At 37.5% G+C, this 288,358-nt stretch overlaps 1 protein-coding gene across 4 annotated transcripts; it reads left to right on the forward strand.

The window, feature by feature from the left end:
- Positions 1-10,521: 10,521 nt before the first annotated feature.
- TBL1XR1 (TBL1X/Y related 1) lies at positions 10,522-158,278 on the forward strand. Of its 4 annotated transcripts, XM_081029017.1 has the most exons (18): positions 30,413-30,430; positions 30,760-30,849; positions 31,973-32,050; positions 87,839-87,913; positions 118,549-118,651; positions 128,927-129,072; positions 131,108-131,330; positions 132,055-132,187; positions 132,804-132,945; positions 133,967-134,030; positions 134,122-134,219; positions 135,483-135,543; positions 144,606-144,727; positions 144,869-144,943; positions 148,353-148,480; positions 149,094-149,259; positions 152,288-152,389; positions 153,250-158,278. In XM_081029017.1, the coding sequence occupies exons 5-18, from the start codon at positions 118,594-118,596 to the stop codon at positions 153,274-153,276; spliced, it is 1,545 nt and encodes a 514-aa protein (XP_080885143.1). In that variant the 5' UTR covers positions 30,413-30,430; positions 30,760-30,849; positions 31,973-32,050; positions 87,839-87,913; positions 118,549-118,593; the 3' UTR covers positions 153,277-158,278. The 4 variants fall into 4 exon arrangements, with proteins under 4 accessions (XP_080885142.1, XP_080885145.1, XP_080885144.1 ...); XM_081029016.1 differs by lacking the exons at positions 30,413-30,430; positions 30,760-30,849; positions 31,973-32,050 and adding an exon at positions 10,522-10,964; XM_081029019.1 differs by lacking the exons at positions 30,413-30,430; positions 30,760-30,849; positions 31,973-32,050; positions 118,549-118,651 and adding an exon at positions 10,534-10,964.
- The last annotated feature ends 130,080 nt before the right edge of the window (positions 158,279-288,358 follow it).

Genomic DNA, 288,358 nt, shown 5'->3' on the forward strand with positions numbered 1-288,358 from the left:
AGCGCTCACATCTCCCTTTCTCTGACTTCACTCCTCAAATTCTTCTTTGACTCTTTTGCAGAAAGAAGACCCCACCTAGACCTCAGCGCCAGGTTTATTTACTCAATAATTAGAGCTAATCCTCCTGCCCAAAGGTAAACCCCTTGAACTAGCCTCCTTTTCCCAGCTGGAGAAAGGGCTGCTGATCTGCTTCTTGCTCTCTTTTCCCCCATTCCCTTTCCCCTGTCTTCCACTCTGTGCTATGGAACGGAACTACCCCTCCTCAGACTGTGGGTACACCAGTTCTCAATGCCTGGGGGCAAGGTTTTCTACAGCCAGGAGATTCTGGAAACCCAGGGTTTTGTGTATCCTCTGCAAGAGCAGTGGAAGAGATTTGTTCCTTGGGATTCCCTGGGTTACGACACCTGTGGTCCTAAGAGAAAGAGAGAGTCTTTCCAGATCTTTGGGCTCAGCTGGTGACTCATACTCTCTAGCTGCCAGCCCTTCAGCAGCCTGTTCCCCAACCCTCCTTCCTGCGCGCGCGCACACACACACACACACACACACACACACACACACACACACACGGCAGGCTTGGATCTGTTTGCTCTATGGAGTTGTGGTTAAGGGCATAAATTCATTCACCTAGATGAAAACTCAGTTCTGACATTTGCAAGCTAGGGAACCTCAGGCAAATCACTTAATCAGCCTGTGATTCGGTTTCCTCATCTGTGGACAGGGGATAATAATAGTTCCTCCCTCATTCCGGCTGTGGAGAGGATTAAATGAGTTAATCTGAGCTAAATTGTTTTGAACGAGGCCTAACACATGGTTAGTACTCAATAAAGTGCTAGCTTTTACTACTATTTGATGTTCTGAGGTTAAGCTGTGTATGTGAAGGGCTGGTTTTGGTCCCAGTCTCTGCATCCTCAGGCTATTGCTCAAGGTGATGTCTGCTTTTAGGCCACGCCACTCCAGAGGACAGGCAAGACGGTGAAACAGGTGAAATGTGTTTAAGAGACTTTATTAAGAGACTTCCTACCTCCTTTATTCTCTATGCCTCTTACCATACAAAATAATAATGACTCAAAATAACTTGTTTTTATATGCAAGTAGTAATCTGCTTTCAGAAACATTAATTTGCTGCATACAGCAGCCCTGTGAAATAGCTGGCACAGGGTAGGCACCCAGAAATGTGGAGTGAGTGAGGGAGGTGAGCTGTGAGGCTGCCAGTAGGCAGAATGTTCTGTCATGGCTGTCATGGCTGATCAGATCATTCAGTGGCCGTGCAGAAGCGGTTGATAAACATTTTGAATATACACGTTGAAACAGTTCGTTAATGCGATCCCTATTTAACCAGTGAGGAAGCTGAGTTTCTGAGATGGTTGATACCTTGTCTAAGATCATACAGCAACAAAGGTAGAGCTGCATCTAGAACCCAGACCGTCTGGCCTCTAAATTAGCCCTGTGGCTAATATACCTATCACTAAGTTTGCATAAAATCCAGTTGGTTTTATTTGATTCTGAAAATACCTGGGTAGTGACATGCACAGCTGTCCTTGCTTTTTGCTTAAGGAGAGCACAGTATAAGAAGGCTGATAAGAGGAGGGAGCTCCCTTGCCCTGGGAGGAGTCCCTTTCAGTCTCCGTGGGAGTCCCTTTGCCCCAAAGGACAAGTGACTTACAGGGCTGTGGGAAGGAAGTGAGCGAGCACACAGTGCTGAGTGACTTCCCCTCCCTTTCTGGAGGAGACTTGCCTCAGTACACAATCACCCTTTGCCCCTGGGTGAGCAGCTTTCCCTGTGGAGAAGAGCTACGACTGGTCTGTTCTAACTGTGGCTGGGTGAGATTAGGGGAAGGAGAATTTTAGAAAGCCCAGTGGGCGTATATCTAACCTTTTTCATCTCTAAAAAATAAAAGATAGAGAAATAAATACATTTCACCAAAACCAAACACAATTTACCAAACTTGTTCCACAGAATACTATCTACAAAATTTTGAAAGGTAGGTCTTTAAAAAAACGGTTCAGTGGGTTTCTAAGACTTTCATACTACAAAGTTTCTCAGTCTTTAACCTGCTACTAAACATTGCAAATGTCTAGAAAGTGGCTTTAATATGTGAGATTTCCCAAAGTCTTTAATGTTGGAACCTTTTAATCCCAGAAGCACAAGCTATGTGCCCATAACAAGTGGAATACAGTTTGAGAAATCTTGATGTAAGAACATGATAGCAGTTGTAAAAAAAAAAAAAGGAAAGAAAGAAGAGAAAAAGTGTTACCTACCAAAGACATTTGGGGTCTTCTTCTCATAAAGTTGACTCACTTTCTAGTGGCTATACGGTCATGCACCCCATAAGGATCCCCGTCAACCAGGGACCACATATAAGATGGTAGATGGTAGTCTCCTAAGATGATAGCGGAAGATGATAGTGGAGCTGGAAAATCCCTGTTGCCTAGTGACATCATAGCCGTCGTAAAAGTTGCAGAGCAACTCATTACTCATGAGATTGTGGTAAAGCCGGTGTGAACAAATCCATTGCACTGCTAGTCGTGTAACAGGATAGCACATAGGATTATGCATCTATAATACCTGATAACGGTCACAAGTGACTATGTTACTACTTTGTGTATTTACCATACTATCATTTTTATCGTTATTTAGAGTGTAGTCTTTGTACTTGTTGAAAAACAAAGTTTGCCATTAAACAGGATGCCATGTTACGCTGGCATCAGCTTCATACATCTCGTGTTTACTGTGTCTCTTGGTTGCATTATTTTTTTCTGTGCTTCATTTAATCTCGTGTTTTATAAATTTAATATAGCCTGACAGTGTTTATAAAGTCACAGGAGTGCACAGTCGTGTCCTGGGCCTTCCCATTCACTCCCCACTCACTCACTGATTCACCCAGAGCAGCTTCCAGTCCACCTCCATTCATGGTAAGTGCCCTATCAAGTTGTTCCATTTTTTAAATCTTTGATACCATATTTTTACTGTACCTTTTCTGTTTAGATATGTTTAGATACATAAATACCATTGTGTTACAACTGCCTGCAGCATGCTATACAGGCTTATAGCCTAGTAGCACCAGGCTATACTATATAGCCCAGGTGTGTAATAGGCAATACCATCTAGGTTTGTGTAAGAGCACTCTATGATGTTTGCACAATGACAAAATTGCCTAATGACGGACGCATTTCTCAACGTATCCCATCATTAAGAGATGCTTGACTGTAATAAAGCTGTGTGAGGGCATGTGTATGGTCAAACTGCAGAGCCAGCCACAGGCACAAGAGCACACACAGTTAATTTCTATAAAAATTATAGCCCTATCAAATAAAAAAAAAAGAGAACAATTCATAGTAAAATGAAGTAGAAAATAAATTGGTTAAATCCAGCTATGTGTGTCAGCAATAAAGCAGTAGGGATGCAAATTCAAATCATTTGGAAGAATCAGGTGCAGCAAGAACCTGTGGACACAAAGTGTGGCAAGACCATCCATTTGAAGGCGAGAACTTGGCATTCCCATTTGCTGGCTTTAAGGATGGTTCAGCATCTCATCAGCTGTGAGAAATACTACCCTGATCTCTGCATCTCTAGCCCAAATCTCTCAGGACAATACGCCACTCAACCCACTGGAAGGCTTCCCAACTCACCTGGGGCAGCAGAATTGATTATTTAAAGCATACGTTTCTTTTAGCCTCAAGAAAGCATAAAGCAAAGAAATAAATTTATAATACTATTATTTTAATTTTACCTTTAGCCATAATTCGTGCATATTTGTATTTGGTATTTTAAACATTTGTAAAGTTTACTTTAGTTTCCTCAAGATAGTTTGACATTTTAGAATGTCTAACAGGTTATCGTTATGGTGCCAATTTAAAATATCTACACAAGAGCCATAATTGATTCAAATTTGTGATTTCATTTAAAAAATATGAGAATTTTATTAGATCCATAAACACTTTTGTAATGTTCAAGAGAACTTAAGATTCATTATAGTTTATAGTTTATCATATTTATGAACATTATTTAACTACTTGTGATTCTTCTGAGCAACTGAAGCAACTGAAGCATTCAGTTGAGCAACTGAAGCATTTTTTTAAAAGATTGAATACATAACATGTATAAATGCAGTTTAACAATTCAAGGGAATTTAATTAACCAAATTGTAAACATCACCTTAAAAGGGAGAGTTAGATTTAGAACTTATAATTCAAAGCTTAATAAAATTAGGGCTTCAAATTTGTAGTAAGTGAAACTAAATTACTGTATATTGTCTTCTTTGCCCATAAAGCCTGTCTTCAGGAACACTCCATACCCAAATTGTCCTGTGATGGCAGGGGAGGTGGTGGTGAGAGAGAGGGAGTGGGACAAAAGTCTTTCTTGTTAATCAGTAGATACACTAATTAGGTTGGGGCAAAAGTAATTGCAGTTTAAAGGGTTAAAAACAATTGCAAAACCCACAATTATTTTGCCTCCACCTAAGAGTATCAAAGAGTAAGCAGTGAATCCAATTGATTGCTTATAACCACTACTGCATTCAATAAATTTTTTTTTGAGATTCTGATCTAGGAAATGTGGGTCTTGTAAATGCAATTAAGATGTGTTTCCTCCCCTCAAGCAGTTTCTCCTATTTTCTACTTTGCATTTTTCTGTTCTCCCCATTCAGGGAGGGACTTTTCAGCAAACACTTGCACTTTCTTGCCTTGACCTGCTTTGTTTCACTTAGTGGAAAAGCCGACACCATTCAGACAGCCTTGAGTTCAAATCCTCGTTTTGCCATTTGCACGATTTTAGACAGCGATTTGGTCTCATTAGTTTTCTCACGTAACAAACTGAGGTAACAAAATTATTTACCTCTTCAGATTGTTGAAAAAAATTAGAGACAACAAACATAAAAGTGCTTGGCAACATGCTGAATAAATGGTAGCAATTAATCTGGTTTCCACCAATGTCCTTACACAAAGAGCATGTCACCTTATGTTCACCTATAATAAAGTATGTTTTAGGCTTCTGACTACATCAAGAGCAGAAGAGCATTGGTAATAAAAGAAAATATTTGAGGTAGGAGATAACTGTAGGTAATAGAGAACTTTTCTTTACCCATACCCACTCTCTAGTCAATTATACCTAGGCCTATGATTTCAAATTTCATTTCTGACGAGACCCTAAATTCTCCAGCTCCAATACTTCCTCTGAACACCAGACTATATATCTAGCTGCCCATTCAATATCTTCATGAGATGTCTAATAGGCACATCAAATTCTAAAACTCTTGATTTTTCCCTCATAAAAATCATTTCTCATCTCCACAAATGGCAACTCCATTCTTCTACTTGTTTGGTATAAAATCTTGCAATCATTGTTTAAAATGTAGACAGAGCTTAGCTCCTTCTAGCCAGCTCCTGCCACCATCACCATGGTACTATCTTTTCCTTGGGATTTCTTCACTGTCCCCTGACCAGTCATTCTCCTTGTACTGCTGCACTGTTGCACTTGGTCTTCTGCACAGCAGAGTAGTCCTTAAAACAGAAGTCAGAACATGTCACTTCTCTGCTTTCAAAATCTTCTAGTGACTTTCCATCTCACAAGAAGAAAAAGGCCCTTCACATTTGGTCCCTGGCTCCCTCTCCTGACTCTCCTTTGTTTACTTCATGCCAATCAACTGGCATCATCTTTATTCCTAGAATACAGCACACTTGCTTTTACCTTTGTTCCTTTGTGCTTGACATTCCGTACGCCTGGAATGCTCCTTCCTCTGATAATTGCACACTCACCCATTCACTTCACTTAGTTTTCTGCTCACACGTTACCTAAACTGAGCAGCCTTCTCTAAACACCCTATCTAAAATAACATACATCTTCAATCCCCTCTCCAGCTTATTTTATGTCATATTGTTTACCTGACTTGTTAGCAGTTAGGTATGGTCATCTGCCCAACTTCTGGCCAATGGGGTATGACTGGGAGTGATGAGTGCAAATGCCAGGACAAGTCCTGAATAGCAGGTATAAGCCCTCAATTTCTCCTCCTTTTTAGCCCAGTGGCTGTAATCTGGATGTCATGGCAAGAGCCTAGAAAAGCCATCGTAGACCACCAGATGGAAGATGGGTGTTGAGACACTAGAGAAATCTGAGTTCTTGATACCTTATCAGCTCTAGAGTGCTTACATTTGAATGGCCACATAAGAGAGTAAATTTTTTATCTTGTTTAAGCCATTTTCATATATTTTCTAAGTCTTTTGTTTAAGCCTTTTCTATAGAAGTGAAACTGTATTCTAATACAGACATGTATTTTTTGAAAGTCTGACTGCCCTCCCAACCCCCACCTGAAATGGCACTGGAATGTAAATTCCATGATAGTGGAAACTCTGTTTGGTTCACTGTAAATAGCTTCTTGAACAGTGCCTGGCACACTAAGCATTCAGTAAATGTTTGTTGAATGAACGAATGCAAAACCATCAACATAATGCAAGGCCTTGAGTGCTGCCCTGAGGAAGCACATGGCTGGTCAGTATAAGTCAGTACAGCAATATGCTCTGTGTGTGGCTGCTTTTCTGTTCTGACTGAATCACAAAGGCAGGATAGAACCTGCTATTTCCATTATCTGAGAGGCATAAATACTTGTAAAATGGTTGTGTGTTTCTTTTGTAATTTAAATGAAGACTCCCAAGTAAAGTTCATGGTTCTAATGAAATCAGGTCACAGAGTCATGGAAAACTGTGACAAGGTTCACACTGATGAGGGAAGGTCACAAGTAGCATGCTAAGCACAGATGGAGAAAAGGAGCTTGTGTGCTGAGATCCTGAGATGTGTGGCCAAGATGTGCATCAGTCTGGATGGCAAAAGCTGATAGCTGAAAGAACCACAGACAAAAAATTGCACAAGCTGAGTCAAAATGAAACAGAGACATATCACAGGGTATCAGCAAGATGCTTGGGGGTAAATGCTACAGACATAAAGCCACTGAGTTTCTGGGTAAGAACATAAAAGGTTATAGTGCCAGGATAATATTTTTGTTATCAAAAATCTTTTTCATGCTATGAAGATCATTTTGAACACCTTAAAAACATAGATCTGTTAATGCAAACAACTTAAAACATAATGGTGGCTTTAAAAATATATATAGGAATGACATCCTGTGGGCCCAGGACTAAGCCACCTTAACTTTGAAATGTTCTATTTCCTGGGTGATGAAAGTTGCAAAGGTGTAGGCTATCTTGCCATACCACACCCCTGGGTGTAATATTATTGAAATAAAACAAGTCAAGATTTGTTTAGTTATTTTACAATATATATGTAACTTCTGGTAACAGTTACTGGTATGAGGTTTTTCTTTGTTGACTTAATTAGCTAGAAAGTTCAAGAGAGCTTTCTTAATAATGTTCCTCTTTGCTCAAGAATTTCTTAGTAACAGTAATTTCTCCTTTTTAGAAACATATTACCACTTATATTCAAAGTAGAAGGGCAGCTTTTAGATTAGGACAAAGCACTGAAAATTAGTACAATAGTTACTTCTTTGTCCTCACCTCACTCTTGTGCTTAATTACTGCTTGAATTTTGGGGAGGCCTTTCATTTTGTACACTGGATATATTAGGATGACTGAAGGGTGAGGTAACAATCCATGCCACCTTTATATGGTGGCTCACTTATCTGAGGATTTCATGTTGTAGCCACACTGTCATTTCAGATAGGTTCCAGAATATTGAAAATGAAAGTGATCAAAATATGATCTCATTTAAAATCCCTTCACTGGAAGAATCAAGGGTTTTCCACATTTAGTGCTTTTTTTTGGTCCAAGGGACTTAAAGTTTCTATTCAGTGAGCATGGTGGGTGAGGTGCTCTTTTACTGGAGTTGATGGGACAGGTCTCCACCTTTGATAATTTTGTCATAATTTTCAAATGAAGTAATTTGTGCACAGAAAGGCCTTGTAAACCACAAGGATGTAAACAAATACATACCATGTTTCCCCGAAAATAAGACCTAGCCAGACCATCAGCTCTAATGCATCTTTTGGAGCAAAAATTAATATAAGACTTTGTCTTATATTAATAATTATATTTATATTTTATAAATATATTATATTTATTATATTAATATAATAAATTATATTAATTTATTATATTATATTATATTAATATATAACCTTATATTAATTATATTAATAATATATTAATTTTTATATTAATAATATAACCAAGTCTTATATTAATTTTTGCTCCAAAAGGCTTAGAGCTGACTGGCTGGGTCTTATTTTCGGGGAAACACAGTAGATTATTATTACTCGCTTTGTGATAAAAACAACTTCTGTTAGGAAAGGAGGCAGCTTAGCATAGGGTGTAAGAATTTCAGGCTGGAAGCCCTAGACTCTAAGAACCTGAGGAAGGGTGGACCCATCCTTGTAGAGGGAAGATGGAAGTCATTTTCAGGGAGAATAATGTGTGTGGGGGGTCCCAGGTTTGAAGATGACCGTATTATGACTCCTGTAGTTGGGAAGTCCACATGCACTCGAAGAGTGGTTTAATTTTACAGTAGCTGCTGCCTGGAGAAGACCCAAGCATGGTGGCACAATGTGAAACTTCAAAAACAATCTAGGCCAATAGATTTGTTTCACTGGGTGGCTCAGATAATGAACCCTAATTTTACTGAGACAGTTCACTTAATTGAAGAGAGGATTATGTTTAGTAACCTACATATGTCATTAATCAACTCTTTTAAAAAATAAAATAATAGGAGCCTACTATATTCTCATGGCTCCTGGAAGTCTTTGCAAAGGTGCTAATTGTGGAGTAAATCAGCCTCATTTTTAGAATCTTACTGAAATGCAAAACTTGCTTTCCTTGTGCTGTTTCCCTGTACACTCAACACTGTTTTGGAAACCTGCAGTTATCTAAATTCCCATCGGGTGACATTGTTTAATCTAACATTCCCTCTTTCATATGTGAAAAATAGCTCTAAGGACAATCCACTGAGAGGCTTTGAACTCTCTTTATGGTAGTTGGGACGGATTTTCCAATCCCACCCTCTTTCCTCTGATGGTTTATTCTGCCCACTCGTTTCCCCACCCTCACCCCTGGTCAGGAGAGCCTCTGGCTGCTCTCCTTCTCCCCCAAGCAAAGGCTAATCAGGGGAGAGTCTTTGACCTTGGTGAAAAAAAGCACCGGTCTAATCTCTGAGCTTATTAGGCCGCCAGAGTCTAGAAGCATAAAAGTTACTTCCAATGAATTTTTTTTTTTTTTTGGTGTGTAAATTTAGGTCTCTGATGTTGAGAGAAGACTATTATTGCTTTAAAATAATGACTAAACCTATTTTCAAATATTGTGGTGGAAGTATGACAACAGAATCCCTCACCCTAAAAAGGCTGCAAAAAATGTTATTTTACTTTGGAGACAGTAGTAACTGAAAATAACAACAGGTTTCTTTCAGGTAATATCTTAAAAGGGTAGCTGCTTTTCATGTCAGGGTTGTACAATCGTCTTTTTAAAAGGACCCCCAACCTCTGCTTTCTGAAGGCCTTAGAAAGATGAACACATTTGTCTTAAAAACCGAGGTACCTCCCTTTTTAAAAACAACCGGCTGCACTCTCTTCCTCAGTCATATTGTCACATCCCTCATCTAAGTTATACTTTATAAACTGCCTTGATATGCTACACACATGCAAAAAGTACACAAAGTGGATAAACTTCTGTCGACGCTGCGGTAGAGGTATATATTTAGTAATCAGTTACATTATTTTTGTGAAATGAGAGCTGATCGACCAAACCTTTCAAACAGACCCACCAGACGATAAATACCACCATATGTTTGATTCACAGTACACTTGAGCATAAACACTTCAATTACAGCTTTGTGTTTAGTATCAAAACCCTTTTCTTGGGTGCGTGTTTTCCCTACAGAGTCCCTGCTCTGGATTACATTTTGAAAATCGCTTATTTACCGATAAAGCACCTTTGCAGGTACGCTTCCGACAAACATATGTATTTATGCACACAAAGGTGTGTGCACATCTTTTCACAAACAAATGCCCATATGATGCCTGCGTCGCGCTCCACGCACATGCCCACCGAGCGTGTGTGCTCCGCCGCGCAGCCCGGAGGCCGGCGGGGACAGGCCGCCCCCCCAACACGCTGGAGCCCCGCCGGCCACCCCAGCAAAGTTAACCGGCGTTGCCACATTGGCTACGGCGCGAACCTCCCCGCCCCCACTGGGCCTCGGGCGGCGCAGCCCACGCCCACCCGAGCCACCCAGCCGCGCGTGGCGGTGGGGGCAGGGCGGACAGTACCCGCGAGGCTCCTCGGAGCGCCCGCGGGTCTTTCTTTATTTTTAAAAGACTGCGCCGCACACGCCCAGCCCCCAGCCCCGCCGCGGCGGGCGGGAGGGAAGGAGGGAGCGGAGCGAGGCCGGCGGAGGCACCCCCCCCCCCCCCGCCCCGCGCCGCCGCCTCCTCCCCGCGTCCGCGGCGCCCCTCCCCCGCGGCCCCTCCCCCGCGCGCCCGCCCGGCGCAGGCCGCTCGGGTTTGTTTTGCTGCGCGGCCGCGCTGCCGCGGGCCTCGCGAGCTCATTTGTGCCTGGCTGGTCCCCATTCCTCTCTCCCCAGTGTTGAGTGTCTGAGCCGTTGGCTGCTCCGAACCGTTTGGCTCTTTCCCTTAGTAACAGCTTTTACCTTCTGCCTCAATTCCTCTCCCCGCTCGCGCCCTTCCCCCGCGCGCCGCCTCCCCCCGCCGCCGGCCGCGTGCGCCCCCGCCCCTCCCCCCTCGGCGGGAGCACCTCCGCTCGCCACCTGGGGACCCGCGCCGCGCTCCCCGCCCCCGCCCGCCCGGCGCCCATCCCCCGCGCCCTCCGCTCGCCGGGGTTATAATTGCCTCTCACCCCCCGGAGGGGTTATTTTGGGGGTGGTTGGAGGCGGCGGCGGCGGCGGCGAGGAGGGGAATTTCCTTGTGCCTCCATTCCTGGGAGGGGGGAGCGGCGTCGGAGGCCACCGTTTCCAGGTAAGCGCTGGGGGCCGGACCCTGGGGTGGGGGCGACCCCGGTCCCGGGCTGGGGGCGCGGGCGGAGGCGGCCGGTGGGCGCCGGGCCGTGGGGGGGATGGGCGCAAGTGGAACATGCATTTTTCAACTTGGCCCTTTAGGGAGCTGGGGTTTGGGTGGGGGAGGGGAAGGCAGGGAAGGCATTTAGGGTGCCCCATCCCCCTTTTTCCTCTCTCAGGCTTCTTTGAAATGCTCACGTGCCTGCCCAATCCCTACCCTTTCCTGGTCTTGGGGGATCCTTACCCTTATTATGTTGTCCCCGAAAATGTGCACCTCGGCCTTCTCCCCCTCTTCCACCCTTCGTGCATTTACACCCCCTTTTTGTGTGTGTGTATGTGGGGGAAGGCTTTCAGGAAAGAATTTGCAGCAAATTGAATCAAGGAGCCATCATGAGGCCGACTCCTTTATAGCCTATTTTTAGCAGAGGAGAGGGATCTTTTCCGTGCATGTTATTTTGTTAAACCTCAGGCAGCAATGGAAATCTGCTCCCCTCCTTGGGCGCGTCCCGGGCCCAGGCGCGGCGACCCTGGCTGGCGTGCGGGGGGCTGCGGGCGGCTGTTGGGGCCGCGGGACCCGAGCGGGGGAGGGGCGCGGGGCCGCACTTCAGGACGTGTTTATTTGTAACTTGGTGCTTTTTATCGTCCTAAGGAGGTATTTGATAGAGTCACTTTGAAGTTGGGTTCAGAAGTGTAGAATTGGCAAAGTTATTGCCAGCTTCCTGGTAAGTTTTGGGTGGCAGAGTCACATTATTTTCTGACAGTGTAAAGGCCACGTTGTGAGGGTGGTTTCTCGGTAACTTCCTCTTTGCAACCGATGTCATTTTTTGAACAGAAGCAGACTTTTATTTAAGTGAAATATTAGTCTTAAGTGGCAGCTCGAGGGAAGCCATGCATGTGTTAACATGTTCAGTATTTTTGGAAGTTCCTAATTTGCTGAAATAGGCATCACTGTGCAGTGGCAACCGAGATTAAATTTAGGTTGCGAAAATGGTGTGTTTCGTATAAAATTTGGGTTGTAAGAACTCTTTAAAAATTCTCCTGTTGTTTGTTTATAACATTTTCTAAAATAATTTGGTGATTATAAATGACAGGGATCGGAACCTAGTTAAAAACTAGATTTCCACAGTGCCTGGAATTTACTTAAAACCTAGGACTGCAGGCACCAAGGTGAACAGTTTTAGTACCTATGTGATTTACAGTTGACTTGGGGAAGTTTACTATTGGCTTTCTTGTTTTCCAAACAAGCACATTATGTTGATCCAAATAAACAAGCTTGTTAATAAAATATGGTGGGTGAATTGGGTTATTTGTAGTAAAAGGGTTTACCCCTCCCCCCATGTAATTAAGTAATCATCTTCCTCCCTTTTTTTTCCTAAAGACTCCTTTGTCAGATTGGAAAATATGAGGCCCTGGTTGTGTTTTTATCTACTTACCTAAAACAAGTTGTAATAAATATCCTGGTTACACATTGAAGATACAGTGAGTGACTTTTTGGCTTTTCCAGTGTGGTTTATTTTCATTTTTGTTAAACCAGGCCCATGCTGTATTAGTGTATTTTAGTAATCCTGACTTCCTGGGACTGTATGTTCTCACCATTTTAATAAGTTCATGGTCAAGGAAAATAGAGCTGCTTTGTCTCCATGAAAATGGTGTGTGTATGTTGGGTTGTGTCCTGGGAGTTCATGGCAAGCAAGCCTCAGAAATTATCATTGAGAATTCTAGAAATAGTTAGCATTTACCTGTGTAGGAGGGATGGTAGATAGAAAATATGCCTGAGAGTGTGGTTAGGCATGTGATGCATTGTTTAAACTTTTTGCTCTTAAATTGAGGTTTTCCTGTTTGTTTGGAGTATGATTTTTTTCCAGTTCTTTTATCATGCACTATTTATGTATGTAATAACAACCATTAAATCCATAAATAAGTACTGTTTTTTGCCATATGAGTAGTTAGAATCAGATCTATAGGGCAAAATACTAAACTACATGGAGGGGTGAAAACATATTTACATGGAAAAAGTTTTTCCTACTATTAAGGAACTTAAGTAAGGGACTTGTAAATGACTTAAAAATTGTTGTAAAGCTCACCATCTTATAGAGGACGTTTTTCTTCCAACAGACATCAACTTTGGTTGTTAATATGGTGGAGACACGCAGTAAATGGAGTGGCTCCTTGTGGAGGTTGTATTTTTGCATTGATTGCTTAAAAGAAGTCTTACACATTTTAATAACTTCACAGGTGTCCAGGAATCTTTTTGTTACTTGTGTTCTCAACATCTAATTAAGGTTATCCTGATTACCACAATACACACCTACCAAGAGAACAAGAAGTAACTTCTTCCTGTGTACTGGGAGGTTTTGAAGCCAAGAGGCTGAAAAGACAGAAGCTTAATATAAACATAGGGGTTACTGATAAAAAGAGATGTGGCTAATGGACCTTTTGAAGGAGACAACCTGTTGAATAAATATATGTTCGTATATTGCAGTGATATATAAGTAGTCTTGTCAAGTGAGTAGCTTGACAAAGGAATCCTACAATTTGCTACAGCAGTATTACTACAAAGAATTTCTGATTTGACACATTGGATGAAGTTAGTAGAAATAATTTGTTAGGTTTGTTCAGTTTCTGTGCTTACATAAAATTAATTGAGAGGAATGTGAATGGTAGTAGTCAAGGGACAGAGATGGTAGAAATGTTAGCACTGTTTGGGGCTTGGTATTTTTCTAGTTCATGTGAATTTAACTTCACAAATAATATATATAGTATAAGTCACTGAAATGCAAAAAAAAAAAAAAAAGCAGCTAACATGGAGACATTTATGCATTCCCATAAGTACAGAAGGGCTAGGCTCCCAGGACTGTATAATAAAGAATTGGGAAGAATATGGTCCAGTTTGGAGACCACCATAGTGGTATCTTCTGCTCTATCACCAACAGAAACTTGAATTCAGACAAACAACTGAGAGAACTGATGATGGTGGAGAGGTTTATTCACCACCTCTGGTATTGGACTCCATAAGAGTACAATGAGTTGGCCTGTTACAAAGAGCCAGAAGAAAGGGACTCTGCTTGGGCTGTCGAGCTAGGAAAGGTGTGAGTTACTTTCTGTGTCATTTATATCTCAGACTAATCCTATGAGGTGGGTAGTATTGGGTTCTTTCTGTGCGTGATGACACAGAGCCATGCAGAAAAGTTAATTCACTTGTGCAAGGCCACCAAATGATGCACTGCAATGCAAACTTAGGTCTGTGTGAGCCCTAGTCCAGATTTGTAGATGACTTTTGCAGTGCCAAAATTTTCCAGCTGTTTTGTCAGTCTTGTCTGTAGATACGCTTGCAAAAACGAGTGTTTTTAATCAAGTTTATAATTCAGAAGTTGGGTGTCTCTGCTAACCGGGTCAAGTGATTGCATGGATAAATGAAATTTATGTGATGCAAACATCAGTGTGCTTAAACTCTGTTACAAGTGTTTAATTAGATGCAATCTTGTCAACTGCTATATTTTTTTACCTTACGATTGAAAGAGGTGAAGTAGCCTCTGCAAGTACTGCCCACAGAAATAAGAAAGTAAGAAGGTAAAGCAAATAAGAGTATGCCCAACTATCCTCCAAGTACATATTCTTGAAAACTTGTGTAAGAAAAATCATGTTTTGTGTAGCATAGTGGTTCCATCTGGTGTCCTTGAGGCAGATTGCCTGGGTTCCAACTCAGGCTCCATTCCTTACTACTGTGTTTCCCCGAAAATAAGACCTAGCCAGAGGATCAGCTCTAATGCGTCTTTTGGAGCAAAAATTAATATGAGGCCCGGTCTTATTTTTACTATAAGGCTCGGTCTTTATAATATAATATATAATATAATACCAGGTCTTATATTAAATTTTACTCCAAAATATGGAATAGAGCTGATTGTCTGGCTAGGTCTTATTTTTAGGGAAATGGTGGTATGTGTGACCTCAGGGGAGTAACTCCTGCTGTGTCTGTTTCCTCCTCTGTGTCATGGGGACAGTTGACTTTGTGGAGTGTGAGGATTGAGAGAATTGTATGTGTAAGGTGCTGAGAATAGTACTTGACATACAGCAAGCATCATGGAAATGTAAGGTGTTTGGGATGATGATGATGGGTTTGGATTTCAAGTTTTTTTTTTTTTCAAGTTTGTTTCTTTGTATCACGTTTTACTTGGCTTTAAGAGGGGGAATAATGTCATAGAAAGAATTTGGCAGTTTTATTTTCTCAGTTCCTAGATAAAATATTTGAGGTAAATTTGGATTAATTTATTTACTTTTGAAGTTGTGATTTAAGGTTTACCTTGAAGAATTAGACTGGATTTTAATACTAGTGGGAACAATAATATCAGGTTACGTGGTTTGGTGTAGGTACATGATGGGTCTTTTGCATGCCTTTGCTGCTGTTCTGTCACTTGGGCTTGGACTTTTAAAATCCACTTGTACCATTTGAAATATTTTCCAACTCTTTTTAAATAAAAAGGGAATTTTGTCTTGCAAGGCTGGATCCGGCAGTACTTTGGATCTGCTTTTTAGATTGGAGTGATTACTTCAAGTAGGTTATTGTTTTTGCCAGCCTTAACCTTTCATCTTTATTCTTGCTCCATATTTTTAGCTGCTGTCAAGACAGTTCTTTTTGGAAGTGCTGTCTCTTTGAAACATCTGTGAGCCTTGCCTTATTTTCACTTCCCATTCTTTAGCATTCTTAATTCAGCAGTAATGTTAACTGCTAATAGAGTTCTGTATGGCAGAACTGCACAGGTGCTTTGTCAGGTACTTGTGATGGTCTTGGCCAGAGATATCCTGATTTTTTTTAACAGCGGGGAAACCAAGCTCAGGCAGTAAGGGATGCAAAGAGGGATTTAGGTCCAGTTTGTCCTCTAGCCAATGTTCTTAACTAGTAGTCAGTCTACTTTCTTCTCAGTGGATGGATAGGTGGATGGATGGATGGATGGATGGATGGATGAATGAATGGTTTTACATCTGGGTTATTGCATTAATTTTCTAGTAAGTTGCCCTGAGCAGACTTTTGTCTCCGTCCTATCTTCTGTAACTACTGACAATATAATTTATTTAAAATACTGATTTCATCATGTCAGTTCCCCTGCTGGAGAACTCATAATGGCTTCCCTTTGCCAACTGGATTGAGTTCATATGCTTCATTCTGGCTTTTAAGACTCCATTCTACCTATTCAGCTTAATTTCCCACACTTCCCCTAGTGGGAGTCTTGCCTGCCTATCAAATACTGCAGTTTTCCATACTCATTACTCTGCTTTTGCGCATGCTGTTCCCTTTGTCCTTTTTATAGCCTAGTTGCAGTCCCACTTCTTTCATGAAGCTTTTTCTGGCCATCCTGACTCAGGGTAATTCTTCTCTGAAATTCCATTACATTTAATGAACATCGCAAACTCCATAATTATTCATTGTTTTATGAGTATGTGTCACATCGCCCCAATTACATGTCACGTTTCTGGAAGGAAAGGACCTTTTCCCTTACAGTATTTAGCAGAATTCTTGACTTTCTCTTCATACGATTTTCATGTTAAAAAATAGATTGTTCTACAAGGGCCAATGTTAAAATAACAGTGACAGTCCTGTTGTCAATGTGGCAGAAACTTCTTTCTAAATTAGGCCTTCAAGGTTTAGATGTACCAAAGTAATATTTAACTTAACTTGAATGAAAAACAAACTAGTCCAAATTAGAGTGAAATTAAAATGATTAATTTTGTCCTCTTAATCCTGGAATAGTAGCCACAGTATTGGTGAAAAACCTAGTCTAGTTGGGAATCATGTCACTCTAAAATTGGCTTTATCTGGTTTTATTTGTGCCAGTTGTAATTGAACTTAAGATTTTGGACTTTGTTTTTTTAATGTCCCAGGCATTTTTGCTCATTTTCTCGGTAGTGTGCCTCAATAAGATGTTTTTAGCTTTCAGTATGTGTGACAGCATTCTGACCACATTTGAGCCATTGCTATGAATTTGTTAACATTCAGGATAAGGTGTATCTGTTATACCATATAAGTAGGTTTAATCTACCAGAAGAATGTCATCGGGACCACCTCCCTTCAATAGGTTTTTATGGTAAGGCTGTGCCATATCAGTTCCAAATAACCTATGTAATTACTCGAAACACAACTAATTTGGTATTCTATCCTTTTGAAAGTTTTAGCATTTAGAGTTTTAAAATACAAGTTTTTCAGTTTATTTGCATCAAACAAAATGAGTTGGATGTTACTCTGTTTTCTGAGAGCTTAGATTCTTAACTCAGAATTAATACAATCAAACTATAAGGGAGGGTCATGCTGAAAGATAAGCAATTAACTTTCAGTAAACATAGAGTATCTAGGTTAAGGAAAAGATTTGTGTGAAATGAATAATTTGAAGAATGAAGAAGAAGAATAGGTATTGAATGTTTAAACTTGGGAGTTCACCACCTGTTTTCTTTTTTATGAAAGTTTCAGGAGGAAGAATTTAAAGAAAACATGGAAAGCGTGGGTCAGAGATGGTCATTCTAGTGTCTTAATAGTATAATTCTTTTTATGAAATTGTACTCTGGGCTTTTAAACTGTTTTTTTTTTCCCTTAATAAAGGAGATGTTTGAAATTTTCAATTACCTTTAAACAGAAGCAGTGAAAAATTTTTACTTTTTAGGAACTAGATTTCAACCTACTTTTTGATATCTTTATTTTGTCTGAGAACAAAGGTAGTGGTATCAGAGCTTTTCTACCTTTTTTTTTTTTTGCTTTGTGTCTGTTTCAGCACACTGAATAATAGGACATTATAATGAGGTAATCAGTGACTGTGTTTTTGTTCTTATTGCATAGCTCCTTGAATGGTGGGTAGTGTTTTAACATGGCTTCACTATTAAGCAAATGAATTTTTATCAGTTTTTGCAAAGCCACAGTTAACATGGTAAGTCATTTAGCTTCTAAATGTATATTAAGAGGATCACATGAAACACTGCCTCAAGTTTGCTCATTCATTCAACAGATACTTATTTGGTTAATTCCTATATTAAAATCACAGATTCTCTCATTTTTATGTGATTTTTGAGGGAGATCTACATGGAAAACTTGCTTAATTTAGAGTGTTTAAAGACTGAAAATCTATAACCTTATATAGAATAATAGAAAGTACTTGACATTAGCGTAAGCCTTGCCAGAGGAGTTACAGTAATAACCTATTTTGGTGGTTACCTTCAACTGCTGATAGAACACAGCCTATGGGTTAGGGAGAGGTGTTTTATGCTTTCCACTTAATTTGAACAGTATAGAGTGTATACTAATTTTGTTGCATTTCTGTTTTGTGGCTATCAGATGTCATTAGCTCACAGTCGAAGGCAATTTGGTCATCTACTTTGAGTTTCTGAAATAGGCAATAGAAATAATGAATGAATTTCCGTAATATCTTTTTTCTATATAATTATCCCTTTATGTGATATAATTTATCATATGTGTGAATTTTTAGATGCTGTTTGTAGCTGTGGCAATGTTCTTTGGAACCTTTTTATATAAAAAATGTAATATATACTTAAAAAAATGTTCTTCCACCAAACTGATGGGTTTTCTTTAAATCATCTTTCTGTGTCTTCCTTAGTAAGCAGTGTACATTTGTGAGATCACAGACGGTTTAGGAGTAGTCAGTCTGTTATTGTACCATGGAAACCATTTTTCTATTCTTGTGCAAAAACTAAGAGGCCCTCACAGGGAATTATTTTTTGACCTTGTATTTCCTTATGTCCTGCCAACAAAGGTCACCAGTTTTAACACCTGATGAGAGATGTTTTATGTGTGAATTGGTATTTTACAGATTTCATGTTTATGATTGTCTTGTTAGTATTTATAAGATCGTCTCAAAGATAACGTTTAAATGAAAAAACTAGGCAGAAGGTCTTGTATAGTCTCCTGCGTTTCAGTTTACAAAGGGGTATAGGTAGAAAGGAGGACACACATGATGGAGTGTGTATATGAGTAGATGTATATGTGCCTGTTTTATGTGTTCAAGGTACAGAAAGATACACAAAAGATTACCGTTTCCCTGAAAACAAGACCTAGCTGGACCATCAGCTCTAATGTGTCTTTTGGAGCAAAAATTAATATAAGACCTGGTCTTACATTAAATAAAACCCAGTCTTATAGTAAAATAAGACTGAGTCTTACTAATTTTTGCTCCAAATGATGATCCAATTAGGTCTTATTTTCGGTGAAACACGGTAATAACTGGTTTTGTGGGTGGGGTTGGGGTTGGGAAGATCATGTGGTCAGATGTGGGGGAAACTTAATTTTCATCCATAACCTTTTGAACTGTTTGAATTTTACTGTATTAGTTTTACCATTTCACACATACAAAAAATGATTGTGAAAAATCAGGGCATCCAGTTAAGAATTCTGAATCTTTCTATTTCTTTCAATTTCTTTCAATTTTCTGTTTCTTTTTCTTCAAAAGAAGAGAAAACTATGTTAATTTCTCCCATGCTTTTCAGTCAGTTCTTAAAGAGCTGGGGGATTGTGTATATTTTTGCATACAGTTTATCTTAGATTTGTAGGCAGAATTAGAGCCATTGAGTATGATTAAAAGTGTTGGGGCCGGCCAGATGGCTCAGTTAGTTGGAGCGTGGACTCTGGGCAGCAGGGTTGCAAGTTTGTTTCCCGCATGGGCTGATGGGCTGCACCCTCCATGGCTGAATTGAAGATGGCGAGCTGCTGGAGGGGCGGCCGGATGGCTTGGCTGGTTGGAGCATGGGGGTTCAGTTCCCCCATGGGGTGGTGGGCTGTGCCCCTTGCAACTGAAAGATTGGGAACGTTGGCTGGACTTGGAGCTGGGCTTTGACCTCCACAGCTAGTTTGAGGCACAGCTGTTTGGAGCTGATGGGCTCTGGAGAAACACACTGTCCCCCAATATTCCCCAATAAAAATTAAAAAAAAAAAGTGTTGATTCTGTTTCATGATTGGGTCATCAGACTAGTGGAAGTATTCAGTGATAGTGAACTGATTTTTAAGTCCTATCCAAGGTTGATAATGAGAAATTAAAAGATTCTGGTTGTGTAGAAGTAGTGGTGTTTGATTTCAAAGGTGTCGTTTTGCCAAGGGTTTGGAAATCAGGTGAAAATTGGAGTTCTCATGGTTTAGTAGTTGATTTTAATAATTATGATAGTCTTTGATATAATGGGATCTGTGGAACTATAGATTATGATACTGCATGGATCCCAGCGTGACTTGTGAATTTAGATGTGTGTATTACTGATTCCAAGGAGACAGGCACATTATATTCTGATTCCATTTTTGGTTGTAGTCGGTATCACTTGTGATTGTTCATTGGCTATTTAGTTTACCCAAAGGGCTTTGCCTTCTTGTTGTGCTCATCAATTTCAACTTCAGCTGGAATAATTTCAGAGAAAGGTAGCAGGTGTTTTTTTGCATTTAATTCTGCTGTCCTGTGACCCGACTGTCTTTTTCTGAGAACAGTGCCTCTCTTTTTCGTGGTGAGAGGGCTAGGTAGGGTCTGTGTTTGATCTTTGGCAGTACACCCTGACTATAGGGTGTTAATGTGGTGAAGAACTCAGCCTCTGAACGCAGGCACACCTGTTTTGAATCCTGTCACCCCTACTTATTAGTTGTATGGCTTTGGGAAATTAAGTAACCAATTCAGTTGGTTTCCATTCTGAAAAATGGGAATAAAGGATAATTAATATTTTTTTCATAGAGCAATTGTGATGATTGGAATGTGAATGCGTATAAAGCAATTATCACAGGGCTTGGCACATAGGAAGTACTCAGTAAATGGTAGCTACTACTTGGTGCCTTTGTTAGCTTCAGGAGGAACAGCTGTAGAGAGAAGCAGAAAAGTGACACCCCTCCTGTAAACTAACCATGGCTTCCTGTGGCAACTGCAGAGTACGAGATGGTTAGAATTCCCAATTTAGAGGGCTAACACTGTATTTGGTGATGGAGCTTTTGTTGCTCACTCTTAAAATGAAAACCTGTACCATGTATCTTTATATCTCTGATACATGCTTTACAGTAATGTTTTTTTATTGAATTTGGTCACATTTTAGTGCTTCAAAAAAAAGATTGCTACCTTTCTTAAAAAATAAGTCTTTTTACTTTCGGAAATGGAATGTTTTTTTCCAGTCTCTGAGAGATCAAACACTACTTTGGATCTCAGTGGCTACTGCTAGGACAGATCAGTCACGTCAAATACACGTTACACATCATACAAACTTTGACTTGGACTCTCACTAAGAAATGCATATGACTAACACAGGATGTATATATGGGCAAAAATACTGAAGTAAGTTTTTAGGAAACGATACTTGGTTTAACGTGGTACACATTTTCTGTACTCGTATTTTTTGTTTAAAAAATGCTGTTACAAATTTCTAAACTGATTTTATTATTTTACAAATAATGATTTAATAACTGGATTTAGAAAATATTGGTTCAAAGGAGTGTAGAATTGTAATTCTCTGATCTTTATGGATTTAGAACCAGTACTCAAAATGAGAAACAAATTATCATTCTGAATGATACAGCACACGCAAGTCCTGTTTATTGGTGCTAATGTATTTAGGTAGTATTCTGAGCCCTTACTAGGATTCTGAAATTCTAACACCCCAGTTTTGCAAGGTAAATAAAATACAAAAAGTAAAAAGTGAAATACAAAGTGTAAGGGATTTTCATTGCTAATGAATGTGAATATAAGACTTTTTTGGAGGGATAATTTACAAAACAGCTCTGGATTAAGAACCCTGAATACTTTTCAGAAAGAGCAGTAATTTAAGAAGGAATAACCATCATACTAAGTTTTTTATATCCTATTAAAGAAGAGTTTTGGTAAGATTGTTTTGTATTATTTTTAAAAACTGACATACCATAACATATCGGCTGCATGAAGTTACACTATTTGACTGAAAATTAAGTTTCTTTCTGTGAGAGTCTAGTCATCTGTTTTTAGCACAGATTTCTCCTTGACTGAGAGTTGTTTGTTGACTCCTGTGTCACTGGGTAGGGCCTTCTTTGTGGATAGTTGTTTTTCACTCACCTTTATCCTCAGATCCATCATTGATCCATCGTCTGGTACAGTAGCTGGCACACTGTAGACTTTCGTATTGACTTGAATCCATGAGGCTCTATGAGGTAGAGGTTTCCCAGTACAATACACCCCCGTTTCTTTGAGGGTGATTAAAATATACAAAATTAGAAAAGGAGTCCATCCATTTTCATGAATTTATTAACCCTTGATCTCATTGTGTTCATACTGTAAGAATTGTGAGGGTGTGCTTGATAAACCTAGCTTCCTGCCCTACGGTTTTTGGCATCTGTAGAGACAGTGCATATATTCAAAACGTGGGTTAAAAGAAATGAAGACCTTGATGTGATATTAGCAGTTAACCACGAATTGACTTGTTGCGTGGACTTGTCCATGTTTTCCTAATACTCCTGTATTCTTTCTAGTTTATTTCCACTTGGTTGCCCCTCCCCCCTTTTTTCCTAATTAGAACTCTGGCCTCCTGGGTTCTTGATCTTAGCATGCGTGCTCAGTCTGTACACCTACTGACGCCCTCTCCTTTGACTGTGGCCTTGCCTGGCTTTCCCGCAGGGCTCAGAGGATGTACACACTCCATGCCCTTTGTCTCTGAACCAGCCATTACTGTACAAGTGATTCTGTGGCCCAGATTGGCTCTCAATCCTGACCTCCTCTTCTCCTGATCTACTGCTACCCACATTCTAGCGCTGGAACATCCTGTTCTTTCTTCCTCTAGGCTGGCAGTGAGTGGCATTAGATTTTCATTTAATGATGAGTAGTGGTGATGAGACAGAGTTGGAAGACAGAGGAGGGTCAGAGATGGAAGAAATAGGAGTAGGTCATGGTAACACCAAGCTGTCAGGGTGAGCTGGGGCAACATCCGCTACTTCTGGCTACTGATAAAAATATCCAGGACAATTTGAGATATTGTGTGTTTGGAGTGGAGGTTGAGGATAAGAAATCTTGGTAGGTGTGATTCTATTATCATTTGAAACCTTGCAAAGTGGAAGATGATGTGAGGTAAAAGATGATCATTTTATCCCGGAGAGATAGTTGAGCTTCTTTCTGGAAACCAAAATTTGCTATAAGGGAAGATTTTCAGTTTTAGAATTCTGAACTAAAATCATTGCCACAGTATTTTGGTGATATTTAAAGAAACGTTGATACTTACAAATAAAAATTTTAAAATTCATCAGCAGGTTTAAAAAATTTCCAAGGCCAGTACATTTATAATACTAACATTTTGACTTTTCTCTGAATGTTGTTAAAACAGGGAAGGTACTATTAAATGGGGGCACCAGCAGAGAATTTATTTTAGAAGCTTTTGTGTTTTTCACCCTTTGTTTATTTGTCTGCTGGAGAGTCTTTTTAAGTAGATAACTTAATCTTTTGTATTCCTAGGCTTTCTGCTTGTTTGGGGGTATGTTTTCTAATTCGTTGCTTCTCTACTTGGTTTGTTCCCTTTTTTGGAGGGGTGGGGTCATATACTCTGTGAATAGCTGGCTGCCTTATTTCATCTGGTCTCATTTGCCTTTCTTGCCTTTTCTTCCAGATGACTCATGTGCATTTTGCTAAGGGATCACATTGGTTGGTTCCTTTGGTCTGACAACTCAACACGTAAATGACTTCCTACAAGTGAGAACTGGTAGTAACAGGAAAAGTAGCTTTTTTTTTTTTTTTTTTTGAGATTGTGCATAACAGCATACTGATGTTTTGATAAATACTGTGACAAATACACATGGTATGATTTACATGAATGCATGTGTAGTTTTATAGAATGCATAGCAAAACCGTGTTTATATACTATTTTGTCTGGCATTGTGTAAGATGCTCAATAATACCAGTTTTCTTCCTTTTCCCTTTCCTTTATGGGTTTTCCATCATAGTACAAAATTCAAATGCCTTTCCTTAGCCTGCGAGGCTTCCCCCCAACATGTGACCCCGCCACTGGCCACCTCGCAAACCTTACTGTATTTTACAGCATCCTTTCCCTCATTCATTGTGCCCAGCCATACCAGCCTGAGCTAGTTCTGTCTCAGTGCCTTCATTGCTTTGCTGTTTGCCTCACGCTATGCCCTGAGATTGTCATATGCCTAATTTTTTTATGTCATTCAGATTTTAGTTCTGAGGGCCACCACCTCAGAGGTCACATAGAGAGGTCACACTATAGAGTAACTGTCCACTCTTTAGCCATTTTCAGTCATAAGACACTCTTATTTTACTCATAGCACTTATCCCTCTCTGAAATAGCCTTGTTCCTTAATATATGCCTTTTTTTTTTTTTTTAACTTTTATAGTTTAAACTCAGTGAGAATAGCTATGAGCTCTGTCATGTCACTCCAGGACCTAAAACAGGACCTGGTAGGTTTTAAGTAAATACTTGAGTAATTGTTCTCTCAGGAATGTTTTCATGACCAGCTGATAGCCTTAAACTGGTTCGTCCTTACAATAGAACACTGGAAATAATTCATTGAAAGGTCAACATTTAGGGGAGGCTTGTAAGAGGCTTTCTTACATTGGTATGTACATTTGGAAGCCTCGGGACATATGTGAGTGCACTCTGCTTTTCTTGTAGAACATACTTACAGCTGGTATTTGAATTAGTCTGGAAAAAAAAATAAATGGATGATTGGTGAAATTTGAAAATGTGCTTGTGCTAATCATAAATGCTAGATTTTAAAAGGTTAACACTTCATTTTTCTTAAGTTAAAGATACATATTTCACACAATAATAAGAGGAGCACAGGAAATCTCCATTTATGTTTTATACACATTCTGGAGAATTTGTAAATTGCCTTTACTTACATTTTCCTGTGATATTGTCTTGACTAATCATGGTCAACTTCCCAAAATTGGCATATGAGTCAGAGTTCTTCTATTTAGTCCTGTGATAGAAACTCGATTCAAATTAGCTTAAGCCAAAAAGGCAAATTCATTGGCATATGGAATCCAAAAATGGATTAGATAACTCAACTATAGGAAGGGCATTGAGTCAGCCAGGATTTAGGACAGCTAGAACTAGACCCCTTTGAATGCTACTAGAAATCTCTTTAACAGCTGTTTTTTTTTTTTTTTTTTTTTTGGTTAAGTTTCTTCTCTCATAGGAGATTGGTTTTCTTCACATGGAGGAAAGCATAACTAGCCAGTGCCAGAGTTTTTATTTTCTGTTTTCCCCTGCTGGAGAGTCAGGACTACCTCTTTCTCTGTTTGAAAAATTCTTGAAGCACTGATCAGTTTGTTTTGGGAAAGTGCCCACCATGGCCAGAGGCCACATATGAACTGTGGCTGCTTCCAAGTATCTGGTGGGAGTTGGGGGAGAGCATTGGGAATGATAGTTGAGTAAAGAAGGAAGCTGCTGGTCAGACAGCCACTGTCTGCCCCTACACCCCCACCTCAAAATGTGTGTCCATTTGTAGTTGGGAAGGGTTGTTGCCTTTAATCCATGATAAAAATTAATTTCAAATTCTCTTTTATCTAGAACTGGAACTTTTTTTTGCTCTGTGGTTCCCAGCCTTTTCAAATACAGATCCATTTTTAAAATGAAAAGTTGATGTCCCTTGTGTGATAGGAATTGTAGTTTTATGTACTGTCTATTGCCAATAGGGGTATGTGGATGAATTTGTCTTCTCAAAATGAGTTACGTAGTAAAAAAATTGATGCTATTTATTTGGGTTTTGTTTTTAATGTAGCTTCTGCTAACTTAACAGATAATGGAAGCCAATAATTGAGGCCAGCTGTTAGAAAATTATTCACAGATTAATTATACATATATAGGGGATATTTTAATCTCTGAGGAAGATAATCATCTTCAGCCTAACCAGATAGTTAAATCAATTTTAGCATGTAACGAAATTAACAAGTTACATATTCTTAACAATTAAGAAAATAGTTATGTAGAAAAAGCCTTTGTGACCCAAGAGATATTAATCTTTCTGGACCTCATTTGCTTCGTCTTTAAAACATTGAACTGGGCCTCTGAGGTCTCTTCTGGATTTAATGCTCTTTAACCCTATGATTGCACATATAATTTAAAAATTAAGTCAGGGTTAAGCTAAATTAAATGGAAAATGTGCAATACTGATCTCTTCAGGTTAATCATTACCTGAATTGGATTTTCCTAAAGAAAACATTTGCATTTCTCTAACACCTCAATTTTGAACTGGTTAGCTGTAGAGAAAATATTTTTTAGATATCTGAAGAAGAAACTTCTGTTGTTTTAGTCATTAATTTGAGTTTAGCACTGTAGAAAAAATTAAAAAGAAATAGCATGAAACACATTTTTGAGAAAATATTTTTTTTTAATACCCTTATTTCAATTATATGATCATTGAGTATCAAAGCTGATAATTTTTCAGCACTTCAGGTTTTATTTTGCTCTGTGTACTGCGCATTTTCAGAATTGTACTAAATGTGTATCTCTCTAAGTATGGAGAAAATGCTGTTTACATCCATAATTTCTAAATATTAAAATAAGTTACAAGTATTGCTCGTATTAACTACTGAGAATTTGTCCATATTAAAATAATTTACAATAAAAATGGTATGTGAGTGGTATAACAGGAGGAGAGGATATATATACCGGGGGTGCCGTGGACATGTATACATGTGGACATGTATGTTGCTCAAGCAGTAGTATTCGCCGTAATCAGAAGTGTCTGGACGCTGATGGTAACCACTTTGATCACCTCTTGTAATTGCAGAAGTCATGTGGCTTGTATTCATCTTTTGTTATTGGTACAGTTTTCCTTTCTTAAAATGTGTGTACATTTTTTTGGCACCCTTTGTATATGCACTGGCATGAAGATGCTAAACAAGTTTTTTTTTTCTGGCAGTTTACTTTATGTTTAGCATATGGTTTATAAGTTGGAGACGAATGTGAACAGATAGGAAAGGGAGGAAGGGGATCATACCATGAAGTGACTTCTTTACTGTGATAAGGAATTTGGACCTCCTTCTGTGACAGGGAACTAGTGAAGGACTTGAAACAGAGCAGCAGGATTATGTTTCAACCCTGGATGTAGTGCATAAAGGATGAGATGATAGTTTGGGAGGGAAAGGGACAGCTCTGGACAAAAGGGAGAAAGTTGAGCTGGCAGTGTGATAGGTGAGAATGACATCACGCAATTCTTAGAGTATTGTAAACTGGTTCACATTTCTGAATTCTGAAAAAAAGCAATTGGAAATTCAGGAGAGAATTGTATTAAAAAGAACTAAACATCCAGGTTTTCTTTTTTCTGGCTTGCTACTGCTCTTTTTGGGAGGCCCAAGGGTATGAAGATTAGGGTTTGTGGGATGGGGAATTTGATGTCCATATAGCTAATGGACAAAACAGCAGGAGGACAGTGCAAGGAGGGGCATGTGCTGCGTGGGAATGAGGAATCCCGTTGTCATCATCATATCCTAAACCAGGGGATAATTAGGTACCTGAGAATAGTCACAATAAAAATAGATTGGTATAGTAGAACTATTCATGCGGTTTCTAGTGGGTATAATTTATGTCGATTTGTACGTTAGTTACTTTTTCATATATTTTCAAAACTTCTAAAGATTTTACATGATGTAAAAGTTGTTACAATCTCAGTTGTGTAAGGTTAGAAAGTTAATCTGAAGTACTGTTTAAAGTTATGTAAGTATTATAATCATTTACTTCTGTGGTGCCAATTGTCACTTCTCTTTCATTTCTGATTTTATTTATTTGGGTCCTCTCTTTTTGTTGATGAGTCTGGTTAAGGGTTTATGAATTTTGTCTATCTTTTCCAAGAATCAGCTTTTGTTTTGTTGATCTGTTTCCAGTCTGATCTTTATTATTTCCTTCCTTCTACTTTGGGCTTTTAAAATTCTTTTTCTAGTTTTTTTAGGTGTAAGGTTACAGTGTACATTAGAGATTTTTGTCGTTTAAAGGTAGCCAGTATTGCTATGAATTTCCCTCTTAGAATTGCTTTGTCTCTGTCCAGTAGATTTTTGGGTCATTGTGTTTTTATTACAATTTGTCTCAAGGTATCTTTTGATTTCTTCTTTGATCTCATTGTTAAACGATTCATTGTTTAGTAGCATGTTATTTAGTCTCCATGTGCTGTGTGTTTCAGTTTTCTTCTTTTAATGGATGTCAAGTTTCATACCACTGTGATTGGAGAAGATGCTAGATAAGATTTCAGTCTTGTTAAATTTATTGAGACTTGTTTTGTGGTCTAAAATGTGGTCTGTCCTGGAAAATATTTCATGTATGCTTGAAAAGAATGTATATTCTGCTGCTTTGAGATGAAATGTTCTGAAAATATCAATTACATCCATGTGGTCTAATGTGTCATTTAAGGCCCTTCTTTCCTTGTTTTTCTGTTTGCATGATCTATCCATTGATGTCAATGGGGTGTAAAATCCCATACTATGACTATATTACTGTCATCCTCTCCCTTTATGTCAGTATTTGCTGTATATGTTTTGGTGCTTCTACATTGGATGCATAAATGTTTAAAAGGATTATATCCTCTTTTTGGATAGATCCTTTTATCATGAAATGGCCTTCTTTGTCTCTTGTTATAGCCTTGGTTTTAAAGTCTATTTTGTCTGATACAAGTATTGCTTGTACCCCAGCTTTTTTTGGTTTCCTTTTGTATGAAATAATCATTTTCCATCACTTTCAGTCTGTGCGTGTCTTTTTTTAAGAAAGCATGAATAGTTATAAATTTGGAAATTTTGCTCTTTTTGTAGCTGTGGTTATAATATCCTTTAGATTGATTATTACAAAAGGTATAACTCTATAGATTTAAAGACCTCTAAGAAATCAGTATCCACGGGATTCAGTCTTTACTGACATTTGGTCATATTGAAGTGATAAATTTCCACCTTTTCTCTATTGATTAATGAACAACATTATTGAAGAAAATAGTAAAATATAAACACCATCACTGCATTAACAACTGAAATGGAGTTTTCATTTTGTTAAGAAAACATATAATGTATGTATGTGTAAACATGCAGTCAAGTTTTAGGGATTCAAGAACCCTAAAATAATAAGGGAAAGTAAGTTGTAGAATGTTAGAGGACAGATGAAGAGCTCCTTCTTTAGTTTAAGATGATTGGTTATTGGAATAATTGAATTGGTAAGGCAAAGGTAGAGAGAGTAGGCTAATATTTTAACTCCCACCATCCCATCTATATTTTTCTACTAGAGAAAACAATTAAGTGGCTAAAATTACAATAAAGTTTGAAATTGTAAATAATAGAATTTTTAGGTTTAATAAGTGAGTGTAATTCAGAAATAATTGGTTATTTTTAAGTTATATATAATTGTTTTTTTAAGTATATGTTGATATTTTAGTATTAAATGTGCACAACTTTATAGAAAGAGAAAACCTCAGTATATTCATGTCTATTTTTTCGTGAACACTGAGGGAAGCAGTAACAACTGATTGTGAAATATGTGTATTTGGAGCATTTAGAAACTGGTTTGTAATTATGTAGTTTCTTCCATACTGATTCTTTTTCATTAGAGGTAATAATATGTATTTTGAAACTGTGTAGTCAGGTGTAGCCAGGTGAACACTTTTAAATACAATTAAGGAAAAAAGATGTTATTTTAATTTACATGTGACAGAAGCTTGGTCTTTATTATATAACATGCTTTATGTCTGGTGTGTTTATATATTTATATCATTATATGTTAAGAATTTAGCTTAGGTGTAAAGATACTGAAAGTTGTGGATTATTTCCCATTTTATGATTTGAAAGTCCAAAGTAGTAATTATTAAAACTTGGAATCGAGTTTTTGTTCCATAACAAATTTTTAGATACTAGAAGGAAGGGAGGCAGTAAGGTAAGTAAAATTATAATACTATCATATACATTTTTAATTGTAAGTATTTTTTTTAAAAGTCTCCAACAAACTCTAAAATATGTTTAAAATGTTTTTAGAGTAAAAATGTTTAAAATGCTGTATTTGAAATTTAGGGACACCATAGCCTTGTAACATACTTTATATGCAGCCGAAATCCAGAAGATGTTATCTAAGCTGAACTTAGTTGGGGTAAAAACTAAAATAACCTGAAAATAAGGAGTGATATGTCAAACCATCCAGGTTTTAAAATTGGGGAGCCACTTGGGAGTCCTTTTAGGAAGGAATACTCCAATAGCAAACATCATAGTAGTTCTAAATATGGATCCATTTTTTTTGTCAAGTCAAAGAGCTGTAATTAACCAAGCTGCAATGAATTTTACTCAGCTCTGGAACAATAATTTTGGAATGTTATTTTAGTAATTATTTGAAGATATGTTGCTGAGTGTATGCATGTACAAGGTGGGTTGGAGTTGAGTATATAACTTATTTGCCTTTCTCGATAGTCAATTTGTTGCTAATCTCTGAAGAAAAATATTTTCTTTTTAGGAAAACATTGGAAATATATTTGAGGTGAGGAGAGGTATATGTCTTTTTCAGGCTTGGACGAAGTAGTGCTGAATATTCACTGTTCAACTGTAATAACTTAAATTCAGACCATTCATATTTTTAAGGATGAAAAATTAAAAAAAACAACTTTAATTCACATGTAGGTACTTATTTTCGAGGGAATCTATGATCATTATACATTTTAGACATTTATACGAATATTTATATGTATGGCAAGTGATGTATATAGGAAGTGAAGCTGATAACGGCCTCAAAATGATTTCACTAGGTAATACATAGACACTGTTCAAACATCAATTGTGTTCTTTCTCATGTTCCCCCACCCCTCCAAGCTACCCAGTTACTTTTCTGGAGCCAGCCAATATTACCGGTTTCCTCTGTATCCTTCCAGGGAAATTCTATATATGCGCATGTAAAAGCCGGTAAGTATATAATATACATCCTCTCTCCAGCATTGTTTTAAACACAGATAATAGGATACTGGTCACTTTGCTATATCTTGCTTTTTTTCACTTATGTTTTTAAGATATCACATCAACACATGAAGAGCTTCCCCCCCCTATTTTTCAAATGGTGGCAAGGTATTTTATTGTATGGATATACCAAAATTTATTTAAGTGGTTCCCCCAGTTGACGATATTTTGGTTGTTTCAGTTCTGTTCCTATTACCAGCAATGTTGCAGTGAATAACCTTGGTACATATATCATTTCCAGAACATGCGAAGGTATCTGTATGATAAATTACTAGTATTGGAACTGTTGGGTCAAAGGATAGGTACGTTTGTCATTGGGTCGGATCGTTCCGCCAGATTGACTCACAGAGGCGGTCCCGGTTTACACTCCTGCTCTCAACACTAGTGTCTGCCCACACTCTTGCCAGCACTGCCAATAGTGTTGCTGTATATTTTGCTCTTCGCTAATCTGATAGTAAAGATGGTGTTTAATGTCCTTCTAATTTGTTTTTTATTTTGAGTGAGGTTGGGCATCTTTTTTATGAGTCATTTCTTTTAGTGAACTATTGTATTTTGGACTTCCCCACCATTTTTTGTTGTGGTGTAACTTAAAGTACAGACATTTTAAATGTATAACTCAGTAAACTGTCTTTTAGTTGAGGTACAATTTAGTTCCAATAAAGTAAACAGATCTTAAACGTACAGTTTTGACAGCTTTGTATGACCATGTAACTCATCCTAGTCAATATTTAGAGAATTTCTGTCACCCAGAAAGAAGTTCCCTCAGGGCCCCTTTTCATACAGGTTTCTCTCATGCCCACTTCAGGTAATCACTTTTCTAATTTCTCTTGCCATAATTAGTTGTGTCCATTAATTTTTAACGTATTACATACCTTGTGTAACAACCAACAATGTCAAGCTACAGAACATTTCCTGCCATCCAGTAGATTCCTTTGTACCCTCCCATCAGTGTCGCCCCCACCAAAGGTAACCACTGTACTGACCTGTGTCCATTGTAGATTTGTTTAGTAAATCTGAGAATCATCATCTATGTTGTATCAAGCAGTTGTTTCTTTTTTATTGCTGTGTATAGGAATGTAACACTGTTGTGAATGGAGAGACATTTGGGTTTTTCTTTGGACTATTTTGGATAAAACTGATGAATGTTCTTGTAAGTACTTAACATTTTTTTTGGTATATTAGAAACGGAATTGATGGGCTTATAGGGTATAGGTATATGTCTCCTTAATTTAGTAGATACTCCCAAACAGTTCCTCAAATTAATTGTACCATTTTGCACTTCCCCTACCAGTGTTTGAGAGTTCTAGCTGCTCCATATCTTTGCTAACACTTAATATCTGTCCTTTTTGTTTTAGCAGTTTGATGGGAGCACAGTGGTATCTCATTGTGATTATAATTTGATTTTCCTTGGTGACAAGTGATATTAAGAGTCTTTTCATGTGCTTATTGTCGACACTTTTTTTTTTTAACTGGGTGATGCATCTTGGGATGATTTATAGGAGTTTTTTATATATTATGATATGCCCATTGTGACATGAGTTTGTAAATACATTTTTTTTACTAGTTTGTAACATGTCGTTTACTTTTGATTGCCTGGCAGAAATCACAAAAAGCAGACTTTAACGCAAAAAACCAAAATTTTTTTTTTAAAGCAATACAGTTTCATTGTAAAACACAATAGAAAAAGCTCTAATTTTTATTATTTCCAAATTGCTTCTGAGTTTTGTGGTATACTTTTGAAAGGCCTTCTTCAGTCTTAGGTTACCATATTTTAAAGAATCTAATGTAGCATCAAATGTAAGACACTGTTATTTTGTATACCCACATAGAACAGTGAAAATGCTGTTAATTAAACTAGAGCCATTTTTTTTTTGTATAACTTAGAATATTTATCTTATACTTTTAGATTTAGTTTTTTTCTGTTATATACTATATTCTTTCAAATAAACGAGAGGGTAATATAAATGAAATAAATTGGTTAAAGTATTCCCCCAAAATGTTCACATTTAGAATAGGATCACTTCTGACTTAAGTGTTTCTGCATTGTCTTCTGTGCCATGAAGAGTGCTGGTGGGGGAGCATTTCTTTAACAAATACAGAAAAGAACCAGAAGCCATTGGTGCTGTGCTCTTAAGCTGGCATTGCAGTTAGATAGACCTAGCTTATGTTTTTATTCTAGTTCTAGGAATCTTGGTAAACATTTTGATTCTCCAGCTTCTGTACCTCATCTCTTTAACTGTTGGGTATGTAGGGTTTAAAAGAGTTGGCCAGCTATCCAGCTGTTGTTCCAGGGTTTTCCTTCCAAGTTGCTGAATGCCATTCTGCAAATGTTGAGGCTGGTTGCGTATCTACAAGTGAGGACATGATGCTAGCTAGTCAACACTAATTGTAAGACAAATCCTTATTTTAGGCTGTGTGTCTTACAGTTAATGAATACAGTATGAAATCACAGAAATGCATTTTTTTCTAGTTTGATCTGTTTGAATTATTTCCCCAAGTTAATGAAATCAGAGAATATTTGTCCTGTTTAATAACTGTGTTTTTTTTTTTATATGTGTACATGTATATTTAAAATTTAGTTCAGAGAAGGGAAAAAAAACTTATCATGTGTTGCTAAACTGTTTACTGGCTTCTGAATATTCATGGCCTTTGGTCAGTGCTGCTTGGGGGATTCAATCCGGTGCTGATGATCATTTTACAATAATTAACCTTTTATGTAGATTGTACATGCTTACTGCTGAGTTCAAAATTTTGATTTGGGTTTTATTAATTGAAAATGAAATGAACATGTTCATAAGGCACATAAAAATGTGAAGTAGATACAGGAAATAATCTGTTTGCTTACTGCTTGTAGAAATCTACTTTCTTTAATAAGGGTTTTGGGGGAAAGAAAACTTAAAGGGCGCATAGGCTAAAATAACCACACAAAAAGTTAAGAAGGCAAGAACTGGTTTGGGTTATCTGAGATAATAGGTGCCTACTATTAACTACCAGAAAAACAGCAAAGCATGACTTAGAATGTGACAGAAATGGAAAATTATCCTGTAAAACATTTATCAAATTAAAAAAAAAAAAAACTCTAGGTGTGTTTGGGTACATTTATGTATATAAGGTTGTTCAACTGGCTCTGTTTGTATAGTAGTTAATTATACATTTATAATTTGTTTTTTTAAGCTTCTAGAATGTTGTAGACTAGACTTTTTTATGATTTAGATTTAGGACTCTGAGTTTTAAATAACAAAACCCAATAATTGAGAGATTGATGAAAAAAGTTTTTTTGGAAAATGTAAGGTTGGATAATTAAGTTCGCGAACTTGCTGCAACAATGTTGCTAACCTTTTTTGATATCAGAGGGATTATTCATTATGAATTTGTACTAACTGGACAAACAAACAAATTTATGATTTGGAAGTGCTAAAGAGGCTGTGTGGAAAAGTTAGATGACCTTAACTTTTCACCAACAATTCATGGCTCTTGCATCACGACAATGCACCAGCTCACACAGAGGGAGTTTTTAGCTAGTAAACAAATAACTATATTGGAACACCCTCCCTACTCACCTGATCTGGCCCCCAATGACTTCTTTCTTTACCTGAAGATGAAGGAAATACTGAAAGGAAGACATTTGGATGACATTCAGGACATCAAGGGTAATACAGTGGTAACTTGGTTTTCGAATGTCTCCATTGAACATTTCAGTTTACGAATGCCGTAAATTTTATGGATCTATGCTATCATCTGATAGTAAAATTCATGCTAAATTTGCAGTTTTAGGGGTTGATAAGTCTGGAATGGATTAATCCATTTTGCATTACTTTCTATGGGGAAAACCGTGCCTTGGTTTTCGAGTGTTTCAGAATTTGAACGGTCATCCGGAACAAATTATGTCCGAAAACCGAGGTAACACTCTATGCCGACAGCTCTGATGGCCATTCCAGAAAAAGAGTTCCTTAGAAGGGTGGAGTAGACGCTGACGTGAATGCATAGGTTCCCCAGGGGAGTCCTTTGAAGGTGACCATAGTTATATTCAGCAATGAGGTGTGTAGCACTTTTTTTTTGGATGAGTTTGCAAACTTAATTGTCTGACCTCGTATCTCATCAAACTTGCTTCAGGGATATAGTGGAGTTGGGGACACAATGGGAACTAGGAACTCATTGGGGACTGTTCTAAATATCATTTGATTCTTCTTTCTGCAAACCAGATACTTGTACTTACCTGGTCCATACATCAATAAAACAAGGCTTCCAGCGGCTCTTTATATTATATGCCTAAGCCCTTACTTTTGTTTTCTCCCTCTCCCTTTCTTTTTTTTTTAGATTAAATAATGTTCTCAGGATCACATGTGAATCTGGCTCTCTAGTCATGCTCTTAACCACTACTTAGCATTATTAAATAAATTAGACTTAAACTGAGGCTAAATACATGGTAGTATCAGTGATTTTTGACCCGTTGATAAATTAACATTTCAAAATTTTAAACAACTATGTAAATTTTACTGAAAACAAAATGTTGAGTCCTTTTGAAAATGTATAACTGTGCCTGAAACTCGGCAGCATAACCCTGAGTTTGGGCCAGCATTGCTTGTCTTAAAAACATGAATGGTCGTCAGTGGCCTTTGCCAAGGCCTGTGCAGCAGGTGGCTGCAGGAATGTTATTTGCTTAGAGAGGATGTTCTTGGTGTCATTGGAGCTGCTCTTTTTTTGTAACGTTTACCACTGATTATACATTTACTTGGATGACGTTTTTTCTCTTTTTCCCACTAGAATGTTAAGGACTGATGTACCTTTTAGTGCTTGGAAGGGGTGTTATAAATTCTTATTTTATGATGAGAGAATGGATTTAAGAACTCGTGCTGCCAAAAATATGAGAATTTTATGTCTTTGTGTTTTTAAGTAGTTATTTTGAATAGACTTGTCATTTATATGTGTGTAAATTACATATGTTGACATATAGTTTTTGGTCATGCAGTTATCATAACAGCATTGAACGTGTTCTACTTAAAAATAGAAGGTCTTTATTTTCATAAAGTGATGCTCTAAATCGTGCCATAAGTGGTAATTTAACCATTATTGAGAGAATCTTTTTAACATTAGCAAATTGACATAATTTTGAGAAACTTATTCAGTTTTGGAAGTAAGCTGTAATGCAGGGTCTCAGCTCCCGCTCCCTGCACAAGAAAGCAGGATGTGGTGAGGCCAAAAAGGACCACTAACAGAGTCATGGAGATAGGGAAGTCTTGATGGCAGCTGGTCGAGACACAAAAGCAAACATCCACCAGTACCCCAGCGAAGGATCTTCCTGCACCCCAGTCTCGCTGGCGGCTGGGCAAGACACAGGAAGCAGGATCCACATGATTCGCCATCAGCTAGCTCGCACTTGCTAGCCGCAACCCGCAGTCCCGCTTCTCTGCCAATCATCTGACCCCCTAGCGTAGTCATGGCAATTATATTAGTGGCTCATGGCTCACGGGTAACAGCTGGTGGCCACCCAGCCACAGCGGATGGCCATCTGATTACAGCTGATGGCCATCTTTATAACCGAGCCAGCACCTTTCCATGTGAGGCCGCGAGCCTGGAAACTGCTCTCTGGGACTGTGTCCCCACATAAGCTCTTTACTTTCCTCAGTAGCAGGAATCATTTCTCCTTTTTTCCCATTGAGAAAATCATACAGCTTTGCCACATAAAAAACATCTTGTCACTATAGGAATTAAAGAAAGAATTATTCTTGTTCTTTTTACATTATATCACAGGAGATCTAAAACTCTTAACAGGATATCTCTATATCGAGGCTTTTTGAGTGCTAATGATTTTAGAGACCATTTATATTTTTATAGCTTTAGTTTTGAATGTGGGGAGTTACGTTCTTTTAGTGGCCCCAGTAGTTTAAATGTGGCTCATAGGATGGATGTTTCTGTTCTTGATTTATATTGAGTGGTATGTAGAAGATTGGTACTTATTTAGTATTACTGCAGGGAAGTTAGGTTAATTTTCTGGGTTTGTATAATGTTAAGGTTGTTAGTGGTTGTCCAATTTTCTTTAAGCTAGTGGTGCTAGACCAGGGGATGTAAATTGCCACATGATTTCCTAATCACACCCAACACAGGTCAGTTGGCTTCTTAGCTTCTCTTAATTATAGTTTCTGGAATGTCTCCTAGAAGCAATACCGTAGCAACACGCGGGATTTTCAGTCCTGTATATAGAACACGGAATTTAGGAATGTACCACTGTCAGAGTTGTGGCTGTGTTCTAAATTCCCACATTTGAACTGGAATTTCCAACAGGTTTTTCTTTAGGTATAATGTTATAAAAAGTGGTTAGTTCTTCAATGGTAACTGTTATTTATTCCGTAGTCATAGATTGTTTTCCTGAAAACTGCCATGGTAGGAAGTTAAGATACATGAGAAAGATAGGTTGGGAAATTGAGGTTACGAGCAAACTTGTTAAAGCTTTTGTGGGGAAACTTAAAAACAAAATTCCTGCTGAAGATGTTATTTGTGACTTTTAAAATAAACTGTACTGGGGTATACTTTACATACAATAAACTGAATTTTGACCAATATGTATACCTGTATAACACACAGTTCAAGTTTATTACAGACAAAGTTCCCTTGTTCCCAACTGCAGTCAGTCCCACTCTTCACCTTCATCCCAGGCGACCAGTGATCTGCCTGTTAACACTACAGATTAGTTGTGGTTTTTAGAAAAAAATCTTATATAAGTGGAATTTCATTCTCTTTTGTGGTAGGAAGAATAAAGGCCTCTTAAAGATGTCTATACTCTGATCCCCAGAACCTGTGAATATTTTAGTTTATGTAGCAAAACGTGTTTTGCAGATAAAATTAGTTAAGGGCCTCCAGATGGGGACATTAGTCTGGATTACACAGGTGGGTATAATTGATTATTTGAGTCCTTAAAAACTATAGTCTGAGAGATGACTACTGAAGAATGGTCAGAGAGATAAAATTTGGCCAAGTAAGCTGGAGGAAGGGGAACCTGAGCCAAGGCTGCCTCTAGAAGCTGGAAAGGTCAAAGAAATGCATGAGATCTCTCATGCAAGCCTCCAGAGAGGAATGTGGCCCTGCTCTTACATCTTGGTTGTAGCCCAATGAGACCTGTGTCAGGCTTCTAATTTACAGAACTTGAAAATAATTTGTGTTGTTTTAAGCTGCTAAATATGTGGTAATTTGTTACAGCAACAATAGAAAGTAATATACTATTTTCTCTTGATCTTTGGCTTCCTCACCCTTTTTTTTTTTTTTAAAGATTCATTATTCAGTTGTGTCAGTAATGTTTCTTTTTATTTCATAATACCATTCCATTGTATGGATGTACCCCAATTTTTTTTTATCCATTTACCCATTAATGGGCATATGTAAAATTTTCAGTTTGAGCTAATAAAAGTAAAGCTCCCGTGAATATTTGTGTACAGATCTTTTTGTGGACATAATGTGTAATAGTATCTCCTTGTGTTTTAATTTTCATTTAGTTGATGACATTCATATGTCTTTTTGAACTGTTGAAATATTTTACAGTTGTACCTTCCTTTATATATTCTAGATACAAGTCCTTTGTCAGAATTACAAAGGATATTTTTCCAGCATCTGGTTTGCTTTTTCACTCCTTTCATGATTGTTTTTTGTAGAGTAGAAATTTTAAATTTTGATCAAGTCTAGATTACAATTTTTTCTTTTATAATTTGTGCTCTTTTGTGTCCCAAGAAAATTTATTCTATGTTGTCATTTAGAAGTTTTAAAATTTTAGCTTTTACATTTAGGTTTGTGATCAAACATCAAATAACTTTGATTAAATTTTTGTCTTCGGTATGAGATAAGATGTTTTTTCTCCTCCAATACAGTTGTTGCACTACCATTTGTTGAGAAAGAGTATCCTTTTCTCATAAAGGACTACTATAACATCTTAGTCAAAAATTAGAATTTTTGGGTGTGGGGGGCAGGAGATAGACTTCTTAAGTTCTGCGGTGTATGTGATCATATTGTCTGTGAATAAAGACAATTTGTTCTTTTTTTCTGATCTGTATACCTTTTGTTTCAACTGACTAGGGCCTCCAATACAAAATTGCACAGGTGTTGGTAATGCAGGACATTGTTGTCTTGTTTCCAATTTTAGGGGCAAAGCATTCCTGTCTTTCACTGTGAAATATGATGTTAGCTCTAGGTTTTTCTTAAATCTTTATCAGATTGTGGGTTTTTTTTTCCTATTCTTAGTTTGCTGAGAATTTTTATTACGAATGGGTGTTGAATTTTGTCAGAGGTTTTTGCTGCATGTGCTGAGATGGTCATGTTTTTTACCTTTATTATTAACACTTTCAAATGATAAGTCACCCTTGCTTGTATTCTACAGTCATGATATAGTATCCTTTTTTTATATATTGTTAATTTGATTTCCTGATGTTTTATTAAGGATTTTGTCTGTCAGTGTTCATGACGGACATTGTTGTTTTTTTAGGGGAACAGGACTTTACTGGGGAACTGTGTTCTTCCGGGACTTTTCCAAATCAAGTTGTCCTTTCAATCTTAGTTGAGGAGGGTGCCGCTCAGCTCCAGGTCCAGTTGCTGTTGTTAGTTCAGGGGGCGCAGCGGGAGTCAAGGAGTCGAACCGGCACCCCTATGGTTGAAAGCCTGTGCTCCAAACCAACTGAGCCATCTGGGAGCTTAGCTCCAGCTCAGCTCATGGTGCCACGTTCAATTTTAGTTGCATGGGGCGGAGCCCACCATCCCTTGAGGAAGTGGGAGTTTGCAACCTTATGGTTGAGAGCCTGCGCTCCAACCAACTGAGCCATCTGGTCACCCAGGAGCTGAGCGGCGGCAGCTCATTGACTTCATTCTAGTTGCGGAGGGCGCAGCTTACTGGCCCATCGAACCTGCGACCTCAGCGTTAGGAGTATGGCGCTCCAACCACCTGAGCCACTGGGCGGGCCCATGAGGGACATGATAGATTTTGGTTTTTGGCTACCTTCTTTGTCTGGTTTTGATATTTAGGTAATACTAATTTCAGAAAATAAGTTGGAAAAGTCATCTGGGCCTGGAGTTTTTTTGAGGGAAGATTTTTAATAACATCAAATTTCTTTTATAGATATAGGGCAGTATATATTTTCTGTCTGTTCCTGAGTCATTTTGGTAATTCATGTCTTTTCAAAATGGTTTTCTTCTAATTGCCGTTTTTTATTAGCTTACCATATGTTGCTGTGTATAATGCACATTTTTTTGCCCAAATCTGTGAGGAAAAAATAAGGATGCACCTTACACATGAGTTCTAATTTTGTATCTATATAAATATTTTTAATTCTTTTACTTATGCTTATGAGTTAAAAGTGTAACTCTAGAAATAGATAATGATATCTATATGCAAAATAATACCTTGGAATACGATAATTGGTTTTGTTGAACTTATGTCAAACTTGCACTGATGAAGAGTTCTTGGCCTTTTATAATGTGTAAATATTGTAAATTTGTTACTGGTATATAACATTTCTTGTACTTTTTTCTTGAGTTTTGTAATTATTTGTTACATAACATTTCTTGTACTATGATGTTAAAAAACAAATGCTTAAATTTATTTGTAATACAAAACACAAGTACCTAAATATAAACAAATACAAATTTGATTTAAAAAATTGAAGGGAAAGATTTTTTTTCCCTGAAAGTTTGGGCGAAAAAACGTGGGTGCATATCATACACTGGAGCACATTATACACGGCAAAATACGGTATTATTCTTATTCTTTTAATGAATGTGGAATCTGGTTATATTACTCTATATACTTATAATTAGCAATACGAGTCTTTTTCTTGATCATTTTAGGGAGAGGTGTATCAATTTTATTGATGTATTCAAAGACACAGACTTTTGTTTCACTGTTTTTCCTCTAGTGTGTCTATTTTCTATTGCATTGATTTCTATTGATTTCTTTCCAGTTACCAAATTTAATTTGCTCATCTTTTTCTAGCCTTTTAAGCTTACATTAGTGATATCAAACCCCAGTTCTTTTATAATACAGACCATTTAAAACTATAAATTTCCCTTTAAGTGCTATTTTAGCTGCATCACACAGTTTTTGATAAGCTTTTATTTTTAATTTAAAATGATTTCTAATTTCCCTTGTGATTTCTTTTTTTACCCTTGTGATTTCTTTTTCACCCTTAGCTTATTTTAGGCGTGTGTTGTGTGATTTCCAAACATTTGAGAACTTTGTATATGTCTTTATGTTGTGGTCAGAGAAAATACTCTGTGTCAAATCTTTTAGATTTATATCTGTTTAATAGCTCTGTATGTGGACTGTTGTGGTAATGTTCTGCTTGCACTTACGGTATTCTGTTTTTGTTGGGTGGTGTTTTCTATAAATACCAATTTGAGTCAAGTTGGTCAAGTGTTCAGCTATTCTGTAGTCTTACGATTTTTATGTTTAGTTTTATCATTTACAGAGAATGTTAATCTCCACCTCAAATGTGATATATTTATTTCACATTAAGTTCTGTAAGCTTTCATGTCTCATATTTCCTGGCTATGTTATAGGTGCACACATTTTAAGATCATGTGTTTTTAATGGGTTAACCACTTTCTCATTATGAAATGTTCCTCTTTATCCTTGTTACAGAAGTACCACATTTGATACTAATGTAACCACTACAGATAACTTTATGTCTAGTTTTTGCATGGTATATATTTCTAGTCTTTTACTTTAGATCTTTATATATTTTTATAGTAACTGGGTTTCTTTTAAACAGCGCATAGTTGGGTCTTTATTTTATTTTAATCTGGGATGACAGTTTCAGCTGGATTTAGATAATTGACATTTAATGTAATTATTAATATGGTTCAATTTAAGTATACTATCTTGCTATTTATTGTCTCATTTTTTTAAATAAAAATTTCCTTGTTGATTTAGTAGTTTTACAACATTGTTTTATTCTATTATTGACTTATTAGCTATACCTCTGTTTACTCTTTCTTTTAGTTGTTAACCCTGCAGTTTTCTTTTTGCATACTCTCACAGTCTGTATTCAAGTACAATTATAGCAGCCCACATATAATGTTACTTCTGATAGTCTTTTAAATATTCTTTTGTACTATTTTTGTTCTACATCTTATTTTCATAGATGGTATAACTTGAGGATATAGTTAAACAGTCATTTGTGTTTTAGAGGACTTCTTAAAATAAAGAGAAAAGTCCTTTATATTAGCATGTACCCTTAACCATTTCTGGTACTCTTCGTTCTTTTGAGTAGATCAAAGTTTTTACCTGTCTGTATTATTTTCTTTCTGCTTAAGAACTTCTTTCAGCATTTCTGCTAGTCTGTTAGTGTGAGGATTTCTATCAATTTTAGTTTGTCTAGTAAAGTCTTTATTTCACCTTTATTTTTCAAGGATATTTTTGCTGGAGGTAGAATTATGTGTTGTCACCTTTTTACTTGAGCACTATAGTTCTTTGTTCTTATGTATTTAATTTTTTTTTCTGGCTGCTTTTATTTTTCTGTTTAACTCTGATTTTCAGTAGTTTGATTATAGTATGTACAGTTTTCTGTTTATAATTGTGTAGTTTTCAGTTTATTTTGCTAAGATTTTGTTGAGCTTCTTAGATTTGCGTATTTGTATTTGAATAGAATTTCAAAAAAATTTAAGATTTTTTTTTTCTTTTCCATCCTCTGCAACTCCAATTACACTTCTGTTTTACTGCTTGTTATTGTCACACAGATCAGTCACTATGGATTTTCTTTCTTTTTTTTTATTAAAAAGAAAACCTAACTTCCTTTAAAAATCAGTTTAAGACCTACAGAACAGTCATGGTTTCTGATAGCTGATAGATACCAGTTTTCTGCTCAAATTTAAAATATTTTGCGTTGTCCTTGTGAGTTCACTTTTGGACTCCAGGTTTCCTCAGTGGTCTAGTTGAGAAATGTGGGCCTGTAGATACATTCAGAAATTTTATGAAGGTCTTGAGATATACTACTTAATGTGTGTTAAGGACCTGTTGTACTAGAATTTCATATTATGGAAGATGGTGCTCATTATATTCTAATGTCTTTTTTTGGAGGACTTATGATAGAACTATCTTTGTGGTTTTAGGAACAGTAATTGATGTGCAGTCTTTTTTTTTATCTTTGAATCTTTTAGCAGATTTAGGTTCTTTATTTTATAAGTAGTACTTTTTTTTTATTTTTTTATTGGGGAATATTGAGGGACAGTGTGTTTCTCCAGGGCCCATTAGCTCCAAGTCGTTGTCCTTCAATGTAGTTGTGGAGGGCGCAGCTCAGCTCAGCTCCAGGTCCTGTTGCTGTTTTCAATCTTAGTTGCAGGGGCACAGCCCACCATCCAAGGTGGAAATTGAACCGGCAACTTTGCTGAGAGCTCACGCTCTAACCAACTGAGCCATTCGGCCGCCCCCAAGGTTCTTTTTCATTTGCTGCTAAAAAGCTGGACTTCTTTTTGTGTGGTAAAACATACAGAATATAAAATTGAACCATTTTTAACCACGAATTTCTTAGCAGATTCAAGTTCCTTTTTTCCTTTACATTTGCTGCTAAAAAGCTGGACTTTGTGTGTGGTAAAATATATAGAATTTAAATTTTATCACTTCATCCAATTTTAAGTTTACAATTCAGTAGCATTAAGTACATTCACAATGTTGTGAACCATGACCAGTATCCATTTCCAAAACTTTATTATCTCAAACAGAAAGGCTGTACCCAATAAACAATAAGTGCTCATTCCCTTCTGCCCTCAGCTCCTGGTAAACTTTTCTGCCTCTATTATGGGTACCGCATGCAAATGGGATCATAGAACACTTGTTCTTTTGTGTTTGGCTTATTTCTCTTATTATAATGTCCTCAAGGTTCATCTTAAGTGTCGCATAGTATATTAGAATATAATTTCTTTAGAAAAAATTCCCCCCAATTTTGTTGAGATATAATTGACATAGACCATTGTATGAGTTTGAGGTGTACAACATAATGATTGGATATATGTATATATTGTGAAATGATTACTACGGTAAGTTAAGTTTAGTTAACATCACCTCACTTAGTTGCACATTTTTTTCCTTGTGATAAGAACTTTTAAGATTTATATATATATATATGTGAGTCCATATATATACATATAGAAAATGCATTATTGTTAAGTATACTCATCGTGTTGTACATTATATTCCTGGAACTTACTTATAACTGAGAAGTTTGTACTTTTGACCACCAGTGAAAAATAATTTTATTTCTTTTTATGGCTGAATAATATTCCATTATACATATGTGCCACATTTTGTTTATCCATTTACTGATGAATGCTTTGGTTGTTTTCACTTTTTGGATATTGTGAATAATGCTGCTATGAACATGGGTGTGCAGATAGCTCTTCGAGACTCTGCTTTCAATACTTTTGGGTATATACCCAGAAATAGAGTTATTGGATCATATAGTGATTTTATTTGTAGTTCTCCGTAGAGGCTGCTCCATTTAACATACCAGCAGTGCACAAACATTTTAATTTCTTCATATTGTGGATGATAGCCTTCGCAGGGGATATGAGGTGATATTGTGGTTTTGATTTGCAGTTCCCTAATCATTAGTGATGTTGAAAATATTTTCGTATGCTTGTTTGTAATTTATCTTATTTGGAGAAATGTCTATTCAAGTCCTTTGCCCACTTTAAAAATCAGATTTCTTTTGTTGTTGAGTTGTAGGAGTTCTTTATGTATTACGAATATTCATCTCGTATTAGAAAAATGATTTGCAAATATTTTCTCCCATTCCTTAGGATGAGTTTTCACTACTTTGATGCACAGATTTATATTCCATGTATTTGATAAAGCCAATCTAATGGGTATGAGGTGGTATCTCACTGGTTTTTATGTGCCAGTTGCCTAACACCTATGGATGTGGAGCATCTTCTCATGTGCTTATTGGCCATTTGTACATCTTCTTTGGGAAAGCCTAAGTTTTTAACAGTGTATACTAGCTTAATTACTACATTTACTTTTCTGCTCTTATTTGTATTATGCATTAGTTCTGAAATTTCATTCATTTAAAATTGCTCTATTCATTCTTATATGCTTTTCTAAGTTATTTTTGAAACAATGTTTTTATAATTCTAAGTGAGATGAATTCTTGGTTGGTGAAGAATGACTACTGTATTAAATCTTGACCTGCCATTTATCAAATATGATGCACTGGGCCGGTCAGTTTAGTTTTCTCTGGGTCCATAAAAGGTAATAATGATATCATGTCTTTCAGCCTTCAAGTAGTGTGGTTCTGCAGCATAACATCAGCTGAATAGCAGGAATTGTGAAAAGCAAGAGCTAAACAGACTTTTCAGAAAGCTGTGTTTCGGAAAATGGAAAAAGAACAGAGGGAGATGGAAGCATTAATAGTTCAGTTAGGGCTAATCAAATGAAAAGTAATTGGGATATCAAACTCTGAGCAAGCTCTATGAAGGAGGGAGAATGAGATCTACATAGAAAATAAAAATGTATTGAAATATATAGAATCCTGTCTGAGTAGATGAGGGAAATCAGTATGGATTCAGCAGCTTTCTGCAAAAGCTTAGGGTAGAGTGGGGGCTCCTATTAGTCATTTGACTCTGTAGAAATTACAGAGGAGCGACAGTCGTCCGGGAGTAAAAAATAAGGTGTGTAATCCATAGAGTGTAGCATTTTGTTGACTGGAAAAGAAGGGTGATAGCTGGGAGCATCTTGAAAGAAGTTTTTCAAAACAGCCAGGCCAATTGAATAATGTAATGAAAGTTTTAATTTGTTAAAATTGTATTTAATTTATTCCTGAAATTCCCTCACTCTGTTACCAGTCTGAATTAACTTGAAACAAATTGTATTTAGCAGTACTTAGGACAAGAGTACTGTATCTAGTGGAAAAACTCCTTTTACTCTAGTGTGGTGAAGTTACTGGGGAGATTTTACCAGGAATACCCTGCAGATGTCCTGGAGCACAGCTGGCTACACACGTGACTGTTGACTGCTTTATTATGTAAACTACAACTGACTACCAGCAGCCCATGCAACCGTTTTGTTGGTTTTTAATATTGCTTCTGGTACTGAGTTAAGCTATATTGGGACACATATGCTTAAAAAATACTTCATAAGTAGAGATGGCATATGATCTGAAAACATGAGGCTTTGAGAGTCATAGATCTGCCTCTTCCCAGCTTTGATTTTACACGCCACAGTGATGCTGGGCAAGTGACCCAGCGGTCTCTTCACGAGAGCTACCTACTTAAATCTATAAAGTAAGGGTGGTGGACAGCACAGTAATCAGCATCTATCTGATTCTGTGATCCTGTGGTTTTTTTGTTTATTATTGTTTAGCTTTTCTGAGGTATCTTAGAAACAAGTGCATTATGTGTAACCTTATTTTCATGAGAAGCTAAGTTTCAAGTTCTTAACAACTCATATTCCAAGCCTTTTATCAGTGTTGGACCTGTATTATATGGTGAGCTCAAATCTCTTAGAATCTCACAAGTTGTTCGAGTTTATGTCATAATTTTTAAATAAAGGTTAAAAAAACAACTTTGTGACTATTTTTCCTTATTTATGAACGTTCCCCCCCCCCCTTCTCAGTCTGCTTTAGCTGGGATTATGTCATAGAATCCTTTCTTTGAGTTGCCTTCTTCATGGTATTTGAACAAAGGATTATGTATATAACTTACTGTTTTCCACACAGAATAGTCATTTTGTAGTTTGGAGATAGAGCTGAGGATACTGCCAACAAACAGGAAAACAATTTTCTATAACATTATTAAATTATATAACATGGAAAAGCAGTGTTTAAGCTGAGTATTTCAAAGGAACAATGTGTTGTGTGTGTTTTTGTTTTTATTTTTATTTTATTTAGTTTGTAGTTGCTGAAAGAGGAAGAAAGAATCAGGGACTGGTCAATTTTCAGTTTTAGCGACTTGGTGACTTGGGCTCTGGATTTTGGCATGCACAGAAGGCACCCTGCTCTGAGCATTTTCTAGCAGCTGCATGTTTCCTCATTTCATGTGCGCGCGCGCGCGCGCGCGCGTGTGTGTGTGTGTGTGTGTGTGTGTGTGTTTCCAGTCACTTACCTGTGTGGTTCCAGTTCCTTTGGCTTATTTTCCTTCATTTTAAGGAATTGAGGACTCTGTCTCCTGCGAAAAAGTCTATGCCTTTGACACTACACTTGTTTGTTTTTCCTCCTCTGTAGTCGAATTCTGTCCCACACCCCCTTAAAAACAGTGCCAGTTATTTTTAAAATATCTTTCTTACTGTTGACTTTTTCAATTTCTAGAGGAGAAGAATAGTTGGGCACATTTGTCTCTTGGTTACCAGCATCCTGATTGTCCTGAAAATTACCCTTTTTGACCCTATTAGTTTGATATGTTTACCCTTGCTACAGAGAAGCACAGGTAGGTGAGAGCAACATGGTTTAACTTTAGTTATAGGGCAGATTGTGCAGAGCTGCATGTCTCATGTTCTCAAAGTAGGTAATCAAGTATGATAGAAATACATGTGTACATACTACTTTAAGATTTGTTTACATTGGCATTTCCTCAGTTACTTTAATTTTAGAGCAGAGATTGGCATACCGTTCCTGTAAAGGTAGTAAATATTTTAAGGCAGCTATTCAAGTCTGCTTGTTGTAGTGGGAAACCAGCCATAGATAGTGTGTAAATGAATAGGCATGGCTGTGTTCCAGTAAAGTGTTATTTATGATAGACATTGAAATTTGGAGCTCATATAATTTTTACATCCCTCCCCCCACTATTTAAAAATGTAAAAACTATTTTTAGCTTGTGGATTGTACAAAGGCAGGTTGGATTTGGCCCATGGGCCAAAGTTTGCCAACTCCTGTTTTAGAACGATGATGGTGTCCTGTACTATTTAAATAATTAGTTGTAGAATTAGTATAATATAAAATTAACAAAATAAGCTTTTATATCTAAGAAACTTGGTATCAGCAAATTGCCTAACATTTTAAACCTCAGTTTTCTTATGTGTAGAACGGGAATAATAAGTATTGTCAATTATAATTCTTTATTATAAGTAACAACCCACCCTCACTATTACAAGCAGAGTAGGGAATTACTAAAGAATATTAGGTGGATCACAGTCATTGGAGAATGCTGGAGATACTAGAGACTTGAGTCCAAGCTTTTGGGAGCATTTCCCCAAATCATGCTGCAGAACCAGGTTTGAGAAACCACCGATGCTGAACACTAAATGCCAGGTTCTCAGCTCGATTGTAGATGCCACTGCTGTTGGCTCTGGTTCTCTTTCCGTGACAGGAACTTTATGTTGTAACCCCTGGGAAATAGCTAACATGGTGCTGCTGCCATCCTCAAAAGCCAAATGCACCTGCTGCCTTAGGCTTGAGCAAAAATGGAAGGTCTTCTCATTGCTTACTTCCAGTCAAAGTCTCTCCGAGGTTTATGTGTTAGAGATAGAATGATGTGCTATGTGCCTAGCTATAAAGGAGGCCGGGAATTTTAAGTTCTAGTTTCTGAATTAGAAATTACATGAACTCATTAAGTGGTAGATGATAAAATGTAGAAATATCCAAAAATTAAAGTCTGCTCAAAGTTTTAGTTTTGATGAATATGATGGATGTCCAGATGGATGCTTAACTTTCTCCTATTAGCATATGTACCTCATTTTGTCCTTAAACTTCAAACCACCATAACAAGCTCTTACCTAAACACAATAATTTTGTGAGAGGTTTATGTTCTAAGTTGGTATGTGAGCTGATTTATTTGTTTGTTTATTTATTTTAAAGGAGGGTACAGCTCACAGTGGCCCATGCGCGGATCGAACAGTCCTGGTGCTACCAGCACCCTGCTACAACCAATTGAGCCAAGCAGCCACCCCAGTGAGCTGCTTTTTTAGAACCTAAAGCTTACTCTGCCTTCAAAACACGAATGTTATAAATAATGGACTTGTTTCCAAGGTAGCCAGAATAAGGTTGTTTACAAAAGCTAAGTGTCTATTTCATGGAGATAAGTTCCTTCCTGATGGAAAGATCCTGAATGTTATCAGCTTGCTACCAGATGGCTGTTTGTTCACTGTGAAATGTAGTACTGCTTGGTGTGGAGGTGAGAGGAACCGAGAATGACTGCTTATGGTAGATTGCCTTATTCAAACATATTTGCTTCCCTGCTTTACCTAGCTTTTCTCTACAGGGTCGCTGTCTATGGAAGGAGTATTTCTTTCTTCCCATTGACATCAGGCTTGATCGTGGGACTTGCTTTGGTCAGTGGGAAGTGAGAAGTGATATACATCATATCTAAGCAGAACCTTTAGGAGCCAATGAATGAATCCATTTTTGTTTGTTTTCTCTGCCACAAAAACAGGCATCATTGAAAGTGTTTCTTTTGCCAGAATCATAGAGTGAAAGAATTACCTGTAGCCAACCCAAAACTAACATAAAAAATGCAAAATACATTTATGTTCTAGTAAAACAGTAGTTCTCAAAGCATTGTTTATTGAACCTAAGACCCTTTCAGAGTTAAAACTATGTTAATAATAATATTAAGTATGCTTTTCACTGTGTTGACATTGTACTATATGGCTCAAAAGCAACGGTGGGGAAAACTGCTGGTGCCTTAGGAAAAAAATCCATGCAGTTACTTCTAACTGTGCTCTTCATCACCACATATTTACAGTAAACATAAATAGTTTTACTTAAGAATGTCCTTGATGGGGCAGCTGGTAGGCTCAGTTGGTTAGAGCGCATTGCTGTTAACACCAAGCTTGCCCGTTCGATCCTGGCTTGGGCCACTTTGAGCTGCGCGCTTCTTAAAAAAGAAGGAAGAATGTTTTCGGTGAAGTAGTAAAAGTTATTAGATTAAAAAAATATTGATCCTGAGTGTGCATAATTTTACCAATTTATGTGATGAAACAGAAAGTGTTCATGAAGCACTTGTGCATGCTGAAGTATGATGGTTGTTGCAGGGAAAAGCACTTGTGCAATTGAGTTATGAGCTAAACTAACCTCTTTATACAGAATATCATTTTCACTAAAAACGATTCAAAAGGGTTATTCTGACATGAGCATTTCACAGACATCTCAAATGAACGAAGTGAGTTGTCAAGGAAAACAACTGGCAATATTTATTACCAGTATAAAACCTCAGATTTCAAGTGAAAATCAGAGTTATGGAAAATTATCAGACAATGTGAGCTTGACAGCTTCCCAGTATTTAGGTTTTTTGATGAGCTTGGTAGTAGTGAATATAATTTAAAAGAATTTGATGCTATACATAATGAAATGCTATCATTTGGGAGTTCTGCCTAAGTCAGTGGACCAGTATTTATGATTGATTGGTGAATGATGTTACAGAATTATGCATCGGTAAAAGAGCCATTCATATTGCCAAGCTGATGAATTTTAATGTGAGAGTACATAAGTTAACTGATTAGGTTTAAGATTGTGCACTGCAGTGACCCTTTAAGTCACGATTGCTTGTTGAGTTTTGATGTAGAATCAGAATAATATTCATATATTTGAAAAAGTTATATATTCCCTGTTTCAACTATAGACATACCTCATTTTATTTCACTTTGCTTTGCTGTGCTCCGCAGACGTTGCGGTATTTACAAAGTGAAGACAAGACTCTCCAGCAGCAAAAAAATTTACAACTCGCTTTATTGTGATACTTTATTGTGGTGGTCTGGAACTGAACACGCAGTATCTCTGAGGTGTGCTTGTACATATCTGTGAGTTTGGATTTTCTTCATCTGTTTCAACCAAAAGAATGTATTGTAGCTGATTGCCTGGAAAGCAGATATGGTAATCCAATGTCATCTTTTTTTTCTTTCTTTCTTTCCTTTTTTTTTTTTCTGAGGGTCAGGGTCTGGCTTTTTCTTTATTGGGGTGACAGTTGTTAGTGAAATTACATAGATTTCAGGTGTACAATTCTGTATTACATCATCTATATATCCCATTGTGTGTTCACCACCCAGTCAATTCTCCTTCCATCACCATATATTTGATTCTCATGTCTTCTATTAAGGCAGATCTTAGAGAGATTTGTAAAAATACAGCACGCTCTTAGAATTTTATTATTATCACTTTTTAAATATAGTTTATTTTTAAATAATTTAACATGTAATTCGTTTATTATTTTTAAAATAAAATAAACATTTTAAAGATTCCTCATTTTAATTTCTAATATAGTAATAGAGTTAGATTTCTATAAACATAAGTTCTGGGAGATCGTCAATTTTTAAGACTATAAAGGGGTTGTAGGCCCAAGATTTTTAAGGATTATTGTTGTAAACTAACTATTAAAATTTTTAGGATTGTTTATTAATCACATCATAACCTAAAGAAAGATGACATGTTGACAGTGTAGCTAAGTCAGTCTTATTAAGAAGTACAAGTTGGTGCAATTTGTTGAGCCTCTTTTGTTACTACGACTTGTGTGTGTGTGGGGGTGTGTGTGGCCATTGATAAGGCCTTGAGGTTGCTGGGAAAGATGTTGACTGACTTTCAAGGAATGGATTATTTTGTCTCACATGATTCCACATGATTATGAAAGTCTCCTCCACAGCCAAGACGTTTCGGTGAGCCTTCACATGGAACAGAAATATTTTCACACCTGGTCAGTTCTAATAGGTCCATCCACATATCTCTCCCTCAAATAATTTATGTGTACCCCTCTTTTTTTTTTTTTTTTGAGGAAATCCAGCTATATGATTACTCTCCTTTCAAAAATTGATATGAACCTCACTCTGTTTCCCTTTCTTGCTAATGTGGACCATGAGATGTACTGCCTGGTGGGTGGGAGTATTTCTCTTTTTAACTTAAGAGCTATTCCAGGCAGGGTGATATGGTTGAAGGAATCAATTTCTGTGTGATAACCAGCTTGTAATACAGAGTCCTGTGTAATCAAGGCTTCTATTTTCTCCTTCTCAGTTGGTCATAGAGAATCCCCCATGTAGTGATAGGCCTTGGAAGAAATAGCAGTGCATTAGGAGTAGGTACACTGCAAATGGGATCATCTGCTCATTTTTCCTAACCAGCCCAAATCCACTTGATGATGCATTATTTTTGTCACATCAGCTTTGATTTGATGGGTCAGATGATGATAAATCCTAATGGGCAGCTCAAGTTTTATAGTTACCTGTGGCTAGATGTTTGTTGTCTACCAAACAGAAGACACTGGAATTATTTCCAAGAGAGAATTTTGGTGTGATAAAGAAGGTATTGGTTGCGCTAAAAACTCCTAGGGGTCTCTGCTGTGATTCTCGTAGAGGGGTTTGCCAATGGCTTCTCATGGCATGGATCTGTTGGTTGACACTTTGAGCTTCATTACCTTCAGGGGGTCAGTGTGGTCAAATGGCAGAGCTACTTGTACTGCAGCCTGGATTGGAAGAGAAGCTCTCGTCCTTTGGGCCACACACACTGATGGGTTTCAGATCACTCAGTAAACTGAGCAGCTCACTCAAATTGGCGTATGCTTCCAGTATCCAGAGAGGCCCAGCAAGTTTTCTGCTTCTGTCTTTGTCGTAGGAGGTGCAAGGTGTAGTGAGGTGTTTTCCATTTGGAGGATTCCACTGACTCCTAGAATTTCACCGTGGTGGCAGGAACCTGTGTATTTTGGGGACTTAGTCTGTACTTCGGCAGATGTGTCTTATGAGGTCATCTGGAGTACTGCTCTTTCCTCCTCAGAAGGTCCTCTTGGCTTGATTTTATCAGTGTAGTGGACCAGTGTGATGTCCAGTGGTGTGGTGAAATAACTAAGGCCATATGAAAGCGGGAAACGTGACTTAGCCTGAGGCAATATAGTGACTGTACTGCTCTCCAAGCCAAATGAAAAAACAACTTCTTGAGTTCTATTTGTAGAGGGAAAGAAACCATTTGCCAGAACTATAGCTGCATACTAGGTGTACTGCTCTAAGGAGATCAAATTCTACCAGGTGTGCTTGTAGTCATTAAGTTTAAAATAGTGTCATTCTCCACGTATGTTCTCTATTAGCCAAAGAGTTGTGTTAAATGAATATCTGGTAGAGATTGCAACCCTTGCATCTTTCAATTCTTTGATACTTCCCTGAGGAATGCCATATTTTGTAAGGAGGGAGAGCTAGCTCTAGGGTTCTCTGTCTTACCTTTCCTGATAAAATAGTGCCCCCACTACTCCACTTGTCATGGTATCAGTGTGGGATTTTCTCAGTTGATAGGCAGCTGAGACTACCTTTTCCAGCTGTACATTCAGTAGGGGGGAAATAACCAAGTGCATGGTTACTCTGACAAGTGGCTGTTGGTCATCTGTGGGAAGACAAGCGGAAAGTCACAGTGCTTATGATGTAGTTGTAGAGCCTCTTGAAGGGTACTTTGCTGTACCTTTATTCTGGAGGTTCTGGGTCGTGGAAGTTTGAGAGGCTGTAATTTTCTAATTTTGGTGCCTTATATCCCCTCTGTCAGGCCTCTATTCTATACCTAGGGTTGTTTATTTGTATAGAGTAGGGATCAGTAACCTTTTCCTGTAGCGGGGGCCACATGTTTAATATTTTAGGCTTTATGTGCTCTACAGTCTCTGAAACAACTATCCAACACAGGCATTGCAGTGCCCCCACAGCCATAGGCAACATATAAATTAATGGATGTGTCTGTCTGTGTTCCCATAAAACTTATAAAAACATAGTGGGTCAAATATGGACCACAGGTTGTAGTTTCTGTACCTGTCGTACAAATGATAAGGGCTTGTGGTGGGATGTTCTAAATACGATTTTAGGGACTTTCCAGGATTCTTGCAGATAAACCAGTTTGATAACCAACCACGAGGTTCCTGTTTCCTTAACCTTGCTTGGTCCCACTTCATGTTACAGTTAAGCAATCAACACAATCAGACTGCATTCTGGTCTTGACAGCACTAGAGCAGGGATTGGCAAACTGCAGCCTGTAGTGCAAACATGGCCTGTACTTGTTTTTTATCATCCACAAGCTAACCGTGCTTTTCACATTTTTAAGTAATTGAAAAGAAAATCAGAAGAATGTTAATACTCTATGACAAGGCAAGAGTGATATGAAATTCACATTTTCATATATAAGGATTTATTGGAACACAGCCACATTAATTTATGTATAGTTTATGGGTGCTCTCACTTCACAGCAACAGAGTTGGGTAGTTGCAACAGAGAACTTATGACCTTTGAAAAAAATTTACTATCTGGCCTTTTATAGAAAAAAAGTTTGCTGATTTCTACTCTAGAAATTGGAGAATTCTTTTGTCATATTTAGTAACTGGCTCACTCTTTGTCAGTGCCGTGAGTTAAGAATTGATACCATGAATGTCCCTTTCTTTTTTCGAACTCTCCAGTGCTGTTTAGAAGCAACAGTCATACTGCACTGTCCTTGCCTTCATGTCCTTCATAGCCTTCTGCTAGTCTCTCTGCTTCGCCCCCAGTGCCTTGTTTTCAATAGGCACTTCATTACAGGTGACCACAATTGACAATTTAATTTTGTCATAGCCTGAACGCATTCAGACCCAACCAGATTAGATAACATTCTCAGATTCCCATTACTTTGAAGGTTTGCTGATTATCTCATAGATTGTAAGAATTTAATACTATAAATATTAGCCAATATTTCATTGAATTTTTACTGTGTGCAGGCACTGAGCTAAGAAATAAAGTGCTTAGTATAGTTCCCGATGCATAAGTATTTGTTAAAAGTTAGCTGATAATTTATTTTTTAATTTAGAAATAAAGATTTCCCTTCCCTTCATGTACTATAAAAAACTTTATTAGCTATGAAAAAAATTTAAACCGCATTAAGGTTAAATTGGAGTGATTGACATAAAGTAATATTTTTTTGCCTGTAATATTCCTCCTTTTTTAAAACTTGTACATAAATAGAGTCATTATTCACAGTATTTATGTTTAGTTGCTGTAAACACTGAATTAGCAACTATTGAACTGTTGCTCCTAGGGGACATACAGGGTTAGGTTCCTGTGAGCCTCTGTCAGAACACTTTTTTCAGCTTGTCAGTAATAACCTGGTTTTGTGTTTCCATTCAAAGAGCACTGTTTCATATGCACTGTTGATTCGTTACCATTGCACTCATGGCCAACAGCAGCGTGACTTCCTGCACTAATGAAGCCCATCTCCCACACATTTTCTCCAGAAGGAACGTCACAGCCTTCTTGTGCTTAGGGAACGCTAGATAGCCTTTCAGCACTATGCTTGGGGCTGTTTTCAATAGTGAAATCACTAGCAAAAAGCACAAAAACTTAAACAAACAAACAAACAATATGGCACTAACTGGACCACACGAAGGACATTCGTTTGCAATATGAGAATTGAAGCAAGGCAGAGTGCGGCCTTATCTGAATGATAGGCAACTTGATTTTCACTGCTGTACGCATCTTAATTTTGGGGTTACATATAATTTTAGCACATGGGCATATTTCACAAATACGGAATCCATGAGTAATGACGATCGGATCTTCCTAAATGCCACAGTTTATAGTTATAGGTAAATAATTGGTGTCTAGTCATGCCCATTTCCCCCCGATTTCTCTTTTCTCTGTTAGTAGTCTGTCTGTTCATCTTGCTCTTTTATGCTGCCAGGGTTCCCCAAATGTTTGGTGGATCTTAGTATTGGCAGTGGAAATGTGTCTGCTGCAATAGTTCTTTCTCCACCAAGCCCTTTTCTGGAGAGGTAGTCTTGGTGTGATGGGTTCTGTGAAGTGGGATTAGGTGTAGACCAGCACATCAGACCTTCTTCTTGGGAGGGTGGGTGAGGAATGGCAAAGCGGTGTCTTGGCTAACTGTGGTGTCTTTAAGTACTACTGGGGAGTAGTGCTTTGCCATATTTCACTTGTTTAGCATTAAGAGCTTGATCCCTGTCCCCCCCACTTTTCCCCTGCCCGCCCTCCCACCCCCAACCCCTTATTTTTCTCCTTGCATTAGAGGTCTGATGTTCCCTCCATCTTTCTGCTATGCTTTTCTCCCAGGCCTGGCTACTCATAGGAAGTCTGACCCAGGCAGAAATGCCTACTTTATAGAGAACAGCTTCCTAGCTTTGTCCTAAAGGCAGAGGCAGCCACCACCAGGGTCTCTGTTCCCAAAGGGAGAGGAGGAGGTGGTCATCTGTTGAGAATAAGGCGATACAGCGCCCCGATGAAGCCCTTGATTGTTTGCTCCTTGTAGTTATGATTAGTTTGATCATAACTTGGAACTTGTCTAGCGTGTCCTTGGAAAGCCTTTGGTGTCTTACATGTGGTTTCTTCTTTTTTTCCTCCGTGAATCAAGTCTTTCCTACTTTTTGTCTGCCCAGAATTCTTTAAAACTAATGGCCATCCCATAACGTCTTGTTAGGCAGCAGTGCTGTCATTTCATTTTCATCTTCTTCCTGCTATTTCAATGGGACCTTGGGAAAGGAGAAGAGGTAAATATGCTTATTTAGTCTGCTGCCTTCAACTATAATTGACTAATTTGTGACTGATTTTAAAAGTAGATAATCTCTTGCTCAACATGTATGACTTATGTCTTAGAAGAATTACTAAATTTTCTATTTCCCCCCAGTAACAAAGAACATTTTAATTTTCAGTCTCTGCCATAATACTCAACTGCTCCTCTCTGGGCATATGGCCTCTTGTAGAAAACATGCATAACCACAGGAACATTTCTGGCCATCACCTTCTGAGTACCCCCCCAACCCCCTTGTGTATAAGGTTATACATGTGAGTGAAGTCATCTTTTTTTAAAGAGACAGTATGTACTGGAGAATATTTATTCAGTCACTCGTGAAAATGGTCAGCAAACTGATAAAATTGGGTTGTTACCTCTAGTGAAGCATAGCAAAGCAGAGAATCATTTTTGAAAATGATTTAGTAACAGCCTGGGGGACGAGAGTGAAAGAACAACTAGATCATTTCTGTTCTTTGCCATCTTATATGGATGTGCAGTAGTTTTAGCGTTTTGCTGGAAGGGGAAAAATATTGTACTTCTGTCCCAAACACCTTTACATTTAACACCTTGTAAACCTTGGGGTTTTTTGTTGTTGATTTTGTAATGTCTTCCGGATACTGGGTGAAGGATTTTACTGCCCAAATGTTTTGAAGATCATAACTTTGATGAAAAATCAAGATGTGTCAATGTATACTGCTGTAATACAAATGGTGCTTGCATTGGTGGCTTGCAGACTTTTTTGGTCTGTGGTCTACATTAAGACATCCAGCTACATTGCTGCCTTGTACATGTGTGCATAACCCTGAAATTTGTTCATTTCATCAAGTAGGATTTGCCCTTCGTGTGATGCACTCATATTGTCTGTTTCATTAATAAAAAGGGTACACTCCACTGGGTTTATTTCATGATTGGTTATGACCTGCAGTTTGAAAAGCCCGACTTAGAAGGTGACCTGTTAGAATAGTGGGAAGATGGAAGGATGTGAATTCATGTAGATGAGGTGGTTCTAGCTTAATGGTCTTGAGTAATGCCCTTTTTTGAGTCGTTTTACAACTGGAAACTGGGGTTAATGATACCTTGATAGCTTGATTGTGAGGATTAGAAATAAATGTAAAGTGCCTAGCAGTGCTAGGAATGACGTAGATATTTAATAATTGGAAGGATGCATTATAGTAACTGCATTGAAATAAGACTATGCATCGCAATCAAAGGTTGCCTTACAGCAGTGGGCCTGGAGAGGCTCAGTGTGAATTCCAGTTGTCCTCCCTCTGTAGGGTCATACTGCACATGCTCTCTCAGATCAGGGTCATGGGTGTGTGCAAGAAACACTTGGAGCCAGGGAGCCCACAGTGGAATCTCATCTGGGACTTGTATCCTTCGTCCGCAGAGACATACTTGTGCTATGGAAGTAGCTCCAATGGCAGAACCTTCTGGGGTCTCACCAAAACCAGGTGTAAACCATGGATCTCACTGTACACAATAAACAGTGCTGGCAAACTGGTGCAAACAGCCCAAAGCTCGTTGGACCCATGGCTTCAAAGCAACATTATTAAGCAGTATATTTTGTGCTTTGACCAAGCATCAGTGCTGTGCAGGTACTTTACTTCTTATTTCAGAAATATACTCAGGCCAATTCCAGGCCTGTTGGAATTACCCCTCAGTGTGCTTTTTATTTATCTTTCTCTTCCACCAGAATGTAAAGGCCTCTAGAGCAGGAATCATGTCTGTGTTAGAAAATGTCAGTGATTTCATTAATGTGTTTACGAGGTTTGTTTTCAGCTTTTAGGTTTGTGACCTAAGCATCTTGGGAAGGACCAAGCACTTTATGCAGCGTTGAGGTCAGAAGGCAGTGAGTGATAAGAAGAAATGGGTATAAAAATGAGAGCGATTCTGTTTCCCTTGTTATTCCTTCACCTTTCCTTGACTGCTCCTTAAGGGTGTTCATGACAAGGTGTATTCTCTCTTAATTGTCTCCTATAAAAAGAATTTTAGTCTTTTTACGAGCAGATGAGGCACTACTAAATAGCTGCATTTTTTTTGAGTACCGTTTAGTCATATATATATTTTACATATATATATATATATATATTTTTACATACGTAATCTGATTTTTGTGAGAATACCACAAGGTGGATTGTAGTGTTCTTATTTTAACGAAATATAATCTGAGGCTCAAAAGTTAGGTACTATGCTCAAGGCTGTTCTTAGTATACTATTACTTGGCAGGGGTAGATTTGGACCTAGATCATGCGGACTGTGAAACCAAACTTCTTACTGTACCACGTAGTAGAAGTAGAAGTAGATGGCAAGAACCTTATAGTGAATGCTCACTAACATAACCTGTCAACATATGGTAGGAATATAGATACAAAACATTCAAAATTTTGTCTTTTCCAAGCTCACTGATCCCACATTACCTATAATTTCAGCGGGCTTTGTCTTGTCTTTTTCTGTTTCCCTTTGTACTTAATTATTTAGAACTCTTTCATCTCTTTTTATTTGGATTCACGTCAGATAGTCAGATAGATATGTTGACATGGATACCCTGATTTGCTTAGTAAGTTCTCGCTATATTTTCTGAAATGTTTATCCTATTGCTATTGTGTCACTGACTTCACAGTAAGTACCAGGAATTTAACTGATTTCACAGTACATCTAAATCCCAGATATTGTAGCCTTTTAAAAACTTTTCTACATAGTTCTTCTCTGAGGAGCTGTTAGCAATTACTTTAACCTATGGGTCTCTATTTTTGCTTTCCATTCAGATAATTATTTTCTAACTTTATTGTTTTGAATATTTTAAATGGCTCAAAGTTTAGAATGTACAAAAGTATGTAAGTTGAAACATCCTCTGACATCTGCCCTCCTAGCAAGTTGGTTCTCCTCCCTGGAGCAACCTGTATTACTTAGCATTTTCTCAGGTGTCCTTCCAGAGATTGTATTATTATATATAAACAAATATATAATGTTTTCTCTCAACTGTTTTCAATAGTGTGTATTTATACACATTGTCTTGCTTGCCCCCTCCCCCTTCCTCCATTCAGCTTAAAAATAAATCCTGGTGATGGTGCTCTTACTAGTACCCGAAGGGTTTCTTTATTCTCTTTTCTTGACTGAATAATGTGTTAATATGACCAGGCCCTTATTGATGAACAATAGGTTAATTTCTTTTGCTAATGCTGCAATGAATAACTTTGTACATAAGTTATTTTGCATGTATGCAGGCATATTTTGAAGTATATATTTCCCATGGTGAGATTTTTAGGGGCAAAGGATGTGTGCATTTTCAAGTTTCACTACCAGATTTTCTTCTTGGAGTTTGTACTAATGACACACCTACCAGCAGTGTTTGAGTATACTACTACAAGGTGTTATAGCACTTACTGTCTTCACCAAACTGGTAGATGAAAAATGCTGTCTTGCATTTTTCTAAATGATTTGTGTTTCATTTATACACTGTGTATAAATACACACTTTTTAATATATGCAGTAACTTTAAAAAGCACAAAATATATCTGATGAATTTTTACAAATGAAGCACGTTTGTGTACTCACTACCCTGGTCATTGCTCCATTCCCCAGTCCCTGGCTAGAGAACCCATTATCCTGACTTCTGTCATCAAGTCACTGTTTTCATGCTTTGTTTAAGTCATACAGTATGTGTCCTTATTTATGGAGTCTTTTACTGAGTATTGTGTCTGAGATCCAGCCAGGCTGTATCAGAAGTTCTCAGAGAAATTGGAATTTGCACTTCTCTTATAAGGAGAGAATTTCATGTTTCACACTTTAAATTTTTATGAGCATCTTTTCATGGTTCAGATTTAAAATATTTTATTTTCTGTAAGGTGTTTATTTCCTATATCCATGAATAGAGGATCATTTTCTTAAGGATCTCTTTGTATATAAAGAGCGTAAATTCTTTATCTGGAATATGAGTTGTAACTGTTTTCTACAGTTAGTCATGCCTTTTGATTTTGCTTATAATGGTTCCTGCATGGAGATTTTAAAAATTATATAGTCTAGTTAATTTTATGGCCATTCCCCCCATTATATTATTTACTTGTTTTCATGTTTTAAGTAAAAAAAAAAAAGAAAAAAAAAAAGAAAAAAACTCAGCCTCTTTAAATTGACCTGAGTGTCAGAAAGGAATCCCTTCATTGTCTTTTCTGACCTTGGAGTTCATCCTAGGTAAATAGAACAACTATGGTTTGTTTTTCTTATACTTAGACCTTGATGTCCCTGGAACTGCTGTAGATGTCATTTCTTACTACATTGCCAAAAAGAGATACTAATAGTCTCATGAGCTGTATGAAGAAGGGTATGTAAGATCATGAAAGACAACAAATTGTTTGGTGTATTTCTTGAGCACCCACCACATATTGTAGGCACTGTGTTAGGTATTGAGGAATAATTAACAGTGCGTTCCCCCTGCCCCCTTTTTCTTTTCTTGAGGGAGCTCAGTCTACTAAAGGTAGGCAGATTAAATGGAGTTATGTAGAAATAGCAGAGAAAAATTAGAAGTTAGAGTTCATGATATACAGAATTTCAGATAATTTCATACATGATATCATGAATTTCAGATAATTTCAACACATTTTACATGTGTTGCTCATTTCTTTGCTATGTTCTACAATGTTGGAGATACCACAAAAGGGTGGTTCTAATTTTCGAGGAAATTGGTGGGAACTCTGTATACAAGCTGAGCCTCTCTATATAAGTCAGGTGGCAGCGTGTTTAGTACATGCCATAACAGATATTTTTAATGTAAATAAGACATTGTAGAAATAATTGTACTTGGGCAGCAAGTTCTGTACTGATTGTTAATTTGTCTACAGCAGATTAATCTTTAAAACACATAGCCTGATTTTGGATTGTGAATGCATTTTTTGAGCAGAGTAGGTTAACTTTCCAACTTGAGTGTTGTAAATTATTGTTGAAGCTAGATTGAGCCTCCCAATCCAGTGCTCTTATTCCTAAACCTGTACTGAAATTGTTAAATATACATTTAATATTATGTATAGTCATTTTAAAAGAATTTGGTTTTGACTTCATTTCTCTTTAAAAGCTTGACCTACTACTGTGCCTTCCTTTTTTTCAGTGATATTGATACTAATTATTGACTGAATACAATTTTATTTGTTACTTTTGGAGAGAGAGCCTGTGTTAAGAACTCTGAGGGAATGTGAAAATGTCTAGCTATTGGCCACTATGAAACTTAATAGTTTAATAGGTGAGATAAGCTTAAATACAAATAGCTAAACAAATGATACAAGCTGGCAATCATTGTCTTATGGGTGGTACAAGTAAAGTCTGAGGTTCAGAGGAGTAAGCCGGTATTTCCAGCCAGGGGAATGAAAGAAGGCTTCATGGATGCAGTGCTGCTTGATCAAGGGCTTAAAAGATACCTCATGGAGGTCTTCATAGAAGCATGTACCAAACAAACACCATTGGGTAAGTCCTACAGATAAAAAAGCTTCTCTAAGGTGGCTTAATTTTATTATACAAACTTTGTTTGGTAGGTAAATGATTGTTGGATCATTAATTTTACCAATTTTTGTTTTCAAAAATAAATTGTGTTATGTGAGTCAGGACTGTGTAGCAAGTACAGTAGGTCTCCTCAGTGTGTGTGATCCGTGGCAGTGTCGCATTTCCAGGGAACTCGTGAGAAATGCAAATCCTTGGCCCCATTGCATCGTTGGCCTGTGAATCAGAAAGTAGGGGGGATGTACCAATCTGTGCTTCAACAATTTTTTTCTTACTTTGAGAGCCCAGGCATTTATAATCTGTTACTACTATCTTTTGAAAAAAGGCAGTATTTGTATCAGCTTTATATAATAAAGCTTACCTTTTTTTTTTTTTGTACATGATCATATTCTAGAAGCTATTATTGATTAATCACCCTGTTTTTAACTTGTTAAAAGCCACTGGTCTCCAACTTAACTTTTGATTATAAAATCTTTGTCAGTTTGAATGGCTCTTTTACTTGAAAATTTGAAAATCTAGAAATTGAAGAATTTAGAGAACTATCTTAAATTGTCAACGGTAATTATAAAGCAAATTATCACTTTGCTGGCACATAAAGTATACTGGCTGCTTTATTGCCACCTCATATTTAAAACTGAGTTATTGTTGTCAGTGGTAATGCCTGTATGTATAGAAAGGAAACAGGTCCTGACGTAGGTTTTCATTTTTATGAACTCTTTTAATGAATGACACCTGTCAATTTGACACTAAATATTTTTTTGAAATTCTAGTAATTGAGTATGTCTAATCAAATTCTAATAATTGAGGATTGCTAGATTTTTTGTTTTTTTAAGTGGCTGCATTTTACATTCCCACCAACAGTGTAAGAGGGATCCAATTTCCCCACACCCTCTACAACCATTATTGTCTTTTTGTTGGTAGCCATTCTGGTGGGTGTAAAGTGGTATCTTGTGATTTTAATTTTCATTTTCTCGATGGCTACTGATGTTCAATTTATTTCCATCTGCTTATTGGTCATTCTGTATCTTCTTTGGTGGAATATCTATTCTGGTACATTGTCCATTTTAAAATTGGGTTATTTGTTTTTTTATTATTGAGTTGTAATATTTATTCTAGAACAAGTCTCATTTCACGTTTCTCAATACAGTTTTTTTTTTTTTTAATTTTGTGAGTTGCCTGTTCACTTGATGGTGTCTTTAGAAGTAAAAAAGTTAAATTTTGATGATGGCAGTTCATTATTTTTGTTCCTTGTGTTGCAGGAACCTTAGGTATCACATCTAAGAAACCACTGTTTAATCCAAAGTCACTTAAGTCTTTGATCAAATTTTGAATTTTTATATGGAGTGAAGTAGGGTTCCAACTTCAATCTTTTGCATGTGTATATCCAGTTTTTCCAGCACCCGTTTGTGACAGTGAGAGATTTTTGTGAATTTCAACTCTGCTTTCTAGATCTTGTTAGTGGTTGAAGAGTTTTTGAGTTTTACTGACTGCTCTCTCCCAGTTGTCCAAAATAAGAATACATTTACCTAAGTATTGAAGAAAAAATACTGTGAAAAAAGGACTGTGTTTCATCTGAAGAGTCATATTTTTAGAATGTCACAGACTGGAGCAGGTTTTGTAATTGATAAGTCACAAATTTTTAAAATGGGAACTAGAACACTTGGAAATGAGAGATTGGGAGAAAGTCCTGCCAATACCTAAAAATTTTCATTTAGGGCAGAGTTAAGCTTGTTCTGTGTAGCTCTAGAGGCCCTAAGTAGAAGTTACAGGTAGATATATTTCAATCCTAGAGAAGAAAGAACTTTGAAACAATTAGAGCTGTCTAATAATTTAGTAAAAAATGGGCACCCTCACATGAAAGCACTCATCTTTGGAGAAGCTCTAGCAGAGGTTGAGTCATTTTGTCGTTAATGTTACAGAATGGATTTCTGGATAGAACAAAGGTTGTTACAGGGTTTCCATTTTCCTATTCTAATTTGCTTTCACATTTGTGAAGGGTTTTCTCTTCAGGGTTCATTCTTTTCCAGACTTCTGTCAAGTAGCAGAATGTGAGGGAGGGAAAGTGGGAGGGTATTGTCTTGAAGGATTAAATGATAGAAGTACTTTAGTTTTTGATTAGCCACGGTGGTGATATTATTATGCATTATCCTGAAAATTGGTCCTGCTGCTTGAGCTACTTTTTTTTGGCTTCTCTAACCTTGTTGGAAAACACAGTGAATGATAGGGATGAGGCATTGTGGCAAGAATGAAACTTGGCAAGAACTGAAAATTAAAGTATTAGTCTAACTTCACATTTATGCATGGTTGTGATTTGTAGATTGTGGATTGAATTGCATGAAAATGAAAATTGTGGTAGTGTAAATTGAATTTCGTTGTTATTCTTTCAGAAAAATTCAAGAGTTACTTTTCCTGATTGAGGCAATTATGCCCTTACTTTGTAAATGATACATATTCTTTTAGAAGATTATATATTATTATTATTATTTTATAAATTTTATTGGGGAATATTGGGGGACAGTGTGTTTCTCTAGGGCCCATTAGCTCTAAGCCATTGTCCTTCAATCTAGTTGTGGAGGGCGCAGCTCAGCTCCAAGTCCAGTTATCGTTTTTTCAATCTTTGCAGGGGGCACAGCCCACCATCCCATGCGGGAATTGAACCTGCAACCTTGTTAAGAGCTCCCTCTAACCAAATAAGCCATCTGGCTGCCCCTCTGTAAGCTCAGCTGTTGGCCCATGTGGAAATCGAACCGGCAACCCTATTGTTCAGAGCTCACGCTCTAACCACCTGAGCCATCCTCCCGGGCCCCCTAACCCCCAGTATATATTAAAAGGAGAAAATGTACCAGTACATATTTGTACTTTTGTGATAAGTATACTTACTTATATCTTTTAAGGTTTGAAAGAAACTTAATTGTTATACAAACTGATTGAGGCAAATAAATTTAAATACCAAGCCTTCAGACAGAATAATTTAAGGACCTTTTGGCAATAAGACTCTCAGAATGTTGCTCTAAGTAGGAATGGTAACATGAGAAATTTGATGTCTTTTTTCTTTTGAAGTGAGATTATAGAATGGTCTATAAAATAAGGAAAAAAATGTTGAGCTTCACCTGTTTCATGCTTTAAACATTTATCGTGTTTGCTCAATTTTTGGAGCTTTTACTTATTTTAAAGATTATTCTAAAAATCTCACTTTGAGCCGAGCCTGGATTTTGGTTGGGAAAAATTGACTTCAAACCAAAGTTTTCTTTCTGTGATGAGAGCATGGGTGTGTCTCAGTGGCAGATGGTACAGGGAGGTGCAAGGGAAGAAGCTGTCTTCACCTAATTATAGCTTTTTAAGGCTTAAATTACAATTTTAATGTGTGCATTCTTTTATGCTTAAGGTAAATACCTTGTTTTTAGTGTGTATGAGTTTTCCCCTGAAGTTACTACATTAAAAATTATTGAAGTATACTATCAAATTTCCTTTTCCTTTGCCTGTTTTCTGAATGGACCACCTAAAGATTGCTGCTGTTTACAGGTCTCTGTGACCCCACCAGAAGTTAGCAAGAGTTTTCACTTTTCCTCTCAATGGATAAAAGGCGTGTTTGTCCAGTAGAGGACAGAATGTGGGGGAAATATTGCATAGCAGGATGTGTTCCTCTGCCTGACTTGCTTGTAATGGTTAACAGCCGTATGACTTAACTTTAGACATTCATTGTATTAAAGAGTACCCCATACTCAGCTAGAATTAGCTGTGTTGTGTAACAGTGCTGTTGGAGTTGGAAGATGGAGGCATTGTTGACGCTAATGATTTGGTTTGTGAATGAGCCTGAAAAGACTGATATCGGATCATCAGTCCTTCCAGAACATAAGTGATGGTCTGTGCTTTGATTTGCAACTATTAGCACTATTTAAAGAACCTGTTGTTCTTTGCAACTGCCTTATTTAGGTCTGTAAGCCAGAAACCATTGATCCAAGAACTCTGCTTTTCCTCAAACTTGACTTTAATAGCTATATGAAAGCTAGCCCAGCAAAATTGAATTTCTAACAATGTGACATCACTGTACTTGCAGTATTTCAGGTTCTGACATTTCATGTCAGAGATCTTCAAGTACACAAGTTCAAATTAGAATGTACAGAACCAAATTTAACATCTGTGTCAAAGGCAGATTTCATAACAATATTAAGGGCTTCGGATTGGTACTTTGCAATTTTCAGGGGATGTGCTATTTTCTCCATTTTGTCCAACTCCAACCTGAGCAATGTTCTTATCTGCAGTCCTAGATGTTTTGACACAGGCTTATAGCGTCACCACATTTGTCTTATATAGCAATTACATGTCTACATAATTATAGAGGAGGAAATATTTGAATTGCTGTATAGTACCTAATTGAATGCATTTCATTTAGTAGACACAATTATATTGAATAACTAAATTTGACAGTGCTTAGAAGCAGAGTTTTGGTGAATCTGTCAACATTTACATTAATAGAAAAAAACTTTGCAACTTTGCTTATTAATACTGCTATAGTTTTTCAATGCGCTTCGTGGTTTTGATCTCACATCAATTAATTGGAATGCTGGGATTACCCGCATTTCTTCATCTGTGGGATTTGGGGGATGAGGGTTGTTCTTGTAATGTCTTTTTCAAGCCTTATCTCTTTCTAGGTTTCCAGTAGTGTGTGGCTGTTAATTAGCTGCATCTTTCATTGATTTTACTTCTTTAGCTAACAAAAATCTTATAAAATCTGAAGGTATGTCAGATTATGGAGGCAGCTTTACCAAAAACAGGCTTGCCTTCCTTATACCTCACAACAAACAGGCTCAGTAGGGTTCTGAAAGTTTCATTTCCCATGTGCCAAAGAGAGACTTGGGTTCCAAGTCAGTGATGAAAGGTTCTGCATCATCCTGTTAGGCCACCAAATTTGTTAATCACTAGATGAGATCCTTTTCCTTGGGGACTTTAGAATTTAAAGAGAAAGTTAATGCACGTAACATGCAATCTACAGGAGTTTAATCTGGTTGAAAACGATTGTTTAGGGAGGATAATGACTGAAAGAAGAAAGATGTGTCAAGTCAAATTGTGACTTTTTCTGGAGGAGGTGGTCTGTGGATGGGAAGAAAGAGACCAACATTTAGGAGGATTTCTCAGCAAAAGCTTTTAATTTTAAACTTTATTATGAAAATTTTCAAAATATATACAGGAATAATATAATAAATATCTCATGTTCCTATTACTTAATTTCCAACAATTTTTAATGCATGGCCAATGTTTTTCATCCATATCACGGGGCAAACTAAGGCATGCTTTTTATAAGTTTTATTGGAACATATCACATCCATTGTTTATATTATTGTCTGTAGGCTGTCTGTGTTACAATGGCAACATTGAGTAGCTGTGACAGACCGTAGGGTCCTCAAAGCCTAAAATATTTACTACCTGGCCCTTTACAGAAAATGTTTGCCAACCTCTGATTTATGCGCCTACCCATTCCTCTCTCAACAATGTATTTTTTTTCTGTAAATTCAAACTGTCACTTACCTTTTACATAGGTTTACCAACTATTGAAGTTTTTGCACATTTGCTTTATGTTGATATTAATCATCTCAGCATTATTTTAGCTGAGCTATTTGAGAATAGTGCACATCATGATCCTTCACCTATAAATACTTGTATCTCCTAAAAAAAAAATAAACAGGTGTTCTGTTGTATAACCTCAGTACAGTAATCAAATTTAGGGATCTTTAACATTGATAGCATATTGATACAATACTATTATTTAATATATCCCATATTCTAATTTTGCCAGTTGTCCTAATATTGCTGTTTAATCCTAATCCAGTATTCAGCCCAAGACCACCTATTGAATAATCTGGCATAGTTTCTCAGCCTTCCTTTGTGTTTTATTACATTGACGTTGACAATTTTAAAGAAAGTTTCTCAGTTTGGGTTTGTTCGTTTCCTCAGAAACAGATTCAGATTATGTTAACTGGTTTTATAAAGGAATGAAAAGGATGGACTACTATCATAAGAAAAATATGTAGGTTATAATTGAACGAATTCTGGACCAAGAATCAAGAGTGAGTCCTGAATTCTAGTTATACTCGTATATGCGGGGCATCATTTTCAGATGCTAAGGAACAGTAAAGAAAATTCCTTGAAGTTTAGTTCTAGTGCAGGGAGACAAAGTTAGTACATTATAATATATGGGGACCATCTTGTCTCAATTTCTTAACCTAACTTTTATAAAACCAAGAGATACTTAAGTTTTAGCACTGCAACCATTCAGGTTCATTGACTGCATACACTAGAAAGCAACTCCAGAAAATGGGATTTACAGAAAACATTAGCTCAAAAAAACCTGATTAGTCAGATTCTGAAAGGAAGAAACCACAGCAGTTCTATGGATCAAAAATACCCGTACTCAGTTACGTGCTTCCAATTATTTACTGGTCCTCCAAGGTCACCTGCCACTCTTGGATGGCTGGGTCTGCAGAAACTCGAGAATCAGCTGACATGCCGAAACATTCTGAAGAATTCTTAGGCCTATATATGAAATCACTGGCATGCATTTCAACCTCACCCATTTTTATCAAGGTCTTTTATTGTAGTGGTATCATTGCCCTTTCTTTCCACGAGGTCTTGGTATTTCTTACATTAAATTTCTGGAAGAGAGTTGAGTATCCTCCACTATAACAGAAAGCCTCTAGGCTGTCTCCCTAAGCAAACTACCCACAACCAACCATCCCAAAATGCTGCGTAAAGTGAATCTAGTTACTGCAATATATTCCTATAGGTGTCTCATCAGCCTTTATTTGAATAACTAAGACGGCCATTTTCCTACTCCACCAACTCTAAGTGTCCTGCGTATAGTAGGCACTCAGTACATAGTAACCAAATGAATGAAGAACTATGGTGTTTTACCATGTAACACGCAATTGAACCTAAAAAATTAATTTGTAAATGATTCCTTTAAAGTTTTCCTAAAGTCTTTCTTCTTACTCTTTTTCTCCGTCCCCCTTTGATCAGTGAAAGGGTGAGTATGACAGGTCACATTTTCATTTTGTCTAGGAATCTAGTCATGCCTTTGGGTAAAAATACCGTGGCCTTAATTGTAATTGTAAATGACACTCCCATACTTAAAAATGTTTACCTGAAACTAACATTAAATCTTGTTAAATTACCAAAGGTACCATACCCAGTGATGGTGGTATGTAAAAGCCAGGTTTAGTTAATGTTTGTTATCTGTGTAAAGGAAATTTATTTCCTGGCCCTGGGTGACCTAGAAAATCAGAAATTTCAGTACTTTTTTTTAATACCATGGAAGTAATGAATGCATATGATAAATAAAATAGTGAGACTCCTTTATTAGCTCTATCCTCGGGAGATAACAATGATAAGCACTTGTGCTTTGGTTCTTTTGGTTCTTTTGGAGGAGGTGGTTATCATACATTTATGTCTTTCTTCATCTGTTAGCGTTAGACATAATTTATTGTCTTCCTTCAACTTTTAAACAAAATGTCCTTGATAATGTCTTAGCGAAATATGTGCTTTGAATAATGCCTTGGGAGAGAAAATTGTTGTAGACTGACATACAGAAAACATGAGAATGCAATAAGAGGTTTATTGGGCAGGAGAAATATTAGTAACTTTCGAAGAAAAACATTTCTTGTTTTTTCCTTTCCGCACACACAAAGTATTTCTTACACTTCAGATCACCAAATGTGGTATTTTGTTTTTCACTCCAATTCTCTACAACACCGGCTGGGTGTCCCATGAGTCAGTTCAGTTCTGCCACTATCTACCTGGAAGTTAGCATCAGATCCTCCAAGTTAAGGGGTCAGTTCCACAAGACTGCCCTAACTTCAGACATCAATTGGAAGTCCCAAGTTGTCACATCTGATTGGCTGGCTATAAATCATGGTTCCCACGACCCCCTCTTTGGGTTTGATATTAATATGCTAGAATGGCTCACAGAACTCAGGGAACCACTTACCAGTTTATTATAAAACGATATGGCAAAGGATACAGATGAACATCCAGAAGGAAGAGATGTGTAAGGCCAGGTGTCAGGGAAGGGAGGGTGCAGCACTTCCGGTGCATTACCCTCCCCGTACCGCCATGTTTTCAGTGATCCAGAAGCTCTCTGAATCCTATACTTGTAAGATATTTATGGAGCCTTCATGTTCTAGGCAGGTCAGTTCTTAGTCATCAGCCCCTCTCCCCTCCCCAGGGGATGGCGATGGAGGTGGAGTGGAATTTTCCAAGCTTCTAATGATGGCTTGGTGTTTGGTGACCAGCCCTTACCCTGAAGTTATCCAGGAGCCCACCAAGAGTTGCCTCATTAGAACAAAAGACACTCTTCTATCACTCAGCAAAATCCAAGGAATTTAGGAGCTCTGTCAGAGACCAGAGTCAAGACCAAATGTTAGAACAAAAGCTATTGTTAGTGCTCTTATTATTAGGCAATTACAAAAGTTTTAGGAGCTCTGTGCCAGGAAGTGGAATGTATTAAAAGCTCCAAATGGGATTTGCTGACTTCTTTCAAATTAGGAAATTAGTGGCTACTGGTGGCATTCGTACTTAGACTGAATCAAACTGTTAACATCTTTTGCTGCACTAGAGAAGGTGCATATTGATAGAATTTATAGAGCACATTAAATTGTCCAGGGTGGCAAATATCAGGGAGAACTGAGAGCTTACACTGCCTATAAGGAAGTTCTGGGATGGGAAACTGCGAGTTATTTCCCATTAATGTTTTAAAATTACTTTGATGTTATATCTAAAAGGAAAATAATTTCAGACTACACAGATATTTAGTAATCTACATGAGATTCAAAACCAAAATAAAGGTACTCTTTTTAAATACTGTATAGTTATGGGGAAGGCTTAATGGAAGCCTTATTAAATTGACCCAACATTTGCTATTACTGAAAGTATCCTTCTCAGGGATTCAGTTTTGCTGTTTTATGCAATAGTTTCATTGCTTCTCAACTATCATTCGGAAGCCAGGCATAGTTATATTAGACTGGTGTTTCTTTAGAACATGGACATTTGGTTAATCCAATACCCATTGTAGATGATTGGTTGTGATGTTAATTAAAAATGGGTTATTATTTCTTACAGGTCAAAAATCTTGAAGCACCACGCCTGCGCTCTTCTCCAGTAATCCTGTTTTTTTCCTCTTATTTTATATCTAATATTTAATCCAGAAATAATACCTTAATTTCAGAAGGCTAATAGCATTTTGTTTAAAAAGTTACATTTTTGTTTTTATAAAATAAACTACATAACATTCATAAAAACACAAAGCAAAACATTCTAGACATTTAGATTCAGTGTATTGATTGGTAGTTTATTTTGGCAAATCTGTGGTTTTATTAAGGGACAGGTCAGTGTGTCCCATCACACACAATCTAGTAAAATAACAATGGCTACCATTAATTGCTTTTTATATCTCAGGTACTATCACATGCTCGATAGGTGTTATCTTATTTTGTTCTCATAACCCACTTCTGTGGGTAGATAGTGTTAAAATCCTCACTTTACAGATGAGGAAACAGGTTTAGAGTAAGCAACGTAATGTTTCCTGCTCAGTAAGTGGTAAAATCATAGCACTTTTACAGTTCTAGTTCTGTGCGCAGTGTTTGGTGAAGAATGGATGAAGCTGTGAATGGAAAGCAATGTAAATAATAAGTGAATGCAGTAACATAATTGAAAAATTGTGAAGAACTGGACAATTTGTTTCTGGAAGTTGTATTCTGTAGGATTTACAAATGAAACACCCTAGCATAGGATAATTAAATGCATGTGGGAAGGAGTAGGGAATTTGGTGTGGTTAGAGGAGAACAAGGACATAAATATTAATATTATTAGGAGAGGGGAAAACAAGAAATAAGTGATTGGAACTATGAGATAGGGATAAGATAGGGATATAATTTCGTAGTAGCCACCAATAAAACCTAGAAGATTTGGAAAATCATAGACAGCATCATGATAGTAAATGTGTGGTACATCCATATTCTTTCAGATTTTATTTTCTCTAGTGTTGGAATGCCAGTACGGCACAAATTGGTCTATCTTCCCAAGATTGTGGGGTCAGAAATTTTGATGATGAAAGGAATCCCTTCCTGTTGTCAGCTGTTGGATTTCTTGGAGTCGTCTGTCCATTTTTTGTCTATAGAACAGTGAAGGAAAAATAGCAAAAAAGAGCAAAATCTCTGAAGGCTTTCTCAGTGAACTATAGGCTGTTCATTCTTACGCAGTTCTTCTTTGCCTTGCCGATTCCTCTACTGTGGCCCACATGAATCAACGAGCTCCAAATCAAGCCACATAGCCTAAAAGAGCAAAACTAAGGAAATGCCTTTTAGCATAACTCTTGTGTTTTTAAAAACACAGTGTGAGGGATATAAATGATGAACGTCTAAGTAGTACCTTGTCCTGTACACCTGAAACTAATAAATTAAAATAAATAAATAAATAAAATGTTTTACCAAGATGTGAGAGTTACGATAATGTGTTTGGCTCATACAACATTTCAGAACTAAGTGTGGTGGTTAAATAATTGGTTATAGTTATATACTTTTTGAACAAAAATTGTGCTTCCAGTATTCTGAATTTCATATATGGTTTGCATCAGATATAGTTTGCATTTGTCTTTGTTCTTCCTGAAATTGATTTTTTGAGGGAGTGAAAAGCAACCCAACAATTTTATTGTCATTGATTTTTATAGTACCTGTGCGGATGAGGTCTTCATTTTAGCCACTAGCCTTTTTGTGAGAGGGGTATATTTTACCATATTTTCCATGCTTTGTTCTAGGCCGAATAAGGCATCTTTCAAGATAAGTGCCTTCTATTGAAGGGAGACAGACACAAAATGAATATCTATGCAATGGTGGTATAGCTTAGGATTTAGATGACCTAAAATGTACTAGAGGATACAGCATATCCAAAGTCATTAGAGTATCGGGAGGCGGGAGGTGGGAGGCGGGCTGGAGGACTAAAACCCTACTGTGAGGTTAACATCCTAGAGATAGAAGGTAATGGTGTTTGGTGATTGATTTAGCTGTAGGAAGTGAAGGAGAAGAAAGAGCCATTATTTGTAGCTTGGGTGAGTAGGAGGGTGGAGCCATACACGGGTAGAGAGTATAGGAAGAAGAACAAATTTTGGAGGGGGAGATGAATGAAATGTATACAGAGTAAGTTAGAAAAATGCTTTGAGGACGTCTGGATATGGAGGAGGAAGAAACTTTGCTCTGCCCTCAGAATTCTCTCAGCTGGTCTAATTAAATCTACAGACAGATTACGCAGCAAGAGAAAATAACTAAATCTCATTACATACGAAGTGTGACAGTTAAGTTCACGAACTTGTTGCAACAATGTTGCTAACCTTTTTTGATATCAGAGGGATTATTCGTTGTGAATTTGTATCAAATGGACAAACAGTTAACCAAGTTTACTATTTGGAAGTGCTGAAAAGCCTGCGTGAAAAAGACAAAACGACCTGAACTTTTTGCCAACAGTTCATGGCTCTTGCATCACAACAATGCACCAGCTCACAGGGCACTGTCTGTGAGGGAGTTTTTAGATAGTAAACAAATAACTGTGTTGGAACACCCTCCCTACTCACCTGATCTGGCCCCCAATGACTCCTTTCTTTACCCGAAGATAAAGGAAATATTGAAAGGAAGACATTTGGATGACATTCAGGACATCAAGGGTAATAATGACGACAACTCTGATGGCCATTCTAGAAAAAAAGTTCCAAAATTGCTTTGAAGGGAGGACTAGGTGCTGGCTTTGGTGCATAGCTTCCCAACGGGAGTGTGTAGCACTTTCTCTAGGATGAGTTTGCGAACTTAATTGTCAATATTTGTACGCACGCATGGGAACCCACATCCATGAAAGAATCAGACCACTCATACATGAGAGGTTCAAAGACAGAATGGGAACATTCTGAGCATTCCGAGCTCAGGAATGAGGTAGGGTGCCTGGGGCTTCAGAGGGGAGGAAGCAGGTCATTGCAGGATGATAAGAGCCAGATATTCAGTAATTAGTAGTTTGTCATGCCACATAGAAAGGTTAAAGAAAAGGTGATTTCTGGGGATAACTCTTACGATGGGCAAGGTCCCCAGTGTAAATTCTTTAAGGGAGCGGTAGAAGTGTCTCATGAGCCTGCAGGGTCTTGATTGCCTCCAGCTCAAAATAATTCACACGCCAAAGTGGCACATTTAGGGGAGGCCTGTTCTGAACCCCTGCTGGGAGAATAAGGTGCAGTTGGCTTCACGTAATTGAGAACACTGTTTTAAACAAATCAAAGAAATCGAGAAGCAGGAAGTTGCTGTTTTTTATTCCATTTTCCTTAGTGTGTGGAATTCTGTCAGGCTTCTTGCCTCAGTTGAAAAATGACTGCTGCTGCAGGAGACATGGGAGGAAGTTCTGCATCTGTCCTCTGTTTTCAGGAAAGCAAAAGGTTCCCCAGCCTCTCCCTGTGCCATGACAGCCCCCGCACCCCCATTTCTGCTTAGAGCTTCTTAGCCAGAGGGTTTCATAGGGCTGCCTTTAGCTGTAAGAAAGGATGAGAAAGGGTCTGGACATGTTGCTGCTTTGCATAAAATTGGAATTACGTTAGCAAGGAGGCTGAAGGCAACTAACAGTTGTTACATAAATGAATAACTAACCTAACTAACCAGTGACCTAATAAACAAACCCACTATTGCCTCTTTCACTTCAAATTTTTTTTTAAAAAGTTCATTTTTAGGTAAGTGCTATTCAATTACAAATTTGGAGCTGCATGGCTATGGAAAGTAATTAGGGCTTTAGACTTTATCAGAACTGCAAGTGGAAGGAGACTGAGTGTGGACGGTGGGATGCATGGGACCAGGAGACAATGCAGGTTGGTATTTAGGAAGAAGAATTGACAAAATTTAGTGGTTGCTAACAGCCAACAAAGGAGGCAGGGAAGAGTTAGGCTTTTGACTCGGGTAACGAATATGAAGCCACAGTATTTGCTACAGAAATGGCTGTAGTGCTTTTGTGCCTTCCAAGACTTTTTGTAAACTTCCGAAAGTAGGAGGATCATGCATTCTTTTCCAGGCTCTCATATGAATACTGATTATATAAATTAAATAAATTTAACCTAACTCTTATTAGATGGAGTCCCTGATTTCTGTATGTATCAGTTTTCTAAAAAAATTAAATCTACATAGTATTTCAAGAACTAGTTAGTTGTATGAAACACTCTAGGTCAAAAGTACTTGGAACCTGGATGGGGGTATGTAGTAAAAATGTAGTGTTTATTGGTTGGTAGATTTACACTGTCCTCCAGTGGGTGAGTACGATCCTCAATGTACTGGCTCCATCCTGCCTGTGGCACTAGGAGAATATAGATACATACCTGGCTTCCTCGGAAGTAAAGTGATACTTTCATTAAAAATTCTTTGTCATGTTGGAATAAGAAGACTCTTTGAAAACAAAGACTTTGAAGAGAGACTCAGGAGACCTAAAGGAGGACAGTGTTTAAGAATTGAACCTGGCATCCGACGGCCACATCTCTCTGCGATCAGCTGTTGATTTTGTTCTAGGAACTTCTTTGAGCTTTATTTAACTTGTTTTTGAAAAAGACTCTAATACCTACTGTACAAGCTTGTGAGATTTAAATGATAGTGGATGTACAAGCAAGGCAGAGTTTGATAGTCATTTTGCTACTTCTGGTAGGAATATGTAACCTATGGGCCTCCATTTCTCTATGTACTGCACTGCTTTTCTTTAACTTTGTTTGACTTTCATATTATCAAAACAGGTTTTTTGTGTGACTTATATTTTGCAGTTTGTTAGTTTGGTTTTATGTCTGTGTTGCCTTATTTCTCATAAGTCAGGAGATATTTTCTTCTCTCCTTTGAGTACCTGTTTTTTTGTGAGCCTAGTTCTTATTTTTTAAAAAGCTTCAAAGGATATCAGAGGACAACCCATCGAACCCAGTCATTGTAATAGGAGAACCAGTCCTCTAGAAGCTTAAGTCATAAGCCCAAGACCACTGGCCTCCTAGAGGTAGAGTATGGATGAGAGGACCCAGGTGTGTAGTGAGGAAAGAGTTCACCAAACCTTTTGTCCTCCTACGGATAAATGATGTTGGTCTAATGTTTAGCTGTGTTTCATCTGAAACACAAAGCTGTAAGGTTAACAATATTACCAGCCAATAATGGGGCATGGCAGAGTAGTCCCTGACTTGTGAACTGCATCTGGAGTGGGATTGAATATGTGGCGGGAAGGTATGGTGCCCTCTTATAACTGAGCATATCCCTCGATGGGTTGGGGCCCCTGGAAGCTATGCCGGTGAAACTTATCAGATGGTATTGATTCCTCTGGGAAGCTCAGGATTTCTAAGCGGGGGTAGCTCCCCCCCCTTCTGTGAGTTCTAGCCCCCTAGTTCCTGAGCTGTCATGTGGTGCTGGTAGGCGGGAGATGTACAAAGACAGTAGCTTCTGGATTGCATGTTGTGCTGACCTGTCTGGCCTGATACTACCCTGATAGCCTTTCCTGTCCTATATCCTACTGAGTAAACAGGTTACAGGTGTGTCCTACTTAAATTTTTGAGTTCCTCCTACTTGAGTCTGACTCATCAGAGTATTAGTTCTTTTCATCTGATTGATTAACCTGGACTTGAGATCGAGAGGCCAGTGAACAGTCACACACAACAGATTTTTCATCCTCTTTGTGGGAAAGACATTTTCCGGGTTATTTCCTCTCTTCTAAGGAAGAGGTAAGATTTTGTTGCCAACCCCCTGCCTCCACAAATCCCCCCATTCGTCAATCTCATTTAGTGCTCCTTGGAATCCAGAATTATGTTTTAGGTATGATAGAAGCACAAATTATAAAGATACTCTTTCTTTTTTTCAGGAGTTTACAATTGAAGGTATTGAAAAAAATTCAGCCAGTCTTTGTAGTTCTAGCTTTGTGTGTTTTCACAAACTAGTCTCACTTGTCTCTTTATTTTTGCTCTACCAGAGACTATTGAACACAATGGGAAAAAACAAACAAAATCAGAGGTTCTTAAGCACGTGAGGAAGTGTTGGTCTAGATCCACATTTGTGTTTTGGTGTTTTTACCTACTTAGGTAATTTGAGGTAAATACGTGTAGTACTAGGCATGATGTAAGCATGCGCTGGACATTTTAAAAACTGAGACTGTTGTCTAAACTGTAGTAGGACTTAAGTGACCACACATTTCATTTCAGTATCGTTTTTCTGTGTTTCAGTATCCTGTGTATTGAAAAAGTTTGAAGCTTTTTGAGAATAACTTTAAGAATGTTTGTAAGAAAAATAATTTGACGGAACAGGCTCTGGACAACAATTATGAAAGTTTCTTTTATTTAGCATATCTTCTCTTTTGCATTTGATAACTTTTCCTCTTTTTTAAATAAAGTTTTTTAAATAAACTTTAATTAGTTTATTGGGGTGACAGTTGTTATTAGTAAAGTTACATAGATTTCAGTTGTACAGTTCTGTAATACAGCATCTATTTATATCACATTGTGTGTTCGCCACCCAGAGTCAGTGATAATTTTTCTGGTGGCATGTATAATATTACAATACTGAATTGTTAAATAAATCTGCCTTTTAGAATGGCTAATATCTATCCTAAGAATTAATAGCTTTGTAATGCACAGGACATGTAGGATAGAGGCAAAACCAGATATTTCAGAGAAAACGCTGGAGTAATTGAAACATAATTGACCTATTTTGTGAACGGGAGGTCCTAAGTACAGTTTCTAACACTAAGCTGATAACATCAAGATAAGGTACATCTTAATACGTGATTGCCTACATATAGAACATACAGTTGCTTCCTGATACCTTGCCAGCTCTCAGTTGAAGTACAAACCGGTTCTGACCATTCTACTTAATACTGCAGCCTGGGGCAGCAGCTCCCCCCTCTCCCCCCAAATTCCTGAGTCCTCCGTCTCACCCTACTCTGTGGGGCCTTTTTTCCCCCCCGTAGCACTTACCACTTTCTACATACTACCTAATTATACATTTTGTACTATATTCTCTGTGAGGGCAAGGGTCTTTATTTACTGGTGTATTTTAGTAAATTTTGTTCCATTGTTGGTAAAGGGCTGATTTTTAATATTAACAGTATCTAGTAGGGAGGTTAATATTTTCTTCCCTTTCTCCTCCCCTCCTCTTTTTTCCTCTCTCCTTTCTCCTCACAGTTCTGTTGTTTATTGCAGGATAAATCTTAGAGTCAGTTTTAAAAAAAATATCATTTAACTTGTCTTAGAGATAAAAATAAGCTTTAAATTACATTGCTTCCTGGTCTCTTGAAGGAGAACCTGCATTCTCGGTTTGCATTTTCTTGATTAAGTGCATTGCTCATGGAGAGAGCTCACTTAATAGCAGGGTGGTAGGTCCTTTGTTACTGATAGAATCTTTGGTTGCCTTGATGTTAGAGAACTGGGAAAAGATAAGAAAATTAACATTTTAAATGTAATTTTATCTGTAGATAGTTTTATGACTTTGTTTTAAAAACTGATTACTATACAATTTACCTATTTTTCCCCCAGATTTATCTGTGAATTATATTATTATTTAGGACTATTAGAAAATGTGAAAACAACTTTTCAGTAACACTTTAGTTTACATTATAGAAGTGATTTTTGGTGTCCAGTTGTCATTGGCAGTGTCAGAAAGCTAAAATACAAGCTTGTTTTCTCTTAATTTAAAATATGTGTAATAACTATTTCTTCTCCCCCACTGCTCAGTAAACATTGGCTAGTATTGGTAAAACTTACGGCCAGCGTTGTTGCTTCCATTCGCTCTGGCCAAGAGGGTTCATTTCCAGGACCACTCTGTTATTTCTATACCTTCATTGTTCTAAAATTTTTATTTTTCAATACTATGTTATTGTTCTTAACCCTTTTGTGCCCTTTTAAGCTATATAAGCAGTTATGATTAGCTGATTTTTTATTAGTATTAATTCTGTGTGAAACCTTTTTAGGGATTTAATAGGATTGGTGCTCTCTTATTTTTAAGCCGTAGGTATTTTTTGTTTTTTGTTTTTTTTTTAAACAATAAGCCAAACTCTTTTTACTTATTGTCAAGGTATCTAATAACCACACCATTTCTGCAGAATGGGGTATTATATAACAGCCTCATTTTACAGATGAGGACGCTGAGGGCTTGCTCATGGTTCTATGGATATGATGTGAAAGAGTTGAGTTTTTAAACAGAAAGAATAGAAATCTTTTGTTCTTTCTATTTTATTGCGGTTTTTGCAATTATTGTTAACCTTTTAAACTGCAATTACTTTTGCACCAGCTTAATACTTCCAGTGTCTTTTAAGTGTCTGAAGGTGTCAGAAATATTGAAGTTTCAATACTCTTTTCTGATTGAAGTTTATTATTGTATGTAGTGCCACATAAGATGTTTGAATGCCTTCGAAAATTTTCTTCCCATATAATGGTTATATAGTTTTAGTGGAGAATGCACCAATGTTTTTTTAAACTGGGTTTGTTACTTTGATTTTTTAAAAAATATCTTTACCTCATGTAACCTGAAAGCTTCATCCTGCATCTGTAGCAATTTGGGTGGTCTTGGGAATTATTTCATGGCCGACAAAATGTTGTCTCTTGCCCTGTTTGTCTTTTTGTGAATAAAGTTTTATTGGAAACAGGAATAGCCATTCATTTATGTATAGTCTCTGGCTGCTTTGCACTATAATAAAGCCTAGTCGTTGTGACAGAGACCACGTAGCCTGCAAAACCCAATATACTTTCTGGCCGTAGTTTGCCAACCCCTCGACCATTGCATAGCGATGGCTGAAAAGTAAGATGGATCAGTTGTATTTGTATAGTCTCAGTCAGTGCTTTATTATAATGTGGATCTTGGGCAGGTGGAGGAATAGTGTTTTGTATTAAAGTACATAATTACTTAAGAAAGGTTGTCTGTCTTTTCATGACCCCTGAAACAGAGAAGGGGGTGGGGACTGTGAGCCTCTGTCCCTGTGTCCCTGTGTCTTGAGTGAATCAGGTAGATAACCCAGCTTGTATTTGGTGGTTGAAATGTTTCATTTTAAATTTGGTGAAAAAGTTAAATTGAAAGCAGTTTAGCACACCAACATCAGATGAGAATTTGGCATATTTTAGAATTATGAATGTCATTTTATTGTATACTAAAAATGAATTATGTTAAAATACAGTATAGCCCTGATTTCTTAAAGGAGTAGTATTCTAACAGCCACTTTGATCAAAACATGGTAGTTAAATGAGCAATTTGTTTTAACTTACTGGTGGTAAAGCGTTCATTGGTACTGTCTAGATTATCAGTTTTAAACATATGAAGTCAAAGCTACCAGTTTTTAAGTTTCAGCTGAAAATCTGTACGGAAATACTCTTAATAAAGACAGACAAGAGTTACTCTTTTGAATTCTTCAGTAGTTGGTAGAAATAAAACATTTTAAAATTCTAGACTCATCACCTAATTTAATGTAAATATGTTTTTTCTCTTTATGTCCAAAGTACTTCAAAATGGCAATTTCCATTTTACTAATTATCTGCTGGCATGTTGTTAGTTTAAAAAAAAAAGTTAAGCTTATCTCTTTCTGTTGCAAAGAGGAAGTTGAAGACTTAGGTTTTCAAGTACAACTGAGGCTCTCTGCTTCAGTGAGGGTCTGGTGTGGTCATTGTCACTGTTACACTGGTCAGTTGTGTGCTTTGTCACTGTGGGGTCACACTAGTCGGGGCAACTGCCGTGTGCAGGCACACTCCATATCTGTTACAAGTTTTATCAATGATTTTTTTTTTGAATAGCTGTGCTATTATATTAACTCTAAAAGGACAAAATAAAACGGAACTCTACAGTCACAGTAACATGCAGCACAGAAGAATCTTAATGGTCAGTTTGTGCCCTGCACAGAAGTGCATGGACAAGGGAACAGGTGGGTGCTGATATCCAGGCCGTTTCCCTGGGATGGAATTGTGTCTTCTCCGAGGGGGGGGGCGCGCGCGCTCTCTCTCTCTCTCTCTCTCTCTCTCTCTCTCTCTCTCTCTCTCTCTCTCTCTCTCTCTCACACACACACACACACACACACACACACACACACACACACACTTTTAAAATGATTGCATTTCAATCCTGTGCCAGGCACTGTTTAGCACTTTATAAATATTGTTACTCAACTCTCCTAACAGTTTATTCTGTAGTTGAAAGAACTGAGGTACCGAGAGTTTAAGTAACTTGTCTTAGGTCGCCTAGCCTACTAAGTGTCAGGTCTTAGGAGTCAAGTCCAAGCTGTGTGGCTCCACAGTTCAGGCTCTGAACCCCCTGTTCTGTAATGTGGCTTCTCTTTTCTCCTAAGTTGTCCTGCTGGAGTCTAATTTGCACAGAGGTGCCATAGATGCTACTGGTGGCCCTGTCATGACCCTTGAATGCCAAGTTCGAAAGAATCCACAGGGCACATGTGGCAACCCCGTCTATCCCACTATAATAACTTCCTTGCCGAGTGATAGATCCGGGTTTTGTTTGAACATTTCCATTGATTTCTGTAACAGTTTTCCATTATATTGAGCAGAAAAATCTTTCTATAACTTCTACCAACTACTTACAATTTTGTCATACAAAGCTGAGTCTCATTTGGTTTTTATGTGTCTAAATGTAGGTGTCAGCCGTGCTCCTTTTGTGCTGTTATGATAGTAACTCTTCTGTTTTGTGGTCTTAACTGGGTCTCGTTCTCTCTCAGAAATCCTCATTTTTTGAATGAGGAATTTGAGTTTACCTTTTGTTTCTTATTGTTAAAATCAAATTAATAACACTTTTAATTTACTTGTTAATAGTATGTTTCCCACTCGAGGTCTGAGAACCACTGACTTTGCATTGCTAGTATTTGAAGAAAGTGGTCCCTTCTCGCCTCTTCCCCCAGTGGATTGATGATTGGAATCTGACCAGTGAAATTCCCCATCCTGCTCTTTTGTGGCTCATAATTCAGTAGTTCTCAGTTCCCACTAGAACCACATGGGGGATCTTTAAAATGCACCCAGTGTTCAGAATCTACCCTAGATCAGTTAAAGCCGTCACATTTAGGTTAGAATCTGGAAAAATATTTCTGTAGGACAGAGTTAATCAAAGACCCAACATCCCTGGCAGAGCTGTTCTCGTTTCTTCTGGGAATAAGAACAGTTCTTCTGTATTGTTCAGCAGAATGATTTTTGTGTTGTTCTAGTCTAATTAGCTATTCAAATTGTTGGTATCTTGAATCAGATATTCAGCCCTTGGGAAGAGTGAGGAACCTAATGAGATCTAGGAATTGTGTCAATTTTTCTTCTAACTTAAGGGCCAAGGTACTGCCTGTGTGGTTTTAGGCAAACTTGGAGAAGGCAAAGTTTGATATATTTTTTTCATCATGTTATTTCTTGTGTTCTTATGCTATTCCTACTGCTTCCCGTCACCCTTCTACTTGTTTCTTCTTCCCAAATAACTTAAAAAGAAATGTTTAGCTGTTGTTAGCTATGTGTTAAGAAGAAAACAATGTTATATTTTCTAAGGCATCGTAAATTATAATTTGCACCATTAATTTAGTAGAAGAAAATAAATTAGTTACCCATTATTGATGTGCCACCTTATTTTTTTAAAAGTAACTGACAGCAGTGTGTGTTTAGTCATACATTTTTATATCACCTTTCTAAGATCACAGCTAAAGTTTGAGTCTGAGCTTTTTCTCATGTCCAGTTCTCTATCACTGAAAGTTAGTGAACTGGACGTTTTTGCTGGGTAGATGTTAGTGCCTAAAAAATAAATTTGACTTCTAATAACACCTGAAACTGCTCAAACCAAATTTTAATTTTAAAAATTCCGTGGCTTAGTGTAAGACAGTTTGTGGTTTTTATTGTCTTTTAATTGCATTGCTTAGTCTCTGACAGGCAAATTTTGGGGTACTTGATAGCTTTTTGTCTTACTCCTGTACAAATTTTTTTGTTTTGTTTTTAATCTAATACAAAGTTCAACCACATGTGATTCTACCAATGAAACTAACTCAACTGAAATAGTAATTGGATGATTACACATCAGTGCATGTTTAAATTGTTCTTTACGTGGGTTTGTGGTCAGAGTATGTCCTATTTTTAGAAAATTGGAATCATAATATACAACTTTTGAATCCATTTTCCCTAAGTACTTACATAACAAAGGAAGTGAAAAATCACAGCCAGTGATGATGGTAAAGCTGCCTTTGGTCTGACTGTTCTCCCTTTGAATCTGATCTTGATCTCAGGGTGAGTTTCCTTAAGATTTCAATCCCTTCTGCTACAGCCTGCTCCCCTTTTCCACTCACCTCATCTTCAGGCTGTCTAGAATATTATGTATGTGTGTGATTCCATGGAAATTGAGACTGGGGTGAGGAGAGCTTAGAATATGTTCTAGAGGCTTTGATGAATGCATAGTATCTTATTAGAGATTACCACGTAAAAGAAGGGAACTAATAAAAATCTTTCGTGAACTGGATCAATGGAATTGAGAAAATTTTGATTTGAAACTGATTTACAAATGCATTCCTTTTTTAATTGTTCCAGTATAAGGTAATCACTGTTTATTTTGCTTTCAAGTCATGTGCTAAGCAGTTTAATTTGGACTTTATCTGTGACTTTTGCTCAGAAGTTCATTTAATAAATCTTTCTAAGCATATTAACCATTGTAGGAATATTATGTTTTTCTCTTCTTGGGATGATTTTCCTCAATTCTCCAAATTTAAACAATTCATTTACACCTTCTATTTTTTAAGGATATCAAGTACACTTTCTTGAATTTGTTATTGGCTACTACGTCCTAGATTAGATTATGTCACTACTTTAAATAATAAGCAGATTTTTTTTATTTGTACCTTTTCTTAGGGAAAGGTCCTATACTCCATTAGCTTTTCAAAGAGATCTACAAATCAGATAAATTTACTTCAGGGTAGTACTTTTGAAGATCAGTGGAAATATACTATTGAGCTATTTTATAGGATTTTTGCATCTTAAAAACAATTCTCCTAATTATGTGTAGGTGGTAGGTTTTAGATGATGTCTGCTGAGTCAGCAGTATCTGTTTCTGTGATGAAAGCCTATTCTAAAATTATTACTTATTTTGGGCAAAATGTTCTACAATACAGATTCCAAAAGCAAAGCTTTTGGATACAAAACCAAAGCCTACAAAAATTTATTACATCACAAGAAGCAAAGCAAATGGATTAGTTTATGTAGAACACAAAGTAGTTGATAATTTTATGCTGATTTTATAATGTGATTCTCATGTGCCTTGTTTTTTGTTGCTTTGTTTTTTTTTGTCTTAATGGCAAAAGATCAACTTTTATTGGTCACTTGATGGAAGTGGCACTGAAATTATTGGTATAGCCAGCCTCTCCTAAGCATTTTTAAAATCAAAGTGCACTGTTGAGAAGTTCTTCCTAACGAGTTTGGTTTATTTGTGCTATAATTCAGTCTCTACTGTGTTTTATTTTCAAATATGTATGTACTTTTTCCTGCACATATGTAGATATAACACTTTGTGAACACACATATCTTAAGAACTATATATGTTCAAGGCACTCTTCTGAGTTCTGGGATGGGACAACAAGATGAGCAGATCAGTCCCTAGTCTCCAGAGATCTGAAAAAGGGAGGTATGAGAGAATAAGGTACTACAAGATTGTGGTAAGAGAGGCTCAGATTCCCCTCTCCAGACAGTGGGGTGAATAGTCAAGGGAGGAAGATGATAGGGGCTGAGCTTTAAAAGAAGAGGTAGGTTAGGTTTGTGGGCAGAATCGTAGCAGGAGGACGTTACTGGCCTAGGAACGCGCAGGGGCACGGCAGCCGGAATGCTGAGAACGGAGAGAGGGCCACCTGCCGTGGTGAGAGCAGAGGCTATAGAGTGAGTGAGAGTAGAAAGGCAGATGTAAAGGGTGCACATGGTTTTCTTTTTGTTTTTTTTTTGACAACTTGAATTACTTTAGTGCAAATAGTTTTAATACGCATTCCGTTTGATTATCTTAAATATACCTCAGATTTTTGTAGTTCTTTCGTAGAATAAATATTTACATATTTTTAAATTTAGATATTCAATTCATAAGATGAAGAATTGTATGGTGTGCTTTATAAATGCCCTGCGCAGTGGCTGGGGCATGGGTAAATGAGTTGACTACAGAAACATCCAGTTATAGAATCCAAAACAGCCCTGCATAGATTTTTTAAGAAATTCCCCAGTTTTCTAGATTGTATTGTATTTGCAAATGGGCATAACTGTTGACACATCATTTTCCACAGATTAATTCACCCTTCAAATCCTAGAATCAAATATTTACCTCAATATGTATCAAATTATTATTGTGATTTTCCCCTTAAGGACTTATAGTCTAATAAGAAAAGTTAAATGAGTGAATGGAGAAAACAAGGTCAGAGAGAGAATTTGAGAAAATTGAGATTCGAGACATACGTGAGAGTGATGAAGGACTCGCTGACCACAGCAGAGTAGGAGAAGAGAACCAGGGAGAGGATGAGAAAGACTAGCAACTGGAATGATCCAAATAGGTGTTTTCCACAGGTAGATGTGTGTGAGTTTGTGTGTGTTGTGTGTGTACATCCCAGTAGAGTAAACAAATATCCATTGGGGTAGAGTGCTCTGTTAGTCTATTTCCATTTTTGTTTAAAAAAGTAAATGTTACTTATATTTAATGTAGGGTTTCAAACTTGTACCCTCGTTTGGCCGTGATGTCCCAGTCATGTATAACATCTGGTACATAATGGTTTTCAGAAGAGTGGGGTATTCTACAAAGCAAAAGTGTCACTCCTGTTCCCTTGTTGCATTTCATGTGAATTGCCATGTATTTGAACTTACTGCTGTAAGCTTACTTGTGTTTAACTACATAGATTTATGGATTATATTATCTAGTTTTAACCAAACTCCACAAAATAGACTATACTTAAAGACCCCTACGAAGAAACCGAATGCAAGACTCATAAATAAGAATAGGAAACAAGAAAACGATAGAACTGATGATCAACTACCAGAATGACCTTTCCTCTTGCCGTGATCTAATCATTTTAGAAGATAGCTGATAAAAATTAGAGGTTATCAAGAAAGATGTTTGTTTGGGGTGGCCGGTTAGCTCAGTTGGTTAGAATGTGGTTCTTGTGACACTGACGTTGCTGGTTCCATCCCTGCATGGGCCTCTGTGAGCTGCGCTCTCCTTAAAAAACTAAGAAAAGAAAGATGTTTGACATATAGGTAGGTGTACATTCACTATTAGTACGGATGAGCCTTGCTCTAAGAATAAATTGTGCCTTGAGATGTTAGTTAATGATATAAAGCCATCATGATTAAGACATTCAAAAGGTGAGTCTAGAATATTGGGGTCAGCTGGATGGCTCAGTTGGTTAGAGTGGGAGCTCTCAACAACAAGGTTGCCAGTTCGATTCCCACATGGGATGGTGGGCTGTGCCCCCTGCAAACTAAGACTGAAAACGGTGCCTGGACTTGGAGCTGAGCTGCACCTTCCACAACTAGATTGAAGTCCAACGACTTGGAGCTGATGGGCCCTGGAGAAACACACTGTCCCCACTATTCCCCAATAAAATAAAATAAAACAAAATAAAATAAGAATCTAGAGTATTTTAAACAATATTGCAACACTGTAAATAAGTAATTTGTATATTTTTTACTTTGGTTTTCTGTGTTTTACATTGTATATAATTCAGTAGCACATGTTAATTATTTATAAATAAATCGAATGAGTGTATGCCAAAGCTTTTTTCTGATAAGTGCACTCTGCCGATTTTTGGATAACAAATAGCCTTATATAGCCTACAGCTCAAAAACTCATGAAAAATTTGTAGTAAAGTAATTGATGTTCATAACAAATGACCCTGAGGTAAACAGAGCCTAGCAGTAATCTAATTTTTGTTTGGACTCAGTCTTGATATCTATAGAATATTTCCCCTATAGATGGTAGAAAGGATCTACCAGCTAGTTTACAAGTGTCTTGTACCAAAAAGCCCAGGGGGCTTACTCCCCTGTATTGAAACACCAGAGGCTGGTGGAATATTACCAGCCTGTGTGTTGATATTACCATCTGTAATTTCAGTTCAGTGTACGACATGTTTAATAAATGTTCTTTCAACTCCTAGATCTCCTTATAACTTAACTACTTTAAAATTATGCACTAGCACTAAAGTTACGCAGTATGGCCATGAAGTTGGCAGTCAGCACAGTGAGAGTTCCAGTCAGTTAAAGATAAAACCAGAGGGGAGCAAACTTCAAGGGATGAAGTTCTGTCTGCTGTTATTCAGTATATTTGCTTAGTTATCTTTTTAGTCTTTCCTGACGTAGTTCGCCTGTTAAGTGCATGAGGTAAAGCTCCTACATCCCTTTCTGTGGCATCATCCTGTGCTCTTCCAGAAAACTGCTCCACTCCAGCACACAGTGGGACCCACGCGGGTCAGTGTCCGCCTGCGAGTCACTGCCCTGGCAAGGGTGTGTGAAGAACCACGCGCATATTTACAAAAAAGGTTCACAGACAGTAATGTGCTGTGACTTAGCAATTGAAAAGACTGGGTAAACTCTGTAAAATGTCAACTCTGAAGAGATTAAAATTTAATAAAGGTTTGATTGAAATGGTTTCAAAAGCAATCATGTATTTCTCTTTATTTTTAAGCAGAATATATAGAATATAGGTTTAATACTCGTCGTGGCTCATGTTTACAGGTTATTAACACACTGTACTGGGCACTATTACAGCAGTATTTGCAAGAGTTGATTTGCATGTGGGTCAGTTTGTGCAAATTCATCTCTTGAGCCACATGCTGTTGTGTGTCAGCCTTTTAGGAATGTTAGCAGGTTCAGTGCCTGCCACAAGGTAATGCACTCAAAAGTTGCTGCTGTTGTTTATGATAACAATTGCTTAGAGGGAGAAAGATACTCACTAGTGGAGACCTCAAAGACATAAATGAAGAAAGCGTATTTCATACATGTAGAATTTGGTGTGAGAAATCTTTTAAACTGAATTTGTTTTAGGGCACACTGAATATTTTACTTTCCTTTTTCTCAGCATCAGCAACAGCAACTTGTGATTGGTGGTACCGGATATTCAGTGGTACATCCCCACATCAATGCACTGCCAATGGTAAGAATTGCTCCCACTCGACTATTAGAGTATTTTATTGCTCTTTCTGTTACTCTCTTATTTTTAAGAATCTATTAAGAATTTTGAAAGTTTCTCACAATTCTGACAAAATACATGTGTTCCCCAACTAAAAACTTTTTAAATATAATTTAAGGTACTTAAAGTAAATGTTCATTAGTATAAATAATGAAAAGGCAAATCCTTATTTTTTAGATTTCTATTATCTGTAGATTTTATAACTGCTTGCTTATGGTTACCAGGATGAAAACTATTATATAGTGATGATCGTATATTGTGAATAGAATTTTCTTGTTAAACTTAAGTTATAGTGGCGGTAATAGCTCGTGTGTTTTTGTCCATCATCTTACTATAATAGTCTGTTTCTGTGTATTGTGTTCATCCTAATTATTTATAGTTAGTGGGGAAGTTAAGTGGCTGAATTTTCTACCTATTTTAGTTAGTGAAAATTTTTCAGGAGAACCATTTTTACCAATTAAAAAGATCATTTAGAAGCCTTTCTCTGTTGAATACAAATCTGTTAACTGTATTATTACAGCAAAAAGAGCACTGGACTCTGTAGAGTTGCGATTTGCTCTCTTGTGTGTGTCTTGGCTGACATTTGGCAAGTACTCTTGTAAAAGTAGATGACAGGATTGGATGAAATTTCTAAAGTTTCTTCTAGCTTCAGGCTAAATGATCTCATCACTGTAAATGAGAATCCGTAATGATTCTCCCTTAGAAAAAGTAATTCCCTACCTAAAAGGTATTGCTATGTATTTTGGGGACCAGTAAATAGCAAGATAATTAATTTTTGCTTCTTGTTGTTTTTTGTTTGTTTTTTTAGAATTAATTACTTAAAGAATATTTTCTATTTCAAAATACATTCTATAGTGCATCGTCAAAAATTTTAATTATTTTTAATCAGATTTTCATTTTAAACATTAAATCAAGGAGCTATACAAACTGATGGAAGTTTATAGAATTTGGTGGGAAATGGTAGATGATGCATCAGTCTGAAGTAAAAAACTAAAAATTAATTAGAACTAGGATAAATAGGTGAGATAAGTTATCTGTGAAAATATTCCTAGGAAATGATTGATTTTAATAATGAATCTATCCGAATGTTGACGAGGGGGATTTCCTTTGTCTAAACTGTCTTTGAATTCTTATTGGGAGGGGCAAAGAGGGATGACCTCCTTTCCACCCTTCTTCTTCTACCCCCCACTTCTCCAGTTAATGGGGAATGTTGGGGAAAATAAGAATTTTTTTTCTGTCTTTTCCTAGCTCGAAGGAGTATGTGGTTCTTCATTAGACTATAGAGTTGCTCAAGTAAATAGCTCCATGGTAAATCATCTTTGGCATTTTCGAGCATCTGCCCTTGGCTTTTTGTTTGAAGCTCACATTTGAAACCTGTTTGCTAGGTTATTGAGTCTTAACTATTTATGACATGTCTCCCCTGAGAATCGGTTGCACAGACTGTGGGCATCTGAGATGCAGGTGCTATGCAACCAGCTACCTCTCTAAGTGCCTGTCCTCAAGTGAAATTTTTAATGTGCCACTCACATAGACTGTATGTTGTTGTTTTTTTTGTTTTGTTTTTGGAACAGCTTATAAACTATATTTTAAATCTGAGCATCTCAAACACATTTGCCAATTTTATTGAAAGTCCCTGCAATCATTTTTAAGTTATGATCACAGAAATTTGTTTATTTATGTTGGTGTTAGTTCTATTTGTGTGTATATGTGTGTTATAGATCAGTTACAGGATTGCAGAAAACTTGCTTACAGTCTAGCTGAGGACACTGAAGCCATTTCTACATATTTGCCTGATATGCTTATAAATTTATAGACATTAGTTCAAAATGGTGATTTTCATAAGGGCCTGAGAAATGCTGTAGTGCTCTGGGTTACACCTGTGCTATGTAGTATCTCATATTTCCCCTCCCCGAAAATGCCATATAGGAATGCTTTGAGGGAACAGTTACTTCTTCTACCACCCCCACACCTGCCCTCAACTTTGTTCTTGATATAATAACCATGAAGGATTTATAATCCTATTTGTCTCTTCACTTGCCTAGGTACAGGTTATTTTAACTAATTGCGCCGTAAGGGATCATGAATGACAGCTACTTTCCTATATGTTCCATAAGTGCTTTCTGTAATTATCTTATTGCATTAATAGAACCCATTGGCCAAGTCTATATTATTATTTAACTTTTTATTGTGAAAAATTTCAGACATTCACTAAGTAGAGAATAGCATCATGAACTCTCACCTAGATGCAGTAGTTGCCAGTTTTGTTTTATGTAACCACCTGATCCCATGTATCCTCCTGCCAAACCTGATTATTTTGGAGTCAATACTTATATCACTTGATTTCATTCATAAATATTTCAGTATGTGTCTATGGAATATATGGACTGTTTAAAAATGTGTACAATACCATTATCACATGTTAAGAACTGACAAAATTTTTTATTATTTGAAAAGGAATTTAAAGATACTGTTAAAAAAATAGTAGTACAAAACATAAAATTTACCATCTTAACATTTTAAGTGAACAGTTAGTACACTTACGTGTAGCGTAATCTATTGTAGCATAATAGGTCTCTAGAACTTTTTTATCTTGCAAAACTGAAACTATACCCATTGAACAAAACCTCCCATTTCTGCCTCTCCCCATTCGTTAGCAACAACCATTTTACTTTTTGTTTCCATGAGTTTGACTACTTGAGATACCTTATATGTGAAATCATACAGGATTTGTCTTTTGCAGCTGGCTTAATTACCTTAGTGTAATGTCCTCTAGGTTCATACATGTTAAAGCATGTGACAAGATTTACCTCTTTTTAAAGGCTGAATAATATTTCTTTGTATATATGTACCATATTTTCTTTATTCATTGTCGATGGACATTTGACTATAGTGAATAATGTGGCGATGAACATAGGTGTGTAAATATCTCTTTGAGATCCTGCTTTCAATTCTTTTGGGTATATACTCAAGTGAGATTGCTGGATCATGTGGTAATTCTAGTTTTAAATTTTTTTAAAAAAATTTATTGGGGAATATTGGGGAACAGTGTGTTTCTCCAGGGCCCATCAGCTCCAAGTCATTGTCCTTCAGTCTAGTTGTGGAGGGCGCAGCTCAGCTCCAAGCCCAGTTACTGTTTTCAATTTTAGTTGCTGGGGGCGCAGCTCACCATCCCATGCGGGAATTGAACCGGCAACCCTGTTGTTCACAGCTCGTGCTCTACCCAACTGAGCCATCCAGCCGCCCGTCTAGTTTTAATTTTTTAAGGCACCTCCGTACAGTTTTCCGAAGTGGCTGCACCGTTTTATATTCCCAACAATACTGTACAAGGGTTCTGATTTCTCTACACTCTTGCGAATGCTTCTTGTTTTCTGTGGGTTATTTTGTTTTGTTTTTGGATAGTGGGCATCCTATTAGGTGTGAGGTGATGAGGGTAATTTCTTAATATTACCATATAGCCATTTAGTTTGTTTTTCCCATCTGCTCATAAGTAATATTTTTAACAGAATCCATGCATTACATTTGGTTTGTATGTACAGCTTATGTTTTTACCTCTTTATTAAATTTTCCCTTTTATTTGTCCTGTAAGGTTTCCTCATTCTGTATTTTGTTAATTGCATTCCTGTAGTAAGATGCCTTTCCCTTTATTTTTTGGTAAATTGGTAGTTAGATCTAAAAGCTTAATCTAATTCAAGGTGTGTGTGTGTGTGTGTGTGTGTGTGTGTGTGTGTGTGAGATACTTTATTTTTTGGGAGGGTAGGATAGGGATTAGGGTGGCAGAATATTGCATGGGTGGTGTTAAGTAATTCCAAGAAGAGGCATATAGTATAATACTTCGTTGTCTATATTTGTAGTATTAGGTGACCATTGCTGGTCATTGCCCAAATCCATTATTTCCAGGACCATACAGAATGTTGATATCCTAAGTGTATCAAGCCTTTATTTATTATCTGTAATGTTTCTTTGTTTTTTTGTTTCGTTTTTTTTTTTTTTAAAGATTTTATTGGGGAAGGGGGACAGTGTGTACTTCCAGGACTTTTTTCCAAGTCAAGTTGTTGTTCTTTCAGTCTTAGTTGTGGAGGGCGCAGCTCAGCTCCAGGTCCAGTTGCTGTTGTTAGTTGCAGAGGGCGCAGCCCACCATCCCCTACGGGAGTCAAACCGGCAACCTTGTGGTTTAGAGCCCACTGGCCCACGTGGGAATCGAACCAGCAGCCTTCGGAGTTAGGAGCATGGAGCTCCAATCGCTTGAGCCACCGGGCCGGCCCTATTTGTAATATTTCTACAAAGAGAAACTTCCCTCATCAGACATTTGGTTACTCTGTAGCATAGTTGGCATAGGAAAAGGCATACTATATACTTGATTCTTTTCTTTGTTTACTAATTTTCAAGGTATAGAGTTGATTCCTAGATCCTGGAAAAGTAGACCAATGAGGACTTTTTAAAACGTGTCATTGTGAGCTTGTGGATTTAAGTATTGGTATGTTTATTGCATTGTAGTTTTCATTCTTACTCTTTTGGATGCTCACGTTGTCTTGGCCAAGGAGCATTTTGGGGTTGACTTCTGAGTCTTTTTGACAGTGGCTTTCATAAAAATAAATACTTGTTAATGCATTTATTTTGAAACAATACATAAGCCATTTATCTACCTTTTTGGTTGTTGTTGGTGATGGTGCTACCCATAGTACAGATGGAAATTTATTTCACAGTCTTTCTCTGACCTACCCCTGCCATGTAACAGGGCAGACCTCATTACCACCACCAACATGTAGTGTGCGTGCGTGTGTGTGATTAGTCTTTGAGATACCTTGGCCCTTGTTTGCCTTTTGCTTCCGTCTCCTCTCACCCTTTACCTCCACATCTAGACCTGCACTGCAGAGGGTGGTAGCCACTAGTCATGTGTAGCTATTGAACGCTTAAAACGTGACTAGTTGTCATTGAGATGTGCTGAAAATATAAAATGCATGATGGAATTTGAAGACAATTTCTAAAAAGTTGAATCTCGATTTTAAAATACTGATTCTAAGAAATGATAATTGGATGTGTTGGGTTAAATAAAATATATTAAAATCAATTGTTATATGTTTTAATATTTTTCATGTGACTACTAGAAAGTTTAAAATTACATAAGTTGTTTGTCTTATGGCTTGAATCACATGTCTGTTGGCAGTGGTTTTCTAGGCCTTGCTAGTCACAGCTGCCTGACCTATAGTAGATTCTCCTTATCTGCCAGAAACAAGTAATTAGTGCAAGGAAAATTTGGTTACTACTAAGATCTGGGGAAAACTGGAATAACTCCCAGAGGATTCCTAAAATCAGATGATGCGACTACATCACAAAGCCAAGAAAGTTGTCATTACTTACTCAGTAGGCCCTCAGTTTACAAATGAGGTACTAAAGCTTAGAGAAATGACGCTATACCACATACTTTGTCATAGTTACAGACCCAAGACTTGAACCAGATCTCATTTTCAGTGCAGCATTTAAAAAAAATTCTGTCATACAAATTATATAGAATCTGAATATGCTTCCAAGGTGCATCATGAGAGCTTTCACAGGACCTGGGGAGGAGATAGAACAATAAGGATTAAAAGCATCTTGGCTCGAGAGCTCTAGGTGTTTTTCATTACTATTAAGCGCTACAGATGCAAACTGTCAGGAAAAATTTGTTTTCTCATCTATTTGTGTTATTCTCTCATTCAGGAAGATCAGTTATTCAGTTTGCTCTCCTTTGTCTGCATTTATTATCTTGTCAAATCATTTTTCTCCCCTAATTTTTCAGTTGTAAAGTTGCCTTTTGTGTCTTTATACCTTCTTCTGAGAACTTCTGTCTTTCCCATAATTTCAAGTACATAGTGTTACCCTTGAAGGATGGATAGAGTAGCTGCCTTAATGTCTTTATTTAATAATTCTCACATCTGGAATGTTTCAGGGTTGGCATCTGTTTTCATCCTTTTCTGACAGAATTGGTCAGATTTTCCTGATTCTTTGTATGTCAAGTAATTTTGATTTTATCCTCTCGGGAGAAATTTTTTTTCCTTCTCATTGAAGCAGGTGATCAGCATGGTTAGGTTTAGTGTGCAAGTTCTGTTTTACTCTCTGTGATGTGGGCAGTTGTTTTAATGTTAGTTCACTTTTCAAAGCCTCTGCTAAGCTGCTGCGGGTCTATTCCTCACATGCACCATTCAGGATTAGTATGGGACCTGAACACTGGTTGGTATCTGTAGTTCTCAAAATCTTTCCTTCTTTGGGTGTGTTCTGCATAGACTCCTCGGGATGAATTTGCGACTTTGTCAGTTCCTGCACAGAAATAGAGGATCTCTTCCTCCAACCTTTATACTCCAGCTCCCAGGGGCCTCTTTTCCTGGTTTTGTTTGGTTCTTTTCATTTAAAGGGACTGGCTTAATCAAGCTTTGGAGTGGGGGAAAAAAGCACACAAAAATATAGGTATGTCAGTTATACTCTTGAGCAAGTGTCTTCAGAAGAATAGTAGAGAGTTATAATTCAAATATGGAGTAATGGCTCCTGTCAGACAAATTATCCCACAAAATGTGATCACAGACTCTGGACAACATCTGAAAAAATCATCATGAGGACACTAGAACAAACAAAAACAAGTACAAACTGGACTGTAGTGGTTTCTAAAAAGAAGGGAATGGCTTTGGGTGAGTTTTCCATCTTGATGGTTTTGCCGGAGAGCAGGCTGTATTGGCTTGTTTGCTGACTTCCTGGCTTGAGGAATCAAAGACAGAGTTCAGAACGACCACACCAGCTGCAGAGTAATGGAGGCAGCAGGAGGAAGAGGGAGGAAATCCCAGAACCGCAGAGGTAGGATATCGAATACTGTGTATAAATTCTGCCAAGTATGGATGGGCTGACCCCTAAACTGGAAACAGTTCAGGTGTCTGTCAGTGAGAGAGTAGATAAACAAACTGCTGTATTTGTACAACATAGTACTACTGAGCAGTGGAAAGGAACAAACTATTGATGCCTGCAGCAACTTGGATTAATCTCTGAATTATGCTGAGTGAACATAGCCTTTCATAAAACAAGACATAACATGATTCCATTTATATCATGTCCTAAAAACAGGTAGATTTTATCTATCCAGAAGATGTGGTGGAAGAGGCAGAACTAATTTAAGTTGGGAAAAAAGTGATTGTCATGGCTTAGAAGTGGGTGCCTGCGTATTGGGGACAGTGATTAAGTGGGGAAGGGCATGTGGGAACTTTCTAGAGTGATGGTAGTATCCTGTTCGGTAATTGGCTTACTTGAGTATATATGCATTTTTGTCAAAACTCATTGAATGGTGCACTTAATATGTATCCATTTATTTGTGTGTGTAAATTTTCTTTAAAAGAAAAACTGTATTGACTACTTCACTATAGTTAATGATAGGCAAGCCGAAATAAACATGGGGGAATTCTACTGAGGTCTGCTCTACAACTCCTTTTGAAATGCTTGAAAAATTAAGGTCAATTAATAAATCTGGTAAAACATATACAAGGAAATGTTAATTTTAAAGTCTTGGTGGTGGCTGTGTTAATATTCTCTGTACATACAGTTCTCAGTTTTTCTGTATTTTTGGAATTTTCATAATTTAGGTTGGTGCAAAAGTAATTGCGGTTTAAAAGGTTGAAAATCATTTCAAAAACCACAGTTACTTTTGCATTAACTTAATAAAATGTTATAAAGATACTAGTAGATAGTATTTCTCTAAACTAGTTTCCTATTAATATGTTGTTTTTAGTGGCTTTCATCACAATTGATATTATTTAAATTTGAAAATAGTTTATCCGTAACATTTTTCTGTGCACTGAGCTGTGAACTGTTTAGGATGCAGAAAGATATAGAAATATAAATAAACAATAGAAGTGAGAAGACAAAACATATCTACATAATAATTTGATTACTTACTTCAAAGTGACATAGCAAAAGCTCATTAAAATAATCTATAATACATAAATTCGGAGGGAACGGATACATAATTAGAGTATGCTCAGAGTCAAGTATGATTAGTGGGAGATGGAATCCCTAGGGTTACTTATTTTGAACAAATTTTGAAAATGCTATTAGAGGAAATTATTAGATTCCCTTTCCATTCTTTTAATTGACCAATTGTCATTTATGAAGTATGGCTTAGGACACATTTTTTTAATGCGTTGTATTCATTTTTCAAAGAAGGAATGCTGTATGATTTTTATGCCAGAATTGTTAGCCAGATTGTGTGATTAGAATTTGTTTTTAAAAATAATCTGTATTTTAGAAATGCGGTAACAGTGTGTTCATGAGTTGTTGGGTTGAAAAGCAAACGATCATTGTTCCAGAATTTTGTGGTTCTTTCATAAAGTTTTGAAAGACAAGTATAGTGCTATTAAAACATATTGACACAGTATTTGATATTAAGTATAAACTTTAAAAAATACCAATACGTTTTTTTATCCTCAATTTATTCTTGGGAAATCTATGCTGATAGGCTGTATTTTTTTTTAATGTCTATATCAGAATAAATTTTAAGTGGCTGGAGATGAGAGAAAAATAAAATATCAATATTAATATTAAAATATAAATTGTAATTATGAGATGTGGTGTTTTTAACCATTAATTTGATCATTTCAGCCTTTATGTTGACAATTTTTTCTTCCCCAATCTTGAAATGATAACTTCCAGCAAAACTAAGCAGTTATTAAAAGTATTTTAGAAAATAAAAAGTTACATATAATTACTTGATGTTATAATGGCTTCATATTTTTCTAGTGACCCCAAAACAGTCAGATTTGGACTTAGATTTGATCTTTATCTTTCCAATTGTATTGCAATAATAAAAGGAGTTGCCATTTTCTAGGTATTATAACTTCTCAAAGCAAGTGTGCTGTGTTGTGCTCGAGTCTAGCCATTTATATTGTTCCAAGAATTCTTTATTGATATGTAAATGAGATATTTTGGTCTTTGAGAAAATCATGTGCTGACTTATTATTTAAGTAGTGGAAAGAATTGTAAATGTGTTTATGTTCTACAGATAGAAATTTAGTGATGGACAATCTAGTGGGCTTCACATGACAGACCAACTAATTATATAAACATCACATATCCCTTTAACTGCTGATCTTGGTGCCAGTGCCACCTTAGAGGAGAATATTTTACCCGAGGTAGTTGTTTAATCCTAAATTTTCACAGGATCTGTTTTACATCTGTACAATATTGGCTAAAAACAGTACTGCTTATAGTATCTTATTAGTAATACTATTTTTATCAATAGCTAAGCTCAATGTTTAAGTCTTTTTGGAAAAGTCATGGGGGAGGTAGATGGAGATGTAGAAAAACCACTGAGAACATGTGGTGGTCAAAGCAGCTCTAAAGTATGCTTTGCTTATATATCCTGATTTCTGTTGTTTACCATTATTTTAATCTTAAGGTTATTTTAATCAGCTCATTAGGATTGTAAAACAAAATGCTCAAATTAAAATGGAAAATATGTTCAATATAAAGGAAAATTTTGTTTCACAGATTTTATGTCTCAGACACACATGGATATCACAGACATTTTAAGATTATCCAGGATCAAAATTTATTACCATCAAGACTGCTTTATTTTTGCCTTTGTTTCTACCAACGAGGGAGAAATTTTATTAGTGATTCTGAATAACATATTAGGTACTATATTGCCAAGATGAAATGTTCAAGTGAATAATTAATGGAATTGTGCTGATGCCAAGTTATTTTATAATTCCTTAGGTAATTTGCATAAAAGAAGCTACATTGAGTTTTTTTTCATTGAGTTTTCTTGTATCTTTATATCCTTTAAAGATAGAGATTGCATCCTTTAGAAGAGTAGATTTTTGATTGAGGGATATGTTTATTGGTTCTTATGTCCCTGCAGATTTAAATCTGCCAGGTAAGAACCATAGATAGCATCACCATAAGCGAAAAATAAATATAAATTAGAATGTCAGCTGACCTATGAACTTAAAACTTATAATTCAGTTTATTAGACCTTGGAGGATTAGCTGGGACAAGGTGGTTAAATTGTATTTAGGGAATGAGAGTTAGAAAACCACCATTTTTTTGAGTCATCATAGCCTTTCTATTATTTGTTACTGATAGAAGCTTGATTTCTTTCAACATAGAAAATAAAACACAAAGACACTCTTATTTTATGTTTCTGTGTGTGGGGGAAAAAAAGTCATTTACTTCAATTAGCCTGTTGTCAGAAGGAGAAGCCACGTTCTGTTTTGAAAGCTAACCAGATAAAAGTTATTGCATAGGGAAAATACATGCATTAACAAAGAAGGATATCACAAGCATAATTATTGTTTCATTGCATATTAAAATTAAATGATTGTTTAATTTACACTAATCATTTCTCATCATTTTACTCTTTGTTCAAGTTACTTCACTGAGGACATTTATGAGACACTTTATCATTTGAAGTTATTATTAGCCCAGTGGTGTTCCTGTGCTTATATTTTAGATTTCCTGACCAAAGGTGAACAGATTTTTTTCAGGTCATAATTTGGTCACTTATTACTAATCCCGTTTAGATGATATTGCTACTGAGGTTGGCATATCTTACAAATCTTACCTGCATTTGCAAGTTATAAAATAATTGCTATTAGCAATTCAGACATGAAAATTATTTTGTTTCCAACTTGTATTTTCAATGTTAACCTTTAAATTTCGCTGTTAACAAAGGCCCTACATTTTATTGCTTCCTAAATTCATCCGTAGACTCCCTCAATGTTCAAGCTAGAGGAGCCCTTTCAGATTACCTAAGTCAGCACCCTCATTTTACAGATGAGGAAACTGAGGCCTTGGACTAGAACAGAGGTCTCCTGACTCAGTCCAGGACTCTTTGTGTTACACCGTGCTGCCTGATGTTTGTTTATGGAACTCGGCAACATCACATACAGGGTGAGCTTTTTTTTTAAATGAACACACAAAGTGGTTTGCTCCTCATCAACTGCTGTTCATCATTCCTGTCTAACTTTTTATTTTCCTTTTTTACCCTTACCTATTTTAATCTGTAACATAGTCCAACTACTGATGATTTTTTTATTTTTGCTGCTACTTCTTGCCATTTGACCATTGTTTTTAAGAATTAAACTCTTAGAAGAAGTTTTCTTATCAGTAACTGTTATAGCCTCACCAGGCATTATAGCAATAGTAGATTAAACTTTATAGAAGAAATGATTTGAAGAGTCTTAAATTTTAGATTTAAAAATGAATTACAAGTAAGTGCAGGAGTGTGGATATGAGATCTAAGAGCAGATATACTAGTGTGAGAGCAATTTTTGTGTGAAATAAAATGCCAAGAAATACTAGCCAGCAGTGTGACATAATTGCAATAAAAATGGTTTATCTTGTGATCTCATGGATTGAAAAACATTTGTGTTTTAGATTATAGAGTTATTTTCTGTATTGATGCTCAAATTGTCCCATTTTTGGCTAGTGAGAATCTCTTTAAGTTATAGTTGCTATGTGCTTTAGACAAGACCCTAGTAGTTTTAGGTAACTTTCTTGCTTTCTCGTTTAACAAGATGTTATAGACATACATAGTTTTCAAGGGTGACTCCAGGACTTTCAAGTTCTCGTAGTAAGCTTATGATTTCTAGATTTCTGTAGGACCGAAGTGTCATTTCACTCCCCCTTCCATTGTTTTGAATTTTTATAAACATTGTTGATAATTAATTTTGCTTTTGTAAAAAAGTAAGAAAAAACAAAAGTTTTCAGCTTAATGAAAATTAACATGCTTCTCTTGTATATTTACTTTAAAAGAAATCTGTTGTTTTATGTCACTAAAATAACCATGATGTCAACCTCTAGAATTTTTGACTGTTAGGGTAAACTAAAGTACTAATTCAACGATGAATGCTGGAAAAATTTGTTGGATGGGAAAAGGTTACCACCATCACAGTCACACAGATACTTTACGTCATATGTAAGTTTTTGGAATTCTTTGACTATTTAATTATTTATCAGCCATTTTAAAGGGCCCCTACCCACCTGCCAGTTAACTAGTTGTGTTTCAGGAGAACTAAATCAGCGGTCTAGAAATATTAATGCAAAAACAGTTTTCCTGAAAAGATATCTGTGGGGAGAAGGATTGTAAATGTTTTATTTTGACCAAGGCATAACTATATATAAATTGTGCTTGGGTTATATTTCTCGTAATTGAACATCAGAGCTGTTATTTTATGATTTATGAAGGTTTTAAAAATACATTTGATTAGCTGCTATGTGTTACGTGCTAGACTGTAAAGAGGAGGCTGCCTTTTAAACGCTTATAATTTCATAATAGTTGAAAATGCAAATTGGCATAATAAAAGGTGATATAATAGTTTTATCATGTAGATTACAAACTGGTTTTCCATGTATTTCTATTTACCTGTGAGGTTTGTAGACTAGATTTTATTTCTGTTTTACAGAACAAGAAACGGGGACTCAGGGAAGTAAAAATGACTTGATTTAGTGTCTTAATGTCAAAAGCAATAAGGTTTGAAAGAAAACATCAACATTCTGATTTCGAGTCTAATAATCTTTTTACTACTTCCCGGTTTTGAAAAGAGTAAAATAGCTGTGTTTTGGGATACAGGAGGAAAGTACCAGCTATCTTTAATGTTGGTATTTAAGTAACCTTCATAGATGACAGTTGAAGAACAGAAGAATTTCAACACTTGTAGTTAGAACAAAGAACTAAAAAGCAGGAATGTGGTAATTTGCGGGATGTTAGAATGATATAAATATACAGCTGGTCCCCAATTTATGATTGTTCAACTTTAAGTTTTTTGACTTTGCAGTGGTGTGAAAGCAATATGCATTCAGTAGAAACTGTACTTTGAAATTTGAATTTTGATCTTTTCCCATATATATGTGGCATGATAATTTATGATCCTGGACAGTGGCAGCGAGATGATTTTGCTCAACTGTAGGGTAATGAAAGTGTTCTGGGCACGTGCTAGGCTAAGATATGATGTTCACGAGGTTAGGTATATTAAAATGCATTTTCTTTTTTCCCCCCTCCTTCTTCCACCTCCTGCCTTGCAGTTCAAGCCTTTGTTTCTTTGTCTAGCTGTGTAGGACACAGCTCCCTGGCCCATGCTGGTATTATGAGCCGTGCGCTCCGCCTGGCTGAGGCAGTCGGTCGCCAGTCATCAGTCGTCAGCTCATGGCAGTTCTCGTCGGCTGCTGGCTACTCATGCTGGCCACTGGCCGCTCATGGCAACATACGGCAGTCCGCTGTAACCCACGGCAGCCCACAGCAGCTCACGGCAGCCCACAGCAGCCCACAGCAGCCCACAGCAGCCCACAGCAGCCCACAGCAGCCCAGCTCCAGGGAGAGCCGTTGTTCAAAGTCTTAGCTGTAGAGGGCACAGCTCACTGGCCCAGGTGGAAATTGAACCTGAGACCTTGGCGTTAGGAGCACAGCGCTCCAACCACCTGAGCCACTGGGCCGGCCCTAAAATGCATTTTCAACGTACAGTATTTTCAACTTAATGATGGGTTTATCAGGACATAACCCTGTTGTAAGTCAAGGAGCATCTGTATTCTTCTCAAGGGTAGAGTACATTCAAGGAAGGTGCTGTGTGGCTCGATAGATACTTTGAGACCATAGACTGGAGCACTTAAACCTGGCTACATGGTTCAGTATGAATGTGGAAGCTAATAGGTCACAATAAATATATGTGATGTAATCAGAATTATGTTTTATGTCCAGGAGGAGTCTAGGAGACTTTGAGGCAATTGTACTAGTACAGGTGATAGGAACTGTAGAAAAGAAGGCATGGCTGAAAGTGCTATTATATGTCATAAAAGATAGAATCTAAAAGATTGCAGGTAAAAGCTGAGATAGGAAGTTAAATCCAACACGATACTAAAGTTTTAAGTGTGGTGAGTGGTAGAATCCTTGATAGTTTTTGGCAAGAGGAGAATTCAGGGGCCTAAAATAAACATTGCCCCCAGATAATGCTGAGTTATGAGATTCTGAAAGGATTTGCGCATCAGCCAGAATGCTTGGAGTGGAAAATGTCAGGGGATGTGTTACAGAGTGGCGCATAATGGGAGAGATGGTAGTTTTCTTCTATTTCTTCCCAGTGGATCCTTAGCGGGAGAGTAGAGTGAAGATCAGAAGGCTGTAAAGAAGTCAACTGTGCTTAGGGCAGGAAGAAAAATCAGTGAGAGATAGGAGAGAGGACACAGTCAGGAAGTCAAGTGTTGGAAGTTTATTTATAAGTATGTTCTTATTTATAGTTTTCTCAAATGCTGGAAATGGCAAGGGGTGGGAATCAAGGAGTATGAAGACCCTTTGAATTTGGGGGTGATTAGTAACAAAGTTACTTAGAGTCCATAAGGTGAAAAGCAAAACTAACAATAACAAAAATATTTTTTCTTTACACACGTACACATATGAGGTGGGATTAAACAGTACAGTGAATGTTTAAATTTTAAAAAATGTATTACAGTAAAAGACACATTGCCATTCCCCCTCAGAATACTCCCTCTCACTTTGAACACACTTATCCCCTCATTCTTGCCACTTTCTAAAGCAGTTCTGGAAGTCCTCTTGCGTGAGTGTCTGTAGTTGTGCTGTCATGGCTGCCCTGGTGTCCTGAATCATTTTGACTTTGGGGAAGAGCCAGAAGTCATATGGTGCCAGATCCGGTGAATAAGGTGGATGAGGACATAATGTAATGTTTTTATTTGACAGAAATTGCCGTACCAGAAGCGATGTGTGACACAGAGTGTTGTAATGATGGAGGATGATTTATGGCACAGTTCAAAACACACCTTCTCTCAACCATAGTTCACACACTGTTACTAAGGTTTGTCGTGCCGTCTTCCTGTATGGAAGATCCCTGCCTTTCCGTTGGATGGCACTCGGCAGCAGCATTTACTGTATTTTGTGATCACAACAGAAATGCTCTGTGTCATACATCACTCCTGGAATACAGCAGTTTCTGTCAAATAAAAACATTACGATGTTTCCTCATCCACTTGTTCACTGGATCTGCCACCGTGCAGCTTCTGGCTCTTCCTCAAAGTCAAAATGACCGTGAAAGGAAAATGTTTTGAATCAAGGCAGCCATGACAGCGCAACTAAAGATACTCACGAAAGAGGACTTCCAGAACTGCTTCAGAAAGTGACAAGAACAATAGGATAAGACAGTTCAAAGCAAGGGGGATTAATGGCAATGTGTCTTTTACTGTAATTTTTTTTTCTTATTTAAATATTCACTGTATTTTTTTTATCACACTTACTCTTAAATGTGTGAATGTGGTTATATGCATGAATGTGGTTATACTTTTTGTATTGTATACTTCTTGTTTACTTCTTTTGAATAAGTTTTTCCTCCCCCACTAGTTTATTGTTTTTAATGACTATATAATCCATGAATATTATCAATGTATCACAGTTTTATTTTAGGACTTCCCCCCTTTAATGGACATTACTTTTTTTTTAAATTGCGGAATATTGGGGAACAGTGTGTTTCTCCAGGGCCCATCAGCTCCAAATCAATGTCTTTCAGTCTAGTGGTGGAGGGCGCAGCTCAGCTCCAAGTCTAGTTGCCGTTTTCAATCTTAGTTGCAGGGGCACAGCCCACCATCCCATGCGGGAATTGAACCAGCAACCTTGTTGTTCAGAGCTCGCACTCTAACCAACTAAGCCATCCTGCCGCCCCCCTTTTTCTTTTTTAGTCACTGAAAAAACAGTGTTTCTGAAATAAACGTCCTCAGGAAATTGTGCTTTTATTTCTCTAGTTTGCATAGTATATGAGTTGGTTGAACTGCATGACATTGTTAATTGTTTGACCATTTTAACTAAAAATGAAAAAGGCAAATTCAATGGCCCACTCTAATATTTTTACTACAGAAGGTTTTCTTCACATTTCCACTTGCAGTGTGTGGGAATAATCTTTCCCCACATTTCTGCCAGAAATAGACATTCAAGTCTTTTATATTTTTACCAGTTTTAATTAGTGTAATTTTATTTTTTACTTTGATATATGTTTCCTTAATAACTAGTAAATTTTGCTGTCTGACATAGTTTTTGAGTTTCTACTCTTCGTTAAAAAGATTTTCTGCTCCTTTGGTAGTTTCTTAAGATGCATGTGTGAATAGGTGTGTACATATACACATACACACTTATTTATAGAAATATTTAAGTATTAAATCCACCTGGAATTTATTTTTATTTATAGAAAACCTTTATTTCCTTTCAGATGGGTAGTCACTTGTGACAGCACAAGTCTTCACAGCAATCCAACTTTTCCCTTTGCTTAGATCTTTGTATTTTTCAGTAGAATATTATATTTAGTTGCATAAATGCTGTGCCTTTTTTGGGGTTTTTTTGCAAATATTGAATAGTTTTTTGCTTTTGTAAACGGAGTATTTTCTCATCTGTATTTGTAGGTACATATTACTGGAATAGAGATAACGCTGTTGTTTTTGTAGCCACTGTATTAAATTCCTTTATAAAGGGCTAGTAATTTTGCTTATGAAATGATAGTTTATGTAGACGATCTAGTAGATTCTGTGGTAATTTTCTTCTCTTTCATATCTTTTTCCCTACTTTTTCCATAGAGCACAAAATAATATGAATAAAATAAAGATTTTTGAAGTCAACAAAAAGTCAAGGAAGTTCTAATAACTTTTACTAAAGAAGGAAAGTCAACTTAGAATGAGGGGCTTTTTGTGAGATGGGGTCCTTGAGGGAAATTAAAATATTTGAAAATCCATGATGGAAAATTTTATAAGGAAGTTAAAAACAATAAAATGATTGCCAAATTGCCCAGAGGGGCAAAATGATATTAGGTGCCATCATTGTTTGAGGTTCACATATGTTATAGTGTGTAAGTAGGAATTGGCAAGACTGCTTGAGTTGAGTGTCAAGATCATAGCATTTGTTGTTGAAATGTCTGATTAGTAGAATCACATGAAAATGGAGGGAGAACAGATAATGGTCCAAGGAGTTGATGCTGGACTGGAGGATGCTGAGAAATATGAGTCACTGTGGTCACGCAAACCTGTTCTGTTAGCTCAAAGTAGCTCAAAGATTTAAGGAGTTTGCAGTAAAAAAAAGGTGTGTGTGTGTGTGTGTGTGTGTGTGTGTACTGCGTTTTGTTTTGCAGTTACAGGATTTAAAGACAGAAGTTTTGAAGTATTTGACATGATGTAAGCCGTGGTTTGCACGACCTGAGGAACTTGTTAAAATATGTGCTTGGGCTGTGCCTCTGACTTGCTGAAACTTAAGGCTTTTCAGGGTTGTCTCGAAGTTTATGACATTACTTTTTGGAAAAGGTGCCACAGGTGATTTTGATATACCTTACTAAGCAAGAACCACTGGTGGGCTAGAAACTGGAGTGTGGGCCTTTTTCTTTCTTTGTATTCATTGTTTGGTGAAAAATAAATGGAGATACAAGTTAGGGAAATTGAGGAGGTAATGGAGAATCGGAATGGATGAAAAAGAACATTGAGTTTTAGTAATCATTGAAGATTTTTGGTGTTTTTAAACACTACTGACTAGTAAAAAGAGCCTCCCCCTGCCCCCCAACAAATAGTGATTGAGTGCCTTTTATGAATCAGGCTATATTCCAGGCATAAATACAGTAGTGAATGATAACGATCAAGTGTCTGCTCTCCTAAGGCTTGCATTTTTTTGATGAATGTAAATAACTTGTCGTTCCTAGAGTATTTGTTGAGTCACCAGTGTTTGAAAGATCTCACCTATACTACACATTGTCGATCCCAGTATTGTTTTTTTAGAGTAATGGTCTATGTAAATAAAAAATTAATTTTTAAATGAATGCTTTCTTTTGTTGCTATTACCTCGAACTGCTTTTTTGTTGTCGTAACTTGTGCCCTAAAAGCTGCTTTTACCATTAATATGAGGGACAAAAAAGAGAGGTGAACCCGTTCCCACTACATAATGGAAAGAAGGAACATTATTTTAGTTATAGCAGTCTTGAGTTTCAGCATAATGTGCTTCTTAAATTCAGAACAGATGAGAGGGCAATAATTGCAGGCTCCTATCTACTGGCCGTGAATAGATTTAAAGCCTTTCATATATTACATAATCCAATGACATCTGGTCAGGTAACCAGAACAGAGTAGAGGGGTGGAGTCCACCTCGGTATCATCTTCTCGCTCTTCCTCTGCCAACCCAAATCTCTGTATAAATTTTGAAAATAATAGCGGAAGCTTTATACTCATCTCCATTTTGCACAGTCACTATTTCCATGGGTTATGTTTTGCATAACATTCATACCTAGCTAGTGCTATAGCCATCCTTTATAGTTTTTATAACTAATTTTTTAAAGAAGAAAGTGATTACATATTTAAATATAAATGCTTTGAGATTTTAATTAACCTGGGCAAACTAGAACAGGAGGGAAAAAAAATCTCTTGTTTCCTTCAGCTTTATAGCCTATGATTCTTAATATATTTATATATCAGGTTGTATATAAATACAGGTTGTACATAAATACTGAGGTTGTATCAGTTAACAGTTTATTTTCTATCAGCAGACCTGAAGAAAATAATACTTTTCCTCCTGATTTGTATTATACTTACAATTTATATTTTGGGCTTTCAGATAAAGACAGGACCTAGAAAATGTCGAGGCACCTTGAAGTAGCATGAAAATAGGAACAACTTTAGTCTTAAAAATTTGTATAACTCAGTTCAAATGCTTATTGTTTCTAATTTAATATATATTCATTTTCATTCTAGCATTGTATATAACTTTTTTATTATGACCATAACTCTTATTATCACATTACGTATTTTTGAGATTGAGTGTTTTGAGATCTATGGCCCAAACAGAACTTCATATTCTTTGAAAAAATATTTTTCCTTTTATTTGAAAAGAGAATTATGTAAGAAAGTTGTGCAGAAAAGGGCTTTTTTTTTTTCTAAGTTACATAATTGAGATAAAGACAAAGATTAAATATCTGGTGACCAGATGGTAGTCAAAGGGTTTCTTTATCCTAATAAGAAAACTTTACTACTAATTCCTTAATGTTAATATTTTTGGAGTAAATCAAACTGATTCTGAAGTTGATGTCTATGGGTGTAGACAGTATCCTCTTTTCTCTAAATGCCTTTCTTCTCCAAGAGATGAGGTTGAGAGGAAAAAGAAAAGCACTCTCTCTGTGTCTCACTGTTCTACCTTAGGGTGTTGTGTCTTTAAAACTATTTCTTGAGCACCTGGTGTGTATTTGCATTATGCTGCAGGAAGAGGACTATTGTAATACCGGTACTTGAGAAATAGTAAATTGATCAGTGTGGTCGTAAAGGGTATGTTTTTGATGAAAACCCTTGGACTGCATCTAGATGAACTCATAGGGAGTCATCACTCTGGGTCTGTTTACTTTCCTGAGAAAACAGAGTCAGCCCAGGATTTCATATTCAAATCAGAATTTTATCTTTAAACAAAGTAAGGAATAGAAGACTAGGATACATGTTGAGTATGACATAAGAGTCATTGTATGGTCTCTATACTTACTGCGCTCGTCCTTTTATATAGCTTTTCTTACCCTTCTCATTACTTTAGAGGTTAGGTTAGGCTTTATGTGTTACCTTGGTCCAGAACAGATACAAACAAGCCTTATGAGAAACTGGAAGAGATAAAGGGAATTAACAATTTTCCTTTTGTCTCCCAAGTGACATTGTCAGGCAGTTGGTTTTAATCACAATCCAAATAAGGTCTACACACTACTTTTGGTTACTAAATTTAAGCCTCTTCCACTTGCTGGTAGAAGAAATTCATTCATTTGTCCTGTTGAATATCTCACCTTCTGGATTTGTCTAATTGCGTCATTGTTGTATTGCTGTCACATTACACTGTCCTGACATTTCTGTAAAGTGGTAGTTAGAGGCTTGATTCAATTCACTCTTACTTCTTTGATCATGAAGTCTAATTTTTTCTTCCTTTTGCGTCACACCAAGAGGCACAAGCCATCTGGTCGACTTACTTTCCATGATGTTGATGTTGATCGGTGCTGAGTATTGGGAGTGCTTCTTTAAGGGGGCTTGTCTGGGGAAAGGGAGAAGAGGAGATTCTAGCCAGAGCTGTGTTTACTCATCAGTTCTGCCAGGTCTAGGGTTCTCTACCTGACAAAAGGGTGAGAATGGCTTTCATACAAGGATTTCAAAAAGAAAGCCCTATCATCCTAAGTTTGAATTCTTTTCTAACATAGCCACAGCAGTTATTGACATGATTAGGAGTAACAAAGTGACTGCGGACCAGTAGTTGCTTGGCATTATTAAACATAGGTGTGCCTCTATTCCCTGGATATCCTCCACTCTCTCCATCTTCTCTGTTCTTTCTTTTGTGTCCTCAAAGTGTAAAGGGGCAGGTATGGAATTTGTACCAGATATAACCTGGAAATCTGACTGTAAAGAATTTCAAATTTGTTGCTCAGCCACCTCCCTTTATTTCTCATGTAGCTACCAGATTGAGTATATGATTGAATTGATCCCGTAGTGCCAAAGTCCTGGGTTATTTGTTTCCGTGTGTGTGTGTGTGTGTGTGTGTGTGTGTGTGTGTGTGTGGTGAAGAAGGCTGCCATTACTTAGTTTTGAATATATTATGTTTGGAAAATAAAGGCAGCAAGACAGAGACCAGCTTCATGTTGCAGTTGGTGGGAAAGGGATTGCAAACCTTACCATTTAACACAAGTGCTGAGACTAGGCAGACCTGCGGGGCAGTGTGGGTCTGCAGCCTAAGAGAAGGAAGTGTGTGGTGGTGGTACTGCAGCCTCCACACTCTTCTACAGCTTGTAATAGTAGAATTTGGTAAGAAATGGGATGCAATCTGGAATTTGCCTGTGAAACCTATTCTTTACAATATCATTCTTTATATTAGTGGACTTCTATATTAGTACAATATTCTGGGCCTAGAACAGTGCCAGGCATGTGTTAGCTTTTGGTAAACGTTTGTTGAATGAATGATAAATGTCAGTAAAATTATTGAATCAAGTGGGTGTATCTAGAAAGAAGCCCATTTACAGAGGTGTAGCCTCAGAAGATTTATAATTTTCACTCCATCATGTTTGAGTTATCAGATTCCATATGTTTTATCAAAACTAGAAAGAACTTTTACATCAGGATCTTTATGGCTTTTAAGTACCTTTTTTGTTCATTAGCTATAAATTTATTGAATACCTAGGCATATTCCAACATGATCATTAACAGAAGTCAAACTAAAGATTTAGGTCATGTTACAATCTGAACACGTTGTGGCTTAAGAGGCCTGTTTCCTCAGGGAAAGTCTTGATCTTTGCCCAAAAAATTAGCACCAATATTGCCAAGAAGAAATCAATTTTTATACTAGCAGGTCTCAAACATTTTGGTCTTAATACCTCATTACATTCTTTAATTTATTAATGACTCTAAAGAACATTTGTTGATGTGGGTTATATCTATCTTTGCTGCACCAGAAATTAAAACTGAAATTTTCTATTACTAACATATCGTATCATAACAATAAACCCATCTATGACACATTTTATAAAAACTAACTATATTCCAAGATAGAAAGTTTTCATGAGAAGAGTTGCATTGTTTTATAATTTTGTAAATCTCTATGAAATCTCTGGCTTGATAGAAGACAGCTGGGTTCTCACATCTGCTTCTGCATTCACATGTTATGTTGTTGTAGTTGAAATACATGAAAAAAAATCTGGCCTTACAAAGATACATAGTTGTAAAATTTTCAGATCAGAATAAAAAGTTACTTAAATAAATTTGTTGGATATTTCTTGGTACTACACCAAATTTCAACAAGTAGATAATTTCTTAAGAGTTAGTTATAATACAAGATCTGAAATTGTATCAGTGAACTTTTTGTATTCTGTTACATTAAAATCCATTGGTCTTTCTTGAACCTTGAATGAATCTTGAATGGATGTTTCCTCATGCATAATTTTGTACTGGTTATTATTGGGAAAATATTTGTTCACAGAGTTGCTCGGATCTTCAATATGTTCATTATACAGTATAAGAAACCAGAATCATTACCATCACCACTGATCTCATCAGAGAAGAGTATTGGGAAGCTCTCAAGCTCAGGGTGGCTGATAAATTTTCCAAATCCTAATTTTTTTCTTAAAAGCTTCAGTTTTATTTTTGCCAATATGTATCATTAGTTGTTTTCTTTAAAGTGTCAGTTTAACTTACTTTATTTTCAAGAAAACATCTACCAAATTGTCAATCTGAAAAATCATACTTTGTCCATTATTCTTTGAAATAAAAGTGGCATTCCATGAAAAACGTAGCTAGTTCAGCTTGCAGTTCAAACAATTGCACGGTGCTTTTCTTTGAGACAACCATCATTTTAGTATGCAACAGAAGTGCTTTTATGTGTAATTAATGTTTTATTATACATGACCTTAAGATGTGTTTTTGAGGATGAAGATTTTAATAAAATTAAGCTTTTTTTGCTACCTCATCAAGAAAATTCTTCAGTGAAACATTTTTGTGAGTCTTTTTTTTTTAGTGTACAGTAGTGAAGAATATAATAACTACTAGTACAGCAGGGTATTCCTGCTTTTATTTGCACTAAGATGCAAGCAGTTTTACCTTCTGTTGCTTTATAACATCAGTGTAAATGTCAATTCAGTGAAGAACGGCAAATAATTTCTTAGTAATAGTATAAAAATAATTTTGGCTTCAAGGACCCCTTAAAAAGTCTTGGGAACCCCATGCATGGGTCTACAGACCTCACTTTGGGACCTGATTTCTGTACTAAATAAAAAGCTGGTCAAACTATGTCTCAGACTTGACAAAAATAACAAATCTATTTTTTTGTTTTGAGTGCTTTGAACAATGTTAGTGAAGTAAGTTTACTATGAAATGGACAGAAGTTATCTCTTAATAATAATATCCTACTAAAAGTCCGTCTGCAGTTAGAGAGGGTGTAACCTGACTGGATAGAGGACATGGGGAGGGTGGACACAGCAGGGCCACGGCGTGGTTGAGTGATGCACTTGGTTTGTTCCTACCTGGGTTTTCTGTTTGGTTTTTAAACAGAAAATCTGATAGGACAGTACCGTTCTCTCCTGGGAAACTGACCTATGAGAATTTCATGGTGGATTTCTCATGTTTTCAGTAAAACTTGAAAGCCTCTATTATCAATATCTACTCCATTTTCTTTGGCTTTTATCCTACAGATTTACGTGTGTGTGTGTGTGTGTGTGTGTGTGTGTGTGTGTGTGTGTGTGTGTGAGTGTGAGTCTGTTATCTGAGTACTAACCTTGGTTTAAGTCATCTGCACTTGATTTGATCAGCATTTATTGCCCATTGGGATGAATGTTGATCTCTTCTTTACACTTTTCCCCCCAGGTTTTGTCACCTGATCTGTATTAATCATGCATTTCTGCCACCAGAACAATCTTCTGCACATTTTCACGTCTGCTTTTCCAAAGAATTTACTGAGTATACCAATCCATGGACACTTGTTTTGATCCACTAGGGCTCAGTAGTTTCATAAAGATGATTATAGGTAATATTTATGTATAATTCTATGACTGTTGCACACGGTGTGTTTTTATTTTGCCTGTAATACCTGTTTTAAGCATATTTCATATTTGAATCATCCATTCAAATGATTGTCTTTTTAAAGTTTTAGCTGCGAGCTGTACATAAACAGGTGATGGGTTGGATTTGGCACTGGCCATAGTTGGCAGACCCCTAATCTACATCACTGTTGAAACAAATGATTGCCATCAGAAGTCTGTACTAATAAATAATTGATTTGGTATACCATTTGCCTGTGCCTTTATATAAGTTTATAAAGGCTAGTTGGTCCTAATAAGCATCATAAGTAATAAGTGCTTAAATGTTTCTTAATGAGGTAGGCTCATTTGTTTCCCTTTCCCTCATTCCTGGAGATATCCATCTGTGCTCTGACAGTTTAAAATCTTCCAATGTGCTTTTGTAAGTAAGCCTAATTAAAAATCACTATGTCATCTAGTACTCTGTGTTGGCCTGCAAGATTTATATGTAATACCCTATACACGAGTATTTGTACTGACTTGAATCATTGACGTTTAAAAGTGAAAGAGACCATCTGCTTCAGTTTCCTCACGGATAAGGAGGCCTAGAAGATTCATATGATTTGTCTAAAATCATGTAGGCTACCTAAGATCTTATTTCTCTGTCATGCTATCTTTAATTTACATCTGAGAGCTCTAGATTACAATGAGAAAGGGAAGGAAAATTAACTTAGAGGTTTATCCCTTCTAAGTTATAATCATACTTTAAATTCGTAAGATTTACACTTTGGATCTTTGGTGACCATTAATCTGATGACAAACAAAGCAACAACAGCCAAAAGAAAAAATTCTCACAGCACAAAAATTGCCCACAACTACTTAAAAAAGAAAAAAAGGAAGAATAAATTAGCTTAAAACGTACACATTGCCAGGCATACTCAGGACAGTTATCCAAAAGATGCTCATGTGCCAAAATGGGGAGGTGGAAATCAGTGCCAGTGCCTGCTGATGTCCCTTCACAAACTACTTTTTCCACCTTTTGTTTTTAAAGCTACACTTGTTTCTTTTGTGTGTGTGGGGGGAGGAAAGCTATAGACTTTTCACTGGGACATAATATTCAGATTATTAAAGATACCCTCGTAAAAAAACGTAAGACAAATGAGATACAGAGCTGATGATTTATTCTAAAAGGATATTTTCTCCTTTTCAATAGAGGAAAAATTGACTCACGAGATTGGGACTTTAAAAATATAGTTTAAACTCAGCATTTATCCTAATGTTAAGAGTGGTAGAACTTTTGTTTGTTGTAAGGAAATACACTACTTTGCTCTATTTGGACTTAATATTATAGGCAGCCATACATGTTTGACAGATAAACCATAGTTATAGTTTAGGGCAAATACACAAAAATGTATATACACTATTATTTGCCATTAATGCTGTAAGAAATAAGCCAAATAGTTTGATTTTGCTGTATTGTTTTTAGTTTTTAGTTTGATTAGTATTGTATTAAGAAAAGGTGACATACGTATTTCATTTAGAGCTTAGTGTTTCTTGAGATTATCTGATTGTTTCTAAATCCTACTATTGCATTTTACAGTTTATAAAAGTAATTTGGTAAATATGATTTCATTTCATCACTAAAATTTTGTAAAACCCTTTAAGACTTAACCATTGCAAAAGTTGAGAATGTACTTTATGCACATTTTAAGCTACATTGCCAAAGACTTCAAAGCAAAGTCTTAAAATATGCCTGCCTTCATTGTACCATATTTTATGCACACAAAAATGACATTACCTAACATTGGTAGAATTTTAATTATTTTAATGAGATGGGAAATGAAGGGTAATGCATTTTTTGGTGCTGTCCTGAGAGTGTTTCATGAGGCTGGGGTGTGAGAAGGGAGCAGTGGGGCGCACTCAAATGTTAATGTATCCTGTTAAACTCATCGTCTTGGATAATTACAGAACAGGGCGGATTCCTAAAGATAGACAGCGGCAACTTTCAAAGGCATATCCTAGCAATTATGAACTTAGTATCAATGATTTTAAAGGTCTTCAATGAATGATCAGAGAGGTTTTTAAGAATCTGGGTGTATATCAGTTTCCCAGGGCTTCCATCACAAAGTACCACAGACTGGGGGACTTTAAACAATAGAAATTTATTTTCTCACAGTTCTGGGAGCTGGACGTCTAAGATCAAGGTGCCAGCAGGTTTGGTTTCTTTTGAAGCCTCTCTCCTTGCCTGGTAGGTGGTCGCCTTCTCCCTGTGTTGTCACATGGCCTTTCCTCTGTGCACATGCAGCCCTGCTGTCTCCTCCTCCACTTACAAAGACCCCAGTCATATTGGGTTACATTCAAATTATTAAAGGTCCACCCACCCTCCTGGCCTCATTTGAACTTAATCACCTCTTTAAAGATCTCAGCTCCAAATAAAGTCACATTCTGAGGTTAGGACGTGAACATAGGAATTCTGGAGGGACGCAGTGCAGCCCTTAAGGTGGAAGTAACTGCCATGACCTCACTGAATGGGCAAATTGATTTAATCTCTCTCTGTTTTATTACCCTCCACATTAACACACTTTTTTTGTTAGTTGTGATAGTTTGGTATTTTCTCAGTGTCTTGGTTTTAAGGAGAGAATTTGACAGAGCTTTTTATAACTCAGTGGGTAGCATGGCAGCAGCTGAACTGTTACTTTGCTTCACAGCAGATTGAGAATTCACACCCAACAAACAAAATGATACATGATTCTGTGTGAGGTTACAAGCTGTTATTTAGCAGGGTATTGTAGTGATCTTTTTGTAATTGCAGAGACTGGCTGACCATTTAGGACTGCTATTCACATCACAGGCCATGTAAGCAGTGCGCAGGGCCTTGGCAACAGGTGTCATGGCTGGGTATTAGCAACGTCTTAGCATCCTCTAGTGCTAAGGATTTTGATTCTTTGTAGTCATTACATTATTTTACGTTATATATTCCTTACTGTTTTTTGTGGGTTTTTTCCCTGCACTGAGGAAAGTCAATTTAGTATGGCAATAACATTTCTGAAGACACAGATCTGTATGTAGAAATGCTGTTCTCATATGTGTCAGGGTTCTTACTTTAAAATGAGGAATATACTATTGAAGAGGAAATAATGTGTGTTAGGCTTAGCCCCATACATAGCACGCAGCAATTACTCAATAAATAGGATATTCTTTCGCTTCATTTTTCTTAACATACAAATCAGTGGGAAGTGGTGTGCATACAGATAGTAGCAAAGATAACTTGGCGCATTTCAGACATTGTGCATTAAAAGGAAGATTAGCTTCTCTAACACTGTCTGTTACAGAAACCTGTAAACCACCTACATTTTACATCCTTTGCTTACTTGTACATTGAGACTAGGGGTGTGTGCTTTCATGATTTTCTATGTATTTTCTTATCTAAGTTTGAATTAACTTGTTGTCTTACTCCCTAACAACCTGTAAAGTCACAAGGTTTAGCCCTGGTTACTTTATTTAGCCATGTCAGCAGCATCCACCAGAGTGCCTGGCCCATTGGAAGTGCTCAGAGTATTGGCTGAGTAAATAAAATAAATTCGTCAAACAAATAGTGCTTCAGTGCATCTCCCACTCCCAGGCAGACTTTGTTAATCGTAGTGTTCCCTTTTCACTTGTTACTACCCCACTCCACAAATGCATCTAATCAGCATTTGTTTGGATTGGTTTATTACCCCAAAGTGATATAAATACAATGATTGCCCATTATCCACATTTTCACTTTTTGTGGTTTCAGTTACCATGGTCAACCATGATCTGAAAATATTAAATGGAGAATTCCAGAAATACACAATTCATAGGTTTTAAATTGCGCGCCATTCAGAGTAGCGTGATGTAATGTCACTCCTTCCTGCTCCTTGCTGCGGTGAATCATCTCTCTATCCAGCATCTCCACACTGTGTGTGCTGCGCACCCAGTAGTCACTCCGTAGCCTTCTCAGTTCTCAGATCCATTGTTGCAGTATCGCAATGCTTGTGTTCAAGTAACGCTTATTTTACTTACTAATGGCTCCAAAGAACGAGCGTAATGATGCTGGCACTTCAGATAGGCCAAAGAGAAACTATAAAGTACTTCCTTTAAGTGAAAAAGTAAAAGTTCTCAACTTAATAAGCAAAGAAAAACAGTCATATGCTGAAGTGGTTAAGGTCTGTCATAAGAATGCATCTCCTATCCATGAAATGGTGAAGAAGGAAAAATAAATTTGTGCTAGTTTTGCTGTCACACCTCAAAATGCAAAAGTTATGGTCACAAGTGCGTGGTAAGTGCTTAGTTAAGATGGAAAAGCCACTAAATTTGTGCATGGAAGCTGTGAACAGAAACCGGGTTCTGATTGACAGCAGTGTATTGTGCCAGAAAGCCTTGAATCTGTGACAACTTCAGCAAAGGACCCACTGAAATGAGTGACCACATTCACATAACTTTTATTACACTATATTGTTGTAATTGTTCTATTTTATTATTAGTTACTGCTTTTAATTGTTTACTGTGCCTGATTTATAAATTAAACTGTCATAGGTATGTATGTATAGGAAAAAAGTACAGTATGTACAGGGTTTGCCATGATTTCAGGCACTTGAGGATCGTGGAATGTGTCCCTGTGAGTAAGCAGGGGCTACTGTACATAGAACATTCAGCTGATTAATTACATTCTTTGAGTTAATTTTTTTTTGGGGGGGGTAGGTGTGTGCCTTTTTCTTTATATGAAGATAGTTGTTACTCTTCCTCAGTGGTTTCTCATCTCAGTAAATGGAAGTACCACCCATCCAGATGTCCTAAAAGAAACTTTTTATTCTTCCTTTTCCTCATCCCTGTATCCAATCAATTACCCTTGAGTCTACTTCCTAAACATCTTTGGAATTCCAGTACTTCTCTCCAACTCCAGTACTGCAGTCCAAATTTTTTAGTCTTTTAGATTTCTGCAACATCCTCCTAATAACATTGCTTACTTTTTCCAGCCCAATTTCTTTTCAGTCTGTTTCTCATATAGCCAGGGTGATCTTTTAAAAATGTAAATCAGGTCATTTTCTCTACCTTGCTTAAAACCTTTGAGTGTATTAATTTTCTCTAGGTGGTTCTTCAAGGCCCCTCCGAATATGGTTTTGTCTGTGTGTTTCAAGCTTCACTTAATGTTTTGTTACTCTTTCCTCACTAGCCCTTCCACTGACTATTACAGTTCACTGGATCACTTCTATTCCCTGCGCCTTCCTCCCCCAAACTTTCATGTTCTCACTCTGCTCTTGTTCATGTTTCAGGTCAAAACACTAGTACTACTTTCTCTAAGATGTATTCCTAGACTGCTAAATTTGATTAGACTTTGCTTTGTGTACGTCCATTGGAAAATTATTACCTCCTTGTTTGTCTTTTCTGACATAAAAGTTTGATGAGTGCTGAGTTACCACTCGCCAGTTTAGGGCAGTAACAATTCCTGTCACATAGTAGCCTACTTAAGGGCTTGTTAGTTTGTTTTGTGATTTTTAAATGTACTGTTAACTCGACATAGTAAAGAGATCCATGAGGTGGCAGAAGAATCAGCATAGGCCTGTAATGTTAGATACCCCTTTATACTGAATAGATGTTAGTATATCCTTTTTAAACAAATGACCAAGAAACTATAGTCCCTGGCTAAATCTGGCCCCTTAACCTTTTATAAGGATATAAGCTTTTTTTATAAGCTAAGAAAGTTTTTATTTTTATTTTTAATTTTTAAGGGCTTGAAAAAAAGTCGAAAGAAAATATTGTATGACACAATGTCATGCAGGGTGTCATGCGGGGTCTCTGGTCCCGCTCCCCACATAAGAACGCAGGACATGGTGAGGCCAAAAAGGAACACCAGCGGAGCCATAGATAGGGGAGTCACACCACTATATTCTCGTTAGCATCTGGGTTGGAGACACAGGAATTAGGAGCCACACACTCTGCAACCTCCCGTCTGCCTCTCTCTTTCAACCAACCTCACTTGCTAGCTGCAATCTGTGTTTGTTAGCTCAGCCACCATCTTCTTGCTAGCCCCCATTTGCTTCTAGCATAGCCACGGCAGTTATATTAGTGGTGAATGGCTCACTGGTTACAGCTGACGGCCAACTAGCCACAGCTGTGGCCATCTAGTCACAGTTGATGGCCATTTACTACCCAAGTGAGCACCTTTCCACATGAGGCCGAAAGCCTGGAAACTGCTCTAGAGCCAAGTTTCCTGGCTCTATTCCCCACACAGCAATAACATAATTAAATTTAAATTTCAGTGTCCCTGAATAAAGTTTTATCAGCCGCTTTCATTTGTTTACATACTGTTTGCTGCTGCTTTTGTGCTACCGCAGAGTTGAGTAGTAGTGACAGACTGTGTAGTTGGCAAAGCCTAACATATTCAGTCTGGTTCTATACAAAAAAAGGTTGCTGACTACTTTAAATTATTTCTGTGACATAGAATGGATCCGTGTAATTAGACATTTAAGTATGTCTCAGCTTTCCTTTTTTCTCCCTTTCTGTGAGTTCAAGGTTTAACTGTGTCCATTAAGATAAGAGTATCATTTGAGTTTTCAGAACTGTAGTCCAGTCTCTGCTTTGCACATACCTAGGGCTTCTTGAAACTTGAACATTGCTGATTAGATGTTGAACAAATAGAGATTTCAAATCCTAGGAAATTGTGTAGACAAAAACCAGTGTAGATGTCTCACCCCCGCCGCCTCCCACATAATGGTCTAAAAGCAGTCTTTTCCTATATAAATAATACTCTGATTCTTAAAATTTACTATTTTTACAGTTAAGGAGAAAAGGGGAACAACTTTTTATGCTACTTGATATAATCATGAAAATATGCTAAAGCCCTTTTATAAATTTTGAATCATTTTTGCCAATATGTTATCTTGCAGAAAAATAGACCCAGCCATGTTTTGGTTGTGTAATCTATTACTAACTATTGGAAGTAACCTTATTTGTTAGGATTTATTATTTAGCAATATAGAACTTTCATTTTACATCATTTAATAAAATCAAATGGTTTTTACAACATTGTTTACATTTTGTTTAAAAATATTTTATTGAGAAAATACTTAATTAACTTTGTTTTATTTTTAGGGTTATATCCTGTGTTGTGACCTCATGGTTTAAGTGGGAATAAAGATGAGTATAAGCAGTGATGAGGTCAACTTCTTGGTATATAGATACTTGCAAGAGTCAGGTGAGTACTTTCATAAAGTAAATAGGCCTCAAATTATTTTAATATTCTCAAAATAACCTTTTATGCATTTGAAATTTGTATCAGTCCAAACTGTTGAACTTTGTATGTTTCCTTAATGTCTGGACTGCCATTTTAAAGCTATGTGTTACTGCATGGTTTAACTCTCTGACTCTTTCAAATATGTTGGAATCATCTCAGGCAAATATTTGTAACAAATGGTTTGGCTTTCAGTGTTCAAAAAACATCTTTATAACTTGTTATGAACCCAGATTATTGTACCCGGTTAGTAGGAACATATAAAATTCAGATACCATCAATTTGATAATGTACATTCACAATCCTTAGCTAAATGTTACTGGTCCTAATTGCAGTTAGCATTTATTTCTAAAGCTAAATTAACCATATTTTTTTCTGAATACTTTCATAAATATTATCCCAATTGATTAAGTGTATCCTTGATCTGAATATTTAATAACATATATATTTACTAGAGGATGATTAATAAATATAAATGATTGAAAGTCATTTGTAATAAATAATAAATCAGTGATTGTCCAAGTTTTCTAGACAGATTAAGAGGTGTTGTCATAAAACAAGGATAAGTACAAGGGAAAATGTGGGGTAGATTAACAAAAAAATGTAAAAGTACAAGAGGGAAAACTCGAGTTGTATGGGGCATATAGGTGGTGGAAAAGATTGACTGCAATGGTAAGTGCAGATTGTTAACATGAGATGGAATTATTTGATTCTTGAAAATATAGTAGAGAGGGTGAATTTCAGAAATTATAGCTTAAATCTACTGTTTTAGTAGTAAGTTCGAGGTTGGTATAAAAAAAGATAATTTTGGTAGTTGCATGTGAGAGAGGACGGAAAGAATAGGGCCTTGAGCTCTCAATTTTGGTTTTGAAACAACAGTAGCTCTTCTTATAGGGCTTAGCTAGTTGTCCTTTCTTACACGGGGAATGCAAACATGGCCTTAGATCTTAGACTGCTTGCTGAGATGTTCCCCAGCTGTCCTCCAGTGCTGAGCTTTCCCCTTGGGCAGAGAGACGATTTCTGTTCCCAACCAGCATGGAACAGCTCCTGAAACAGCTGAGAAAGGGCAGGGAGGGAAAAAGAAAAGAAATGAGAGTAGCCAACCCATGCAGAATAACTTGTTAGGAAGCTTTGAAATAGTAGATCTTGATTGGTTTTCTTTTTCGACGGGTAAAACTGGTGTTGAGGTGGATCCAAAGCAGACATCCACACAGTACTTTGAATATGATAAAATGATTAATGAAGTGGAAAAAGTGATTGTTACGTATGTAACATGTATATACATGTTTGAATATTGTTATGTAGCATAATACTTTTTGGGCAAAATGGAAAGAATGTATTGGGTCATAATACATTCTGACTTTGAATCTGACCACCATTTAAGCCAGAGCTTTGAGGCCTTGGACACTAAAGCAAAAAAATGTTGTGAAGGGTCAGTGAATGGGTAATGCATTTTAACGGCTTGTAGGTGTATTGCAAAGGCAATTATTGAGGTTGAACCATATGAAACTACTGTTTCTGGAGATGTGAAACGGTTGAATAGCCCAGCAGCTAGCCTGTGGTTCCTCCTGTGTCAGGTGAGGGAGGGCAGCGTGAAGTTGGGGGTGTTAATGAACTCTCAAATTCAATCTTGTTTCCAAGGAGAAGTCCACAGACGGATGTTTTATGTTGTGACAAGGAAATACAGCAAGGAAGGGGGCAGTAAAATAATACTTTGAGTTCAGTTCTGAAAGAGTATCCAGTGATTAAATACCAAAAGTCTTCTTAACGTTGCTTATGTTCTCAAAGAAAACCCTTCTAAGTCCCATGTTTTAAGGTGGTTTATGTTGCAGTAAAAATAAAGCAAGAATTCCATTTAAAAAAACTTTCTATGGCAGACTGATATTTACCATATTGAGTTTTTATAATTGCTTAGTGTATTCTTAGTGTATTCTTTAGAAAGCTTTATACTTTATAGTGTACTGGTGATGAAGTGATGTTAAGGCACATCTTTAAAAAATGGGAACGCCAGTCGCTTTATACAAGTTGTAACTTCCTGTTTACATTGTGATTTATAGGGGAAAATCAGACTCAACTGATGACATTTTGACTTATGGCAGTTTTTCTAGGAGGGCAACTTGCAATAAATTTAAGAACCGCCTATACAAGAGTTCTAAAGTTTGACCACCTGCATCAGAATCACTTAGAGAATGGTGATTGGTGCCCAGGAATCTGCACTTTACAAATGCCCCAGGTGATTCTTGGGCATACTAAAGTTTGAAAGCCACTTGTCTATATTAGTTTTAGGACAGTTAGAACTTGACAAGAAAGTTGACAACAGGTATGTAGTATGTTCACAATATCTTGAAAGAAAACTCATATCTAGTTACGGGATAAAGTAGAAAGCATGAAATATTGTACACATTGAGATTTGGAATGTGAGAATGTCTCCTAAAGATGGAGCTGCCACTAAAAGAGGTGTATTTGTATTTGTCGGCAAGGTTTTTCAGGAATGATGATGAGGCCTGTTTATATCATTAAGGATACCATCAGATGTTCTTTTGAAATTACTTACAGGACTAGGAGATGAGAAAGAGTTTGAGAAACGTCAAGTTCTGTCAACTCAGGACAGGTTTCAGCTAGAGCTCAGAAGCTAACCCATCTCAGCACTAGCCGCTTTATCCAAAAGCTCTTTCTTGGTTCTGATTTTCATTTATATGTAAAAAATTGTCCTTTTGCAATTGGTTTTATTTTGAAGTCACCTAGTTCAGAAATTTCTTCTCTGGGTTGTTTTGGGGATTCAGTGTTACTTGTTATTTATCACTATCACTTCCAAGAGATGCTTATTGAGAATTAGTCATTGTATACCCAAGAAATATGATGCAAATTACTTTTAGGCCATAAATATTTCTCTTCAAAGATTTAAAGTAATACAGAAGAAATTAGAACCTTAGTAATTACTACTTTTAAGATGCTAGTTTCCTATAAAAAGAATGCTTTCCCTGTAAAGGAGTACTGGTTTGAATTAGGAGATAGAAAATAAAGAAATAATCATGACAGAGTATTTGTGTAAAGACATTAAAGGGCTGGCTGTTTCTGCCACATAAGAAAATAAAAGTTCCTTCTTGCTTATATCATTATCTGAAATCTTTAAGTCAGAAAGTGCAACAAACACCTTAAAGTTATGTTCTGTTTTGATAAATGTGTATTTAAGAAATAATGTTTTTCAGTAAGAACTTCTAATATTCTCTACAAACAGTACTTAATGTTGACTGGGCCATGGTATCTATCTCCAGAGGGGATTAAAAGCACCTAAGTTGTTTTAGTTTTAAATACTTTATGTGGTGATTATCTTATTATGACTGCTATCAGCATCAGAAGACGTTATCTTAAAGTCCTTCTTTTTCCCCCCAAATTATATAACTTCTCACATCTTCAGTTTCCACAACCATAAAATTTGTTGCTTGTTAAAAAGGGATTACACTGTGATATTTAGCCTCAAATGTTTTACAGATGTCTGTTTGAAACAAGCCATCCTCCCCTATTTATTAAAACTAATTAAGAGAAAAGTATATTTATTATAGGTTGTTTTTATTAAGTGTTGTAACTTTTTATTTTTCTCAGTTTTGTCTACAGAAAATTCACCCTAAGCAAATTACTTTGCTCATCACCATTTTGTACTTTTAGGAACTAGAGTTCCATATTCAACAAGTATTTCCTAGGAATATTTTATTCCTAGGAATAAAATGTTATTTTTTTCTCTTTTGAGATGACTTAAACGTTGAGTGTAGTTGGCGTGTGCAGTACTGTAAGCAACAACTGCCTCGATTCAGTGTGCTCCCTTTCATTAGTGTTTGCCCAAGGGTATTCATACTTTGATTGCCCGAATATTCATATCTAGCAGTCATTCAGAGTAAGTACTAAGTGGTACCTGCTATATGTATATAGTAGAACTTGGTATAGTATTAATTTTAGAATTGGTTTGGACCTTTTTAATCCCACCCCCCTTTTGTATTTTACTATTGACTCTTTTGTAGTTATTCACAGGTTTAATTTTTTTCTGGAGTTATTCCTGGCAATTATTTGTGAACTCGTAGCACTGTTTTTCTTGTTGCTTTGTGTGGGATGTAATTTTATTTTACTGCAATTGTGTATTTGGTTGGGGTGAGAATTTTTGATTGTAGGTTTCATCTGTTGCATGTTTAGGATCTCAATAATTTTTCTACTTATATACTTGAATGTTGGATGCTATGAAAGTTTATTTTGCATCTTATGATTGAAGACTAACTGGAAAATGCAAAAACAGTATGTCTTTATTACTGTTATTTCCTAGATTGTGATTTTGAATACTATTATTTTTAAAAATACTCACATTTTTAGAACTGAAGTTCATCTTGCCGTAAGTCTCCATTTATGTAAAGGTATGATATATGTAGGCTTAAAGCATTTTGTTAATGAAAGCATCTTGTCTCTCCTGCAGCCCACCTCTCTCCACCGTTTTCTAATCTTTTCAAAGGGTGTCTCCCTGGATATAGGCCTTGCAGCATATGTCAGACACACACACAATTTAGAAATATAAATATGACCATAATAGGCACAAACTAACCTGAATGTTTATGTATAACATTAAGGTTCTGACCTATTACAACAAAGCCCATTCATTCCTGTGTTTTTTCCCTTTTTCATTTAATGATTTTTGTATTAACCCCTACAATAGCTAGTAAAATGTCAGCAATCAAATGACAGTGTAGTTCTCTTGATGCAGATTAAGGTATCTGGGTTAGACAAACATTCCCTCCTACATATGACCCTGCTGGTGCCATTTATAAACAGACTTTAACAATGGACTGGATAGAGTCAGGTTAAACTGGCTGCCAGTAACGCGCCTCTAGCTACTATGAAGAACTAGAGTGAGGAGAACGCAGGATCTGGTTATGTCCACCTTTAGTCTTTGATGTTTACACGCAGAGTGGTCAGCCACAAAAGTACAAGTAGGTACACACAGTTTTGCTTTATAATCAAGTAAAATATGTATTAACATTGATTTGACACATGTAGTTGTTGTATACATGACTAAATAACATTACACATCAAGCAGCTGTCATAAGTGCTGGTAATTACTATATTTTTATACTTCCAAATCAGTTTTTCTTCTCTTTTTGTCTGATGACTATTTTTTGCTGATAGAAGAAATTCCTATTACACATTCCTACTGACATACTTGTTAAAAGACAGAGGTCTTTGAATCGTTGCCAAACAGAGAACTTGTTCAGTCTTAATAGTAATCTTTTCGTGTTTTTAGGAATATCCAGCATAGAAGGGTATAAGGACACATATACATTGCTGATGGGATTCTAAATTTTCACTATTTGGGGGGAAAGCAATTTTCATACAAACTTCCTTTAAAATGCTTGTCCTCCTCAACTTTTGAGGGAATCCATCCTAAGGAGGAAAAACAATTGTACATGGCAAAAACCTGTATATGTAGATACTTGAGGTTAACATTCTTTTTAAATAGTGAACATTGGGAAAGTCCAAATATCCAACTATGGGATGAATAATTTACTAGCTGAGTACATTTGTTGGTTGAATATTATAATAAAATTATTTCAGAAAGTTTAGTTCATATGAAATGTTTTGTAGTTGTATATATTTTTAAGGGCAAAACTGAGACACGTAATTGTATAACTAGTGTATTTTGCTGGAAAAAAACAACATGTAAAGAAAAAAAGGAAATACAAACATATTAACGGTTGCATTTGGGTTTTAGTATTGTAATATTTTTCTTTCTCCACATTTTCCTTTAAGTGCTGGGTCTAACTCTTCAACATCCAAGATCCCCCTACTTCTTTTTACCTTTTCTAAAATCTTTTAAGTGTTTAAGTGTGGAACTTTTAATCACCAATCTGGGTCTGTGGGACAGAGTAGGAATGGATTTGGGGACAAGGGAGTGTGTCGTGGTGGTGACAGCAAGGATACAATTTTCTGGGCTTTTCTGATCTGAAGCTTAAATAGGGCCTTGGGTAAATCAGATTTTCCTTCTGGTCATGGCCATGCGTTGTGATAATAGTTAAACTTTGCCCTTTTTTTTCTTTCTTTCTTTTTCTTGTTCAGACACCCTATACCACAACCATGAGGTTCAATGCCCATTTTCATGTTCCTATATTCTCTGTTTGTAAAGTAGAGTTGTCAGGCTCTGGGGGACTAACTCCCCTTTGAGAACACAATCCCTGTCATCCCAAGGGAGAGTATGCCCTGAAACAGTGGTATTCAGAAAATGGTGGTTTTGTGATCTTGTTTCTTACATGGGAATGGTGTGTGATCTCATGAGTAACCTACACACCACAAAACTTTGTGGTTTTCCGCCTTATTCCTCTCTGGAATCTCTTTTCTACCTCCCAAATTTCTTAATCACCCTAGTGAGTGTGTAGAGTACTTGATTATAGAGGTATTATTTATATCTGATTTGCTCTTACCCATAGAAGGAAGGGATGTTATTTTGGGCAATCAGACCAGACTCCCAACATTTCAGATTTACGTTGATCCTTTTTGCCTTCCATCAAAAGCTGTCCCTGAAAAAGTATTTCCTGCACATATATTTACAGATAAATGGAATTTTTTTCTGACATACCCCTGGTTCAAGTTTTAGTTTTGTTTTTCAAGGATGATGTAAGTTGTATGCTTTTTCTGGATTCATAGATTTTCTGCTGTGCCAAGATACATTGTAGTAGAATTGTATTCTGATTTAGCAAATGTTTATTGAGCGCTAGTTAAATTAAGTAATGTTCTATTTTTCCAGATTAAAAGATTACTAGACAGGCAGCCCAGTATACACTTATACATACACACAACCATAGACACACAGTGTGGTAAGTGCCATACGCATACAAATTAATGGATTAGCATAGAAGAGAATGATCAGCTTTGGGGCAGTGGAAGGAAAGACTTCACCTCCATTCAGATAGGAGAAAAGAGCACAGGACCACATAAGACCCAAAGAAAGACATGAGATAACAGGGCATATTCAAGGTGTTACATGTAATTGGTAATCACTTGGAATTTGATGTGCAATGGCAAGAAGTGTGGGGGTGTGGAATTGGGGACATGAACCTAGACAGATAGGTAGGGTCAGATTGCAAAAGCAGCAGTGTGCCATACTTAGAAGTTTGGCCTTTATTACGAAGGCCAAAGGGATCATTGAAAGTGCACAAGGAAAGAGTGATAGGATCGGTTTTTGTTTTACAAGTATTACTAGGTTGGTGCAAAAGTAATTGCGGTTTAAAAGGTTAAAAATAATTGCAAAAACTGCAGTTACTTTTGCACCAACTTAATAGTATTCTTGCTATAGTGTGGCAAATGTACTGGACTAGGGAAGAGAAGAAGGGAGTTTATGGCAGTAATGATTCACGCAAAAGACTATGGGGTCTAAACTCCAGGTTTTGGCAGAGAAGGAAATCCTACAGAGCAATAGGATTGCTAGGTTTTGGTGAATGGTGGAATGAATGTCAGGGGACTAGGTGGGAGTGAGGGTGACTTTGAGGTGTAAGGAAGTGAAGTCAGAAATTTCTAAAGAAGTTTTGGGGGAGGGGAAGAAGAAAAAGTTTTGAACATAATGGTTTTGAGCTGCCATGCAATGTTATAACTAGAAATAAAGAAAAAATGAGAGTTGAACTGCACATTTATTTAAGCAGAGCATATACGCCTAAGTGTGGACCTTTTTAGAGTAAACGTTAGTAAGAAGTGCCAAAGCAGTGCTTAAGGACCACTTCAGGGTTATTTTGCTATTTGAGAACATTCTAAGCGCATGTGCAGTAACTTGAGGTATATGTACATAGCTGCGTGATAGCTTCTCTCCTTGTCTGACAAAACCAATTCAGAAATATATGCAGCATTCCTACCAAAATTGACATTGTGCCACCTGCAACTCTTAGGATATTTTTGGACATAAACTTGAACTCCATCATCTAGTTAAACAGAGTTTCAATATTATGATTTTGATTATTTCAATTGTAGTCATGAATTAGTGCAGAAATCCTAGACTTTACTGCGATTTATAAGGCTTATGAAAATCAAAGTTTTAAAAAGCTTGCTAATAAGACATCTTAATGTTTCATGCATGACTGACACCACTTTCTAACACCCTGAGTTGAAACAGAAGAACAAGGATGCAATTTTTTAATTTTCTGTGACCGTGTTTCCCTGAAAATAAGACCTAGCCGGACAGTCAGCTCTAATGCGTCTTTTAGAGCAAAGATTAATGTAAGACCCGGTCTCATTTTACTATAGTATAAGATTGGGTCTTATATAATATAATATAATTGATATGATATGATATATGATATGAGATGAGATGAGATATGATATGATATTACCGGGTCTTATATTAATTTTTGCTCCAAAGGACGCATTAGAGCTGATGGTACAGCTAGGCCTTATTTTTGGGGAAACAGGGTAGTGAACAGGAGCTCACTCTGCCTTACTTAGCTTTACTGTTGACCATATTCTCTCTCTAGGAGCATAGTAGTAATGGCCATGGCTTCTAAATGAATCTTTATTCTCTTAGTGTCTGTTTTTTCATATGGTAATTCAGATTGTAAAATAAAATTATATATGTGCATGATGTAGGCCCTGCATAAATGATATTGTTTATCATGAAACCATACTTAAATCTTAAATCTCTAAACCACGTGGCCCCTTAGCTTTTTTCCTATTAATGATTTACTGCAGAATTTATTTAGGGAGGAATATGTAATTGAAAACTAAAATCTTTAACCTTACTGTTTATGGATTTCACTGCCATATCTCTCACCCTTTCTCCCTGTCCTTCCCAGTTTCTATTCTCAGCTTTCTACCCTGGTAATCTGGAATTTATTCATATTCAAGTAGTTGTGGATTTCCTCATAGGGGCAGTGTGCGAAATGGTGAATTTTTTCCCCCATTGGTATGTTCTTAGCCATCTCTGAGCTCAGATTAAGCTGAGAACTATAAACGTGTTTATGATCTTGCCTGTTGGCAAAATCATGAGGTAAAAATGAAAGTCTTTAAGGTAACATCTTTTCATGTCGTACTATGGGTCGTTACAGGAAATGGAATGGTTAGGTGTGCCAAAAAGAGAAGGAAGGAACCGGGAGGAACATCAGCTTCAGTGTACTTTGTCTATTAAACAATTAAAATACTTCCTAGGCACATGTTGTTTGTGTTTACCTGTTCGTAAGTGACACATGGAGCCTAAGGATGGAAGCACAAAACTCAAAAGAAAGGGAAAAAAGACATGGACTAAGCACTAAGAAAACTAGGATACACCGGCTAGGCAACAGTTTTTATGTAGATTAAATCAGTTTAACCAAGACTAAAATAAGTCCATATTCCATTTATTCAGTCTGAAGGTTTCTTAACGTTCCATATTACATGTATTATTTAATTGAATTGTTTAAAATACATTAGTGAAAATTACTATTTAATGGTAATCTCTGATGAGTATTTTGGTAAAGAGAGTTAACCACTCTTGGGTCTATCAGTTTATTAGAATTTTACTTATGAACTTGACTTGCATAAAAAACAAGGCCAATGTAAAGAGATTTTTGTTATTTGAGTATTTTTGGTTTTAAGTATTTCAAATAAAAAAATGAAAGAATTACTAATTGAGACAGAAACTGATTTTCACTTGCTATCTCATTTTCTACATCTTTCGTTTAGATGGGTTATTAGTAAGTGGCAAAGGATTAATAATTTTTTAATCACATATACCTACACTGGGTTTTCAATTTCAATTTTAATTTCTTACTAGTTTTAGTTTGCTTTTTATTTCCTAAGTAGTTTTAAAGAACCTGCCAAAGATTGAATTTATAAGGTGTTTGACAATTTGTAGAAATTTAAATATAGTGCAAAAATATTAAATGCCACTTTATCTTGGCCTAAATTATCTTGAGTGAAGCCGTTGAGTCACATAATTCCACATGCTTTTTTCCAAATTTAAAGTTTGATGCTATTTATTGGGAGAACTTATGTGCCACTGCTAAATCTTAACATGTACTAGAAATTTTAAATAGGACATTACGTAATTAAAGTGAAAAGGAAAGCATGCTGAACATATTTGGATTTTGATACTTTTGTTTAAAATCATATTTGACCTTAGCTAACAGTCAGGGATTTCATATGCGTGAAACATGATTTTGAAAGATTATAGAGGTCTTTCATTTGTGTCTTATAACATGTTGCCACTAGGAAAATAAATTCTTACACCTTTTCTTTTGCTTTTAGGATTTTCTCATTCAGCGTTTACCTTTGGTATAGAAAGCCATATCAGTCAATCAAACATAAATGGTGCCCTTGTCCCACCTGCTGCATTGATTTCCATCATCCAGAAAGGTCTCCAGTATGTAGAGGCAGAAGTTAGTATTAATGAGGTAAGGAAGACTTATTTCAAGTAGTAACTCTTACTCTTCAGTATGTCCTTATCTGATGTCTTGTTTGCTCATCATCTGGCTGACAGAAAGGAAGGGCATTATTCCTAATGTCGCGATCATGTCGCACAGGCAAGGTGTGTTGGCTCCCAGCTGTGAGGACCATTATTTGTGGCTTATTTCCCTTGAGATGGTTTTGTAAGTAAATAGTAAGGAATAATTTTCTTTGAAACAGCATTGTGCTGTGGAATGCTAAGACCATTGATGGTCTGAAAAGTCAGAGAATCTCATATTGTTTGGTTATACCTAGTCTTGGAGGGCAGTTTGTCATTGAAGCTAATTGTTCATATTATTGCCCATTTAAGGTCCATAGATAGGTAGTTTAACTCAGGTGTCAGCCAACTGTGACCTGCGAACCAAATCCTGCCTGCGGTTTGGTTTTGTAAAGTTTGATTGGAACACAGCCATGCTCATTCGTTTATGTATTGTCTGGCAAATTTTGTGCTACAATGGCAGAATTGAGTAGTTGTGGAGCTTTTACCTTATTTCCATTTTAGAGATTAACATCGTCCCCTTTCCTCTGACGCATGTTTTTAAAACGGAAGCATCCATGGTTTCTATATCAGTATTTATTACTATAATGATATAGCGTACTACAATTGATTTTATTATCTTTGTTTCCTCATCTTTGTAACTGAAAAATCCACTAATACTAAATTAAATGTGTCTTCACTGTCTTTCAGCACTTTCCCTCCCAGAGTATCCTATATTGAAGAGGGTGCTAAACATTTTCTGTCAGTGGCTAGAGATGAAGTCTCATTTTATCTGAAAAACTTTTTGTAGAATTAATACAGTACTCCACAATGTATCTGTTGGTTTTAATATTTTAAAGTTACTGATAAATTAAAATATATATTATATGTAATATATATTTTATAAATTATATTTATATTATATAAATTATACATTTACACATATAAAATATATATATATGTATATATTTCTCCTACTCCTCAAAGACTCCATTACAATTGACACCTTAGAAATATCTCCGGTGCTTTTGTAACTCGGAGCACCTATCACACCACTGTTAGACGTCAGTAGTGCATGTGAGCCAGGCTTCACATATGCATATTGTTAACTAATTTGCACTGTTTCTAGCATGCTCTGTGTTTGTATCTCTTCTTGTACTTGCTGGAGAACTTTTTATTAATTGTGGACTTCCTAGTGTGAATGAGAGGAGCTTTGGAAAATTACAGCAAGTCCGTAAATTAAAGGGCAGTATAGCCTATGAGTTAAGATGGTGCTTCTCCAATGTTACTGCACATAAGACTCCCCCAGAAAGCTTAAAACACAGATTCCTAAGCCCTTCAAAGATTTTCATTTTGTAAGTTTGAGTCTACATTTCTCACAAATTACCAGGTGATGGTGGTCCTTGGATCACACTTTCAACAGCACTGGTTAAGAGAGTGCCACCTGCCATTAACTAGCTCTGTAACTTCAGCAAGTCTTAGCCTGGTTGTGCTTGCATTTCAACATTAGTAAAATGAGATGTTATATAGCATATCTGAAGTCCATTTTTATTTTAATATTTTAATCAATTTACAAGAAACTTTTGAGTCCATCAAAGATATTTTAGAAGTTTTTAGTTTTAAAGAAGTATTTACATGGCACAAAATCTCTTATCATTGTATGAATGATTTCATATTGGTCATTGCTTTTGACTAACAGTTTTGGAATATAACTAATAAACTTTCTTATCACCTAGGCTTACTTCTTATTCCTTTCAGTATTTCAGCTGTATCTGTGCAACATGTAACAGTAAGAACTAGGTGAGGAAGAAAAATTAAACAGCTCCTTGTAGTTTCCTGCTTCCCTCTGACTCCTTTCCTTCTTGCATGCATTCAGAAACTTATCTAAAAGTGTTTTTTTTGGGGGGGGGAATGAAGCTTATCATTTGTGTGGTTGACTTGTATGAATACAAATTACCCTAAATGTGTTCCCTTTGATTTTTCCTCTCACAATATTCCAAATCCAGGATGGTACCTTGTTTGATGGCCGACCAATAGAATCTCTGTCACTGATAGATGCCGTGATGCCTGATGTAGTACAGACAAGACAGCAAGCTTACAGAGATAAGCTTGCCCAGCAACAAGCAGCAGCTGCCGCAGCTGCCGCAGCTGCCACAAACCAGCAAGGATCTGCAAAAAATGGGGAAAACACAGCAAATGGGGAGGAGAATGGAGCACATACTATAGCAAGTGAGCCAAGAGACAATTTTTAAAAATTCCTTTTCAGAAGAAATATTTTGCTTCATGGGGATGTCACATCTTCCAAGATGAAATCACATCATCAATATCATTTATGCCAACTTGTTCCTCTAACTTGTATCACACAATTCAGATTTTTATTCCTAAAGCTCCAAAAAGCTAGATATACTTTCATGGATTTTCTTTTCTTTCTTTTTTTTTTTAATACTTAAAATCCATTTTTCTACAGTTAAATGAATTTTGTATCTGCATTTGATTTCTAAATAAAATTTGGAATAGTAGTCATTAACAAATACAATAAAGCTCTGACATGGAAATATAAAGGCAACTCTCATGTTATATGAATGATATCAGCAACCCCTACTGGCAGAAACTCAGAATAGTGTTGGCATGGATACATTTAATTCAAACCATTTTATTATTTTAGTCATGTTTGGGTCTAACCTTTTGCATTCCTTCTCTAGCCTTACCCCCCTCACCTCTAAACATACATACATATGTCTTTTGAAAATAGTATGGTCATGTTTAACTAAAGATAGGAATTTATTTTCCATATGTTAAGTAGTGTATAATCATTTTCACCATTACCTGACATAGTAAAAAAAAAAAGTTGCACTATATATTATAAAGGAGATAGTTGCTGGTTAAGAATCCCCCCCCCCCAATGTTGTAATACTACCTAATTGGAATTTTCCACTTGTTTCATGTGACGCAGATAATCATACTGATATGATGGAAGTGGATGGGGATGTTGAAATCCCTCCTAATAAGGCCGTCGTGTTACGGGGCCATGAATCTGAAGTTTTCATCTGTGCCTGGAATCCTGTTAGTGATCTCTTGGCATCAGGGTATGTTTCTCAAAGTGAAACTAAAAGAAACTGACCAAATTATTATTTACATTTTTTAAATACATGTTCAAGTTTCTGTTGTTGCTTGTTGCCATTTTGCTTCTGTAAATGTTTCTCATAAAGTAATCTTACACGTTGTCATTAAACTTCAGGAGTGCTTGGGGCCCCCAAAGTGGAGACAAACAAATAAAAGAAGTGGAAATTCCTATTAGTCTTGTTTTATTTGTCTTATTAATATTAGGATGTAAATTTTTTAATTTTTTATTTTGGGATCCTTGAGAATATTATGACGATTTAAAATACATTGCATGTACACCTGAAGCTGAACAATAATGAATGCCAACTACAATTTTATATATATATATATATATATGTATGTATACATATGTATGTATATACTTACAAGAGCGAAGTACAGCATTGGGAGTGGAGACAATGGAAATGTGATGGCTCCATGCGATGTCAGAGAGATAGTGGCTGGGGGGCGGGGGGTCCACAGTGTGAGGGATATAAATGATAAACGTCTAAGTATTACTTTGTCTTGTGCACCTGAAACTAATAAAAAAAATAAATAAAAAATAAAATAAAATAAAATAACGTACATTGCATCCTATAGGTCTGGAGACTCCACAGCAAGAATATGGAATCTTAGTGAAAATAGCACTAGTGGCTCCACACAGTTAGTGCTTAGACATTGTATACGAGAAGGAGGACAAGATGTCCCAAGCAACAAGGACGTGACATCTCTAGATTGGAATGTGAGTATCATTATATTGTCCATGCTGGATGTAGTTACTAATCTACTTAATCTGTCTAATCCTCAGACTGATGGCCGGGTTTGTTGCTTTGTTTTGCTGGTTTTGGATTTCACTAACTAATAAGAACAACAGACTAGGGATCCTTTCTCCCAGATACGGTGTTAAAAACGAAAACTGGCCTTCTAGCAGTTAAGGTTCCACTTCCACCTCTTCGGTTTATGTAGCAGCAGAACCTACATAAAACAGGTGGAATGACCACTGTGTGCTTCACTTTCCTCACATGTATAGTAAAAGTTGGTAATGGTACCTACGTAAATGGGGTAACAGATGAAAACCAATAATGGGCACATAATCAGTCCTTAACTACTAAGCCTTTTGTTGGGGGATAAGAGATACCTGTATAACAAAAACATATTCTAGTTTTTTCTCATTTTGCTGTGAAGTGATGAAAACTGTCTTTTGGGAACGATTAGTCTAGATTACTTCCTGGCTTTACTGTTTCTATAGTGATCTTATAATTCTGAATAAATGTTAATTCAATATATGATTTAACATTTTTCAGGGATAACTTGATTACTGTGACTTACCAGAAAATTTGATTTTAGTGTTGATAAAGCTTTACCCTTTCAGTTTCAAATTCATGATTAACAGCTTAGTTTATTTCCATTCCCATGATTAATTTGTGGAAAATCAGCATTTTCAAAGTTCCTATATATTTTCCTTATTTCCATGTTGCCTTTTTCCTTCCTTGTTACTTTGCACCCATTTCTTACCTGCCCCCAGAAAACTCTGTTTCAGTGTTACCAAGAATTTTAGGGGTCATCTATCCTTGACTCAGCAAGTAAACGTCCTTTCCTCCTCTGGCTTCTGTTTTATAACTTTTTGTGGGGCTTTCAAAGGATCTTCCAAATCTCATTCCTTGGGGAATGTCAAGGATCTGCCGTAAACATGAAATATTCTAATAACAGTTAAATACTCTTTCTGGATTATAGAATTGAAAGACATGTGTTTCTCTTGACAGAGTGAAGGTACACTTCTAGCAACTGGTTCATACGATGGGTTTGCCAGAATATGGACTAAAGATGGTAAATGAAGCATCATTCTTTTCATTTATTATTGTTGGTCTTAAGTTATAAAGTTTGAAATAATTTCAATGTTTTCTTTTTTGACTATTAGGTAACCTTGCTAGCACCTTGGGGCAGCATAAAGGCCCTATATTTGCATTAAAATGGAATAAGAAAGGAAATTTCATCCTAAGTGCTGGAGTAGACAAGGTAAAAGAATATTAAACTAAATTCTATAAAGGTTAATGTGTTACAGAATATAACTGGAAAGTAATATATATTCTCTGATAATCACATAAACAATAAAATATTCATATTTGGAAAATTCAGGTATGAATTTATGATAGTAATACAAATGCTTTCTTAAGATATTCTGTCAGCTCATGGCTGACCCTACTCACGAGAATGCCTTTTTATTTTTTAATCTGTGTGACCACACTCCTCATTCTTGGCTGGAATTTGAGCCATAATGAATGTCATACTTCCCATACTCTTTGCTTTCCTTCTACAGTTTCTAGTTTATCTCATCAGTGAATATGGCTCTGGAGTGATTCTATCGGAAATCTTAGAACCAGTCTGTTAGCAGAACTCCTGGTGCTTAAATTGAACATTTAATAAAATGCAGGATCTTTCCAGCTTTTTTCGCCTAATTAAGCTGGAAAATATGCATAGATTGAACATATGGCTTCTTCCCCCCGCCTCTTCACTTTCTTAGGTCATCCCCTTTACCACACCTCTCAAAATGAATACAGGTTTTAGGATTATTTGAATCTAGGAAAATACATGCTCCTAGATAACTGGGTGCATCGTCAAAAGGGAAGTAGAGAGAAAAAAGGGGAGAAAAGTGAAGGAGGGCAAGTGGGAGGGGACAGCCCTGTTAATAGTCACAGCCACTGTGTAATACTTTCCATCCCCAAAGTTAAAAAAATTAGTGGTGGGAGGATGTTAAAAAGAATGGTGAATATATCCACTCAGATTTAGATGTCGTACTTTAACGTAATATGAAATACATTGTTTTAAATATCAAAATTCAAGCTGACTATATATTAATGTGAGCTTTAAAAATCTTAATATTGAGAATTAGCTAATTACTTTCTTAACCAGACTTTTTCTCCATATAGTTAAACGGTAAAAGATCTTATGTTAAATACACTATTGAAATGGAATTTCTTAAGCAATCTGACATAATACCTGGTACTTTGTAGACAACCAATAATTGATATTTGAAGTAAATTAACTGATGAAAAACCATCAGGGAAATGCGAAATTGCCTAATAGTCATACCTTTCCCCACATGCCCACCCCACCCCTGAAAATGGAGTATAGCTCATTGTACTATTTGGGATAAAGTAAATGTCAAAAATTAAATCCATGCTGACATTTCATATTGCTTTAATATAGTTAGGAATCTAACTTATACATCTGTAATAAACTTTCAAATTCTTAGCGATGTGTTTTTCTTTTCAATCACAGACTACAATTATTTGGGATGCGCATACTGGTGAAGCCAAGCAACAGTTTCCTTTTCATTCAGGTAAATCTTCACAATTTACATGAGAACTGGAGCTTTCATATATTTTTCTAATTACACTTTTAACAGATATGATTCATTTAAAATCTTGAAATATCAAATACCAATCTCGTTACTAGTTCTTTGAGGGGTTGGTGTTCCATGACTTTCAGATTGTTAATTGTCGGAGGATTATAAAAAATTTTCTGTGAAATATATCATAAAAACACATTTGAGGCCTGGTAGGTATTATTTAATGGTATTATTTACAGAACATAGATTTTTGAATCAGGAGGTCTAGGTCTGAATGTTAATTCCACCTCACTTTACAAGTCACTTAACCTTTCTGCGCCTCATTTTCTCTTCAAATGAGGGATAATAATAATACCTATCTGTTATGAGGATAAGAAAGGAATGTACATGAAAATACTGTATAAACTCCTACAAATTTAGGTAATGGTTATAATTTCTCATTTTGGATTGATGTATTGAAGTCAGTCCTCTTGTGTGCATAAAATAAAAATTAGGCCTTTTCGTTGTTGGAACTGGGTGCTATAGATGGATTTCTCTTTTATGAAATAATTTGATACTTAAATCTGACTCCCAAAATAGTGTGCCCCACCCTCCATGGTACATAGTCACAAACCACGCCATGCAACCAGATGAGTAGAAACAGTTGGACTTTAGTACCAGTGTACCTTTGCAGCCTACAACCTTTGTACCTGCGTTTACGGAGTTTCCTGGTGACAGTAACCGATGTTAAACTGGAACAAGATGCCTAATAACTATTAGAACGGTAGTTTTAGTACTACCTGATTTAACTGCTGCTTTCAAGATTTTTCTGTGGTTCGAGAGCGTTTTTATTTGGAGACTGACTAACGTAACTGGTTATTTTCAAATCTTTGCTAACAGTTTTTTCACAAAAGGCAATGGCACAGCATCACCTTGAAAACTGAAACTTCTGGCATTTTGCTTTTTTGTCTTTCTCTACATAGTGTGACTAAACATGCCAAATAAAGTACAAAGTTATTTTTCTGTAGTGTCTCAGTAACATAATTTTGCAAGCATTATGCTAAACAGTTCTGGTTGATTAAAGCTTACCGTGTTAATAGGCATTTATACATCGATTTTTTAAAATCTGCCTTTGCTTCTAGTCTTCAAGCTGATAGAATTCTCTTAAGCCTCTGGGTATTTCACCTAAAAGTTTCTCCTACCTCCTAGGAGTGATGGAATATTGAGATAAGTATGTGTGTGGTACTTTTACTAGCCATTATATAATGTATACCACCATTGTGCTAGAGATGCTGCTCTCTGAATGCATGGTCACATTTAGTCCTGGCTGCAACTCCAGAGGAGGCAGATGGTACTGAAGCCATTTTACAAGTAAATAAACTTTTTACCCATGGTATTCTTTCTTGCCATCCTTTTTGTTTTTTTAAACTGCTTTATTGAGGTATAATTGACATACAAATTAACTATACATATTTAAATTGTATAATTTGAAATGTTTTGACATATGTGTATACCACTGAAACCATCACCACACTCAAGACAATGAATATATTTATTAGCTTCAAATGTTTCCTCCTGCCTCTTTGTGATCTCTACCTATCCCCAGGCAACCACTGGTGGTCTCTCACCGGAAATTAGTTTATGTTATGTTAAAGAGAATCACACAGTATGTATTGTTTCACTCTGCATAATTTTGATTTTCTTTCAATTGATGAATAGTATTCCAATATGTAGATGTACCACAGTTTCTTCCATTCACCACCCACTGAAGCAAATTTGGGTTTCCAGTTTTTTGCTTTTACAAAATAAAACTGCTTTCAACAATCATGTTTTTATTTAGCTTTATAAGGACTGTGCTTTCATTTCTCCTATGTACACACCTAGAAATGGGATGACTAGGTCATGTGGTAGGTGTATGTTTAACCTGCTAATCAATCACCAAGCTGTTTGCCAGAGTTTATATTTTCCAAACTGGTTTACGTTCTCAGCAGCAGTGGGTATTCCAGTCCCTCTGTATCCTTGCCAGCACTTGGTATGTGTTCAGTCTTTTTAATTGTAGCCACTCTTACGATGTGTGTAGTGGTATCTCACTGTGGTTTTAATTTGCATTTCCTAATGACTAATGATGTTAAGCATCTTGTCATGGGCTTATTTCTTTTGTTTTTTAAATTAAAGTTTATTGGGGTGACAACTGTTAGTAAGTTACATAGATTTCAGGTGTACAATTCTGTAATACATCATCTATACATCCCATTGTGTGTTCACCACCCAGAGTCAGTTCTCCTTCCATCACCGTATATTAGCCCCCATTTACCCTCTTCTAGAGACCCCCTCCCCCCTCTTTGGTGCATTTTGAATTAATTTTGGTACATGGTGACATATAGCAGCAGTCCAGTTTCATTCTTCTGCACGTGGCTTTCATTTCTGCCAGCACCATTTGTTGAAGAGGCTGTCTTTTCTTCAGTGTATGTTTTTTGCTTCTTTGTCAAAAATTGTCTCTCCATATTTATGTGGGTTTATTTCTGGGTTCTCAGTTCTATTCCATTGGTCTGTGTGTCGATGTTTTTCTGCCAGTACCAAGCTGTTTTGATTATTGTTGCCCTGTAGTACAAGCACTGAAGCAAGAACCTTAAGGTACTCTAACCAGTGTTCCCTGAATCCTGAGGTTTCTAGTCTGGCTGGAAGAGTTAGGTACTATTCCCAGCCTTGAGTATCAGACATTGTTTCTTCTAATCCTTTTGAGTGGTTCTTTTCCAGGTCTCAGCTAGTGTCTTCACACACCTATGCTTATTAGTACACAGCTAAATGTGTGAGTAGGACCCACGGTAGACCTTTAGAGTTCTCTGCGTAGCTCTCTCCTTTCCAGTACTCTGTCTTGAGAATTCTAGCTGCCTTGGTTTCCCCACATTCTCATCTTTGTTTATTCAGCACAGGAATTTCATTGATCTCTGCATAGAGAGAACTCTTCCTGCTGTTAAGACCTGGACATTTTTTTCCAGATTGTAAGCTTGGGCAATTTTGAAGGTACATTGTTTGTTGGTTTTCCTTCTCTGCGGAACCACTCTTCTTTGTTGCTAGATGTCCAGTGTCTTGAACTATTATTTTATATATTTTGTAAGTTTTTTGGTTGTTTGGGGCAGGAAATAAATATGGTCCCTGATACTCCATCTTGACCAGATACGGAAGTCTTATCATGCTTTTTAAATTATTATCTTTTCATTTTTGTGCCTAGATATTGTCCCATGTACACTCTTGCATAAAGCATAAATCATGATTATAGATGAGTTACAGTGAGTTACCACTTCACACCCATTAGGATGGCTATAAAAAAAATAACAATGTTCATGAGGATGTGGAGAGATTAGGACCCTTATACTTTGTTAGTAGATACTGTGTTTCCCCAAAAGTAAGATCTAGCCGGACAATCAGCTCTAATGGGTCTTTTGGAGCAAAAATTAATATAATACCAAGTATTGTATTAATTATATTATATAAGACGAGGTTTTATAGTAAAATAAGACTGGGTCTTATATTAATTTCTGCTCCAAAAGACCCATTAGAGCTGATTGTCTGGCTAGGTCTTATTTTAGGGGAAACACGGTATGTAAACTGGTACATTCGCTATAGAGAACAGTGTGACTATTCCTCAAAAGGCTAAACATAGAATTACTATGTGACCCAGAAGTTCTACTCTAAGGTATCCAAGGCGTGATCAAACAATATGGTGAATGTTTAAAAAAAAATATTACAGTAAATAGACATATTACTATTAATCCCCCTCAAAATACTCCCCCTCACTTCAAACTCACTTATCCCATCATTCTTACCACTTTCTGAAGCTGTTCTGGAAGTTGTCTTTCATTCGTGTCTTTAGTTGTACTGTCGTGGCTGCCTCAATGTTCTGAATCGATTCAAAGCATTTATCTTTCATGATTATTTTGACTTTGGGGAAGAGCCAGAAGTCACATGGTGCCATATCTGGTAAATAAGATGGATGACGACACACTGTAATGTTTTTATTTGACAGAAATTGCTATACCAGAAGAGATGTGTGACATGGAGCCTTTCCGTTGTGATCATAAATTAAGATGAAGGCCGCTGCCGAGTGCCATCCAGTGGGAAGGCAGGGATCTTCAATATAGGAAGCAGCATGTAGAACCTTACTAACAGTGTGTGACAGGTTTCACTGTGTTCAATGCAGTCAGTGAGGTGTGAGCTATGGTTGAGAGAAGGTGTGTTTTAAAGTGTGCCATAAATCATCCTCCATTATGTAACGCTCCATGTAACACATTGCTTCTGGTATACGGCAATTTCTGTCAAATAAAAACATTACGGTGTGTCCTCATCCACCTTATTCACCGTAAGTGGCATCAGGCGACTTCTGGCTCTTTCCCAAAGTCAAAATGATCATGAAAGGTAAATGTTTTGAATCGATTCAGGACATAGAGGCAGCCATGACAGTGCAACTAAAGACACTCACGAAAGAGGACTTCCAGAACAGCTTCAGAAAGTGGCAAGAATGGTGGGATATGTGTGTTTGAAATGAGGGGGAGTATTTTGAGTGGGATTAATGGCAATGTGTCTTTTAAGGTAATAATTTTTTGTTTTTTTAAATTTAAACATTCACTGTATTGTTTGATCATACCTTGCATATCCAAAAGCTTTGAAATTAGGGACTTGAACAGATCCCTGGACATCAGTGTTCATAACAGCATTATTCACAACAGCCAAAGGTGGAAACAACTCAGTTTCCATCAACAGGTGAGTGGATAAATAAAATGTGGTCTATGCATACAATGGATTATCATTCAGCGGTAAAGAGAAATGCAGTTCTGACTCGTACTACCCCATCCATGAGCCTTGCATGCATTATGCTAAGTGAAATAAACAGACACAAAAGGACAAATAAGATGATTCTGTTTATATAACTAGAATAAGCAAATTCATAGAGACAAAAAATAAAAATTAGAGGTTATCAGGGGCTGGGGATGGGAGAAATGGGGAGTTAATTGCTTAATGGTTACAGAGTTTCTGTTTGGGGTGATGAAAACGCTTTGGAAATAGTGGTGATGGTTGTACAACATTATGAATGTAATTAATACCACTGAGTAGTATACTTAATAAAATGACACATTTTACGTTATATGAGCACAATATTTGAAAACTAATAATGTAACATACCAAACACCATTGAATTATATACTTTAAATAGGTGAATTTTATGGTGTATGAATTACACGTGAATAAAGCTGTTTAAAAGAAAGCAAATGAGTAATAAATGCTTTCTTCCTTTTCCTCATAGGTTTGTTCATTGCCTTTTTAACTTACAAAGTATTTACAGGTTAAGAAAAATAAATCAGAATTAGACACAGACATTTGAATCTTAGCCCCAGTATGTTAAAAGTCTCTGTTACCCTGAGCAAATTAACTTTTCTTAAGACTCTTTTGTAGTGCGTAAAACGAGACCAGTAATAGCAAAAACACCTCTTATGTATCACTGATATAAAAGTACATTTTATGTTAGAGATCTGTTTCTGTCCTAAAGAACTTGTATTACCTTGACTCATTTTATTTTAGGAATAAATATAAAGTAAGGAGGCATGTGTTCTTAGATTATAGCAAGCCATAACTACTGTATCTTGTGAGGCAGGTTAGTACAGAAGCATTAACTCACGTTGCAGCATTCCCAAGCTCCCCCAATTATCTTTTCCTGCTTATACAGTTTGTTTTGTTTTGAACCTGATGGTGTATTTCTTTGAACGTTGCCTATTTTCTGAGCCTCCAGTCTAATATTTGCAGACTGCTCTGTATCAAGTTCACACTCGGGTGCATCATGACATATGCTCGGCCGTCTTCATAGCATTTTATTATACCTTTGATTGTCTTCTAAATTAATTAGATTTTTCAGGCCTTTTCCCCCAGCTGCTGAACACTAGAACAAATTATTTACCTAAGAAACACTTTGTTAAAATTATTTTTTAAATGATGCCGTATGTAATAATATTAATGTCAGAATGAAAGTGCAGTGTAAGTAGTTACTGAATCGGATTCCAGGCAGGAAAACAGGATCTAAACCAGGAAATGCAAGAAAGGGAATTTAATGCAAGGAAACAGTTGCAGAGGTATTGGAAGAGTGAAAAACAGGAATATGAGATAACCCGGAGTTTAACAACTGCCTGAAACCTAAGACTACAAAGAAGGCGGCAGGATCCAGCTGCCCAGTGCGAATTAGAGCCTTAAAGGAGAGGCTACCTGGCAAGAACGGCGTAGAGTAAACATAGCTGCTGCCAGAGACACAGCCTAAAAGAGAGAATTGGGAGCAAAATCACCTGTCTTCTCTCTTTGTCCTGATCTTGGGCCCTTGACAGTGTCTTGCACCCTGTGGACCCTCCTGGAAACCTGTAGGCACAGGAGTCTGGGATATGTAATTTGCGAGTCAGCCCTGCTGGGTGCATTGCATACGAGGACAGAATGTAGTAAGGAATGGACTTGAGGGCAAGGTGACAAATGAACGGGACAGTCGTGTGCACTGCTCTGAGAAGTTGCGATGCACACAACGGAATTCACACATAGTGCTGCTCAAAGTTGGCCTGTATTTTTATTTACTGTCCTGTTTAAGTTGGATTCTCTCAGAAGCAGACCTTGAGCCAAACATCTGAGGGACGTGATTTGTTAAGGAAACCCTCCCAGTAGAAACAAGTGAGGAGCTGTGGGAAGCAGAATGGGAAAGGGAAGGAGCCAAGGAAGGGAGCAGTTTCTGGTGAAGCAGGTCCAGTCCTGGCCTGACCCGGACAGGGAGGGCTCTGGAGTGTTTACTTATACCTCAGAATTGTTCTCATCGTAAGCCAAGGGTGCGAGGTGTTTTTAATCCCTGCCACCTACATACCACCAGCCATTGGGTGCTGGTCACCTTGTGGAGAACGGAGACAGCAGCAGAGCAGGAGGGTTCTCTGAATAAGTTTGCCCCCGGGAGCCTTTAGCACCCAGACAGACACTCAGAAGCTGGGGGTTGGACACACAGCAGAGGTAAAGAGGCCCTACAAGGGAGGGAGGAGAACCACCCCAAGTAGTGTTGCCTTCTGAGTTCACTCTACTTGCCAGGTCTAAAATTTTGTGAGTCTTGGTTATTTTTTTTTTTTTTTTTTACTCTGGTGGAAATTCTTATAATTTGAAATTTTTGTACAGAAGGTGAGTTTATGTTAATGTTTTTTATATACCCTATTTTTCATCCAGTTGTTTGGGGAGAGTATTAAGTATTATATATAGTCTCAAATTTCATACCCCACACATAGTATTTTTCTATTAAACATGTCGTTTTCCGTCTTGTATTACTTGCCTTTACTGACTCAGTCCAGATAATATCTGGATTCCTGGTTTTTCATTGTAGAAATATACCCAAAGCTAGTTCTGTAATGTCTGGTTATATTACTACCGTTAGCTTCCTTGAGCTATCTATACTCTACATTTTTGTTTTTTTACCTGATTTGTCTTTAGCTAATTAATGAAATCTGTTTCACTGTTGCCTGTTTTCTTTTGCCTTTAAATATCTTGATATAGTTCTGAAAATCCTGATTAAGTATTCCTTTATGAATCATAAATGCTTTAATTCTTTTTTTTTCTTTTTGCTGCTCCTGTCCATAGTTGGAAATCCTCACACATGACATATTCCTTAGCAGTCTCACAGTTCTCAAAACACCTATTTACAATAGTCTCAGCATTAGCAGTTACCATTACAATTAGATTTACACAGTGGCTTTGTTTTTCCTTTCCCATAGACACAGTTCTGACCTCCTTTATTAATGCTTTTTATCTCTAGTAGTGAGGATACACAGCTTAAATTTAACCTTCCAGTTTCTCCCCTTTTTTCTGTTTTCTTTAAATGATAAGCTTGTTCTGTAAACAACCAGAAAGTAACTTTTAGGCTTTCTAAGCTGTAGAATCTCTGTTGCAATTAATCAGGTCTGCCTTTGTAGTGCAAAAGCAGCCATAGATAATATATAACCTAATAAGCCTATTTGGGTTTTAATAAAACTTGGTGGACACCAAAATTTGAATCTCATAGGATTTTCACATTCATAGGTCTTCTTTTGATCACATGTAGTCTTTTTATTCTCCCCTCCGCACCCCCACTCAACTACCCACCCAAATGAAATGTAAAAATTGGTCTTGGCTGATGGGCCACAAAGTGTCCACCCCTGCTCCAAATCCAGTGTTTGGGGTATGCTCCTATTGCTTACCCTGATCACTTTCTATCATTACCTGAACCTGTGTTGCTAATTAGAAGGTCATTGCTCCTAGCAGCGGGGAAAACGAAAGGCCAGAATCTTTCATCTTAGCAGAGCTAAAATAAGGATTAAATGCTAACCAGCATTTGGGCCTCTGATGTTTTAAATTCAGTGACATAAATTTTAAGAGGTGTTTGACGAATCTTTCAGAATAAAATGTATTTGTGAATCATATGCTGTATTCCATGTATCAGTTGAGTAGATACTGGGAATGATACTTATTCAGTGTAACATTTGTCTAACTTGTAATTTACAAAGTCCTTTCCATAGATACCATCTCACTTGATTTTCACAGTATCATTTTATACTAAGCTTAAAGGTTTTATCCCCCTTTCTTAGGTGAGGCAAATAGCATGAGAGATTAAGTGACTTGCTTAGGGCCCACCACTCCTAAGGCAGAACCAAGGCTTCTTGTTTGTTGAACACTCACGGAACTTTAGAAATAAAAAGCAGTATAGCATCACATTTAATTTTGTCATTTACAAACGAGAAACCAAAAATCCAATGCTAGTAATTTACAGAGGATGCTCTCAGGAATGCTGATCTCTTGATGACCAGGTCCATGTACTTCGTTAAGTGTGTCTGACATAGACACAACTCAATGATATGTATTAATATTTTTGATATTTGGATGTCATAATTTTTAAAAATTATGTTATCTTAAAAAGTATAAAGTAGAATGTTTATGTTTCTGTTGGCATACTAATATCCAACCATGGTTTAAAATTGAGGCTCCTCGATTTCAGTACATGTGGAATGAATGCAAACCTCGCCTTTTTTCCTTTCTAGCACCAGCATTGGATGTTGATTGGCAGAGCAACAATACCTTTGCTTCGTGTAGTACAGACATGTGCATTCATGTCTGTAAATTAGGACAAGACAGACCTATTAAAACATTCCAGGGACACACGGTGAGAATCCCCCCCCTCCCCAAAACCGATTCTAATGAATAAGTAATGTTTCAGAGTGGTTTTTGAGTATGTATGTTTAATGACCAAAGAGCAAGCCAGTCTGTAAAATGAAAATAATGACTATTATACTGTTACTTTTAGAATGAAGTAAATGCTATCAAATGGGACCCAACTGGCAATCTCCTGGCCTCCTGTTCTGATGACATGACTTTGAAGGTAATTCAGATAGTGGGGAGAAATGGGGTGGAGATGGCCTACAGTAGTGTGGCTGCTCTGGCCATTTGAACATTATTTAGAATATCTTATAGTTCATTGAATGCTTTAAACCTTGTTTTTTATATTTTCTTTTATGAAGTATTTTAAATGTTTGAATATAAAAAATTCCATTAAAAAGGTTGACTGCATGATAGGAATTATGATACTGAGAAATGTGCTGTTACAAATTATCTTCACTATTAGAAAGTCATATTGGCACAATAAGTGTATTTACACATGTAAAGATTTGACTAATAAGCGGCAGAGATCTTTGTAGCATTCATGGGTTTGACTGAAATTCTATGAATTGTATTAATTTGATTTTGCTGTGGTGTGAATGTATGTCCTCCTTACTGGGAAAGTGAGAGAGAGCAGAGAGAATCACTTAATTGGTGAGTGAACCTACTTGACCTGCCAGCATCCACATCTCAACATCTATGTTTTTCTAGTTATGTGACTAAAAGCAAAACTAACACCTATGCACATCGCATACCAGTTAGAGAAAAAAAGCATTTTGAGATAAAGAACAGCCTAAATACTAATCTCCAAAATTAATGAAGCCCTTTCCTGTAACATGCTAACTCTAAACTGAAAATAGTTTTCTCCTTTACTCTGCAGTGCCAGTGTCTGCAGACATGATGACCTTTACACTTAGCATAATCATTAGGGCAAACTGCTTTCCCTCCTCCCATGAGCAGACTAAATGTAACCTTGGTAACCTGGTGGGGTTTTTCCTTAAATACCTGTTGTGTTTTTAGTGAGTTTTTCTCCAGCCTGGGCTCTCTTACAAACATTGCTAGTAAAAATGCATTTCTTAATGCTTTTCTCTCTTGAGTTTTACTTTGCGTACGTGTACATTTACACTAATGAAATGAAACAAACTTGTGGAACAGAATGTGGCACATAAGAGACTGTGAAAGAAGGCCAGTGGCTAGAGAGCCTGGATTGAGGTGTGGATTGAGTTGCAGCTACGGAGTTGGACTAGGAAGTGTCAGAGTACTTCTATTTGTCCTAAGAATAATAAAAGGTCATAGAATTTTAAAGCAGAAATTGGATGATTAACGTGTGTTAGGAACCGTATTCTGAGAACAAGAAACATCATGTGGGTGAGAACATCGTGTCAAACTTAAACAACAGTGCCTTTGAGTCAGTCATACAAGTAGAGGTGCTAAGTGGGCCTGATGCTGAGAGAACTCTCAGCTTGACATAAAAATTTATGATTTCTCATTGGATGTGTGGTCAAAGCCATGGGCATGGACAAAACTATGTAGGTATAAGTATAGAGTAAGAAAAGAGGGAAACCTAAAAAACAAGTCTGAAACTCCAGTAATTACCAGTTCAAGAAGAATGAGCTTTCAAAAGGAAAGTGAGAAGGAATGACCCATATGTAATTTCACTAACAATTGTCACCCCAATAAATTAAAAAAAAAAAAAGGAATGATCCAAGTGGAAAGAAAAAGTGTAGAGAAGGACATTTCAAGGGAGGTGGTGGACGGCAGTGGTCAGCAATGTCAATGCTATTGAAAGGTCAAATGAAATATGTGTGGAGACAAAGCTTTTGGCTTTATTTACATTGAGTTGTAAGTACTTAAAATACAAAAACATTGTGATACTGCTTTATTATTACCTCTAATTAGTGACATTGCTGAAGTGTGAAGCCCAGCTAATTTTTGGGTTTTTTGTCAGCAGTTGGGTTTGGTGTTTGTATTTGGCAAGATTTCTCCCCATATTTTCATTGAATAATTTTGTCAGAATTATTCTCAGTGTAGGTTTCTCTTAATTTTTGCTCAAAAATAACAGGAATTTTTAATCTATTCATAGGCATATTTTCATTCAAGAAAGACTTATACACTACTCACTACCATTTTAATTTTAATTATTTGTTACTTTTCATGGTTCTATAAATCATTTAAAAAGTTCTAATTTTATTATGGTAAAGGACACTTAACATGAAATCTATTCTTAACAGATTTTTCAGTGTACAGTATAGTAGTGTTGTCTGCAGGCAGATCTCTAGAACTGAAATTTTATATTCCTTGATTAGCAACTCCCTCTTTCTCCCTCTCCCAACCCCTGGCAACCACCATTCTTTTCTTTGCTTCTGAGTTTGATTCTTTTAGATGCATCATAAAATGGACTCATGTAGTATTTATCCTTATTAAGATTCAGCAATGTTGTCATGTATTGCAGGATTTCCTACTTTTTAAAGGCTGAATAATGTTCCATTGTGTGTATATACCAATTTTTTTTTATCTATTCATCTGTCGGTGGGCTTTTAAATGGTTTCCATATCTTGGGTTTTGTAAATAATGCTGCAGTGTATAAGGGAGTGCAGATTCCTCCTAACGAATTCAATTCTTTCGGATAAATACCCAGAAGTGCGATTGCTGGATCATATGGTAGCATCATTTCCAGTATTTTGAGGAACGTCCATACTGTTTTCTCATGCCAGCTGCACCATTTTGCATGCCCACCAACACCATGCAAGAATTCTAATTTCTCCACATTCTCGACAACATTTACTGTTTTTTTATATATATATATATATACAATAGCCATCCTAACAGGTGTGAAGTGTTATCACACTTACTGTGTTTTTTGATTTGCATTTCTTTAATTATTAGTGACATTGAGCTTTTTCGTGTACCTGTCGGTCATTTGTATATCTCCTTCGGAAAAATGTATGTTCAAGTCCTTTGCTCGCTTCTAAATTGGGTTACTAGGTTTTTTACTGTTGAGTTGTAGGCATTCCTTATATTTTTATATAAATTAACTCTATATTGGATACATGATTTGCAAATAACTTCTCCCGTTGTGTAGGTTGTCTTTTTATTTTATTGATTGTTTCCTTTGTTGTAAAGCTTTTTAATTTTATATAGTCCCTCCCGACTTTTGTTTTTATTGCCTGTACTTTGGTGACATACATGAATCATGTTATTTTATTTGTAAGTTGCTTATTTATTTTCTCTTGTGAAATATTTCCTGATTTTAAATTCTAAAAGCAATTTATAATGTAGATCTTTTATTTAAGAGACAGCATAGAAACTAAGAGCCTTAAACATTTCAGAAACATTACCCAAGGAACTTATAGGATGTTAACGTTTATACCATCTGAAGCTATCAAAAGTAACCTTAGAACTACAGTTAATTCAGTCCTGAAGCCTTACAATAGTGAATATTTGGAAAGGACTTATGGCTAATTTGTCATTTTAAAAAGAAAGACTGCATCTTAATTTCTTTTCAAATATCCCCTTGATATCTGTAATCATTGTTCTGGTTATACCACTTTTATTTTGAATTGGCAAGGTAGTATTTTAAATGTACCCTTTGTATAGAAAAATAATTATATACATTTTTCTTTTTTGCTTAGATATGGAGTATGAAACAAGACAACTGTGTCCATGATTTACAAGCACATAATAAAGAAATTTATACTATCAAGTGGAGTCCAACAGGGCCAGGGACAAATAATCCAAATGCCAACCTTATGTTAGCAAGGTAATATTTCTGTTTTACTCTTCTTTTTATGAGTCTTCTACAAATAACACTTCTAATATGTATGACAGCAAATTAGGAAATATTCCGGGAAATGGAAATGGGTCCTGCAAGTAATATTTTTTTAATGGGAACTTTTAAACGGAGTTTTATTATTTCAGGTCATAATGGATTCCCCCCCAGCCCCCCGGAGATGTCAGATATTTGCTGGTGATAACAAATATTGATTAAAACCCAAGTAATGAAAAAAAAAAAAAAACCCAAGTAATGTGGCACAGTGCAATAAAGTTTCTTCAGTATTTTAAAAAAAGATAGAGTTAAAAATATTGTCAATAGTATTCAAACCATGGATCGATATAAAGAATTGTTTAAAGAACAAAGGAACACAGTGAATTAGCTCGTTTACGTCTTCTGATTCAGGGACTTGGAGATGCCCTTATAGCTGCCTTTTCTCATATATAGATTTGTTTCCAAAACACTTTCTTTCTAGCAGCCCAGTCTGCTCCTCGTGAGGAATTTGTGGCTAGCTATTAGGAACGGCTGACTACTGTAGATTGTGGGTGGGACTGAGAATATTTTATTACTTATAAAATCATATTTTTTCCTCCCTTGTCAGTGCATCCTTTGATTCTACTGTTAGATTATGGGATGTAGACCGAGGAATTTGCATCCATACTTTGACAAAACACCAAGAGCCTGTGTACAGTGTAGCTTTCAGTCCTGATGGCAGGTATCTGGCAAGTGGTTCTTTTGACAAATGTGTGCACATCTGGAACACACAGGTATGTCTGAGTTATTTAAATAGTCAAGTAAATACTCTTATATTTAGTAAGAAGCATTAGCCTGTACAAATATTTCTTTTCCTCTTTGATTGTCATTCCTTTTGTGGCATTAATTGAGTTCTCAGGTTTTAAATTAGTACTTTTTTTTTTTTTTAATTTACAGCTAAGTAAAGATTAAAACCAACTGAAGTTATATTTTCATATAATACAGACCAAAATTTAGAAATACTTTAGATTCTTTGTTTTTTTTCCGGCAGTGTTGCAGACATAAAATGTAAGGGTTAAGATGCATTTATTAAATATAATTTTATAATTTTCGAATTTTCTAAAATAATTGTCTTTGAAAGAGCTCCATATGAACATTTTAAAAAATGGACTACAGGACAAGATTTTATGGCTGAACACAATGATTTATCAGACACAAATTTAAAACTATACTACCTTCTTAGGGACAGTGCTGTAGAGAGCCTTTCCTAAAAGTAGAGAAAACAGCCTGTTGCTTTAGTTTTATCTTCTCAGTATTTTAGTTTTTATGGTCCATGTACTGTTTCTTTAATAGCAGTCACTTGACTCCCCCTGCTCTCTTTCAATGATCAAGTTCTTTGCTGGTTGTAGTACAGACATAATAAGTGACTATGGGCTGTTTCTCTCTGTGTAGCTTACCATCACAGAGTATTTTGCATTTGAAAATCATTATTTTCAAATACTATTTTTTATTAAGTTATACTTTCAAGTGGTCCTCCTAAAAAAACCCAACAACACTATAAAAGGTATATGCTAGAAATACAAACTCTTGCTCCCATTTCTTTCTTGATCCCTTACAGGCATGTGTGTGAATAAAAGCATTATGATTCTTTCATTTTATACTTTCAGGTTTTATTTTTTCATTTACATATTTAACTCCCTTAGAATTAGTTTTTATATGTGGTGTGAGGTAGAGATCTAATTTTATCTTTCTGCATGGATAACCAGTTGTCTCACACTATTTATTGGCTCCTTACTGTTTCATAATGCCACTTCTTCATATACCAAGTTCTTGTGTGGTTTATTCATAGCTTCTCTTGCATTCCATTGATATACTTGTATATATACCTGCATCATTAGCATAGTTTTAATAACTAACTTTATAAGTCCCCCTAATTAAGTCTTTTTTCTTTATTAAAGTTTTATAATTTCTTTGTAAAGATCCTTTTTCCTAATTTATTCCTAGGTGTTTTATGGATTTTATTGTTACCATGAATAGCATCTTGAAAAAAAACATATTCCTTTTACTTACTGGATGTTGCTTGTGTTTGGAACATATGTGGATTTTGGCATATTGGTAGTGAATCTATCAAGCTTTCTGTGCTCTTTTATTCTAATAGTTTATATTACCCCTTGACTTTCTTTTCACGTTAATCTTTCTGTTGTGATTGAGTAGCAAAGGTTTATTAGATATAATCTATAGATAATCTGTCTGTTGTATACATTTTCAGTCACTCCATTGTGAGAAAGTCAATTTAAATGAAATTTGGGTGTAGGACTGTAGAGTTCTAGTGCAAGATGCTGCTAGGCTTTTCAGGGCATTTGAGCAACTATCCACACTGTTTTGTTGTATCACTATTGTGTATCAAAAATATTTTCCTTTTTTTCTTTTAAGTTTGAAAATAGTGAAATGCATCTTTTAGTGAGTTTTTAGTACAGGAGAAAGTCATTTTTTTGTAACATATACATCTAGTTCTCTTCTTTCATTCCTTGGATGATACGTTACCAAAGCATTGGACAGGTCAGTTGTTGAAGTCCGGTCTGAACATATATCTGCATCTCTTGGCCTTTGTTAATGTCCTGCCTCTGGCTTCTTGACTGTGCTGTTTTGGTTCAATTACAGATTAAGTCAAGCTTAGAAATTGGTAAGTACTTTTGAAGTACAAAAAAGAAAGTTTTTGTTTTCTTAAACCCCCAAGTTGACTGTCCTATAGATTTTACTTTCTACGTATCAGCAGGTTTTAGATTTTGTTGGTGCCACTCCTTTCTCTCCTACTTCTCTCTTCTAATTGATCATGGATGCCGAAGACCTATACTCAAACTTTTTCACTAATCTCGTAAGTTGTTAGACATTTTAGGTAGGAAAAACAGCTTAAAAATCAGGAGAGCCTTCACAATGTGATAAGCTGTAGCAGTGCATCTGTGGCTTTTACAGTATTACTGGACTGACTTTGAAGAAAAACCAAGGGAAAACAGTCTTCCACTTTAGCGATTCATTTAGGGTTAGTTGTCTGGGTGGGTGTTTACAAGGTACACGTCTCGCTGCCCTGTTGTTTTTAGATAGATCTGCTACCTCTAGATTGACCTTTTAGGTCACTTTAAAGCTGAGAGGTCCTTACTGGTTTGTCAGAGCAGAATACCAGAAGCATATTTTTCATTGTTTGTGGATTTCTCACAACAGAACCTTTAACTTTTTCCTGTTTAATGACTGGTTTCTTAGGAGAATACATTTTTGTACTGAGTTTTAATTAGTCAGTGGCAGCTGAATGATTTTGTTTCCATTACTGAAGGAATAAAATAATTTAGCTATATTTATGAGTCAGCTAAATTGATAATGAAATTGTTAGTGTTCCTGATTGTGCTTTTAAAAATTATGTAATCTTTCAGAATAATGTATGTATATTCTTTTAGCTTTTTTATAACTTCTATAGCTTAGACTGCTGCTCAGTAAATAAGGAGTAACTAACGGAGTTAACACTGAATTGTCTTGACTAGTTTATTGTACTTACTCTTTAGGATGTTTGCCAAAGAAATTTCTCTAAATTTAAACTAAATGTGTGTATGAATGATCTGTTGAGGGCAGACTAGTATTATCTTTTTATAAGAGGATCATCATATCACATTTTAGTATTTTAGAACTTGTATTTATTTTGGTTATACAAGTAACCAAAATAAACCCTACCTCTTACTGCTAGAAATAAAGCCATATAATATTTTTACCTCAATATTTGGACTTATAACAGTATGTGGTATTATTTTTAAGATTCTGTTTTCATTTTTTTAGACAGGTGCTCTAGTTCACAGTTATAGGGGAACAGGTGGAATTTTTGAAGTTTGCTGGAATGCAGCAGGAGACAAGGTTGGAGCCAGTGCATCAGATGGTTCAGTAAGTATAACACAGTGTTTCCAAGGAGCTGTGCGTGCGTGTGTACGTGTGTGTGAGCAGTGAATAAATGTGGCTTCTGTTACTTTCAAAATAAATTGTATGATATGGAATTGATCTTTTTTACTTACTAAAGGCTATATAATTTTCATAGTCATTCAAATAATATAAACAAAAATTAGGCTATCTTTGCCCAAAGAGCGTCTTCATAATTAAGAAATGGATAGTTATTTCTAAAGTAAGCCATCATTAGTGAAATTAAGTATAGCAGCATACCACTGTGAGAGAGATTTGAATTTTCAATGCCTACTTTTATCTTCTTTTCCCTGCAGAAGAGTGTGGATGGTCCAGGGAAGGGGGAATAGAGGCAGTTGAGTCCTACATTGAGGAATGTGTGCTACTGGGAGACTTTCAGGATGAGGTTGTCCAACTCTTTACAGAAATATTAGTTATGGCTTCCAAAGTTCTGAAAGCAAAGGGAAGATGGAAAGGGTATAGCCATTAGCTGTTTACTGAAAAGTAGAGCTTAATATAATCTGCAGTATCTTTTGTTAAGATCCCAGAAATAGGAAATGATCTATTTTGGGTATATGTTTTCTACTTTTTAATTAACAGGGAATAAATTGACATAATTTTAGCCATGGTTCTTCCTCTGTAGGATTAGCCCGTGGCGGTTTCCTCCAGCTACTTAGACAAGTTGTATGATTTCTGTTAGTTAAGTGCCCAATGCCATGATTACTATTGCTTTACCAGTTTTGTGAACTTGGAATGAAGAAATAGATTCCATACTCTATAGAAAAGTTAAACTAAAAATGTCCGATGACTTTCTTAACACACTGGTTGATTATTTTCATTTCTTACAGGTTTGTGTATTAGACCTTCGGAAATAGCGCTACTAGTTGGAAGCCATGGACCGACTATGAATGTGTACATAGCCAAAATGACTGTCCCTGACCCACGTACTGCTATAGTCCCACCTGAACCATGGCCAGTCCACTACAGCCAAATCTAAAAGAAATATATACATACAGTGTATATAAACAAAATTGCACCCTGAAGATGACAGAATTTTATCACAGCTTGTGAATTCTGTTCACCAAGTGCTGGAATCTAATCTGCTGTGCCCCTAAAATAGCATTTAGAAGTTTTGGATATGAAAAACAGAAGAGAGAAAGAAATATGCATTATAAAAGCAGCCCGTACATGTACCAGTTTTGGATACTAATGACAGCCTTGTTTCTCCCCTTTGAATCAGCAGACACCATGGATTATATTCTTTTTTTCCCTTCAGTAGTTGAGCAGTTTGTATGTACAGAGAAAATGGACTTAACAAAAACTTGCAGCAGTAGTTTGTTCTTGCTTTTAAACTTTGTTTTTGGTTTAGTTTATGGATGCATGAAGTAAGGGAGTGAATCAGTTTCTTGTTTATATTTTTTTCACCTTTAAACAAAAAAATTCTTAAAAATATTTTAATGCATTCTTTTGAAAAGGTAAATGTTTGGTACATTTTATGGCTCCCAGAGCATATATTCAATTGGTGCATGTTGTGGAAGGGGAAATTGGAAATTCAATGAAAATATTTGACTTTGGTCGCGTCAATCTGTAAGACACATCAGTAAAAGGGTATTATGCTCTGTTTTTCTTTTTGTTTGTTTGTTTGTTTCATTTTTTTGTTTGTTTTTTGGTGATGTGGCTTAAATGCAGTAGTTTCTTTTTTGGGACATATTTCTGCCAATTAAAGACTAGAAGGGCACAAAAATTTTTTTTTAATACCATAGAGAAGATACATTAAAAAAAATCTTCTGATGTTTTGTAGCCATAACTAAATTATGGTTAAAATGTGCACTATTGTTAAAAGGAGCAAAGTAGATTTGGGTTTTTTTTGTTGTTTATTTGTTTTGCTTTGTTTTTTAAGAGATTAAACTGTTTCTGGATAAGGATTAGCTTCTCAAAGTGTCCATCATTCTGTGTAGAAGCTTAAATATGTAATGTAACCAAACTCCAGTATTAAAAATCTCTCATGTTATTTTTCTTTATACAAAGCAAGATAACGGCATATAACACTGCCATTACATGGCAAAATGTTAGCTACCTTAGTGTAAAAACAATCTTTAAAACATAAGACTTGCTTCAAGGTGTTTTTAAATAGCAGTGATTCCCATTTATTTTATTTTTTTTTAAGTATAATTGCACTAACCTCCCTGCTGCTCTGATTCTGTATTTGTGGTACTTGTGACTACACTTTTTTCAAATATTGATAGATATAAGCTGCTATTTTTTTTTCCAAATAATCACTACTATATCATGTCTTTATCTCTTCGTAATATCAAGTATTTTCTTAGGATATACCCTGTTTCCCTGAAAATAAGACCTAGCCGGACCATCAGCTCTAATGCGTCTTTTGGAGCAAAAATTAATGTAAGACCCAGTCTTATTTTACTGTAAGAGCGGATCTTATCTAACATAATATAAGACTATTCTTATATTAATTTTTGCTGCAAAAGACGCATTAGAGCTGATGGCCCGGCTAAGTCTTATTTTCATGGAAACACGGTAGGTATCAGATCAGACCGCCTCTTGTGCTCATGCAACTGAAAGCTAAAACTTACAGAATTTACAAATGGTAGCCTGGGGCTGTGTTTATATGTGTGATTAACAGGGTTTGTCATGATTAAGGTAAGAATCCAGAAGTGTCAATTTTGAAGAAAATAGTTGTCAAATTTATATTTCCAAGATTTCAATTAAGGAATCACTTATTATCCAACAGCAAATTTATAACACTATTTCTGTCACTAATTATTTTGAGGCTTTTACTACTAAAATTTTAACCTGTGTTTTAAGTAGAAACTGATTTAACCCAAATAATGCAGCTTTCATTTTCAGCATTTGTTGTTTTTGCTATTTTTAAACAACAGCATTGATTGAAGCAAGTCTTGGTTTTACTAAGGTAGGATAGCATTTGCTATTGGTAAAGAAAATAAATACACTTAATTCCATAATACATTGTTATATGTACCCCATTTGTTGTTAGTGGGGACTGTGATACTGTAATAATATTTTTAAAATTTACATCCAGAGAGGCAGTCATTCATGATGGTTTTGTGCCAGCTGTTTTTAGGGTTTTGGATCATATTATAGATATTTAGAACTATTACCCTGTGACTTATGTAGGAAACCTAATATGCTGAGTATCTGGCACTTGAAATCCTGCTTTTATTGCTGGAGGTCCACATCTGTGGTTGACCTCTGTTGTTGTTTTAAAAAAATAAATAAAAATAAAAAAATCTGTGCAATAATTTTTAAATGTGCTCCCAGGAATAGACACAAATGTTTTGAGTATGTTTAAGCTGCATTTTCCTTTAGCGATGCATTTGTCAATTGCACTGAATTTAAATCTGAAAGTCAGAGGTGATTATTGATAGTACTTTTGTATTTTGATATGGACAATTTATTCATTTGCATACAGTTATTGACTTTTTTTCCAGCTGATTAAAAGATAGTCAATAAGTTCCGCAATATAGCTGCCAAAATAGACAGCTACGTTTTTATGGTATTGTCATCTTTTCTGTTGTTTTTTGTTGTTGTTGTTGTTTTTATATCTTTTAGTAGCTATTTTACTTAAGCATAGCCACAATAGGACATATAAAAGATTATAAATACAGAGCTTTATTATCCTGATGTCTTGGGTCTTTTAAGTATAAACTTTATCTGGAAGGTATCCATTTTGTAGGCTTGGGTTCTTCGTGAGCATACAATTGTTTATTTTTGCTGCTGTTCTCAACATCATCATTGCCTGCTGATGTGCCACGATGCTGCTCCAGTAGACAAAAATCAGATTGCCTCTAATTTAAGCAGTAACATGACTGTAAGAGACCAAGTTTCACAGCCTGTAAAGATTTATATTTGAGGTTCTTGCTCATTTTTCCTTCTATTTTTTTTTTCTAAGAACTTATTCCTGAAGATCAACTGATTCCAGCAGACTTTCTGTGGTATTCATTGTATATCATTGTTGTATAGGCTACTGTAAGAAACTTATCATAAGGAAAAATAGGAAGGAAAACTTGAATCAGAATACTCATTGATTAAAATAGAATAAAGAGCAGCTGTCACTCTTAAACATCATAAAGGAATATCTTTTTTTCTTCTCCATGTAGGAAATCCCATAAGTTCTTATATTTGTTCCAACTCCTATTCCCTATCGTTGATCAGGTACCATCATTAACTTTCAAATGACTTTTAGAAGTGGTAACTTTTAATTTCCTAATAGATCTTAGAGTGTACTGAATTCTGTTTTAATTAATTATTCTCTAGGTAAGTATGTTTTAGGATTAAACACCTTTTACAGATAACTGAAAGTGCCTCCTTTTGTGGTGTACAAAACAAATTATGGTGCAAAAAGTAATCATTAGGTTGAATTACATGAAGGTTTTTTGCTTTTTGACATACAAAAATGTCAAGAGAAAGGCCAAAGATTTGTACATTTTCACTTATAAAGCACTCCTTTTTTCCTTAAACTTCTTTCTGTCAAATTAGATTTAATGATAGAGTACTATTTTTAAGGAGCTGTTTATGTAGAATGATTTTGTTAAGAGTAATGTAAACTATTACTGAGTAGAGGCCTGAAGAGGAATATGCATTTTTGCTATTTAAAGGAATCACAATGACCATCCTTATGTAAGCAAAAATGTTACGTTTTGTTAGAGGAGCAGAAAAATAAATTTCAAATACAGTGCTATTTACTCAAAACAGTTTTCGTTTTCTTAAGCACATGGTACATTTCTATATAGTACCTGCGCTTATTCTCACATGCTAAGGATGGTACTTGCATTTGATGAGTTACTGTTGACAGTGTCCACAGAAATCCTATTTCAGTGGACCAACATTGTGGCATGGCAGCAAATGCCAGCATTTTGGGGGAATAGCAGCAAATCTACAAGAGACCCTGGTTGGTTTGTGGGTTTTTTTTTTTTTTTTTTTTCCCTTTTGAATCAGCAGGGATGCAAGGAGGGTAGGGAAGTTATGAATTACTCCTTCTGGTAGTAGCTCTGAAGTGTCACATTCAATATCAGTTAGTTGTTTGTTTGTTTTTAACATGATTCTAGTTAATGTGGAAGAGAGGAAAAAAGAGGAAGTGTTCACTTTTTTAATACACTGATTTAGAAATTTGATGTCATATCAGTAGTTCTGAAGTATTGATAGCATTCTTTATCTCTGCCTTTACGTTGACAGTCTTGAAGCAGGGTGAATAAGGCTTTTTTTTTTTTTTTTTTCCTCTAGTAAGCTGTTTCATGATGTTTTCTTTGGAGTTTCTGAATAAGTTAAAGAAAACATTCTGCATGTTGTATCTAGTCTAATGTACTTATCCATCTCATTAAAAACAAAAAACAGACTGCGTTTTGTAGCTCTGTAATCCCCAAATACAGAAGTAATTTTCTTCTTTCCTGACTTTGACATTTATCTATAATGTTCTAATTTTGATTTTTACAAATCCTTTGGGTCTAATTCTGTGAGCCTACCTATAGCACTGGATTAAAATGTCTGCATCATTTCTTTAGTTATCCAGTTAACTTTAAAACTGTTGTAAAAGTGTAAACCAGCCCATGACAGTTTTTTGTACATGTTAAAGAACTTTATTGTTCAGTTTTCATGGTTATTGTGTAAGGAAGACTGATTATAGACGTTCTGTGCTGTCCTGGACCATGTTAATTACACTTACGATGTCTTTTGGTTCCACATCACAATGATTTGTCCCCAATGACCCTTTTATCCTTTCTAGGCACATTTTTTTTGTTGTTGTTGTTGTTGCAGTTTCCCTTTGCATTGTATTGCTTTGACAACTGTAATTTGAATCAGATCTGAAAGAGGTCCAGAATAAAATATATTTTGATATTATGTTGGCTGTGTACATATGTAAAACCTTTGATATCTATGTAGTTTGTATAGACTAATTAGTCAGGTAAAGAGAGAGCGATGCTATTTCTTGTTTACAATTTCTTGTTTACATTTTAATTGCATTTACTCCTCCAGTGTGCTATTGTAGAATAAACTGTTTTGCTCTGAGTTAGACTTCATAACATAGAACATGCCTGCTCTCTCCCGTACTGGTGTTACCAATTATAACAACTGCCATCAGAACCCAAAGCACGGTTTTCATGAATTTACTGTTTTCCAAGATATATACGTTAAAGTAAACCCATAGATAAAATTACAAATTTTACTATTTTATTACTTCTCGGAGGAGATAAGATTTTTTAAATGAAGGGATTATTTACTATTTTTATTAAAGAATAATAGAGCATATAATCAGCTAAGGAATAATAATTACTTTTGAATTATTTTGAAAAATCAATATTGTGTTTAGAGGTCATTGTTTCACAAATTCTAACTGAAAGAGACCTCAGATTCATTTGCTTAGCATGCAGTTGAGCACAAAACAGTATGTTGAAGATTTTTAGGGCAGAACGCTCAACTTAATGACACTGTTTTCTGCATATAAACTAATTATAATGTAATAATTTTCTTCCTTGGCTAGTTGCTTATGTTGCTAACGAACCTTATAATCTATTAGGAAAGATAGTGGGCCCCTTCCAGTTTTAATTAATCCCAGCTCCTTTAGAGTTACTTAGAGACTTTTAAAAAGAATCATTGATCATATTTTTTGTTTTGATTTGATTTGTTTTGTAAAAGCTTGTATTCTCCAAGTCTTTTACCTTTCCTTCCATTTCCTTAAGCAGAAACTAATACAGGCATAGCCTTGTTATGTTTTATTAAATGATAAGCTACTGCAGTTGCTTAGAACTTTCCGAAAGCCTTTCATTTTCAAAGGGTTAACTTTTATTGCATGGCATAGATTGTTAATGATAGTCTGCATTTTACACTTTTTCAAAAAATATTGGTCTACTAAGGATTATAATCCATAGAAGCTTGAGGAAAAGCTGAAATCAATTTGAGTAGTCACAGAAGGGGTTATTTTTAATTTCATAGTTTTTATACTTTACAGTAGATCAGATTTCTTACCTATGATAATACATAGCACATCAGATAAAAGTTCACTGTGTCCTCAGTATATTCATTTGCAAAATTCAGTGGAGGAAAAGACACTATGGACAGTAGTTTTATGGTGCTTTCTCTCTGCTGTACCAAAGTGCTCTGTCAACAATGAAATGTTAACCCTATGCTACTTTATCTGCATGTTTCTTCTCAAATGTCATATTCAATGCTATTTGTCCTAACTTGTAATATTTTTGTATTAAATTTTTTAGGAGTTCCTTGTAATTTCTTTATAATTTAAAATATATTAAACACAAAGTGTTTAGTAAAGTACAGAAGACAATTATTAATGTTTCTTGGTTGTTGGGTTTGTATGATCAATTGTGCAAACAATTCACATTTAAGAATTAGGACAAGTGGATCTACACAGAAAAAGATACCACAATTCTATTTAAAACAAAAACAAACAAACTTAGTATGTTATACGAATCCAGTGTCAGAATGGGCAGCTTTAAGAGATACTGCACTACCAGGAATATGAAAAGCGTTGGTTGGAGGGCTACTGGGCAGGACCACTGTGGAGCAAGGACAAGCATTGGACAGATAGATGCCTCAAGTAGGGAAATGCTGGAGTTAAAAATCTAGTCACACTGAACACAGTCTGAGATCAGACATTTGAAAACATCAGCTTCCAGAATCTCATGTTCAAATTAGGTGGTTTTGAAAAATCCACACATTGTCAGGTACTTTTTCACATAAGCTTTTATTGACTTAATTTACTTACACTACGTGACTACGTGGGTTAATTGTCAGATTTTCAAACTTGAGTACCTAAGGAGCAGTATCCTTCAGTAGAGGACAAGGAATAGCTAAAACTAGCAGAAGTGAAGAGCTGCATATTTCACACGGATATTATAATGAAGGCCTACAGTCATCAAATAATTCGAACTGAGTTTAATATGACATAAAAATGTAGCTGGGTCGTATGTTTTTAAATGTCTCCGGTGAAGTGGTTGAGATATTTTAGTATATGGAAATAAACGTAAGCTTGAAGTTGGACAAATATGGTGTTGAAGTAAATGAAGTCTTAGGATAAAGACTAAATTAGAGGTAAGTAAATTTTACTTTTTAAACGATGTTGATTAATCTAGAGTCCATTACAACCCTTTAAAAACGAAAGTGCCTGGCCCTACCCTTAACCTACTGGCTAATGTGGTGGAATTAGGTATGTGTGCGTTTTTTAATGCTTGTTTGTGTGCTCTGGATGACGGGTGGGGAAGGAAGGGGTTGTGTAATTGGCGTACTGTAGATTACAAAGTACTTGCTTGTAAAGAAATTGAAAACTAGTAAACTCCCATGTCCAAACTGCCAGCCAATTCCTCCTCAGTGGTATCCACTGTTAACACTTCGGTATGTGGCCTTCCAAACCTTTTTAGTATGTACTTCAAAAAACACATAAATGGGGTGGTAATATTCATTGATCTCACCTTTTTCACTGAAATCATCAGGGGCTTTTGTCCTTATCAGTATAATTACTTCCCTATACCATAGAGGTCAAAAGCATGAATTCTGCCTATCTGGGTTCAGTCCCAACTCCACTATTAGCTTCCTGGTTTTCCCACCTGTAAAATGGGGTTAGTGGTATGATGCAGGATAAAAATTGTTAACATATTTGAAGCCTTCAGAGTCTTCAGTGCCTGGTTGTATAAAACATAGTATATGCTAGCATTATTTTAATGGTTAATGGTTGCATTGTAGTAACACCTTAATTTAACTAGCCCCAAAATGTATGTTTACTTAATCACTGTTGTTACAAACAGTGGTGCAGTAAACAAATACTTGTGTCTGTAGGATAAATGCAACAGTTGTTTCTAATGCACACCCCTTGTTAATAGGCACTTTCAAAGACATGCCATTCACCCATTTTCTGGCATTGGATGAATCTCTTATTTCAAAAGGAGTTACTCAGGAATTTGGAGAAAGGAGATTTCTTGAGGAAAGTGCTTTGTATATTTACTCTGTGCATACGGGAACAAGAGAATAATTTAGAGCAATAAATGACAATTGTTTGGCAGCAGCAGAAAACTAACTTTTTAAACCTATGTTACTAGTCATTAAATGTTAAAGATACCATTAAGTTATGGTAAACATGAAAGAAAATATTTCTGCCGCAGAGCACAATATATAGGTTAAATTCAATTACATACTTCATGGAACTACCAGAATGCTTAATGGCATAAACTAATATTGCTCGAAGCTGAATTCTTAGTCCACGTGCTAGAACAGCAGACATTCATTTTTTTTCTTGGACTTTATTAAATACCATTTTCATACAATTTACCTTCTCAAGTCTTGGGTCTTTTTGTTACTTTAGCAAATATTGTTTGGTTGAATATCTGGTATGTACCAGGAAGTGTGTTTGCCACTGTATATACAATAGTAAGCTCTTGTGAAGTATTTATTGTAAGGGAAGATAGTTCATTAAGTGCCGTAACGCAGTTAGGTTGAAGCATCTGAAATTGGTGTTTTTCTAAGTCAAAAACTGCTAAATAATAGCAATTTCAAAGAGTTCAACTTAATTCCAGGCACTGTGTTTGTAAATGTCCAAGGGCACCTAACAGTTTGGGGGGTTGACTCCTTAGACTAGCAGAGCTCACCTGGTTATTATATACATCCCAGGATCCACGTAGCACTCGTAATTGTTTTATGCTAGTCTTCTAGTGGTAGCTATAATTTAAATAGTATGTATTTGCACTTCCATTTATTACCTTAAACAATGTCCATTGATTCCTTACCTTGAAAGGCAGAGAAATTAAGCACTTGGTCTCTTCTCACCTCAAGAGGCTTGTTAGAATTTCACTCATTAAAGATGACAGGCATATTTCTGCTGTTAACTGCTGCACAGCCAGGAATCCTTAACCTGTAGGAAACTTGTGCCAATCACTGTGTGTCTGTCTGCTTAAACCTCACCCAGGCATCCAGAAGCAGTTACCAGAGACAGTATATGAATCAGAGAATCTCACATTAATGGCTACCGGAGCTTCTGTCATCCAGTTCAGCTCTAGAGAGGTTGGTTTGGAGTTTGTGGTTTAGGGCTTGGCTTCTCAGAGCGTAGCTCACTAACCTTACTTGGAAGCTTGTTAGAAATCATCTCGAGTACCACCCCAGGACCTAATGAATCAGATGCTGCAATTTAACAGGATTGTCTTAAACTTTAAAAACACTTATTAAAATTCTGAGTGTCTTTTCATGTATTTTGTTGAGCTTCGCTGCAGGCCTAGTAAGTTAGTAATAAGGACTATCCCATGGCGCCAATCTACACCATCGTTTGATTTTTCTTTAATAGTGCGCTCAGCAGGCCTGGGGAAGGTGGACATCAGGAGGTGATGGAGACCAGCAGGGTCAAGGAGCGTTTCTCAGCCCACGCTAGAACAAAGAATTAGCACTCAAAGTCCTCCCAGGACATGGGGCCCTTTAGTCTCGATACACCTGTGACAGGTGTGGGTAACACTTGTGAGGAAGCTCAGGTTTCTGGTGTCTAGGAAGGTTCCATGTGAAGGGAACCAACGTGACCTAATTTAAAGGAAAGGTAAGTGTCTTAGGTGTCTGGTGTGTAGGCTTCCCTGGAGGAATTAGAAGCTCTCCTGCAATGAGAGGGCCTGTCAAATGGGTTATAGTTATGGTTGCTCAGAATTGTCAGGAGCAATTGTGGCAATGCCCAGGGGAAGGGGGGCTCTGGCATAGAAGTTGTCAGGGAAAGGGGGTGTTCTGATCAGTAATTGTGAATTTAAGTGGGTGAGGAAGCTTTGTCTCTTGCATTCAATCATATTCCCGTCTAGCCACACTGAAATACCTTTTCCTCCTGTACCTTCTCGCCTTTACTCATGCAGTTGCCTCTTCATGAAATGCCTTCTTCCCTTTCTCATTTGCTTAATTCTTAGTATCAATCTAGTCAACTCTTGGGTAGGCAGGTCACCCACCTACTCATTGCCCATCCCCTTCCTTCTGCCTCTGCCTCTGTGAGGTGCCCCTCGTGCTCTTGCAACAGCCTAGACAGAGCACTGGTCATCGTTTGCTGTCTATCTGCTCTTACTAGACTGAGTTCTGAAGGGCGAAGCCTACGTATCGTACTTCTCTCAGGATCCGCAGAACTTAGAACGGTGCCTGGAAAATAGAAGTTTGATTAATACAGGGTGCTGACAAGAGGGGGAAGGTACTCCTGGAGAGTAAATTGTAAACATAAGAAGATGATACTCCATAGTGAAAAAAGCACCTCTTCTATGGATGTGAAATTGAACAAGTTACTTTACATCTGGGCGTCAGTTTCTTATCTGGAAGAAATACCAAATAAAATATCTCACTTTTGAGGTTGTTTCAAGGATCAGCAGTCATATAAATCAGCCCAGTAACTGGCATAATTAGGCTTTCATACATGGCATGATTATTGTTTCTATTTTTACTGTTATAAACATGTCACAGAAAACATTTGCATCACACATAATTTATTGAAAATAATTGATTGCAATTAGATATACAAAGTACTACTTTTATGAACATGAATGTGGAAATAGTTTATTAACAAACTTATTTAAAACTATTTTGTTAAGATGGGACATCTTAGAATATGTAATTGCATGCATCCCATTCTGGTTGGATGACGATGACGTGTGTATCATCAGTTCCCTTGTGCTACTTTCTCTGTATTTTTTTTTTGTCTTGCCCTTAGTCTCTACTACATTTCTTTGTGCATTGTCAGGAATTGGAAAATTCACTCTTAAAAGCAACTCTGTGCCAAACATCCATTTTGTAATCTATTATTTATAGAAAAACATCAGAAACTGCATCAATATTAAGAACCAACGTTCTAAAGGCATAGCGTTTCACATTTCACTTTCTTTTGGCTTCTATTTCAATTATCTCACTTAGACTTCAATTTTGAAACATTAATCAAGGTCAAAGTAGCACTCTACTTTTGTGTGTGTTTGGTCACCCTTGTCTTTCCATCATAGACATTTTGTTCTATGTAATTTTTTTTTTCTTAACGGTAGTAATACATGCTCATTTTAGAAAATTTGAAAGTAACAAAACATTGGTATGTGTAAGTAAAGAGAAAAATCACAAGTGTAAATTTTATCTAGTTTGAGCAGGATTCTTATGTGCTGCTAAATATCTGCTTTTAAACCATTTCAGTGAGGAATAGGGTATCCTGCTGACCTACATCCGACATGTAGCATGAGTAAGAAAGAGAAAATTGTTACCTTGACTCACTGAGATCTTGGAGTCATTTGTTATTGTGGTTTACTTACTCTCCACCCCTATCTCTAACCTAGACGTTCTCTCTTATAGTAATGTCTGCTCACTACATAATATTCTAGACACTTGACTATGCATTTACAAACCAGTAAGTTTTAATGTAAAAGGGATTGTGTTCCATTTGTTTTTGTGTGACTTGATTTTATTTCACTTGCTGTATTTAAACAGCTTTCCATCTCATTATTTTTGAAAACAGCTTTATTGAGCTCTAATTGACATGAAATATGTATTTAAATTGTACCAGTTTATGTGTATTGACCTATGTTTACAGCTGTGAGACTTACAAATAAAACTTCAAAATAAACCTACTGTGTTTTCCCAAAAATAAGACCTAGCCGGACCATCAGCTCTTATGCGTCTTTTGGAGCAAAAATTAATGTGAGACCCGGTCTTATATAATATTATAGTAAAATAAGACCGGGCCTCACATTAATTTTTGCTCCAAAAGGCGCATTAGAGCTGATGGTCCGGCTAGGTGTTATTTTTAGGGAAACCTGGTATCACCTTCAAAATTTCCTCTTTCCTCTTGAGCATCCCTCTCTCAGCCCTCCTTGTCCTGCTTCTCAGGCAAACACTGATTTGCTTTCTGTCACTAGACATTGGTTTACATTTTCTAAGAGTTTATAAAATATATATATTCCATTATAAAAATGGAATCATTATGTACTGTCTTTGGTTGGGGGCCCTCTAGCTTCATTCATTTCTTTCAGCATAATTATTTGGAGAGTCATCCACTTTTTGTGAATTAATAGTTCATTCTTTTTTTATTGCTAAGTACTATTATATGAATATACCATAAATTATTTAACCAATAACCTGTTGATGAACATTGGGTTGTTTCCATTTCCACTATTTGGCTATTACTAATGATGTTGCTATGAAAGTTCATGTACAAGACTTATTTGTGTATGAGACATGCTCTCATTTCTCTTGGGTAAATACCTTAGAATGGCAGAGAAATACTGTTACGTGTATTTCATTTCCCTAAGAAACCACAAACTGTTTCCTAAAGTGGTTGTATCACTTACTGTTTTTTTTTTTTTTTTAAATTGGGGAAGGTGAACAGGACTTTATTGGGGAACAGTGTGTACTTCCAGGATATTTCCAAGTCAAGTTGCTGTCCCTTCAGTCTTAGTTGTGGAGGGCGCAGCTCAGCTCCAGGTCCAGTTGCTGCTGTTAGTGCAGGGGGCGCTGCCCACCATCCCTTCTGGGAGTCGATGAGTCCAACCCGCAACCTTGTGGTTGAGAGCCCGTGCTCTAACCCACTGAGCCACCCGTCGCCCTCACTTACAGTTTAACATTTCATCCAGCCATTCGTGAGAGTTCTAGTTGCTCCACATCCTCATGAAATTGGTATGGTCAGTCTTACAAGAAAAAAAAAAAAGTCGTTTGAATAATTTCAGGTTTACAGAAGAGTTGCACAAAACAGTACAATAAATTTACCCAGCTTTCCATGGGAATAGCACATTTGGCTTACTTATCAAAACTAAGAAATGAGAGCATTGGCACAATACTTTTAACAAAACTAGAATTGATTCCGCTTTCACCAGTTTCACACCAAAGTCCTTTTCTTGTTCCAGAATCCGGTCAAGGATACCTCAGTGCCTTGAGTCATCATGTCTCCGTGGTCTCCTCCAACCTGTAGCATTGTCTCAGTTGCACTGTTCTTCATGTCCTTGCCATTTTTTAAGAAGTTTAATCAAGTATTTTATAGAATGCCTCTCAAGCTAGGTTTGTCTGATGTTTTCTTGTGATCACACTAGCACTTCAGATTTTAGGGGAGAGTACAGCAAACCGGACATCTCCTTCTAATCACGTCATACAAGGGGGACACCATATCAGCATGATTTGTTATTTGTGATAACTTTGGTCATTTGGCAAAGACAGTGTCTGCAAGTTTTCTCTACTGTAAAGTTAAATGGGTTTTCTTTTTAGTTTATTCATTAGAAGAAGTTACTAATTCCACACTCAAAGAGAGAAATTAAGCTCTACCTCCTGGAAGAAGAGTATGAATCTGTGGGCATACGTTAAAACCACACAGTCATTAACATGTATTTGGGGGATACTTCGAGGCTATGCAAATATCTTGTCTCCTTTAATTTTTGCCCTCTACTTTTCACATTTGTCCGTGGATCTTGCCTGCATCAGTTATTACTGTAGTGTTTTAATCATAATTTTCTATTTCCCTCATCAGTCCTTCTACAATTTTTTTTCGGAATTCTGTAAGGAAGATTTGTCCCTTTTCTCACGTTCATTTATTTAATCATTTATTTATATCAATATGCACAAAGTTTGGGAATCCCTAAGACTACCCTCGCTTCTGACATCAACTACAAATTTGGGGAGCGCCAGGACTACTTTCCGTTTCACAATTCACTGGCAGGACTTACAGAACTCAGCAAAGCCATTTTCCTCACAGTTACGGTTTTACTACAGCAAATTAAAATCGGCCAAGGGAGGAGATGCATACATAGGACAGGATTCCTGAGTAGTCTCTGTTAAGTACATAATATTCTTAGTGGATTTTTAGTCATAGTAAGAGTGTTACAAAGAAACATGAAGGAAGGAAGGAAGAGAGATCTTCTCCAGACTTTACAGCTCGTGCGGCAAGGGTCTGGGGAGCAGAGAGAGACTAAAAGAATCAAAAGCCTGTGGGCTCCAAGAGCAGAGCAGACCGTTTCCAGCTTTCAGACGCTGTTGTGTACTATATTTTGAGAGGAACAGTACTGAGTTGTGTCTAGGCATATGGGACCTATGCAGCCAAACAAAAGATCTCCATGTACCAAGAAGAGCCTACAACTAGCAGAGAATCTCCAATTCCAAAGAGGCCATGAATTTAGGGAAAATGTGCTAAATTCTTGAGCCAATAAAGGAATGTCTGAAAACCACATCCCTCCCCATGCTTTGGCATATCAGAAGGCCCTAGAGCTGCAGTACCTCCCGGGGGAGGAGGGTGGTGGGAACTTCGTCAAGTACTAGGGTATGTTTCCCTTTGACCTTGTGGAATGAGGTAGACTGGAGATGACTCAGAGTCAGAAATTAAGCTTCACTTAAAAAAAAAAAAATTCTGTTTGTTTAACAGTTTTTCACATGGCATTCATGCCTGGTGCTTTGTAGTCAATTTAACTGGAATTCATTTATTCTGCCAGAGTTCATACTGTAAACTGCTCCTGTGTTCAGCTGTGTTTAGGAAGAGTAAGAATAAGGTTTGGGTTTTTTTTTTTGTATATCTCTCTTAGCAATCCTATAACAATGAAACTTAGGAAAAAATCTCTAATTGCAGCATATAATGAAAGTCTAAATGTAAATTATACTTTGGAAATCAAATCGTTTTGAGATTTTTGAAGCAAACCGTTGTAGTCAGATCCAGGGAGGATATCATCTCAACCTGCTTAGAAATTTCCCCTTTAAGATCTAATACTATAATTTGATAATATTTATACAAATTCTTTACTTTCCTTTAAAATAAATTCACTAAAATTGCTTCCTGACAGGTAATGATAGCATTTTAGACACGTAGCCTGAAATGGTATTGCTTCATTTTCAATACTGTGTTTCAAAACGAAATTAGGGTCCTTTAGAGTGAAGACTATTTCTTGAGTGGTCAAATTTAACTGAGGGAAAAGAGCAAACATCTCAGTAAGTCAGAGCAGAATGATTCGACGATCCTCGGAACGTCCTCACTCTGTCCTGAGGAAGTAAACTGATGAAGAACATACTCTCCGGAGGCAAGCACTTCTAAATGAAGGGTTTGGATGCCACGTTCGTTACAAATATTAAACCGACTATTGTAAAGCAGCCATTATGAAACCACAAGCTCCTTCCTAGCATGGCCATTCTTTTTCATTTTACATTTCCAGGACCTTCCATAGACGTGTTTTGAATAACTGATTGAATGAATTGGACTAATTTATTTTGTGTCACTTATGTATAGCAGAGTACCTGGCACATGGTTGGTGCTCAAACATCTTTCTAGGTTGAATGAAGGAAAGAACAAATAAATGAGCTAAACATGGTAACGCAGGATTAGTCAGTAAGGTCTGGTGTTTGCTTTCTTCACAAGGATAAAGACAGCTGTTCACACCTGCACCAACTAGGTGCCTAGGCTGGGCCAATTCTTGACTAGTTTACTGTGCTCTTTTCTTTGAATGGAGTAGAGGAAGGCGTGTCTGGGTTTGAGTCAGTGGAGCTCTGTGTATTGCACCTAACCGCTCAGAAATGGCTCATCATTTGTGACATGAGAACCACAATGCAGATTTAATAGGGCTGCTTTGGGTGATAACCAAAATCATACAAGGCTGTGACACACTGCAGATGCTAAATATTGTTATTTGTTGGGGAAAGACAGAGGTTCTGGGATTATGGAAATTACCTTTTTCGGAAAAGAAATGTACGACAGTACCTAACGGTTTTGTTCTTTAAACTGATGTTTAATTAATTTTGATCAGTTGATTTATTTACTAAGTTATACTTCCTAGGGGTTCGTGTTATGCAAATTCAGTAGAATTATGTGTTCCTATATGTCCAGACCATGTTATTATCAGTCTCCCGTTATTACCCTTAGCTATCTCTTGTTCATTTAGCCAACTTCTTCAAAACTTTGATAATGGGAAAAAAAATGAATCATGGTTATCATCAAGACAGTTTAACCTAATTGCTTATGGGACTTCAAACCAGTCTCCATTAATAGCTTCTCTGTGCATTTACTACGACAATGAGAACAGTAAATTACAAAATAATGACAGTACATTAAGGATGGAATTAAAAATACATTTTGCATAAATATTTGAGATTGTGAACCTAAATGCAACAGCAAGATTGTCAGTTTAGAGACCTAAGAAGAGTTCATGCTAAAAAATTTGAAGTGTTTTGATATGAAGGTTAAGGTAACAGGTGATATTTTAGTAATCTTGACTCAAGAACTTTAGAATTTGGAGGGAATAGTGAGATAACCTTTAAACTTTTAACTACTGTGTATTTTGTTTTTTTTATAGATGGAAAGACGGAGGCCAAGAGAGGCTAAGTGAAGATAATCCAAAGTTCAACAGGTGAAAGTAAATAAATATTTAACAGCTGTTAATAAATATTGAGGCAGCAGTACAGGACAAAACATGAATTCTAAAGAGCAGAGACTAGAGCTATGGTATATATACTAATGTTTTGTTACTTTATAAATTAAGTCAGTGAAAAAAAGACACTAACATTTGGTCCCAGTTAATATTTTCTCCAATAAATTATACACTGAGAGCATGCGGTGTAGTAGAAATCTGGCTCTGAAAATAACAGGTTGAATAACCTCAGGCAAGTCTAATGAACTCTAGAACTCTGTCTTTTTTGTTTGTTTTGTTTTGTGTTTTTTTTCCTTTTAATCTGTATAGTGTAATAAAAAATGTGTGTCATCTATCTGGTGATCACACAATATATACAGAATCACTTAGAAAAGAATAACTTCTGTCCAAAGAGTAATTTTTCCATTAACAACACCCTACTTATAAAGGTGCTCAAGTCCTGGGCCCTGGCCTTACGTGAGCTGACAGGTTGTGAGGCATCTTAATGTTTGGCCTTACGATGAGTTACTGTGGTGGTGGTGGTAGTGATGGTGACATGTGACAGTTGTCTGAGGTCCTCCCCATAACCAACAGCTCCCTGTTGTTGGGACACTGCTGGTATTTCCTCTCCTGGGACTCACCTTAAAAAGATGTACAGTGATGACTAATTTATAGTGACAGTTCGGTGACCACAGGGATGGAGAAGATCAGTGTCAGATGAATGATTATAAGACAGGTCTACTTAAAAATCGGATACTGATTTTGATATTTTAGCGGTAATACATTCAGAATCTTTTTCTCTCCTTTTCACTTTTACTACAGTGGTTCTCAAGATGTGGAGTTTTTGTCCAGCCCTTGGAGGCACTGGGGAGAATGCAGGGTGTTGTCACCGTGACTGGGTGACACTCTTTGTGCTTAGTTCTTCTTACAGAGAGTTCCCGCATGCCTCACACAGGGAGGAATCAGCCCTCCCGCATTGAGGAGCCCTGCAGTCCCTCGCCACAGAGCATTTCTGCATTTTTGTTTTAGGTCTGCTTTTGAAATGTAGGTCAACCACCTCCTAGTAGCTGGGCATCCTTCAGCAAGTTCAATTCTTTAATGCTCTCTTTTCTCCCATTTATAAAGTTGGGATAATAATATTTTAAAGGTCGTCATAAGGATTAAATATGTATCTATGAAGTGCTCAGTGCATACAGGGACATAAAATGTTAGTTTCCTTCTTTCCATGAAGAGAGATGCTCAGTTATTCCACACGGATGCCTGCTCTAGAAAAACACGGAGAACTACAGAACTAGTCTACAAAACTGCAGAGACACAAATACAGTTCCTCCAGGACCCCTTTGGTTCTTCATGGCAGACTGGATGAAACCCCATTGGCTGTTTTTATTTTTATTTTTCATTTTATTTTATTTTATTTCTATAAATTTTTATTCAGGAATATTGGGGAACAGTGTGTTTCTCCAGAGCCCATCAGCTCCAAGTCGTCCTTCAAACGTCTGTGGAGGACGCAGCTCAGCTCCAAGTCCAGTTGCTATTTTCAATCTTTAGTTGCAGGGGGCGCAGTCCACCATCCCATGTGGGAATTGAACTGGCAACCCACTAACCAACTGAGCCATCCGGCCGCCCCCCCAATGGCTGTTTTCAATAAAGGTGCATAATCTGAGGTGGTTCCCCTGACTGTGTCTGAAACTAATTTGAAAGGGTCCCTCTCCCAAATTTGTGAGCAGTACTGCAACAGATGTGGGGTTCTTGGGCGGGGGATGAAGAATAGGGGGGTGCCAGTATCTACTCAAGAGGAGTGAGGTTAGAGACCAGAGCAAGTAAAGGAAGGTACCCTCAGGAAGGGTTAGGTTAGGGCATAGGGTGGGGTGGGGTAGGGGTGGGGGTGGAGAGCATGGGCTGAGCTGGGAGCTGATGTGGTCCGGAGCCAACCCACAGATTACACATAGGTCCCAGTCAAGGTGAGGGTAAGGACTGTATTTCTGAAACACCCCTGAAATATGGGCGAGGAGAAGTTTGATGTGAAAGCAGCATTCTTCACTGGCCTCAGAATAATATCGAGAATAATACCCTCTTCTGCAGTCAACTGTCTTTCAGGCCACATCTTGACATCACTTTCTCAGGAAAGCCACTTTCCTCTCTGGGTGTCCCTCCTATGTGCTTCATTGTATTAATTAATGAAGGAATTAATTAATTATAATCTTATAATTGTTTAGCTCCCATTACTTAGTAAGTCTGAATATTAGTCCCTCAACTAAGACACAATTAAGACTATTTTCTAATAGTCAGTATCTGGCTTTGAACTCTAATTTAACCAAGCTAGAGGAAAAAGTTAACCTCAGAACTTTCCAGACTTTTCCTCCCAAACCCATCTCCATCCTAAGGTTAAGCTACAGGTCTAGGATCCAAAGCATGAGGTGGGATGGGTGGGGTGGGGGGGTGGGGGGCCAGGTGCTCCTTGATCCTTGGTGCTCACAGGTTGTTTTTGAGAAGCTTATTGTCCCTGCCTGTATGGTCCCTTCAGGTCCAGCTTCTCCTTGCCTCTCACTTGCTCTCCAGGGACACAGGAGTCTTGCAAGGCTGACTTGGTCTTCCCGGCTTTGACATTCCTCTGACTCCATCCCAACATCACCAGGAAACGAGGTAGGGGTCTATGTTCCCATCACCAAGAACTTCCTCCTACCGCTTTTCCCCTCAGGCCCAGGAGAGGCCCCTGGAAATCTGGAGGGAGGATTCCTAATCGTCCTTCTTTACTATTTCTCTAACACAAGCTATGTTAGCGAGGATGTTATTTTCCACCTTTTATTTCCCTAACAAACTATCAAATTATCTAAGGGCCTTAAGCCTTTTGGAAAATGAAGAATGCTCCCACGAGGCAATGAATACACAGCTGACTACCTATTTGAAGGTTGAACTCAGAGCACAAAATAAAGGGGGTGAAAAAGCCCCATAATATGCCAAAACATTACCCAGCCACAACTGTATTCCCCTCACTGATGAACATAAGGAAATATGCCATTAAAACATACCCTATGCATTCCCAAATCCTAGAACTTATTACACAATGCTATAATTATTCTCTTACCTTTACTCCAGCATTTATTTTGGGGCATATCATGTCCATTGATACTTTCTCCAAGGTTCATTAAATGTCCTCACACCAGACATAACTATTTGGACAAAGCATATATCCAAATTGGAGTATTAAAAATAGTGGTACGGAGAGAACCAAGGCAGAATTGTGTTCTTTCTTCCAGTCACCTAAAGAATATACTTAGTTTGATTTACCTTTCTGTGAAAGAATGTTCTATTCCAAATCAAGATCTAGAATAATTTCAGCTTGTACTAAGAGAAAAGGGTATTTTTTTCATATATATATATATATATATATATATATATATATATATATATATATATATATATTTGGTATTATTATTTTCCTATTTTGCAAAGAGAAAATAAACAGCAATAAATACGTGCATTTAAAAGTAGATGTCATTTCTTATTAAATTACACATTGTGTTGTTTTGAATCATCAAGTTCAATATTGCAGCACATAAAGTTCTCTGGCTTTTTTAGAAAAGATAATAACCACTTAATGTACTTCATTTGTCTGTTCGTACATGCAGTCTTGCTCTGGCAGCTGTCTGAGGGAGAGCACTTCCTTGGGAGACACTCGTATGGTGTTTATGTGCATGTTGATGAAACTCTGCAACTTCCCTCCTCTAACTTCAACAGTTTGCCGCCGCTTCACCTGATTATGGCTTTGGATAATTGCCACAGTGAATCCTGTATTTAGTGGAAACAAAATGTGTTGATGACAAACCTGTTTCCTGTCAAAAACCAGAGAGATGGATCTGAATTCAGATTGTGCAGTAAAAACAAGTGTGTAACCTCATTAGCTAGCCAAGATGCAAATTTACAGATCTTGGGGAAAAAAACGATGCAGACAGCTTCCAATCTGATGGAAGAGACAGCATCAGGCCTCATTTTTGTAAAGGTTTGGCTAAAACACAGATTTTTCAGGCATGCGTGTGTGGAAGTGAATATTAAATCAACTAGTGCCCTGAGAGGTGGCAGAGCGAGTCCCCAGTGACCATGGTAGAGCAGCTAATGGGCTGGGATCAATGTGATCAGGATTGTTGTTCCTTGTTGTGTTTGTGTGCCGGTCCCGACTAATCAGAGGATTGAACCAATAATTTAAGGCCATGGGTTTTCTCTTCATATGAGCTAGGTGGCTGTCTTTGTTTGGGCTGCTACAGACTGGGTGGCTTAAAAAAGCAAACATTTATTTCCCAATGTTCTGGAAGCCAGGAAGTCTGAGATGAAGACGTTGGCAGATCCATCATGGGAAGAGGTAAATCCTGAGACAGTACGATTGGGCCCCAATGAGGGAAGCACTTCCTTAATTCCTGGGACTGGGAGTGAGTCGAACCCAAATTCCCAGGCTTGAAGAAGACTCAGGTGGTTTTAGGAGTGGGACTGAGCTGCTCTGGGCCATCTGGACACATGCTGAAGAAAACAGCCAGAGTGAGTCTCTGCTTTTTGGCAGCAATAGCACTATGGAGAGGGTAGATGGTTTCACCTTCTAACACAGCCATTATCTGGGGGAAATGGTGGTGAAGTCTTCTGATCACAGGAACATGCATTTGATTTTTGGTTTTATTGGTAATGGTAACAGTAATGTGGGATGTGACTAAATAGTCATGGAATTTTGGACATGGGGGAAGGGACCTTGGGAGTGACCAAACTTTCACCTTATCTGGGTAGGCAATGTCTTAAAGTTGCCACACTTGAGAACCAAATTTATTTACCCTAAGCAAGTAAAGGTGGATATTTTGACTAGTATAATTGGTAGGGTTGTACAGATTTCCTACAGGATTTAGTCAACTTTCCTAACTTCCTGTCATGGTACCCATGACCAGATGATACTCCTAGTATTTCCTCTTCCTCTCCTAATACACAGCACTCATTTAGTGGCCACATGATGAAATTTGAGCCAGTAGGACATAAGTAGAATTGGTATGTATAACTTACAAGTACTCTCTCGGGAAAAGAGAAGCTGCTATCCTGGAAATTAGTTTTTCCTTTCTCCCTAGGCTGGTATCCTGATGTAATGTTGACTCAGCTTTAACCACCGAAGGGCAATGCCCTATGGTAATGCACAGCTACAAGACATAAAGAACTTGAGCTCCTGCAGAAGAGCCTACCACTAGCATGGACCTAACAGGCTGTTACGTGAGAGAAATAGAAGTCTTTTTCAAGTCACTTATTTTTGGTGTTTTGTTGCAATGTCATTCTTATTCTAACTAATACCATTATGGGTACTTGTCATTACGAAAACCTTAAATATGTGGCATTGCCCTAGATGTTAGGAAGCAGGCAATGAAAAGATAGAAATTTTAGATATTGCAAAGCTGATGAACTTTCTAATGTCAAGAGAACATTTGGTAAAATTGTCTTCTACAATTAATTGGAAGACAGACCCCATGAGTATATAAATCATTAGTTCTAGAGAAAGCAGTTGGAAAGAGCCAGAATATTTATATGTTGGCTGTACTTTGCACTTTTCACATGTTATTATAAAAAAGAAATGAGCCCAGGCAAAACTGGCCAATTTGCTAGCAGAGCTGGAAGATAATAGAACCCCCTGTGGTTGAAAAAATCAACTGCTCTGAATCCCACAAAGGCAGAAGATAAGGTGTTACTAAGAGTGTTTTACAAAGCGCTGCTGTTAAAAGATTCTCAGCCAAACAAAGGGAATTAGACCTAGCACCAAAAATCAGATCAAATCTATTTTGTCAGATGGCCTCAAGGAAACTGCCATTTATGTGGGCAGAGAGTGAGGCCTAAGCTCTGAAGCCAGAAAATAAGTCAAGTTTAAGAAATAATGCCCGGTACAGAATTCTGGGAAGTTACCGACACATTAAGTCAGACCAGAATCAAACAGACCTGAAATCTATCATGGATCAAGCAAATTTTATTGCTAAACTACAGTCCTGTGATTGTTCAATCCTATTGTAATTCTTAGGCTCCTAAAACTGTAGCAATCTAGAAAGAACCGGGCTTCCTTGAAGGAGCCCTCAGAAAGAAGTCTCCAAACTCAGATGTGGCCTTGAGGGACAATGAACAAGGAAGAGACACCCAGGCAAAGCCGCAGGCTCAGGGCACAGTGAACAAGGGCATTCCTCCCAGAAACCTGAACCAAGGTCTAACCACAGAAATACTCCACTGCCAGGGCAAGACTCTTTATAATGACTGACCAGCAGGACTTCATCACTGCTAAAGACCAGTAGCTGCTATGTATTTTGATTCCTCTCTTTTCTGAGAAGAAATTTCTATGTGCCTGTCTTGTTTTATCTATCACTGTTTATGGAGGCTGTTGTGGGTGCAGGGTTAGGTGAGGCAGGGGATGGTGGTAGGGGAGCGAGCAAGCTGGTAACCTGTCAACTAGGAGACACATCCGGATCTGGCGAAGAAGACTGCATGTTGTCCACCTAGCGTGGATTTTAAGGTGGGTGCAGTAGCTGGATGGAATCTTGACCTGTCTCCTCAAAATTTTAGGGGAGGTGTGAGTGTGTTCTGTGTAAGGGAAGGAAAAGGTATACACAGATATTTGGGTTATCAGACGGGTGAGATTTGGGAAATTGCTACTTATCTCCCAGTTCTCTTTCCAGCGAGGTGTGGACATGTGACTGACTTTTGGCAAATAGAATGTGAGCTGAAGTGATGTGTGTAACTTGGAGATAATCTGCAACTTAAAGGCAAGCATGTTTCCCTGGATTTTGGCTTCCCCCCTCTTCCCAGAGGCTTTGCTATGGATGTTGGGGCAACCTGGGTGGAACAGTGTGGACAAGGACCGTACCCCCGGTGAATGGGAGAACAACAATTGGAAAGAACCTGTGTCCCTGAGATGTATAAGCCTCTCTAGCTCACCCTGGACATAGCATTCTTGAGAAGCTTTTATCTTATCTAAGTCACTGAATCTTGGGGGACTCTTTCTTATAGCAGCTTCCTCTTTATCCCAGCTAACGTATACTTATTTTTTGTCTTATGTGTAAATGTTTATTGAGGAAACCCATGAAAATTATTCTGGGTTATGTATGGCTAGTTTTTTACTATTCTAAAGAGTTAGATTGCAAAAAAAAAAAAGAGTTAGATTGCTTAAGACGTGTACTTTTCTCAGTGTTACCTGAGTAGCCATTGCCTCAGATTTGAGGAAATATTAATAGTTGTCAGTCTGTTTGAGATGCTGTAACAAAACACTGCAGGCCGGTAGTTTATAGACAACAGAAATTTGTTTCTCACAGTCCTGGAGGCTGGAAGTCTGAGATCAGGGAGCAGCGTGGTCCACTGTGGGCCTTCTTCTGGACTGCACGCTTCTCATTGTATCATCACGTGGCAGAAGGGACTAGGGGAGGCTGCAACTTTTTTTAATAAGGAGACTAGTCACCTCCTAATACTATCACCTGGGGAGTTAAATTTCCAACATATGAATTTTGGGGGGAACACAAATATTCAGACCATGGCAATCAGTGATCATTCTTGGATAGGACTTTGGAAGCCCATTTTGGGGAGTGTTAGGACGAAACAGATTGTTGAAGAGGTAAGACTTCTGTAGTTCCCCTTGCCATGGCTCTCATGTCCGGTTCAATTGATTTCAGGCTGAATTGCCATTCCTGCAGCTTTCACAATCTTCATTTTTTCCTTTCAGAGATCTTAATTTAGTTTCTAGGGATCCTTCCTGCACACCTAAATAATTTGCAACTGTAATGGAAAAGATCAATGTGAGATACCCTTTAAACCCCAAACCCTACCCAAATATATCAAAGATTAGTGAGAAAACATCACTTAAAATTCTGCTTATGCTGGCTCTCAACCTGGTTAAAATCCTCTCACACATGTTTTCCCATGGGAGCTGCACACTTACAACATGGTGATATTCATAAACCTGATCACTGGTAGAGAAATCAGTAGTTTTCGGTCTAAAAATATTTCCTTATTTACAATTCTGTACCCACTATACTATCCTATTTACAGGTAGGTTTCCCAATGAGGAAACTCATAGGGAAGCAAGTGGGCTTCCTGTTTGGGATCTATTATAGCAAAATACTTCCCCTTATTCTCAGAGTGCCTCTAGCACTTTAATCTTTCCTTTGCTCTTAAGTATGAGAATATGACGTTACTTAGTCTCTGTTGGATGGGACTCTCCTTGAGTGTGTGATGACAATGATGGTGACGTGGAATGAATACTATACCTACATCAAATCACCTTTTTATAGGTGACTCCCACTTACTCATCCTCACCCTGAGTGTGGAAAAAAATCACTAGGTATCCAAAACTTTCTCATTGTGTTTCTAGTTCTAATTTTTAAGCAACCTTGGGTGATCTTCAGGCCTTTGAAAGAAGATTCCAAAAGAATGACTTGAAATTTAAGGGATTCCTGTCACTATGGATTTTCCCCTGAGTAGATTTTTAGAATTGGGCTCTTTTCAAATTTGACCAACTCCCCATCTTTCCTGTGCACTGGATTTAGGTTAGTGTTTACTCATCTTCTCCTGACATTTGACTTCTTGCCTATCCCTGCTTTTGTTTTCCTCACTCCTATTTTGGTGACAAGTATTTGTCAAGGTCCCAACTCGTTATATGTTCGAATGACCATCCCCCTCTGGTGTTTCTTTTTTCCTCAAATAAATACATAAGCTGTATGATAATTTGGTATTGTGCTGTATATCTTTGGATGACATAATTAAATTTTTATGTTCATATGCAAATAAGCATTATCCAATAATGAAAAGTGGTAGATATACTTGAATCAAACGCTTTGATAATTATACAATCTTTAAATTAATTAATGAGCCAAAGGCAGCTAAACATTAGCATTTAGAAAGATCTCTACAGCATTACTTACTAATGAGTTCATTTAAATCCATCATGCTACCCGTTTTGGAAAGCACAGACCATATTTAATCACATTCAATCAGATCTAATATTGAAATTATGAACACAAGGCATTGTTGAGTGTGAAATTACCTTAGAATTTTAATTGTTAAACACATTTGTTGTTGTTTTTTTTATATGAATGATAATTTGATAAGAAAGTAAGTAATCTGTATATAGTAGGCTGTTCAAGGAATAATAACGAATTCTAAGGTGTCCTGATTCAAGTAGACTATTCAAGTCTACTTGAATTTGTCAAGTAGATAAATTCTAAATCCAGTTGCCTCAGCTGCTTCATAGGTTGTACTGACCTTAGGTAAAAGGGTACACTTTTGTAATTCTTTTTCCTTCCAGTCTGTAATTTTTTTGAGAGTCAGAATATAGAAAATTTTAGAAATGTATTATTTTAACAATTGATTTACATCATGAAATTGTTTTAAATTAAAATGTAATAATACTACAGAAGTATGCCTGCCCCCATCTAGCTTCTTTTCAGTTACTACCCCTACTCTTATCCCAACGTCTAACAACATTGAAGAGTTTAGCCTGTTTTTGTACTTTATATAAATGGAATCACATAGTCTGTACTTTTTTTGTCTGGCTCCTTCTGCTTAACATCACATTTGTAAGATTTTATTAATATTGCTTTATGTCATAGGTCATGCATTTGTTATTGCTATGTAATATTCCAGAGGACAAATAGTCCACAATTTATTCATTTTACTGTTGGAGGACATTTAGTAGTTTCCAGTGTCTGCCTATTATGAATTGTGCTACTTTGAACATTTTAGTACATGTTTTGTTTTTGTTTTTATACTTAAGTGTGGTAAAATACACATAACAGAAAATTTACCATCTTAACCATTTTTAAGTATACAGTTTAGTAGTGTTGAAATACATAGATATGTTGTGCACCCAATCTCCGGAACTCTTTTCATCTTACAAAACTGAAATCTCTACCCATTAAACCTCTCCTCATTTTCCTCTTCCCCCAGCCACTTTCTGTTGTTATGAGTGAGACTACTCTAGATACCTCACAGGAGTGGAATTTCATAGTATTTGTCTTATTGTGACTGCTTCATTTCACTTAGCATCATGTCTTCAAGTTTCATCCATGTTGTAGCATGTCAGAATTTCTTCCTTTTTAAGGCTGAATAATATTTCATTGTATGTATGTAGCACATTCTAATACATGGTTTTGATGAATATATATACACATTTCTAATGGGATTATATGTGGTTGGGTCATAGAATATGTAAAGATTCGGCTTTAGTAAATTTTGCCAAATGATTTTCTACAGAGGTTGTACCAATTTATACTCTGACCAGATATATGTGAACTAGCTACATTTTAATGCAGTAAAATTATTGTTTCTTGTAGCTATGTACACTGTAATGGTCAGATACTATTGTAGGAAAGAGTACATAGGATTGCATTGAATATATTTTCATTTCTAATATCTATGCTATTAATTAAGGTAACATCAGCTTCTGCATAGATATACCATGTTTCCCCAAAAATAAGACCTAGCCAGACTGTCAGCTTTAATGCATCTTTTGGAGCAAAAATTAATATAAAACCTGCTATTATATTATATTATATTATATTATATTAATTATATTATTATTGCATTACATTATATTATATTATATACCAGATATTATATTGTATTATATTATGTTATATTATACCTGGTCTTATTTTACTTATAGTAAAGTAAAATTTTACTTATAGTAAAATAAGACCAGGTCTTATATTAACTTTTGCTCCAAAAAATGCATTAGAGCTGATGGTCCGGCTAAGGCCTTATTTTCGGGGAAACACGGTCATTCATTTCTCACTCACTAAACAGTTCAATGTAGCTGTTTCCACTAAGGCAGTCTCCTCTCCTCTGAGAAGTGATTTAGGGATTCAGAATTCTTCCATTTTGTGACTGCACCATGTTCAACCTGTGGCTTCCAATGTCACCCTGAGCTTTGACATCCAGAGGAGAGAGAGTGTGGAGAAGGCACAGCATTTTTTTAACCGTCTCAAGAAGTGACACATATTTGTTCTGTTCACATTCTCTTAGTAGGAACAAGTCACACGACCACATCTAGATGCAGTGGGGGGCTGTTCCCTGGCTGGGCAGCTGTTTTCATGAACAACTCTACAATCTAGAAAAGGAGCACAAAGGCCTGTTGGACGGCTGTGTTTGCCACACATGCCTTTGCATTTTTGGGTACCACCCCCTCAGAAACTATTCTCCTCAGGATCCCTGGCTTAAAGCAGTAATACCAGAGGTCAATGGAAGGGTCTTAGAAAACTTGCTGGTATCAGTTTGTTATGGCCAGGCATAATATGCTATTGAGACACAGCTCATAGGGGAACTATTTTATAAAACGCTTATATAAGATAGGCCCCTGGCTGCATGGTAATATCTTACATAATTTCCTCATTGTTTGACATTATTTTCTCATAACTTTAAACCATAAGTTAGTAAGGAGAGGGAGAGTCATTTATAGAGAAACTGAGAAGTGAGTCTGCACAAGGGTACATTTTAGGGTATTTGTCCACTATAATCTCAGCCAGGATTTTGGTAGGTCCGTGATAACCACCAGGTATGTAATATTTTAAAGTCCTGATCTGAATCAAGGCCTTGGATGTGAACCACCTGGAAAAACCTTTAGGTCATTAAGTCTCAGTCATGTCCAACATCTGTGTATTAAGCGTAAGATAAGCATGCAAATCACATAAATCTAAGGTGACAAGTAAGAGAACGGTGGAGGGCCCAGCATTAGTTATCCATTCTGTGGTTATAATAATTTTGTTTTACAAGATAAAAGGGAATGCAGCTTATTATTTAAACTATTAAAGTAAGTAAGGAAAGTAGCAAAATCTCTGTCAAAGGTAATAAAGAGATGTCTGGCTGAGACCTGTTTAGAGTATCTATTAATCTTTCATCTCTCTGATCCACAACTGGAGTGAGCTATTACCTATTGGAATAGCTTCCTTTTCATCTGCTTCCTAAAATGTGTTTATGCTTCTCAGTTACGTTATGAGGCTGTTCTCAGTTGAATGAGTTTTGAGGTTTAAAAAATGAGTTAAGTTGCCATGTGACTCTTGAAGCTCTGCATATGCTTGTAAGGGGGGTGGCGTAGGGGAAGGGAGGATGGAGACGTCTTCAGAAATAGATAACAGATACATGTATTGAATCCTAACAATGGGCAATTACTATGTGTTACACACTTTATCTGCATTAGTCCCTTTAACCTGCGCATGAAAGAGGACACTGAGGTCAGAGAAGTGACTTGCTCATGGTCACTTAGCTAGTAAAAGGAGCCTCAATAATCACAGGCTCCACAGCCAAGAGCAAAGAGGTCCTCCTAAAGGGAAGTGCTGGAGAAACCTGAGAGTAGATAATGGAGGATGGATCATCTTCTGAGTCATAGACTTGCCTTTAATTGGCATCCCCTTTGATAGAGAGAACTCACTGTCATTTACACGCATCACCAAGACCTTCCCTGGTAGTGATTAGAGCTATTTGTAAAATAAACAGAAACTAAAAAGCAATCATAGTTTTCTGGTGTTTTAATGTCTAAATATTCTTTTAATTTTTATCTGATTTTGACATGTGATAGTATGCAAGAGAGCAGCAGCCCAAAACCTTCGGCAGCCTTCACAATTAAAATGTTAATAGCCAATTAAGAGTGTATGTTCCATGTTTTCTTTCACCACTTCCCTGGAAGAATAAAAGCTTGTTCTCCAGAACTTTAGCATGAAACCATCCATAAAGCAAGTTGCTGATCATGATGACTGTCTGGTGATTGATGCATGGCAGTTGTGTTTGCTCCAGTGTTTTCACTTGTCTCGAAAGTGTGCAAACCAGCTGAATTCCACAACCATGAGAAGTATTTATAATAAGTACCAATAAAAGATACTATTGTTCTAGGGAACCAGTGGATTTTCAAAAAGGTGGCTTTATGCCTGTGTACTGTCTGTCAGACTGCCTCAAAATGATAATTTATTTACTAGTGAGAGAGGCAAATTAAATCTATAATGTCGGGGAGGGGAACATTTTTCTTCTACCCTTCTAGGCTAGTCTAATAATTAAATTGACATGAGACAGATTAACAGGAGAAAATAAAATTTAATTCATATGTACAGAGGTCTCATAGACATGGGGTGCTAAGAAATAACCAAAGCAGGCAGCTTTTATACATTTTAGACAAAGAAGCAATACATTTGTGACGAGCGAGAAGACAAAGAAGTTTGGGTTTGGGATAGTATATTAGTAAAAATGTAACAAGGTTTTGTTATACATTTTTCTTGGCCTTAAATTCCCCATCTCTGGTGATACAGATGTCTCTACCTCCTGGTACAGGGAGGGTACATTTCACATGGGAGATTTATTTTCTGCTTCCAGGGAGACAGAGATGGGAGGGTTGGAGTGTCGTTCTTGCACTGGCTGTTTCTCAAGCAACTTTAATTCAAAGTAATCAATATGACAAAGTGATATATTTTAGGGTGGCAAATTTTGCTCCCCTACAATATAGTAAAGGGGAGTTTAATTTGTTACCTAGTCAGTAGGAAACTGTGGAAATATCAAACTATAACTACATCAAGAGTTTTTGTTTCTTATATTTGCCTTGTTTTGCTTCCCAAGGTATCGGCCTTTATTTGACCCTTGCCAAACAGTTCTACCAATTTAGGAAGCATTTGCTTTTTCCAATTCCTTCCCATCTCTTTTCAATCTCAACCATTAAATGCTTTATTTGGTGACTTCCATAACAAATTTAAATTAATTAGAATTATTTTACTAGAGCTATTAGAGTAGGTTAAATTAAAAATTCAGTTCCTCAGATGTACTAACCATATATCAAGTGTTTACATGTGACTAGTGGATACCATACGAGAGAGCTCAGATATAGAATATACCCATCATTCCAGAAAGCCTTGTCTTCTTCATCTACCTGGCCAGAGGGGACAGCATGTAGAGGAGGCAGACACTCTTTTAAAAAGTCTTGGCCTGTTCCAATGAAACTTTATTTACAAAAATAAGCAGCAGGTCAGATTTGACCCCCAAGCTATAATGTGTGGACTTCTCTTAAGCATACTAATTATTGGTATGCCTCATTTCGTATACTGTAGACAAAAAAAAGTGTCAAATTACAAAAAGCATACAAACTTATAAGACATGGAAAAGGATTATTATCCTGGATGTGACAGGCCAAAGATTAGAGATGTTGGGTTAAATGAGATCATCTTATGTGAGTCATTTACTCTAAGGCATGCTCTAGGACTGTGAATTATCATTAATGTGAGAGCAATATAAAAATAGTATATATTTATAATATTATAAACACTATAAGATATTATAAACAAATATAAAAATATATAAATGATATAAAATATTAAACAACCTCCAAGTTCTGCTCAATAGAAATCAATTAAGATAAGATTAAAATGGAAAATAATATAAAAGGCTATGTAAGCTCTGTAAGTATATCATACTACTTCTGCTTCACCAGCCTGGGGTACTAATAAGGCCAAATCTCACTATCAGGAAAATTTTTCTTTCATCCTTTGGAGTGCCATCATTCATGGGTTTATTCAGTCCAAAAGATCAGTCTTCAATATACTGGCTTCTTGGAGAGTAAAATGAAAAATTTCACCAATCTCTAGTAAGTCCTGATGTTCCTCCTACAGGGAGCCATGTGAGGCACTGAGGACTCTGCTGTTTGCTTCTTAACACAGGTGCCTGATGTGTAAGCTTCTCCGTTGTTGTTGGGACCAGAGCCTGGACTAGCTCCCTTTGTACAGGCTTCCACCAACTCTGCCACAGAACTGCTGCCAACACTGTTGTGGGGAGGGGAAACATGGAGGGGGGGGCATCTGGGAGTGCTTCCCTCCCCAGTCTGCCTCTTAAGGCCATATTCTTTTGATTATCTCCTTATCATTCCCCAAGTCTGTTGAAGTGCCCCTCCCTCTCGTCCCCTCCCCTTCACCCCCCACTACTACTCCCATCATCTTTCTGGTCCTATAGTTCTCTACTCAAGGCTCTTTACAGACATTTTTTTAGATCACCTGATATATGTAGTTTCCCTAAGATCTGGGCTGTTCATGGTCAGTACCCACAGTCCCTGTGATAGTTAATTTTAAAATGTCAACTTGACTTGGCTAAAGGATGCCCGGGGGGCTGGTAAAACATTATTTTTGAGTGTGTCTATGAGGGTGTTTCTGGAGGAGATCAGCGTTTTGCTCAGTAGACTTAGTAAAGAAGATTGCCCCCACCAGTGCAGGTGGCACCCTCCAATCAGCTGAGGGCCTGAATAAAAGAAAAAGGTAGAGGAAGGGTGAATTCTTTCTCATCTTGAGTTGGGACATCCATCTTCTGCTCTTGGACATGGAGCTCCTGCTTCTCGGGCCTTCAGACTCTGGGACCCTCCCTCCTCATCTGGAGACACACGATTGGCTCCCCTACTTCTTAGGCCTACTACCTTCCACTGAATCACACCATGAGCTTTCCTGGGTCTCCAGCTTTTAGACCCTAGATCATGGGATTCTCGGCCAACTGCGTGAGCCAATTCCTATACTAAATCTCCTGATATACAGAGGGTGCCACAAAAATGTATACACATTTTAATAAAGGAAAAACTATTAAAATCTTTTTGGCATCCCTGGTATATCTCTATGTATCCTATTGGTTCTGTTTTGCTGGAGAGCTCTAACAATATAGTCACATTACTACATAAATACTATGAATAAAGCATGCATAGTAATACCTTGTAAAATGAATGGAAATCCATACACATAACATTTTGTTTTTTTAATCATCAAAACTCATTTTTTAAATTTAATTTAATTTAACAATTAGTTTCAGGTGTACAAAACAACATAATGATTAGACATTTACACCCCTCACAGAGTGATAACCCCACCAAGTCTACTACCCCTCTGACACTGTACATAGTTATTACAATACCATTGACTATATTCCATATGCTATACTTTACATCTATTTCAGGTATGCAGTGCAATGATTAGGCATTTATATAATCTATGAAGTGATCTCCCCAATAAGTCCAGTACCCATCTGACATGCTACAAAGTCTTCACAACATTATTGTGAAGACTATTGATTATATTCCCCAAACTGTATTTCACATCCCCGTGACTATTTTGTGACTACAAATTTGTACTTTCTAATCCCTTCACTTCTCATTCATCCCCCAAAGCCCCTCTCATCTAGTAACCATCAGTTTATTCTCTGTATCTATGAGTCTATTTCTGTTTTGTTTGCTTGTTTGTTCTGTTCTTTCTATTCGACATATAAGTGAGATCATATGGTATTTGTCTTTCTCTGTCTGACTTATTTCACTTAACATAATGTTCTCTAGGTCCATCCATGTTGTGGCAAGTGGTAAGATTTCATTCTTTTTTATGGCAGAGTAATATTCCATTGTATAAATGTACCACTATTTCTTTATGCAATCGTCTACTGATGGGCATTTCAGTTGTTTCCAAATCTTAGCTATTGTAAATAGCACTGCAGTGAACAAAGGGGTGCGTAAATTTTTTTGAATTAGTGTTTTGTATTTCTTTGGATAGATACCCAGGAGTGGAATTGTTGGGTTATACAGTAGTTCTGTTTTTAATTTTTTGAAGAACCTCCATACTGTTTTCCATAGTGGTTGTACCAATCTGCAATCCCACCAACAGCGCATGAGTGTTCCCTTTTCTCCACATCCTCGCCAGCACTTGTTGTTTGTTGATTTATTGATGATCGCCATTCTGACAGGAGTAAGGTAGTGTCTCAGTGTGGTTTTTATTTGCATTTCTCTGATTATTAGTGATGTTGAGCATCTTTTCATATGTCTATTGGCCATCTGTATGTCCTCTTTGGAGGAATGTCTTTTCATGTCCTCTGCCCATTTTTTAACTGGATTGTTTTTTTTGATGTGGAATTGTATGAGTTGTTTTTCTTTTAAAAAATAAATTTTGGATATTAACCTCTTATCAGATGTATCACTGTCAATATCTTCTCCCATTTAGTAGGATGTCTTTTTGTTTTGACGATGGTTTCCTTTGCCATGAAAAAACTTTTTAGTTTGATGTAGTCCCATTTGTTTATTTTGTTTGTTTCCCTTATAAAGATAACATTTCAAATCCGCTGAACAAATGACTAAACACAAATTCTAAATCTTTCCTGTCCCCTGCAAGGTGGAATGCAGTTTCTGGCTCTCCCTCTTTAGTCCAGCTCTGTCATGTGGCCCCTCAATGTTGGGGAGTTTTGGGGAAAGAAGTGAGTTAGTATTCCTTCCAAAAGAGCAACTTTGAAAACAACAAATGCCACAGGCTTCTAGCTAGAGATTGGCTAGTGGTGAAAAACCTTTGACTAAAATATTCATTTTTTTAAAAAGAAATTTAAGTGACAATTCTAATAAAACCCGAGAAAAATAGGATTTGATAGGTGATATTTATCAAATGGACCATGAACAGATTGGGATATATGACTTTAAAGCTGTGCAAGGTGGTAGTTGTACTCAGTGATTTTAAAAAATAACCATTTTTTTTTCTTTAGGTCACTAGTAATAAATCTTCCTTGTATCAAAGAAGAAAATACAAAATAAGTGGGAGGTTGAGAGTCTGGACTCTGAAGTCAGACAAGCTGAGTTATATCCCAGCTGTGCCACTTACCAGTGTGACCTTGGGTAAGTATTTTAACCTCTCTAAACCTCAGGCTCCTCATTTGAAAAGAAGGAAAATAATAGTAGCACTCACGGGATTTCTGTGAATATTAAATGAGGTCATGTTTGTAAAGTGCTTAGCATGCATGGTGAACTCTCAATTAATATCAGTTATTATTTTTGTTACCCATAATCTCACCACACAGAGATTGCTGCTGTTAACATTTTGAGGTATAGGGTGTCCTAATTATCTGAATATTTATTTTCTGAGTCACAGCAGTTACAAAGTTGTGAGAAAATAGCAGCATAATTAATGTTAGAAAATACTCACTAATTAGCAGGCCAATTATAAAATGTCTGCTCTTGGTCATCGGTTCCTGCTTAATCCTTCCTTGTGTCCTGCCACCCAGTGTATCAACACCCGATGTTCCAATTAAAAAACAAGGCAAATTGAAATGTGAAACTGCAAATCTCTGAGAAGACGTGGGATTTCCTATATGCAATGTTGGGGGACTTACAATGAGAAACGAGGATCTGGCAGATTTAGACCATTTAACAATTGAAGAGTGAGAAAACAGCCGTGATGGTGGCATGAGAGGCCCTTTAAAAATGAATGATTTGAATATCAAAGGACTTTGAGAGGCTCCTAGGAAAATTGATGAAACCCTCAAATATTTCTGCCAAAGAGACTCTTTACCCTTGCTTTTGAGACAGGAGTTAATTTTGCTAGATTCTGTTTCCAGACAGATCCTGTCTCTTCCCTGTAGCTGCTTACCGTTATGCCCAGGACTAGCTATCAGAGTGAGTTCTCTGACAGAAACAAATCCTGTAAATATTGATTTAGAAGGCATCGAGGTCTCAGGGACTCCTTTGTGCCTTCCCTTATCCCAGACAGAGCCTTATATAACAAAGAGGATTGTTGACTCTGCAGAAACGTAACCTATTTTATAAAAAGGTCAGATCTCTTAGCTGGTTTCTGCAATCTTTAGAGAGTTTTCGGTTAGCAGAGCTCTGTGTTTTTGGTGGTAGATCCCACTGAGAAGCTGATGACAATTAATTACTCTCCTTTCAGAAAAATGAACATTGTACCAACCATGAATATTTTCCTACAATTTGAAGGGAGGCCCAACGGAATCTATTTATAAATCACAGGTTAAGAAACCCTATGTTCATTGTTACATTTGAATTACTATATACGAAAACGTTTACGCCAAGTTAGACTTGCCTGAGCTTACTGAATTTATTGTTCAGGAAGTACTTATTGAACATTTACCTTTTGCCTCCACCAGTAGGGGATAAAGAAGAAATAGTGAACATAGCACCTGAGTTTTAGCTAGACCAATGGAATACCCAGAGGGTGCAGATGGGATAGGGTGAAGTAGAAAGAATTGTTTGCCCATTTAGGCAAATAGTTACTCCAGAATGTCATCCGCTGATGGTGCTACAAAGCAGCCTGTAATGTGGGTAGGTAAGGGTTGGGGCCCTGTGAAATCTCTGTGCTCCTGGAGATCAGGATATGGGAAAGTATATGGATTAGAAATAGGAAGACATTTGAGTGAAGGACTTCTTACATGTTCTCATTTGGGACCAGACTGACCTCAGGTTTATAAAGAAGTGGCCTTGTCAGGCAGCCTATTCCTCTGTCATCTGTCTGGGCACCTGTATGGTGACTGCAATGGTCATGGGCTCCTACCTTGTTAAATGTATCTGAAAAAGTGAACTTTGTAATGAAACTAAAGCCCAAGAATAAGTGAATACACATGATAAAAAAAAAAGTTGTTTCCTTATACAGCACACCCACACCCATATACGTATATAGGATTTAAAAATAATTTACAGGTATAGCTCTGGGCTGGTGCTCGTGAATTTTTCCTCTAGAATATTGAGGAAGCCGTCAGCCAGGTAGCATGACTTATTTCTGCACAAGTTCTGGAAGGTGCAGCTCTCCTTGCTGTGCATAAAGTCACTGTGCAAAGTACTTGCTATAAAATGGATTCTCCTCTGTCCTTCTGTGGCTCATAGGGTCTCTTAGGCCATCAGAGCTTTTAGCAGGAAAAGGGTGGACTGCTACTTAGAAGAATCCTGCTTTGTGGCTGTAGGTCTCCTTCTTGTCTTTCGCTATCCACTCCCTAATTTCCCCCCTCCTTTCCATTGTCTAGCAAGAGTTAAAAGGATTCAGCTTGTTGCCTTGCCAAAATTTTGCTGTCTAGCTATTGTAATCTTCAGTACAAATAGATTCCACCTGCAGATTAGCACAGATACACCTGGCTTGGCTGAACTAAGAAGATGGAGAGGGACCGGGCGACAAGACAACATAGTACAATTAGAAGCCACTGTAAAACAGTGCATGACCAAATGCTCAATTTTTTGATAATTTGCCATGAGCAAAATCATGAGGGATGGCTTTATGATGAAGAGAGTGCTATTTTGAAGTCTAGGTGATAATCACCTACCTTTGAAGGACAGGCTGGATGTGGGAAGGAGAATGGAGTGTGGAGGTATCATATTTCTCCTAGGAAGGCAATGTGATGCAGAGCACAGAGCATGGGGTTTACAATTCTTTCATTGCACACACATTTATTTATTTATTTATTTTTAAATTGGGGGATATTGGGGCACAGTGTGTTTCTCCAGAGCCCATCACTTCCAAGTTGTTGTCCTTCAATCTAGTTGTGGAGGGCGCAGCTCAGCTCCACGTCCAGTTGCAGTTTTCAATCTTAGTTGCAGGGGGTGCAGCCCACCATCCCATGTGGGAATCGAACCGGCAACCCTGTTATTCAGCGCTTTCATGCTAACTAACTGAGCCATCCAGCCACCATGCAATTGCATTTATTGAGCATCTACTGTACACATGCACTGTGCTAGGTCTAGGCAAAGTAGTGAACCAAAGACCCATGTCTGTAGTACATACATGCTAAGATGAGACTTGTGTGTGAATCTGTCTCTATAGATTATTATCTTGTTCACATGGAGAAAACTACTCAATCTCTTTGAGCCTGTTTCCCTATCTATACAACTGAATTATACTAATTCCTTCATGGTTTGGTTAGAAAAAGCAGATAATATAAATGAATGACAATTTTAGTGACTGTTCCAACTAGCGAGTGACAGGATGTATGATTTTCATCTTTTTGGGTGTACTGGATTTTTAAATATAAATTCTCGGAAGAAGAGAAAGTTGTTACCTGGCTGGTGAAGCAGGATACGATAAGACACCAGCCCTAATCTCACCTGCTTCTCCTGTAGCTGAAAGCTATAGGGAAAATTAAAGGAGAGTGAGCAACATAAAAGGAGATGAGTGGCTCAATGTAGAGTGACTAAAGACGATGAATGAAACATTACAGAGGAAATAACTGTTCGTACCAGATTATGTGGACGATACGTCTATCAGGGAAAAGGTGTCAGTCAACTTTGAATTTAAGTATTTGATGTGCTATGAGCTTAGGGATGAGGTTGAAGACAATGTATTTTAGAAAGTTTATCATAAATAGAGCTTTTCTGAAGTCCACAGTGTTTAGGACCAATTGCATATACTATATACTTAGGATTAAAAGCTATGGATTTCTTTCCTTTATATCTTTAAAATTTTATGTATAGCTTATTGGTTGCAGTTACCTAAATACCTTCATCAAGCCACAATTAAGTCCTTGGGACTGAGCCATGTACCTCTAGGGGAAGTAATTATAAAAGCTAGATTAATTTGTCATTTAATTATTTATGTAAGCATAAATATCGCAGAGACAATTAAACCGCAGGTATTTCTTAAGGTGTGGATACATCAATTTATATTGTGTACCTCCAGTTCCTTTCAGTGGAAATGTTTGACAGGAAATAGAAATCTTTGTCAAAAGGCAAAAATACCCTAAGAATCCATCCCTCCATTAATTTTCTTTGCTCTCTAAACATACCCTGTAAAGTAATTTTGTGTGTTATTGGAATTCTTTCCAACTGCCAGAAATAATAAGTCAAAAGACATTGAGAGTTCTCTCTTGTCAATACCAGGAAGTCAATCTTCTGTCTATTCCGGTATAATTTAGCGCAGTGAGAATCAACTGATTTCACAGATATTAACTTTATCGAATATACAAACGGAAGTGTTATAGGAAAAATAATTTCTCAGTGAACAGCAGAGATAACTTAGCAATCAGGAAATGCAATCTCCTTTCGGTCTCAAAACTTACTCAAAGGCTGGAGCGTGCCTGGAATCCACCCCCCTTCTCTCCCACAAAGCAGTGATTTACAGAAATGAAACCTGCGGGATACATATTATGCAAACGCTCTAGGGAAGTGAATCATTGCACATCCAAACTAAAATTGATGGAGCTGCAGTGAAAATAAAGTTATTAAATTTGTGGTGAAGGGGAAAATGTACAAGGTAACACTTTAACGGTATCTCGTATATAAAACCAATCAGTTATTTCTGAAGAAGTCGTTACTTGCAGCCATTGTATCCTCTGCCCTTCTTACCCCATCGTATACTTCCAGCCTCCATCTTAAGTTTTGGCCCTCTCTCATCATGCTAGTCAAGATTTCAGATCCTTTGTTTTACTCCAGCTTCAGATTCAGAGATGCATCTTGCCTGTGTATATTTGTGTGTGTGTGTGTGTGTGTGTGTGTATACATACGTATATATGTGTATATATATATATATATATATATATATATATATGTATATATATATATATACACACATATTTTCTTGTATATAAGGCCACCAAAACCAGCTCACAGCCCCCCATTCAAAGCTTCCCTGATGTAATTTAATTCAGGTGCTGTTTTTCAGAGCAGCTGAACATTGGACAAATCTAAGTTATCTTTATTTAGATCTTTTCTTTGGTGGACAGATTGAAGTATCCTAAGTAGAGAGGTTGAAGGATTAAAAGACATTAATTAAAGAGCAAATTCATGTAGCATATTAAAATAGAAGCTGCAGGAAGATAGGGGCTTCTCTTAGTACTGAGTGAACAATGAAAATAATTTTTGATTCAAATTGGTGCTCCTCCATCCTTGGTGAGCAGTTAATAATGCATGACAAATTCCAAGGTACTGGGCTGTATTGTGTGGGGAATACAAGAGGAGGAGCATGATGAAAACGGCAGACAAGCACAAAAACTACACCATAATTGAAGGCTCTATGAAAGCCAGATCACAAAGTCTTACCCCTTTAGCTCATCCTCTATAATATAGAGAGAGGCGCTGATGGAATGCAAATCTCATAAGAGCATGTCTTGGCTTATGATACAACTTTGACTTCCCACTGCTCTTGGTATAAGGGACAAAATCCTTACTATAGATGGACAAGGCCCTGCATGGTCTGGTCCCCTGCCTATCTCTCCAGATTCTTCTAGCTGTGTGTGCTACAGCCAGGCAGCCACATCCTTGAAAACACCGTGCTCCTCCCCCAACCCCATGTGCTGCGCATTACATGAGGAATTTTATCTGCCTGGATGTCCCCATGAGACAGGATAGTTAGCATGTTTTTAGGTAGACAGGGAGGTCCCTGAATAACAAAAAGACAGACATATTTTGAGACTTCAGGTTTTGAAATCAGTCCTTCACTCCAGGACAAGATGTAACAGCTCCTTGGAGTTAGTCATAAAATTCCTTTTGACCTTACAAATGGAACAGATCTGATAGATTGGAGAGGACTTTTTTACTAATCCCTTCAGGATGGGCAAACAGGACAAACCTGATAGATGAATTCCATTGGAAGGCTCCAGCTCCCGTCCCAAGCAGGCAAGGGAAGGTATAAAAGTAAGAGCTTTTGCCTCAGTCACTGGGCACCCCATTGGGGATGCCACTCGGGAGGTCTGACCCTTTGCTTTCAATAAACTATCCTCTTTTTGAAACTCCTTGCCTCTTCTTGGTCCATGCTTCCATTCTTTGGTCTCACGAGACACAATCCCGGCCCACACTCACAGCAAACAATCTCCTGCATCACTCACACCCCAATCCATATGCTTCTACCCATTCTTCAGAACTCAGCACAAACTTCCTTTCTTCAGGGAAACTTCTCAGTCTTCATGATGTGGGGAGACAGTTATCTGTGGATTTCTTTCATTCTTCATTGGTCCAACCCTTCTGAGCAAAGGGCATGTTTAAATAACGAACAGCCTTGGAATCTAGAGATGGTATTTCCCCAGAGAGATTTAGAAACACATCTCCCTAGAGACATCCTGGGTAGTCAAGTCCTCTCCTTTTGCTCCCTGGAGACATTTGCTTACATTCCAGAGTAGTGATGTTTCTCCTTCTCATCTGGAGGATATGAATCTCTTACATTAACCTCTCTTTCTCTCCAGAGTGGTGGATGGGCAAGGGGCAGTCTTAAAAGAGTCAGTCTCCTAAAATTTGAGGTTCCTCTCCTGTGGCACACCTTGTTGTAGGATCAGGTAACATCTGTCCCTAATCCTTTTGCCCTGTGGAGACTGGAATGTGCGGAAGCCACACTGGCCTGGCTGCTATTTTTGGTATGAGCAACAAACCATCCATGTTTCTGATACAGGCATCTTGTCTGTGTCTTCTGTCGTTATATGTATGTAAAATTGGCAGGCTGGCTTCACAGTTTTTTATTTAACACACATCACTGGTCAAATCCCCGCTATCATTGTACCACTCATTTATGGCATATATCACAATCAACTTTACGTTTATTCTTTGATTATTTGATTAATGTTAATGTCTCCTAGTAGAAGAGCAATATGTTGCTTTTCCCATTGTACATCTTATCTTGCCTCTAATACGGTGCTCAGCATTCACTAGATGCTCAAATATTTATTTGTTGAATGTGGAGAGAGAGGATGAAGAAAGATTTCATAAAGAAGGAGACATTTGAAGTGGGCCTTGAAGTGGGCAGAAAATAGACAGTTGGAAACAGAGGACATGCGTGCCTGGCAGTGAGAATAGAGCAGTCGATGTGGGAGATGGAGCACTGTTGGTCTTTGTGACCAATTCTTTGTGGCTTGGGTGTGGAGCCGTGTGTAGGGGGGTAATAATGAAAAGGGAGTCATTTTTCTTGGCAAATGTCACTCTATTTCTGAATGTAATAACGAGTAGAGAATTCTGAAGGCTAGCAGAAATGAGAGACTAGTGTGTTTGTGGAGAGTTTCAGTAAAGCCAGATGGAATCAAGAAGGGAAGGATTTCAGTGTGCCGAAGGGTTAGGTACTATTTTTTTTTTTTTTTTTTTGGTAACATGGCTAGTGAGGAAGTAGATTTATATCTTAAAGCATTTTTTTTCTTTTCCTGTGGGGTTCATGGAAGAAAGAGAAAGATGTTAGCTGAAGTACACTTTGTTCTTTTAAGTTTCTAGCTGAATTTAGTACTGGTTAATCCCAAGGCATTTCAGGACCAGAAGAATCAAGAAAAATAATGGGACCCAAAACACAACAAAATAATGAATTCTGGAACAGAACATTAACTCCAGTATATAAATAAGAAGGTGGAGCCTGGTGGTGGGGCTGCAGGCTCTGGCTTTTCCTATGGACAGCCCCTGTTATACGATTTCTCTGAGATTGAGGGTTCTACACAGAAAAGGAATGCGGCTGTGCCCCCTGGGGCATGGTGAGACAGCTATATAATAACTCCTCCAGGTACAAAATTAATGCATGGATTGAGCTTCATGCGAACATTTATGACTGAATTAAGGACGCTTTTGTGTTTTCTTTATTTGTTCCTTTATTTAATTCAAAGATGGAATTGGGAATGAAATCATCTCTTAGGGATTCTCTTAAGGAAAAAGTATAAGAATATGAAATTATGGCTCAAATATCTATAAAAAAATACTTTCTCAGAGGTTGTCTTTAGCAACAGTATGTTCAATGTTATTTTTAATGGGACTGTCATGAATAAACATCTATCCTTTTTAATATTTTAAGGTCTTCATCCTTGAGATTTGAATTTGATTATAGTCTCTAGGGTTTCTGTTTGTTTGTTTGTTTTGTATTCACATAATGATGCTGTCTTTTTACTAAATGGCTACAGATAGCTGTACCTCTTGAACGTAATAGGGTTGACGTTTTTATGACCTTTCAGTTTCTTTCCTTAATTTCTGTTGCTATGGGTATGCCTGGTTTGATTCTAACAGCATTTTCCCCTTTCCATTCTGTTGTCATTAATCTTATTTGGAAGGAGAGTCAGATGAAACAACCTGGTTAGAATTGTTTGTAAAGTAAATGTAGATCAACTATGAGTGATGGCCTAGGGAGTTATATCAGTTAGGATCAGGTTGCGATGCACATAATAGAAAATCCATAATGACACTGGCTTAAACAAGATAGATGTTCATTTCTCACATAAAAAATTTTGAAGAAGGTAATTCAAGGCTTGTATGGCACTATGGCAGATTTTATTTTTCAAAGCAGGCTGTACCTCTGCTCTTCTTAAAATATGATCTTGTCCCTCCCTGTCCTTCTCCCCCAGAGGTGAATCTGAGATTCCTTCCCTTGAACCCAGCAGAACCTGATTGCCTCAAGCAACAGGGTGCAGCAGAAATGATACTGTGTATCTCCTGAGGCTCTGTCACAAAGGGCTATATGACATCTGCTTGGTTCTGTTGCTGAGCTGTGAGGAAACTCAGGCCCTGCTGGGAAGCCACGTGTAGGTATTCTGGCTTATAGGCACTGTTGAGGTCCCAGCCAGTAGTAAGCATGAACCTTCACATATGCAAGTTAGGAAGTCTACAAGATGATTCCAGCTCCACGTGACAAACGCTGAACAAGAACTGTATAGCTGAGCCTAATCAACCTTTAAAACTATGAGAGAAAATTATAGTAAAAAATTGCTGTTGTTTTATGCCACAAATTTTCAATGGTTTGTTATTCAGAAATATAAGATTGGAATAGGGACTCAAGAAAATTATTGGTGACTCAGACTCCTTCCAACTCTCTGTTCTATTATCTCTAGCATGTAACTATCATCTTCATGGTTTAAGATTCTGCTAGAACTCCAGTCACCACATCTGAGTTCTGGGCAGCAGGATGGAGGTCTGGAAGAAGAGTGTACTTCCTCCCTTTCAGGGAAATTTCCTGAAATCCTATACAGTATTCCTAGATTTTAGTGGCCAGAATTTAGTCACATGGTCACTTTTAACAGCAGGGAAGGCTGAATAGGGAACCTTTTATTTTGGGTTACCATCTACTGAATTAAAAATTGGGTTGTTTGAGGAGGAAGAGCAAACTAGCTTTTGGGTTAGACACTGGTCGTTTTGAGAGCTTTCTTATGAGCCAAGTGCATGAGCTTTAATGTATAGAAATACACGGCTTTACTGTATTCTCGATAGCTTTGGTATCAAGATATCTTTGGTATCTTTGGTAGTTAGATGACTTCTATGGACAACTTCAGCTGTAACTGGAATTTCAGTATGCTTATTCTGGTATTTCTGCATTGCTATGGTGGCTGATAAGCAGTGCCTGCTAATGCTCTGATAAACTTCCTACTAAAATACTCACAAATAACCACAAAAACGTTGTCAGCAAAGCTATAAACCGAGGAGAAAACAAAAATTGTTGAGCTCAAAATCTAACCTGCAGCATGGTTGAGATTAGATTTTGAAAAGCATCCTATGGCTTCACTTACTCTATCCACTGCACCAAATATCATGGAGAGAGAAGACTTTGACGTAGGCGAATAATCTCCCTTAACTCTGGAACGCTGCAGCCTCCCCAGTCAATAAATCAGGTAACTGCCTTTTCTTGGCATAGAAATCATCTTCTGAACAATGAATATTTGTTCTATGTCCCCCCCATATCTCTCATGCTCCCCGCCATGACTCCTCTCTTCTGACATCCATTAAGAGGTCAATGTGCAGCCTACAACTTCCAGGATTCAACATGGCTGGTAGGAGATCTTAGAGGAGGGGTCATAAGGAACTGCATCATGGGATAGCTCACTGCTTTAGAAAAGTCCCTATGTAAAGGCAGAGGTGGGAAAAGGAAAAGAATCCAGAGCAGAGCAAGTTGTGTGGTGTAGGCTGAATTACCCTTTGCTGAAGGACTCAGAACATATGTAGGAAAAAATCCCCCTAGATGAATGCCTGTAGGCTCCATAGCTGAGCAAGAGGCTGGGCACACTCACCTCCTCTCTTCGTGTAGGTCATATAGAGGAAAGTATCTTGTCTCCAAACGGACAGAGAAGGGTTGAAGGAGCACCTGTCCCCCTCCTCCATCCTGTGTGGAAAGAGCGAGACAGAGAAATAGAGATTCCATCTCACTCAGAGGCAATAAATAAAGTCCCCCTAAACTCAACCAGATGGAGAAAATTCACAAACAAAAACCTTACCAAACTGATATCAAATATTTATTATGTTTTAAAGGGCAAAGACAGAAAAATAAAGGCATATGGGCTATCTCTCCAGGCCATTAAAGATTCTGTCAAATCTGTTGCTATCCCACAAGTACACATACAAGTCTGTGTGCTGAGAACTGATGTTCAGCATGAGAACCCACAGACACTGCAAGATTTTCAATCATCAAATATTCAATTATGTTCTCTATGTTCTATTTACTAAAGTGGAGAAGCAGACATTTAAAGAATGATTTTCCATAATAGGAATTGGCTTTAGTTTCACAGACGCTGTACTCTCCTGGTTGCCTGTTTGCGATTACAATTTAGAGTCCCAGCAGCAATCACCCCAGATAATGTCATGTACAAGTAGGAAATGTTGAACATTTGCTTCTGGGCAACCTGGAAATAGAATAACACACACACACACACACACACACACACACACAATTTTAACTGTTCCACATCTCTACTCATAGCCTTATAATCCTCTATCTATCTACCTGTCTGTCTATCCATTTATTATTATTATGTGTACTACATTTTGATATGGATCAATGAAGATTAACTGTTATAGAATTTACTGCATTACTATTCACTTTATGTATGACAATCAAACATTTTATGGACTGAATGTTTGTGTACCCCACCACCAACACTGCCAACTCAAATTTATGTGTTGAAATCCCAACCCCCAATGTGATGGTATTTGGAGGTAGGGCTTTGGGAGGTAATTTGGGTTAGAATAAGTCATGATGTGGGGTCTTATGATGGGATTAGTGGTCTCATTAGAAGAGAAAGAGATATTTTCTCTCTCTCTCTCTCTCGCTCTCTCTCTCTCTCTCTCTCTCTCTGTCTCTCTCTCTCTCTCCCTCTCTCCCTCTCCCTCCCCCTGGCATGTGAGGACACAGCCAGAAAGCGGCCATTTGAAAGCTAGGAAGACAGCTCTCACCAGAAACTAAAGATTGGGTGGCACCTTGATCTTGGATTTTCCAGCCTTGAGAACTGTGAGAAAATAAATGTCTGTTGTTAAGCCACCTAGTTTATGATACTTTGTTATGGCAGCCCAAGCTGACTAATACAGATTTCCATTGAATAATGATGACATGGAAGATGATTTTGATGGCAGCTGACTTTTGGATTCCTGCCATTAGCTACACATTGTCTTAGCTGGTTCACACGCATGGTTTAAGCTCTACCACAACACCATGGATTAGGTATTATTAATTGGTCTCATTCAGTAAATAAGTAGAAGTTAAGTTAGGCCCTGCAGTCAGTAAGTGGTAGAGCTGGGGCTGGAATCCAAGACTGTGACTCCAAAGTCTATATCCTTTTCCAGTATTAGGTACAGTACTTCAGTTTTGTCCGTCAGTGATTGTAGTTAGTGTGCATGAGTACTAAACTTGATGTGTTGGAAAGTGTGTAGCTATTTGCATCTGCTTCTCACAACCTCCCTAGGAGTAGATACTATTGATCTTGTCCTCAAACATAGATGTCCTTGGGTTACATCTAGTGCTCTTTCCATTGTGCCTCATTTGCCACTTCCCTATTGTAGCAGTTGCTGTCAGTGCCCATCCTATCCGTTCAAGTCTCATCATCTCATTGTAGTTCAACTGCAGCCAATTGACAGAACACATCTCACTCGCTGAGGGCTTTCACTGGCTGTTGAGCCTATCTGCCCATATGCACCAGCCGGCCTGAATTGCCAGGAATTAACCTCCTCCTGCTCCCCCATAGCAATCCTCAGCCAATAACTGATGGAAGTTGGTGTTTAAATGCCCTGGTTTCTCTACCCTGGGTGGCAAAATTCTGAGGTGTGTGTTCCTCATAGCATCCCAGATTTTCCTCCATTGTGGGGTTCAACGCCATTTGCTCATACGGGTAACTTGTTTGAGGACACACACTTTTATGTCTGCCTTCTCTTCCTTATCTCACATCCCCATTCTCCGACTTCTGTTTTCACTCACTCAATTATCAAATCAAATACTTGTACTTGAATTCCTTGTTTCAAATTCTACTTATAAAAACTAAGGTAATTCTGTGTTGTGAGGCAATCATTATATACTTTATCTGGCACTTTAGTTCTCTATTATTTTATCTCCTCTTCCCAACCACATTGTAAATGGTGTGAATATATAGTTTTCCTTTGTGACACCTAGACTCTTGTGTGTTTTAAATTCAAGGCGGAGGTTAAGGGGATTGACCAGCCCACTCCATGGGCTGCTTTGTGGAGCCTCCAGGGAAGGCCTCGGCTCATGACACAAACTCACCATGGGCTGTCGTGGTGACTCATGTAGCCCTTATCGATGTGACTCTGAATCATAAGCTTTCTTGAGAAGTTTGACAATCTCTGTTAGTGTAGGTTTGGTCACCCATTCAAAGCAATGGATATCTTGAAAGCAGCAGCTTTCTCACCCTGATTTTAAATTTCCCCTGGTTCTGAGTACTTCATAGTTTGTTTTCCCGTATGCTTAATTTGAAAGTGTATATATTGTTTTTGATTTGTAAGGTATTCCACACATGCTCTGTGCTTTCCCTTTAATATATGTGTCACAGCCAGGATAGTTGTTAATTACATTTTAAAAAGTTCATTTGATCTCCTTCAATTCCAAGTTGGTGTCAGGACTAAATTCAGACTGAAGTTCGTCTTTGTACTATGTATTATGAGAATCGGGGGCCGATTAAGTTCAGCATGAACAGGTTTGTCTGGGAAATACTTATCTACTTATGAGAAGCTTTCCTTTTATCGCTTAAACTGCTCTTTCACATACATTTATAAGATAAGCAGAAGCAAATGGAGACTTGTTTGTTACTAGTGTTACAAACTATTGTTATCTACTCACTAATGCAGAACTTTTTAACCAGGTGACATTGGTGCTTGAATGAGTAAATACAGGAGTGTTCATTCACTGGCCTAGGGTGCATGAAACATCTCTGTACTCATTTCGGTGTCATGCTGGGCTGCCCTACTGCAATTTGGACGCTGTGGTGCCATTTTATCTGTGTGTGTTCTCAGTAAAGAAGGGAGAATTGCTTAAGCATGAAACTTCCCATCACACTCATGGGTGGTGTAATGGAGACTTTTTGGGTGGCTGCCCAGTTCTCAGTAATTCAACCTGCTCTGATACATAGGCATGGACTCTGAGGTACCATCTGCCATGTCTAGTCAAATATGACCCTTCTTTCTTGGCAATGGGAAATTTTTCAGTGGTATCCTCTGAATGTAAACTGGGCCACTTACAATCTTTTTGCTGGGAATTTTAGAATTTTGAACTAAAAATGATGGACCTGGGAGTCAGTAAGATTTAGTGATATTAATTCCAGCATTTCAGAGTAGTTCTCACCCATGGTCATACATTATGATAAGCTGGAGAGCTTTTGAAATATACTTATTCATGGGGCTCCTCCCCCAGAGATTCTGATGCAATTTGTCTGAGTAGAGCCAGTGCGTTGCTTGTTTTTTACATTTACCCTGTGATTTTTTTATGTAGTCAAGGTTACAAATCAATGCTCAATAGGAAATGCCAATGAAGCCCCTGGAGCATCACAAAATCCTTCCAGTGTCCTTCCAATGAATTCTGTCTCTCCCTGAATTCTCTCTGAGTTCAGATAGTCTGCATTTATTCCTTGCTGACAGAAGAATCTTAATTAATATAGACGACAGCCATGTCAGGATTACCATCTTTGAAATTTTTGTTGTTGTTATTCGTGGAAATATAACAATTAGCCACATGACTCCCTATTTTGCTATTATGCATCTGGGTTTTTAAAAACTGCTATTTGGGGGTTTTCAGTATTTTCTTAAAGGGTCATACATATTTCTCCTAAGATATGAATAGTTTGCTTCTCTAAGGTTTTGAGACACTAATTCCATTCTCTTATTTTAGCTTCCTATTTTTATGTCTGAATAATTTTTGTCATACTGGCCAGATTGTAACTTTGGGGAATGAATAATAGGATAGTGTGCCTTAAATGTGCCCTCGGTGAACTGGAGTTCTAATATTTTCTCTTCACTCTCAATAGCCCTGGTACGGGTGTGTGGTATGTGTGTTAGTAAAATGGCAGTGCCCATCCTCGTATCTTAATATACTGTAAAATATCTCATTTACCTTTCTTCTTTTTCTGGCCATCCTTCCTTTTCCTTATTTTTTCCACGTCATCCCCAAGAGATGAGAAACGTAGCTTATTTGAGCATTTGTGTTGCTTACTGTGAGAGAAAAATACTTGCCAATAGACTGTATTGGTTTGCATCATGAAATATATACACGCATGCGTGAGCGCACACACACATATGCACACACACACACACACACACACACAAAATCAAATGTTAGTGTAATCAAATTGCCAAATATGTTTTTGGCATGGTTGCCTTGTCAGTGACCAGCTGAGACTTCTGATACAGGCCTCAGCGTGTGTGTGCTCCCCAGCTGTACTGACCAGCTGGCGGATGGCACCATGCTGGCACAGGGGCACTGCCAGTCAGCCCCACAAGCATGCCATACCACCCAGAAATAGAACCAGAGCGCCTGTCAGAGAAATGCCTTTTCAAAATGGTGTAGGATCATTTTGTAAGTGTGAAAAAGATCCATTTAGTAGATTGTTTACTTAATAGACTTATTTCAAGTTGGGAGAACCCAATGATTTTTAATTGAAAATATTGGTTGTGAATGGTATGAGATTTAATAATGTTATTCCTGTGTTGAAATTCCATTACCCAGGACTGAGCCAAAGAGCTTTGTGAGTCACTTGGATTCATCTCCTGGCCCTGCTGCCCATTTGATTTTGAATGACTGTGCTGCCTTGGAGCCAAGGAGATGCCCACTGTTCTTGTCACCTCTAGCCTGTGACATCCTGGTCTGTTTCAATGTGAGGGATGGTAAACTGGGCTGGGAATCAAGGGATAAATATTTGGATTGAATTTCTAAGGGGTTGTGTGACCTTTGATATAAGTAGGCAAAGGTTTGATTGTAATTCACTGAAAAATTGCCATACCATCCATCACTATGTCACCTAAAGATATCCAGCCTTCAGGAGTTTTCATTCCCTTTAATGCTCACAAGCAAGCAAACAAACAGACAAACAAAATACACTTAAGGCCTATCCCACATATACGTAGGTGGGACTCTTAGTATCTTCATGAAGTGGGCGTGGGAGGACTAAACTTCATCGCACATCTTCCTTTGGTTTCTTGTTTATGCTAAATTCTTATTTGCTGCCCTGTAACTGATCTCCTTGCCTGCTTCTTCACTTCCATTTTTTCCATCAATTCCATATGTGGAAGACAATTTTGCCTTTAATTTTCCACCAATTTTCTCTTGTCCAAGACAATGTATCTAGCAGACTTTTACTGAAAGTCTGGAGGTAAAGTGTGTGTGTGTGTGTGTGTGTGTGTGTGTGTGTGTGTGTGTGTGTGTGTGATAGGATGAACTGTGTCCTCTCTCACCCCATCTCCCCTTCCCCACGTCAAATGTTGAAGTCCTAACCTCCATTACCTCAGAAGGTGACTGTATTTGAAGACAGGGTTTTTACAGAGATATTTAAGTTTAAATGAGATCATTAGGGTGGCCCTAATCTAAATATGTCTGATATCCTTATAAGAAGAGGAGATTAGGACAGAGACACATACAGAGAAAAGACCGCACGAAGATACAGGGAGAAGATAACCATCTACAAGACAAGGAAAGAGACCCCAGGCCTTTGAAGAAACCAACTCTGCTCACATTTTGATCTCAGATTTCTAGTCTTTGGAATTGTGAGAAAATAAATTTCTGTTGTTTAAACTATCCAGTCTGTAGGTACTTAGTTATGGCAGTCCTAGAAAACTAACATAGGGGGTTACATCAGAACAGGGCACTCCACAGAAAGCAATTTACAACTAATAATAGCCAACTTTATTTTAAAATTCTCTTGGCTTACCTCACTACTGAAAATTTCTCATGGCCACCTTGTCTACTTATGATCTGGTCTTTGTTTCCTGTTGTCAATACCTTTCTTTCTCCTTAGATCTCCTTATCTCTCTCCCATTCTACTTCTAAGGAGGAGAAACTCTGAAATTTGTCAAGAAGAAATGGAATTCTTAGGGAAACACATGCTTGGGCTACAGAGAGGCCAGGTGGTCCCTATCTGGGCTCCACCACTTTCCAGCTGTGGGGCTTGGGGTAGATTACTGAACCTCTCCATCCATCAGTGTCCTTATCTGTAAATTAGGGAAAGTATTGGCACTTACTTTATTAGAGTTGTTTTGATGATTGAACAAAACAGCACATGTAAAGCACTTAGCAGAGTGCTGAACTCAACAAACACAAGCTATTATTATGTCACCATCTCACCCCATGGTGCACAAGTGGGTGGAGAAAAAGGATGATAAATTGATGCAGGTGCCCAACTAGTCTGTGTATAAATGCTGAATAAGGTCACATTTCCTTTGATATACAAATGGGCGATGCAGTTCAATTATCCTTGAATTGGTGCATCTCTTCTTTTATGAACTCTGATGTCTTCACTCTTCAGGGCTCCTGGTTGGGTACCATCAGGGTCTCGGAAGGCTTGACAACACCAGAGTGGGCCAAGACAAAGAGCCACTGAATAGGCATCGTATTTGCTTATAGTACAGGACCCAACATGTCCTTTTGGATCACAGAAGGTCTAGCCCAGCTCATAGCGTAGGAGAATAGAAAACAGTCTGGGGCAGAAATACTAGTAAATAATAAATAATGTCTTTGTGTGTATGTGTGCATATTTTTTTGGGACCTTTTATGGCTGTAAATAGCAGGTTAAAAATTCAAGAATACAGAGATCTGACCCTTGCCATCTTTACCACAACCAATAGAATTTTTTATTCATTTGTTACTGAGGCACAAGTAGAAACACCATGTTTTTCTGAAAATAAGACCTAGCCAGACCATCAGCTCTAATGCATGTTTTGCAGCAAAAATTAATATAAGACACAGTCTTATTTTACTATAATATAAGCCCGGGTCTATAATATAATGTAATATAATATAATATAATATAATATATAATATAATATAATATAATATATAATACAATACTATACTATACTATAATAATATAATATAATATAATATAATATAATATAATATAATATAATATAATATAATGCCAGGTCTTATATTAATTTTTGCTCCAAAAGATGCATTAGAGCTGATGGTCCGGCTAGGTCTATTTTTGGGGAAACACGGTAGCATAAGCTAATCAAGCTGCTGGCATCATTTTATTGTGACCAGGCTGCACCATTGCCATCCCCAAGGCTGGAGGAGAGCCCCATTTGTAACTCAAGAACGGTGAGTGAAACTAACAGTAAGAAGCTAGCAGAGTGCTCTCCAAGTCGTGCAGTCCCAGAGAGATGACACTTCAGGTACCCAGTATGAGAAGAGTCACAATTGACACCAACCTGTGGCCATTCGGGATGTAAGCTGTACAACATTGTTAATAAATGCTGGCGTCTAATCTTGACTTCATCTCCTCCGAAAGCTTTCCCTTTTATGTGTAGTTAATAAAACGCATTGAGACGAAAGCACCATTCAGGCCTTGACTTTTTGTCTAATGTGAATCCTTACAATTTCTCATGCGGAGCTTTTGGGGGGTACTTAATAATTATACACATTATGGATTATACAGTCAATATGCCTGAATTCCTCTAAATTATCCCATAATTTGATCACAGAGTAACTCAGTTAACAAGGCAGAAATAACTTTTAAATGATGTCTAATTACCACCCTAACCACCAGATGTCAGTTTTTAAATGCACGTCCCAGATCAAAAGGCATTTTTTACAATTGTAAGGGAGGGAAGGGTGGCTGGTGAAGGAAGTTTAGCAGTCATGGTACATGACCTCCTGTGGAGTGTGTCTGGGAATTAGAGCAGAGTGGCTTGAACATTGTTTCCATTCGAACAATGCTGACTAGATAATGGAGTGTGTGTCTGTGTGCTTCCTATTATAGTCATACTCTATCTAGGGTGACACTGCCAAGTGTATGCTTGGGCCTCAGAAACCATCATAAAAGCTCTAAATATATGCTGAATTGAATATCCTGTGGCAGTGCTGTATTGTAGGTGACAGAGATGGCTGGATGGTGTCTGTGTAGGGTGGGACGTCAGTGAGGTGTCGCTTGTTCTTTCCCTCTCTCTAAGCAGAACCGTCACACGGAATAGCAAGCAACACGGGGACTGCATGACATTTCAACAGAGCCCCTCAATCCAATTTTAAGACAAAAACCTCAAAGTTGCCTCTGGGTTATTGTTTTTCTCAAACACGTCCCGATATTAACATTTCAGTGGCTGACAAGTGATGCCATCCTTTTTATTGTCATAATTCTATTTAATAAGTAGATAATCTAAATAGTGAAACTATGCATTCTTCTCTAACCAAAGATGGCTCTCTCTTTGCGATCAGTAAAGTTATTTTCATTCGTATGAAAAATGTAGTCTTGCCATAAATGTTTTTGTTTTCCTAAATTGGCCCTCGCATTCAATTGATGTCCAGCCTGACTTCCAGGCTCCAGGGTTGGTGGGAAGTTCTGCATGTCCAAGAGGTAGAGAAGGACTGGGAAGGCATTGTGTCTTTGAAGTCACAGAACTTGTGGTCTAATCACAGATTTATCACTTAAAAAAAATATTTTATTTGGGGCAAGGTAACTTGAGGCTAAGATGTGGCTTATGACCCCTCTTTCCTGGAGTTATTATGGAGATTACATGAAACATAGTAACTAAAGTGCCAGCACTTGGTGGGTCACAGTGACCTATAGACACCATCTGGCACTATCATCAACCCCACCTTGTCTACTCATAGTTTCATAAACATATTAAATCAATTCCTGACCTGCAGTGTTTGCTGATTCTCCCTTCTCCTTTTTTATTTCCTCTTTTAAATCACACCTGTTCTTCTAGGTATGACTTGAATCTAACCCCCCTCATCCCATTCTTTCTGCCCAGGACACCCCTCCTGTGTTCCACTCTGTGATCGCTTTGCTGCCCTGTTTTCTATTTTTTTCTTATATCTGCCTTTTCACCCCAATGCAGGTTTGGAAGGCAGGAAGTTGCCTCATGCTTGTGTTTATCTTCTCAGTTCCATACCAAATAGAGACTATGTAATAAGAGTTCAATACTTACTCAGATGATGAAATCATGTGCTAATTGTTAAGCATATTCACTTGGTGACGTAGGTGGATATGGATTCAAATACACAGAAGAGAGAAGTTGGAAAAGACCTTTGAACTCGTCTAGTCCATCTATGTTTCATAAAACAGATGAGGAAACTGAGGCCCAGCGAGGCAGTAGACACTTGTACTTACAGAGAGTTTTAACTTGTGTGTTTCTATTGCCTGAACTGTATTACGTTCAATGAACATATACAGAACTTTTCTGTCATAATAGACCTAAACATGTAATGTTTCTGTGGAAGCATATTGGATTCTGTGTATGTGGACTGCCAGAAAGTATCACCTTAAAAAATTACTTAAAGGATTTTTTAAGAAATAAGGTACAATTCAGCATACTTATAGTTGATTTCACAGATCAGATCACTATATATATGTCTGTGTATATATATCTTATTGGAGTGGGTACTTCTAGCTGCCTGCCCTGCCCTGCCTCCATGCTTTCCTTGTTTCTACCTAATGAACCTGGATTTTGTGCAGCTCTACTCCCCTTCTTCATGCAATCCGTGGGACTCAGGGGAAGCTGACTCCATTTGGCTCCAGGAATGAGTCATGATGGATCTAAGACTCTAAACCAATCCGATTAATCGTAGAGTCAGCCAGTTTGAGAATGGACATGTTTTAGTATTTGACCAATGAGCTGAGACATGGTTTGTGAGGGCTTTCTGGGGAAGATCCTCTCCCTTTCCGGGGATTCTTTTGAGAACCATTCTTTCTCTCTCTCCACTGCATGTGAAGAGCACACCATGCACCCAGATTTCTGTTGGAAGCCTTCTAAGGTCAAGAGGAATTAGCCTCAGGAGAAAACACCACTGTGGACCACAGAGCATGACATGGACAGAACAGGGGCTCCTTATGATATATATAGTCCTGCTGCGAGTCAGCGACCACATTATATCTGGACTTCATGTTACATGAAACAAGAGTCCCTTAATGTTTAAGTCCATTTTAATGGGTGTTCTATTGCTTGCCTAACATTTTAACAGAAGCACTCATGGGTAGATATTTTATTGCAAGTACAAAATGGTTCCCTAGCAGGTAACAAAGTATATCAGCTGTAATGTAAATTAAAAACCTGCAAAACTCTACAGAGAGTTCTGAATTATTTAAGTGCTTCAGAGTACGTTTAGAGATTTCCAGAATAGTGACTTTTTAAACACCACACTGCAATTCCTAACAACTTTAAGGGTCTATGACTATCGGAGGGCTCAAGCTTGAAACCAGCACTTGGTGGAAATAGAGAATTGTGTAGGTCTGACATAAGCTGGGAGTCAACTCCAAGGCTGCTGGAAAGGAAGAGCTCTTAGCATGCAGAATGAAAATGAAACTCTTTAATGCTTTTATTAAGTTTCTGACAAACCCCTCACTTGAGTTATAGAATTTAATAATAATGGTCGTAATATTGATTATTATGCACTTACTCTGCACCAAATACTTCATAAACATTTGCCCGTTTATTAGTTCCAACTACCTTAGTGTTATTATCCCTATTTAATAGGTGAGCAAACGGAAGCCCTACAAAATTAAGAAACATGACAAAAGTCTAACAGAGGATAAAAAAAGGAAGCCATGTTTTCAATTTATATCTATTTGTCTTTAAGACTTAAGCTATTAGCTAATATGCTATACTGCCTTAAAACATAAATTTGCCCATTTATTCAGTGAACATTGAATATTCACTATGTGTTAGGCACTATTGGTCAGTAGAATACATTATTGAATAAAATAATGTTGCTGCTCTTGTTGAGATTACATCCTACGAGGGGAGGAATGACTAAAAAAACAAGAGCACAAACATATGTACTTGTGTATATATACATGACATACATATATATGCACAATGTAAAATACAATAACAAAAGCCAAAACTCTTTTTGTGTGACCTCTTAGCAAAAATATTAACATGTAGTGAGGCAAGCTGTCCACCTAATGAATAAAACTGGTGCAATTTCGGTTACAGGGAAAAAAACCTTGTCATGGTTAAATTGTAAAGACGAAGTTGGTGGCTCTTGGTTAGACGTTGCAACTTTTAATACTTGCCAGTAGGTGGCATTCATACCCTATAAACATAGACAAGAACTTGATTGGCACATACAGTTTACAATGAGACTTTAGTTCTTTGATTTTATAGTGCTAGAGCTTCCTGTGCTATCTAATTATCTCTGTTAAATGGGTTGGGTATATGAAAGACTTAATCAGTACATTTTGAAATACAGGTAATATGGCTGTGTCATTTTCAGTGACAATTTATACAACTTTTATTTTAAGGTAGTCCTAAAGCTGTACCACATTTTGTTGAAGCCTGTGGACTATATTCATATTCATGATGAACAATCGACTGCATGATGAAAATAGGCTCATGGAAGTGCAGCATTCTGCTAAATTATATGGTCAGACCACACTTAGAGTAGAGAATCTAATAAAGGTTTGCACAGGGGAAAATGCGATTGAAAAATGAAACCCATTCCTAGAGACTGATATGCCTTTTAATCAAGCTTGCAGAGTTGTTTTGGTAATCTGCATAGCATCTTTGCTATTTTAAAGGAAAGTGAACATTACGATATTCTGGATTTAGGAAGAAATACATGCACATTTTAAGCTCTGATTAAAGATCTTTTGGTTCGATCCCTACCATCATCCTTGTCATTTTTCTTTCAGAATTAGATTGAGGGGTTAAAACATGTAAATTTGTAACACAGGGGCATCATTCTGTCCTTTCAAGCCACACTGCTTTTTGCAGCAAGTGACTGAGACCCAATGTTGGATAAAACCTGAGGTCTAGAGGTGAACAGAATTTTAAAGGGCGAGTTTATGTCCTGCTGCCTTGCTAATGCTGTTTGAAAGTCCAACCAATGGGCCCTCTGACACTTCCTTTTCACTCACTAACACACTTGCTAGTCTGTAGTCTACTGCAGTTGCTGAAAATGTTATTTGCTCTCTGTCAGATTTACCATCAACATCTTATTTTAAAAGCCTCAAATCCCTTTTCGTTGCATTGTTAACAAACTATCAGTCAATTAGTATCCACAAAGGGCATCTTGATGATGTCTGCAGCAGCCAATGTGTGACTTATGTGCTGAAGACCTGAGGAGTCTAGTGGTTTCTTTTACATCTAATTTGGAAAAAGATGTATTTCAGGAATTTGTTGAACTTTTGTAAAGGAAATACCGACTTCATGCGAATTTCAACTGCTAGCCTAGGATTTTACTATTATATTACTCTGACGTTAATGTGGGTACATTTATTTTTATTCACTTTCTTTCCCTTTCTGGGTGTGTGGCTGTTCATCTCGGTAAGAATAAAATGGCATCTTTTTTACTTATATTTCATTTATGAAGTTCAAACCTGTCCTTTTCCTTTTTTCTTGGAGATGGCATGAGAGTATTAGGAAGTTTTCAATCCCCAAAAGGGACTCTGAGTCTCTCTTCTCAGATCCTTTCTGTGAAGTTCAACAGCTCATTTGTCTATAGCTCCTGGTACTTCATCTTAAATTGGATTTAGTCCACTGCTCACTATGCTGAATTCTTCTAAACAAAATCATGTCCAATGCCTTCCACTTCTATTTTAACTAAACTTTAGAGCTTAAAAACACACACACACAAAGTCCAGAATTTGCACTTGATCTACTTTTTAGAGGCCCACATTTGTTTTTCTTAAGCTGAGAAACCAAAGAAAAAATGAAAAAAAAAACAATGAACTGGTAATAACAACCTGTCATTAGCTGGGATACGATGGGAGAGAAACTAAGATTGGTAAAACTGTATTGAAAAACTAAGAATCTTTCTTTGATTTTGGTTTATAGTGATAGCATTGAAGATTTTAACCGAATGATACTTGGGTAAGAAATCTCTTTCAGAGCATATGAGGACTGCCGATTTTGAATTCTTTGTGTCATCCAATTCAGTGCTGATCCCGGGACTCTGTCTGCAAGTGGCAGGAAGAGACTTCTTCCAAAATGTCTAGGTAAACAGTGACTCAGGGTGGGAGAGTCTTTGACAGAAACAGAATTTGATGGATTAACAGGTAAATCACTTGAGAATATAGTATTTCAACAGTGTGACAAGTAAAGCGTGTAGGTCCTACTTCCTGCCCCTACTAAATGAATCTTTCTTTGAATAATAGAGAAAAAAGATGGTAAAATAAAAATCAACATTGTCCATAGCTTGCAAGCCTACCTGTTACAAAACCATAAAGAAGTGGGGACCCAGTGCAGCGCTCTGAAGTGTCTGAGAAAAGGCAGCCATGGCTCACTGCTTCTAAATTAGATCACAAATTTTCTGGCTGATGGCAGCACCTGAGTGCTTAACTTGAAGGCAAAGATCTGAACAAATTACATTTTAATATCTTAGGTTCAGTTATCCCTGCTGAGATCACACAGGAGCAAAGACATGCACATGCATGGAAATCCAATAGGCCCCAGGGACTTGGCAGCAGTGCTGCACATGGCACAGGGGTGCCATGTACCCTGGGATAACAGTGCCAGGGGAATCAAACCTCTGCTTCTGCAGCACAGGGTACGCCTGGCTGAACGCACGTTACCACTCTGATACAAGTGCACCCCTCTTATATAAAAAGAGGCAGGATTGGGTTTAAAAACTAAACTTTGCTTCCTGAAATGTTCATGTGGTTAAGTGCTTAAATACTCACTTTTCCCCCCATATGTAGGAAAAATGCAAATGTTGACATAAAGCTCAAATAAAGTGTTTTTGTGAGAATATAAAAACATCGGAGGATACGAGCAAGGAAAGGTAAGATATGAATAGACTGGGGAAGATTTTGTATGCTGGGCTAGGGAATTTCATCTTTATTCAATAGATGTTGGGAATCATAGGAAGACTTTAAAGTAGAAAAGATTAATATGGAAGAGGAATGCTTTATACATATGGATAGCAAAAAGAAGGAAGATCATTTAGATACTGTTGCAATGCTTGAGGCAAAGAGAACTAGAAGCGAGAGGACGGATTATAAAAGTAGGAATGGAGATAAAAATGAAGAAAAGGTGATCATGAATTTGCAGACTTGGCAACTGCTTGGGCACAACAGTCACAGAGAGAGAGGAATAGCAATACTCTGAGGTTCTAAGACTGGGTCCACTATCAGATGTGGTGCTGCTGAAAGAAAGAGGAGCCTTCGGAATGGAAACAGGTTTGGGATGAGATGACAGTTCAGTTTTCAATATGGAATGTCAGTGTCTTGTGGAAGAGCCTCATTGAATTGTCCATGAAGATACTGAAAATGTGAAATAGGAGTGTTGTGAGGATATGACGTAGAGTTGTTTGGAGAGGAGAGAGGAAGGGCATAAAAAGCAAATTTTCTTGGAAAGTTTATGCTTCATCAAAAATTCATTTTAGTTTTGCATTTTATTCTTCCATAAGTATTTATGTCTTAACTTTGCTTTACAACTAAGCTTGACAAATATTTAGGTAAATGAAAAATCTTAAATGTACAACTTGATGTTTATCTTTGTTTGAATATGAGAATATGTTTTACTATTAGTTACAGTTGAGAAACATCAACACGTCTGGCTGTTAGTGCTTGCTCTCTATAATAGAGCTCAGTATTTGATTTCAATTGTCACTCTCAGAAATGGAAGGGATTGTCAGAAGACAGAAGTGAGAAAGAAGGATAAAGGGCTCTGACGAACACTGGGGATAAATCTATATTTAACAGGAAGAGGAACTCAAGAGGTTGATCAGAAAATTCAGAGAATTAGTGTTGCTGGTACCATGGGAAGAAGGAGATAAAAATATGGAAACTCAGCTGAGTCAAATGTTCCAGAGAAGACTTCAGGAATAAAGAAAATGTCTTTAGATCAGGAAGGGAGGTTGAGGGAAGAGAAATTCCAGCAGAGCCAAGAGGGTGGAAATCAGATACCAAGAGTTAAGGAATAAGTGGATAGTGACGATGTAGAGGAAGGTCACTTTAGAAGGAAAAGACTTTCAGTTTGCAGGCTGATGAAGTAGTTTCAAAGAAAATAGAAAATCCAGTAAAAGAGAGAACTGTTCTGGGGGAGGCAAGAAGGGGTGGAAGGAAAGGCTTAAGCCCTGATGAATCCACAGATGCCAATCAGGCTGCTAGATCCTGTTTCTCTCCTTTATGTCTGGCAGAACTACAAGGAATACAGTGATTGAAAAACCCTGTTTTCTAAAGTCATGGCATATCTGAATGAAACAAAAGCCAACATTTATTCTTGGAGGGGAACGAATTGTGGGGAATTCAGTCAGTTTAGATGATCTTGTTGCATGCTGATGAGGAGCAAAGCATTCCAGAAGCTCCCTCCTTGCCAATCCAGGGTTATTGGGATGTGTCTGGTGTCACCCAATCACCAGATCTGCCTCGTTCTACCACCCAGTGGAGCTTATTCTAGGCCACGTAGGCACGCTCATTTAATTAATTGCTACCCGGGCTGGGAGATGTTCTCTAACATTCCTGGGCTGAAGAACCACAATGGAAAGTGTAGGATAGGTTGGCATTTGGCATTGCTAAAGCGCCAGGATTCCAGGATTCACATTCTATTCCTGGAGAAAACTAAAATCTACTCGCCAAGTTTGCTCAATGTGCACAAAACATTCTTATATCCATTAGAGATTGGGCATACATTTCTTTTGCCAATTTGGCCAAGCAAGCAAACACACTTGTTTATCAAGCTGAAATCATGAGCAGACTTTACCCAGTTCCCTAGAGGGGCAGCTCAGCTTGCTACTCTTACTTGTACCTCTCATCAAACATCAGTGTTAATTATGACTGATTAGGATAAGTTGGATTTGTTGACAGAATATCTAATGTAACTAATCAACTTCAATTTTTTTCAGAGATAATTTTGTAAATGTATTCCAATTGAAGCACCATGGGGTAAGAACTTTTCTAGATACAGCCCTTGATCAATCAAAAATAGAAATAGGAGCTAATAAACTATTGTATTGTGGCTTCCTTAAATTGCTTAGCCTTGTGCCTAAGAAAAGCAAAGGAAGGAATGCCTGGAGGTGCAGACCAGTCTCCAGAAGTTGTAAGTGAGGTCTTTGCGTGTATGTCTCAGTGAACATAATTGTTCTCAGATACCATCTATCTTGGGATTGATTCCTCAAGAATTCTTCATTTGAAGCAATGGATTTCATTGAAGGTCACTTTCCTAAAAGTGTCATGTCTAAAAATGTAAACTCAAATCCTTTTTGTTGGGTGAAGTAGCAACATCTCCTTGTGTTGAATGTGGGTATGTCAAGATGTTTCGATATTGACGTTCAGACTTTGATGTTGAGACTTCGGAACTGACAGTGACATTTCCACATCCATGAAACCAGAACTGTAAATGTCAACAATAAATAGCTTCCCTTAGCAATCGTAAATATTCTGATCTGTCAAAGTAATAGAAAATGAGCTTAGATCTAATCTCTCTCTCTCATTTTAAAATTCTCCCAAAAGTCACCTTTATACTTTTCTCAGAGATGTATTTTTCATTTTCATAGTTCCAAGGTGCTATCTGAGTATACTCTGCTCTTGGCCATTAGGGATTTGAGTGCTGAGTTTTGTTTTGTTTTGTTTGTTTGGTTGGTTGTTTGTTTTGTCAAATGAAGTGCCATACCCCAGTCTTCAATGCCAAGAGATTTAATTGATATTAAATAAATATAATTTATATTAAAGAACATTCAAGGCACTATTTGCATGATAGTTCATTATCCCACATTTTTACACTTAAAATTATTCCCACTGTGTATAACATGTTTGGGTAAGTGGTCTCATACATAGAAACCTAACCTTATGACCTCAAAGGTTACCATTACAATGCTTATTTCATATATATTCACTGAGGGTATTGAAAGACCAAGGATTTCCATAGTTAAACTTCAGAGGTTTGACTAAAGTTGGTAAGAAGGCTATGAAATATGTGAATTTAACCTTTGCCTATTACCATGTAAATCATTTAGTTTTAGAATGTTTGCCGTGGAATGAGTGAAGGTTTGCATTTTCTTCTTGTCAAAATGCCTGTGAACTGGGAGTGAAACAATGATGTTTGCAAATGTCAACTTTAATGCCTGTCTGCTGGATCCCAGGCAGCTGCTTTTATATATTTAAAAAATTTTAACCTCTGGATGTAATGCAAGTATTAGCAGTATGTAAAGGTGTTTCTTTATAAAACAAATATGATGACAGTGTACAGCGACCAGAAAAAGAAAAATGTGAAAATCAATGCTATTCCTGCTTTACTTCACCAGAAAGCAGGAAACAATGAGGGAATTATGCCCTGTATTTTGCTCTAAAACCATTTCAAAATAAACATTGTTGTTGAGATATTTTTCCCCCCAGCATTGTCTTAATGTCTTTTCCCCCTCTCCTGTGTTTACAGCATGACTAACTGAGATTTGAGATGTAATTTCTTCCAGGAAACTCAGAAGCTTTGAGTTATGATGGTGATCTCATTAGGAACACATTCAATCCCATAATTACTATTGGTTTCACATGGTAAAAATAAGTTATTGCTCTCAAAACAGCAGATAACAGAGGAAAGGTTAAAATTCTTACCACAATACTGCCTAGTACTCCAAGAAAGTATTCTAATATGGGTATGCATTTGACTTCAATTAAACTCTTATTAGGGTGATACATTTTATAAACGTGGGAGAAATGAAATGACTAGATTCAATACAGCAGAAATAAGTTTTTGAGTGTTTATTCTCTGCCAGAATATGTTCTTGGTATTTTCTATGTGTTATCTCATTTGATCCTCATGAAAGCTCAATGCAGTAGCTGTCTTTGTTATTCCCCTTCTACAGATGACTCAGCTGAGGTACTCTCTCTGAAAGTTTCAATCTACACAGAGTGCATACAAATGAATTCAAAGATATTCTGAAAGTTTGCTGAGTAAAGATCATGTTTTAGTTTAATCCTTTTCCTTAGCTAAAGTAGAGATTGCTTCAAAATGAGCTCCAGTTTCCCTGAAGTTGATAAATAGCTTCTCCCATCATTAGCAGCAGGAGGATAAGAAAGATATGAGTGATGGTTACAGACTTCCAAGGGGCAGGTGGCTAGTGTGCACTTGGTTGGTGAATTAGATTCATTGACTATATCAGCAGGGAGGTGGTGGGATTGTAAGGTAACCTCCATAATATCCATCAGCTCCGCTTCTTTGACAGCTGATATCGGCTGCATTTGCAGCTTCAAGTTCAAAGTAGATCACCACATTTAAGCTACTCTTATATAAAATTCTGGAGCCCCCACCTGCCTGGGTGAGTGTCTTGAGGGAAGTGATGTTCAGCCTTTGGGTGGATATGGACAGCATATGGGAAGTAAACACTATGAGTACAAAGAAAGTGTGACCTGATGGGAACCAGGGATACAGGTTAGCTGGCATGTCCCTGATGGACAGGGAGGTCCCTGGTGGAATAAACAAAGACAGCTTATCCTAAAAGTCCAGGTTTTGAAATCACTCCTTCGCTCCAAGACATAATGTAACAAGGCCTTGAGGTTAATCATAAAATTCCTTTTGGCCTAACAAACGGAGCAGATCTGATAGATAAGAGTAGGTTACTTTGCTAATTCCTTTAGGATGGGCAAGCAGAACAAACCTGGTAGATGAATTTCATTAGAAGGCGCCAGTTCCCGTCTTCAAACAAGTTCCCCTCTTCAAACAGCGCCCCTTTCCCAAGCAGGCAAGGGAAGGTATAAAAGTAAGAGCTTTTGCCTCAGTCATGGGGCACCCCCATTTGGGAACCCCTCCTGCTCCGGAGCTGCAACCTGTTCTCCTGCCTTTAATAAATTATCGTCTTTTTAAAACTTTTTGCCTCTCCTGGTCGGTGTTTCCATTCTTCGGCTTCACGAGACAAGGTCCCGGCCCGCACTCTGAAACTGCCGGCAGATCCAACATCACCTACATCATCAGCAGAGCAGAATGGCACAGCATTCAGGAAGACTGCGCAACACCTCCAAATGTAACATATGACATATGCACGATGGAGAGGAGGGAGAACGAGAGCTGTTAAGGATTTGCAACCAGAGCAACAAAGCCCAGAGAAAGTAAATTCAGTAGAGAGCCCCTAATTTTTCAGTGATGTGCAAAAAGCAACTAAGAGCAAAATAGACAGTGGCCTAGCTAACTCTGTTTAGAAAGAACTTCTCTTTCTGTCTGAGAAAAGATCAGTTGTCAAAGCTAAAATCACACTTGTTTGTTTTAACTGAATGATTCCATTTATTAGAATAATTATCAGTTCAGTTAATAATTTAGTAATCACACAAAATAAATTTTCGTAAAGCAATCTTCTTGGGTTCTAAGTTGTGATTGAAAACCATAGCTAGCTATTTTTAATCATGTCAGATTGACCTGACTCTGACCAATGATTCTTGGCTTATTGGGTCAGTGTCTAGCCTGGGAGAGACTGTCCCTGATAGTGTACCTCTGATCCCCTAACTTCTCTGAAGAGAAGAGGCTCTGAAAAGTGAATTAAACAAAGCCAAAGCCTTCGGTTATTTTCTAACATTTACTGTAGAGAGCTTACTGTTACTGTAAGTTACTGTTTACTGTAAGTTACTGTGAGTTACTGTTTAGACCAGATTGTATCCCATTTGCATGAGTGGGGGGTAGAGAAATTAGCTGGAGGTGTGTTTGTTTAATGTAGCTGTTGGAGTCTTTGGCTTACAGTACTTAATTTCATAGCTGTCATTTAGTCTCACGGGAATGCGGAATTTCCAGTAATTTGTGAGAATATGTGAGCTAAGCATTTCCAGATCTCATGGCAAGGATGAAATTAACACATATGATCAGAATATTCCACTTGAGACCCTTAACCCATTAGGTCCTGAATACTAAGTAACCTGTTTAAATATGCTCTGTTGGCTACCAGTTTATTTTACAAACTGCTTTAAAATGTCAAGTCTTTAATATATATACTTAAAGACACAACATGTTAAAGTATTAAAAAGCAGAAAAACCCAAATACAACTCTAAGTCTTCATTTTACGGGTAAGCTTTAACAGAAGTATTTATTTTTTTCTCCCTTCTATTTACATTCTGTGTTCTACTTAATTACCCCAAATATTCATAAATTTAGAACATGAGGTACCTGTTATACAGTTTCTTGTGAAGTTCACTTGTTATGCAAATTGTTATAGTGAACCATCATTCATAAGTTGTGAATGTTTGTCTTAAGGGGGGAATAAGTACTCTGTCTCATTCCATATACCTTTCTCTTTACAGTCTATCAAATACAGAAAGATGCTTGAGATTAAATGAATGTGTTACTAATATTAGTGGATGTCTGATGCTTGAAATATTGCAGCAGTTTTTGGACATTGATCATTACATTCTTCTAATTGCTCTGGGAATTGTCAACAAGGATGAGTGAGAGGTAGCACTTCAGACCGTTGTCTCCATGATCCTTTGTCTCACAAAGTTGACTTACTTTGTAAAGAGACACAGGTCAGTAAGCAGAAGAGAAGTATTAAAAAGGAGGTGAATATCCAAGAGAGACTAAAGCAAACATTCATTTCATTCATTAAATGTTTATTAATGGTCACCCACTCTGCTGGGCACATGAAGAAGAAGAAATGGCTCCCACCTAAAGACTGAGAGTCTAGTGGGGGAGTCAGACGTGTGATGAGTGCTTCTTGCTATCGCCCCTTAATCGTAACTCTGCTACAGAACACATGTTCTCTGCTCTCTTAATTTCCTCTTCTGTAAGGATATATCTTGGCATGATTACCTTGGTTTTAGAGTATACAGCTTTACTATCTCTTCTTCTTAGGACTTGCTTTTCTCTAGATATGAAGAATGACTGTCTGGCTTAGTGTTTGTCATCTACAGATGCTGCCTATTACACTCTCTGTTTTTGTCCATTTCGAGTCACTGGAAGAGCAGCAGCATGTGTCCCTATGAGAGGGAAGGACATCTTTTCTGAATGCTGAAAACACTCTGAACTCTAGTCCCATCAGTTGTTGGTGGTGTGGTGATAGCATTGTAAATGTGACAAGGCTCTTAGGGTTACTTATGGCAGGCAGCTTTCACTATCCTTACAAGTGGATTTTTATATCCTCTTGCACTTTATCTTGCAAACAGGAAGCAATTCTTTTTTTTTTTTTTTAACTTTAGTAAATCAGGCTGTTGGTTGATTGTGGCAGAGCTTGTGGGTATAGTTTACATAAAACCACAGACAAGTTTGGGCTGGGCAACCCCCATGTATAGGCAACATTGTCCCAGCTAAGGAACTGCTTCCATCCTATTTTTTCCATTTTACTTTTTGACATATTTCTTTTTTCATTATGAGAGAATTTTCTAGAGGTAGGTTTAAGTATTGGAGATTCTGTTTGATAAGATTATAATTAGTAACATGTTCTTTAGATCAGGGATTCTCACTTTTGTGGGGCTTGTCTGGGTTGTAACACAACATAGGGTTTGTGAAGCTGTTTGTGGATTGTGTAATTCTGTTGCATATGAATAAATATACAGCAACACGTACTATATTTCTGATAGAATAAGGGAAAGCAATATAAATACTAAACAGTTGGTGGGATATTTAATATTTCTAGGTCACGTGGTCATAGTGACACATATCTTTCAAGACAAATATCTCCCAAACATATGAAGATGTCAATTATGTAGGAGAGAGAAAATGAGAGAGAGGCTGGTGATGGTGGGAAGGCCATGTTCATAGCTTTGCTTTTAAATTGATTTTCCATAATGATAACACACATAGAAATCTTTGTTTTTGAGTAGCATTGAGATAAAAAAGGAAAAGCAGGCTTTTAACTTAAACATACCTGGAATTAAATCCAAGACCTGTTACTTACTGGCTCTGTGCCCTTAGTTAGATAAACATGAGTATAAGTTTACTTACCTGTAAAATGTGAGGAAATATATGCTTCTTGAAGGAAATATATGCTTCTTGAAGGAAGGATTTCATACATTATATGAAATCATGTATGTGTGATACTCAGCCCAGACTTGCCATAGGCAGTTGATCAGTAAAGTCTGATGGATTAATAAGTACGACCTTAATTGAGCTATGATGCTGCATATGTGTTACACTTTGTGAGCAACACATTACTGTGCCTTACAGCTGCAGAACCGTTTGTTCCCCCACGCCTTTCCCAGGATAGCACAAGGGGGTGCCTCAGCAAACTGAGACCCGATGGAAAGATATCGATAAAGCTCCCTTGAGGGGAAGTCTCGGCAGACTGAGACCCAATGGAATAATATCGGCCCCTCCCCTTCAATAGATGGCGATGCCATCCACTGGGGTTGTGTGTGTGTGTGAAGGCACGGTATGTGCTGGAGTACAATGGGGACTTTCGGGAAAACAGGCAGCAGGCACGAAACTCACAGACCTTGAGAAGAACAAGCTTTACTTCCTCATTTGTTAACTAATAAAAGCTATGCGTTGGCCCAATTCGGGGCTCGTCCTTGAGGCTTGAGTCCCTTGGCCCCGCTTACACTTTATTTTTGGCTACTGTCTTTCTTAACCATGCGCCACCCTTCTTGTTTCCCACAGCTCTTGTCGTGCAAGATGCGACACATTACTGCTTGCTGAGCATCTTTTAGGTGTGTCGAACTCTGGGCTAAGCATTGGGGCTACAGAAATATTGAGCCTCAGACACTGCCCTCAAGGAAATCACAGTCTACTGGGCAAGTCAAACACCCACACCAGTGTCATAGTATCATTCAATAGGAACGATGAGGCCCAGATGTGGGGCCCAGAGGCGTCATGGCAGCATGAGGAGGGTCATTTAAGTTATGAAGGGAGGCCAATCTGGGAGCACTTCCTGGAGGCAGTGACCCTTGAGCTGATTATGGAAGGACAAGTATGAATGAATCACTTGAATGTATTCAGTAAGGGAATAAGAAAGAATGAGCTGGGAAAAGGCTAATAGGACCTGAACTCATAACCAATTTCTTTGTTTGGGGGGAAAATTACATGGATTCAAACATTTTCTTTCTTTTTTGGTGGAATCCCTGTATTCTCCTTATTCACCCTCTATCAGCACAGAAAGATATAAGGAGGAGGGGAAAGACTGCAGGGCACACCACTGCAGGGCTATGACTCAGTTTTTCTATTCCAAATGATCTCCTCTGGGAGACCATGGTGTACTGGCGATTTTCTGTGCCTGGAAAAGCCTTGTTCTTTCACAGGGGGTGGAGAGGGGGGAGGGCAGGGTAGCTTGGCAATGGTGACACCCACTGCTTTATATGTGTGTGTGGTGAGTGCATCCCCAAGCAGCTACATGGCACTAATAATCAGTGTGACCAAGCTCCTGAAGCTCCGTGGAAAAGCATTTGAGATAGGAAGATGGCCGCCATTCAAGCCCATGTCCTGTATCTTAGGGATTTCACCTCTCTCCAAACCACCCACTCCTAATACCACATGGCAATTATGTTTCTTCTGGGAAACCCACTTGCACTAAAAGTACTGTTATTTTCATCACCAGAATGCAAATCCCTCTTTTGCATTCCTAGGTAGGTGGAATCTCCTAGGCTTGTGATTACCAAAGTTATGCAAACAGCCTCTTTTAAAGATTTCCTTAGAGTACTTGCTTCTTCATTGGGAGAAGATGCTTCTTGGAAATTGAGCATTAAAATTGCCTTCAAAATACATTTATAATTGCATATAAAACAAAATGTGCATGTGAGCTGTGTGGTTTTATTTTAATTATCTCTTTTTTAGTAAAAATTCCACTAAGACTTCAAGAAATAAAATCCCAGAGCCTCATAAATGAATAAATAAAATATAAGGCATAATAAAATCAGATGATGTAATGCACATGAAAAATGGGACAAGAGGAATATAAATAGAAAACATATATAGTCTTGTAAGACTAACATTGTGCTCCTTTATGAAATAAATATCTCTAGAAAATTATAAGCAAACAAGTTTTAAAATTTAGAAGTGCACTCTATTATTTTATCTGAGGTTTTATGTCTAACCATTAATGTATTTATATTTCTTTTTGTTTTTATTAATCCACTTAAGCAGCCTTCTGCTAATTCCCACAACTTAAATGTAGTCTACAGATGCTATCTGTTCATAAAGAAAAAAATAAATTTGTATTTTGTGATGTGGCTAAATTATTTTCAATGAGAGGAGTTTTATTGTATTAGATTTTTCCATTCCTATGTAACACAACAGTCTGAAAATCAATAAAACAGCAGCACAAATAATAAATAAGATGTAGAAAAGTAGGTCACTCCACATTAATTCATAGAGAAAATAGGTCTGCTCAAACACTGGTCTGAGAGACGTAATTAGTGTTAGCTACTGCTTTAAACGCTGGAAAAAGCTGCTACCAATTCCTGTCTTCCTTCTTCCTCCCCACCCGCCTCCCAGGTTCTTGTGTCAGCAAACACAGGAAAAGCCAATGAAAGAGTTGTTTTAGACGTTCTGAGAGATGGCCAAAGCGAAGGTGTGGGGTTAATGTGACAGTTCCCACGTCGCATCAGACAATGAGTGCAAGGTCAGGATTGCGGTGGTGAAGTCAGTCTCCCGACTTGCAGCAGCAGAGGTGCCGCTTCCTTTCTTCACTTGAGGAAACTTAACTCCAACTGTCAAAATAAGAGGCTCATCTGACAATCACGACTCCCAGGTCTGTTGCTGACATTTATATCTCTTGAGCCAATATCATTGCTACTTGTGGGTTTCATGAGAAGACTTCTCCACTTAGCTTGCCTTTGGACCTGAGAGAATCATCCTGGCCATTTATGTTGGCGGTAGTGAAGAATGTTTATGTATGAAAAATTATGACGAGTAAATCGGCATATCTAGGGCAGAGGTTGCCAACTCGTAGCTCCAAAATATATTTTAAATTGCACAGTATTATTTTTCGAATTACTTTCCAATATTTAAAAATCTGGAGGTTTCATGTTAAAAATATCCAGATTTCTGGTATTCTAAACAAATCAGAAAATCTGACAACCGTGGGCCTCTATTCCTTCATGGTAACAGCTGCCTGGAGCTAAATACTCACTACACATATACCCAGTGTCGTGTGGGGGACCCTGCTCGCTGTGCCATGTGTCTCGCGGGGCAGCCTGCAGGGTCTCAACTCCTGTTCCCCACATAAGAACGCAGGATATGGTGAGGCTAAAAAGGAACAACCATGGAGACATAGATGGGGGAGTCATACTACTATATTCTCCCTGGTGGCTGGATTGGAGACACAGGAAGCAGGAGCCACACTGTCCGCTGTCCTAATTGCAATCCGCTCTTGCTAGCTCAACCACCATCTTCTTGCTAGCCCCCATTTTTCTGCTAGTGTAGCCACAGCAGTTATATTAGTGGCCAATGGCTCACTGGTTACAGCTGACGGCCAACTAGCCACAGCTGATGGCCATCTGATCACAGTTGATGGCCATTTACTACCTGAGCCAGCACCTTTCCACGTGAGGCCGAGAGCCTGGAAACTGCACTCCTGGCTCTGTCCCCACACCCAGGCAGATGTGCAGTTTCTGGCTGGCCAGAGTACCCAAAACCCTGCCTTACAGCACCCTGCCTGTTTCATTTGTTTCTGTTACCTACCTTTTGTTTTGTTTTTGGACCAGTGATTCTCAAAACTGGCTGCATATTAGAATCACCTGGTAAACTTTTTAGACCTCGGCTGCACCCCCAGCAATTGGATTGTATTGGTCTGGAGTGGGGTAGTTTTACCCCATCTCACGTAATTCTGATATCTGGCCAAAATTGAGAAAATGTGGCCCAAGGAGGATAGAAAGTAGATACATCATTTTCTCATGAGGTTCCCAATTGATCTCCATTGGCCATGTGATCTCCATGAAGGAAGTTGTAAGTTCCTTGGTTCCTCTAAGGAGAATTGATTGAATTTTCTCTTCCTTTAATTTTGTAGTGTTGGGGTGACTCACTGGGGTTCATGAAATTCACAGATTGGTGTTGCTGGCAGAGGATGGATCAAAGACCTTGTCTTTTAAGCAGTTACAAATGCTGAGGATCACATTCTTATTTTAGGGATTTTCCCATCTTACAAAGCACAGTGTGGAGCATTGTAGTTTGCTCCGCCATATCTCATCTTCCCTCCTTGTCCTGCCACCCCTCCAGTGCTGTGCAAGGTGGGGACTTTTTGGCTGAGCAAAAGCGGGGAATACATCTGTGGAGTGTCCTTAGATCAATGTTTTTAATGCCCATTAAAAGACAGGATGTCAATTTAAAGTCTCATCTGCCACAAGCATTTTCAATCTTGCAGTGATTTATGAAATACTGTAAATTGCCATCACGCTGGCCCATAACATCCTGGCAGTTACTTCAATAGTAGAACTTTCATCCAAAAACATAAACTGTAGGTGAGATAAAAGTTTCAGAAACGGAGTGTCATTTAATAGGCAGGTGCTATTATCATGCGCTTACTGACAAGGGCCAGTTTTCTCAGTAGGAAATTGTCTTTCCCACCCATATGAATCCCTGCACAAAATGTGTCCAGGAGAATGCTGTCTTGCTATTTTCCGTGCATCTTATGAGCAAGGAAGAGTTCAAGGAGGACATGTCAGGAAGAAGAGGCAAAAGGAGAACTGAAGCTTTCATTGAAAATGAATTATCCAAGGTTCTCTTTGCTGGTCTCTGTATTTTGGCTGACAGGCAGGCATTCCCTGCAGTCCTGTGGGAGAAGACAGAGGCTGTGTACAACAGTCAGGATGGGCCAGTCTGACGTGTAATGGACTGGAAGATTTAGGATGATAAAAATGAGTCTCTGAGTGTGTGGGCTGGGGAGAAAGGGAGAGAGAGGGGAAGGAAAATTAGTTGGAGCTGGGTTCCAATTGGTTCTTGTACAAAAATGTTCTTGTGAAAACATAGTGACTTCTTCAAACCTTTTTGACAGAAAATCATACCCTTGGATTCTCAGAAGAAACCTAACATTTAAAACTCCAAAACTGCTTTTTTGGACATGGATTTGCTATCACCGTAGATTTAGATGTCTCCAGATTATAGAGAACCTTCTCAGGGATCTGGTTGTGGTGGGAGAGACCCTAGAGTCAGAATTTTAAAACAAGGTGTTGCTGCTTACAAGACCTGCATTGCAGAAAGAAAGGGGGGGGGCTCATCAGGGGCTTAAAGCTACTTCATCCCAGTTTTTTAACACATCAAAATGACAGACTTTAAAAAAAAAATGACAGGCTTTTTTTGTTGTACTCAATTTACCCTTCAAGCTTTGCCTTGTGGTCAGCTGGGGAGAAGGGGTTTCCTAACACTCAGGTAGGAAAAAGGAGACAAAGGGATACTTAGCGGGGAAGGAAAGATGAATTTATAAATTACCAGACTTCCAAAAAATCTATTTGAAAGGGGTATATTTAAAAGGATGCTGATAATATACATTTGAAAGTATGTCAAATATACATTTGAAAAGAGGTCAAATACACAGTTGAAAACAAAGGGAGGCACAGTATTTGTTCTGGAGAACAAAGCTTATGACACTGAAATTCTATGAAGCATTCATGATTGTATGAGGGAGTAAAATCTTAAGGATATTTTTGATAAGTTGACTTTTTGACAAGAAATTCTCTAGCTTGAGGAGGGGCTGATTTCCTCTCATGTCTTATCTTGCTCTTCCCTTTTAGGTAGTCTGATCTAGAATAGGTGCTCAAAGAACACATTTTGATAAATGATGTTTCCCTCAGGGGCAGAAAGAAGTTAGAGTTAATTAGAGTTTTGGAAGTACTTAATTATTTGATGAAAACCACTGTGGGAGATCAATTTTGTTATATCCTCTGACAATGTTCAACATTATTGAAGCCTGTGCTTCTAGAAAGCAGTGACAGTTGAGAAATCCTATCACATGTTTGTGTTTCAGAAATGGATAACCATTGTCAAAGAAAGAATGGTACTGGATGGAGTTAAACAATCAAGGAGAACTTTATTCAAGACTATTGCAGCCAGGGAGAGAGACTGTACTCATCTCCAAATATAACAAGTTCAGCTAGGGATTTATAGCCAACAGGCAGCGGGAGAAAGTCAGTGAATGAAAAACTACCATGAGGAACTTGGTTAGCTTTCAGTGCGGGGAAGATTCTTGCTAAATTGGCTTGGCAGGATTCTTTTCTTTTCTTTTTCTTTTTTTTTTTATAAATTTTATTGGTGAATAGTGTATTTCTCCAGGGCTCATCAGCTCCAAATCGTTGTTCTTCAATCTAGTTGTGGAGGGCACAGCTCAGCTCCAAGTCCAGTAGCTGTTTTCAGTCTAGTTACAGGGGGCAGAGCCCACCATCCCATGTGGGAATTGAATTGGTAACCTTGTTGTTGAAAGCTCACGTTCTAACCAACTGAGCCATTCAGCTGCCCCTCTGGAAGCTCAGCAGCAGCTCGTTGTCTTCAGTCTAGTTGTGGGGCGGTGTGTGTGTGTGTGTCTGTGTGTGTGTGTGTCTGTGTGTGTGTGTGTGTGTCTGTGTGTGTGGCGCAGCTCACTGGCCCATGTGGGAATCAAACTGGCAACCCTGTTGTTCAGAGCTTGCGCTCTAACCAACTGGGCCACATGGCAGCTCACGCAGGATTCTTGTTAAACTGGGTCACAGGCCAAGGATGAGGCCTGGTTGAGAAGAAGGCTCAGAGGAGCCTGACTGAAGTTTGGTTGAAGGGGGTATCCTTGTCATCACAAGGGATCATCTTGTTCTTCTTGTCTGTTCTGAGATAATACCCACCCCATCCTTCCTCATGACTCCACTAAGACTGGCAGATGACGTTCTTGCTTATCTCCTCTATGAAACCCCAGACTCCTTTCCTTTTCTTTGAGGCAGTTCTCATTAACGAATCTTTTCCTTATTACAATAGCCTGAATAAAATCATCCCATTAGTGGCCTGGTACAGATCGTCTTTCACAGTTTTAGTGCTGTGTCTTGGATAGAAGTGGAACCTTTGCCTTTGGAATACTATTACTCCACCCTTTGTACTCAGTTTCTGAGTGATGATTGGGGGATTCAGTGGTGAATCAGACTCTTCCCCATATTGAATCCTATGTAATATCTTTGTATGTAAAACTGTCTTTGATGTTTCCAGAGGGCCCTTAGAAAATCATAAAAAAATTTGTTTTATCTGGTAAAATATCATTTTGATATGTGTATACAATGAAGATGGATCTTAATAAATAAGTGAATACAAGAATTTTGACTTGGGGAAAGGAACAGATTAAAGCTGCCTCCTAAATATAGATGTATAGTGCCATTCACATATCCATACAAGATTATATTATGGGTGATAGGAGTATGTCTTTTTCTGATGAGATATAATGTTTTTTTTTTCCCCTGAAACCACTAGATCACTTAAACTAAAAGTATTCATGCATATATACATACACTCAGTAACTGCCAAATGACAATTACATGACAAGTACTGTGCTAGGTGCTAATGGATAATCAGATGGACAAGTTGGTGAAGATAGACAATGGACAACTGATCAAAAATGAATAATAGTTACATATGATAATGCTTTTTATAAGAAAAAACAGGATGATGTGATGAAGACTAAGAGAAATGGTCAGGACGATCACGGAAGGCCTCCTAGAGAGGGGAAAGTGGAGATGAGAAGGCCTGCTGAGTCAGCAAGGTAGACAACTGGGAGAGGGGCACATCTACTCTCTCTGACCTCTACTCAGCCTATGTGCTGGATTTGAGGCAATCTGATAATCAGACAATAGAGTCTGCTCTTAAATGCTTTCTATGTCTTCAGTAACAGTTTTTTGCTTGATGTAGCTGGTAGGCTACGTTCAGAATGCACTGATGTTCCTACCAGTTTTGTCTACTGATCAAGAGTCAGCTGTATTTTCCCCCAAATTCATTTATACTACCTGTGTTACTTCAGTTATGCAAACCAATGAAAAATGATTGTGAAAAGTTATTTATATGAAAATTAACTTCAGCAGTATGGAGAAATTTTTCAAAAGGCAACTTGCTAAATTTTTGCTGTCAAATTAGGTGTGGGCAAGACAACTGTCAGAGTTGGAGAAAAATTATAACAATATGAAAGGATTTTGGACTTAGATTGTTTCACAAGAGTTTTTATGTTTTCTCAACAACTAAAGAAGTTAAAACTGGAAATATTCAACAATGTAGTCCATAAAGATAGGAAATGTAAAACTGTCAAAGGTGAACCCACAATCCCTCCCCCCACCCAAATTAATCTTAGCCTTTTATCAAATGACTGGTAGAGGAATGAATAATTATGTTTTAGGTTAAAACAAAATATTTAAGATATATACATAAATATGTGTATGTATATAATTTTTTTTATGTTTTACCACTTTGACTTATTTTTTTCTTTTAAATCACCAACTCACTGATGGATTAGGTAAAATTAAAAAGCTACAGTAGTCTCACAAGCATGAGATCATGCTATTCATATTGTTTTGTAACCTTTTTTCCCCTTTACTATACTATGAACACTTCTCTGTGTCAATAAATATATTCGTATAGTACGATTTTAGATGCTATAGTATTTCATTATGTGAATAGATCATAACTTTTTTAGCTATTTACAACAATGGTCAGCTATTTAAAGGGTTTGAGGTTCTCAATACAATGATCATTCTTATATACACGTATTTGCACATATCTTTAATAATTTTCTTAGGATAAATTCCCAGGAGGTGAATTTCTGGCTCAAAGGTAGGCACATGTTTAAGAACTTTGATGTGTACAACCATATTATCCTCCAGAAAGGTGGACTGTCACATGTCTTTTTGGAGTGAAATGTTTCTGAAATTCCCTGAATATTTCTGAGGAAATTTGATAATCAGACAATAGAGTCTGCTCTTAAAGGTTATGTGCACATAGAGGGATACTGAATTCAGGCCACTCGAAGGACAGAATGAAGAAAACAACAAAAAAGCGTAAAACAAAAAGAAAACACAGCGTAGCAGCCAATGCATACCCAGCAAGATCACCATTATCTGGTGCAAAGCTTCCTTTTGCCAGTTAAAGCCTTTATTTTGAGTGACAAATAAAAGGTAATAGAATCTGAACCATTTCTGTCATAGTGGGCCTCCCACTCTCTTCTCTGAAAGTACTTATTGGCTACCTGTACCTTTCAATTTAAGGGCTGCCTGTCGGAGAACAGGCAGCAAGTTGCTTGAAGAAGCAGTCGTCTTTGTCAGCATACCTGGCTCTCTTTTTGATGATGTCTGTTTAAAATTTGTTACTTCCTTTCCTTTAATCTACTCTGTGGTCACTTCAAATGTCATCCTTTGAAATGTCTCTTAAAGATAGCCCTAGAGAAAAATAATTGCATTAGTTACAAACACCTAGACACAGCACAAGCCCAGAATGATATACCAGTCAGATTTCACACCTTTTCCTAGCATAGCTGTCCTGGATGTCTTTCGAGCTGATAATTAGGTTTCCAGGGTTTTCTTTCTCATTAATGTCCCTGGTACTGTCAAAAACCCCACTGAGAGTGAGATTTATTTAAGGTAGAAATTAAATTCCAATACAGAGAGAAGAGCCTGGAATTCCCACCACATCATCCAGTGATAACTGTATCGCTCACCACTCTGTGCCCTGAAACAATTTAATAAGGGCTTCTGTCTTATTCCAAACTCAAATAATGACTTCCAGATTTAAAATTCTCTATGTCAGTTATAATTAGTTTCTTCTTTACTTACTCTGTAGCTTTGGCTATAAGTGCTGAGTCATCTTCTGGAGCAGAGTCTCTAAAGCATCGTGGAGAAGGAAGACAATGATACTTTCAAGAATGCTTCTTTCTAATGTGGGAAAGCTGACCGAGAAATGGAGCCTTGAGTGTAATGTGATGTAGGCAAGTGGAGAGTGGGGCACAAAGTTCTGTGGAAACACAGACAAATAAGTGAGCTAATTTCTTGTTGGGGTATCAGAGCAGGCTCTCTGCAGAGGGGGTGACCTTTGACCTGTGCCTAGAAGAGCGGGTAGAATTTAGCTAGGCAGAGAAGATGGGCATTCTGAGCATTACAGGTGGAGGAGGGCAGGGTGTGTTTGAGGAAGTGGGATAGGGACGGCCAGAAGGTAGGGTTGTTTAAGGAAACAAAGCAGGTGGCTGTTTGTGAAATGACCTGAGGGGACCAGGCAGGATTCTCTCTCCAAAACCTTTGCCCTGCTATTATCTTCATTACACAGTCATTTAAAAAATGGCAAAGGCTTTCTTGTTCTCTATTAAAAGGGGAAATGAAGAATAGTGGTATCATGGAGTTTCCTGTAGGGACCCCAATTTTGTTTTAGCCCCTATCCCATGTAGTCCTCATAATGACCCCATGGGACTCATCTTGTTTGCCGCCTATGGAAGCAGAAGCGTGTTTGGTGAGCAGTCGGTTGTCAAAGGCCACGTCCCTGGCAAGTTGTTTCAGGGTAGAACCTTCAGTTCTCTCAGTGAAGATGTTAGCAGGGAGGAGAGCACACCTTGCTGGGGGCAGCACGGTTAGGCAGGGGGTTTTGGGGGCGCCTCTGATGGAGGTGCTAGTGTGGCTTGGCAGAATGGATGCCTGGAAATAGGGGTAAAGTGAGTGGAGGTAGAAGGAAACCAAAAGAACTTGTCACAAATTTCCCTAGTGCATTTGCTTATCTCTCTTATTCATTTAACAAACATTTATTGAACATCTACTATGAGCAGACCATAAGCCAGGCATCGGGGTGACAAGGATGTGCTGAGGCAGGATTGTTACTCTTACAGAGCTCACAATCTTGTACAAATGTGAATATCAATATCAATATTCACCGGTAGAAATGCTCAAATTGGAGGTACACCCAATGTATTGAAGTGATAACTCTGCTTGAAAGAGGGGAATGACATGGAGATGGATTTTAAGGGATTATCAGGAGATTTGCTGGGGAAGACATCAATTTGTGAAGGGGAACAAAGTGTAGAAAGTGATGCACTCATTGTGATAGAAAGAAGGTGAAGTAGTGCAGTAGGAAATAAAACTAGAGATCAAGGTTGGGGCCAGGTTGAGATGGGCCTTAAGAGTCATCCTGAGGAATGAACTCAATCCTGTACCTTTTTAAAGGAGGGAGCAGTAACATTGTAACCCTAGTGGTAATTTGGAGGGCAGCTGAGGAAGGAAGCAATCAGAGACTAAGAAAGAAATTACAGCCTCCTGCCCATTGTTGAAGGGATGCAGGCCATGCGGGAAGCAGGAAGAGTCTGTTTTCTCTTTCTCTCATCTTACTTTCTCATTTTCTGTCAGAGAAGGATCCAGATGGAATCTGGGATTGTGCTTTGCAGAGCCCAGCCTCATCATCACAGAACAGAGGATAAATGAGTGGGATAGGAGCTCAGATTATGGATGAAAAATTGGAATATAGTCACCCACCCCTCCATGGGAGATGTAAGAACCTTTGAATTCTTCTCTCTTCATTGCTACTCACTCTGTGAAAGAAATAATTGTTCCTATCTAAGCCGCCTCCTTGGCTTTCGTAAAGGAGAAGTAAAGGTAATAAACTTAATGAGTTTCTATTCCAAGTGAAGAGTTTGCCTTTTTAAAAATTGGTGAATGAAAGACACCTTCTGTTGCCCATGGTCTGATATTCTCAGCATCCTTTACTTATGGCTTGGTGTAATTATCTACTGCCATTGCTATTATTACAGTGGATTATCTAATACCATCATTATCATGTGTTTACAGGTTTTATAAGAAGAACCTTTCAGTCTCTTGGGAGGGGTATATTAAAAAGCAACTCCACAATTAAAAGGAAATAACTATTCTATTCATAGCACTAGGACATGGTTTCCTGAAATGTGTGTGTGTGTGTGTGTGTGTATGTATGTGTGTGTATACATTCTCATTTGTTATTTTCACATTTTTTTTTAAGTTTCTCACTTTATATTTTTAACAGTTTTAATGAAGTATAATTAACATGTAGTATGTCTTAGTCTGGTTGGGCTACTATAACAAAAATACCAGAGACTGGGTGGCTTATAAACAACAGAGATTTCTTTCTTGTCGTTCTGGAGGCTGGAGGTCCAAGATCAAGGGACCAGCTGATTTGGTGTCTGGTGAGATGGCTGTCTTCTTGCTGTGTCCTCACATAGCAGAAGGGGTCCAGGTTGCTCTCTGGCGTCTCTTATAAAGGCACTAATCTGACTCCTGAAGGCTTCACCCGCATGACCTAATCACCTCCTCGAGGCCCCTCTCTCTAATATCATCACCTTGAAGACTAGGTTTGAACCTATGAATTTTTAGGGGGAGGGCGTCACAGTCAGTGTATAGCACAGTGTGTACATTGCACATATTTATGCACACAACTCGACCTGTACAAAGAGCTGTGAAATCATCACCACAGTCAAGATAGTGAACTTATCCATTGCTCCTACAAGACGCCTCATGTCCCTTTGTAGTTCCCCTCCTGCCCTTATTTCTTCTCTTCAGGCAACCCGTGATTTGATTTCTGTCACTGCATAGTCTCATGTTAAGTTACAAACAAGAAAAAACAATCTGATGTGTCAGGGAAAGCTAGTTGCTTACCCAAGCATGCATTCCCACCCTTTTCCTTTTAAGTGAATCCTGATTTATATCATGGAGGGCAAGGAAATCTAGACGATTTTTTCTAGATGAGTTTTTCATAGCTAAAGATATTGCCAATGAGGTGTATGCAGAAATGTCATATGAGACTTCTGGGAAGGCTGTTTAGGGAGCTAAATTGGCTGGGAAAAAGGCCTTTTGCCTTTTCTCCCATTTCTCTTTTTGCTGTGTGGAATGCATTTGTAATGGCTGGAGCTCCACCAGCTATCTTGGACTGTGAGGTGACTTTGAAAATTGAAACCATTTACTCAGTTGGCAGAGCCTGTGTTTTTGATGTCGTTATGATGCTTTCATATCAAATCTGCACTGTCTGCACCTGGACTTCTTTATGTGAGTGTCATAAATTTCTAATTTTCTTATGTAACTCTTATTTTGCTTTTATTTTCAAATGCAATTGACCTTATCCTAATGGAAACATTCATACTTCTATTTTTGCTTTCTCAGAGCAGTCACAACAATGCCCCCTGTTTTTGTTTCCATTTGAATTATATGCCTGATGTGGATCCTATTTGAAACATTTCACTTAGCTTTGACAGGGAATTGGTCATTTTGTTGGGGTCAAGCTGATCTCCTCGAAAACATTAGCAAGTAACTCAGTTCCCGAGGCTCTGACACATCAATTCCTCTGACAGATTAAACTGCTATACATTTAAGCACCTGTTTACCTTAAGGGGATTTCACGGTACACTTTCAAGGCAGTGCTCGGGAGAATCTTTCTGACCTCCTTTCTCAATGTTAAGGAAAAGAAAGAATGTAGAAACTATAAACCTATATGGTGAAAGAAAAATGTCATTAAGGCTAAATATGAATCCCCCAGAGACACTATTCCTTTATCAACGTGGATGTAGTGAACGTCCACTGCTGCCCTGGCTTAGTGTACAATGCCCATTGTCTTAATATATATGAACAATAGAGTCCTCTTGTTGCATTAACCACCGGGTGTAAGGATCCATGGAATACTCTGGTAGTCTTGGCATGCTTTTTTATGGACTGCGTTTTAGGACCCATCCTGCTCACTTGCCTCTAACAAGCTTTCTCTTGTGAGGAAATGTGGTTTGAGCTGTAAAATACAAACTTAATTAAGCTCTGTTAGGCACTACATTTCTTGTGAAAAAGGGAACATGGGTGAACTATATAATAAAGAATTGGCCTACGCAAACATTTGTATTATTTTTCACTGGCATTTATGGAAATTAAGCTATTAAATTAAGAGAGCAGGTCAGGCCCACTTGATATTTATTTTTCGTTCCTTGACTACAAAATAAAAGGCTTAATTTATAATGACATAAAATCAACACCTACTGTGTTCCATTCATTAATTCTGGCATTCTATCAAAAACATCACCCAGATTTGTCTTATATGATATATATTTTTTCCTTTATGAAAGCCTGGAGCATATTAGTCATGATACCATTAAATTGTAGATGTTTTTAAAAGATTTCTGCAATTCCTCTCATCTCCTGCCTAGTACTTTTTAGTGAGAAAACAAAGCTGGGTACATTAGAAAGTTTAGTGGCTTGTGAAAATATCTTGGCATTTTTTCATAGACTTTGGTGGTCTCTTTTCAGTTTCAGTATTTTAAGAATATTGTAAACAGTTCACTAAAAACATGAAAAATTTGGATACTCTGATACATAGTTAACTTAGAGCTTTTTATTTATTTTAGCTTAAACTTTACAAGGGCTTATTTCAAAATAATATTTGCCAAGGTCTTTATTATTTTCCAACTGGGCATTTTTTTTCTTTGCCATTAAAAAAAATTATGTGTATTGGATCTGTCATAACATTTCCACACTAGAAGATAAAGATATTTCAACTTACTTTCCTTTCCTTAATTTTATGCAAAAATTCCTCTCATTTCCTTTACTCAGGTCATATAACCATCTTAAGAAGAAGAGTACAGACTATTGGTTCACTGATTTGGACAGTGTAAGGCAAATTGGGCACAGTGTATAGCAGTCCATCTTCCTGCTAGGTTGAAAGCTTCTTAAGCTATCTCCCTTAACCCATTTCCTGCATCCAGCAAATGCTCCATATACATTTGTTGAATTGATTTGAAAATATTGGAACCAGAAAACAGAACTTCTTGACTTGTGCTCACCAAGGCTGTATTTACAGAAAACTAGTTTGGTGTAATGATTTAAAAAAATTAACTTTACTAAATATTTATTTCCCTTTTAAGCTAAGCATATTAGGGTTATATGGACATAATCTTACGAGTTGACTTGATTTGCTACTCTTCATGTTTTCATGTGAAGAGGTTAAAGCTAAGTGAAATAAGTATCTTTTCAATTGTTTGGTCACCCACTCAACACTCTTCAAATGCTTTCATCTTTTGATGGTTAAGTCCCTGAGATCAGAGAAGGTGATTATTTTCATTGTAGCCCCAATGCTTCAAACAGGGTAAAACTGAACAACAAATATTTATTGAAGAATAAGTGATTGACAAATACAAATGAAGCTAACAATTGGATAAAATAATCTTGAACAAGTATTAAACTGACTACCAAATTTATTTTTGACTTTTTTAATAAAGAATTTTTTTTTTTACTTATCTCTGAGTTCCATATATCACCTTTTCTCAGTTCATTGTGTACTTTTTCAGCGTAAGGAAGAATTGAATCCCACAGACCAATAGCTGAGAAGTGAGGCAATGGAATAAGAAACAACCTTCTTTTTCTCCTTTCTTTTTTTTTTTTTTTAAGATTTTCATTAAAAAATAGTCAGCTTACAGTATTATATTAGTTTCTGGTATACACCATAGTTATTCAACATTTATATACCTAAAGAAGTGATCACCGTGATAAGTCCAACAACCATCTGACACCATACTATGCTATCACAATATTATTGACTATATTTCCTATGCTGTACATTACATTGCCTTGACTTATTTGTTTTATAACTGGAAATTTGGACCACTTATTGTCCTTCACCTTCCCCACCTTTTGAATTTTTCAATTATAGTTGACAGTTAATATTTTTTTATATTAATTTCAGGTGTACAGCATATAGATAGACATACATTTTTTCTGGATTTTTCTTCTATTCTTTCATTTGGGATGTATTTCTTTGTTCCCTCATTTTGGCTGCCTCTCTGTGTTTGTTTCTATGTATTATATAGGGCTGCTATGTCTCCTAGTCATGCTTGGTGGCCTTATGTAGTAGGGGTCCTGTTGGACCCAGTGGCACAGTCTCCCTGGCCACCAGAGTCAGGTGCTCCAGGAGTGTCCCTTGTGTGGGTTGGGTGTGCCTTCTTGTTATAGTTGAGGCTTCATTGTTGTTGGCATGTCAGTGGGTGGTATTGACCCTCAGGCTGACAGGCTGTGGGATTTGGCCACATCCACAGCTTATGGGCTGCTGTGCAGAGGGCTTACCACATGAAACAGGATTCCCCTCAGCAGGCTCTGGTGACTGTTGAGAATGCCCTTTGGGTGTGCCAATTATGGGGCTAACTAGGCAGTTCTCTGCTGTGGTCGGAATCCAATCTCCAAGTATGTTGCTTCTGGGGCCTCTTGGGAGAGGCTCTCATGCAGGCCCAGTTCAGCCATTGCCTGTGACCAGCCAGGGGGTACCTGGTAGGAGCTACAAAGCAATCTGCAGTTGTTTGTTGCCTGTGCTAAAACTGGAGGCATGTGGGAGAGGCCATACTTCGAACCAAGTACAGTTTTCATCAGTACTGGGCCTGGAGTAACTCCAGAAAAATCCAGGACCCTCTGAGGCCTGCTGCCACCTGCTGGCTCCTGTAAGACTCAGCTATTGATAAAGCCTCCTGCAGTATGCAAATTGTGTGAGGCAGGTTCTCAGTGAGTCAGCAGGATGGAGAAGCAGAGATCACCAGACCAATCAGATCCAGATTTGGCCTGCGGGGGCAGATCAACACAGGAAATAGGGTGCCTGCCTGCCGGCTACATAGGAGGAGTGCCCCACACATGAAAATGGGGATTGTCCTTCCAGTCCTTCCTCCAAAGTTACACAACTCAGTCTCGGATGCCCCCAAAGTGACCGTCCCTCTGCCAGAGCTGAGGGTGAGTGCCTCCATGGGCTCTTTAAGAGGATGTCTGGGTTTCCCTCCGCCTTCCATCCCACCCAGGTCATTAGAATTTCCACTATTTTTCGTAGACAGAAGTTGTGGGGGCTCCTCTTCCTGGCACTAGTATTCCAGGTTGGGGAGCCTGGTGTGGGGGTCTGGGGTTCCTCGCTGCTTCATGGGGAACTTCTGTGTCCTAGTTATCTCTCCCAATTTTCAACTGTCACACATGGGAATGGGACCAGCCCGTTTCATATCTCTGTCCCTCCTATGAGTCTCAACGTGGCTTCTTCTTAAATCCTTAGTTTTAAAACTTCTGTTCAGCCAGACTTCAGATGATTCTCTAGGTTGATTGTTCTATAATTTAGTTGTGATTTTGATGGGTTCATCAGATGAGGCATGCACAGTGTTTACTCTGCCTTCTTGAATCTCCAAGAAGCAAACTTCTAATAAATGGTGACAAACCGACATAAGGTCTATTCCATGTTTTTCTATGATGAATGTTTCAAACTAGCTCATACTATCGATATCCCAGAAAATACTTACTCCAAGCCTTGGAAATAGAAGATGTTGGGTGGCCAGAGACTGTGTGGAGCTTGGCCTCTACCTGAGGTGGAGTGTCAGGAGGATAGCTATTTATAGCTCTAAATATACTCAGAGTGAGTCACCTATTGTTAGGGAAAGATGATCTTTTTTTTTTTTTTATTTCTGTCAGAATGACTGGTATAACTATAGATATTAGTTAGAAGATGCCCACTAATAGCTCATAGGTGAAATTTTTGAAGTAAAGATATGAAAGAGATGAGTGGATTGAAGCTAATTTGAAATAAATACTCAGTTATGAAATATATGAAAACAGAAATTCATGGACTGCAATATTATCCCCCCAATTTTTATTTACTATTCAAATCTTGGTTAATGACACCTGAGGATGAAATTATTTTCAAATAAATGATGGCACTCAGTAAAACATGACATTTATAGATTAGGACTACTTTGCATCCTTTGGGAAAGCAAAGTTGTCCTGTTGCTAATAAATTCATTGAGAAATCAGCAGCTATAATACTTTGCCATTTTTTTCCTCTGTGGGCTCCCAGAAGCCTCTGGACTGACCTGGCCACCTATCCGTGCCTGGGATACACTGTTTCAGCAATAATTTATCTCCTCCTTATGTGTACATCCCTCTCCAATGTGATTTGATGGTCCTCCCATTGAGAGGTGGTCTCTTTTTTGCCGCTTGATTCTGGGCTGGCTTTGGGACTTGCTCTGACCAGTAGAATCCTAAACTTCGGCCTTGAAGTTACAGTTCTCACTCTCTTGGAATGCTGCCTGGCAATTGCCACATGGCGAAATGTGGCCTAACTTACAAGAAGATGAGAAGTCATGTAAAGAAGAGATAGTCTGACCCAGCTAAATCCCTCTAGACCCACTAACCAGTGGACAGCACCAGCCACCAGGTACATGAGTGAGGCCATCTTAGACCACCCAGCCCCACTCAGCAGCCAGACGGCTGCAGCTGCAGAAGTGGCCTCAGGCAAAACCAAATGGAATCGCTTCTTAGCTGAACCTAGACCAAGTTGCCGTTCCTCAGAACCATGAGCAAGCAAAATCTTTGTTATTTTAAGCCATTAACTTTTGAGGTGATTTGTGACATGGCAATAGGCAGCTTCCTAGGAAAAGGGCCCTTTTTTACTTTTCAGTAATTCACAGTATCTCTTCAAGACAGCTCCTTATCAACTCCACTGACCCTGCTTGACTGACCTCTGGTTCCCCCCATTTTGACTCACATTTTGTGTCCATCTCTTGCCTCTTTAGAGTCATAGCTTGGTTTGGAGTGTTCGTTTTTTATTTAGATTTCAGCCTCACCCTGAGATGCTGAACTTTTGGATGTTCTTTGGCCCCATACTTTTTAGGCCATCTCGTGGTTACCAGAAGCCTGGTTAGATGTGGTGTCCAGGGACCCTGATTGGTCAAGATGAGAGTTCAGAGGGTTCAGAGAGTTCATTGAGTAAAGGCTGGTTTACAGAGTCATGGGGCCAAAGGGAGAACTGTCCTTGGGATTACTGCAGCCAATTTATACCAGAACATTGTCTCAATTCTCACAGTTTGAGTGATTGTTTAAGAGGCAAATCTGATCACATTTCCAACCCCCTTTAAGCTTCCCTATTGTTCTTAAGATAAATCAAACTCTTTTTCATGTCTCAAAAAACTGAATGTTTTGTTTTCTGCCTAACCTTATCATCTCATCTCTCACCATTAATAGCCCCAAGACTGTACTTCATGCTTTGTTGGACTGAACTAATTTTATATTCTTGAATGTGCTTTGCTAACTAGCCCTGATATTTAAGTCACCAGTTTGTGGTACTGGGTTATGGCAGCCCTCGGAAGCTAATACAGACTATTATTTGCCATGCAGTGTTCAGATGATTGGAATACATCATTCAGAAAAATAAAGATCACTATACTTTAAGAAATTACATTCTAGCAGGAGTGACGGATCATGAATCATAAATATATGCTGCAATACTGTATATACTATGGTTCAAAGAAAAAGTATAGAAGAGTAAGACAGATTAGCAGTGCAGAGAAGTGGGACAGTCTAGACCTCATTGAGAAAATGACATTTGAGCAAAGACTTGAAGATGATGAAATTATTCAGGGGTTTTCTGGGAGAACAGTGCACTGGGAAAAGGAAAGAGCTAAAGACACGTGGCCGAGGCAGTGTGTCGGAGAACTAGGGAGATTAGTATGGGAAGATCACCTAGGGATGGGGGTGGAATGGTGCCAGTGCGTCCAGATTATGCGGATCTCCTTAAGCCCCTGAAGGCACTTTGCTTTTACTCTGAGTGAAAGCAGAAAATGATATGGGTTTTGTAGGAGGAAGTGATATGATGTAATTTATGTTTTAAAAGGATCACTCTGGCTGCTGTGTATTAGGACAAGGATAGATGCAAGGAGAACCATTATGAGCCCTTTTGCAGTAATCTAGGTGAGAAATGGGTCTCACTTGCACCAGGGCAGCAGTAGTGAATGAGATAAGAAGCAGTCAGTTCTGTGTAGTTTTGAAGGCAAAGCTGTAGGCTTTGCTGAGAGATTGGAGATGAAAGTTTGTCAGAGAAAGGAGTCAAGGAGGACTCAGAAGGCTGTGTCTTTAGCAAATGAAAGGATGGTGTTCTCTATTATTTCGCATCCTCTCTATTTTGCTGAGGATATTAAGACATTTTTGGTGAAGTTGATTGCTTCCCTTTGCAGCCTCTGTTTCTTCTCATTTGCTTTTGTGGTGGATTTGTTTGCTTTCGAATAGATATCTGCCCTCCGTTTTAGATGACTTCCTGCAACATCCAGTAATCCTGGACTCTTCATGTCGAAGGGTGGGGCATGAAAACGTGTTTGGAAGTTCTATGTGTGTAGGGGAGGTGGGAAATGTTGGGGTTCTTAACACTCAGTGTAAGACCTTTTCTAGTAAGGTGTCTTTGCCTTGGGCTGTGACATGTGTTTTTAGTCCAAAGACTTGTTTTACTCACTCCAAAGAAAAAACCTTCAGTATCTTGCCAGGGTAAATGATGGATGGTGCTAGGCTGGGCAAGGTAGAAGAGGGGATCAAATCTCTTCTTAGCAGAGTTTTACTCAGTGCACTTGTTTTAATGCCATCTTCACACCTGCTTCCTGAGGTAACAAGTGCATGGATTCAAAAACTTTTGAGGGGTTCAGCAGCATAAATTGTGTTGCTTTTTCATTTTTCCCTCTGCTGGTTGAGAGTCAGTGTTCTCTATTCGGTTATTTTCTTGTCGGTGTCTTCTGTCTCATTCTTGTTGTCCTCCTAGGCTTACGTGTTCATGTCTTTTTATTTTAAAAAGTATTTTAATTATATTTTTCGTATGGGGAGATCACCTAGGGATGGGGTGGAATGGTGCGGGTGGGGTTTTCTATCTTTAACCAGAAGTCCTCTCTTCTCTTGGTTAACCACTGCACATCCTCCGTCCTCAGCTTTGATGTCACTTCTCTCAGGAAGCCTTCAGGTTTGAGTAGGTGATCCATTACTGTGTTTCCACAGCTTTCTGTATTTCCCTATCACAGTTCTTCTCACAGAGCACTGGAATTGCCTGATTATCATCCATCTTTCTCAAACAGACTATAATCTCTGTAAGGGCAGGGACAATGTTTGTTTTATTCAACGTTATATCCCTGCAAACTGACGTAGTGTCTAATACATAATAGGGATTCAAAAATATCTGTTGACTCATTGGCTAAATAATCCTTAACCATGTCCACAGCACTCTGAACTCTGACCACACTTCATGTTGAGAGAGCCTGCTGCTATTTGCTATTTTCTTTGACAGTATACAGCATACCCCCAGGAGTGTCTACCTCACGTGATACCTCATAGAGCTATCATGGGACACTTTGAACTCAACACAAGAAGCACGTTTCTAACAAACCTGCTGGGAAGAGAATAATACTTTGGTGGAGAGCTTTCCCGCAGCTGTATGACAAATCTCCAATGGGCTCTTCTGTTTCATCTCTTTTCCCACAGGATTCTTCATCTCAAACACTCTTTGAACAACCATCAAAAACCCTAAGTCTTCTTCTCAGTGTGCTATATATAGATTAATAGTCAACTACCTTCAGCACACCAGGTTTTCAAATGCTGGCATCTCAGCTTATCGATTTGGATCTTCTAACAAAATGTACCACAACTGTGGTTTCATTTTATGCCACAGAAAATGTTTTTTTTTTTTTTTTTTTTTAGGAAAACATTTCAGTTAAAACCAGCTTCAGGCATCTGGGAACTTACAGCCTGGAGGCCTGTGGATCAAAGTGAGAATTATGTGCTTGAAAAACTCAGATTTCTTAATTAATAATAAATTCTGCAAGTTAAGAGAAGATTTGACATGATGAAAAGTATTACTGTTTCACAAAAGTTATTTCTCCTTTTTTCCAGAACTGTTCTAGACTTTCTTTGAAAGGAATATTTTCCCTTAAGTTTTCTTCTATTTTCACTCTGTAACCATGCAATTATTTGCAAGGGAGAAAATAATTCATTATGCCATACTGACAGTAAAGTGAGGCATTAAGAATCAAGTAGATACAAGAAGTGGAAAGCTCTGACAGTTACATACAGGAAACAGTACTCTTCCCTGACTTCCCTTCTGCAACCCCAGCTTCATCCTACTACTTACCCCTCTAGTTTAGGTCAGCCTACACTGTTCTTCCATCTGACTGGGTACTTCTTTGTAGCACTCACAGCACATATCATCACTATTCTGTGCCTGTCTTTTCTGCTAGCTGTGACCTTCACAAGGGCAAGGATTACGCCTCTTTTATTCAATTGCTCTTCTCCAGTGGCTAGAACAGTATTTGGCTCTAAGGAGGCATTCAAAAAACCTTTTTCTCTTTTTTAAACATAAGGATGAATGAATTATGACAATTAAGTTCACAAACTTGTTGCAAAGATGTTGCTCACCTTTTTTGATATTACGAGGATCATTCATTATGAATTTGTACCAACTGGACAAACAGTTAACCAAGTTTACTATTTGAAAGTGCTGAAAAGGTTGCATGAAAAAGTTAGGCGACCTGAACTTTTCGCCAAAAATTCATGGCTCTTGCATCATGACAATGCACCAGCTCCCATGGCACTGCCTGTGAAAGAGTTTTTACTCTCTCAGTAAATAACTGTATTGGCACACCTTCCCCCCTCACCTGATCTAGCCCCCAATGACTTCTTTCTTTACCCAAAGATAAAGAAATATTGAAAATAAAATATTTTGATGACATTCAGGACATCAAGTGTAATAGAATGACAGCTCTGATGTCCATTCCAGAAAAAGAGTTCCAAAATTGCTTTGAAGCATGGACTAGGACTAGGTTCTGGCTTTGGTGCATAGCTTCCCAAGGAGAGTACTTTGAAGGTGATGGTAGTGATAGTCAGCAATGAGGTATGTAGCACTTTTTTTTAGGATGAATTTGAGAACTTGTCAGACCTTGTAGTAAAGGACATGTGGTTATGGGCAAAGATGGCTGCAGCAATTCCTCATACCTTTTTGCAATGTGATTTTGTTGCCCTTTGCATCAAGAGGTGGAGTCTGTCCCTTCCTCACCTTGAATCTAGGCTGGGCATATGACTTATTTTGACCAATAGAATGTGACAGAAGTGACATTGTGTAACTTTTGAGACTAGGCTTCAAGAGTCCCTGCAGCTTCTGTTGTCACCACCTGGAACCAATCCTCCATTGAGGAATCCCAGTTAGCCTGCTGGCTTAGTGGAGAACTGAGATACCAACCCGAAAGCTCCACCAACTACCACACAGAGGAATGAGGCCTTCCAGAAAGAGCCAGCCCTTACCCCACCAGCCACCTGATCATAAACACATGAGTGAGCCCAGTCAACGCCAGGTAAAGCAGAGTTGAGCTAGCCTACTTGAGACTTACCCAAGATGTTGACCTAAAAAATGTGAGCAAATAAATGGTCGTTGTTTTAAGTCATTACATGTTGGAGATTATTTGTTGTACAGCAGTGGTTGATACAGGAGAATTTTTCAAGTTTTTCAACATGAGAGTTCTCCTTATTCACACTAGAGAATCTGTAAAATCTGCCCCTTCCCTCAACCCTCATGGCTTTACTGCAGACTCAAAAGGTAAAAGTCATTTCTGGGTAAGTGAAAGCTGCTGTAGGTAATTTGCAAAGCAAATCAAAGTAAATTCCAGAATAACACATATTGGTCATGTAGAGTGATAAAATGGATAGAATCCAGTTTTTAAAGAAAATCATTATTTTTATGAATTCACCTTGATTGTAGAAGTGATTCATTCTATAGAAGAGATTCATTTGTTATGGAAAATTTGGAAAAATCACATAATGGTAGAGAAATTATAGAGTTATTTAAAAATTTGAAAATATGAATACTACTACTAATAATGTATTTACTACTACTACTATTACTACTACTATTAATAATGATATGTGTTCGTAGTGAGCGTGCGTCAGATTTTCCATGCTGCTATATTAACCTTTCTATTCAGGAACCTGAGACTTTCTTTTTATTTATTCCAGTCTCCTTTTGAATGTATCAGTAAAGTTTTACAAGTGTCCCATGTTAGACTGGCATATGTCTTCTTAGTCTTATGCTCAGTAGGTTTTTAACTGATTTTTGTAGTTACTATAAGCATATTTTTTAAAAAGTTAAACATTATAGTTGGTATATCAGTAATCTATTGCGACTATAATGCTGGTTAATAGACAACCACAAAATCTAGTGGCTTAAAGTAATAAACACTTATTTTGCTCGAGAGTTACTGGGCCAGCTGGGGTATTACTCTGCTCTTGGCATTTGTCTGGTCATGGCTCTGTGGTCAGCTGTGGGTAGGTTAGGTGGCCAGCTTAGGTGGCTCTCATGTGCAGGGGTCAGCTATTGACAGCTGATCTGGGAAGGCCTCTGCTGATATCACTAGGCTGACTTGACTCAGCTCCATGAATTTTGTCTTTCATCAATGTAGCCTGGGCATGTACTGTATGGCAAAGGCAGAGACCTGCCAACTCATCTCAAAGAAGAAGAGGCATAAGAAGACACAAGAACATGCAAGCACATTGTCAAGGTACTAACTGTGAGAAGTTTGCTAGTGATACATTAAGTAAAGCAAGTCATAGCTAAAACCAGAGTCAATGTGGGCAGGCACTCCCATATGGCATGGAAGAAGTTTCACTGGTATACAGAAAAACTATTGATTTTGTACCCTTGTCTGTTAAATAGCCATGTTACAGTTATTTCCAAGAGACATTTTAGTAAATTCTCATGCTAGCCTCTTTTTGTTACTTATAACTTTAATTTCTGTTTTATGTGTGACTACATTGAGCAGAATTTGCAGATTAGATAGTTGGAACACTCTTGTACTGTTCTAATTTTAATGAGAAAGCTAGGACAATGGTTAAAGATAAATATTCTTTATCAAGTTAAAAAAGGATCTTCCTGTAACAGGAATTTATGTCAGCATTGTCTTCTGGATATTACTGACTGTCTTTTAAAAGCATTTGCTTGGGTCACATGGAAGGAGGTCATCGAGACAGCCAGTTGACCTGTGAGCTGGATGTGGGCAATTAAAGGATCCTCACCCCTCCCCTATCCTTGGAATGTGTGTCAGCTTGCCTTCCTTGCCTTAGAAGCTGCCCCAAGGATGCAGTCTTGAGAGAGTAAGGTGTTGTTGTGACCATCTGGACATTAGTATACCCCTTAAGACCTCTATATACATTTGTAAGATTCTGGCAGGCAGGTGTAGAGATCCACTCATCTTAGGCACCTGAGGGAACTTGGGCGCCCAAGCCTTGTAAGTTCCCTTGCTTCTTTCCCCTTTCCTTTCCTTTCCTTTCCTTTTCTCTTTTCTTTTCTTTTCTTTTCTTTTCTTTTCTTTTCTTTTCTTTTCTTTTCTTTTCTTTTCTTTTCTTTTCTCTTCTCTTCTCTTCTCTTCTCTTCTCTTCTCTTCTCTTCTCTTCTCTTCTCTTCTCTTCTCTTCTCTTCTCTTCTCTTTTCCCTTCTCTCTCTCTCTCTCTCTCTCTCTCTCTCTCTCTCTCTCTCTATTTTTCTCTCTCTCTCTGGTGTAGTCATGTTTTTTTATAACATTTTTTTTCTTTTGTAACAAGGAGAGCTGAAAAGGGTCTGGAAAAACATAAGGCAGAGATGTTGTCCTCAGTCGTTCCTGGCCAAGTTTCATCAATTTCTTACTAGAAATTGGAAGTTAATATCATATCTACCCTGTAATATACTAACTGAAGTCAACTGTCGGTTAATGTGTATCTTAAAAAAAATGTGAGATCATGTCTGGGCTCAGGCAGAGATTGAGAGACAAGAACATTTAGGAATAGCTGTGATAGTGTAGAATGTGCTGTGTATTTACAACAACAGTAGTACTTTCTCTGTAGATCAAGTACTGCAATATATTGTTATTGTGTCAATTCGGGTCCTTTGAGAAGCAGATGTCAACATGGGATTCTATATGATTGAGAGTTTTTTCTGGGGTTGGTGGGAACGCCAGTGAAGGAAGAAAGGAGAGGAATCAGGAATTAGTAATGATACAGATTCAGGACCTGTGAAAGGAGGAAGGAAAGGAAGAATTTGGTAGGGAGAGCCTCAGACTGCTCTGTATTCCTGATAAAGTTCTGACCAGGCTGATGGGAAGTCCTTGAGCAAAGACTACCCATTGGAACAGCCCTGCTTTAGACAGTAATGGGCCAACTCTAGTAGCCCCAACAAGCTGTCATTGGCTGGGGACGCCAAGGGAAACTGTGGCCTTGGCATGAACACCGTGGTGGATCCAAAAGATGACAGCTGGAAGCATCAGTCTCCATTCACATCTGTCATTTATAGAGTGCATACTATGGTCTGTACAATTTTAATATTTAATCTACAAAACAAAGTTAAAAGGTTAATGGTATTGTCCTTATTTTACGAATAAAGAGACTTCTACTTGGAGAGGATAAATAATCTAAGGTCACACAATCAGTAAGTGGCGGTGCCAGAATTTCAACATACATCAGTAGATACACATTAGGATTCTTTTGGTTGAAAACAATAGAAAAAAAATTTAATGGAAGAATTTATTTTCAGAATATAGGCACAATTATCTCACAGAAGGCAAGGGCATACATGCAACCAGGATGGCCTAGAAGCAGAGATTGTCATAAGTTTCCCATTTCTCACCTGTGTTCCTCCCAGTGCATCTGATTATTTCTTCTCTGTCGCTACAGAACTGGTTTTCTTGTATATAGCAGAAAAATGGCTGCTGACAACTGTTGAGTTCAAGAGAGCATCAAAGACTAAAGCTGGAATTACTTTCTGAGTGGAGGGGTTCAGCTCGGATCTGCTGTTCGTCTTTATACTAATTAATTCATTTGGCTGGGGGATAGAATCTAGTGAGGAAATTCTGTTGGGGTGGAGTGGGGTCTGAGTGCCACTGCAATTATCATGTAAAGGGCTGAGAAAGGGGAGAGAAGTTACCAGAAATGGAGATGTTGGGCATAAAATTCAACAGATATGCACTGTAAAACAGCTTCTTATGGGGTGAACCCTAAATATAACTGTAGTGAAATACCGTGTTTTCCCGAAAATAAGACCTAGCCAGACCATCAGCTCTAATGCGTCTTTTGGAGCAAAAATTCGTATAAGACCCAGTCTTATATTATGTTATGAGCTGTTTCCCTGAAAATAAGATCTAGCCGGACTATCAGCTCTAACGCGTCTTTTGCAGCAAAAATTAATATAAGACCCAGTCTAATAATATAATATAACATAATGTAATATAATATAATATAATATAACATAACATAACATAACATAATATAATATAATATATACCAGGTCTTATATTAATTTTTGCTCCAAAAGACGCATTAGAGCTGATGGTCCAGCTAGGTCTTATTTTTGGGGAAACATGGTATAAGACTTGGTCTCATATTATAGTAAAATTAAATTGTATATGTATATATTTATATATAAATTTATATTTATATGTATAATTTATATATGAAATTATATTTATATATAATTTATCTATCTATCTAGATAAAGATATAGATATAAATATAAACTATATGGCCCAGATCTAATTCTCCTCTGATTACTGGGAGGATACTCCTGGGGAAAGGAACAAGGCAGGTGACCAGGTCTAATGTTCTTGCAAATATGCTGATAGTTAAACACTTTGGTAAGTGAATTAATGATTCACTTTTTTTTTGCCAGGAAGAGAATCCTTATTTATGTCCCTAATCTAATATAACTGGTGTTCTTACAAGAAGAGGCTATTTGGACATAGATAGCTCCAGAAAGAAGACCGTATGAGGACATAGTGAGAAGACAGCCATTTGCCAGCCTTAGGAGAGAGGCCTTAGAAGAAGCCAACTCTGCTCATACCTTGATCTTAGACCTCTAGCTTCCAGATAGTGAGAAAAATTTTCTGTTGTTTAAATCACTCAGTCTGTTGTAGTTTTTTTATGGCAGCTCTAGGAAGCTAATACAGATGTTAAGGAAGATTGTGTCCCATTTTTGTTTTTGTTCACTCATGGAATTCATATAGGATTCAGCCTTACTGATTTGTGTGTCTTCTTTCTAGGGCTTTCCTTGGGTACCTAAAATTCCTTACCCCTGTAGTATTAGAACATTTTGCAATTCAAATATTCTCTTGCATAAATATAATGAATTATTACCATGGAATACTTCATTTGAAATAGAGGAATTATTGTTAATATTTTTTTTTCCTATTGTAGCATTTTGTTCATGCTGCTAGAAACTGCAAGTCAAATTTTGTACCTATAATGGAGTAAATTATATTGATATTTTGGGAATGTGGTAAAATATGAAAAAAAATATATACACACATATATAAAACCTTAAAACTTAAGAGTATTTATTTTGTTATGTAACTATTACTGGAGATTCTGAAGAGTTTTGGATTTAATTAACTTGCTTTTATTCTTTTCCTGGAAGCTTTGCAAATTGCTTACTTTCCAGTATTCTCCTTGACTCTACTGTGATTATTTTATGGGCAAATGGAGATTCTGGTTTCATTTTAAATGGAGAAGTTCCCTAGGATAAATACTAGAATTTTGAACTATCTCAGTTAATGCCTTAGTCTGGAAAATGTCTGCGATTTCTTCCCCAAATAGAGCAGAGGGGAGTCACTCTACTGAGGTGTCTAAAGGTCATGGGGGAATCTAAATATTGAATTTTACCTCACTCTTACCCAATCTGCTAATTTATACAATGCATGAGCATTGTGCTTGAGCTATTTGAAAGCACTCTTAGAAATGGATATTTGACATATATTTTAATTTTTCAAGCAGCTTTGCAATAGAAGGTACCGGCCAGCACCTTTCTTTTATCAGTCTCCACCTCCATTTTCTGGGCTTAAGTGAGTGCACAATCAAGCTAAAGAGCTTCAGTGCTCACTCCAAATCCATTGACAAATATATATCTACCCATTCCCTACCTCCTGCTTAGACTTTTTAAAGGGATAATATGTAGTAGATTATGTTTAAAATCTGTTTAAAGCTGTGGGAAGACATTTTTTCATACTGACTGAGAAGTTCAGAGCAAACAGATATTAGGTTGGTGCAAAACTATTTTTAAAAGGTTTAAAAGGTTAAAAATAATTGCAAAAGCTGCAATTACTTTAGCACCAACCTAATAGAAAAAGACAGAAAAGTGATTGAGAAGTGTTTTGTAGATTTACCTTTTTTGTGATTAGTGTTGCTCAAGAAGGTGAAGATATCTTTGAGCTGATGAAAACTAGTTTAGTTGCCAAGCTCTGAACAGAAGAGGACAGAGGGTGAGAGGAAAGGGGCCATGTCATTGGTTCCCTTGAAGGCAGTATTCCTAGGAGCCTCTAGGCAAGGAGTTACAGGAGTTTAAGGGATATTTCCTAAGGGAAATTCTAAAGGTCTTTATTTCCTGTAACAATCTCCAAGGTGTGTATTAGGGCAGAAGTATGTGTTTAAGTCTGCATGATGCTTGTCTTCCTGCCTGAGGCCCTGACCAATTACACGAGCTATCAGTTCTCTCTGTTCTCATCTCAGGTCACCTCAGGAGTAGTTTACTTGTTGCCTATAAGCCACCAGGCCCTGTGCCAGTGTTAAGGGAGTCTGGATAAGGGACTGCCTCAAGATGAATAAGGATTGTTCCTTTCTTTTAAAAGTTTACACTTTTATAAATGAGAAAGCATGGAAGTACAAGGCTCTCTAAACACTAACTGGTTAGAGATAATGAGTGATTGTCAGTCAGAATGGAGAAATAATCAAAGAAAAAAGGGAGAAGGAAAGAAAGTTCCTTCATTAATGAAGAAATGAGAGAAATACTACTAGCAAATGGCAGATTCCGACACAGGGGAAAGCGAGGAACATACATGCTTTAGCTTGAGTTATACTATGTTATGGGACATTTCCAGAAAAGGGAAATTCAGGTCTTATGAAGAAATGGTAGCATTCAGCAAAATTACTAGGTCCTAGTCTATGTAGGCAAGCCTGGAACAAGATCACAGAAGGAGAGAAGCCTAATGGTGGTAGGTGTCTTCTCATTCAGGCTGTAGTATCAGTTCTACGAAGGTATGCAAACCAGACATGAGAAATCGGACAGTGCTCTCCTTTCCGGGAGCAGGTAGATGAAATGTGACACAGCATTCTCACTAATATATCAAATCTCACCAACCATTATCTCATTCTATGGACTCACATGAGGTTGATTGGGTCTGTCAGAGAAGACTTGTGGTTAGCAATAATGATGTAGAAGTCCCATAAGAAACAAGACCTTGGATACACAGAGGGTATCCTTATTACTTCTTGTCTAGGGATGAAATCATAGACTAGCATTAAAATTATCTGTTTACTTATTTTAACATGCTCATTAGAGGTCGGGGACATTGTTTAACTTTCCACTATTGTAATCCCAGTTATTACCACAGTATGTTGTCCAAAGTAGTTTTTCAATAGATGTCTGTTGAATAAATACGTGAGAGAGGAAAACATTTCTGTTGAATGAATGGCAATGTTGAGTTGTTGCTGAAACAGAATTTAGATTTTTGAGCCACAACTTAAGATCCCAGAATGGTAGATTTGAGGCTAAAAGGAGGATAGAGCTCAGAATTATATGGTTGAGATTTAAACTAAATATGAAGGAAAAGACAAATAATGAGATACACTGGTGTAGACTATGATTTTAGAAAATCAAGGTAATAACAAGGAATGTAGGAGATGCTTAGTGATTTACATGGACAATCAGCAATGGTAATGAAAGCCAAAATCATGGCCCCTACCACTTATATACCTCTGCAGAACAAAACATGAACAAGACATGGTGAGATTTTAATACATGGCAAGAAGATTAAGTACTTTCATAATTATCATTGAGATTCATTGAGATGTGATTTAAAATGGAAAGACGGGGATAGTATTCCTTTAAAAGGAGAGACATTTTATGATAAAAGGTTAGAGAAGTAGTTATGTATCAAAGATACATAGACCAGTGTAGAAATTCATGATGGTATAGACTATTACTGAGGAAAGCTGAAAAGAGAATCACAAATTATATTGTTGGGGACTGTTTTTCAAGCTTCCTGGCCAGATGGAAGAAAAAGATAATATGCTTTTGATAGAGATCCAGAAGATGACCTGTGTCAAGACACAGTCATAATTGAGGAATTTCAGTTACTAAAAATCTGCTGGAATTCTCAACCTGCTAAGAAGCTGAGTGCTTGCACGCTCATTAGATCATTTGAGAAGTTGATAACAATCTCCTGAAAGACATGCCATTAGGAGCACAGCTCCTCTGGGCGTGCCTCTGACATCTAGGAGAAATTTGTTGACAATGTGAAAGAAGCATAGCTTTTGGGGAAGTCCTATGACATCTTAGAGTTCATGATGACCATTGAGGGGAAACCTGGCATGGTTGGCCATGTGCTACAGATTACAAAAGGGTAGATTTCAAAAAAGATCAAGGAAAATACAGGCATGATTTAATGGCATGCTATGTCAAAGGGAAGATGACGACAGGTTTGGAAACTTCTTACAAATACCATTCTGATTTTCAACATTGTAAACCTTCCAGCTAGTAACACTCAGGGACAACTATGAAAAGAAATTAAGATAGATCTCCAGTGAATGCGGATTTTTGGAAAATATGTATAAGTGATAGAAATAGAGGTACAAATTCATGAAAATATATGTGAGGATGGTCCACATGTATAAGACTAATGTCCATAAGGCTCGAATATACTCAGGTTGGCAAAAGGTACCACTGACAAATAAAATGGAATTTCTTCAATATGTTCAGAGTAAGAAAAGGATCAAGGAAGAGGCAGTAAAATAACACTTGGGAAGAAGACACAGCATTATTCATTACCCAGTAGATTTCCTTGTATCAGCTTGATCTTCATGCTAAAAAGAGTGGGGCAAACATTTGAATGGGAATGGAAACTCAGTACAAATAAGGAGCTGAGACAGCATTAGCAGTTCAAATGAATCCAAATCTTATGAAGTAAATTAATGACACCTTTGGGTACTCAGAAAATTCAAACAAATTAACTGAATTGCTTTTCTTTTTTTGCTATTTGTTATTACAGATAAATTGTGGAAATTGGGCAAGATGTGGGCGACACAAGTCAGGCAATTATTCTAAAATTTTTAAAATGAAAGGTGATCTCTGTGAAGACAATACTCATTTCTGGCAATATTTAGCCATATGTATTGTTAATATATTGTAACCCTTCCTACCTTTTTTTGCTGATAATTTTAACACAATCCCAGATATCACGTACTTTTATCTCTAAATATATCAGTATTCATTTAGAAAATTTAAAAAATGTTATTTTTATGCATAACCACATATAGGTGGCTTATTTAATAAAGATTCATCATCTACCAGAAATGGAAATGACCACTGGGACATAGAATGGGTTGACACAGGGTCATACTAGACTACTGTGTTTCCCCGAAAATAAGACCTAACCAGAAAATAAGCATGATTTTTCAGGATGACATCCCCTGAAAATAAACCCTAATGCGTCTTTTGGAGCAAACCTTAATATAAGATCCAATCTTATTTTTGGGGAAACATGGTAGTTTCATTTATTTCTCTGATGGAATTTCTTAACTTTTCAAGGCAATGCAACCAAAATTATAATGTATATCTGAACTTTATCAAGGAATTTGACAAAGTCTCCCTAATTTGTGGATGATATGGAAGCATACAGATTTATTTCCAATATTCAGTCGAGATAATGAATTTCTGTTCAATTGGAGGAAAGTTTCTATTCTTAATCTTGCCATTTTTCATAGTTTTGCCATTGACATTGAAGATATAGAAGGTCTATTTATCCAATTGTAGACAAAAGACTCCTTAACCAAAAAATCTTTATTATATGGAAGATAGATTGAATCCAACATGCTGAAATTTAACAGGTCTTAGTAAATGATCCTTTATTAGTTTCCAAAAATTGTACTCTAAGAGATAGGAGGTTTCAGTTGGTAATAAGTACACAATTGACTAATGGTATAATGAGGCTTTCAAAGAAAAGGGAATGTGATTCAAGCTTGTAGAAATACACATAGGTGTCTGGAAAGAGTAGTTGTAAACTTGTTCCTTCTCTGCCCCAGTGGGTCATTTTAAGAGGATTTTGACAGTCTGAGCAGCCGAGAGATATATGAGAGTAACTATTAAGGTTAAGCAGTGTCATGTAAACAATCTGTTGAAAGAAATGAGAATAAATATTCTGGAAAAGAGAAAACTTGGGTGATATGATAACCATCTTCTCATAGTTGAAGGGTTGCCATGTGGATTTATAATTACACTTTCTGTGAAGACTTGAATACATTTTAACCAGTAATAGAACTTACATGGAGAAAGTTTTGGCTCAAGACACAGAAAAAATTTCTGATGGTCAGAGCCATCTAAAGTGTGTGATTTATTATTAAGTCCCTGGAGGTGTTCCAGAATAGAGGCATCATTTCTTGAGATGTTATAGCAGGTATCCAAGCTTTGGATTATTAGGTAACACTGAAAGTCTTTTTCATGCCTGATTTCTTAGCATTCTATGAAGCTGCTTTCAACTGGCTTGACTTCAAAGAGGCCAATTTTCTAGTCATCCAATCCAAGATAATTATGTTTTAACCCCAAAGGGATGGTACAACTTAATAGGGATTTTGTCTAGCTTCCTTTCTCCTTAACTTTCTGCCTGATTCACATTTAAGTGGCTTCTGACTGTCATTTTGTCTTCCTGGAAAATTCCTTCCATTTTAACTCAAGCTCCTTTTATGCGACAGGTATCCAGATTACCTATTGCTTCCCAATTTCTAGTTTTGGTCTGATGAAAAGGCTCTTTGGTATTTGATTGACAGGAGTTTGGTGACAGACCCTCAATATGATCCAATGAATAGTCTAGTTATTCTTATCCTAAGTTATTACATTTAACAAGCCATAGAACTTTCTATGAAAATTCATAGTCTTTATACCTTCATAAATTTACAGAATAGCCATGATTTAACTCTAGATACCATAATCTCCACATTTATATTAAAGTCCTTCTCTCACAAATGAATTTACTAAAAACCCCATTGGCTTCTGGGAGGGTTTGAGGAAATGGTGGCAAACACAAGCAGAGATGAGCAGGAATAAGAGGAGGCAAAGTTAGAGATAAAGATTTGGGAGAGTTTATGTGATGGATAGGTTGCTTCAAGAAGGTGTAGAGAGAATAGTGGGAATTTCAGCTCTGAGGTAGATATTCACTCCTGGTATTACTCCAAGTGTGCTCTGTTAGACAGGAGACTTAAATTTATTCAATGCTCAGACAAAAGATTAGACTAAGAAATAATAAAGAAAAATAGTGTTTATAGTCTTTTGCGTCATGGCCAATGCTAGGTGCTTTATGTTGTTATCTCATTGAATTCTCATAGCAACCCTTGGAGGCAGATGGTAAACGAGGCAGGTAAGGAAACAGTTCAGGAGGGTAAATGCTTGCCCCAGTATACACAGCTAGTCAGCTATGGAGTGATGATTGACATTGGCATATGTTTGCCTTTTCTACCACACCATACTACATTCTCTGTTGTAGGGATGAAGGTAGAAGTCTCAATACATAAAATGTAGCAATGGGGCAATGAGACCATAACTATCTTTTCATCTCATTTTAAGCAACACATGGTTATTTGCTTTTAATTGAAAATTCTCAAGATTAAAATACTGGATTTTTGGAACTTCCTTGAGTTTAAAGCAGACAGTTCATTTTAAGAAGCCATAAAGCACATGCAAATTTGTCAGCCATCACATACATCAGGCTCAAAGCATTCTGTAAGCCATGAAACAGCAGAGTTAATTTTATTTTATTTTAATTTATTTTAATTTTTTAATTTAATCCAATAGCTGTCCCAAGAACCAATGTGGCAAATTTGCTTGACCTTAAGTGTTTCTCGGGACAAGATTAAATCAGTATGGGAAAAGGTTTCTTGACCTCCAAATACCTTGAGTTCAATGACATCTGCTTGAGAGGAATGCGACTCTAAGCTCAGGGCTGTGGGAAGCCTTTGGCAGCTGGTGGCAGTTGGTGGAGGGCTGTGATAATTCACTCCCCATCAATTCCCTTATCTCCTGATTGCACTGCTTTTTAAAAGCTATCCCTAGGGTAAGTCTCCTCAATTGATTTTGCTGTCAGGAGTCAGTTGGAGTTCACATAGGAAAGGCAGATTAGTACCTCACTGGTTAAGTGCTTGAGCAATTTGCCCTACATGTTAAATTATGGGCTTTATCAGCTCAGAGCTGCTTAATTTCCGGAGCAGGGTGAAAATGATACCATTTGGGCCAACTGTTGATCTTTACATTTCGTCACTGGGAAACTTGGCAGTTTGAACTTCTCTGTAACTTTAGTAAAATCTCTAAGTTCTGGGGCTGACTTTTCAAAATCACAGGCAGTCCCTGTCTCATTTTATAAATTGTTTGGTCGCATTACTATGAATTACTATAGAGCCTGACTCGTTTATCTCTTTAAATAAGTGTAAGAATTTGCTGAAAATTATAATATTATTGTTAGTGCTAGCGTTGGTTCCCAGTTTGTGTGGTTGTATTTTATGGCATGTAAATAAAGCTAAAACCATGACGTTACAGAGAGCAATGACAGAAAAAAACCACAGTCTAGCTCAAAATAAAAAAGTTGGAATAAACCACAGTGCTATTCCCCAAATGCCACTATGTCTATTTGAGGAGAGGTGATATTTCATTCCCTTCATAGTCTGTTGCCTCCACACAACCCTCACTGAAACTCCTAGAAACAAAAATCCCTTTCTTCTATTTGTAAATTATTTCACCCTCCTTGATGTCTCCTACTATGATTAACTGGACTTCTATTTTGCAAATTAAGTTTTTGAAGGAATGGGAAAGATTTCTATGAATCCTTTTAACTGGATTTTGGAGGAGGCTTGATGATGGTTTTCCACTGTGTCTCCCACTCTTACTTCTAAATGCTTAAAAAAGAAAACCCAACAGATGAGTATTATGTTCACAAAAATAATTCCTTATAATTTGTCAGAGAACAAACTAATAGATTTCACTCCCTGACTTGTTCCTGATCTCCTTGGCTTCTGACCGTTTCCCCTTCCCCTATATGGACCTCAACTTGCCCACAGTGTCTCAGATTTCTTCTCTTTCCTACAACTGCCATTTGAATGACAGCTGGAAGGTGGACTTGGCATGCCTACAGGTTGGAAACGAGCAATGTTTACAGCACACAATGACATAAGCATAGGGTGTCCATTAATTTCAGTGTTGAGGATTCAGAAAAGACTTCCTGAAAGAAGTGTTTTCAAAACTGTGACCTGAGGATGGGTGAAACACATTACCCAGGTAGAGAAAAAGAACAGGGACAAAGATATAAAAATGACAGAGACTGATGTGAATGGGGAACTACAAGTGGTTTAGTATGGCTGCCATGTAAGGTAAAGAGGGGAAGGAGGAACAGGAGAGGTTGGAGAAGTAGGCAGAGCCAGGTTATGAAGGACCTTTACTAGTTTAAGTTTACTTTCTAAGGACCTTGTATTTACTTTAAAGGAAGAAAAGGCATAATTTCCTAATCCTTTAGAAAATTTGTATTTCCTAATATTAGGTTGGTGCAAAAGTAACTGCGGTTTTGGCATTTATTTTTTAACCTTTTAAATCATAATTACTTTTGCACCAACCTAATACCTATGCTTTGCCTCCTCATCTCAAACAAGCATCGCCCTTTGCCAAACAAGGATCTATCCCCTGGGATGAATAGAGGGGGACATAAAAATCCTGTGTACTGTTTTTCATTGAGCAACTGTGAATATTGAGCACATTTAGCCTCAAACCTACATCTTACAATGAATCACTCTTAGTGATTAGTCTTTGAAAATCACATTCCTTATGTTTGTAGAGCCTCCTATATTTCCCAACTAAACCACTTGAGTGGGTCATTTCAAAACACCAAATCTGATTATGTCCCCCTCCCTACCCAAAACCATTTAATGGTCTCTCCTTACCATGATCTGCCAGGTACCTACATGGTCTGGTATCCTGCCACTTCTTCAATTTCATATTGCTTGTTCTTCTCAGGCTCAGAGCTCAAGCTTCACTGACTTTCTTTTAGGCCTTTGTTCCTCCTGTCATAGACAGTTTGCACCTGATAATCCCTCTTTTTGTAATACAGTTTTATTTCCTTCTCCCCCAGCTAACTTTCATTTCTCCATAGATCTCAGTTTCATCGTCACCTCCTAAATCTTTCCCAACCTCAGGCTGGATTTCCTCTATTGTACTTATTCTTAATCGCTATTGATAGCCTGGCTTCCTAAGAATTGGTACAGTCCTTATGACCTGCTGCACTCCATTTTTCCCTTTGGTTTGTGTTTCTGGAAATTTCTTGGTAAACAGAACAACCAACTACAAATGCGTTTTCCTCACTGCTTTCTGAAACAAGTCTTCACTGCTTTTTTGTGTTTTTTAAAAAAATTTATTTTATATTTTTTATTAGTTTCAGGTGCACAAAACAAAGTAATACTTAGACGTTTATCATTTATATGACTCACACTGTGTCAACCTCCCTCCCCCATCCACTATCCCTCTGACATTGCACACAGCTGTTACGTTTCCACTGTCTCTATTCCTAATGCTGTACTCCGCTTCTTGTAAGTATATACATACATATATATATACGTATACATGTATACATACATATACATGTATACGTATATATATATACATATACATACACATATATATATACATATACATACACATATACATATATATATACACACATATATATATATATATATATATATATATATATATATATATATACATAAACTTGTAGTTGACATTCATTATTGTTCAGCTTCGGCTTCAGGTGTACAGTGCAGTGATCAGGCATCTACGTCATCCCTGAGGTGGTCTCCCCAATGAGACAAGTGTCCATCGGATACCCTACAATATCTTTACAACATTATTGATTACGTTCCCCAAATTAATTTTCAAAACCCCATGGCCATCTTGTGGTTACCGACTGTTTTCTAATCCCCTCACCTTCCCCCTTATCCCCACCTCCCCGCCCATCTAACAACCCTCAGTTTTTCCTCTTTGTCTCCAAAACTGTTTCTGATTAGTTCATTCACTTATTCTCTTCTTTAGATTCCGCATACAAGTGAGATCATATGGTACTTGTCTTTCTCTGTCTGACTTATTTCACTTAACATAATGTTAACATAATGTTCTCTAGGTCCATCCATGTTGCAAATATGTAAGATATCTTTCTTCTTTATGGCTGCGTAATACTCCATTGTATAAATGTACCACAGTTTCTTAATCCAGTCATCTACCGATGGGCATTTCGGTTGTTTCCATGTCTAGGCTATTGTGTATAGTGCTGCAATAAACATAAGAGTGCATAAATTTTTTTGAATTAGAGTTTTGGATTTCTCCAGATAGATACCTAGGAGTGGAATTACTGGATCATAAGGTAGTTCCATTTTCAGATTTTTGAGATACCTCCATACTGTTTTCCACAGTGGCTGCACCAATCTGTCTGCAATCCCACCAACAGTGCACAAGGGTTCCCTTTTCTCTCAATCCGTGCCAGCACTTGTTGTTTGTTGATTTATTGACGATAGCCCTTTTGACTGGGGTGAGGTGGTATCTCATTGCGGTTTTTATTTGCATTTCTCTGATGGTAAGTGAGGTTGAGCATTTCTTCATATGTCTGTTTGCCATCTGTATGTCCTTTTTAGAAAAATGTCTCTTCATGTCCTCTGCCCATTTTCTAATTGGGTTGTTTGTTTTTTTGGAGCTGAGTTGAGTATGTTTTTTAATAAATTTTAACCCCTTATCGGATATGTCATTGGCAAATATCTTTTCCTATTCAGTAGGATCCCTTTTTGTTTTATTGATGGTTTCCTTTGCTGTGAAAAAACTTTTTAGTTTGATGTAATCCCACATGTTTATTTTTTCTCTTACTTCCCTAGCGGGAGGGGATATATCAGTAAAAATCCTACTCTGGATAATGTCTGTGAAGTTTCCTCCTATATTTTCTTCTATGAATTTTATGGTTTCAGATCTTACATTTAAGTCTTTAAGGCATTTTGAATTTATTTTTGTATATGGTGTAAGGAGGTGGTCCAGCTTCATTTTTTTGCATGTGTCTGTCCAGGTTTCCCAGCACCATTTATTAAATAGACTGTATTTACCCCACCGTACATTCTTGCTTCCATTGTCATAGATTAAATGGCCATATAGGCATGGATTTATTTCTGGGCTCTCTATTCTGTTCCATTGTTCTATGTGTCTGTTTTTATACCAGTACCATGCTGTTTTGATTACTGCAGCCTCGTAGTATAATTTGATGTCAGGTATTGTTATACCTCCCACTTTGTTCTTATTTCTCAAGATTGTTGAGCTTTTCTGTGTTTTGATATGCTCTGTTCTCTTTCGTTTTGTGTAATGACTCTTAGGTCTAATACCAACATTTTCAACCACTTCTCATTCTTCTTCATAGACTCCTTTCTCTGTCCCTTCCAGGTAGGTATTCCTCAGAGCTCTGTCATTATTCCTATTCTTTTCTTCCCATATAAACTTTTCCTAAGTTATCACACTTACCCTCATGACCTCGACTGCTATTTAAGCACAAATGAGGCTCAGACTACTTTTTAAAAATATTTTTATTAAAAAATATAGCTAACATACAACATTATATCAGTTTCAGGTGTACACCATAGTTATTCAACATTTATATGCCTAAGAAGTGATCACCATGATAAGTCCAGCAACCATCTGACACCGTACCACGCTATCAAAATATAATTGATTATATTCCCTATGCTGTACATTACATTCCCATGCCTTATTTGTTTTATACCTGGAAATTTGAACCTCTTACTCGCCTTCACCTTTTCTCCTTCCTTTTTAATTTTTCAATTACAGTTGACATTCCATATTATTCTATATTTCAGCTGTACAGTATAGTGGTTAGACATTTGTATAATTTAAGAAGTGGTCCCCTTGACAAGTCTAATACCCACCTGGCACTATACATAGTTTTTACCATATTATTGACTGTATTTCCTATGCTTTACTTTAAATCCCCGTGACTATTTTGTAACTAATTTGTACATCTTAATCCCTTCCCCTTTTTCACCCACCCCCTCAACCCTCCTCCTGTCTGGCAACCATCAAAATGTTCTCTGTATCTATGAGTTTGTTTCTGTTTTGTTTGTTCATTTATTTTGTTCTTTAGGTTCCACATATAAGCAAAATCACTGTCTGACATACTTCACTCAGCACAATACTCTCCAAGTCTATTCATGCCACTGCAGATGGCAAGAACCGGTCCCCTTCCATGGCTGAGCAATATTCCATTGTATATATATACCACCTCTTTTTTATTAATAGATGAATGAATTTATCCATTCATCCATTGATGGACACCCAGGCTGCCTCCACATCTTGGCCACTGTAAACAATGTTGCAATGAACAAATGGATGCACAGTTCCCCTCGAAGTAGCGATTTGGGGTTCTTTGGATAAATACCAGGAAGTGGGGTTACTGGGTCTTTCTTTGTCTTTTGTTATAGCCTTTGTTTTAAAGTCTATTTTGTCTCCTATAAGTATTACTACCCCAGCATTTTTGTTTGTTTCCATTTTCATGAAATAACTTTTTTCATCCCTTCACTTTCAGTCTGTGTGTGTATTTCAATCTGAAGTGAGTCTCTTGCAGGCAACATGTGTAAGGGTTTTGTTTTCTTACCCCTTCAGCCATCCTATAGTTTTGATTGGAGCATTTAATCCATTTTACATTGAAAGTAATTGTCGATAGATATGTAGTTATTGTTATTTTAATTAATTAATTAATTGTCAAATAAGTCCCTCTAAGATACATTGCAATACTGGTTTAGTGGTGAGGGACTTCTTTAGCTTTTTCTTCTCTGGGAAGTTCTTTATCTGTCCTTCTGTTTTAAATGCTGGCCTTGCTGGTTAGAGTAGTTTTGGTTGTAAGTCCTTGCTTTTCGTATTTGAATATTTTGTACCAATTCCTTTGGCCTGCAAAGTTTATGTTGAGAAATCAGCTGACAATCTTATGCAAACTCCCATATAAGTAACTAGTTGTCTTTCTCTTGCTGCTTTTCGGATTCTCTGTTTGTTGTTAACCTTTAACATTTTAATTATAATGTCTTTTGGTGTGGACCTCTTTGGGTTTATATTGTTTGGGACTCTTTGCACTTCCTAGGCTTCTATGTCTATTTCCTTTACCAGGTTAGGGAAGTTTTCTGTCATTATTTCTTCAAATGGGTTTCCATTTCCTGCTCACTCTCTTCTCTTTTTGGTACTTCTATGATGCGAATGTTGTTACACTTGATTTTGTCCCAGAGGTCTCTTAAGCTATCCTCATTTATTTTTTATTCTTTTTTTCTTTTTGCTATCCTGATTGGGTGTTTTCTGCTACCTTGTCTTCCAAATCACGGATTCGGTCCTCTGCTTCATCTAGTCTGCTGCTGATTTCTTCTAGTGCATTCTTCATTTCAGTTATTGTATTCTTCACTTCTGACCGGTCCTTTTTAATGGTTTCTATGTCCTTTTTTATGCTTGCTATCTCTTTGTTGAAGTTCTCACTAAGTTCCGTGAGCATCCCTATAACCAGTGTTTAGAACTCTGTCTCTGGTAGGTTGCATGCCTCCAATTTGTTTAGTTCTTTTTCTGCATTTTTCTCCTGTTTTTCCATTTGGGATGCATTTCTTTATTTCCTCACATTGACTGCCTCTCTGTGTTTGTTTCTATGTATTAGGTGGATCTGCTCTGTTTCCCAGTCTTGCCTGGGTGGTCTTATGTAGTAGGTATCTTGTAAGACCCAGTAACACAGTCTCCCTGGTCACCTGCTTTGGCTGCTCCAGGAGTGTCTCTTGTGTGGGTTGTGTGTGCCCTCCTATTATAGTTGAGCCTTAATTGCTATTGGCAAGTCAGTGGGTCTAATTGACCACTCAGGCTGACTGGCTGTGAGGTTTGGTCACATCCACAGCTTACGGGCTGCTATGTGGGGCACTTAACTCATGGAATAGTATTTGCCCAGCTGGCTCTAGTGCCTGTTGAGAGCACCCTTTGGGTGTGCCGCTTGTGGGGATAATTGGGCAGTGCTCTGCTGTGGTCTGCAGCCAACCTCCAAGTATGTTGGTTCTGGGGTCTCTTGGGAGGGGCTCAGGTGCAGGTCAAGGTCAGCCACTACCTGTAACCTGTTGGGACCTACTTGATAGGAGCTACAAAGCATTCACGGTTGGTTGCTACTTGTGTGCTGGACCTGGAGGCTTGTGGGAGAGGCCACATTGTGAACAGAGGATTGCTGCTACCAGTACCAGGTCTGGGGTAGCCCTGCAAAAATTTAGGACACTCCAAGGCCTACTGTCACCTGCCAGCTCCCATAAGGCTAATAGAGCCTCGTGCAGTATGGAGTTGGGTGTGGCAGTATCTCAAATAAGTTATCAGGATGGAGTAAGCGGAGCTCACCAGACCAATTCAGATTCAGATTTGACTTTGAGATTTGAGGGAGGGCTTAACACAGGAAAGATGGCACTTGTCTGCCAGATGCACAGGAGAAGGCCACCACATATAGAAAATGGTGACTATCACTCCAGTCCTTGCTTCATAGCCACAGAATTCAGTCTCTCCCAATATGTCTCTGAAACCCCCCAAATCACTGTCCCTCCACCAGACCCCAGGGTGAGTACCTGCTAGCAAGTGAGTCTGTTCATGGACCCTTTAAGAGGATATCTGGATTTCTCACAGTTTTCTGTTTCACCTGGACATTTGGAATCCCCACTGTTTTTCACAGACAGATGTTGTGGGTGTTCCTCTTCTTGGCATCATTATTCCAGGCTTGGGAGCCTAGTGTGGGGCTGGGATTCCTCACTTCCATGATGTGGGAAATGAGAGGTATCTGCATATGAGATATCCCTCCTTATTCTCAACCACCACATGAGGTTTAGGGCTTGATCATTCCTTGTCTGTGTCCCTCCTACCAGTTTCAACATTACTTCTTTTTTATATCCTTATAAAAACTTTTGTTCAACTAGACTTCAGATGGTTCTCCAGGTTGATTGTTCTATAATTTAGTTGTAATTTTAATGTTTTCACAGGATGAGGTAAGCACAGCGTTTATCTACTCCACCATCTTGGATCTCCTTCAGACAATTTTTTTATCAGTCTCTCTCTAGTATACACCTTTCACTTGAGATCAGTTACATTTTCCTAATAAACAACTGAACATTTCACATTGATGTGTTGAAGACATCTTATAGTCTATTTATCTGATGTTGACCTCCACATTTCTTCTCCCATTAGCACTGCTCCTTCTCTACTATTCCCCAAGCTAGATTTCTTTGAATTAGTTCTAATTCTTCCCTCTTCTGAATTCCTTCCACCTTTATGTCTACACTCATCTGAACAGCAAGTGCTGTGAGGTTTACCTCTTAAATGTTTTTGAATCTGGCTTCTCTGTTCCTATCTTTCCCCAAGAGGATATCTCCCTAGTTTCTCTCCTTGAAATCTTATCTCCAGTTTATCTATCTACAGTTCATCCACAATATTGTTATCAGAGTTAGCATTCGAAAACACACAGAAATTTTGTCATTCAATAACTCTGGCTAAAAAACATTGCTCATTATACATTCTCTGCATTTTGGTGTTTAAGATCCTTCACTTGGCATTCAAACCATCCAAACCATCTCTTGTTACTTTGCCTATGAATTGTCCACTCTGATCATGCTACCTTTCCCATTCTCTACACACTTGTTGTCCTCTGTGGTTTTGCTCATGTTTAATTTACCGTCAGTAGAGAAATCTCTGTCTGGGTAACTTCTTTAGTCTTCAGAAGTCACCTTCCTTGTGAAATTTCCCTGGAACTCCCTAGCAAGAATTAGTAATAGTCCCTTTCTTGGTGTTGCCACAGTATTTTGTACATGCCTTTGTAGATCTTATCATAATAAACAAACATAATATACATATGTTCACATATATAACTTTAGTTAGTTTGACTAATGAATATACTCCCCTCACTAAATGGAAACATTATGAAAATAAGGACAGTATCTTAGTATCATCTTCACCTTTATATCTCTAGAGTTGAGTGTAATGCTTGAATCTAGACCACTTGGGAGGAATTTAAAGTCTATTTGTTAAGTTTAGCAAACGGTACTGTGCATTGGATGAGCATTTTTCTATTTAGAATATGGGCAGCAATTGCTGAAAAATAGTAAAATAAAGAAACAAACCATGAGTATTTTTAGTCAATGTTGAGTGAATTGTTTGCTTAAATATTAAAAAGGGAAAAACACGGTTGACATCTCTTTGACTTAAAGTACACGGCAGGCATTAATAATCCCCCTTTTAGAAGAATAAATAGAACTTCAGAAAGGTTAGATATAGAAATCAAGTTCTCTGTTTTTGTTTCCTTTCAGGTTGTCTACAGGTAAGAGAGCTGGGGCACAGCGTATCAATGCAGTATTGTTAAGCTGAAGCAGAGGAAAGGCAGCAGGGCAATTAAGACAGGTGCATTAAGAGACATACTGCTTTTAGAGAAGAGAAGTTAATCCACAATAAAGTCAGTCAAGGAATCATTTCAGAGGTTACCCTGCAGTTGGAAAAAAATGCTTTTACTTATTATTTTGATTTATAGTATTTTGTCTATTGAATGGTGAAATTAGTATTCAGTGAAAAATGTATTTTTTTGGAGGGGGGCAAATTCAATATGTGCTTGACTCATTGGTAGTCTATTAAGAAATATTATTGCACTCCATGTCAAAGGTTAGGCATAAAAACATTCCATTCTGAAGTTAAATCCATTTCAGTCAAGTAGATTGGAAATAATTATACTGAAGGATCAACTCACAGTTTTCCAGTTTTAGAAAAGACAAAATTGTAAATGGAATTTAGGTTAGGAGTTTAAAATAATTATATACATGGAATTTTACTTTATATTTATCTAATTTACCCATTGAAAACTGGGGCTCTGAAAAAATCAAGTAATTTGTCTAAAGCCGGGTGAGTCCATGGCCAAGTCTTGGCCAAACCCCTGTGAGCTGACTCCTCACCCAACTCTTTCCATCACCACACGCCTGATTCCCCCATAAGAATAAAACTACACTTTAAAAATTTTCTAATCTTGGGCAGTGGCTTTGATTTTTAGTAAAAGTGTTTTGATAGCTTTGATCCAGTTAACATTCTTTGGTTGAAGGCTATTTATTTAAATAGCTATACTTCTCCTTAATATTCAAACACCTTATAAAATAATAAGTTAACTTGGGAAAGTGTGTTTTTCTCCCCAGAAAACTTATAGGAACATGCCTCATCAGTTTAAGAAACATTTCATAACAAATATTTCTGGACATTTTGGAAAGTACCTAGTGTAAGGTGGTCCTTGACATCTGCCAGAGCAAAGTAATTCCTTGTTTAAGCGGTTGAATTTAGTATAGGTTGGTACTTTGTTCTTGTATAAAGTCATGTTTGATGTAGGGGAGACAGGTCTAACTCTCCTGTTGCAGTTTCTAGAACCTTGCTTGACAACGTACTACTTTCTTGAATGTTAGCATGAGCCCTTAAAACTTTCTACTCTGACTGAAAGGAAGTAGAAATTGGGAAGAAAAGGGAAAGGTAGAAGTAGGGTTAGTGGGTGGCTGTTAATCAACTCTCAAAATCTTCAACTTTCCTTGCCTAATACGTGTAGAGTGCTTAATTGATGACCAAAACTTCCACATATTTCAACCATTTTATTTTTATAATAGCCCTTAGTGTTGTTATTGTGAACATTACTGTATAATGAAACTGAGGCTCAGAGAAGCTAATTTTCTCCATGTGATACACCCAGCACATTGCAGTGCTGGGGTCTGGCTGAGGTCTGAAGACTCCTAGTCAAGAGTTCTTTCCTTTCCCCCAGTTGTCACATTTCCAGTGTGGAAACCCTCCAAAGATAATTCCATTTCAACCTCTTGTAGTGTTCCTCGGCAGAATTTTATTGGACACTTGAACAATGGATTGAAAAGTCAGCAATTTAGTCTTTCAAGGGAGATTTCACATACCCTTTTGTTTGAATTTTTCCAGAATTCTGATAACTCTCCAACAGGAGAGTTTCAAAGATGTTCGTGGAAATGTGTCCGGGGCCGGCCTGCCCTAGCATTGGCTCGGGCTAAATCTCGGCAAAGGTCTTGGAACTCTGTTCTCCACAGGAGGTGATCACCTCCAGCGAGCACGGCCTTTACTAAGTTCTGCCAATCTTGGGGAGTCAGCCATTGTTCAGCAATAGAGTCTAAAATGGTAAGGGTAAAAGGGGCACTGGCACCGTACTGAGAGACGGCTGATTTTAATTCCTTCAGGTGTTGGCAGGATGGTGATGGCCTGATTATAGGCTGTAACCTGTCTAGCATTTTTATGGTCTTTTAGATTCATCCCTCTCAGCTGTGCCACTAAGGACTGGCGCCTGGCTTGGAGGCAGACCCTTTCTTCCAAAGCTACAATCTGGGTTTTTAAATCTCGATTAGGATCCATCGGGGCCGCAGGCAGGGCGGAAGCCTCATTGTAGGAGGGAGGGCGGAGCGGCCAGTCAGGGTCATGATATTTTGCCGCTCTATCAGCCAAATCATCCCAATCTACCTCAGAAGGGTCGGGATCTACCTCCCGTGCTAGGAATGTCTGAGGCGATTGCTTATCTCTCCTCTTCTCTTTATTTTGTTGTCTACGGATTTTTGTCTTATGGGAATGTCTGTTTTATCTCTTTTCATCATCAGAAGAGGAGGAATCCTGTAAGTTTGTTTTAGTCTTGTATGCCCCTGACCTCTTTACTTCCTCCTCTGAATCATTAGCGATAGTCTTTAAAGGGGGGTAAAGTTTGGGTCTAACATCCACTGGCGGGGCATCTTTACTAGGCGGAGGGTTGGCTTTTGCCCCCTCTGTATCACTTTCTAAGGAGATCAGGTCTTCCTCGGCTTTTACCGAGGTTTCACCTGGATCGTTTCTGGGGCCCTCCTTTAGCAATTTTTCAGTGTGATGAATAGCGTTTTCAACCTCCGGACAACCTTCCCTTTTTCCTATCATTTCACCAATTAAATTCCAATATGAGAAGGCAGTTACAGGAATTTTTTCAGGTCCAAAGACCTTATAATAATCATTGAGTGCATCCCCTACTCTCCTCCATCGTCTACAGTCAATGGTGCCTTCCTGAGGAAACCAAGGGCATGTCTCCTTAACAAAGTCAAAAAACTTAAAAAGATCCTGACTCTTAACCTTTACTCCTCGAGTCCTGAGCGCATCTTTTAACTGCTTAACATAGACCTCATGATGACTTAATTCCTGTCCCATTTCGGACGCTTATCCTCTTACCTTCTGTCTCGGCGCGGCAGGCTCCCGCGGCGGCAGAACGGTTTACTTTCGATTCGCCGGCCTTGATGAGGCGTCCTCTCCCTCTAGGGATTTTCTCGTACCCAGGCCCCACGTTGGGCGCCACGTTGTCCCGACCTGCAGGATCGACAACGGAAGACCTGGGGGAGAAATAGGGGCTCGGGGGGACAGGGGTACGCGAGAAATGGAGACAAGACAGGAATCTGATCAAGTCTCTCTTTATTGAAGGTAACAGCTTGTATATATAGATTTAGGCACATCAAAGAAACTCCTGGTCTCCCAATATGGGGACCGACCAATCAGAGGTTACTTCGTCATGGCGGGCTGTTTGAGAAATCGAAACTTAAACTTAAACAATAGAATCGAAACTTTAAGCGTGGCCCAGGGGCAGCCAGGTGCAGACAAGCCCGGGCATGTCTGTGCGGGTCCGGGCAGGCCGGCCCCGGACAGAAATGAAAATCATAGCCTTTACCAAAGCAATGTGTCAAATCTTTCCAATAAGAATCCAAGTTTCTCAAGAGTATGAGTTGGGTTTTTTTTTTTTTAAATCTATCTCATCTCCATCCTTACAACAGTGACTAACATAATATTCTATCCAAATAGAGTTTTTTGGATGTTCATTCCCCAGTGATACTGATGTAGGTGATGTTGGCTCTGCCGGCAGTTTCTGAGTGCGGGCCGGGATCGTGTTGCGTGAAGCTGAAGAATGGAAACACAGACCAGGAGAGGCAAAAAGTTTTAAAAAGAGGATAATTTATTAAAGACAGGAGAAGAGGTTGCAGCTCTCGAGCAGGAGGGGTTCCCAAATGGGGGTGCCCCATGACTGAGGCAAAAGCTCTTACTTTTATACCTTCCCTTGCCTGCTTGGGAAAGGGGCGCTGTTTGAAGAAGGGAACTTGTTTGAAGAAGGGAACTGGCGCCTTCTAATGAAATTCGTCTACCAGGTTTGTTCTGCTTGCCCATCCTAAAGGAATTAGCAAAGTAACCCACTCTTATCTATCAGATCTGCTCCGTTTGTTAGGCCAAAAGGAATTTTATAATTAACCTCAAGGCCTTGTTACATTATGTCTTGGAGTGAAGGAGTGATTTCAAAACCTGGTGTTTTAGGATATTGCTGTCTTTGTTTATTCCACCAGGGACCTTCCTGTCTACCTAGGGACATGCTAACTCTCCTGTATCAATACTAATGTCCAAACTTTCATTTAGCTCCAAGAATTTATAATTCTGTGGGTCTATATTATGGCAAAGAGATTTATAATTTTATACATACTGTCATTGTATCTCAGAAACTCAATTATATTCATGAGCAAAAACACTATAGATGCAATCACCCTTCTAAAACTCCTACATTTTTTCTACACTAAATTTAATCTTTATGTTATGAATAATTGAATTGCAAAAGTTGTATACATATTAATGACAGGTGTGTGTGTGTGTGTGTGTGTGTGTGTGTGTGTGAATGTGGTTTGCGTGTTTACATATATCCAAATTCTACATATCAACCTCTCACTGCATCACTTCAGGCCTTATCACTATTGATGGTACCGAGCTTGATCACTTGATTAAGATAGAGAGCACCAGAGCTCTCTATTGTAGATGTACATTACAATAAGTATGTAAACTGTGGGTTATATTTTGAGGCCATGTGAATATCTAAATTATTTCTTTCTCCATCTGTGGATAAAATGGGCCCATGTTATTCTCCTCTATGATCTGTCTTCTATTAACTCCACTTCATGCAATATCCTTATTAAATTTACTAAGTTGGGAGTATCTCCAAATCACTTTTGATGATTCACTGGGACTCGCAGAATTTAGAAAAGCTCTTTATTCATGGTTACAGTTTATTACAGGGAAAAAATACAGATTAAAACCCACAAGTGGAAAATGTGCATAGGCTAGAGGCTAGGAGAAGCCAGGCTGAAGCTTCTGGTTGTTCTCTCTCAGTGGAGTCACATGAACAGCTATAATTCTCCCAGCCTCAATGTGCGACAATACCTATGATGTATTGCCTACCAGCGAAGCTCACCTGAGCCTTGGTGTTGAGGCTTTTTATTGGATGTCAGTCGTTAGGCATGGAGGGCATATTCAGTTTCTACGTATCTACCCCCACATCTGGAGGTTAAACTCATCATACAGCATGGCCTATGGGCTCAGGAGAACAAAAACAGGTATTCACCTTAAATCTCAGTATAAACTATCCGGTGTGGTCCAAGTTCTCAGGTATACAAAGACAATCTTATCAGGCAGGATATTCCAAAGGTTTAGAGGTTATTTCCCAGGAACCAGTTAAGGGGCAGTCCTTTCTTTGGAATGTGCAGGCTTTGAGTACCCCAAACCTGCTGAGTTAACCCTTTACTGAACATTTATACAAATATCTTCATTCTTTTTTTAAAATTAATAGTTGCTTAAGAAAAACTTTCCTTTCTTATCTCTTTGGCCCTCCTTCATTGTACTTCTGAGTCCTCAAAATGTCACTAATTATAGCCCCTAAAATGTGCATGTTAGTGGTACATGTACTTTTTAGAAAAGGGATGTCGTGATATTCTGAAGAAAAATTAGAGATAAAATGAATCAGTATCATGACTTCAAATGTTTTGTTGAGAAGCTCAATAACAATTTCTAACTTCTTCAGCTAATTGAACTCATTTGTCCCCTCAATAACCAGCATTCATACTAAATCAAATTTTTCTTACTTAATTTGTTTCTATGTTATATAATGATTGGTTTTATAATGTGATAGTTGTTTTTTTTTTTTAATGGCAATTTTGTGGTATTTCTGCTCCAGTAAAGCTTTTATAATGTTTTTGAGATGACATAGGAACTCAGTCACAACTTGGATCACTGATATTCTACACAAATACAATCAAGGTCACAACCACTTCATTGCAAATTAATTTAGGAATATAATTTGCTTGCAATTTTAAGGTTGGTTGTATTTTCTTGGCACCTGAGACAAAGTCTCTTTTGTCTGATTTACAGATAGTTTTGCATAGTTACGTAAACCATTTGTTAAAAACAAAGCTTAATTCTTAATCCACTGTTAATTTTCAGAGTGCTAGTGGATTATTTCATGATTGTTTTATGTTTAACGCTAGACTATTTCATAGCTTTGTAAGATACGTTAGTAGTCAGAGTTTTTATATACACATAACAGAATCCACTGTGGCTTGTTTAATCAGAAGAATCTTTATTCAGAGAAAGAAATAAACAGCTGAAAGTTTCATTGAGAACTCTGTAGAAATGCACTCTGGCTGAACTATTGCCAGAACCACGGCATAGGACCAGGCTACTAGTGGAGCTGCTGCCTCTGGCAGGGGGCCAAATCTTCTACTCAGGCAGGTCCCACCACAGTTACTGACACCAGAGCTCATCAACTCTGCCAGACTCAGTGCCAGGAAAATAGGTGCCCTGGGCCTTGCTTCGTGTAAATCCACATCAGGTCATGAATGTCTGAAGTGATTGTTTTTGTCTCCAAATGACTCAGTCTGAATCAAGGTTTGCACAAGAATACTTGATTGGTGGCAGCTGAATAACATGTAGAATGCTGGCTGCAGGAGAGATTTGAAGTACAGTTTTGTGGTTTTTTTCTACTGACCACTGCCCTGTACACCTAAGCTGAATAATATTGAATGTCAACTATAATTAAAAAAAAAAAATATATATATATATATATAGATAGATAGATAGATAGATAGATAGATAGATAGATATTCATTCACGGGATGTGGAGTTCAGCATGGGGAATATAGCCAGTGGAACTGTAACAGCTATATACAATGTTAGAGTGATAATAGACTGGGGGCGGGGGGTGTTATCACTTTGAGGGGTGTAAATGTCTATTACATTGTTTTGTACACCTGAAACTAATAAAAAATTTAAAAAGAGAGATTTGGGAATATAATTTTCCAGCTTACCTGCTTTAGCATTCTAGAAGAGGGTTGAAACACATGCTGAACCAGCAACCTCACCGTCTGTCATAGGAAGAAAAGATACAAGGAGTGGCCAATGCATTTATTTCTCTCAGTTCTCTCGTCTATCAAATTGGATGCTATGTTGAAAGGATTATCTATACCCAGGAGAACATTTGACACCTAATAGCAAATGCTCTCTTTTTCTATCAGTTAGGATCTGAACAGAGAGTAATTTCCTAAAATATATATAGCTCCTGCTTTCAATTTCACTTATACTGGTGTGGGATTTTCTGTTCTCTCTGAACAATAGCTGAGTCTGTTTGGGATCGTCACTGATAAAGTTGCTTTAGAGGTGGAGGGTGGGGGCATAGATGATGGAGACTCTGAGAGAAATACACTGGAGGCTATGGAGTGAGGCTTAAAAAAATTATCTAAGGAGAATAGAATGATTTATCCTGTACCACAGGCCTTTGGAATTTTTAAGACCTCAATTCTCCCTGCTACAGTTTTGCACACTTCCTTCATCTTTTACGTGGAAATCAATATTTGAATATTTTTCAAATTTTTATCCTTATAGCTCTATCTCCCCATAGGTGAAGACATGATGCTCTCCCGAATTGATAGCTCACTAACTCTTGATCTATGCCCTTTCCTCAAATGTGCGAAAACATTAGAAAGGGATTTCCTCTGTTTCTAAGTGTGTTTAAGTCTTGATCCCTTGAGGAAAGATCTTACTGTGCCTTATTTGTTGTCTTCATTATTGAAGAGTTTTGGCAACCTATTTAAAGTCCCTTGTTACCAATTTCTACTTGGTAGCAGCTAAAATGCCCTGGAAGTAAGTTGGTCACTGGGGATAATTCAGAGAAATGAGTCTAATTTCTGCACTACCAAGAGACCAATAGTAAATATATGTATTAAACATTATAATGTATTCAATAAAATATCCAGGAAATTTTTGGAACTCAAATAATGTATTTTTGGATTCCATTTCTGGGTCTAAGTTTTACATAACTAAAAACACAAATCACCGTGCCAGTTTTGGCAGATTTATCTCCAGCCGTTGTTTATATAAGAAACATGTATCCAACAGAGTTTCACAAATAGACTTGAAGTAATTTAGTTTAGAGCACAACATTCCATTTAACCAAGAGCGCTGCTGTGAAGGGAAGATGTTACCGGGTATGCAAGTGTTCTCCTGCTGACATTTACGCTCTTGTAGCTGCAAGCTCAGTAATGCCTTTACAACCCAGCTGCAGACATTAGCAATGACTTCCCAAATGAGCTTGATTATTCAAGTAGAATTATGTGTTCAACGATAATTCCTTTCATCATGTAATCTTTAGAAAAAAATGTGGTACTTGAATGAGTGGAGAGGCATATTATTTGAAAAAATTTCATATCAGAAGGACTGAAAGAGTATGATATGTATAGTAGAGTAAACCAGAACCTTATTCAAGGCTTTGTTTCCAGATAATATCCTTCATACATTTCCATGTAAATGACATGGTCAAAAGGAACTCACACCTGTTGCATCTTTAGCAACTTGGGCTGTGTCATATCTTTGGGCAGGTGTTTTTTTGTTTTTGTTTGTTTTTTTGTTTTTTGTTGTTTTTTAAATAGAATCATTTTTGAGATGTCAGTCATTTCAAAATTTTCTCACCACCTTTTGAACTCATCACCTTATGAGAAAGTAAATAAAGATTTTTCTTTTCTCCAAATGTAGTATACTTCCTCCTGGTTTAGAGTTATTGTACGGAAAGTCTCTCATGTATGTGGCTAAGACGTACCCATGTAATGTTGCATTTGCTTTTCTCAACCATGTGGATGGCACAAGCATTCTCAGAATATGACCCCACACATGCACTAAAGTCAGTTTTCAGTTATTAATAAGTGATTGTATATTTAAATTTAGTAATTTGCTTAATCTCCCCACAACAAAATGTTTAAGCTAAGAGAGAAGGTGACATATCATGTTTGTTAGTGAGGTAAATGTTATGTGTATCTGTACATTTGTGCAATTTGAACAACATTTAAATACTGACGGATTTAACCTAATATATGTCAGGATTTATTACAAGGCTATGGTCATTAAAACAGTGTGTCATTGCCAGAGATTTAAATAACTAGACCAAAAGAAGAGAATAAGAATGCTGAAACATATCGATGCAAATAGGGAAATCTATAAAGCAGACATGTATGGCTTTGCTTATCAGTGGGGGAAAGATGGAATATTAAAAAATTATATAGGATCATTTTCCATGTGAAAAAAATCAACATGTATACCTATCACATAATGCAAAAGAAAATATACCAGGTAGACTTAAATAAGAAAGGTAAACTTTAAAATCTTTAGTAGAAAGTACAGAATGCCTTTATGATGTTGGGATAGGAAAGGATTACTTAAGGAAAAAAAACAACTACTACATACTATAAAGGAAATCATGGTAAATTTGACTCCATCAAAATGAAGAATTTCATTTTATTGTAAGAACACTGTAAAGTAACAACCCACAAATTGAGATAAAACATTTATAAAGGAAAAAATTGGAAAGGCTTTTGTATGCAGAATATACAAGGTATCTTTCAAGTCAATCATAAAGAAACAACACAATAGAAAAATGGGAAAAAGACATGAATAAGTATTTCATAGAAAGTTAAAAAAAAAAACCCTATAAATACACAAAACGATGCACAATCTCATTATCAATCAGGGAAATGCAAATGAAAAACATAATGTGAGAAACGTTATACCAATCAGAGTTTTTTTTTTTTTTAATGACTATGTGGATGCTAGTGTGGGCTATAGAGTGGGAATATGTTAAAAGCATTGTTAAATTCATAGTAGCTTTTAAATTACATATTTCTCAATCAATATGTATTAAAGAGTACAATTATAGTTATTCAAGTAACTACTTTTTTTTTTTAACTCTAAAAAGTATTTTCATATTCAACAAGACTGGGAAACAATGCCCTAGGCTGATTTCAAGTCCAATTTTTTATTAATGTAGATCAGGAAAGTATGGTTAAGTGAATTTGTTCAAGTTCTTCATCTAGTTACTGAATGAATAGAGACTTGAACCCAGGTCTCCTTACTCCTAGTCTGGCTGATAGTTTCACTGCTTCAGAAGAGAAAAAAAGTCTTAACTCCTATGTGTACAAGGAAAGGCTCTACACAATCTCTTCCCAGCTGGTGTTTCCAGTCTTAGCATCCATTAATTGTATATGCCATATATGGCTTTGGCACAGTCAGCGAGACGCTTCATTTGTTGAAGGCAATTGGCATATTTCTCCTGGGCTCTTTTGTATTACCATATAAATTCCAGCTCCCCTTTAGGGTTAGATTTTGATCCCTCCCTTCCTGGCATCACCCACCTGAACCTCCCCGACCTAACACAATGTTTCCCACCTCTAAACTCTCATAGAAATTTCTAAGTCATTCGAAAGGCAATTGTCATGGACATTGTGCAGGGTGTATTATTTACCTTTCTTTACTTTGGCAATTATTTACTGAGTCATATGTTTTAAGGACTGAAGAGTCATTGATATTCAAAAAACACAGAGTCTCCTGTTTTGGAGATTTGACAACCCAATACATTTTATTTATTTTTTCTAATATTTTCCTGTTTCCTCTAGATTTTTATAAATGCCTGACAGGGAGAGACTATCTCTGTCCTAGAAAAGTGTCTGGTGTTGAGTGGGCTCAAGAAATAAGTGTCAAATTATATTTTCAAGAAAAGAAGAAGCTGGTTGTTTTTTTTTTCAGGTTTTTAAAAAATTAAAGCATGGTCGGCATACAATATTATATTAGTTTTAGGTATAAAACATAGTGATTTGACATTTATATATGCCATACGATATGCTTACCACACTAAGTCTAGTCACCACTTGTCACCCTGCAAAATTATCACACTGTTATCGACTATATCCCTCTTCACCTTTTTCATCCATCCCTTCACTCTCCTCCCCTCTAGCAATATCAGTTTGTTCTTTGTTTCTATGAGTCTGCTTTTGTTTTATTTGTTTTGATTAAAAAAAATTCTGCATATAAGTGAAATCACGCGGTACTCTTATTTTTCTGTCTGATTTATTTCACTTAGCATAATACCAAGAAGCAGCTATTATTATTATTTTTACCCAACACCTACTCTTTTTTTCCTTTAAGATTTCTTGACTATTAGATTAATGTGGCTTTCTATGAATGAAAATTTTGGGGGGTTCAGCTGAAATTGTAGCACCATTTAATACCGTGAAGTTATTTTTAATTAAGCAACAGTCTTAACCTTTGTTATTGCAAAGGAAGGAATGGGAGAAAATATTTAAAAAATGATCCATGAATAGTGTTTTATATCAAATGCAAAGTTTGATAGTAGGAAGAGGGAAAGGTTATCTCCTTGCCATGCAATGACCCTAAAAATGAAATAGGAGCAATCTAGTGAGAAGGCTGTATTGGAATGGCTCTTTGAATTACAGTCATTTTAGTGACACTCAAGTAATGTGTCCCTTGGTATACAATATGCAATTGTACTCATAATGAAAATCAGTGGCTTTATTTTTAAAAGCTATGGCAACTTATAGATAAAAACTTTCTTTTGTTTCTGTATTTTCTGATATTTCTTATATCTTCTGTGGTGCAAAGGTATTTGAAATTTTCCCAGAGAGTGGTATTTGTTCATTTGTGCCTTGAAAGATGCTGGAATGTCTTTATTGGTGATGGTCTCTGGCATGTGATAATTAAATTATTGCAAAAATAAGCAATGTGATACAGAACAGTTTTTTCCTTTTTACCTTGTTATAGTCACTGAAGGGAGAGTTATTGGCTTTGCATGTAGTCTAATGAAGGTGACCTTAGCTTAGGTCGCAAGAGGGTGGGTGTATGGATGTTATCATTTCATGGAACATTGGAAGGTATTTTTGTCATTGCAAATTTTCACCTCACTTGTTTGCTGACACCTGGAGGATTTATTTGTTTATTTATTAAACAGAGATTCAAGCCTGTCATTTGACATTTATGTAGGAAAGGCTTAATATGTGGATTCATTCAAAGAGTTCGCCATATGTTTAAAAACGGGAGAGGCAATGAAAATTGACTCTTCAATTTTTTTTCCTGTGTCTTAATCAGGGACCATTTGATTGCAAAATATAGAGATTTCTCTGACTAGTTTTATAAAAGTAAGTGAGAATATATTAGAAAGATGTGTCAATCTTTTATATAACTCAGGGATGGGAAGTGAATTTGGTATTTACTTGTTATGGCAGTTTCAGGGAGAACATTTATAATCAGTGCAGAGGTAATACAATGGGGTTGTTATGGCCTAGGGACTACAAGGTCATCTCTAGCCCAGGTATGGACTCAAGGGAGAATGTACGAAGGTGGGACAATAAAGTTCGCAAACTCATATTAGAAAAAGTGCTACATACCACATTGCTGAATATTACTATGGTCACCTTTGAAGCACTCCCCTTGGGAAGCTATGCACTGATGCCAGCGCCTAGTCCACCCTTGAAAGCAATTTTGGAACTCCTTCTGGAGTGGACATCAGAACTGTTGTCGTATTATCCTTGATGTTCTGAATGTCATGAAAATGTCTTCCTTTCAATATTTCCTTGATCTTCAGGTAAGGAAAGAAGTCACAGGGGCCAGATCAGGTGAGTAGGGAGGGTGTTCCAATGCAGTTATTTGTTTACTAGCTAAAAACTCCCTCACAGACAGTGCTGTGTGAGCTGGTGCATTGTCGTGATGCAAGAGCCATGAATTGTTAATGAAAATTCCAAGTTGTTTTCGTTTAACTTTTTCATGCAGCCTTTTCAGCACTTCCAAATAGTAAACTTGGTTAACTATTTTTCCAGTTGGTAAAAATTCATAATGAATAATCCCTCGGATATCAAAAAAAGCTTAGCAACATTGGTGCAACAAGTTCACGAACTTAATTGTCAGAACTTGTATATCCAGTTTGCTTGGGATAGACCTGGATTTTGTTTTTTACCCTTGAGGAATTACAAATTGGTCCCTCCTTTTACTATCAAAGATATCTTGGTATGGTAAGTAGAATAACAATTCCCTCAAAATATCAGGTAGGTCCTAATCCATGGAATGTGCAAATTTTACCTCATAAGGAAAAAAGGTCTTTGCAGACGTGATTATTAAGGATCTTGGCAAGGAGAGGCTATCCTGTATTATCTCAGTGGGCCCTAAATGCAATCAAAAGTCTCCTTATAAGAAAGAGACAGAGGTAGATTTGTCACACAGAGATTGGAGTCATGTGGCCACAAACCAAGGAATGCTGGTAGACACCAGAAGCTGAAAGAGGCAAGGAACTGAGTCTTCTCTAGTGTCTCCAGAGGGAGTGTGGCCCTGCTGCTCCTATGATTTTGGCCCAGTGATACTGATTTCAGACTTCTGACCTCCAGAACTACGAGAAAATACATTTCTGTTGTTTTAAGCCACCAAGTTTGTGGTAATTTGGCAGTCCTAAAAACGAATACTCCTGGCTGAGAAGACAAATTGCATGGTTACTCCACTTATGAAGGAGTAGTAGTCCCAGAACTTAGACAGTTATCTGATCTGATGCAGTACGGTTCTCATCTCTTACGCCTTGCAGGCTGGCGTAGTCACTCCTCTCTGTACCTTTTCTTCATTGTTCTCTCTCTTGGTGGAGCAGACTTCCCTTTCCTTAAATTGTCAGACCTGCCCAACAGGACTGTCTGGCTCCAAATACACACGGACCTGAAAAGTCTAGTGTCTACGTCTAACTGACCTATTTAGAAAGAGAAGAAAATGAGATTAACTCAGATCTGTCTCCACACTAGTTCCTCATGTGTTAGCTGTGTTTTCTTTATCTAATAAGCTATGATGTGTGGTGGGGAGAGTTTTCATATTAGAATCATGCCTGAGAAACCCATTTTTTTGAAGATGTGTGCATGTATGTGGTGGGCATTTCAAGAGAAGTCCAGGCAAAGAAAGCTCCTCTCAAAGTGTCCACTTATTAAAAAAAAATAACCCAGTAAATATTAGGCTTTCTGATACTCACAAATATGTATTGTTACAACCAAGAGAAGCTTTTAGATCAAAAAGAAAGATTTCAATTTAAAATTTCTTCGTAGTATTTTTCCTTATATAGTTAATGTCTGAGGCCTTCTGAGCTGAATTTAGAAACATCCTAATTTCCTTGATATCTTCTTTGAATATCATCAAATCAATCATATAATCTTCCTCTTATAAATTTAAAAAGCATTTCTTTGAGAATTTTATTGTTCTGTTTGCTTTTCATTATGTCATCATTATTAACTCTCTGAACATTATAATCTATTGAGAAATACATTGGAAGGAACAGTGAACTTCAGAAGTTCCTGGACTGTATTTCCTTTGGGACTATAGCTATTAACTTCTCTTATGAGTAAGTGGTCAGTGAATGGAACTTATTCCCATTTAAGTTTTCCTTGCACCTTTTCAAAGAAGTCCCCATGTGTTGAGAAAACGTGTGTGTGTCTCTTCTCATTTGGCTGTGACATGTGGCCAGCGTGGTAACACATCACATCTTTGTATCGTATCTTCCCTTGTCTTCCTTCTCTTTTTTCTTTACTCTCACCATTTTAAGATTATGCCTTCCAAATAAAGTGTTAACATCTTAATTCTTGCCTCAGAGGACTCAAAAATTCTAGGGGACCCAGGCCAAGACCATGCCCAATACTTTTCTTGTGATTGAAGAGAATTCTGTCTTTTGACTAAGTCATAGTTCTGTTATGTACATCGTTTTGATACATAAAAATCCATTGATGGAATTTCATGTTCTATGTTAGTGACCAGGAAAATGAAACACATAATCTAAATCACCTTGTTATACTTAATCGGATTCTACACCATCTGCTATCAGACCAAAAAGAAAAAAAGAAAGGAAGAAAATAAGAATAATAATAGGAAAAAAACAAAACCAGCACCCCCCCAAATCTAGCCTAGATTAATAGAAGTTTAAATTTTAGCACATAAGGGGCTCATGAGCCAAAAAAAAAAAAAAAAAAAATTAAGTAAATAAATAAATAAATAAAAAGGTGCCTAGGGTTATTATGAAAATAGGGTAAGCTCATTATATTTTCATACAAAGAAAAACTTTATAGGATTCTTAGAACCTTATATTTATTTGTATGGAACTACATGCACTTTTAAGCTTATTTTCTAAAATCTCTTGAGATATTTCAAAGTTCTGCAATACCTAGGCACATTTATAAGTGGAATAAAAGTCTGGATTTAAAGTGACAGGAGGTTAAACTGAATCTAGAATTCTTATAATATTTTCAGAAAAGAGTTTTGAACTCAGAATTTGGGGACCTTCCAGCTCTGCTCTGTCTGGCTGTATGAACTTGGGAAAGTCGCAGAATTCTCTCTGAGCCTCAGTTTCCTTGTCTGCTGAATGAGAAGGTTGTAATAGATTTTCCACCCCTAACACTCCTTGTTTCCCTTGAGCCCTCATGACTTCAGGATTGATGTAATCCTAAATAGCTAGCAACATTAATATTTGAGGTTAAGATAGAATGCTCTATCTTTACAGGTGTCACAACAGGAAGAGAAAAAGATAACGATGGAATGACAATGACTAATCTGTTATCCAAACTCAACATAATTAATGATCCATGTATTACAGAGACATGAGTTATGTGGGAAATAATGAGTTTTATAACATTAATACTCTGTCAACTTGGACCTAAGGAGTAAAGCTTATGCCAGTACTTCCAGTTTGAGAACTTGGCTGATTTCCTGTTCTGATCATGAAATGGTGGCTAAGCTGTAGGGTTTTGTATGTACAGGTAAAGACTTATTGCCTACAGTGTTAGTATGCAGGCTAAGGAAGTGTTGTGTTTTGAATGTTTGATTCCCAAACATTAAATTATTATCTGTGAGCTGTCACAGTCTGCCCAGAAATTCTGTTTTCCTTGAGCATTGCCAGTCTTTTGTGTTTGAAACTTTTGTAGGTATATTGTGTATCAAGTTATTCCTACAGGAAATCATTAACATTGATCTGGGGTGAGTAAGGCTACAGTTTGAGACCTCGGCTCTGCTTGCTGCTGAGTTTGCGTGAGATGATTTATGAAAAAAAAAATCCACATGATCAACTCAATAGATGTAGAAAAAAGGCATTTGATAAAATTAAACAACCATTCTTCATACACATTCATAGAAAGCAAAGATTTGAAGAGCATTTTCTCAAACTGATAAAGGGCTGACATCATAGTTAATGGTGGAAGTGCTTTCCTCCTATGATCAGAAACAAAGCAAGGATTCTTTGTCTCATCATGTATATTCAGCATTGTACTTGAGGTTTTAATCAGTGCAATAAGACAAGACCAAAAAATAACACATTCAGATAGGAAAGAAGGAAGAAGTAAATTTGCCTTTATTAAGGATTACATATTGTGTACATGGAAAATCTTAAGTTTACAAAAAAAAACAAGGTCGCATGATACAAAGTCATTGTACAAAACAAAAATCAAAAAACTGTATTTCTTTATATTGTCTATAATCTATTTGAAAATGAAAAACAAACAAGCAAAAGATCGCTTGTAATAGCATCCCAAGACATAACATTGTTAGGGAAAAATTGAATAAAATATGTAAAAGACCAGTACACTGAAGACCATAAAATATGTTAAAATAATTAAAAATATATAAATAAATGGAGATTTATATCATGTTCATGACTCAACATTGTTAAAATGTCATTTCTCTCTAAATCGATATATAGACTCAGTACAGTTCTTCCCAGTATGCCAGCAAGTTTATTTTTATAATTTGACAAGCTAATTCTAAAATTTATGTAAGAATTCAAAGGACTCATAATAGCCAAAACAGTTCTGAAAAAGAATAAGTTGTAGATCTTACCCTAGTTACTTCCAAGCATTTCTATAATTCTACAATAATCATTGCTGTGTAGTATTGGCATATGGTGAAATATACAGATTAGTGGAACAAAATAGAGAGTTGAGAAATAGACTGTAAATATATGGCCAATTAATTTTTAACAAGAGTGCCAAAGTAATTCAATGAGAAAGGAAAGTATTTTCAATAAATGTTGCTGGAACAACTGAATATCCATATTCCAGAAAATTAAACTCAGTTCTTAACTATGCATAAAATTAACTTGAAATCAATTATAGAAATACATGATTCTAAGACTTCTAGAAGAAAACATAAAAGAAGTATTTCTAACCTTGGGGTAGGTTATTTCTTAAATAGAACAAAAACATCACAAACCATTAAAAAAATTGTCAAACTGAAATTAATCAAAACTGAACATTTTTATAAGGTCCAGATCGTAATATTTAAGCCTTTTTGAGCCATATGATTTCTGGTTGCCACTGATCATCTCTGCTGTTGTAATGCAATAGAAGCCATGGTTGATGTGTAGTGAACAGGTATAGTTGTGTTTCAATAAGCCTTTTTTTACAAAACCAGGCAGTGTTTGACTTATGGGCTGTAGTGGGCTGACACTTGCCCTGGTTTAACACAAACTCTGTCTTGAGTCTCAGGAAGATGAATGATTTCCCCAAAGTCATAAAGTGACTTAATGGAAGAAGCAGGACCAAATCCCAACTTCTCCACTCACCATGTTATCCCTTTTTGTCAATAAATTTGAAGGCAAGATGCTCTTCAGTGCATAATTATGCAATTATGCAACTGTAGATACTCAAGAATCGAGTATCATAGAGTTCTCTTTTCTTACTTTTAATACTTTGATTAATACCTTTCTTTGGTTAGAAGGAAGAAATTAAAAGTAAGTAATTTTATATTCATTTTCCCCTTGTATTATTTGAAAACTTATCCTCATTGCAACATCGTTCACAAGAAGCTATGAAAAGTAGCTTTATATTCATGTGACATTTTACTTAAATCTGTCAACAAACAGAATCATGGCAGTTATTCACTCAAATTTTGACTTGATTATTGCTGAGGAAATCACCCATCTAAGTTATGACATGAAAGGGAATGTGGCAGGCATGCATCACAGAAACTTTTTTCATCAAGAGAAGATTTCAAAGAGAAAAACAGAATAAAAGAAGCAATATGCCTTTGCTTTGTGCCACTTTAAAAATTTTGCCATGTTCAAACAAAGCAGAAATGCAGAATGGACCACTGCACTATAGTTTTAGAAAAGGATAATTCTCATTATTGAGACTAAAGCATACCAGATACTATGCAAGGTATTTTACTCATTTTCCTTTCTTTTTAAAAATTAAATTTATTGGGGTGACAATGGTTAGTAAAATTACATAGGATATATTTTCTAATTTTATCTTGATAGCATCACTTGCAGGTAAGTCTAATTGTCCTCATTTTATGGATGAAGAAACTGATATGCCAAGAATTTTAGTAACTTTATGGATTTGATGTGGCTGGGAAAACCCAAGTCTGTTAGACCCTAAAATCTGTACTTTGAAATGTGTGCATCTGGCAAAGAAAATGAAAAAAAAAAACCCACAAAAATACTGGGAAAGTTTTAGATCCAATGAGTACATATTGTTGCAACGTTAAAGAATGAATCCAGAATATGTAATTATACCCTAAACACTTCTAATACCTTTTCTTTCATATTATTGTGAATTACGGAGTGACTGTACTCTATGAGTTCTTTTATGTCTGTATTAAGGAGAGGGGAGAAAAAGTACAGTAGTCCCTCCTTATCCATGGGTGGTATATCTCAAGGCCCCCAGTGGACGCCTGAAACTGCAGATAGTATCAAACCCAGTATATACTCTGTTTTTTTCCTATATACACATACCTATGGTAAAGTTTAATTTATAAGGTAGGCACTGTAAGAGATTAACAACAAATAATAAAATAGAACAATTATAACAATATACTGCAGTAAAAGTTATGTGAATATGTTCACTCACTCTCAAAATGTCTTACTGCGACCCTCCCTGATTTGCAGTAGATGGCTTGATGAAACTCATCTCAGGGGATCATTTCCTGAAGTCTTTGTGTAGACTCAATGCTCTCTGGCACGGCACATTGCTGCCGGTGGAAATACATTTTCTGATCATGTTTTCCACCCACAAATTTAATGCCTTTCCATTTTAACTAAGCACTTCTCAGTGAACATGCAGTTTGAGGTGTGACAGTAAAACTAGTGCAGATTTCTTTTTCCTTCTTCACAACTTCACAGATAGAAGATACATTCTTATGACAGATCTTAGCAAACTTGGCACACAGTGTTTTTCCTTTTTTTTCCCTTTCCTTCTTAAATTGAAGACTTTCACCTTTTCACTTAAAGGAAGCACTTTACAGTTTCTCTTTGGCCTATCTGAAGTGCCAGCATCACTACCCTTGTGCTTTGGGGCCATTAGTAAGTAAATAAGGGTTACTTGGCTACAAGCACCATGATATCAGGACAGTGAATATGATAGCCAAGAAGGCTGCTCAGCTACTAATGCGCTGGGGAGTGTACAGGATGTGGAGATGCTGGGCACAGACATGATTCACGTCCTTGGTAGGACAGAGCACGATGGCATGAGATGTCATCATGCTGCTCAGAACAACACACAATTTGAAACTTACAGATTGTCTATTTCTGGAAGTTTCCATTTTTTATAGATCGTGGTTGACTGCAGATGACTGAAATTGTGGAAAATGAAACCGAGGATAAGAGGAGACTACTGTATAATCACGTGTTGCTTAATGATGGGGATACATTCTGAGAAATGTGTCTTTAGGCAATTTCGCCATTGTGCGAGCATCAGAGAATGCACTGACACAAACCTAGATGGTGTAGCATACTGTACACCTAGGCTGTACGATATAGGCTACAGACCCATACATCATGTTACTGTACCAAAAACAGTAGGCAATTGTAAGACAATGGTAAGTATTCGTGTATCTAAACATCTAAACATAGAAAAGGTACAGCATACTGTAAAAATACAGTATAAAAGATAAAAGTGGTACACGTGTATGGGGCCCTTACCACGAGTAGCGCTGGCAGGACTGGAAGCCGCTCTGTGAGTCAGTGAGTGAGAGGTGAGTGAATGTGAAGGCTCAGGACATTACTGTGCACTGCTGTGGGCTTTACAAACAATGTCCCACAAGCCCTTCGCCTCCTCCGACAGGGTTAGAAATAGGACACTGAAGCTGTTAATGCTGCTCCGTGAATAAGAATGTAGGTGGACTGATTGGAAATGTCAAAGAGAAACTGGCTGGGTAAGGCCTATATCTCCACAATAGTGGCTGTCAGGAGGGAGTGAGAGGTGGCCTGAGGATCAGCAGAAATAACAAATCAAGATGGAAAGATAGAGGAACATAGGGGATTGTCATGACAGTGTGGTTTTGACTACTGCATGTTGGAGCAGTGGTCAGGATTAAGGAACTTTGTAATATTCATACAGAAAAAGAAGGGTGTTTAACATGGAGAGGATGTAGAAAAGTGGACTCAATATTTTGACTTTGGAAATTTGTTTTTGGTTCCATTGGCCCTGTCTGGCACAAAGGGTTCTCTCTGGCATTGAATTGATGGAAGGAATAAAACTTACCTATGCTTTACATCATTACAACCTGAAAATATTTCCAAAGTACAGGAACAAACTGGCTCCACGCTACCACAGAAAGCTTTACTAAAGGGACAGTAGCAGTTAGTACTTGTTGAGGTAGCCCTGGTGAGAATTTGTACTTGTACAGAATCTTAGGTCCTCAACAAAGAATGTACAGCAATGTACTCTAAGGAACATCAGGCGAGATCTGGGAGGGCTGTAGTGGCCTCTCAATATGTAGCCCTGAGGGGACAGGCTCTTCTGTGCTGAAACAGGTCAGTGGTTGACTGGCTGGGATGTAATCTGGGCACTCAAAATTGAGATGTTGTGAGTGAGAGGGAATCTATGGTCAAGCCCACCAGGTATTGCTCCTTTCAGAGAAGAAAAAATTTCTCCTAAATACATATCCTCCCATTTCTTACAGGAAATTCCACTTATTATAATCTTATGGGACCACTGTCATATATGTGGCCCATCATTGACCAAAACATTGATATGTGACGCATGACTGTAATTAAGACACTGAGTTTGTGTCTAACATATATGTGCGTTGAACCATTCTTTATTTGGATAAAGCATAGTACAATCATTAGATCCTGCAAAAGTTGAAGGAAATGGTTTGAAGTAGCCTTTCCCCCTGATTAGATTTTATTATTTTAACCTACAGTGGGTAGCCTTGTAGCCTTGGCAACAATTAAATTGTTCCACTGGAAGTATATGGATTTCTAAGAGATTTTGGTGGTTTTTATTAAGTTAGGAAAGCTCATGAAAATCTCTGCTGGGGCTGAGAGAATGGAATTATGTGATTATTAGTATTAGGCTGACCCTAACTTAAAGTCCCCGTTGACATGCCTGCAAAAATCTCGGAAAAAGCAGTTTCCTTTTTTAGAGCTCAGCATCTCTTTGGGACTATTATAAGATGGCATAATTCGAATTTTTTTTTTAAAAGCAAATACTTTTCCATTTTGCAAGTATGGTTTATAGGTTTGTAAGTAAAAATGGCCTAGGAATGAAATTTTTAATTATGCTTTTGCAGGAAGTTTGACAGTAAGGCTTTTTGCTGGGAAATTTAGGGCAAGGAGAAGATGAAATCAATAATGCTTTGAGCACGGCAATGGGTTTTCCCAGAAGAAATAATGCAAAGCCGTCTCATGAATGACAGTTTCTTAAGTCTGCACGACCAACTTTCCCTGAATCTTGACAGATGGAGCACTGCAGGGGCCACGTGGCACAGGAATTCCCAAATTTCCACTCTAATTTTATTTCCTTTTTGAAAACTTTGGCAGCTGAAGTTGCAGTCCTGACCTCTAACTGCTACCCTGTGGAAGCACAAGTGCTGAATGAAACACAGCAGGCAGTGTAACAGGCTCTTTATGAAGAAGGGCTGTAAGTGGCCCTGGAAATCACAGGCTCGGGTGGGGATGTGGAGAAGGTCCTGTGCTGATTTCGTGAGGGGCTCCCGTCTCTCGGTCTCTATCTTCAAGGAAGCAGCCTGGTATAGATAGAATGATATCCCTGGGTTTGAGTCCTAGTTATACCACAGACAGCTGTATGATCTTGGTCCACTTTTCAACTTCCTCAAGCCTATTTCCTTACCTGTTAAAAAACCCCATTTTTGGAGTTGTTGTGAAGATTAAGTCTAATGTATGTAAAATAGCTGGTGCAGTGCTCAGCACAGATTAGGCTTCCATAAAGGCCCTGATTATTTAACCAAACGAAATTCTTGTCATGCTTTTTATTTCCAGAAATTCAGTTTCTCAGTCATTTAACCAATAGGCACATGCATGGTGCTAGCCCAGTGCTGGGAATTAGAACATCCCAAGGTGAGCAAACTTCATGTCAGCTCTCAGTGAGCATGTAGTCTAGTCGGGAAGAGAGGTAAATGTAGTACTTCAGATAAAGTAAAATATGTAACAGAATGAAGGGAGTCCTCCCGTATGTAAAATGATTGAAGTCAATATGTAAACAGTTTAAACTCAAGCTCAGAGGAACTGACTGTTCCTGGACGTTCGGCAGGCAGGAATGTATCCTCTCCCTCCTCATTTGAATACCTCTCATAGTTTTTGGTTCACTTAGAGTCCTATCAACTAATGAAGTATAGTCATAGCCCTCTGAATTCTCAAATGTTGAGAAACAGCAACTAAGCCTGACATATTGTTTCATCTTTCGTTGTGCTTAATTCAATGCTCCTACAGTACGTAGTTAAACAGAGAATGCATAATGAACACATTCATGAATACTGATCGATTACATTTTCTTGAACAAAAATCATTATTTTTAATAAGAAAATCAAATCTTTATTTATTAAGGTGAGTACCATGAATCTGGGAGGCAGATGAAATGTTCTCAGATCCCACAGGTATCATGGACATGTTAAATGAAAACATAGGGTTCTAGGCCTTGTCAATTCTTGTCTGTGTTGAGTTGAAAAAACAAGGCATATAACTTTGATTTACCTTTTGATTAGAGGAGTTATATAGGAAATTAAGTTTTAAAAATTTAATTTCACTTGGAGATTGTTAAGATGTCATGAGTTAGAAGCTATGTGAGTAAGGATCCTTGCCTTTTATCGGGACACCGGGCATCCAGACCCTCAAATAGCAAAGAGCTAGCTGCACTTGGTCACAATTGGTCAGTGCCCATGAAAACAAGTCAGTGTCACCTAATATGAATCCTCTGCAGTTTAGTATATCAGAGGCAAAATTCAGTTACATCTGTGACTAGGTGTAGATTTTAAAGCTGAACACAGTTTATTCACTGCTTGAGTCTACTTGGGAGTGTTGGAGGGTGAAGAAGTATACACGTGTATATATAAGAGTCTCCATTGGCTAACTTGCCTACCCTCAGTTTGCACAGCAGCAACGGTTCTTTGTAGGAGGGGCTTGAGAGTGATAGGGTGGTGGGAAGGGGCTGATGGTTGCTGGTAGACTCTCCCTGTAGTGTGGTACTTGCACAGCCTGAAGAATGCTCCGACTTAAATGGTGTGTTTATGAAGACTGTTGTGGGGAGTGTGTGATTAAAGCTCCTCGTGCCGCGTAACTTGCTGCAGTGTTGCTCACTGAAGGTGCAGTCTTGGAGTGCTTTGCCCTGAGTAATAATAATAAATGATCAATTGACATTTAGTGAATTCTTGACCATGTGATATATCACTTCCTGTCTCTGTATGTGCACATAAAATTATAGTGTTTAGAGACAAATTTGGGCCTGAACTTTAGCTTTTCCACTTATAAATTTAGTAACATTTTGTGAATGAAAAGAAGTATTTATTGGGCACCAGCAGGAAGAGGGTGAAAATTATATGGAACTGGTGCCATAGAGCTCATGCTTTCAGAGGAACTAAATTGAGTTAAGATTCCCTCATTGACAATGAAATAAGGTAAGAGTGGTTGTTTTACAGGGTCCTTCTGAAGATGAAATAGGGCATTTGCAAAATAATATGTACACAATCTAGCCAGTAGGGGATTTTCAGTGAGTGAGTGCTATTTGTCAGGCCCATCCATGTTGCAGGAATTCAGAGAAGCATGAAACTCATGTGGACTGGGAAAGTCAAGGAAGGTTTAAAGATGAGATAAGGCTTGACCAGGCACTGAGGATAAATTTTGATGCTTGGAGTGCAGGGGACTAGCACAAGGAAAGGCCAGATGCTGGGGTAAGGCAGAACAGCTCTGTATGACAATGAGGTGGGGGGAAGTAGGTGTTTTTGAGCAGCTGGTGGGCCAGGCAGGGTTAGGATGGATTTTGAAAGTCCCTGAGAGCTCATCAGAAGAATCCAGACTGTTTCATGGGTGTTCAAAAGCTGTTATGGTTTTCCTAACAAAAGGCTGGCATGATGACAGCAACCTTATAAAAACTAGTTCAATGACAATGAACTAAACAGTTTAGTTCTAGACAGACTCTGGAGCCAGGGAGGCCAGATCAGGTGCTGAAGCACACAACTGAGGATCTTGAATTTAAAGAGCTATTTAGAACATCAAGTCTGAGATTTCCCCCTTAATTTCATCTTGATTTTGAACCATAAATCCAGCACTAATAAAGAGAATTGAACATTTTTGCTCTCTCAGGGTGTTATATGGAATCCCAGCAAAGGGAATTTAATTTCTACCTAACCTGCTGCCTAACACCTTTTGGGACTCCCAAGTCATATTTCTGCTCCTCTCCACTTGATCTGACACAGTGACAATATTTTTTAAAGCTGTTTTAGCTGCTCAGAGAAGCGTGTATTTGACCTGGCAC

Source organism: Rhinolophus hipposideros (genome assembly GCF_964194185.1).
Source record: "Rhinolophus hipposideros genome assembly, chromosome: 2".
Lineage (NCBI taxonomy): Eukaryota > Metazoa > Chordata > Mammalia > Chiroptera > Rhinolophidae > Rhinolophus > Rhinolophus hipposideros.

Coding starts and splice junctions, on each gene's coding strand:
- TBL1XR1 (XM_081029016.1), top strand. CDS start 118,594: ATGAGTATAAGCAGTGATGAGGTCAACTTCTTGGTATATAGATACTTG. Junction 129,073..131,107: donor CAGAAGTTAGTATTAATGAG/GTAAGGAAGACT, acceptor TTCCAAATCCAG/GATGGTACCTTGTTTGATGG. Junction 144,944..148,352: donor CTGATGACATGACTTTGAAG/GTAATTCAGATA, acceptor TTTTTTGCTTAG/ATATGGAGTATGAAACAAGA.